We start from the raw sequence: 285,632 nt of genomic DNA on the forward strand, positions 1-285,632 counted from the left end.
TGCCGTAGTGGAGGGCTCCTGAATAATTTCAACCACCTGGGTATCTTTAACGTGCACTGACATCGCACAGCACACGGGCGCCTTAGCGTTTTGCCTCCATAAAAACGCAGCCGCCGCGATCGGGTTCGAACCCGGAAACTCCGGATCAGTAGCCGTGCGCCCTAACCACTGAGCCACCGCGGCGGGTAGGACTGCCTAAGAGTTTACGTTTAACAGACGACCTACAACAGCTTGCGCCATTAACGAGTCTTTGGAGGGCATCTGAATCTGATGACGTTTGGTTTGTTCCCACACTCCGGATCCCCACACACATAAGCTGGAAACATTCGGTTTAAATTACCGTCAGCAGCTTCCCCGGTTAACACACGGGGGAAAGCGGCCTCTGCATTCCCTCTCATCCTACCTTTTTCCCCATTTCATTTTCCCCGCTTCGCTACATTTCCCACCTTCACTGCCCCTTTTAGTTATAAGGTGTCAGCTGTAATAAACTAGCATATTATAGCGTAGGCAGCACAGTTTCCTTTACAGGAGCGAGAAATTTTACATAGGAAAGCGACGCTCAGCACCAGTTCAGATCAAGTAATGCTCTTGTTTGGACGAGTTGGTTCATCTTTGAACGGGTACGTGCTTGCGCGAAGAAGACGGTACACAACAAAGGAACACACGACATGTACAGAGCGCTCTGTAGATGTCGTGTGTGTTCCTTTGTTGTGTCCCGTCTTCTTCTTCGCCAACTATGTACGTACCCGTTGATTTCAGAGCGCAGCTCTCATGCGCCCGCTCGTGGGATGGGCCGAGTCGCCGTCGGTGTAACCGAGTGCGAGGGGAGCAAGGGGAGAAGAGAGCGAGGAGAGCGCGAGCGCGACCTGTTGTGCCGAGCGAACGAAAGTACCGCCGCTCGCTCATAGATGGCGACAGAGCGATGCGCCGCCGTCCATCACCATTACATCCCAACATAGACGGTACCTGCCCGCTCTGCGATGCTGAGCAGGCTGATACCTATCACATCGTATGGGCTTGTCCCTCCAGCCCCAATGCTACCCCAATCGCCAACATATCAAAGGAGGCGTGGGAAGCTGCTCTGCACCCGCCGCGGTGGCTCAGTGGTTAGGGCGCTCGGCTACTGATCCGGAGTTCCCGGGTTCGAACCCGACCGCGGCGGCTGCGTTTTTATGGAGGCAAAACGCTAAGGCGCCCGTGTGCTGTGCGATGTCAGTGCACGTTAAAGCTCCCCAGGTGGTCGAAATTATTCCGGAGTTCTCCACTACGGCACCTCTCCCTTTCTTCTTTTCCTCCCTCCCTTATCCCTTCCCTTACGGCGCGGTTCAGGTGTCCAACGATATATGAGACAGATACTGCGCCATTTCCTTTCCCCCAAACCAATTATTATTATTATTACCTGCTCTACTCAACTGCGCTGACCTTACGGCCCAACGTGGCCTGGCCAGCCGGGCTCGAGCTGCAGCTGCAGCTAGTGGTATGCCGGACTAGGCAGCCACCCCCGGCTCTTCTCAACTCACCTCCTTTTTTTAAATATAGTTTGTCTGACTGACTGGTCACCACTGCATGTGCGGAGGTAGGGTAGCTCGGGGAGGGCAGGTTTGTCTGCGGCGGCACGCGCACCCACGCGCTGCCTCCTCGCAGTCGCGCCACGCTCCGCTCCGTTGGCGGGCGGTGCTGTGAAACGATCTGCACATGATAGCTTGTCCGCCTCGGCCGCGCCACCCACTGCGTTGTTTTCCTAGTATTAACCGTCTGCATATGAGCCAGGCGCTGGTGCACCAGCAGGTTGAACGTATCTCCATTCTTTCCTCCGGCCACAAACCCTCCTTCTTGACAACTAAAGAGTAGGAGAGCAGTGTTACTTGAAGAAAGTGCGTCCATGGAAATTAAAAAGTGATTTGTAACTGCACATACATGCGCGCATTTCTCCAATTCTTTACCTCAGTATAGCGCAAAATCAAAACGCCTAGAGAGCAATGTTGAAATGTCGCATTAGGGAGTATCGTAATCGTCCTTAGATTTATTTTTGATGAAATCATTGAATAACTATATGGTATAGGCTTCCACGGCATACAGGTACCGTGGTACACAAATACATTCACCCTCCAGAAGCAACATCGACCCGCAACCAACCAACCTACGCCCTCCACAAGGTCTCCAGCGAATAGAAGCCCACGCAGCAGGGGAATGATAAAGCGGAGGCGAGATCGCAGTGAAAGAGTGAAAGGATCTTTTACGTGCGCTGACATCGCACAGCACACAGGCGCCTTAGCGTTTCGCCTCCATTGCAATTAACGCAGCCGCCGCGGTCGGGTTCGAACCCGGGCAATCCGGATCAGTAGCCGAGCGCTCACCACTGAGCCACCGCGGCGGGTCCACACCGCGACGGAAGATGTGTGCTTTGAGCCGGAGTACCCGGATTCGAACCTCACCACGGCGGCCGCGTTTCGATGGAGGCGAAACTCAAAATGCGCCAGTGTGCTGTGCGGCGGCAGTGGACGTTAAAGATCCCCAAGGGGTCGAAATTATTCCGCGGCCCTCCACTTCGGCGCGCGCCTCTGTTTCCTATTTCACTCTTCCCTCACGGCACGATTGAGGTGTCCACCGTGGCATGAGACAGTTACCGCGCCTTTCATTTAGATAAATAATCACGTGTGCTGTACCATGTGAGTTCATGTTACTTCTTTCTCACTTCTTCTTTCCCTCCCTCTTCATGCCTACCTTCACGGCGCCACAGGGCACCTCTTTCTTTCTTTCTTCTTTCACTCCCTTCCCTCACGGCGTGGTTGATGTGTCCACCGAGAAGTGAGACAGTTACTGCGCCATTCTCTTTTCCTCAAAACCGAGTTCTTTTTCAACCATGAATTTGGCTGCGACAGCACCACTTTCCTTTCTTAACAGCGTTCTCCTCCGACGCCTCATGCACCGAAGTGGGTGTAAACAGAGGCCACAGCTCTCTTAGTCGAAGCCTTCAGTGAGAAGACCACACCGGTAGTGCTTGATTATATTTTTCTATTCCTCTGCGTGTTACGTTGAGCTAAAAAATGTATGGTCGTCTTCGATCAAAACCTTATTTCGCGGCTTTATTACTGTGCCCCGCCGCGGTGGCGCAGTGGTTAGGGCGCTCGACTACTGGTCCCGAGTTCCCGGGTTCGAACCCGACCGCGGCGGCTGCGTTTTTATGGAGGAAAAACGCTAAGGCGCCCGTGTGCTGTGCGATGTCAGTGCACGTTAAAGATCCCCAGGTGGTCGAAATTATTCCGGAGCCCTCCACTGCGGCACCTCTCTCCTCCTTTCTTCTTTCACTCCCTCCTTTGCCCTTCCCTTACGGCGCGGTTCAGGTGTCCAACGATATATGAGACAGATACTGCGCCATTTCCTTTCCCCCCAAAACCAATTATTATTATTATTGCTGTCGACGCTAAGCGGAAAAGAACCTATAAAGTGTGTAAAACACGAACCCTATACACTAACGCGTGTTCTGGAGAATGCCGTGGAGTTGCCAGAAAGGATTCGCTGCTAGTTATTGTATGAACTCTCGACGTTCTGTAGTTGGTGCATCTCTGTACGGAAGCCACATTATTGCATTTATTTGTTCTCTTGAGGGTTGGTTGAATGGATGGATGGAAACAACTTTTATTAGAAGGAAAGTGAAAGAAAAAGTCTTCCAGGGTGGTCTCCTACTGGTCCAGGAGTCCGCAGACTTGTGCCTCACATAAGGCCCGATCCACCAGCCATTTCTGGCCGGCGGGCTGAGCGGTCCGTAATGCAGCCCCCCAGGCAGAATGAGTGGGATTGGGGATGGGGGGTACTGCCCGTGGAGTAGGACAGTCCCAAAGATAGTGCAAAGTGTGCATCTGGGCACACCACAGGTGTTACAATGAGGACGATAGTCCCTGGTTTGTTTTTCGCCTAATAAACATCTTTTTAAATCTCTGTACTGTATCTTTTGTGTGTTGGGCAACTGATGTCGCCATACTGTATCTCTTTTGTGTGTGTCGGGCGACATTAGGCGCCGTACTCTCTTTTTTTTCTCCAACCGAAGGACGGTTGTCCCTTTTCGGATCAATGCCTAACAAACTTCTCGTCAATCTCTATCAGGACGTCAACGACTGAACTGCGGACATTCTCTACAGTTCGTGCCAATACATCACTCTCACACAAACCTCCACACGTCACTATACCCTCGACTCTTCCGAAATCAGAATACCGGCCAGCGACCCAACCTACCTCTCCATCCCTCGACCCCTTCATCAGGAGCTGCTCGTCAAGCCGCCCCCAAGAAAAATGCACCTATCCCCATGAGCAGCGCCGCAGAGCCCATTCAGACACTCTATCGATATTAGGGCTCCGATCCCGACCGCGGCGGCAGCGTTTCGATGGAGACGAAACGCAAAGACAAAAAGATTCCAGGTGGTCGAAATTATTCCGGAGCCCTCTACTACTGCGCCTCTTTCTTCCTTTCTTCTTTCACTCCCTCCTTGATCCCTTCCCGTCACTCCCTCCTCTATCCCTTCCCTTATGGCGCGGTTCAGGTGTCCACCGAGATATGTGAGACAGATACTGCGCCATTTCCTTTCCTTAAAAACCAATTTTCAATTTCCTTATGGGTGGACATAATAATACTAATAATAATAATAATAATAATAATAATAATAATAATAATAATAATAATTGGTTTTTGGGGAAAGGAAATGGCGCAGTATCTGTCTCATAGATCGTTGGACACCTGAACCGCACCGTATGGGAAGGGATAAAGGAGGGAGTGAAAGAAGAAAGGAAGAAAGAGGTGCCGTAGTGGAGGGCTCCGGAATAATTTCGACCACCTGGGGATCTTTAACGTGCACTGACATCGCACAGCACATGGGCGCCTTAGCGTTTTTCCTCCATAAAAACGCAGCCGCCGCGGTCGGGTTCGAACCCGGAAACTCCGGATCAGCAGCCGAGCGCTCTAACCACGAAGCCACCGCGGCGCGACAGCCCGCACGGAAGCGTGATACATTTTATCAGACTCTAAAACTGCGATTCTAAATTTTGCGCGAGGCCGAGTTCATGTTCCTGCTTTTGGCATACCATGCTTGCCGGTTGCATCCTCACTCCGCCAAGTGCAGCTGATATGGGTGCCTGCGCACTTCGGAGTTCCCGGAAACGAGGCCGCCAAGCTTTTAGCCCGAGGTTCCTTACACCGCCTCTGATCAGGGATTCACGAAGGCGCGCATGCACTCATTCAGTGAGCTGACGCAGGCCTATAGAGCCTCGTGCCAGGTCTATCCCCCACCATGACGCTCCCTGTACAACAAACACGCAAGAATGTGGCGTAGAATACTGACACACACTCTCCCCTCAAAAGCTACCCTCTCCCACTATCATCCTTCCTTCCCCACTCCTGCCTGCATCCTGTGCCTTGAACCCTTTGCTTCTTCCGTCCACATTCTCTCCCTCTGCCCGGCGGACCTCCCCCCCTCCTTCCCACCGCGGGGCCTACAGTTCCTCAAGACCTGGGAGGACTGGGAGGCCCTGCTGCGCTAGGAGTACTTGGCCAAGCACACCATCGCCACCGGCCGTGCCGCTAGTGTTGTGAACCTTAGGAATATAAGCACTTGCGCGCAGTGGGGTCGTATTAATCATTTCGTGTCGTATTAAACGACCCTCAAGGCGTCACAGTAAAGCCTTTCCAAATTCTGTGGCAGCCTCAAGATGCGTCGCCGCATTCCGGATAGTGGCACCGGTCTCCGCTCCCGGGCTGGAGTGAACAGGTCAGCACCACGATACCTCAGTCCATGATAAAGCCTAGCTGCCTCTTCGCGATGTCCAAACGCGTTCTAAATATTTGAAGGTTTATAGAGAGTCCTGGTGCACCATCATTAAGGGAAAGTATAAGATGGACATCAGCATGCAAAACGAAGTATTCTGAGGACATATGGGCGCATTAGAAAGGAAGCCCCATGGACTCTTGTGTATTATAACTACGCCATCTTTACTTCCTCCATGCTCTACGATATCATAGTTGTCTGTACTCTATCGATACACCGGGCATCAGGGAAATGCGATGGGGTCGCCCTATGCAGCCACCACGGAGCCTGCCGCGCGCAGTGCGGCACCTGGACCACGCACCTGGTCCACGGAGTAGTAGTCCTGCTCCATCTTGGGCCCCTGCAGGACGGGTGTCTTGGAGCGGTACGGGTCCCTGGTGGGCAGCGGCTCGGCCGGGTACACGTAGGGCCGCGGCCGCATCATGGGCGGCATGAGGTGCGGAGGCGGCAGAAACGGCGGTGGACCCATGGGCAGCGGTGGGGGCGGGGGCCCGGGTGCCAGCATGGCTGGGGGAGGTGGAGGGGGTCCGTTTAGCACGCTCATGGAGCCGTGCACCGATTTGCGCTCCAGCGCCGTCAGCGGGTAGAAGCCGGGCCTCACGTCGAACATGGAGCCGAACCTGCAGTGCCACGGCCAGGAGCGAAAGTTAGACTGTCGTATCCCTCGTTGGACGAACTTGCGGCAGACATTAATTTAACGGCCACAGACGTGTGGTCACTTACATGTACACATTGTAGTGTATTATCGAACGGACATGTTGATAATAGTTTGTACTACTAAGTTATGCTGTTAATAGCCTTATAGTACCGCATACCCTGCTTCTTGAGTGCCCGAACTTTCCAATCAAGCTGGACCACGTAGCCACAGGTGGCGCACCCTCCAATGCATCCACCGGTGCTCAAAATCCGGTGCACAAAATTGTGCAGCGGAACAATGCTTTGATGCATTCTTTAAAGCTATACCTGGCTGGAAGCAGCTTCAAAACTCACACCGCCCGTCGTTCCTAATGGGAACGTCAGTAGACTTCGTTCATACTGCTGCTAATACGTCCGAAATATGGTACACACTGCCCGAATATTTAAGTCGGTTGAAACAGGAAAAGAAGGCAAGCAGACGACATGCCGAATTTGATCCTGAACCTTGAGTATTGCTCATTCACGTGGCTCTGTATTCGGTCTTGCTTTTCGCATCCACAGTACTCAACACGCAGCAATAACTGGGGCGAGCTACAGCTGAGCATGATAGACATTGAAATGAGGTTGAACGCCGTTTAGGTTGGACCGGTTCGTCGCACCTACTTGAATTAGCGTCAAGGTTATAAGGTAATTAATTGCAAAATCACCGACGAAATAAATGAAACACACTGGAAAGGGAATAATGGCACATGCTGAAGAATTAGTCTCATGGGTCCTTTTATGTTCAGTGGTGAAGAAAGAGGTCAGATGGAATGCTTTACTGCTCAGTACATTCTTAGCAACAGTGAAGATGTGCCACTCGGCCATGAGTGGCAACACTTAGCGATCTCTATGCGAAAAGCTAGCCCCACACCATGAATAAACTGAACGGAAAGGTAGAATAATGCTGTGTCACGAAAATGTAGCGTTAGGGACAGTGAAACGTGGCTGTTGAGTCGACCGCATTGGAAAGAAAGCACATTAAAGCTCAAGACTGCAACGTGTAGCTGTAGTTGACTTGTGGTGCACCGGTGAACGGGCACTTAACGCTTGAAATGGGACGGTTCGGCTGTTTCCCCAGAAATCGACTCTGCAGTCTGTCTTTTGCTCTCGTACCCACTGTGAGGAAGGCCAGGAACGTCACTGAGACGATCCGTGGGCAGTCAGGACTACCTGTGATTATCGCGCTTTGACAGACAATTGCCAGCCATTCAATGCAGAATGCTCAGGTGGCTTCGTCTCCAGCAGTGCCACCCTCCACCTTGGGATTCAAAAACCACTGTCTTTAATATAAGAGCTTTCGCTGCTGCAATGTGTTGCAGCTATGAGGACTAAAGGCTTTAGTAAAAATCATAGTGACAAAATGAAGGCCTATGCGAGCTAGTGAAGCTCCGGGAGGAACGAGCCTCAAGCACAACAGTGACGCGACGCAGTGTCCTGCGCTTTTTCTAGTACACTTCTTTTCAAGAAAGAGGTCAATTGTTGAACGGAAAGCTGCAAGGGAAACATGTCTCAGGCCACCATTCCTTGTACGGTTCTGTTCTTTAGAATGGACTACTTTGGCTTCACACTTGAGCAACATCTTCGTTACAGCGGCACTGGTGCGAAAAGGCTTATTGAGGAACCCTGAATACGGCGGCGCCGCCTATATACATATGAAGTTAGCATAGCTGGAGCAGTGGCTTTTAAAAAATTTGAAGCCTATATTGCGTGACATGAATGGTAGGCAAGCCGTGTGATGATTGCTGGTTGTGGGCACGTGACAATCTGGACACAAGTGACCGCTTCCCGGGTCAAATGGCGTAAAGTAGCTCCAGTTTAATGGCTTGGCTACCGTTCCTGTCACTCCCGGAATTGGCCAAGGAATTGTGCAAAAGCAATGCGTTTTGGGAAACATGGCGGAAGCCAACAGCCAGCAGTTCTTGGAAAGTGAAGTAAACAAGCAAGGCCGAGGCGTGAGTTCTTTGTCAGTCGTAGTCTGTGTGTTCGTAGAACTTGGAACTCGCGCAACCATCAACGCGTAGAAAGAGCATGCAGAATAGAGGCGCGCTATTCTTCCCCGTTGTTACTAGGCGTTATCTGTTTTTTTTTGCTAGCCACACGTTCCACATAGTTACGCGTCCCACACCAAGTGCGCGGTTACTTCGGCGCCTTTGCTCTCAACTTGCCTCCTCATGGATGCGTGCGCCGACATGGGTGGCGGTGGCGGCATGCCCTGCTGCGGCGTGCCAGGAGGAGGTGGGTGCCCGTGGCCCGGAGGGTAGAAGGCGGCTGGGCCGTGGCCGTGGACGGGACAGGGCTCGCCGTCCCACGTGGCCAGGGCCAGGGCCGGAACACTGCGTGTTGACCTGCGTACACAAGCAAAAGTATTTCCATTTAATCCCTTCTTTCCGCTCTCACGGGAAAGGATTGCAAAAGCAATGCTTCCAACCTTCTGTGAGAACATCCACGTAACACGGCAAATATTACCATCTAACCAAGACAACGCACATCGAACATCAGTCGCACTCATGGCCCGCAGTTAGCAACGCGGATGAACCTTGCTTGCGTACAGCGAGCCTCGCAGACATAGAGCGCGACATGAAAGCAGAACGGTTTGTTTTACTGAAATAAAACGGGGGCAATCCTCATCGCAGGTAGCTAGCGCTATTGGGCGGTGGCTGTGGCCTGTCGCTGCTCACACTATCGAAGACCGCAGATACAATAATAATAATAATAATTGGTTTTTGGGGAAAGGAAATGGCGCAGTATCTGTCTCATATATCTTTGGACACCTGAACCGCGCCGTAAGGGAAGGGTAAAGGAGGGAGTGAAAGAGGAAAGGAAGAGAGAGGTGCCGTAGTGGAGGGCTCCGGAATAATTTCGACCACCTGGGGATCTTTAACGTGCACTGACATCGCACAGCACACGGGCGCCTTAGCGTTTTTCCTCCATAAAAACGCAGCCGCCGCGGTCGGGTTCGAACCCGGGAACTCCGGATCAGTAGTCGAGCGCCCTAACCACTGAGCCACCGCGGCGGGGACCGCAGATACAACGTCCCCGGTTTTGAGAGCAGCTATAAGTGCAGCTTTGCTAGCGAACCGAATGTAAATAGTTAAGCTAAAAACCGAATCGAATACAAATTTAATATTGTTCGATTGTTCAACAAGCAGTCCTGCCCTCTGATGACGGCAGCGATAGCGCCCCATTTCAATACATGAGACGGGCGAGAACTACGTACGAGCCATGGCCTCCAAGATCGGGCATCAGGGCTGGGTTTTTTGAACCTGTCTGGGTCCTGCCGCGTCGTACAATCTCTGAGGGCACGTATGTGAATTGTGAACTTCGCCACGTGAATGGAAGGTCGCGGCGCTGAATCTTGCATGCCTCGCATATTGATCGCAGTAGCATATGGTATGCGGAACGTGTAGTTCCTGTTTTTTAATATCGTGAAAAAAAAATACGGCGGGCCTTATTCGAGCTTCGTGCCAGTTATTCGAGAACTATTCCAAAAACTGGAAATATATTCCATTCCTTTCGAATAATTTCGAAAGTGCATTATTTGATTCATGCGACGCATTAAACAAAAGGATATTCGATTCAATATTTGAAATTTTCGAGTCTTCGCACCCCCTAGTAGTTATCAATGGATCTAAGTGCGCTTCGGTACTAAACGCTTAACCCGCCGCGGTGGCTCCGTGGTTAGGGCACTCGACTACTGATCCGGAGTTCCCGGGTTCGAACCCGACCGCGGCGGCTGCGTTTTTATGGAGGAAAAACGCTAAGGCGCCCGTGTGCTGTGCGATGTCAGTGCACGTTAAATATCTCCAGGTGGTCGATATTATTCCGGAGCCCTCCACTACGGCACCTCTTCTTCCTTTCTTCTTTCACTCCCTCCTTTATCCCTTCCCTTACGGCGCGGTTCAGGTGTCCAACGATATATTAGACAGATACTGCGCCATTTCCTTTCCCCCAAAACCAATTATTATTATTATTATTATTATTATTATTATTATTATTATTATTATTATTATTATTACTAAACGCTTCTACTGCTTCCACTTCACTTCTGCTCCACTTAGTGGCCGACTTGTGCGCTTATACTTGCACAAAACTTGCTTACACTCTTGCCTGTCCGTTCCTCTATAATGCCTTTTGTACTTTATGTTATGCCATGTGCACTACTGCACGAAGAGGGAAACAAAGCTGCTTCTACTTTCCCTCAAGGCAGGTCGTTAGACAGGCATTTACTGACAACGGCAACAAGCTTGTGCTAATAATAATAATTGGTTTTTGCGGAAAGGAAATGACGCAGTATCTGTCTCATATATCGGCGGACACCTGAACCGCGCCGTAAGGGAAGGGATAAAGGAGGGAGTGAAAGAAGAAAGGAAGAAAGAGGTGCCGTAGTGGAGGGCTCCGGAATAATTTCGACCACCTGGGGATCTTTAACGGGCACTGACATCGCACAGCAGACGGGCGCCTTAGCGTTTTTCCTCCATAAAAACGCAACCGCCGCGGTCGGGTTCGAACCCGGGAACTCCGGATCAGTAGCAGAGCGCCCTAACCACTGAGCCACCGCGGCGACAAGCTTGTGCTGCTGGCTCGCGTTTAGTGACACAGATTTCTCAACTGGACACGCCTGGAAATGTCCGCTAGCTGGCAAGGGGTGGACATGCCTTAGAGTCCCGCGGAAGTCGTGTGCCCCGGCCGCAGCCCAGTGCTTGTTGCCGTGGCCTCCGCCCGGTCTCCGCACCAGCGAGCGGGCCATCTCCTCCCGGTCGTCCGATGAACTGCTGGTCTCCTCCGACGGCGACGACGGACGCCGCGGGGCCTGGTGCTGGTGGTGCTGGTGCGCCTGCTGGTGGTGGCTGTGCTGCGGCTGCTGGTGCCGGCTGAACGGAAAAGCGAACAGCAGGGCACAGATTTGAGAAGAATGTGGGGCTTGGCGAAATAGCTACGACACCGCTTAAACTAGAGCAAAAGAAAACAAACAGACAGCGAGAAGAAACAGACGGGGTACAGTGATGGATATTCACACAGATATTCATTCACCGATGCAATACACTATGAAGAATGAACTCTCGGGACAGTCCTTGCACAGATATACATAATAAAAAAAAGAAGAGGAGTGACGGATGTCTAGCATCTAGAAAGATGGGCACACACCACAACGCACTTTCATCAAGTAATGTGCGTTGCAGAGAAATCGATGTGAAACTTCATTATAGTTCATAAAATAAAAATCAAAACATCTTTGATGAAAGCATCAAGTTACAAAATCCATAATGGCAATCGATGTATCCTCACTTGGCCAGTGGTTCTACGTGGAATTTTGCCTCTTATACGTCGGCCTCAAGAACGCTGGCCTCCCCGATCAACTGTGGAGTAATTACTACGCATGTGTTCTTTACTTGTAGCCGCCTCTTTGCGCGGTGTACTTTTACGCCTCTTCAAAGGCGGGATAATTTGAAAGGCTGTCAACGTTTCACACATTTCCGCTGCCTGCTTCTACGTCTTCCTTCAACAACCTATCCCTACTTCTCCTCGCCGAAGCTCCCAAAAGGCACTACGAGTCTCCCATCACTCGCGGCTGACTTGACGCCCGAAGAGGGCGCTGCACTATGCCGCGAGGTAACTAGAAGGCTAATAAATACCGTGCACACCCAATGCATATATGAGGGATGTTTGGACGCCCTTGCTGCCTCATTGTGAAGGCCGTCCATCGAATACACTCCTGGTGTGAGAGTGTTCCAAGACAAGACCGCTAATATGCAACGTGTTACAGCACATTCCTCTAAACATGCACCTTACCTCTTCGGAGAACTGGCCGGCACCACCAACAAAGCAACCCCTACACATCTTACTGCCGCTCCTAATGCAGCCCGCTCATGGCGTACTGGGAGAGGAGAGAGTGCCGGTGTGAGCAAAGGAAAGAAAATTCCTCCTTTCTCTCTAAATAAACACCTGCTCTCTAAACCTCCCTCCTGAGGAAGATGCAAAGGGGTGTCACGTGTTGGCTCCTAGGCTCCGTCCACACACTGACATTGCACAGTGCTCGTGAGGAGTGATGCGCTGTTTTCGGCTCAGAAGATGAAACTGTTGCGCGTAAAAGATACGCGGAAGACTTCCGATATTAAAAATAAAAGGCCAGCACACAGCGGAACCGATCCGGTCGGTTATTTTCGGCTTTCGTGTTCGCGCTGAACGCGATACCATCTGGCGCTTTCTCCCGCTTTCACGGAGAATCTTCACCGCAGGTGGCGCCCCCGTCATTGCAAGCGTACCCGAGGAGCAAGTCTTGACAACCGTGACGTCGTTCGAAAGAGCGTGCTACGGGATGCCGGTCACAGAGTATCGTTCTTTCGCTATGGCAAACAACTTCCTTTTTCCTTCGTAGTCGCAGTGCAGCGAAGAAGGGAATGCCAGGAAATCGCACTCTGCGTCACGTGCATCCACTCTGCACCTGTCATCGCAATCATCATCAGCAGCAGCAGCCGGATCGCGTCGCCTGCAGCGCAACGGCTTCATCTCCCAACGCTTTCTGATCATCCGAGGCATAATCCAGCAGTCTTAGTGATTTCATCTATGCGCTTCACAGTTTCGGTCACCTTTGAATTCCTTCTGGGACCATAACGCACCATCGCTGTAATAAATAACGCAGAGGTACTCCTGACTACGTCCCACTAAATCGCGGGGTTTTGTGAAAGCTAAAACCGGGGTTGTACTGCCGTGATTGTTTTTATCGATGCCTGCTTTTTCCTCTTTGCATTCCTCGGGATTGCATTTGATGCCAGAAGTGGTACATTTTACTGTGCTTTCAAAAGGGAGCAGCCACAGTCAGTCATTAGCTAAGACGACGACTGTGTCACTACTGCGACCTCCGCTAGAAATTCAATCCTGTATTTCAACTTATCGTTGTTCTCCGCAGGTCTTCGCATTGACAGAATCCATTACTCGGTCAAGATGTCGGAGGAGCAGAATTACGTTTTTTTTTCGGAACTAGATTTTTTTTCCCTAAAAACAGCGGCTGTAACATAGAGCTTTAATGGACAGTTCTTGTGTGTACTTTCGGACCGCGCATAACTAACACTGAGCCGGATGCGATCGCAGACCTTTTTCCGTATCCCTCATTGTTCTCCCGAAGGTCAGTGAGATAATTTTCTGGTTTACGAATTTAGTAACGCTACTTTAGTGGTCTAATGATTTAGTAATGTAGTGAATGTAATGCCAATCTCCATCTCGTCAGAACAGCAGCTGACCAAGCACATTTGCGTGAAAAACAACACTGACAACACTGGAAAATCAGCTGTGAGTGTTGCACTTGTCCTGGACCCTGTACTGTGTGCGTTTTTTCGCGCAACTTTAACATGTCTGAGGGATTACACCAACTAGCCCGAATACGTGTCCTCTTCTAGCACTCTCTTTCTTCAAAGCCAGGATGAATTTTTGGCGTCAACATTGAAGCTGAGCAACTTCTGCGATGCCATAAATTAAGAAAGAGGAATGCTTGCTTGTTTCAGCTGTCAGCAGTGTACTTCTTTGAATGCGTGGAAACTAGAAAGTAATTAAAAAGTCCATTACTTTGCGGAAGTGATTGTAATGAAATGTCATTATTTGTTGTAGCAGTAATTTTGCCACGTAATTATATTCTCACGTTTTTAGAAAAGTAATTGTAATTAATAGGATTGCTTTAAAAACTCATTCTGTCATGTAGTCTTAAAAGCACGCTTACAAAACCTGACCCCTGGTGTTGCAGGAAGAATTCGCAACCATGCTTGCTCTTGAAAACGGTTTTCGATCAACGGGCACCTCGGCTCTCACCTCGTCATTGATTGCAATCAGAGCAAAGGAATTGCGAATCTCACTGATACGCGAAGGGCTAATCGAGTACACGGCTGCTGAATCGCTCAGACTGAATAGATGTTGGTTGCGCGAAGTTTCACGGCTTAGGCGACACAAGAATACGATTCTTCCGTGGCACGGTTCCTTAATGATTAGCGCATTTTACGCGCCAAAGCAACTCACTTTAGGATGTATTATATGAGCCACGCTACAGTGGACGGATGCCGGGATTTCAACCACCTGGGGTTCAAAAAGGTGCACCTAAAGGGCTGCACTGAGCAACCACGGGAATCGAGCCCGCGACGTCGTGCTCCTGCACTGCCACAGTTAGAGCGGCGGGCCGTATGTGACACGAAACTACTGAATGCATTAGTGACAGGTTCCATTTGATAGATGCTTGGCACTCGGTAAGAGTTTTGCGGAGTGTCGCGACCTCTCTGCATGCCCGCATAAGCTTGAGCTACAGCGGGATGCAAAGTTATGCTGGGGACTCCTCCTGATGCGTAACCCGAGAGCTCATGCGCAGCCTTTGTCATAAATATGCTAACCTCTCTCTGGTTGTGCTACTGCGGCGATGCACTCCTAAGCCCCTGAGGATTGAGGACGATTCCGCTCCCCCGTTGAGATAATTGGAGCGTTGGCGATGCAAAACGAACCACATTGCACGACCCACAAGTAAAACCGATGGCCTGCATATTTTTGTACAACGGCTGCGTAGTATACTTGACCTGTTTCTTATCTCAACTTGAGACTACCCCTTTTGTCTTTCTATGTAATTGGCGCCCGCTTCTGTTACGCAGTGTTATCCCATGCCGGAATGTGCCCTTGCGCGCCCCATCGACTCTCTCGGCGCATGGATTACACGAAGCAGCTCTCTCGCTCGGTGCTCCTTCTTCCAACCGAAGCGCGCTGTTCGCGATGCCGGGAAACAATCGATGCGCGGCTTCTGGTCGGATTGGGGTCCCCGCCTGGCTGCGTCTTCTTGAGCGGCCGAGGAGATTTCGCCTTCGCGCCCGATAGGAGAGGAGGAGCGCGGCTTCTTCGAGTCGAGCCCCACGCATTGTTGGGACGCCGAAAGAGAGGACAGAGAAGAAGAGAGGCCGCTGTAATGACGGGGATGGCGCGCGGTATTGTGCCGGAGCAGCATTCCTTTGGCGTGCCTCGCTGCGAACCGGTTGAAGGGGTGAAATAAGCGCGAAGGAGGACGATATGTGTTCGTGCCAGAGAGTGGACACAATAGTGGTATAGAATCGCTGCTTGCTTTGAGTGCAGTATACACCCACTGCGTTGGCTGCGGACATGCATAGGTGGAGGACGATGCCTTACAGCCTTTGTATATGCATAACGCTGTACTTTCACACCTTCACGCAAAAAAAAAAAAGCGCTGGGTTATTTCTGATACGTGTCGGGTCTGCAGCAATATTGCCGCAGTGCTGACTAACACAAAAAGCAATACCTAATTGGACTGACCAAATCTTGCTCTAGTCTGACATCGGCGGTCAGCTCTCGAGGTCCGCTAAGTAGTACTTTTCCTGTCGAAGACTCAGTCAACCTAGGCAGCTTTTCTGCTTCGTTCCCCAGTTACCGACGGCTATTACGGGTGTCGAAAGTTTTATGAATGCGGTGTCTGACTGAAGCGGGCGAATCATGCTTCAATCATGAATCAAGATTCCCACCCAGAATTCCTCGCCACCTGAAAACACTTTATCACCGATTTCGCCTGAGCACTGCTTTTACAAACGGCTTGCGATACCGTTTTAGTCATACGAACAGTCCGCTTTGTGACAATTGCGGTTCGATCGAATCTGTGGAACATATATCCTTCTTGAGTGCCCTGCATATGCTGATGAACGTGCGTACTATGAACAGTGCATGGAGAAGCAATGGACAGTGTTTTAGGTCCCTTAGCCTGCCCTAGGCTACAGAGACATGCAATGAACTTTTTGTTTCCGTATTTAAAGGAAAATGAACATCTCCGCAAGCTCTAATTTCATCTAGCATGTTGCCCTCACTCATTCTCATCGCAGAACTTTGTTAGCCCATTTATCAGACTATGCACTTCATCATTTCGTATGTTTTATCGTTTCTCGCCGATGCCCCCTAGTAGGCATTTAATGGCCGCATTTTATGTTCTCCCCCTTTTTTTTCTTTCTTTAATATAACCTTTCCCGCACTGCTCTCCTTCCGTCTTTACCTCCCAAATTCCCTTCCCCACTCAGAGTAGCGTGTCAGCGATTTTTAAACGTCGGCTAAATTCTCTGCTGTTTCATTAAATATTTCTCTCTCTCTCTCTCTCTCATGCATCATTGTTTAGGCGGTCATTTCATTATCGTTCCTAACTTTCGCTCTTCACTCGTTCACCATTCCCACAATGTTAGTTCTATCTATAGTCGAATAGACACTTTCTTCAATTCTTTTATCTCTCACGGGTCTGTTGATAAGAACCGCCTTCTCGAACACACCGCTTGCACCTCTGGCTCCGCTCTTTTTCCTCAGCTTTTTTAGTTTTTTTTTAATTGAAACATAGTGACTTTAGTGTTTAAAGAAGTCATTTTCCTTGTTCTTTTCATGTATTTCATGTATTGCTTTAGCCTTCTTAATGCATTTTATTTTCTCATATCCAGATTGTTATTTTTCCGTGTACACTTATTTTATGCATTGTCTTTGCCGCGTTAACAGCTTCTCATTGTTTCAACCCGCTCCCTCATAAAGCCACGGCGCTTGAAGGTGCATCAAACAAACAAATGAATAAATGAACAGTTATGGAGACCAAGGAGGACACAAATGAATCTCGACGTCATGAGTGAATTCCTGAACTAATGGGGAATTTTCAGCTGCAAGTTGCTAGCAACTAAACAAATCGCCAACAGTGGAGGCACAGCCGGAAGCTCGAATTCTCGCGTTTGGTATCTACTCCACCACCTGATTTTCAGAAGTAGCTCTCCTGCCCTTCCAGGTGTTCACATATATGACCGCATACCCAGCGCTGAACGAATTAACCAGCGCGACATATTCTTTACAGCCGCGGCAGATATGAAGCGCACAGCTGCTATGTGTTTGTGCCTTTTAATTCTGGACTGTACAGTACACTCAGGCCGCAATGAAAGTGGAATAGCGCATCTGAACGAAACAAAATATTATACCTGTATACCCTCAGCTGCGGCATTAAACTAGCCTGATTCATGATTGTGGGCAAATGGTCTACCTAAGTACATATTCATAAACTGGTTGCAAAGGAATATCGAGCTGCAAAGTATAAAAGTATGGCATATGCGTGTTCACGTTTCATTCCGGCCTGGCTACATGTAAAGGCGGCCTCTGCAACTTGTATTCGGAGACAGAGTGCCTGAGACGCCTGATGCAGTCCGTTCCCGAGCTCTTTTGACCATGGCGGCAGGCATAGCAAGCCCTATTAATGTTCGCCGCAATAGTGGGTGTTGTCTTTATTACTGAACTACCCTTTACGTGAAATACGAGTAGTCGAACCTCTCCTGGCTTGATGACGTTCCTGTGTGGCCTGCGGCAGCCGCACCGCAAGGCGTCTTGCTGTTTCTGAGCAGCCTGACCACGGCAGTTGACATTGGACATCCTTTCTGGCCAGACTGGCCACGTGTTCCGTTCAACACTGTGCATCGCTGTACACGCACGAAAGGTGGCCGTACCTCCGCTCCGTTTGTTATGAAACCAGTAAATGCTTGGGAGGCCTAGCTGTTGCAGCTCTTCTGCCAGGCGGACTACGAGCACGTGCAGAATGTCACATCAGGTCTGAGCTCCAGTTTGTTCCCTTTAATACTGCACATCGCTGTACGCATAGAATAGAAGGAGCAGTTTCCTTGATTAGTTTGTTTGGATACGACTCTGCTCGATACGGTACGGTACCATACAGTACGATACGACACGACACGGTACAACACGATACGACACGACACGCTACAACACGATACGATGCGAGCTAGCTTTTCTGCCAGGCGGGTTCTGACCGTATATAGAACTTTGCTCAGTACAGAACTTTGGTGTAGTATGAAGAGGGGAAGCAATATCTGTGCTCTGTTCGTTGCGTGTATACACACCTGGGCGGCCTGTTGTAGCTGTTCTGCCAGGCGGACTGGTGGTGTCCGTTGCTCAGCACTGCTCCGTTGGGCTGGCGGCGCCCGTTGGACGAGGCGTGGGGGCCATCCTCGTGAGAGGAGCGCTGCTGCTGCTGCTGCGAACGCCGCGGCTCTGACAACATCCCAGGGCCAGGGTCACCTGCGGAAGGGGGCGCAGCAACGCGCCACGAATGAGGGTCGCTCGGGTTGTTGCTCGCAGCTCTAGGCGATGTTGCGAAAGTGAGTGTTCGCGGCAGACGACTGGCTAAAAAATCTGCGGACTCGAACTGCACACGGGACCTTCCACATCAGTGGAGGCAAGGACTAAAGCAAAAAGTTACTTTTTCTTTGTAGTCGAGGGTTTGACGGCATACCGTCTGGTCAGGAATCATGCTGATGCAGATTGCTGGTCACTGGCCAAAGTCAAAAGATGAAAAGACATTTCGGGAGCACTACGGCTCCCTTGTTCACTATGACGCAATCGGCGCACGGATACGTTCTTTTGTAGCACCCAGTAGCGTTTTTAATGATTTAGCATAGATAGGATGTAGAGTTCGGTCGTTCCTGTTTAATGTGTTAGACGATGTCTGTATGATATGGGACTCAAGATTCTACCGTGCTGATGTGTTCCTTTTCTGTTGTCAGTTGACAACAGAAAAGAACACATCAGCACGGCAGGATCTGGCCAGTGACCAGCAATCTGCATTACTTTTTCTTTACTAAAACTTTTGATATATCACCTGTTGAAACGTTAACTCACCTTAGAAAACCTATCAGGCTATTATCAAACTATATGTTGAGCTTCAAATAGGCGACAGTCAATACTGCTTCAAGTTAATGCCCGAAATATGTACCAGCCACCATTTCCATCAATATTAAATTATTGCTTCAATTTTTGCCTCATATATATGTGTTCGACACCCAAAATTTTTTTTCTCTCTTACAGAACCTTGAGGCGTCGTCGAAGCCACTAGCTGGCGTGAGTTAATCATCTGATTCAGTTTTTTGCACGTGTCAGCGGCACGTCAAATGAAATGGCTATGGCACCGTTAGCCCTCATGTTTTCCCACTGTACAGCAATAAGCCATTAAAGACGCCAGGCAGTAAAAAGCTCGAATCGATCATAACCAGCAATAGACCAATCACAGCTAATCCTAGGCAAATGACAGCTAATCACTGGTCTGTTTTATATCCCACGGCAGTTTTCAGATTCCCTGAACCAGAATGTAGTGCCCGAAAACCTGGACTACCTCTCCAGGACGACAAAGGCAACGCCCCATTCAGAAGCCTGTGGACAGTTTTCACACGTTGAAGCCTAACAATGCGAATCCGTAGTGGAACATAGTTTTCTATTTGGTTACCACACGCAACTAATTAACGGCACACTGGGTACCCGACGGAAGGATAGAAGCGCTCGCGCGGTCCGTATTTCTTCAGTCCCGTTTATTCGAATTGTATTTAGCGTTAAAGTGAACATGCTAGCCCAACATGACATCCTGCAGAACTGCACACGTGCAAGTGCGGACAAAGGTACATGAAGCACGCTGTGACCTAATCGCAGTCACGCGATGCGTGAAGTCAATTGACCGGGACGGCTTATGCAGGCTGGTAGTGATAGCTGGTGCAGTTTCTCATAGACACGGAACGTCTTCTGATTACCAGTAGGAAAGTTGTGGCTTCACTTTGAACCATACCTTACAGCAGCGCCAGTTCCAGTACAGCAACGTGTACTGGTAGCTCTATCATCAAAGGGAACAAACATGACGAATTTTGTTATTTCTCCACTGCAGTTGAAAATACTTGGTGGATAATATCCGTCCAGAGGTAGAACTATTCAGGAAAAAGTATTGTTGTGCTTGTCGCTCATACCTGAGGGGCAATTATATTGGTTTGATGAAATTTTTTTGTCCTTTTTCATGTTCCCGTTAGCTGTTCGCGCACTTCGACTTGTGTACTGCCCACAGAGCAGTGCTTATGAGTTATGAAATACCGACCAGCGCATCTCCTGGCATTCCGTTACTATCCCTGCATTTTCAGTAATCTGTATAAGCCCCAATGGTTGGACCAGTTGGTGTTGATACGCTCGTCCTGTCGGTGCTTGTTCACTATCTTAGTCCCTGTATTGTTTAGTAGCAAAATTCTTCTATTATGTTGTCAGTAAGACTGCAAATAAAAAAAAAGCACACTACAGCGCTACCAAGAAACACAAGCAAAAAAACTCAGGCGAGTAGGCGAGACAGGCAGCGTTGCCTTCTTGCCATCGCTCGTATTTTAGACGGTGCATTCATTCTCTTTCATTCTTTCAGCTTTCATTCTCTTCTGCTTCAGTGCAACACTAGATTGTCATCTACTGCGTAACCTAATCACATAAGACAAGACTTTGACCAGCGTCCCAGCGAATGACCTCCGTAAACTTCAGTCTCGTCTAATTCGCTACAAAGGCACGGACGCCTTCGGCGGGTACCAAAACCAACCGGCCTCGTTTGTATACCCTCAAACTTGCCAACGGTGCAGGTTTGTTTCGGAGATACGGTACTTGTGTTCATTCGGCTCACTTATACGCGGCCGCGCTATAGCCCGCGCTGGCGCTCTCGCTAAATCACAGCCAGCTTTTCAGCAACGCTGCGAGATGTGGTACACTCTGAACAGAAAGGAGTAAAAAGGGAGTATAAGCTGTCCTCTATACGCACTCCCATTTATAGAAAGGAAGTGCGCTACAGGACAGCTTATACTCCCTTCTTACTCCCATATAGGCGTATTCCTGTTTAGAGTGCATTTCGTTGCTCCGACGCAACACCGCTGGTCTCATCGCAGAAGAAGAGTGGCTTACTTAGTACATCGAGCTTCGGTGCACGACTCCATCAGGATATGGGCGCTATAAAGCTGCCGGGGTGTACGTTTCACGGTATGGAACCCTTCGCGAGGCCGGGCTCGCAGGCGTCGCAACATCCGGCACTTACGTGACAGCAGCTGCCTACGATGCACGGCAGAGCTTCTTGCCACGGGATTTCTCTTTTGTTCAGTTTTTTCTTCAGGCGAAGTGTCACCGTGACGAAACCAGAACAATTTCGTAAGTAGAAAGCTGGCTCGGCCCCGCTACTTCCGTATAGCAGTTGTGTTTCTCACTTGCAAACCGTGAGCGGTTCTTCTTTCGCAATGGAAGAAGCGAAAGCCGCGAAGGCGACTGAGACGGTCCCGCTGTGTTAGACACACGCCGCCATAAATGCGCGTGCGTTACGAATCCGCACACGCTGATGCCGCGGGCACGTGCGCGCGTCTCGCCGCATGCGCGCGTGCCGCCAAGGGTGCTGCGGCGTCGTTGATGGCTCTCTGATGGAGAGACGCTTTAGCAAGCGAGCGCTGCTCTCCTAGATTGCAGATGTGTTTCGTAGAAGCTAACATTGTCTTCATTTTCATTTTTCTCCATCAAGAACATACGGGTTCAGTAAGCCATGCGCCTATCCACGCCAGCAGGCGTTCGGCGTTCGGAAGTGTTGAGGTTGCTGGCGTATAGCATTCATCGCACCGCAAAACACCGGACCGCGATGGCGTTGAGCACAAAATGAACACTGATTACAGTGCTGGCTCGCACTCGTGAGTTGTACGTCTTGGTCGAAAATGGCCTGCCTTGCTTTTTTTTTTCTGTTCAATGCATAAACAGGGCTCATTGTCGCTGTTACCCGGAGATGGGTGGTCCTAATTATGCAAGTCTGCAGCAGACCGACAAGCCACCTAAAGAGGAATTGTACGGTACAAATCAAGCTTCGCAAGGCCGCAATACACATTTCCTCAGACGGCAACGATGCCGTTCTCATGTGAAAGGGATGGCTAATCCTCGATGATGACAAGGATGAAAATCAGTGAAGATAAGGGCGGAAACAGAACTGAGAAAGATACAAACGTGACTAGTTGGTTCTGCATCTTCAAAGTATTGGCGCGAGATACTTAAGCATTAGGACACGGAAACGGAGAATAGGAGACACAGGTAACATTAAAAGAATCGGCGCTTTGAATGTTACCTGTGTCGTCCCTTGTCCGTTCCCCTGTTCTAGTGCTTATGTACAGCGCTCCAATACTTAGACGGTTGAGAAACAGACGAAAAAGAGTGAAAAGAAAAAAAACAGTTAAACCAAAATTGCACGAAGTGCCAGAAACAATGTCAGTATACTGCGCCGCTCTCCCTCGCTAATGCTAGCCTGCCAACCTGACTACCACATCTCCCTCGCGTCAGGCGGCGTCCGCGCTTTATGCTAAAAAAAATAAATGAAAGACAACGCGGTTGCCAGACTTTTGATATAACGACAAAACTTTGGAAATGAATGGCTTCGATATTCGTCAGCTGGGAGGCGGATTAACCAGTTCCACCCACGTATACGTGGGTGGAACTGGTTATTCTGCCTCTGGTTATTCCGGTTATTATACAGTCGTCAGAAGTTCCTGTGATCTGTGTGGGAGGACAAATGCACAGCTCAGATATTGCAGTGCTTTAACACAGGAGAGGCAGGCTGCGGAGATGAAAGGGGACAGTCCCCTCCCTCCTTGCACGAAATTGCAAACCCAACCATTAAGCGCAATGGGTGTGCTTCTAATCTGTGTAGTGGGGTTCTTGAGCACTTTAGAAGGTCTAGTATTTGGAGCGGTGAGGAATAAAGTTCCCTTCACCTTCAAAAACTTGGAACCCTGGCAATGCATAGCAAGTCGCGCAGCGTGTTCCAGAAGCAGAACCCCCTGGCTTCTGAACTTTTGACAACGGGTGTGCCTAATTGGGCCCGTGCTAACAGATAGAGCACTCCTCGGAAATATTATTAGCCTCTATGGCAATCTCACTAAAATAGCGAGAGCTTGCCTTCAACTTTTCAAACCATTCAGCCACGCGCGGCTGGAAACAGCCTTCGCTTCCTTTCGACGGCCTTATTTATAAATGCAGTTAATTTTTCTTTGCCCTGAGTGTGTGAAGCTTTTCTCTCCTGCCATCCAAGAAGCAAATGGCGTGTGTAACCTTCCACGTCAAACCCAAGTTATGGCGTCAGCTAAACCAAGGACAAAATAAAAATGCCCTATCGTAGACTGCTTGTAAAACGTTCGGAGCGAACTTCTCCAGTCGGTCAACAGATGCACTTAGCCGCCCAGGCGCGGAAGTTAGACAAGGAGACTGCACGTCTTCGCTGGTCTTGAAGACAAGCACGAGACGTCGCGGTGAGAAGATCAAAAGCGAGACCGCCGGAGCCGCTACGTGCCAAGTGCAAGCGAGGCGTCACGCGAAACGGTCGCGCGTGCGACAACTCGAGACCATTACGTAACAGGGTGCAAAGCGGTGTGCGCGCGCTGTTTTTAGTGACGTCACTGCTCGTCACGCTCCCTTCACGCGCTGTTGCGGCGATCGGCGGCGCCCCCGCGTGTCGCCCTGCTTGGCTCGTGACAGAGGAGCGTGTCAAAGGACGCTCCCCCCTTGGGACACGCGGTGGCCCGCCGTCTCCATCACACGGACCTCCTGTGCGCTGTGTAAGCTCCAACCCGGAAGCGTTTAGCGGGGCCACCACCCGCTTCGCAGGATGCCCCTGCTCTCTTAGGGCACTGCAGTATCTCAGCTGCGCATTTGTTCTCCCACACAGAGATAATTCATCAGGGAACAAGGATCGCTATAAGAATACCTCCGAGAAGCGCTGACGAGAACCTTGCGTAGAATCACCTAGACGCCACAAAATGTATCGTTCTCTGCACAGCCAACCCCCACGATGCAAATTTTTTTACTGACATGCCTTCTTCCTCTGATAATTTATGGCGTCCCCTACTGAAACGTGCTACATAAGCGGCGTATATGGAATTACGACAATACGGAATCCATGTGATATGAAAAAAAAAATCAGGAAATCTATACGCTTTCTATGTGTGTTCTGCATGGTTTCCACATCATTTCCGTATAGCTTCCAAGTGGTGTCGATATGGCGTGCATCATACGGTGTCCGCATGAATTTCTACTTTTACGGAAGCGATGCTTGGATAGCAATTCCGCATTGAGTCCGTACGTTCCGTATCCGCTCCAAATAAGCCCTACAATAAACATGCCGCTTTATGGAAATTACCGTACGAAATGTTTAAATAGTTTTGCTAGGAACGAAAAAAAACATAGCTGTCAAAATGAGGAAAAGAACATCTGTCCGCCTTCGCACTTTTGTAGTTGAGTGCAGCAAAAACCTTAGCTGACCGGCTCACTTTAGTAAAACATAAAACCAACATTGCGGTTTCTCATACAGGAACAAAGAACCCGGGACATAACTAAGGTCGTTTTCTTATTCTGTTCAAGCTTTGTCAACTTTAAAGCCCTTTACTTCATTATGGTGCCGTTATGCAACGATGCCCTAATTAAGAAATAAAACAAACCTGCGCCGCAAATTCGAACACAAAATTCTTCCTTTCAGCAATAGTGAGCAAACGCTGACTTGAAGCACCTCATTTCTATGTATGCACTTCGCGGTTGTTGCGGATTTTTAAGAAAATAAAAAAAAAAGCTTTACAACGAGGAGTTGTTTGAAGTTCTGCATCAGAGTCTCTGTCCCACAAGCAAAACCCTTGGTGTAGCTCCATCTGTTGTTTTATGTGTTCTCCCAAGATTCACATGGCTGCTATAGTAGTAAGAATCAGCCACCGAGGACCGTAGTAAGGGTGTATTCATGGTAGTTGGTTTTTGCAGTAAGCTTTTCTGAAAAATGCGCGATTCTCCAGAATATGCATGTGATACGCAATGTCCTTAAAGAAACGCACACGTGGCTACACACTATACGGAGGCTGCGTAAATACGACCACCGCCGAGGCAACACAAAAACATTATTGCACGCAAACCATCTTTGGTAAACTTGACTGGGTCTGCGGTCAGCAGGTAATCGTCATCTGCCCAGCCAGGGCTACCACCCAAGAAGTTCACACAAGCGCCTGAACGCGCAGGCTTCCTTATCAAGCCCAGCTAGAACTGATTGAGGCAAATAGCTTGTACCTCTTTCTTTAGGTACGCCAGGGACCGAATTGGAGCGATAAACAAAAAAGTGTAAGACGACGTGCGAGCTTCTGTCCCTTTTCTTGACCGAAGAGAATGGTTGCGTTCCCGGCGATGTATTTTTAAATCACCCGCTTTCAGGATTGGTTTCCTTCAAGGCGCGGCGCGCTTCGCTAAGAGGGAAAACAAAGCGACGGGGAAGACCTCCACGTGTGGGGCAACGCAGGTTTTCGCGTTAGAGGTTTTCATGCCCTGCCTGCGGTGGGTGCTCTCCGTGCCTGCGTCTCAGTCACGCCTTCGCAAATCGACAGAGGTGGTCACGCGGAAAAAAAGGAACAAATAGAGTAACCCCGCTAGCGCGCTCGCCCACAGATGGCCGCTGGTGTTCCCTTTTCCGGGTGGAACGTGCCGAGCGGACCGCCATTAGTGGCAAGAGTGGCGCCATGGCGTTGCGCGGATGCCTGAAAGTGCGAGAGATAAAAAAAAGGAACTAAAAATAATCAGAGAACAAACTCACAGTGAAACCGCGACCTTCTCCACGTGCTACGCGAGGTCACGGAGTCAGCGTAGAAACCGCCGTCTTCCTCGGAGAAGCCATCAGGAAACCACAGCTTCGAGGACATCTCTGCGCACCACACCGGTCACTTCCTGTGCTGCTGCTCTGTGTACTTCACTTATCCCAGAAGAACAACGGTCACCAGTTCAAGCCTGCACACGGCGTCTCTCTTTTCGGAATGGGAGCACAGAGCTTGTATTTCAATGCAGCCGTTGTTTGAAGACGCTCGCTGCTCGTCAGGCGAAAGCTAGCAACCTGGACACCTAGGCCAGCGCGATATAGTTTCCGGTCTCCTGGCACTGCCAAATGGAATTCAAATGCGCACACTGCGGGCTGTCGTAGTGCTATGCACGCAAGGCACTACCACTCCGGGCGGGTAGATTGTGATGCTTGCAGTCGTTCCTGATCAGTGGATACCAGGGTACAACGTTCTCTGGGCAAGGACCTCGAAATTAAACAATGAGCAAAAATTTTGCCTGAAGAAATAATTTCGGAGTAAAAGTTTCTATACAACCTTTCTGCCGACGCAAATTCAAGGCAACTTGCCGGATTGTCTGCGGTCCGGTTCTTCAATTGCGGACTCGATCAACAAGTGCACCGAGCCTGCTACGCTCAAAGCCACACGCAATTTCCGTCAGCACCAGAGGACACGCACGCAACACTCTCATCTGGAAGCAGTGCTTCTAGGTCCCTTTTGAAGGGCTCAAACATCTCGCCTTTCAGCTGGAGTGCAGTTCGACATATTAGACAAAGACAAACCGACTGGCGATTGCCCAATCTTCCAGATGAGTGCAGATTTAGGGAGAATAAATGTTTCGAAAGAAAGCTCTCGTCAAAGAACTGCAGCTCTGGATCCTTATCTTCAAGGCATCAAGCGTCCCAACTCCGCTTCCTTTTTCTTTCGCAACATGTTAAACCAGATTCCAAGCTGCAGCGACAAATATCCTTGGAAAGGAAACGCTTCAAGGCAAAATCGAGCACGCACAGCATATTCTTAGAGGTAGAATGTGCACAAAGTCTCACAGACACTTCATGGTTCTCTTCTTCATTGGTGGTTTGTTGAAAGCAACGGCGCTTGGCTCATGCTCTCAGACTTGAAGTGCACCTGCAGATGTTGGTTCGGCTTGCACAAGGTCCAGGAACAAACAGGCTCGAAGCTGGACAAACGTAAGGTTCTCGTAACTATGTTCACGAGGAAACGCACTTCAAAACACGTGTTACATGAACGCGCGCGGGGTGTCGGGGTCACTTCCGTTCGCGTATTCCGAGAGCCCTCCACCGACCTTCCTCGTCACTGCTGGCAGACGCAACACTGTCACCGTCCGAGCGCGACCGCATCAGCCCCGCACACCGTGCAGACTGTCCTGGTCGAGGAAGAGCGGTGCCCCATGAGTGTCTTCTCGCGTGCAGAGGAGTCCGCCAACTCCTCAGAGTGCGGCCGCCAATGCGGCGCTTAGCGGGACGCGCTCACTCGTTTGGCACCCTTTTGAAACGGTGCCCTGCCGGACTCGTGAAGACAAAGCGGCGACCTTCTTTGTTTGGCGCGCTCTGTGGCGACAATGAGAGCGGCCGCTTCGCGCTCCAGACAGACCGCTGCTGTTCCGGCTCTCCTTTCAGTCCGACTCGCCCCCTCCTGAGACGCCGCTGTCTCTGCCCCCGGAGACGCGCTCTGGTCGTCTCGGCTGAGCAGAAGCCGTTCCCGCCGCAGCTTTCTTTCTTGCACGGCTGGGCTTCCTTCGGCTTTCTTCGCCGGCCTCCCTGTGGCTTGGCCTGGTCAGGGGTACGCGGTGACCATTGGACGGCAGCAGTTCCGGCCGGGCAGTGACCGGGCGGCGGACGTGGTTCTTGTTGAGTAAAGAATCCCTCGAAGGGGCTGTGGAGGCTGACCCCGGTGCAAGAGAATGGGGGGCTATGAGCAGTTCGCATATATCTGCGTGAGTAAACGTTGCGAGTGCTTTGTTTGAACGCGGAGTGTGCGTGTCGCAGCTCTTTGAGCAAAAAGCAACAAAGCAGCCAAAGAAAAGGAAATGGTAGAGTATGGTGACTACGTAAGGCTAAGACGGCGGCTGCGGCCGCTTAGCTGAAGCGCGTCATGACGCGTCTGTCGTCTATAGCTAAGACTTCTTATGACGCTTACAAGTGCGCCTCAGTGCGAGAAAGCATTTCATCATTTACATCTGCCGTGGTACGCACATGTATAACATCAAGGCGTTGCTATCAGAGGCAGGAGTCGCCTGCACCGCGCAAAGTGCGTCGTTGAATGTCTGTAACTGCATGCGCCTCACTGCTATATGAGAGCCTTCGTCAAGGTTTTTCTTCTAGTATGTGCTATTTTGTTCTGTGTTTTTGGTTACAAAACCCCACCCTCCACTTCAACATTCTTGGACTCTTCAAGCGTACAAAATAAATAAGCAGAGTTGCTTCATTCGGCTCATGTCATTCATAAACCGACACAATAAATTTGTTCTTTAAAATCGTGGCAAGCTTTTGATATTGGAGCGGCACATGTGTTTTCGACGAGTTGCTCGTACGACTCGCTCTTTTGTGCGAAAGCATTAATTCACGAGGCCAAAAAGGAGCACCGAGTTTATGCGAAGCTTGACCTTGAGGGTGACCTTAGCCAAACCATAAATAAATAAATGAATAACTACTGCTGCAACTGGGATTCAAACCCGCGGCGGCGTGAACAGATCAGCTTCGCTGGCCACTGCACGAGAGCAATACATGCTATCGCCGCAGCCGATCTATAGCCTCGTCTTAGTCACGCTTTGCGTTCCACCTCGTCGCCTTCATCAACTAATACTACTATGGAACTAATATACATACTCTGGCTCTGTGCACTGCGCACCATCGTCTTCATCGACTAATCCAGTAGGATTAGTCGATGAATAGTGGTGGTTTGACAGCGCAACAGCACACACAGAACAAGTAGGAGACGAGACACACAAACCAGCGCTTGTTTGTGTGTCTCGTCTCCTACTTGGTCTGTGTGTGCTGTTGCGCTGTCAAACCACCACTATGTATCACCAACTAGACCAATTTGCAGTTCTTCTATAGTCGATGAAGTATGGTACTATGGCTACCAGGCTAAACACGTGGTTTCGCACGTCTATTCGGTTCCACTACGTCGAAACCCTACCACAATTCTTCCAGTGGGAAACTCGAAGATTTCACACCCCGCAGGGGCACGTCGTCCGCATCAAACCCCTTATTTCAGGGCTGGAAGCTTGGCATGACGAAGGAGGGCAATACATTCTAGTGTGTAGCGATTCGCTGTCTGTGTCGTACTTACTGCAAACCGCAACAACTCTGTCTTATTTAACGAGGATTCCCAGTTTGCATAGTGCGGAATGGCACAAGCCTTGCTTGGTACTCTTTGGCAATAATGGCATCTGGAACCAATGAAATTCAACCCGATGACATTCGAACGTTGATGTTCTTGTAGACCTCGGAAAGATGACGCAGTAAATATTGTCTGCAGTTTGTTTACAACAGAGTTAATCAAGCAGACAGGGAGAAAAGCTCGCGGCAATGGCGTGGGCTTTGAGGGACACCTCAGTGCTCCAGGACAACGCATATGGTGCCTATAACCCTGTCTAAAAGCCTCCATAGCCGCAAGGAATGGAAGATGCGACCTCCTGCCGGCCAAGAGCGGGACCCGCCTCTGGCTCCGAGCCGCCAAAACGGAGGTCACAATGTGCCGAAGTTCCTGTATAATTTCACACCGACGACCTCTCATTCCGGTCCTCTCTGACATCACAGACATCAGTTGGGAGCCGTCATTTTGAGCCGAGTGTACGGCGGAAAGTACGGGATACACAAACAACGCACGCAGCGGGTGTATAATACGAAAGCTGAGTACGAGGCCCACTGCTACGCGGGACCAACTGGGCGTCTCATGATGGCGCGCACTTGAGAAAATCGCGCGCCGGAAGCGGCCGGATGCGAGCTGTGGCACGGTGCCGCATTTTTCCGGGTCGCCGCGCACGCGCATGCATGCCCTCCTGAGAAACAAGGCAAGCGTGAGATGAGGAGAGGCTGCCGCCGGACAGAGACAAAGGCCGTTGCACACCTCCCTCCTTCCTTTCTTCTTCTTTTCCTTCCTTCTTTCTTTTTCTTCCTTCTTAGGAGGGCGGAGGCAGCTAGACGTGGTATACTATACACGTCTGGTGTTCCTCGCATTGTTGGCGCTCCCTCGCGGGCTCGGATCGGGTAAGGTGTGGGAATATAGCGTGGGCCACTTTGCATTCTGGGTCAATCCCTCGCTGACTCGGATTCCTCTTTTGTCTCCAATGCCGCGGTGGCTGGAGCGACCATGGGGCTCTGCTTCCGGCGGTGGCTCAGTGGCCTTCTTGTGCCATGCTAAAGGTCGCAGACTCAGTCATCCGCCCACCAGGCTTCCCGCGGCCTTATTTCGATGACGGCCGGAAAATAGGAACCGGGTCTACTGAAATTTCGGTGTTCATCTTTTTTTAGGTCAACTGCCTTTTTACGTGCTCCGAGGTACGCAATTTGTAGGATGTTTTCAGTGGAGAGGTACGAAATATGCTTTTTCACTTCATCAAAGCGTTGTGATTATCGATACGATAGCGGTTTGCCGTCGGGACCGCACAGCGCCCCGACTTTAGAAATAACTGTGTGACAACGGTAACCAATGTCAGCAAACGTCCCCCGTGGTGCAACTGGTCATGATCATTGGTATTGAGTAAGCGCCTAGGTGCATAATTTCCACATCGACAGGGACATGTACAGTAAATGAATGGGCGACACACACATCAAGGACGCAAGAAAAAAAGCTATCTAGGTATTCGCTAACGACGCCAACGCATATGAGGTGCAGTGGGCGTTGCCGATTACGTTTTGCGGCCCAGCGCGGCCACCGTGGGATGCGCAGCAGTTCTTTGCTTATAGGCGTTTGCTCAAATTAGCCCAGCTCGCCAGACTCGATCAGGTCGCCTTGAACGCGTTCCTAATATTTGTTCTCTATTTATCATTTTTCTTTCACTCATAGCCGTAGCCTAAACTCACAGATACCACGGTATACGCCTTCTGGAGTGTCGTGGACCCAAATAAATTATCTCACCAGATTAGAGCAAGACGGCTTTTACCGCTATTTACACATGCGCTCACCGCACTTTTTCGCGCCTTGGTTAGATTACATTTTGCATCATGTGTGCTGTGTGCTGAGGGTGCACTACCAAGACTTCGCCGAAACCGAAACGCGGTTTCGACAACTGATCGCTGCAATACTTATTAGGAAACCTATATAGTGCCTGGCCTCCACAGGGGCTAACAAATGACAGCAAAAGCCGCCTAGCCACCCTCCCCCCTCCTCTCTCCCTTTCTTCGCCACCACCACCACCTCTCATCGCTACGAAAGCGACTCCCAGGCCCATCTGGACGTCGTGTCCTCATCGGCCACGCAATGGACTCGGGAGTTTTCATTCAAACGAGATTCTAAAGCATTTTCGCTGTCTACCTCAGATATCTTCTCGCATAAAGCTGTCGTTGTAAATAATTGTAAATATCTGTAATTGTAATAACTGTTTCGCTATCACTGAAAACAATTGTAGAGCCCACCGTGGCTGTGGCTCAGTGGTTGCGAAGTTTGGCTGCTGAGCCCCCGAGGTCGCAGGTCCGATCCCGGCGGCGGAGGGCGCATTTTGATGAAAGCGAGTCACAAAAGTGCAGCGAACTGGGAATTCGGTGCACCATGAAGAATTCGGTGCGGTCGAAATTGTTCGACAGCCTTCCAACTTGCAGCACCACAGAGCCAGTATTGTTGCTTTCGCAGATAAAAGAAAAAAAAAACGACTATTGCAGATAAATGCGCGGAACACTTGGCAACTTCTGCTGAAATTCATTCCCACTGGCTGTTCAAATACCCACGCTGTTGTTGTTGGCCTCTGTTGAAATGGTGCACACCAACGGCGGGGGATTGGCCGATTTTTAGTGAAGACCCAAACCAGAGACCAAATACCAATGCTCAGTTAGAACTAATGGCACATGTTAGACGGTTGAGGAAGCTGGAAAGGATTGTGATAATATTGCTAGCGGTTTTAAAATGTCTTGAATCAATATGAATTAAGGAAATAAATAGACAATTTGAAAATCACATCAAGGCTTTACACATATTCTTTGTCTATTACTTCGTTTTCATCTTTTCATCTTCATATTCTTCCAAACTTACAAGCTATGCTCCCACCTGCAGCTACGTATGCATTGTACGCTTTGTGTGGCCTTGTATAGAACGTAGGCTTACATAGACTTTGGGATCGATCACTGCAGTGCAAAAGCAAAAGTCTGTCCGACAAGGTTGGTGAGAATCCGGCTTGTGCGCCCTTGATTTTGTTTCAACATTAAAAGCGATCAATCAAGTGCAGGGCAGCGGCTTGTTCCAATTTCCACGACGCTTGCACTGAACTATATGTCTTCCACTGGAGCGGAAGCTACGAACACAAGCCAACTGGCCTTAATCACCGTCAAACTATGTGACTCCTTCGGTACACCTTTACGCTGATGGCTGTGTTATTATTGGGAATGATGAATGAATGAATGAATGAATGAATGAATGAATGAATGAATGAATGAATGAAACATTTATTGAGTCTAGCGAAGCCTTCTCTGGCGATTGGATGGAGTCCTTAGTTCCCTACGGAGACTGCAGCAGCTCTCGCCCGGCCCACCAGGCGTCAAGTTTGTCACTAAAATGACGCGAAAATCCTCCAGTCCAAAACTGACGAAATAGTTTACTAGTGCAAAATATACACTGTAACCTTAGCAAATGCAAGCTGACGCGAGTTTCATGTGAATCAAGGCGCGTATCCACCAAAGTACCGCCTCAGTAACATGATCTGGAGGCCATATCATCGTATCGGTACTTAGGTGTCCTCATAACTACACAATGATTCAATGATTTGCAACGCTAATCGCATGGCAGGGTACCTACGTCGTAACCTGAACAAGGCCTCAGTTTCATTAAAAACGCTCATTTACGCGACACTGGTTCGTTCCAGATTAGAATATTCCGCTTCCATAACGAACCGTAACCAAGCTAACTTGTGTCTCTTGAGCTTGTGCAGAAGAATGGGGTCCGTTCCGTTCTGACTGTAATCGTGCACCCTGCGTACACATTGAAAACAGTCTGCCGTTACGTTCTTCGTCTCGGGGCGAAAGTTTTTCATTTTCTGTCTCTTCCACTAAATCTATAATCATTAATCTCTAAGACAAGAAGCCAGTATCCACCTATCGCTCATCACGAGTTGACTGTAAACATAAGGTTCGATGCGTTCTTTATGACACGAAGACATTTTCAGACCACTTCGTACCACGCACATGTAGCGACTGTAAACACCTCCCGGCCGATATCGCATGCGTCAGTGGCTTTTCCAAAACCTTTATCCGCTTTTATTCCCGTTGATTACGACACCTGAGTGTTTTAGTTCCTTTCCTTGTTAGTTCTTTTAACCTAGGCCACCATGTCTATTTTATTCCATACTTTATTGATTATGTCGTGAAATAAGACATATGCGTGCTATATAATGTGGTCCTGTATTTTTTTTTTCTGCGGCCGTGCCACATCGTATTTTTGCATTTGTGCTTTATAAATATCCCATTAGAAGTTGCTCTTTTATTACCATTTCTTTTTCTATTTTTTGTGTGTGCAGCCGCCACGGTGGCTCAGTGGTTATGATGCTCGGCTGCTGACCCGATGGACGCGTGTTCCATCCCGACCCCGATGGTCGAATTTCAATGGCGGCGAAATTCTAGAGGCCTGTGTACTGTGCGATATCAGTACACGTTAAAGAACCCGGTGGTCGAAATTTCCGGAGCCCTGCACTACGGCGTCCCTCATAGCCTGAGTCGCTTTGGGACGTCAAACCCCCACAAGCCATAAACCTATTTTTTTGTGTGCCGCTGATGTATAGCGCTGAATTACGTGTGGTTTACGCAGTTATTATTGAACTTAGTTAGTTGAAACTTGGCCATTTATGATGCTTTTTTAACTAGCTGTAAACAACTTGCGAGTTCTCTCTTTTTTTTGGATGCAAATGTTCACCGCGTATTTATTTATTTTTTTTTGACTGTAAGTACTTTGTTCCAACCCCACTGCCTTCTGCAATGCTGTCGCGATTGAGGGCGCTGTGAATAAATAAACACCAAACTACGCCCGTTTGGAACCTGTCGCCTCGCGTCCGTAGCTCGCACTGCGCTGCAACAGGTTGTGAGATGGAGCATGGCAGGGCCCATTGGGAGCCGGACAGCCGAACGAGCACCAACGCGCGGCAGCGTGTCGGCGGCGGCCGTGTTTTGCCGGTGGGCGCGCGACGCGATCGCCCTTGGCCCGTTCGTGGTCGGCTCGGCCGTCGTGGGCGTGGCGGGTCTGTGCACGATGTTCACGCGTGCCGCGGGCGTGCCTCACTCTGCTGGACACCCGAGTCGATTGCCGAGCGCGTCCCGTCGGTGCGGTGGCACGACGGCCGAGGAGAAGGACAGCTGAATGCAACCCGTGTGTGTGCACCGCTGGCCGTCACAGTGGCGAGAGTGGTCGACCTTTAAACCGGCTTCCTCGAAGAGACACCTGTTCCGTCGAATGGGACTCCGCTAGGGTGATTGCAGGAAAACAGAAAAAAAAAGATAAATTGCGTGTCTCGGCGTTCACGATTGAGCTGCAACTCGGAGACCTGCATACCGCGGACGTGCAACAGGCAGCCTGCAACCGGCAGCTCAAAGGGCCGCGGAGACAGAGAGAAAGATGATGGCCGCCGTCCGCAGGGATAAGAAAAAAGTAGTCATGGGAGAATGCAACTCGTTTAAAGCTCAATTTCTAGCTGAAATAAAGAAAACCAAACTGAGTTATGCGACGACACCTGTACCGATGTGCTCAAAAGCGTCACTTTTGAATGCATATACACGTTGCTGTATTCTGTTGTTCTTTCCTTTGGCCGCGGTGATTGCTTCAACTCGGCTTCTTTGACTGGCAAGATATCGTAACGTGGCCAATCACTCGGCGCTGCTTTATTTCGGAGAAATTTCAGTTACAGTTTGATTAGTAAAACTTCAGAGTAGTTGTAACTGAGAGGCACACATGAAGAGAACAAAGACCATGTAGAGTGGGAACGTCCAACAGAGAGCAGAACGGCCAACAGAGGGCGTATAGAAACGTGTGAGTAGGTGGATACGTAACGAGAAAACTAGATAAAAAATAAAGATGGTAGCACCTGGTACAGGGAGCAATAAATGAGCTGGATGGTGTGGAAAGCCCTTGGGAAGGAAACAAGAGATAAAAAATCCTGCTTTGCAGCTGACACTGATGACGACCACGGGGTTGACGTTGCAGCCAACCGTGTACTGCAGACATCTCTCTTCGGGTGAAGATTCAAATCTAAGATTGATACAAGCCGCTGCACAAGTTTTGTCTTTGTTTTCCGTAGTTACCACGCATGGCCTAGCAGCAGTCGTTTCTGTTTTATTTCCTTTCTGTTCTCTTTGTGCACGGCAGAGATTTAATCGAGCGTCCTTCGTGCCCGCAAGATAGAAGGCCATCATGTTGTCGACAACATTCCTGGGACCCGTATTTTCCCGCCTCTACCAGTATCTGATAACCGTATGGAATTCTTCGCTTCTCTCAATCAAGAAGTGATGTTGTCCCTCTCCAGCACTGCCCTGTTTGCTAATGCTAACGTCACTTTTGTTGCTGCGTGCCAACTTGCTCAATTATCCACTCGTGAGCGTGATCCCGTAGCCCAAAATTACCTATAGGCAGCAAAGGTACAGTCGGGGACAAAAGTCTCTGGACCGCGCGTTCTACAACCGAAGCCCATAGCTCTATTATTGAATATCCGGCTGGAGACCACACTTGCGGAGGTGAAGGAACAAAATTTGGACCTTCACCTCCACAAGTGTGGTCAACGGCCGCCAGCTAGTAGTTAAGGAATCGGCTTCATTTTTGGAACATGTGGTCTAGAGACTTTCGTCCACGACTGTGCGTTAACAGATCATCTTATCCAGTCCACATACGTAGTAAACCTCAACTAAGCATTAGATCGTGTGTCTCCAAGCATATGCCACATAGGCCTGAGTTCTGTTATTTCCCGAAGACCAACAGCTGAAATGAGGGTGAATGGGTTCCTTTGCACTAAGGTCATCGCACGTCTTAGCTGCCATCTGGGCGTTGAATCGAAGACCAAATGGCAGCACGCTGCTTCGCAAATGCAGTGCAGGTCTTCAAAACACATGGTTGCGTATTCTCGTCAATGTGACCACGCAAGTTGACGGGCGAGTTTGGCTCGCATACTGATTGAACAGCGCGTAAGCAGGGCACAAACAAAGGCAGAAAGAAACTACACAGCACTGTATCGTGTCTCTCTGCCTTCGTTCGTGCCCTGCTTCCGCACTGTTCAGTCACAGTCGCCAACGAGGCCTGCAAAGGCCACTTTTTCTTCAATACTGCACGCGCCAGTAGTCCTGCGCGCCCAATGCTCACAATGGCAATCACCAAGCCCCGCTGAGGCACGCGCAATCGGTCGGAATTATCGGGTCATTACGCGGAAAAGTTCACCGCGCTCGCGCCACGATTAACGCCTGTAATTGAAGGGCGTCGCCACTCAGCTGGCGGACGCGGCGAAAGGCGCCGTTGGAGGCTATTATTCCGCCCTTCAATGGGTGCGCTGGCTTGGAGAGAATACCTACACGAACTAGCTCCTGCACACGTTCACGTCTCTCCGTCCGCGCTTTCGTTGAGCGGGTACAAGGTCATCTTGTAATCTGACAACCATTACCAGGGGACAGTTAAACTTGAAAGCTGAAACACCTAACTGTTGCCCGGTTGCAGTGTCCCAGTGGTTTTGGCGCTTAGCTGCTGATCCCAAGGTCGTGAGTTCGGTACCGGCTGAGGCGGCCATATTTTAATGTAGGCGAAATAAACCAGTCTGCAGTGCAATATCAGCGCACGTAATTATGCACATAGTAAGCGGTCGGGTCGAGGGGAGTAGCCTGAATTTGCTAGCCGACGTTTCGACAATTGACTTGCCTTCGTCTGTGCAAGTGACTAGCCTTCTTGTCGAAACGTCATCTGGAGGACTGGGGCTTCCTCTCCTGACACTTGTTCATTTTGTGTGAAGTTGTCAGGAATTTCATCTTCCTGCCCTCTGGCTAACGTAGTCAGCGGTGATATAAAAAGAAAATAATTGATAGATGCTCGCAAGCGGTCACAAAGATTCACATCAGGGAGGCACTGAAAAATTCAAGCGCATAGGCATAAATTCAATATAGTAGGCAACAACTTAAGAAAACAGCAGATGGTAATACTTGGATATGGTCCGCGGCGTCCTGTATCACTCCGCTAGCCAATCACAACCGTAAAAGAAATCAGGTCTTTAATGTCTGAGTTTACTGAACAAGCCAGGTATAGTTCCAGAGCTTGTAATTTTTTTTATTAGCTTCCTGTTTAGGTATCAACAAACGTTTTAACAATGGACTCTTTTTGTGTATTGGAGGAATTCTGCGCGGCGGTCCTGAATGTGGCCGCTGCTTCATTGCAGACTTTAGTTGTATCCGACTATAGCACTCAGTAATTATCTGAAACGCTTCAAGACCCCGGGGGCGCTGATTTCAGGCAGTATACCACTTTGAACGTGCAAATGCCTGGAATCAGCAGGCCTACTCGACCAATTATGGCTGCCTAATTAAAACATTTCTGCAAGCTTCCTCGTGCATTTAAGTAGGGAAAAGATCTCTTATCACATGACCTCGATGCGTCAAGCAAATACGCTTGATGCGGAAGAAGAGCACGGAAAACAAAGGAGCGTCTGGGGAGAGAAAAAAAAAAAAGAATCTCGGACGACCGTACGACTGTCAGACGGTGAGGCGAAATATGCGCTGGCGGAGCCGCCGCGAATCTCAAAGGAGAGCGGACACGCTGTGTGAAGTAGGGCGTAGGTATTTATTAACGAGGAAAAGAAAAACAAACTTGGGCGCCAGTTCAGTTGTGGAGGGTAATTGGGGCGAAGAAGACGACCGCAGGCGAAATCTCGCCTGCTGCTAGATGCGTTGATAGCCGCGGGGCACAATGGCTGCCCCCCCCCCCCCCCCCTCCCGCCCCCTGGCTGGGTAAATTGCGTGGCAAGCGTGGGTGGTCTCATTCACTTTTCTTCACTGGCATTTTCTCGCGACGGCTGCAGGATACTCGAAAACAAGAATACAGAAGTCGATGATATCGACCCATTTCCAGTGGCGCACACTGTGTAACTCATTCTGTATTCTTAAAACAAGAACAAAAAATGGGGGGGGGGGGGGCGCTTTCCTTAAGGGAGTCGGCGTTAAGCGCAGCGAAAAGAAAACCAGGATTGAGAGCACTTTACATTGCGTTTAGTTTGGCTAGTAAGTGTGTCAACATCTGAAACACATTAACTGTTTACGTTCAGAACGCGCCAGTGGAACTGTTTTCCTGCACTCGTTAAGGAGTATTCCGATGAAAACAATCTTTGATTAATTGCTAAAGCAGCACGTGTTGTAACCCTCTCCTACTTGGGCAGCGCTGCTACCTGGAGTATTTGTAAATAAATAAAATAAATATGCGTAGCGGTGCACAGAGAACTACAGTATCTCCTGTCCGTCCGCCTTTGTGCATTCCGGGCCTTTTTATCGCCGGGTAGCATGACTAAAATTACAATACGTCATACCACTAGAGGTTGTAGAAGTAAAGAAAGCCTTAACGAACAGGAGTTTTGATTACCTATAAGGGAGTACCGATGGCGACAACAAACACACTGTTGGTGATTATAGCCTCAAGTGGCGTCAACGGTGGTGGTGGTCGTTTTGATGATAATGCTAATCATCGTCATCATAATAGCCTGTAATGTTTTAGTCAGGGGAACTGACGCATAGTGCGGAATGCTGGACTTAACATTCCGATACTGCACGCGGGCTATGAGGGACGCCTTCTGGAGAGCTGGGAATTAATTTCGCCCATTTGGATTTTTTTAACGTGCACTGGCAACGCATAGAACACATATGTGTCAGCATTTCACCTCCACCTAAATGCCCCCCCCCCCCCCCCCTCTCCCTCTCCGCGCTGCTGGGATTCGATCTCGCGACCTTTCAGATTTTGCCTTTCATATTGTTCGTGCGCATTAGTCGCAGACTGCCAACTATTTTTGGCCCCAGAGATTTTTATCTCGAACTGAATTATGAGGGAGCGGAAGTTCACACCGTTGTTTTTCTTTCTGACGAAACTAATATGATGCATGTAACTTCACAGGGAAGCTGAAACGGCTGCATGGCCAGCTCCATTGGTTCTAAATGCAGCACGTGCAGGAAAACTAGACAAGTATACACAAGGAAAGACGTGTACATAGTAACAGGACAAGTGATTGTCCTGTTCAGTGCATGCATTTTTCTGCGCGACCATCTAGTTACCCTGTAGCTATTCCTTCTCGAATGCGAAGCAAGTGACCCGCATCGGTGGTAAGTATAGCGTATCAAACTAGGCTGCGCCATGTTATGCCGACTTAACGACTCGCCTCGCTGAAGCTGAGCCGGCAATTAACTTTAACTGTTTTTTTTGTTTCCTACATGACGACAGTAGATACTCGTTTTCTTTTAACCGGGCCCTACACTTGTGCAGAAAAACGTGCCACTCTTATCGCGCTGATCACGTCAGCCTGAATGAACCGATCACAGTAATCAGCTGGCCGGGTGTGAGGAACACAATTTGTCTTCTTTCCGCATGCAAATTAGAATCCAGATTGCTTATAGAACCTCGAACAAGATGCAACAATCACTTTCGCTCGCTTATATTTTATTCGTTGTATCGTCCGCGGTGCGACTACTAGAATATCCCAGCGATAAAAGGGGCGTGGCACCGGTTGAGAAACACACGAAACAAGAAATAAAAACAATAAAACGGGACCCAAACAAAGTGATTGCATTAGCCCAGCCCAGATTCCAGACGTTAACCCTGACAAATTGCAGTGGCATATCCGGCCGAACAGAGTTGTTAGGCACGCATGTCCCTGAATAGTCGCAAGATGGACTCCGCCCGTACGAGGCGTGGCTCATGCGAAGCATGCCAAAGCCTTGCTAGTGAATGATGTCAGAGTTTTCTTTTTGTTTCGGCAAGAATATTACGCCGTCCTAAGCTGTATGTGGCGATCCCTTAGTTGGAAGTGATTAATCGGACGTTTTCCGTATTAACCCAACCACCTGCTGTGAGATTCGAAGAGGGTTTATCTAACCGTGAAGCTGCTGGAGCGGGCTTTGCAAAGGCCTCGAATGCAAGGAGCTGGTACAAGTGTTAGTTGAAGTTAGGTCATTGCATGTCGCGTTGTGCTGAAAAGGCATGCGCGTGTAAGGGAAGCTTTCGAAACGCGAGTTTAGATTCGGTGTTCTTTATTATGAACGATTAAAGAAAATCGACAACCTACCCTTCATACACCTGGACGAAAAAACACGCTTAAGTGCTTTGAGAATCACGAGAGTTGCAATCAGTGAGACGATAGCGGACACTTCATGACACAAGGAATAACTGGATGGTAGAGACGAAGTGTGCAAGGGAGGGGAAAGCCTCAGGGAGCTTAATTGGCAACGTTTCGACAAGAGGACTTGTCTTCGTTAAAACGGATGCTTGGGCGAGTTGGTAAGTCATTTTAAAACAGAATAGTCATTTTAAAACAGAACGCAATCTATGAATGGTTGTGTGTTTTCTTCTTTTTGTTGGAATTGTATATATGCCTCGTTCCAAGCAATAAACATCAGTTGCAAGTCAGCGCTCGTCTGTGTCGTGTCCTCCTCGTAGTCCCTGTCAAAGTGCGCGCTGTTCTGTTTTAAAACTTGTGTTTGTCTTCTTGTCAAAACGTTGGCAAGCTCCCTGAGGCTTCCCCCTCCCTTGTTCACTTTGTGTTTGCAAGCAATAACTTGGACATACACAGGACGCCTCTTTGCTGCGCCACAGCAGCCGTCGTGGCACGTTCCTTGCCTGAAGAGCAAGGCCGACATATCGCATTCGCAATACAGGCACCAACTGCTGACAAACGGCACTACACACAAAGAAATCCGGCACTTTTGAGAGCATCTGCCGCGTCGGAGAGATTTCTGTGACAGTTGTACGCAGGAAAATTTAACGCCTCTGCCAGTATACGGCGCCCCGCCGCGGTGGCTCAGTGGTTAGGGCGCTCGACTACTGAGCCGGAGTTCCCGGGTTCGAACCCGACCGCGGCGGCTGCGTTTTTATGGAGGAACAACGCTAAGGCGCCCGTGTGCTGTGCGATGTGAGTGCACGTTAAAGATCCCCAGGTGGTCGAAATTATTCCGGAGCCCTCCACTACGGCACCTCTCTCTTCCTTTCTTCTTTCACTCCCGCCTTTATCCCTTCCCTTACGGCGCGGTTTAGGTGTCCAACGATATATGAGACAGATACTGCGCCATTTCCTTTCCCCAAAAAAGCGATTATTATTATACGGCAATACAATGGCGGCCACTTAGTCGTAGGTGTAACGTCGCCCCCGTATATACGATTCTCAAACGAAGAAATTTAATGCAACGTCACTTAGACGGAAGACACTGTCGTTGTACATACCGTCTTTGTCGAAAGTAACCAGGCTTGCTTCTCAATCATATATCGGTGCACTTACGCCACCCCTCAAGCTCTAAATCTCGGTAAAGAAAGGAGAGCCCTTGTCACCATCTTTCGAGACCTTTCAGTCTTTGGGGAAGCCGCAAAGGTTCCACTACACGAGTGAGAATTAAACCATGAAGCCTGGTTACTTATAGCAAAAACGGTACCCTCATTCGATTGAGCGCGTTTATATGTTCATGTAATGAACGAGGCCTGCTTCTGATGTCCAAAACAAGCTAAAAATTGAACACAATGATAGGACTGAACACAAGCCGTATTCAAGACATGTGGACAGGCAGTGTTACAGGGGCTCGGCAGTTATCCTAACAAGAGCGGCCTCCAGAAGCTGCAAACGATCGATCGACAGAATGACGTGGTATGAAATGGCAGAACACACTAGCTTTGGGGCTTTTGTATTCGTTGTATATCTGCGACAATGCGAACAAGGTCACTCGGAACAGCTGCTCTTAGCGCGCGCAAGTGTAAAACACATTGGGCCATTGGAAACCCCTGAACGACAAGATGCTGATACATCGCTAACAAAACTGCCCTTGCGCACCGCGCCAACACCGCACTCGGCAGATCCGGCGAATTTCCTTAACCTTCGCCCGAAGGCATTGAGGAAAGTAGTGCGTAGGACACCAACTATGCAGATGTCGACAAAGAGGACTTCCTTGTGCACAAGTGCCAGCCTTTGGAAGCGCCAGCAGAGCTGCTTGCTACGACGGTCATTACGGCTTTGGAGTCAATGGCTTTCCTACGAAGGGTCTATGCAGTGTCGCATGGATCCCTGAATGCGGGGTGCTTGGTCTATTACCGAGGGGAACTAATTCGTGGTCGCAGTGAAGCCTGTAACTGGTAGTCGCTTAGCAGTCAGTCCTGAAACTGCCAGCGCTGCAGCCGTGTCCCGAAAGGACATATGCGGTGACCACTCCGGGATTTTAGCAATGGCCCCGTAAAATAGACGTGCATGCACGATGCGCATACATAACAGATTCCTTCCGAGATGCATCCAGCTGGCAGCGCTTCGTTCAGACCACGCGCAGGGTCGTATCTTTGCAGCACTGATGCAGATGTAGGTCTGGAGAGTATTACATGTAGAGTCTAAGATACATTTACCTTAAATGCGTCCAACTAAAGCGGTTTTTGCTTTTTCCACGGACAGAGACCGAGACTCCTTTTAGCGCGCGGTACTATGTACGTTCTAATCAGGTTAATGTTGTTTCTTTCTAGTACCTCGCATTTGCCGATTGTTCACTATGGCTAAAGACAGTAACAGGCGCGTCATTTACTTTGAGGTGAACTATTGGGCGCCTGTGCTTCAGCGACTCTCCCGTGACGCAGAGTCATTACGACTGCAATTTTAGTGCTTATCACATGCGAAGCACACGAAGGGAGAACCAAAGCAGACGGATATCCTTTTTACTTTGCAAGGCTAACCAGTCCCCTGTTTTCTCTGTTCCATGTCAGAGCTGGTTCGTTTGGAGGAGAATCTGCGCAATTTCCTTGCAAAAATACAACTCTAAAATCGCACATTTATTATATGAACAGCGACGGGCATCTCCCTGAAGTTTTTACAGAATGACAAGACTTAGGGTATACCAGCAGATTCAACAAGGTGTCAACTTCGGCTAGTTCGGTACGATCGATTAATGTGAACTCGCTTTTAGCAGACTATAGCTTATCCGGCGATCTAGTCTTGTTTACGACATGAATATACGACGCTTATCAGTTCGGCCCAATCAAGGCTCATAAACTGACCGGATGTGGAGCCGCAAACAAAGGACCTGAAGCCACTGTCCTCGTGAGAACACTTCACAAGAGCGCAGGAATGTACGCTGTCATCAGCGAGAATAGAAGGCACTCTTAGACGTGTCCGTCAGTGCCCGTCTGAAATGCTTTGCGAGAAAACATAGTACACGCGGGGGTTCTTTGACAGCGTCGAGAGTCTCGCTAAAGCTTTGGGCGTGTCCCAGGTCCGCGGTGTCTCAACTGAAGACCTTTTCCCTCTAAGTTACTTCTTGTCCTTTTGTTGAAGTACGAGGAAAGTCTGGACACTTATCCGAGCGACGAAACAGCGGTGTACATTTGCGCAGTGTGAAATTATGTCGGGAATACCGAAGCAGGCTTCGGTGCTGATATGATCGAATTGATGGTCTCCTAATCCAGCGCACGTGGGAAGCGATTGCTCACGAATTACTGTGAGCTCAGCGCAAAATCCGGTTGCGGCGTGACGTTATCTCGTTGGCAGCCGCAGCTATAAACGCCGGCCGTCGGAGACCCTAAGCGTCGCTTGAATAATTCAAATGTCTGGGCTACGTGCAAAAACCGCAGCGGGTCATGGTTCGAGCATTTTTAAAACAAGACCATCTCATGTTGCGACGCACCAGAGATCTGTTTCGCATTGTAACCCGCAGATACGCCTTTCAGTATAGTTAATTGCTGGGCTAGTTGGTTCATAATGCGCAATGAACCTTTCCTTGTCTTATAAATACACCTTCTATACAACTATAGAAAGAAGCACAACATGATTTCGAGCGCGGTGCCTTCTCAGGTGCCGCGCCTAAAACCGAGCTGAACAATATCACAGATTTTACCAGCGGCTCCTGAGAGTGCATTGTTACTGGAAAATTCCCAAGCAACGCTTCAGTTCTGCCCCATACTCTCCTTACACCCCTACTAATAACGGACCCCAAATTATGATATACTATGTTTCACCGGCTCTGAACTGATCTTACAAAGCGTTCTCTTGTATATATGCTCTTGTAATCTTCAAAATAGCGTCATCCGTTACTTGAACGCACGTTTAGATGCATAAGTTTGCACTGCTTCACCGGGCTTCCAGACCCATGGGCGCTATTTCGCATCTACTTTTATATTGCTGCTTTTACCTTGTGAACTGGGCGCATGCAGCCTATATAAAAAACTTTATTATCATTTTGTTTGCAACACATGGTATCACGGGCACTATGTTTCGTTTGTGGCGGTGAAATAAAGTCATCAACATTGGCTCTAGGTGCCCTCCTGTTGTGTTCTGTTGCTGCGTACCCGCCGATGCCTTCTCACAGCGAAGTAGTCAGCAGACTCACAGCGCGGCAGACGCAAGGAGGTTCCGACAGTACCGCCCGAACGCAGTTGCGGCCGCAAAATGGTTGGGAAATTTAAAAAAAAAATCATGGTTAAGTCTTATTAGAAGTATGCTGCAAGCATCGCAGTGAGTAAATTTTTAATCGCATGTAGACTAAATCATAGATCATCATTCAAATTTAAGTTTTCATAGACGTAAATCGATACGGACGAAATAACGGGAACATGTCAGTGTTCTTAAGAGCCTCAAGTTATCTATTTGTGCGCGGTTACACACGAAATAGCGGAGCCTTGCTGTTACTTCGCTATTGATGCCTAAACGCTAAACAAACGAGTATGTCTCGTGCACTTAACATAAACTGACCGGACCACCGAAGGCTTACCAAACACTAAACGTTACAATAACGTTGATATTTTTTTGTTTAGCACATTTCACTTTGCAAGACTGCTCAACATTAAAGTAAAATGCTCCAATTCCTGCCTCTTCCTTTCCTATTCAGTGTCTTTCTAAGCGCTTTCGTCTTTGCACATATATTCCGTTTACCCCGCCCAACGAAGCTTTCCTTGTGTTCATTTCTCTCCTGCCTTCCTCGTAGCACCGCGACGCCACTCCTCGTCCGACCGGCAACATGGCTGACGGCATCGCTAACTACGTAAACAGGTATGCTGCTCGCGACAGCTGCCGCTACCTCGGGCCATTCCAGAACAGGCCCCAAACAGAGCGTGCTACGCGGGCCTCGCCTTGCGTCACTGCGGGGGACGAAAGCGAGGACGACGCAGCGGGAGCCGGAAACCAACTTCCGTGCAGGAAAGAAAACCAAAACAGAGAGCCGCACGCTGTCTGGTCCGCCCCGCACTTCCTTCCGGACCACCCACGGGGAAGAAGATGCGTTCCTCACCTGCGTTCACCGTTGTTCCTCTTCACAAAAAGAAGCGAACACGCCGCACTGTCCAAGGATGACGGGGCTCCTGAGCTGGAATCCAAGCCTGTCCGGATACCGTTCGACCGTCTCACAGCGGCGGAGCACTCATTCGAGCCGGCGGGGAGCACATTCCACGGGACCAAAGCACCGGCGGGAGCGCCGCCGGACACCGGATGGATGTCTGTAGTAATCCGCTGACGACGCTCTTCCTCACAATCCTGGGGTGACCGCTGTGGCGCCGGCGGCGGCTGACACTACTCGTCGCCCTCGCTGCTGGCTTCGTGGACGGTGACACCTGAGCCAACAACGGACCCGCCGCACCGCGAATCCGCAACGAACACACGCACACACACACGCGCGCACTGCGATGCCAACGCTAGACGCAGCAGCACGCCAGGTCCAGCGTGGCGCTGCGGCTGGTTTGTCGGTCGGCCTCTCCTCGCGCGAGCGCCTTCTTCGCCGCTCCTTGTTGCACCGTGCGAAGCGGTGTCTGCGGGTACGTAGGAGGGAGGGAGAAAGAAAAACCGGGCAATGAGTGAGAAGGTTCTCTGCGACCAGAAGAATGACGTCTTCTCTCCTCCTAACCTCCTCCCTCACTTCTACCTTGCCTTCTTGTGTGGAATCGGCAGTGCGTGCAAGAAGTCCTGCCTCCGGCGCATGCGCCGTTACGTCTCTCCTAGAAGGCAGGTATTGCGGGAGAGTATCCCTGCTTCTTCTACTCCTGGTCAAGCCGGTGTGGCAGCGGCTGCTGCCGACTCGACGCCGACGTACACGCCAAGGCACTCCGAGCGTACGCACACTCATCCCCTCTGCTTGCCCTCCCCACCCGGTGCCAACTCCCGCTTCGCCTTGGGTGAAACAAGTTCAACGACTTTTTTGTCTCTTTGCTGCTTTCCGCCGCGCAGAGATTCTTCGCTCCGTGGGTCCGACCAGGGTGTTGGTCCGACGGACGGGGGCGGCGGCTTTTGTGTTGCCCTCCTCCTCCGCCACAGCGTCCACTGCGTGAGGCTTCGTCTGCTGAGGGCCTGCGTGCGGGACCTGTGTGCGTCTTCTCTATGGACGTGCACGCCAGCTGCCCCGTCCACTGGCGTGCACTGGCTGAGGGCTTCCGTGGATAGCGGACGTCGTCGTGGTGGGGAGCACTTTCTTGTCCGGTTGCCGGCGCCTTTGAACCCGGCCTTCGCTCGTTCCTTCTTTTTCGGCCCTTTCGTGCGGCGTGACGGAGGTCCGTCTAGCCACGCGCGCTGAGCAGCGGCTCCCGGACTATGCTTTCCTGGTTCCCACCAGCGTCGTTGGATGTCCTGTAGTAGTAGTAGTAGTACCATTGCCCTGCGGCTGTCTACATCTCCGTACGTTGACCCGTCTTGCTCCTCGTCCTAACGGCGAATTCCGTCGGTGGATTGACCTTTCGATCCGCCGATAAGTGCAATGTTTCTCTGACCTGGTCTGGGCGAGTCAATGGGAATTGTCTCTCAGAGCGCCTGATCCTGCACAGAATTGAGGAAGCAACACATGCGTCCTGTATTACGGAGCTAGGAGACTTTGCTCCCAGTCGACTTGTGGAATTCGTTCTGCATGAGGAATATACGGCTTACGATACCGCCACTCCTGTTCCCAGGTGCTCTCCCACTTTCAAGCCTACGCTAACAGCACGCACCCTGTCGGACCTGTCCGGGAATGCAGCTCCGATGATCACGCCTACTCCCGCTCTTCCATTCTCACACAGCCCACCCCTGTGGCAAGAGTGGATCACTGCACTCGTAGAGCTGTCCAGCTGCCTCACAGCCGCACATTTCGAGTTCAGCGTCTTCAACGCATTGGACGAGTGGATTCATCTTCGAAGGGCGGACTTATCGTCATGGAGGTCGTCGTTAGCCAAGAGGAGTCCTCTGCAGGACATAAGTCTCTCCAGATGATTTCCCATAACTCCTGCTTTGAGCCAGTGCCGATAACGATTGGTCTATCATAACAATTCTCTTATCCAATGTTTTCTTTTTCAATATCGCCACTTCGTCTCACCTTTGGCTTCTGCCGATTACGTTTCCCCGTTGTCCACTCTTGCAGCCTGATATACAACCGGTTAACAGATCCTCGCCTTACTTGACCTGTCCATGGCGATTTCTTTTTTTTAAGCCCACATGAAAAATCCTCAGCTCGCGTGCACCCTCTTTTCGACGCTGCTTTTTTTTTCTACCTTCTAATGTTTCACCTATAGTCATTTACCGCTTCATCTCCTGACCCAGTGTTCTTGGCATGATTTCTAGGCATTTTGGTAGCCTTCAAGTACGGCCGCTATGCTGGCAAGATACATTCATAATATATACACGGTCCTCTTCGGGGGAGTGTGGTAAGCCGTTGGTCATAGTCTTGGAGTCATAGCGAAATGCAATCTTATTCCTTTTACTTACAGGTCCTGAAATCATGCTTCCTGCTCACATTTGATGGAAACGAAGCTTTGTACCGTACAGAAAAAATAAGAACCGAACAGCGGCGGGCAACTTAACAAAACGTAGTTAAAGTACTCTTCAAATAAACAAAGATTTATGTGCCACAGCACCTAGAGTGAGATCGTTCTAATCTATAATGGTCTTCAGAAATTAAGAGTGTTTAAGGTTTAAGGCCTAACGTCGCCGTGGTGGCTCAGTGGTTATGGCGCTCGGCTGCTCACTCTAAAGACGCGGGTTCAGTACCGGCCGCGGCGGTCGAATTTCGACGGAGGCGAAATACTAGAGGTCCATTTACTGTGCGAGATCAGTGCACGTTAAAGAAGCTAGGTATAGTCGAAATTTCCGGAGCCCTCCACTGCGGCGTCCCTCATATAATCTGAGTCGCTTTGCGGCGTTGAACATCCCTAAGGTGATTAGCCCGCAGGTTCAGCCGTGTTATTGTAAGAGAATTAATGTTTTTTACTGCGTGAAGGTTTTTTTTTTTTTTTAGTGACAACGCTCATTGTGTGCTCATGAAAACAAAACACGGCACAGCACAGTGGGTTAATCCGTGCGTCGCACGGATTAGACAGCGGTTTGTTTTCTAAATACTTTTTTTTATTCGCTGCTAATTTCTGTGCCGTGATCATGATTTCTAGAGATGGCTTAGCCCACAAAAAAAAAAAAAAATGTCTGCTCTCTCTCGCTTGAAGCCTTTCAGTTGATCCTTAAAAAGAGCACATTGCCAGCCAGCGCAGCGCCCTCCAGTAGGAAATGGCTGCTGGAAAAGGAAAGCACACGGTTCCTCCTGCTGCCACCTTAACTGTCACGCGCGCGTGACACGTTTCAGGTTCAAGTTCACACGACTGTCGTCAGCATCTGAGCCGCGATTATATAATGCACCATTGCAGTGATGTGATCTTGGCGGTGTTTTGGTGGAAAGATTTGTTGGTTCAACGCCCAATTACATGCGCAGTCGCAATGCGCATGTAATTGTGCGTTGAACCAAGTCGCAGTGCGCGGCAAGGAATATAAGTCAGCCCACAAACAATTTCCGACGTTGGTGAACATTAAATTGGGCCTGGTCCTTTGTCGCACATCTTAACGCAATGGCTTTGTTTTGTTAGAAGCAATGACATCTTCTAATTTGTACTTAGCGCGGGTACTAGCGAATTGGTGCAGCCTAAAGCAGTTGGATTTAACACTTTCCTGCCCATTTAAACTGTGACCCTCAACAATGTTACATAAATTTTCTATAACATTAAGCAAATGTCTATCCTTGTATTTAAAGTTTTATTGTAATCAAAAGTGTTAATTTAGCGGTGTTGAGATATGCCTTTGAGAAGGGCGTACGTTAGCGGTGCTCATGTTACTTACTACTGGCCTGAAAAAAATAAAACATGCGTCGGCCGGGAATCGAACCCGGGCCACCCGCGTGGCAGGCGAGTATTCTACCACTGAACCACCGACGCCAGCGGTTTACATCGCTGCACTGAGCATTTATTAATGCAAACGCATTATTTGCGTCATCTGCAACGAAACCTGGCTTCGTTAAGAAAAAGTTGCTTCCAAAACCGCACCCGCCGCGGTGGCTTAGTGGGCAAGGCGCTCGTCTATTGAGGCAGAGTACCCGGGTTCGAACCCGACCGCGGCGGCCGCGTTCCGATGGAGGCGAAATGCAAAAGGCGCCCGTTTGCTGTGCGCTGTCAGTGCACGTTAAAGACATCCCCAGGTGGTCGAAATTATTCCGGAGCCCTCCACTACGGCACCTCTTTCTTCTTTCACTCCTTCATGTTATTCCTTCCCTTGAGGTGCGGTTCAGGTGGCCACCGAGGAATGTGAGACACTTACTGCGTCGTTTCCTTCCATCAAAATCCAGAAAGCAATTTCCCAAAACCCGTAGCCATCACCAGTACCCATAAGATAGTCAGTGGGTTAACAGTTAATCATAATTGGCATTAATGTAATGATAAAATACGTAACTAAATAATGATAAGGGTCATTAATGGCAATGACAATGGTTGTTCTTTAGGGTGATTTCGCATTCACGCTACGTAAGCAGTCTTATGTGCCCTCAGTAACTTTTTATTAACCTTTATTACTTTATTATTTCTTATTTGGTTGATTTGTTGTTGTTGCGCGAAACTTCTAGTCTCCAAGTGAAAGTAATGACAAATCCCATTACATTTCGCGAAGCGAAATTGGATTTTACGCACCAAGAATTCAAATCGCTCATTTCCTGCACCCTGTTTTCGATGTTAATTTTTCGGTTTCGCGCAGTGCCTCCAATTTCTGTCTTATCGATCAGGTGTAACTACCGCCGCTATGAGCATGCGCGTTTTCGCAGTAAGCGCGTAATCGCAACAGGTGTTCTCCTCACTAAGCCTGTATTTGCAATAAGCGTGCACACAGAATAGGCACTTAGAATTAAGCCTCGGTTCATTATTTTCACGAAGCACCTCTCCTGCAGAAGCATGTGGCAACTTCTAAGAAATTTTAAGTAGAAAGTAAAAGTTCTTGGGTGTCGGTTTTATCGCCTTGAAAGAGGCCTACGGATTTAGTAAGCATGAAAATGAGCTCAAAACGCCAGGGCGCAGTGTGAATAATTAACCACTAACTATTGTTACGGGCAGTTACGGTCCCAGTAGGCGCCCGCCCTGAAGCGAACCTTGCCTTTCCTGATGACGTGGACGTGTTCCTGTGGACAACCACTGAGTTCAGTGACGTCACAGTAATTGGAGCAAATGCACCTTGACGTCACTCGATGCGGGTGGAAATGCCGGGCGGTTCCTCGGACAACATTCAAAATCATATTAAATTATGTGCACTTAAAGCCTGCCACTGAAACTTGCTAGAAAGTAGCTCCTTACGCCCATGACAAAAGTCATATCGCTTGTTCACGTTCGAAAATTTGTGTGTGTGCGCCTTGAAACTTCGATGTGAACTTTGGCGCACGTCTATGTAAAGTACAGCGATACTTCGCGTCCATGAAATCGGTCAAGTCTTCTCTGCTCTATTATTAACAGCGGGCTTCCCGACCAACGAAGCCCGCTACCCGCATTTTCTCCTTCGCAACTTCGGCAACGACCGCAGAAAGAAATGGCCCAGTTTCGCTCTCTTTTCAATGGCGTTCAACCGTAGCTGAGGCGTCATTGAACCGTTACGTCATAATCTTGAAGGCGTGCAGTTTCCTTAGGCCTACCTCGATTTGACATCTCTTTAAGTAATAACATGGCCGCCACGCAATAACAGTGGCAGTAGGCGGCGCTGGAGGCAGGCCAAGGGGTTCATAACGAAAAGGAACGGCTGACTTCCAACAATGACGCCCGAACGTACGAGTGCAAATCACACGCTCTGGTATTTTCCAAACAATTTTTAGTGCTATCCCTCAAGTTTTAATGAACAAGCAAACGTTGCGTTCATTCGAGCCAGCTCTCTCCTCCCATTAAAGGTGTACAGGCAAAAATTCTAACCCTAACAAAGGATATGATTTGTTTTATGGGCATAAGGAGATGCATTCCAGAAAGTTGCAGTATCAGACATTGAGTGGAACGTAATTTAACGTGCCTTTGAATGTTGTCCGAAGAGCCGCTCGGCATTTACCCACATCGAGCGACGTCAAGGTGCACTTACCCTAATTATTTGGACGTCACCGAACCCAGTGCATCCAGTGCTTGCTGGCGACGCCGACGTCATCAGTATTGTGGTAGTCAAGGCTGGCCGACCTGCCGTGACGTCAAGATGCACTTCAACGCTGGCGCCAACCGAGACGTTTGATACAGGAGAAAGGTCTCCCGAAAAGTAATAGCCGGATTGGCTGATACCCACTCCTCTGTAACGGCCTTAAGAAGCCACAGGAGCGCTGGCTAGGTCTATTGAAAGGCGAAAGGACACACACTCCAATACTTTGTCTCTGCACCCCTTTAATATTTATTCGTCCAATTTGTAAATGGACCACTGAAAACGTTCCTCCTCAGTACCAAGAATCTGAGACGTGCACGGCAACACAAAAGAGGATCAGGAGGGAACGGTTAGCAAACCGTCAAATTCCTAGCGTGGCTTCTCTAGCCAGAAAGAGAGAGAGAGGGTTCCTTCACGGGGGGCGCTGGCTCGAGGAAAATGCCCTTTCTCTCTTTCCACGTGTCGAGGAGAAAGCGCGATTCCACCCGCGGCGGCGGCAGTGGCCGAGAATTCGATAAAAACAGATTCCTCTTTCCTCGGCGCCAGCGAGCCGTTGGGTGAAAGCCGGTCGGTCCAAAACGATCCCGCGCTTTTCTTCTTGCTCTTCTTTTCTTTTTTCGCCCGAGCGCTTTCACCCCTTTCCCTTTTCCCCTTCATCGGTGCGGGGAGACAGCGCTGTATCTGGGTCGCCATTATTAAAAGCGCTTTTGCAGTGGCGTCAAAAACCGGCCGGACAGGCGCGACTCGGCGCCCATGGCACGTGACGTCAGCCGCTGTCATCCTTTCGGCGACGCGCATTTTTGTCGCCTGCGCGAAGCAGGAAAGCGGCGAGAGGCGCATTCCGAACGCGACAGTGCGGTTTCCCCCATCGTGTCCGTCGTTTGCCCAGTTTTGAGAACGATTGCTTGCGGGATCTAACGTAAAAACAAAAGGGCAAAGCTAAGGGAGGAGCAAAAGAATGTCTTCGTAGTGGGAGAGAGAGAGAGAGACAGAAGGCTGGACATTGAGAGAGAGAGAAGGCTGTTTTATAAAATAAGATTTTAGGCACAATGCGAGAACTGCCGACTTGACAGGGAGTGGGGGTTAGGAAGAGAAATGTGGCAGAAGAAGATGTATATGTACAGAAATAGAAAAAAAAATGCGTTAAGAATGGTTGTGGAATAAAAGTGGACTCATATCAGGGTGCATACTAAAAATCTTAGAGTTCAAGACAGACAAAGCTATATATATATATATATATATATATATATATATATATATATATATATATATATATATATATATATATATATATATATATATATATATATATATATATATATATATATATATACAATGAAGCCACGAGATATGTGCGGAATGACGCAGTTACTGCAAGGATCCACAGGAGTCATTAAATAAACGTGTTACCAGAATTGCGGTCGCAAAGTTCTATGCATGGGGCTGCAGCGAAGAGAAGCGAATAGGGCCTGAAAGAAGAGAGGAACAAATAGGTCCGTAGTGGAGGGCTCCGGAATAATTTCAACCACCTGGGGATCTTTAACGTGCGATGTCAGTGCACGTTAAAGATCCCCAGTTGCTCGAAATTATTCCGGAGCCCTCCACTACGGCACCTCTTTCTTCTTTCACTCCCTCCTTTATCCCTTCCCTTACGGCGCGGTTCAGGTGTCCAAAGATATATGAGACAAATACTGCGCCATTTCCTTTCCACCAAAAACCAATTATTATTATTATTATTACTAAAATGGATTTCATTGTCAGCGACAATGTTCGTAAGAGTCTCCTTTTGAAACTCGTGACCTGGCTCCTTGTCTAAATTTTGGTGCTGCATGTTCCAAATAAACGCCTATGTATAGACTAGGCTAGACTGCAGTTATCTTTACCATCTTTACAGTAGAGGTTCAAGGCATCTTGCTCATTTTCTTTACACGCTCCAGATCAAACTTCAGAAGTGTGCCATCAAAATCGGCCATTTGAAGACATTGCTATTGCCTCTACAACGGCGGTTTGCTTGGCCAGTAGGTGCGAGAGCGACTGAATTCAAATTTCAAATTTTTAAAAATTTCTTTAGTATCTTAGCTGTCATTCACAAACAGCTGTGCAGACAAAGCTGCACAACACTCTTCTAATGCTATGGCCGCTCTACTTCGCTCCTTTCATCCACGCGCTACGCAACCATCATAACATGCGGAACTCCAGCTCGAATTCACCCCTTAAACCAGTGAATCGGGCATTTAATCCTTTAAGGTCACCATAAAGTGCGATCTACGCACGCGAAACGACGAGATATCTGCGGAATGACCCAGTTTGTTTTGTTGCCACGTCCACTGGGCTATCGCTGCAGTGTGGGAAGTTGTAGCACATAAGTCAATCCCTGTAAGAGCTCGCGCTACCCCTCGTGGACAAGTACGCTGCAGCACACGCGCGCCAAGCTAGCGAAGTTCACATTACACAAAACATGTGTTTACATTACATCACACGAAAATCATTGAATGTTCACTTCACAGACATTCGCGTTCATCGATGCGGACACAGCGTCCTGCGGTGCTACTGTACTTGGATATGTTACTCCAGCCTGCACTAATTGCGCGTAGATTAAGTCTGTAGTTAAATTTAACAATAGTAGTTTAGACAAATTACTGACAAACTTTTGCTTGAAATGATAGAAGTGGGAAGCTGGCAGAAAACAGTAGGAGCGCAATGCAATGCTCGGACATGCGTGCCACTTTAAGGTTTAAATCAGCAACAACAATTATTTATAGAATCGCTTAAATGCATGGCTGCTAGGTTCTGTGCAAACGAAATTAGAGAACCAGTGTTTATAAAGTTAGAACGAGAAAAAGAGCAAAGCAAAACACGCATCAAGTCCGAGCAAAGTACGAACACTTGTGCCGAGGATTCATAGGAGAGCCACTCTTGCATCGAAATACTTCGGAGAACCGGTGCGAATGCTGCAGGAGTTCTTTGCAGTGGAACGTCGGCAGCGAGCGGTCACTTATCGCGCAACTGTGCAGACAGAGTGTCTTGAAGAATTTCTCCTTCTCGGCTTCCCGCAGGCTGACTTCGGAAGTCGTTGCCTGGAGACTCCGTGAAAAGAGCGCATAGACCACTTCGAACGCTGCGATGTCGGTCAAGCTGACCAGCGTTCCTCTGAGGCAATTCACCTTTTCCTTGTAGACGCTTGTCGCATTGTTCGATAGCCATGACCATCGTCCAGCTCCCACAAGGCTGTGGTCCGCCATGACCTTGAGACCAGTCGCGTCCTGCATCTTCATCATGGCCAGAGCGAAAACAAAGCCTATCCCCCCGTAAAATGCTGCCAGGCTTCCACGAGGGTAGTACAGCGGCCTGGCCAGAGCACTCACGGCTATTTCGACGTTGTTTAACAGGTAGTCGTATCCAGCCAGTATAGGGAACAACATGGACCTCATATTCACCGTGATGTCGTGAAACGGCGTTCCTGCTTGGCTTCTCATGACTTCCTGAGCTTTTACCCATTCCTGCACCCACGAACCACCCGCCATTGCGTTGGCCGAGAACTGGCCGTACATCGATGCGAGCTCGCGGTCGTCGAAGAAAGGTTCGGGAGGCCACAGGCTCACGGTCATGGTGCGAAGCTTGTCCACAGCCACGCTCTTGCTCTGACCGTCCAGCCACTCAGAAGCGGTGAACATGTTTGCTGCCTCGTCCACGAGCTGACTGAAATTGGTGGTCATCACTTGGAGCTGCTGTGGCGTTAAGTGATGCCGCGCGTAGATCACCGCGAGGAGTGGCCGATAGATGGCTTCTATTTCTCTACAGCACTTCAGGTTACCGTAAGCGGGCGCTAACTCTTGTGACCAGGGGTGCTCTGTGATGTCATCTACTACCCAGGCGTACAGTTGCACGAACTGCCAGGATAGATGGTCGACTAGCTGGGGCTCGGTGTAACGCTCGAACAGGTCGTCGAGGCACCGGAGCACCGACACGTCGCTGACGACCACCTTATCTTGAGGGTGTTACGTCTCGCCTACAGCGCGCGGTATAGCCGGCGCGGATGCACCGGATGCCGCGGCTTCGTTCATCGCTGCCGCAACGCCTCCCGCCAAGCGCGTCCAGGCAGGTTTCAGTGCCACGTGTCGTCGTGCGTGCGTGTTTGTGTGTGTGCATGTTTTGCCCACGCTTGTCAAAGCGCGGCAGCCGGGGAGAGGAGCTCTCCAACTGGGAGGCGAGGAGGTCTGACCGGCGCCGGCCTGGCGGACGCGCCCGTCACGCCTGAACATGTTCAAGCGTCGCCGTATCGGATGACTCTTCCCAAGCCGTTCCCTCTTGCCCTCGACTCCGTGGGTATAAAGGGGGCTGCCCCGGACGCCAACGAGAGACTTCGATTTCTTCCTGCGAGTAACGTGGTCGCCCTGACCGGCTGCTCTTTTGGCGATGCCAGAATAAACAAGTTGTTCTGTTGCCAGTCGACTCTTCCTTTGCCGGGACCTTCGGATGTTTCCTGCTTTGCCCCAGGCCGCCAGGCCAACGCTACCCTTGGGGCTTGCAACCCAAATGCAACAACTGGTTGCCAGCGGTGAGATCCCGACAACGGAGGCCAGCAGCGAAGATATGCGTTCAACTGTATGCTGAGCAGCACAACGACCATCCGGGAGCAGTGCAACGAGCCCTGTGTGATGACTGGTTGCCTGCAGCGGAACGACTGCGCTGAATTCGTGGCTGCGAGGTTTGGTGAGTGCGGGACTTTCTTCTTCTGAGTTTTGCCAGGCTTTTGTTAGTGTCAGAAACAGAGCTGGTAATTGTGGTTGTCGTTGCTGCCGGGTTAGTTTGCGGCAAGACAATAGTAGGCAGTAGAGAAAGCAGCATTCGGAGCAGCCATGGATTTGAAGTCGTTGCGCAAACCGAAATTGCTGGAGCTTGCAAGAGAGTTGGGTCTGGATGTCTCAGACAAACTCAGAAAACCAGAACTGCTAAGGGCTATTCTTGAGTTGGAGGCTGAGGATGACGAGCTGTCGGAATGCCTTGAGACCATTGAGGAGAGGGAACAAAAAGAAAAAGAGAAAGACGAGCGCGAACGTAAACAACAAAAAGAGAAAGAGGAGCGCGAACGTAAAGAGCAAAAAGAGAAAGAAGAGCGCGACCACGCTTTAGAAATGAAGCGTCTCGAGGTAGAGATGGAACGCGCTCGTAATGGAAGTCAGGCACACGGTGCAGGAGAACGGGTATCGTTCAAAATGACTGACCTGATGCGGCCGTTTAAGCTTGGAGAGGACATTGGTTTGTTCCTGGTTAACTTTGAGCGAACGTGCGAGAAGCAGGGGTTCTCTCGGGAAACGTGGCCACAGCGCTTGCTCACTTTGTTACCCGGCGAGGCGGCCGACGTAGTCGCTCGCTTGAAGAGAGAGGAGGCAGAGGATTTCGACCAAGTGAAATCGAGTCTGCTAAAAAAGTACAGGCTGTCAGCGGAGGCGTTCCGTCGGAAGTTTCGGGAAAATGAAAAAGGCAGAAATGAGTCATATACAGAGTTTGCCTACAGGCTTATGTCAAACATGCAGGAGTGGCTCAAAGAAGAGAAAGCGTTTGGTGACCACGAGAAAATTCTGCAGTGTTTCGGGCTGGAACAGTTTTATAGTCGGTTACCTGAGAACGTGCGGTACTGGGTCTTGGATAGGCCAGACGTTAGTACAGTGGCTAAAGCCGCCGAGCTAGCCGAGGAGTTTGTGACGCGTCGGGCTCGCGGAGCTAAGGACGGTCAAAAGGGTGAATTTGGCCCCAAGTCAGAGAGGCCGAAGTTCACACCCATGAGAGCAAGGGGGGACACGCGTAGTGCGGATGCGAGTGAAAGCAGTCCGACCGAACGTAAGGAGACGGCGGCAGCCGAAGCCGAACGCAGAAAGCGGTTCGAGGCGAGGCAAGCGCGCGTGTGTTATACGTGCCAGAAGCCGGGTCACTTTTCGGCGCAGTGTCCAGAAACAAAAAGAGAAGTCGTGTGTTTGTCATTATGTAGCACTGACGAGAACATGAAGCTTCTCGAGCCTTACATGCGAGACTTCCTCGTGAACGGGAAAGAGTGCCGAGTGCTTCGTGATTCCGCAGCTACAATGGATGTAGTTCACCCCTCTTACGTAGAACCCGATATGTTCACGGGCGAGTGCGCATGGATCAAGCAAGCCGTGGAAGCTCATAGCGTGTGTCTGCCCGTAGCAAAAGTGCTTATTGAAGGACCTTTCGGAGCACTTGAGACTGAGGCCGTAGTGTCATCTAGGCTGCCCCCCCAGTACCCGTACCTATTTTCGAACAGGTCCGATCACCTCCTGCGCGAGAAGGGGCTTTTGTTTGGTGAGGCTAGCGTTCAGGCCTTAACCAGACCGAGAGTTCAGGAGCTCGCTGCAAAGGCGGTAGTTGCGGGGCCGACGTTGTCGAACAATGAAAAAGGGTCGGAGGCGCAGCAAGCTGATATTCCGAGCACGTCAGAACTGAATAAAATTGAGCCTGTAGCGTTGAAGGCACCAGGTACTGGAGATGAAATGCACGACACGGGAAAGTTAGAAGAGCTTCCGGTCGAGCTTCCGGGACTAGGCTCAGTGACGAACAGGGAAGACACTGATCAGGTCATTAGTGACTTACTCAGTAAAGCACCGCTGTCGCCTGAGCAGAAAACCGAACTACACCAACTCTTACAAGAGTTTCAAGGTCAGTTCTCTGAGAGGCCTGGTAGGACTTCTGTCCTTACTCATAATATAGAACTTACCTCCCCAGAGCCAGTACGATCCAAGGCGTACCGGGTGTCACCCCGCCAGCGCGATATTATGGAGGCTGAGGTAAAGAAAATGCTACAGCTCGGTGTTATTGAGGCGGGTGAGAGTGATTATACCTCCCCTTTGATTTTAGTTGAGGTACCGGGCAAGGAACCTCGTCCTTGCGTCGACTACCGCAGGCTTAATTCCATCACTAAGGATCAAATTTATCCGATCCCTAACATCGAGGAGCGCCTTGAGAAAGTTAGTAGCGCTCAGTTTATTTCCACCCTAGATCTTGTCAGGGGTTATTGGCAGGTTCCACTTACAGAAGAGGCTAGTAGGTATGCGGCGTTCATTTCACCAATGGGAACATTCCGTCCTAAAGTTTTGAGTTTTGGTTTGAAGAACGCGCCATACTGCTTTTCAAGCCTCATGGACAAAGTGTTGCGAGGACAGGAAGAATTCGCTTTACCGTATTTAGACGACGTAGCGATATTCTCCGCCTCCTGGTCTGAGCATATGGCACACTTGCGGGCAGTGCTAACCCGCCTGCGCGAAGCGGGCTTGACAGTCAAGGCTCCCAAGTGCCAATTAGCACAGGCCGAGGTTGTCTACCTCGGTCACGTGATTGGACAGGGTCGTCGCCGCCCCTCTGAAATAAAGGTGGCCGCTGTGCGAGACTTCCCGCAACCGCGCACGAAGACCGATATTCGGTCGTTCTTGGGTGTCGCCGGCTACTATCAGAGGTACATCCCCAGGTACTCCGATATCGCGGCTCCCCTGACGGATGCTCTAAGAAAAACAGAGCCCCAAACAGTCGTCTGGAGCGAGACAAAGGAGAGAGCTTTTAGCGCCCTAAAGAGCGCCCTAACAAGCCAGCCTGTGCTACGATCGCCAGACTATACCAAAGGGTTCGTTGTTCAGTGCGATGCTAGTGAGCGAGGCATGGGCGTTGTACTGTGCCAAAGGGACAATGGAGAAGTGGAACACCCCGTCCTGTATGCTAGTCGTAAGCTGACCTGTCGTGAGCAGGCGTACAGCGCCACCGAGAAAGAGTGTGCGTGTCTCGTGTGGGCCGTTCAGAAATTGTCATGCTACCTAGCCGGCTCGAGGTTTATCATTGAGACGGATCACTGCCCTCTCCAATGGCTGCAGACCATATCTCCCAAAAATGGCCGCCTCCTGCGCTGGAGCCTCGCTTTGCAACAATATTCCTTTGAGGTGCGTTACAAAAAGGGGAGTCTCAACGGTAACGCCGATGGCTTAAGTCGAAGCCCCTAACGTAGGAATCCGCCTCAAAGTTGTTGGTTACTGATGTTTTCTTCCTGAGGCAGGATTTTTAACATATTGCTTTTGTTTAGTGTTTCAAAGTGATTATGTGCTTTCTAGTGCAATTTTCCAATTTGTGGACGCGTTCTGAGTGCTGCTTGACTACTGTAAGGAACTAGGCAGTAGTATAAAAGGGGAAAGAGCCTGGCAGAGCTTAGTGAGGGTTGTCTCGTGCTTGCTGACTGAGCGGTTGCGTTTCGGCGTAGTTCTAACGCTTGCTGGGAACGAGCACAAAAATGGCAACTCTCCCGAAGTCACTTTGCAGTGCCCTGTATGAACCTGAACCTGAGAACGAGGCCTTCTCTGTGCGCTGCGCTCAAGCAACGTCGAGGGACCACCGGTTTCGATTATGAGCATCATCGAGCGACATCCCTCTGGACAGCGGATGCAGTCCCCTGACCATCGGGATCTCCTTCTCCCGGCGGGGCGGTCTGTTACGTCTCGCCTACAGCGCGCGGTATAGCCGGCGCGGATGCACCGGATGCCGCGGCTTCGTTCATCGCTGCCGCAACGCCTCCCGCCAAGCGCGTCCAGGCAGGTTTCAGTGCCACGTGTCGTCGTGCGTGCGTGTTTGTGTGTGTGCATGTTTTGCCCACGCTTGTCAAAGCGCGGCAGCCGGGAGAGGAGCTCTCCAACTGGGAGGCGAGGAGGTCTGACCGGCGCCGGCCTGGCGGACGCGCCCGTCACGCCTGAACATGTTCAAGCGTCGCCGTATCGGATGACTCTTCCCAAGCCGTTCCCTCTTGCCCTCGACTCCGTGGGTATAAAGGGGGCTGCCCCGGACGCCAACGAGAGACTTCGATTTCTTCCTGCGAGTAACGTGGTCGCCCTGACCGGCTGCTCTTTTGGCGATGCCAGAATAAACAAGTTGTTCTGTTGCCAGTCGACTCTTCCTTTGCCGGGACCTTCGGATGTTTCCTGCTTTGCCCCAGGCCGCCAGGCCAACGCTACCCTTGGGGCTTGCAACCCAAATGCAACAAGGGGTAAACGTGGAATGCTGGTCTCTAGCAACGTGCTTGTTGATTTGGGCTAACCAGTTGGCCGAAGATATCCGCTTGGTGTAATCCTCGATGTCCGCAAGCGTAAGGGAAAGCGGCACTTTTGGATGGATGAAGGACAGCTCCGCGAGTTTTCCTGTGATGTACAACTCGTCCACGGCGACCTCGTGAACCTGGCTGAGGTCGCGGGACAGCGACTTGCTTCCGACCAGCACTTCGTGGTAGCTCGCCCAGTAGTCCAAGTATCTCCGCTTATTTGTCTCGTGTTTGTTGTGCCACGTAAAGAATTTCAAGCGGCCCAGGCAGCAAGAGTTTATATGTATTCTTCTGACCCCTCTACCGGTCGCGTTGTGGACGACTCGCATGCTGAGCCATATTGGCAGGGCAGACTTGTAGTTGAGCTCTAGTATTACGCCAAGCGCGTTGGTGCTGTTGGGAGGCATGTGAGGCCAGGTGAGACCGAGTCTTCGGAGGAACGCCACAAAGACTTTGGCGTCTTCCCTGCGTCTGCTTCTGGAGGCTCTGTTCATGCAGCTCTCGTAGTACGTAAGAGGCTTCGCGGCAACGCCAGAGGCGTCGCTCGCGGCCGCTGCCCGCAACATGGTACCCAGGCCGTCCATCCAAACTTTCACCAGATCGCTCTGCGTGGAAAGGGCGAGGTCGGGAATTGCATCCTGGGGTTTCCAGGATGAGCACATGTAGGCCCTGCAAAGAGGTCGTTTATGGCATCAGTGCAAAGGTTTGTTGGATTCTATAGCGACAGTAATATATTCTTTCGGTGAACTCACGTAAATATTGCGGTTGACGCATGCGGGTTTAATGCTTTTTTTAAAACCTACAAACAAACATTCGAAACAGTCGAGGCACTATTCTAATGCACAAATAGGTGCCACAGTATGACTACTGTAGGGGGACCTCGTAATAAAATGGTTTGGTTTCGTTTATGGGGGTTTAACGTCCCAAAGCGACTCGGGATATGAGGCACGTCGTAGTGAAGGGCGCCGGAAATTTCGACCACCTCAGGCTTTTTAACGTGCACTGACATTGCACAGTACACGGGCCTCTAGGATTTCGCCTCCATCGAAATTCGTCCACCGCGGCTGGAAACGAACCCGCGTATTTCGGGTCAGTAGCTGAGCGCCGTAACCACTGAGCCACCGCGGAGGCCCTCGTAATAAAATGTACAAATTAATAACATTTGTTAGCAACAGCAATAACACGCAAGACAGCACTAAGTGAATATAACCATCATAATAATATTTGATTATACATTGCAGCATAATATTATAGAAAAAGCAATGAAAGAGATAACGCAATATACTGTTCAGTTTACGATCAACAGTGTATTGGGCAGAGATTGCAACCGAATGTCAACTGTGCAGAAATTTTCTGTTCTCTGTGCACGAGTAACTGCACGCAAATCCATCAACTTAAAAAGAGGCGCTTTTCCAGAAAAGCGTCGCGGAAACCCTGCTGAGGCTAAAGCTGCCATCCTCAAAAGTGCTCATTCTCGACAGTCAAGCCCATCTATCGATGCTGCGCACGGAACCCCGCACCTCCGGCATGCAAGGTGGATGCCGCCACTATGCCTCCGCTGCGGTCAGTAATGTGTGAGCCATAGAAATGAAAACATGCTGGATAAAGTAAAGATGCAGGAAAACAGTACAGTGGATGAAAGCACAAACGCCGGTTAATGACGTCCTGACTGAAATCAAGCAGAAGAAATGTATTCCAAGAAATGGGTAAATGTATGAGGGGACACGAAAGGCGCAGGTGGGCAGATCAGTTACAAAGTTTGTGGGGACAAGGTGGCGCAGGAAAGGGCTAATTGGAGATCATTAGGAGAACAATCGCCCTGTAGTGGGCCTAGTTTGAGTGATATGTCGGAAGACTAAAGAAATGCGCGCCGAGGCCCACCCGAAGTCCTGGCAGGGATCTATGCTGCTGCTCGTCCGGTTGGCGAGCAGGTCGTCGTGCGTGGCGCAGTCATCGTTGCTCAGACATAGCGGCCCGGCGGGCTGGTCGCTGCCGGCCCGGTCCACTTGCATTCCCGGCAACATGGCACGCACCAGGAAGGCCACCGACACCACGATAACTAGGAAGGCGAGCAGCGCCGCCGTACGCCGGCTGTCGGACTCCGTCGAGCTGGAACTGCCGTCCACCTGAACGGGAACCAAACAGCCTCGTCGGCCCCCTTTGGAACTCGCCTTAAGAGCTAACATGCTGACATTCAAGACGTCTGGATTTTGCTTTAAATGGCAGGCAACTACACAGCGAGGCATGCTGGAAGGAGATCATAATGACAGCCGCAGATAGCTCTCGTCTTATGGCAGGTCTCCCCGGAGCCTGCCGCACATGGATATGTCTATAGTGTGTTTTTAGACGCTCCAAAACTTTTTTTGTTAATAAAGGTAGCTCCCACTAAACTTAGTTTAGCCCTGGGGCTATATTGGGGGCTACGGCAGCCACCAGGTAAGAGGTAGTTTGTTTTAATTAGTTCCATAATAAATGATTACATTAACTTTTTGAATCACTTTAGGGGTCATGTATTTGCGGAATTGGAGGCCGTCATCCAAACAGTCTAGCCAACAAAAAAAAATTAATCAACAAATTTGTAGCGCGCGTTGCGAGGCGAAGAGAAGTCGCTCTGATAGGGGACTTCACACAGGAACGCAACGACAGCTAGCTCGTCTGACGTATATCGCTCCGCTTTGCGTCACACTGCTGATGTCACCTGAGGCCCAGACGGGCGGGCCAGCGGTATCATCGCTGCCAGTTTCGCTTCGCCCCACGGCTTCGTGGATTGCCGCCGCGTGCAAACCCAGTGCGCGCTGTCACTGCGCTTTCAATCCGGCCTCAGAGCGACTGCGTGGCGATTGCCGTTTGTGGAAGCTGCAGAAAGGCTCATGCCATTCTCGCTTGCGGCATGTGACAAGCATCGGCCTGGGAGCGGCGTCGGTCGCGGAGTGAAGATTTTCCGTCGGAGAAAAAGTGGCCATGGATGTCGCACATGTAAGTAACAATGGTGCAGAACAAGCGCCTTGCAGCGCAGTTCTACGCTTCCTAGCAGCACCCGGGGCATCGTTTTCCAGCGGAGACATGGTTTGTGCGAATTCGTAACAAATTATCTTCTACAGATTCTGCGGCGTCGACAAGTAGGCTTAACGCGTATGTTCTGGACGAACAGTTTGAAACCGGCTTGGTTGCGTTCGCGTAGAAGCGAAGCCAGCGTTCGACAAATATCGCAGTGTGCCTGTGCAAGCAGGATCTCAAGTGTGGAGAGTCACTGTCAAGCACTGCACGCTTGCCCCCTTTTCATGTGAGTCTGCAGCAGCAGCTCAACGCGACAGACTTTGAACAAAGGCTGTATTTTTTGTAACTCCATTGGTCCCTTATTCAGTTAAATAGAGCTGACAGAAGGGATTTGGACGGATGAAGCACAGTCTTGCCTATGTCCTTCTAGGAACCTGCACAACGCCCATTACTGGTATGCTGGGAACCCCTCCTGGCTTTGAGCGCACAAACACCAACATAAGGCAGTCAGACAACGTTTGGAGCGGCACTTCCATTGACCTAATACCGAATTGTCGGCTCCTATTTTTTAGCGGGAAAGCACTATACTTCACGGGGTCAAACCCAACCAAGAATCTTGTGACCGCCCTGACTTTGAGGGTGCAGAAATAGAATAAATATTGCCTCGACTGGGTTTCGAATCCACGGCGGCGCCAACAGATCAGCTTCGCTGGCCACTGCACGAGAGCATTACAGGCTATCGCTGCGGCCAATCACGCCTCGTGTTAAACTGCCACACACTGTCGCGCTGTGCACTGCACACCGCCTAATTCATCAACTCCCATCTGCGGCGCGAACAGATCAGATCAGCTTAACCTCGATCGGAGCTCAACCTGAGTCTAATATCGTCGCCGGACATGCCGACGACTTAGCAAAGCAAAGACAGGCCGAACACATGCTTTCGCATGTCTACTCGGTTTAACTACGTTAAAACCATACCACGTTTTTGAAGAGTCACTCTCTGGGAGAAAGTACTGCGAAGAAATGCCGGAAAGAGAAGCAATTCATTGGAGGCCTGCCTGTCAAAGTGCTCAGGGAAGCATGCTCGTGTTGCCGTGGAGGGACTGCATTTCGAACATTTTTTTGTAAAAATTCTGTGTGCTCTTTTTACCTCTTCCCAGTTTGCATTCGACTCCATAAATTGTAATCTTGCCACTGAAGCAACACTGCAGCAAAGAGTTTCTCATAACGTGCGCTACAAATTTGTCGTTTGTTCCACACAAAATTGTTCGTCTTTTCCACACTCTTAGGAGCAGGAGCTTCAATTCTGCAAATACAACATGCCCCCCTAAATAAAAACTAGAGAAGTTAATTACAGTATTTAATTAACGATTGAATTAAAACATTCAGCCTCTTACCAATTGAGTTCCCGCCGTAGTCCTCATATAGCCCCAATAGTATAAATATAAAGCAAGTTACCATTTCCTTCTGATTTAGGACCCTCTAAAAAAAAAAAATCCCGGTATGCACATGTGAAGCGCAATTGCTCTTTGCGGATTCCCCCCCCCCCCCCCCCCCCCCTACAATATTGGCTTTCAAGTAGGCGGTGCAGCCCATACTAGATCGCGGCCCTTAACCGAGTGTATACAGTAGTCTGTGAAAGAAAGCCATTTAGGAAGTTTTGAAAAGCAAAGCACACGGCTTTAGTTTTTTATGGGCATGTACACCAGCAGTAAAAGTCTTATGGAAGACGGCTGTTGAAGCATTTCAATGTCTTTCATCCAGTACGCATTCGTAAGACACAATGATGCTCAGTCTGATTTTCGACTTCTGAATTAGGCTGAATGCGTTCATTCCAGGCTGTGCGGAAAGACGGTAACCAATTTATTTTTTTTTAAATTACAGGAGATACGCTTTTTTGTAAATTATATGCAGAGCGGTACGACCAAGCTCAGTTGTAGCAAACCTTTGGTTTTGGTTCATGCTGCTCGAGTAAATAGGAAACGAAGCCCTGCTGCACGCGACGGGTTAGTGTCACACGCGGTCTGGCACCATTTAGCGTTACTAGCCGGCTAGCGACACCTTGGGCGAGAAAAATAAAGGCTCCTTGCTCATATCAAGACAGCGGTATTACTTGTTATTATAGTTAGCCTTTGAAGCAAATCTCAAGACTTTTCAGAGAGCTGCCGACAGCTGTTTTCAACCACTGTATCAGAAAAGCGCAAAGCGGAGGGCTTGTATTCCGCACCACTGCAGGTGCCTTCCTTGCTTGAGACAATATCTATACGCTTCTTCTTTGATCTTAGCTGGTCGTCTGTTCGAGATAACCCTAGTAGTAGTTGTGGTTTATTCAAAATAACAAAAAGAAAGGAAAATATTTTTGCTAGCTCCGGCTTACCTGCTATAGCTATATACCGGAAGAACCTGAGCTGCATGGGGCAGCGAAAATAAAGGGATAGTAGGCAGACTGGAGAAATGAAATGAAAGAGATGAGAGGACAGCCAGAAAGGATATGGGGGAGAGAGGCACAATATATAAGTATTCTATATTTACAAGTTTACATATGTGCAAGTCAGGCGTGCGGGATGTTCATGAACGAAAAAGTGAAGAGATCACGCGCGCACGACACACTGTCCACTACAGCTGTAGTGGGGAGTCCAGCTGATGATTCGACCGCCATTCCGAGCCAACGCTTACCACGTTCTGCTGTGGCATTCGAATGCTCGCATGCGGGGCTTTGCAGGGTGACAATCCTCGCTTCCTGCGTTTGGCGACATCCGGAGAGGAAGAAGCCGCTGCTTGACGCTCGTTGCCTCTGTCTCCCTCCTCCACGGTGGAGGCAGTGTTGCTCTGTTCGTCGTTGTGGGGCGCTGTCGTAGCCGCCGGGCTTTGGGGAGCTGCTCCTTCCCTACAGCCGGGGCTAGCGGCGGATGGTGACGAGTGACTCTGCAGCTTGCCGTTCATCAACCTGCGATTGAAAAGAACACATAAATATTTCCACCTTTCCCATAGCGGAAGGAGCAATAACGACAGCAGAAGCCCCTCCGCTTCACTCAATGAGAGCCCACTGACCGCCTCATTTTGGCCAGGCCTTTGCACTATGCCCAGTACAAGAATAAAAAAAAAAAACTCGCTAGCATAGGGATTGGGCAAAGAACAAGACGGCAAGTTCACAAGTGCTACTACCAACTGCTTTAACCCTTTGCTGTCTATAGTGCCGTGAATTTGTGACATAGCATTTGCACACCGTGTATTCATTACTGCATGAAGCTTTTATAAAAACTTCGATGCCAACATGTTTCGGTAATCAGCGCTTTCCGGTTAAAATGTTCGAGGTCATTGTGAGCCCGCTGTGTGAGGAAAAATGGGGCGCGAATGTTCAACTTCAAGCTGGGGTCCAACAAACGCTCATTTCGCATTTTCTGACAAATGTTTCGGGACAAATACGAAGGTGTTTGTTGGATATATAAAAATTGTTTACTGCTTTCGAGCTCGTTCGGGTCTTAGATTTTGTCTTTCACCCATTTCGAACAAGCAGCACAAAATGGGCCAAGTGCTGATTGTTGACAAAATTAGGACGCGTCAGTTTCTCTGTAATTAGCTGTAATAACAAAAATTTTGATGTTGGCTTTTGAATGTTGGTACATTAACTATAGAATAATCTGGAGGCAATAATTTTCCTTCTATGATGTCTTCACAATTTGGGCATTAAAAGGCTAATCAGGTCGACAAAATACGTGCATGCCCACTGAAAGACATCACATAACCGCAGTGAGCAGTATGAGCGCCACTCATCGTGTTAACATCTGGACGCATTTGGAATTCCACACTGCACTGAATACAGATCTAGCGATTTGTCCCTAATGGAGTGGAAGATTGCTCTTAGCGCGAAAGCGTGCTACTTCACTAGCAGAGCTGAAAAACGCGAGATATGTGGGAAGCCTCAAACTTTGGCGGAGCGCCAGCGGCGGAGGCCTTACGTGGCGGCTTCGTTAACACGCGAAACCCCATTTCCCGCGCATGGCTGCCGGTGGTGGTTGCCAATAAGGTCTTGCATGCGGTTGCCTTTGAGGCGGTGTTGCCTCAAGTGCTCACGCATGTCATACTTGGTTTACCTAACCCTATCATTTTTTTTTACGTGGTAAGCTTCTATAAGGGCTTGGCGTTATCGTTAGCGCTTTTCATTATCCGGGACAGAAGTCCCCAGGCCAAGTGAACAGCAACTGAAGAATGTAGCTTCTCTTATCCCGTAGCGGCTTAAGAAAGCCTTAGTAGAGTTGGAAGTCGATCTGCAGTGCCCTCTCATGGCGTAGTGAAACATGGGCATCGTCGACAGATTGATTAGATGGCCGCTCACTTGTCCTGGAGACTTGGGGTATCCTCGTTAGTACATCGCGACAAAAGAACTGGCGCATCCTCATTGGAGTTACCACAGACCTGGTGACGTCATGCAGTCTACGGTTCTGTAATACTACAACTATGATACGCCGCAAGCTCACGGGAACCTCCCTGACCTGGACTATAGGCACACGTGCTGAGATTAGGATGCACGTTAAGGGGCTCCAGGATGTCGTGGCACTTGTCACCGCTTTTTAACGCAGCAGAGTGCATTAGGATGACCAACTTTGACCGCAAACGAGTCACCATGTTGAGCCATTTGAACGGGTAAGGAGGTCTTTTCCACTAACCTAGGAGATCCACGTGGAGGAACGGCCTGCTCGGCGGTCTCTCTGCTGGACGCCTGGTCCTCGACAAAATCGGTTGAGGATCCTTTTGGGCCCATCTCCCGACGCCAAGGCCTTGCACTTCCTCGTGACCGCAGGCGCTTAGGCGAGGCCTCGTGGTTGTGTTTAGAGGCAGTGTAGCTTTTCTTCAGCGCGACCTCGTCCATGGCGGCCTTTCTTCTTACCGTGAGCATGCACGCGATGGCCGATAGACTTCTTCCTCATCTGCACTTGTCACAGGGGCGGATATTTTATCGATGGAGACGAAATTCTAGAGACCCGTGTAGTGAGCGATGTCAGTGGTGACAAAATGAACTGTCTAGTTCATAACTCTCTTGTGTTCGAGAATTCTCATTGGTGCACCTGCTTTCCTGCGTCACTTTTACTGCGCAGCTCAGCGTCTCGATGCCCGCGTAAACGGCGTCTTTGTCTGCTTCGATAGAGCGTTGGCGTAACACATCACGTGACCAGCAGAGCTCACGTGACCGGTCACGGGCGTGACGTCAATGGTAGCGAGGAGCCATGCGAGCGTGCTCAGCATAGGTGTCGATGGAGTCTCCTCGTTTGATCGCATATCGCAAAAGCAAGAACAGCAGCGCTGATGAGTAGCGATATTGAGAACGCATAATCGTGGAGGCAGTTTTAGACGTAGTTTTGTCAGCCCTAATACGGCGGACGGAATCGAATAGCGAGCAAGGCGCTGAGCTTCCAGTGCGTTTTTATTTTGAGCACCAGTACATGAATGACACAGTTCTTGAATATGGGCAAATAGCACCAAGGAGACCCTAATGCCCATAAAAAAAGACCCGCAGACGCAAATACATCTTATTAAGAGCTTCAACTGCACGTTGCCGGTGCATTCAAGTACGCTTCCTCTTTCTTGGATACCGTATTATTGAAGGCATATACTGACCCAAGAATCACTTAGTTGTGAAATTCAGCTGGCTTCCATAATTTCTCGCCTTAAACGGCCTTTACATTTCTTGTGAACATGATACTTTCTAACAAGGGTTTGAGGCTGCGGTCTCAACGATCGGCGTTTCTCTGTGTAAACTCTGTCCCACATACATATCCCTTTGCAGAGACGGGGGCATGAAATGGGATTCCTGACAACAATAAACAAAGCGGACAAGGGTGGAGGGGGGCCTGAGTCAGCTATACAGAACGTTTCGACAAAGGACTTCTCTTCATTTAGACGATGGCTAATCTTGTTGTCCAAAGGTTGGCTAGCGAACTCAGGCTCCCCTACCGACCATTTTCCGTTTCATTTAATATATTTCCAATTGCATGTTGAAAGTAAAAGCACAACTTGAAGCTCAGCACATGATTTGTGTATTTCTGCCCGTATCTACTCTTTAGCTATTCAGTTCAACGAACTAGCTGTCATCGCAACCCTTGTTACTATTTAAGAAAGCTGCGTCAGTGAGAACCCAGTCTAATCTGCTGTGCTGCTCGGGCGTTACAGTGGCACGGAGGGAGTGTTTAAACGTTGCAAAAAGTTTCTGCCAAGTTCAGGAGTATGGCTCGATTTTCACACCCCTGCGAGTTTAAAACGCCAAAAGTGGGAACGTCACGCTCTGATTTGTCCACCGAGAGCGAGTTACGCATCACGGCTGAGGTGGGTAGTTTACAATTGTTGGAGCTGCCTGCGAGGTTTGGTTTTCTAAAAATAGTCAGAAAAAAAACTGGAAAGGGCCTTGACCGTGTGGTTTTAGTTGTCTTTAAACCAACCACACAAGCGCTTGATTCCGCGCCCTCAAAGAAACCGTCTGTTCCTATTTGCTTTTCCCTCCAGAGACAATCGCCAGTGGTTACGCGACCTGTTTCTTCCACTTTCTTTTAGAATAGTGGGTGGAAGAAAAAAAAAAGAAAAACGCAAAAATAAAATAGAAGAATGCAAAGACATTTCACGAGTAGGCTATTAATCATATGAACATTACACTTAACTGTTGCGGCTTCTTCGTTTCTAGTGAAGGCACACATACCCAGCAAATCTGGACGAAAGCATTTTTGAGCGGGAGATCGTTTATGAACGTAATTTTTTTCACATAATGTAAGACTTCACTATAGCAATCAATATATCCGCGGATCACCTGATGGTACTTTTGTATTTTTTTCTATTCACGTTTAATTATATCGTCAAAAATGTTCGTCATTGGTTTTCTAAGGCAGTTTTAACTGTTCAATGCAATCGGGGGATAACAAAAAAAAAGGTTTTGCTACATATCCGGATAATGGACCATTACCTTCAATATTTCCATACCAGTGTCTAACAATTTAAAATAATAATAATAATAATAATAATAATAATAATAATAATAATAATAATAATAATAATAATAATAATAATAATAATAATAATAATAATAATAATAATAATAATAATAATTGGTTTTGGGGGAAAGGAAATGATGCAGTGTCTGTCTCGTATATCGTTGGACACATGAACCGCGCCGTAAGGGAAGGGATAAAGTAGGGAGTGAAAGAAGAAAGGAAGAAAGAGGTGCCGTAGTGGAGGGCTCCGGAATAATTTTGACCACCTGGGGATCTTTAAAGTGCACTGACATCGCACAGCACACGGGCGCCTTAGCGTTTTGCCTCGATAAAAACGCAGCCGCCGCGGTCGGGTTCGAACCCGGGAACACAAAGACACACACGGCATGGAACCGGATGGCGTGTGGGCGGGTGCCGCATGCACAGGCGAGGACGTGGTTGTAGCCATCACGAACTCCTCCAGACAACCGATTGCCACCCTTCACATATCCCCCACTGCCACTTCGGAGGTGGCTGAAGAGGCTGCCATTGCCCTATAGCCACCACTCGCACGGAGGCCCGGTATATACTATCGGCTCTAAAACTGCCATACTAAATTTCGCCCGCGGGAGAGTTAACGTCCCTGCATTTCGCATACTGAACTCCCTCGCCGCACACCCGCCCCGCCACATGGAGCTCATATGGGTGCCTGCCCACTCCGGGAATTCCGGAAACAAGGCTGCCAACGCTTTAGCCCGAGGTTCTCTCAACCGGGCACCGGCGGCCTCCGATCTGGGGTTCTCACAGGAGCGCATGCATTCCTTCAGTGAACTGACGCAGGCCTGCAAAGCCGAGTGTCGGCTGTACCCCCACCCCATCCCTCCCTCCCTCAACAATTATCACCGGACACTTTGGAGACGGCTCCAAACACGCACCTTACCCTCCCCTTATATACGCTCGCGCTATCACCAAGTCCACACGAACCGATCCTGTACCCTCTGCCACCAACCCAAAGCCACTCTCGATCATATCCTTTTCCTTTGCCCGATGGATTCTCCCTGTGGGGCCTGGTGCACCTTACCACTTGGGAGGTTTGGGAGACCCTATACTGCATTCCGAGGACCCGGCCAAGCAAGCCATCGCCAGAGGCCGGGCTGCCAGCGTCATGAGCCTCTAGCACATGAACGTTTGAGTGCAGTAGGGCCATGCGGGGGCCCAAGGACCGGTGCGTCCTGAACTCCCCTGTGTGTAATAAAGTTTCCACCACCAACCCGGGAACTCCGGATCAGTAGCCGAGCGCCCTTACCACTGAGCCACCGCGGCGGGTCTTACAATTTCCCAATTTTCAAAACTTTTGCCCGAGAAAGCTAGACTTGTGTGTTTCCCAAATTTGGGTTGTCTCCTAAAAGCAAACGCTGCCTATATAACTGTTTCCGCATCATTACCGCAAGCCCTGCTAAAATAGACTTCGTAATTCCAACCTGCTGTTTCTTTTTTTCCTTGCGCTAGCTCCTGCGCTGCGGTTTGAAGGGGACATCCGCTGATATCGTCCGCACACCACCTCGAGCGACTGGCGCAGCGACGCGGTGGAAAAACTAGCGCTGTGTAACGTCACAGAGTGATGTGTTTTGATCACAAGCCAGCTGCTCCTACGAGCGCCTTGGGGCCCCGTTAAACACCCCCTTTTCGCTGTTATCTCAGCGTCGCGTACTACCTCTTCCTTCAGACGGAGTGGCTGGGCTCAAAAACAGCGCCCTCTTATACATTGGCACCCTGTGCACGAACGCTATAGCGGGGGACAAAAGATAACTACGCTCCTGGATAAATCGATTCAGCGCTTGTATATGTCCTTCTGTTTTTTTATTTCCCGCTTCCTCGACTTTCGGTGGTCTTTGCTGTGCCGCCTTGTCTTCTGCTTATATCATACTCCTACTCTTTCCGTTTCTCCCCATGGGCAACAGATGTCGCCCGCACGCAGCCGCCATTTCCTGCAGAGAGCGTTTCCTGGGGATACGGAGATAATTAGGAGAGACGAGGATAAAGACAAGCACGTACACGCCGTCGAGACCGTGTGCCGACCGCATCGATATCTGCAGGGCGTTCTTCGCGACGAGTGTATTTCGAGAAGCGTGCTCCAGATTGGAGGAAACGCGCCTGCGAAGGAAGTGTTTGGTCGGCGTATATTACAGGGCGATGTACAGTCGAGCACACTTATAATGAACCTGACGATCGCGCGAATTGCGTTTGTTATATTCGAAATTCGTAGTAAGTGGACTTCCCATGTAAGAGCCAAAAGTACAAAGTCAGGCCGTTAAAGTCCGTTATGCGCGTCTGCTTATTAAAAATAGACCTCATTTCGGCGCTTTCCAAGCTCTCCAGGGAGCAGTCGCATACCCCTCACCTGTACGCTGCATGCTACCCACAAGCTGCTTTAGGGAGGCGATATAACTAATCGCGCCGGAAGCCTCCATGGCAGCTGGTGGTAGGTCTACCCCCTCGTCATCGCCTTCATCATTTTCCTGGCAATCGCACAGTGTTCGTAGTTGTGACGTAGCAATATTTTCGTCAGTGAATGGCTCTCCGATGTCGGCGTCATCAGCAGCAACTCCAGAAGTCGCTGTATTGCTGCGCATCGACGCGTTGCCACAAATCTGTACATGCGTCCGATGATGTGGGTGCTCGACAGCATCCTCTATCATGAATGCGATTATAAACTCTGTCTTATTGGTCAATTCGCAGTCATTTTCACCCACGCGAACTTATTCCACGGCGAGGAACAGAGTTGAACCGGGACGGCAGCATAAGGTGATCAGTCGATTGCTGTCATTATGCACTGGTGACGCGGCGCCGATGGGAAACCTCGAGCACATGAATTATGCCAATGCGAAGTGGCAGGTCCGGGTCGTAGCGTTCGGTGGCAGAAGAGCGCGGTCACCGCAGTCGGAGCAGGCAGCATGTGGTGCTCTGCACGGTTGTCGAGCACGGGCAGCACGTTCCGCTGCTCTAGCTCGGGTGCTTCCGTGGCGATGGCAGATGTCGGGGCTAGCAAAAATCTTTTCCTTCCTTTTTATTATTATGTTTAATAAACCACTCGGCGAAGAACTCGCCTGTCGTCCCATAGACCCTCTAAATAGTGGCAAACCTGTCGACAACAATTAACCCCTGTGTCGTGCGCATGAGAGCGTAGCTTTCACAGTTCTGCGCGCCTTGCTAGTCTTCCCGAGGACGCACGGCGCGCGCCTGGCTGACGTCCATGCTCGTGCGTAGAAGGACGGTAACGCGAATCTTGCTGCACTTTTCAAGGCATGCGTTTTTAACGGCTTCATCTGTCAAAAAGCTTCGTCAGCATTCTGTACGTTCCATTTTAATGCGACAGCGTTAAGGAGCTCGTGTCGCAGAAAAGCCGGTGTCGCCGGCGTCTTTAATAATAATGGCCGTGAGCGAAAAATGGTGCATCTCGGTGGACACCTGAACCGCGCCGTAAGGGAAGGGATTTTAGCGTGACAGCGTTAAGGATTGATTGATGGTTTGATTGATTGATTAATTTATTGATCGATCGATCGATTTAACAATTGATCGAATGATTGATCAGTTTATTGGTAATTGATTGATTTATTGATTGATTGGTTTATCGATTTTTCCTTCCCTTACGGCGCGATCCGGGTGTCCAGCGAGAAATGTGAGACAGGCGTCATTCATTTCCTGTCCTTAAAAAGAATTGTTCATTTTATTTTCCGTCCCTTACGGACCGGTTCTTATGGAGGAAAAACGCTAAGGCGCCCGTGTGCTGTGCGATGTCAGTGCACGTTAAAGATCCCCAGGTGGTCGAAATTATTCCGGAGCCCTCCACTACGGCACCTCTTCTTTCACTCCCTCCTTTATCCCTTCCTTTACGGCGCGGTTCAGGTGTCCAACGATATATGAGGCAGATACTGCGCCATTTCCGTTCCCCAAAAACCAATTATTACGGTTCGGTTCGGGTGTCCGCCGAGATTTGTGAGACAGGCGTACTTTCTTTAAATTGTCCAACGGGCCACGCGTGGCGCCGAACGGCCGGTGGCGTTCCGTGTATTCCTCGGCAACGCTGTCGCGTTTCACTCTTAAAGACGAAACTTAAGCGTCCTCCATTTTTTTTTATTTTAGGTGATCGCCTTTTGTTTTCTCAGGAAGGAGGAGAGGGGGTGTTACGGAGGCCCGGAGGCGTTCATCGCTCGCTGCTCATGAGAGAAACGAGGGTTTCCGACTACGGGGACGTTTCTACACAGCCTCCTCTCCTCGTTCGCTGTAACCGTGTTGTGCGGCCGTGCTTGTTCGTTGTATCTGAGATACGATGTCATAGCTCTTATACATAGCTTGACAGTAGCACCACCCTTGCTCGTAATAAGCGAGGTTTTCGTTGTAACTGAGGGCGTTATAAGTGGGCTCGACTAGTACAGTTCGTTCGCATACATTAAACCGTTCAGCCGCTGCTTGACGTCTTTTCCGCCTGATCTGTTAGAGGGATCATAACCTAGATAACTGTCTTGCAGACTTCTTTGCACATTTATCATATAAAGCATGAACATGAGCGGTGATAGAGTGCAACCCTGCCTTAATCATTCGCGTACCTCTACAGTTCTCCTACTTCGTACGACAGTTGTCAAGCGCGTTGGCATTGCGTAGAGCATGGGGCGGCATCTGGCGCCCTCACGGCGATTGTGATTGGTCTTGAATCTGCAAGGGTCGACCAAGCTCCCGAGCACGTGGCGCCATCTGGGACCTTCATGGCGGACTTAGAAGGTTGCGCCGCCGCCGCTTGATTGAGGGAAGCGATAAAGAAGGGAGTGAAAGAAGAAAGGAGGAAAGAGGTGGCGTAGTGGAGGTCTCCGGAATAATTTCAACGTGTACTGACATCGCATAGCACAGGGGCGCCTTTCTGTGTTTCGCCTCCATGAAAATTGGTTTTGGGGGAAAGGAAATGGCGCTATCTCTGTCTTGCATCTCGGCAGACACCTGAACCGCGCCGCACGGGAAGTGATAAAGGAAAGACTGAAGGAAATGAAAGACTGAGACCCCCGCCGCGGTGGCTCAGTGGTTAGGCGCTCGGCTATTGATACGGAGTTCCCGGGCTCGAACCCGACCGCGTCGCCTGCGTTTTTATGGAGGAAAAACGCTAAGGCGCCAGTGTGCTGTGCGATGTCAGTGCACGTTAAAGGTCCCCAGGTGGTCGAGATTATTCCGGAGCCCTCCACTACGGCACCTCTTTCTTCCTTGCTTCTTTCCCTCCCTCCTGTATACCTTCCCTTACGGCGTGGTTCAGGTGTCCGACAATACTTGAGACAGATACTGCGCCATTTCCTTTCACCAAAAACCAATTATTATTATTATTATTTAAGACTGAAAGAAGAAAGGAAGAAGAGGTGCCGTAGTAGAGGAATCCGGAATAATTTCGACCACCTGGGGAATATATAACGTGCACTGGCACCGCACAGCACACGGGCGCCTTAGCGTTTCGCCTCCATCGAAACGCGGCCGCCGCGGTCGGGATCGAACCCGGGTACTCCGGCTCAGTAGCCGAGTGTCCTAACCGCTGAGCCACAACCTCTATCCAAACGCGGATTTCAAGCGTGGTTTATGGCGTGTCGGCTTTGTATTTTAACGCGACAGATTTAAAGAGCTCGTATCGCAGAAAAGCCGCTGTCGGCGTCGGCGGCGTTGGCCGTGCGCGAAAAATCATCCTCCTCGCACTCATCCGCATCCTCCTTTTCCTTCTCTTACGGCGCGGTACGGGTGTCCAGCGAGATATGTGAGACAGGCGTCCTTTCCTTAAATTGTCCAACGAGCCACGCGTCGCGCCGAACGGGCAATGGCGTTCCGTGCACATCTTGGCAAAGCCTCAACACGCTGTCGCGTCTCACTCTTGAAGACGAAGCTTAAGCGTCCTCCAATTTTTTTTAGTACAACAATCCCCTTGTGATGCTGTGCACATCTGCTTTCGCAGCGTTGTTATTGTACGTGATAATTTAAAACCCTACGCAGTTATGTCAGCTCAAATAGACCCTGCGCTGATTAATGCTCAAGAGAAACAGCAAACGAGAATCTACGAGCCCCGTTCATGCAGCGCCTTGTGCACCTGTGCTGGTCCTAGAGAATGGAAGGCGGGCAACGACAGACATGATTCGGTAGTAAAATGCATTCATTTACGTTTGTTGTGCACAGTCGGCTGATCGGACTGAAAGTTTAGAAGCGATAGCTTCACTGCGTTAGGTAAAGCCGATTCCGCCATTTCGTTCTCCTCAAGATTGCCGAAACATCGAATGATTGATGATCAATCGCGCGCATTGCTGCTCCCGTAACAGGCCATATTATTAAGGCGGAAGCCTTTCTTTGCCTCACGATTGGCGTGGAGGGAAGTTGTATACGGACGCTGTAGACGAAGTTGTCTGCACGAACTGTCAGTTATATGTTGTGTGGTTAATAAGACAGAAATGTAAAAGTTGATTAAGCAACATATATGAAATAGAAACAGAAAAATAAAAACAAAAATTGCAGAAAATGACGCCATCGCCCCTTTGGCGCGACGCCTTGCCCATTGGACAATTTAAGGAAGGGAAATGACTAATATTAATAATTGGTTTTTGGTGGAAAGGAACTGGCGCAGTATCTGTCTCATATATCGTTGGACACCTGAACCGCACCGTAAGGGAAGGGATAAAGGAGGGAGTGAAAGAAGAAAGAGAGAAATAGGTGCCGTAGTGGAGGGCTCCGGAATAATTTCGACCACCTGGGGATCTTTAACGTGCACTGACATCGCACTGCACAGGGGCGCCTTAGCGTTTTTCCTCCATAAAAACGCAGCCGCCGCGGTCGGGATCGAACCCGGGAACTCCGGATCAGTAGTCGAGCGCCCTAACCTCTGAGCCACCGCGGCGGGTGGGAAATGACTCCTGTCTCACATCTCGGTGGACACCCGAACCGCACAGTATGATAAAGGAGGGAGTGAGAGAAGAAAGGATGTAAGAGGTGCCATAGTGGAGGGCTCCGGAATAATTTCGACCACTTAGGGATCGTTAACCCACTCTGACATCGCACAGCACACGGGCGCCTTTTGCGTTTCGCCTCCATCGAAACGCGGCCGCCGCGGTCGGGTTCGAACCCGGGAACTCCGGATCAGTATAACTGTTCTTATATCGCTAAAAAAAAGCTAAAACGTGAAAGTAAGGAGAGGAGTATTGGGTACAACTACGTTAGTCTTGTCTAACAGAAATGTGAAAATTAAAACGAAAATTGGTTTTTGTGCAAAGGGCGCAGTAAGAAAAATGATAGGTGTAACGTTAAGAGAGCGAAAGCGGGCAGAGTGGGCTCCATTCAGACCTGAAATAGGAATGTGCTGGCAGACTCATCACTTCCTCGTTGCTAGGCCACATTCACGAAGGCAGCTGCTAGGCAGAAGGGCCACAAACTGAAGCCTTGACGCATTCGGAATTCATATTCCATCGTGCAGCCATGGCCGTTGTGCAGAGAATAATTTAATAATTTCTAAATATTTGAATTGAATCACCACGCTGACGCGGAGCTTTGGACTGCTTCAAACTTCTTGATTAACGCCTCCCTTGCGCAGTGATTGAAGCAGGGATTTGTTATGCGCTCTGCCTTCCTCCTTTGTGCACCGTTTTAATAAACTGGTACTGGGTGCCTATGCTGACGGCGATGGGCTAGTTCTGTGCTGAGCTACCTAAGCTGGAACTGCGACATAGGCAGCAGGATTCTCAGCGACAGTTTTTGATACACTTGCAAGACCGCTGACGAGACATCCTCTCTCGAGGGAGTAGCGCCATTTTCTATTTCACTCTAGAAACTTTTCCAAGCCAGATTGATGAGAGTAATAACGATATTTCCAAACTGTTTTCATAATATTTCGATAATACTTCTATGCAGATATTCCTGATATATTTTATACTGTTTTTGTCCGTATATATTCCATACTGATCTCTATACAATATTTCAATACTGTAAAGAGGCGAACAACGAGAAAAAAGTTTATTGCAACAAAATAACTGTTGACTGAACTGGTGGTTAGAGTCCTCAGTCCAGGGCTCCAGTCGCCTTGGCCGACAAGAGCGACAGTTGGATGTGCGCTCGTTGGCTCTCCTAGGTGACGCTGATCTCCCAGAGCTCGTATGACGCATCGTTGTATGCAAATGGTGCGGTTTAGCCTGGTACCTCTACGATGTATGAAAGAAATAAAACTACGCTTAAAAAGTGGTTAGTCTCAGTGGACACTTTGCGGGGATGGGCGGATGGGCGGGCGGATTCATTCGCCGGTCACTAGCCCATCGTATGCGCCGCTGTCACACACTGCCAGGAATGACGCGGCTAAGTCGCACTGATTAGTGGGACATGCATGAACCTTAAGACCAATGAAAAGGGGGAACCAAGGAGGGAGAACCTCTGTTGAACCTGTTGAATCTGTTGAACCAAGGTGGGGAGATTGCGGTCGGAGAACTAGCCACCCTATATACGCAATGCCTTAGGACCTGAGCCTACCGGAATCTTGGAAAAACGCTAAAATGATCTCAGTCGATACGAAAGGGGAGGTTACGGGCTGGAAAAACTGCAGACGGCTCAGCTTAATGTCCTTTGCCTAGAAGATGTTTGCTAAGGTTTTGGTTTTATGGCTTTATTGGGATTGACGTCCCAAAGTGATTCATGCTATGAGGGACGCCGTATAGTGAGGGCTTCGGATTTTTCGATCACTTGGGGTTCTTTAAAGTGCACTGACATCGCACAGCACACGGGCCTCTTGCATTTCGCCCCCATTGAAATGCGACCGGCGCGGCCGGGATCGAACCCACAACTTTCGGGTCAGCAGCCAAGAAAGAGCCATAACCACTGAGCCACCGCGGCGGCCCTAAGATGTTTGCTACGGTAATTTTTAACAGAATCAAGACAACCTCAAAACTTAATTCAACAAAATATAATAATAATAATAATAATAATAATAATAATAATAATAATAATAATAATAATAATAATAATAATAATAATAATTGGTTTTTGGGGAAAGGAAATGGCGCAGTATCTGTCTCATATATCGTTGGACACCTGAACCGCGCCGTAAGGGAAGGGATAAAGGAGGGAGTGAAAAAAGAAAGGATAATAGGCTCCGTAGTGGAGGGCTCCGGAATAATTTCGACCACCTGGGGATCTTTAACGTGCACTGACATCGCACGGCACACGGGCGCCTTAGCGTTTTTCCTCCATAAAAACGCAGCCGCCGTGGCCGGGTTCGAACCCGGGAACTCCGGATCAGTAGTCGAGCGTCCTAACCACTGAGCCACCGCGGCGGGTATTCAACAAAATGACCAGGCAGGCTTTCGTGGAGGCTACTAGACATTAGATCATAGTCATACTGCCAATCAGGTGATAGTGAAACTCGAGAAATTTTTACATTTCTCGAGTTCGGTGACAGAGAAAATTTACTTTATTTAATGGCGACTCTGCGTTCTATTTTCTATTAGCGCGTGTTCGTTCACTCTAGACTGAGAGCTGGAAAGATGGAAATGTGGTGAGAAAAAGTATTTTTGTGTTTCCAAGCGCCCTACCCTAAGCTTAAAAAAAATTACCAGTTCTTACCCTTGGTCGGTAACATGCAGAATACATAATAATTAATTTTTGGGGGAAAGGAAATGGCGCAGTATCTGTGACATATATCGTTGGACACCTGAACCGCGCCGTAAGGGAAGTGTAAGGGAGGGAGTTAAAGAAGAAAAGAAGAAAGAGGTGCCGTAGTGGAGGGCTCCGAGATAATTTCGACCACCTGGGGATCTTTAACGTGCAATGACATCGCACAGCACACGGGCTCCTTAGCTTTTTTCCTCCATCGAAACGCAGCCTTTTCCTGCTGCTGCTGCTGACGTTCGTATTTCTTTTATTTGGGCAGCACGAGAAGCAACGGCGTGACCGTCGTGTGACAGTCGCAGTCACGTGACCATTAAGTAACGTGACAGCACGTTCTCACCCTGCAGAAATATTAACCCGCCAAATGCGTCGTGCATAGCGTCATCTGTCACGTGTTTCGTCACTCCCCGTCCGGTTTTGGTCATGCGACTAAACTGGATGTGGCGATGCTGACCAGTACCAAAAGGTTCCACAAACAGCTCTCACTGTAAAGCTTTGCAGCAATGCTGTGCGGAAATTTAAATTTCATGACAATAGCGGCCATCACGCTGCCGGTTAGAACCACGTGATCTTAAAAGCCGGTTGTTGGCAGATTTACACTCCTTATATTCAGTCCGAACAGTCATGGTTGGCTATCAGTAGGCGTTGCCGTAATGCCGGACACCATGGTTAGGAAGAATATGGGAGATTGTGAGCGTGGGAATGCAACAACTATTTCCGCCCTAGAGCGAGTGCATTAGCCCTATGTTCCAAAGCGTGTCGATTCTAAAGCTATACTCTCGACTGCGACGAGCGACTGCGCGACTATTGCCAGTCGCCTGGCCGCCATGTTCGTGTTTGAAGGCGCTGACTTGTGACGATCGTGGTCGATTTCGGACGTGGCATGTGACTCTTCCTTCAGCAGGAGCAGTTCTGGTAAGGCGCGGGCTTCACGCCGAGCCACGGCTCCCACAGGCATCGATGGCGGTCTGGAAACCCTCGCTCGTCGGTTTCATTGTTCCCCGGTCGGGGATGGAAGGCCCTCCGGTACCTGTCCAGCTTCTTCAGCAGCTTGTCGCGCACCTGGGAAGTAGCAGTGGTAGTGGTTTTATTAAAAACGATAATAAATAATAGTAAAAAAGCGGTTGCCGGCCACAAAAGCTGCTGCATGTTACTCGGACACCAGATATGCAGCCGACGGAAAAAAAATTTGCGGACATCTAGGCAATGCCCGGCTTGGTTTAGCGATAGCACAAGGACCTCGCCGGGCTCTCCAAGCACGACCTAGCATGACCACACAAGCCTCACACATGAATCGAAATTGATTATTCGTTATGTTTCACGTCTCGTCGTTTTAATTGGGCTCGTGTGGCTAGTTAACGGGGAGCCCACAAGCCCTTCTACGGCGCCACTGTGCCAGCTAAATTTATCGGCGGAACTCTGACGCAGCTGTGCGAGTTGCCAGACGAAGCGTTACGACGCACCTCAACTTGGCGAACCAACGAGCTCCTTGAGCTATCGCTTAATCAAAGGGATGGAGTGGGCCAAACGCAGGGCAGTTGAGAGAAAAAAAAAACGTGTTACGTTGTTTTATGTTATGTTATGCCGTGTTGTGGTTTGTAGGATTTAAAGTCTCAAAGCAACCCACGGGTTTGAAAACTGGCGTAGTGGAGGGCTTCGGAATAATTTCGACCACGTAGGATTCTCTAACGGAAAAATGGCTGTGGTTTAGCTCTGGTTAAACCTAGATTGACGCGATATCTACATCTGGCCGAGTGGAACTCGCTCAGTCGAATTGCAAAGTCAGTTTTTCGCTTCTCCGTTTTGCTAAGCGTTCCTTCATCTTCGTCCCACTTGACACGGCGCATGCGCACAGCTGTTGCGCGCCGCGCCGCCGGCAGCAGCAGCTGCTCCGCACCACGTGACCAACCCACGTGACCAACGGCACCGCCACGGAGCTCAAGTGGGGCCACGCTGAAGTGTCGATCGAAGAGGTAGCGCAGTGTAGCTATCACTACGAAATGAAGCAGGAAACGACAGAACAAGGAAAGAAAGTGGGCGAAGTAAAATTATATTCGAAATGCTACATATGCACACAGGGACGCAACACTCATACTCACACATAAAGAAGAAAACAAAAATGCACTTACAGGTGCCCTAACTGATGGAAAGAGACGCACAGTGTTCGGATATGCTACATTAACTGGCCCTGCTAGTGTCTCATGAAGGAGTGGTAGAATTTAGGAGATCGCTGCTGCGGTTTGTAACGCCTGCTTCTGAACGCAAACTATTGGTTGAGCCGCCCTTAGCAATTTTTTGACGCCAGACTGGTAGATAGAAAAATTGGAAGGGACACTTTAGCTCCGCCTTAAGGGTGTGAGGTGACAGCGTTGATGGGTCAATGACCTTACATGCAGAACTGGTCGTTCTCCATTTTGGTCATTCTCCACTGTGCCGACATTTGCATATATCACAGTTTTTATTATCATTTTTATTTCGATTCTCTATCTAGATTGCTGTCTAGAAACTAGATTGCTCACAACCCGGTGGGCAGGGTGTGGCGACGCCATCAGGTCACGTGACCGGAAACGCAAGAATAGCGTCGTCATTGTGGTTACGACTGACATACTGCTACTGCGACGTAGTGCGATGCCGACGATATGGCCGTAAACTCCAAAACTAATTCGTCTCTTTGCACCCTTTTTTTAAGATAACATGTTTTGAAACTGCGCTGTTTCTCGTATATATGCGGGTATATGTTGCGCCTTCTGCCTGGGACTCAGCGTCAAGCTACACTAAGTCAATCTCCTCTCGAGGGCATGAGGCATTTCAAAAGTGGGCAAAAAAAGAAAAAAACTCTGCCCGGTGCTGTTGAAGAAAAAAAAGGTCGAGTTCCAATTTTAATTCGTACCTCAGTTCTCGCCGACGCCAGGTTTTTCGTCTCGCAAGGGTCGCCGAAGATGTCGAACACGAAGACGGCGTCGTACGGGTCGAAGTTGCTCGCGACGCTCTCGTCGTTCGATGATTCGTTTCCCTTGCTGCAGTGGAGGACTGCCTTTTGGCGCCAGTTAGGCATTGGCGCTGACGACGTGCCATGGCCACCGTCACGGGCAGCGCTCTGCAGCGCCTTCCAGGCCGCAGAAGACTTCATCAGGGCGTCCAGGTCAAGGTCATCGGGAGGTTGACCTCGCGGAGGCGGCACCCGCTCGTCCAACTGCGGGTCATCCGGCCCCCCGGGACGATACACCAGCTTGTACCTGCAGAAAAGTAGAAAGAGAAGGAGAGAATAAACCTTATTTGGACACAGTACTTGGCACGATCGAGCAGATCAGCCCTTACAAAAATTTCTATGAGCTGCCTATCACCTTTTGTCTATAAAGTCTATAGACTTTCTATAGACAAATCCTATAGACTAGTAGATAGGCAATACAAATCACGCAGCTCTACATCGGTGCACCTTCGTCTCCTGTCCATTTGTTTTTGGCTGGTGGTATATGCCAGCCATGAACGGAGCGGCCGTGCCTGGTTAGAAACGTGGACGGCTGTGTTTATAGAGGTACATGTAACCACTGACAGGGCTTGTTGAGCGGGAGATGCATTTGGCTTTCGTTGTGTCCGTCCTCTCGTTTGATCTTGGCGTCGAAATGCGTCCGCCAGCCATGAGCCGAATTGAGCTCAATGATTTGTAATGCCTGGTATTAACTTGCACGTCATTCAAAACATTGTGTAAGCTAACGCAGTGGCTTGCCGAAACTAATCAGGAGGTGTTCAATCGTTTTCTGTCAAATTTTCAGCTCGGCTATTCTAAGCCATTGCAGCTTTGCCCCAAGCGAATCTTTCGTCGGCACTGTCATCACGAACGATGGCCCTCTTTAATGCTTCACGGCCGCAGTAGCGCATCGATATACCGAGCAACGAAGAAACAGTGTAAGGACAGGCACAGACTGCAACTCGACACTCTGGGCTATTTCTTCACAAGTTCAACACCACTGTGGTATTCCGCATTCAGTCTCATTCTTCACCCAATACCGCAGTTATTTCCCTGCTTTGGCAAGGATGAATGCATATGCGTGTGCTGTCAAATCGACTTAAGGACATTGGGCCTCTTCGATTTTCTACGCTCGGGCAGCCCGCTGGCTGCCAGCAAGTTAGCCCCTGACAGGAAAACGCGTCATGGTCACGTGAGCTGGCAGCCACCGGAAACCGTAAGGAAAGTTTCGAGCAGCCGGATCGCGCGTCGGCGTCGTCTGCTGCGTCGTCTGCTGATAACTTTCATCATGTCGAGCGAAGAGGTAGCTGCACTTGCTGCGCTCACCGATTCTGGTGACCGGAGTGAGACCGTTGACTGCAGCGAAGATGACGACGGTGACGAGTGCGTCGTGCTTGTCTTGGCGGCTCATGTAGAGAGGCAGGACCGCCACAGGGTCCCACTCTATGTGGAGCGAGTCGTTCCCACATATTTAGAATTTGAATTCCGGAAGCTCTTTCGTATTTCGCGAAGCTTGTGCGCAGATATCACTGGCGAATTTGAGGCATCGGCCTTCTACCCGGAAGGATGTCGAGGACGGCGCCAGGTGTCTGCTCACAAGACAATGCTAATCGCCCTGACCTACATCGGAACTCAAACAACCATGTACCAGATCGCCAACAAATTTTATGTCAGTGAGTCGACGGTACACGCGGCAATAAGCCGCATCTTGGATTTCTTGTTTTCGATAAGCAAGAGGGAGATATGCTGGCCGGACCCCGACGAGCGACAGCGCAGCAAGGCAGCTTTCTGCCAGATCGGCCGTCGCGGACGAGTGCTGCCGGACGTCATCGGGGCCATCGACGGATGCCATGTCCGCATTGCTCGACCCTCGGAGTCGGAGGAAAGCTATTATAATAGAAAAAAGTTTCATTCGATCATACTCCAGGGGGTCTGCAATGCTGACATGGTCTTCATTGACGTCTTCGTCGGCTTCCCCGGCAGCGCGCACGACTCCAGGGTTCTCCGCGAGAGCTTCCTTTTAAAAGACGGAGAGTCTAAATGCGAAGGTGAGTTAAAGAACTTCTTATTGTTACATCACTAATGCGTGTTTAATACATGCATTATGCGCGGAAGAGAGTTCAGAAAACTGAAAGCGGCGCGCGCATATATGCAAGAGATCGATCAATCGTCTCGATCGTTCCCGCTTGCTTAATTAATTTAACCAAGCTGAACTGTGAGCAACAGCTATAGATATATTGATGCTCGGAATTACGAGTTTGCAGATATCTACATATGCTACGGTCGGTCATATACGCCGGAGGTTCTCGTTAATTTTTATTTCTTACGTACATATAATATATGTGAATTAATTCGCGCAGGAGGATACCTTTTGGGCGACGCTGCTTATCCGTTGCTGCCGTGGCTGCTGCCACCGTACCGCCAGTCCACGACCAACTGGCAGCCTTGGATGACGGCATTTAACAATGCGCACAGTCGGCAGCGCGTTGTTGTGGAGGGCAGCTTCGGCCTGCTGAAGGCGCGGTTTGAGCGGCTCCTTTACATCGACGTCGCAAGGATAAGCCAGGCGGTGCACATTGTGCTGGCAGCTTGCGTGCTGCACAACAAGGCAAGAAGGCGCGGCGACGCGATGGAAATGCTGGAAGAGGTGGACAGCGGAACCAACGTGTCGCCAACCGAGCCTGCCGACGACGACGAAGAGTGTGCTGTCTCGGCAGGAACTTTGCGCGACAGCGTGGCTCAGAGACTGTAATCGTGAAGTATATATGCCTCCTGTGTATGCCTTCCTTCATTTGTTTTTTCATTGCTTGAGTTTATATTATAATGCATGCATTGTGAGCTTCCATCACTCTTTTACATTTAAAGATAAAATTAAGGCTGAAAGCATAGAAATTGAATTATTTGCTTTCAGCAAAAATATATGTTAGCGTTATGTATATATATGTTGCCGGTTGGGACTATAAATGAAGCAACGCAATTGGCACTGTGATGATTGACTTGCAGCCTTTCAATCTTTTCTTTAAATGTAATGGAGTGGTCTTCCTAGATTTTTTTGCCAAGAGTATTAAATTTTTGTCCTTTTCATTTCTGTACTTTTGTATTTGCATGCCATTTCTGTTTTTTTTTACATTGAAATATTTTTAATATACACTGCAGATAGATGATGTGGTGAAGAATGGCGTATTGTTAATTGCAACTGCGCTTTAATTAAATGGCTGTCACCGTTCTTTCTTACTTTATATCAAAAGATATGGTTTTACCTCATCACAGTAATATCCCAGGTGTTGATTTGCTAATGGGAATTGCTTTTTCTGTGGTTTTATTTGTCCCAGAAGGAACAGTTTTTTTTTTTAGTGTATATATGGTCCTAATAGGGCATCAGGTGATTTTGTGCTGGGCTCATCTTCTGGTCCGTACTGCGAACTTCTGGCTGAAGTGGGATTTGCTAGCTCCTGCTCAGAACTTTTTGTTGTTGAATTGGCAGCCTTTTCTGTCGTTGATGTTCCTGAACCGTGCACTAACAAAACTTTTTTAGCTGAATCTCATGATTTTTCATGCAATAAATTGCATAAATAGTACTTAATTTGAAAAAAAACTTTGCTTATTTATTAACCATACTCCACTAACACCTGTGGCCTGCCCTTAATGAGGGAGTATATCATGAGCCCATGGTAAATGAATGTGAGCTGTATAAGTTTCTGATATATGTTGTGTGTATTGCAACGCTTTGTTGTTGGTGGACCTATGTTTGAAGCTCTGTGTTCTCACTATAGGCAAATCTAGCTGTGTGGTCCTGCAGGATGACACATTTTAGTGTAGGTTAATTTCTTCTGTTCTCTTCAGTTCTTGGAGTATGCTACTGCCTGCCACCTGCTTAATGTAGCAAGAGATGTTGGTACACAAAATGATGTTCATGTGTGATGCTTGTGAAATAAATTTTCGTGCGTAAATCATGCAGAGTAGCCTTTCAGTTTTGTCTCCATATATGCTTGCATTCTTCCCCCTGGACAGTAAATGACAAGAGGCAGTGTGTAAGCTAAACTGCTGGAATATGAGACCGGTGTGCAACAGAGAAATTTTAGACAGTTATGCTCTACAAGTAATCAGAATGTATATTCAACTAAACACCGAGATCTTATTACATATGGTTGCAGAAGATGAAGCATTAGGATTATTTAAAGTACACACATATTGAAATTCAATATAATTGAGGATAAAAGACTAATTTACAAGTGTGCGTATACACGTGCACTTGCAGCCAATTAGTGGAAATATATGGAACCATACAGGTTGAAGCATGCATACAAAAGCAATTAATGAAAGTTATAAAAAATGTCTACTGCTTACTAGACGGAATAAAAGAAAAACTATGCATTAGTTAGGAGGCTTGGAGAATGATGGGAGGAAGAGGTTCATTGCTCAATTGCTCCAACCACCCCATTAAGTGCTGCACTCCCCTAGTGAGCAGCAATCTTTCTTCAATGGCCATCCACTGCTTTGTGTGTTAGCTTCGGGCACCGTAAGATGGCTGACAACATGTTCAAATGTGCATTGTGTCCTCTGAACAGTAAATGACAACAATAATGAGAGCTAAACTGCTGGAAGGATGGTGTGTGCTAGAGAAATTTAGACAAGTATGCTCTGGAAATTTTGTTGCCATCCAATTTATTATCAGTACACACAGAAACAAGTGATCAGAATGTCATTGCATGAAACACGCATGCAGATCTTATTAGAGGGTTGTAAAATTTATTAAAGTATGTACACAATATGAAGTGCAACCACGAATGAGATGAATATACGTGTGTCTAAGTGTACACACGCACACACACATACTACCTCAATGAAAAGAAAGGCGAACAACCCGGCGCCAACACGCCCCACTGTTGGAATTTCTTTTCATCGCGCTTTTACCTGGGTGGTACGAAAAAAACTTTAGAGTTGTCCTAGAATGTATCATGAACGAGTCTAATGTGTTTTTGCTATCACTGAAGTAAAACCGCGGTGAAAAGAAATTGGAACAGCGGAGCGTGTTTGCGCCGGGTTCGCGTTTCTTTCCATCGAGGTAGTGCATAGCAACTTAGCGGAAATATACGGAACTGAACACAAACATATAACAGCAATTATAAATGAAAATTAAATATAAAAAGCGCTGGCTAGACAAAAAAACGAAACATTAAAACTAAGCATTATAGTAAGGAGGGCTTGGAGAGCGGACTGGAGAACGGATTGGGGAATGAATTGGGGAATGAGTTGGGGAATGAGCTGGGGCATGTATCGGAGAACAGAGTGAGACAAGCTCGCGCCGTTCAAGTGCTGCAGCCACCCGCTCAAGAGCTGCAGTCCTCCTCTCTACAGCAGCAACCTTCCTCCCTTCAAGAGCCATGCGCTCCCTGTGCCGCTGCTGCCTGTTAGCTTCGGCCACCTCAAGATGGGCGACGGCACTCTCGAGCACTGCACGAGAGGTGTCTGTCCTGGGCCTCTTCCTGGCTGGGCCTGGTTGCTGTTGCAGGGGGCTAGGCTGCGCGGATGGGCTTGGGGGCTGCGAGTCTCCAGCAGTAGTGCTGCCCCTGCTCGTGCTTGGTTGCGAGCTGCCGGGAATTGGGCTCGCTGTGGCAGTTACCCTGCTGGGGCCAGGCTGGGGGCTGGCTGCAGGTTCAGCCTGGCTGCTGGTGGCAAAACAATGCGACATCATTATGCACTCCTTGCACTAAAGAACAGAGACTTTGTAGTGCATATGTGTTATCCCTACACAAAGGGCACTGTCATTCATTTTGTAGTCATTTAATTTCGTACATAATTCTGCTGGCAGCAAAAGTCAGCTGAGAAACTTTGGTTTGGAGCCTCTTTCACACCATTTACGAAACAGGAATTAAAATTCTATCAAAGGCTTTTCAATTTCAGTTTAGCCAAATAAATTATTTAGCAGTGCAGATTGTTTTGTCATTTTGTTCAAAAAGGTCTACCCTATGAAATTAATCTGTCAAATTTATTGTTGTGCTCTAAAGAGCCATTAAAAAAAATATAGGAGGAACTTTGTAATGCGCACACCACAGTTACATTTACAAATAAGCTAGAGCACAGAATTTTTCAAGAAGTGCAAAGTAATTTCAACAGCTCAATGTCATTTCAAACGTATCAAGGTCCATTTTCAAAAAATCAGAGCATTTAATTCCCAGTAATTCTCGATTGCCGTCAGGGATGGCACAATATCGCTCAAAACATGAAGCCTTATATATGTGGTGCCATAATGTTCGTAATGTATTGGGCCACTATTTCACATGTTGGCCACATTAATCAAGAAAAACCACTCATTTGTACACAAAGTAAAATTTTTCAATGCATGTGACCTTCCATGTGCCCTTAAACCAGCTGTTTATTGCCTGCCATATCATTCTGTGCGAGGTTCAGTGGCTTCCCTACACACACCCTTGTTTCTCTGAAGGCCCTTCCTTAATTTGTAGTGAATTTTTTTCATACCTAACTGGTGGATGTAACTGCTGGGAATGTGGCTGAGAATGTGCCATATATTTGTGGCAGTCCAGTTATTTTATTACTAGGAAACACACAGATATATAAGTTTTTAATTGTGTCTTCAAGTGGCATGTAGGACTAGAAAGGCCCATGACTGCAACACTCATGACAAAGAGTGCCAACAATTGCTTCCCTTTAGACAAGGATACAAGTCATATATCAAGAGACAAAGGTAAGGAACAAGGACTGCATGAAATGTGTCCAGAAACGGCGCAGTAGCTCGGAATACTAATAAACCTTACAAGAAGAAATATCGCTGTCAGTCGCCTATCAAAGACTTGTTAAACTCTGCAAAACACGCATCTTTGCTCTGAACTTAACAGATCGAGTCAGTAATTAAACACACACACCAAGAAGTCATGTGCATGCTCAACACTACGCACACGTGGAAGGTGCACATCAGAGCTTTGATATCAGCCGTGATGATTTCTTTATTGCTTTATAATTATTGAGTGAATAGTCGGAAAATGCGAAGAGCCTGTGCATGTACATATTTAACCAACTGTGTGTAGCAGCCATAAATTTTGCTACCTAGATGTTTCAGTGTCATGCAAATCATCACGGCTGATATTAAAGCTCTGATGTACACCTTCCACATGTGCGTAGTGTTCAGCATGCACATGACTTCTTGGTGTGTGTGTTTAATTACTGACTCGATCTGTTATGTTCAGAGCAATGATGCGTGTTTTGCAGAGTTTAACAAGTCTTTGATAGGCGACTGACAGCGATATTTCTTCTTGTAAGGTTTATTAGTAGTCCGAGCTACTGCGCCGTTTCTGGACACATTTCATGCAGTCCTTGTTCCTTACTTTTGTCTCTTGATATATGACTTGTATCCTTGTCTAAAGCGAAGCAATTGTTGGCACTCTTTGACATGAGTGTTGCAGTCATGAGCCTTTCTAGTCCTACGTGCCACATCAAGACACAATTAAAAACTGAAAAATGACTACCGCTACTCCCCTAGCTTCAACATTCCTCTGATTTTATACTTGGGGAAACCCCTGGTAGTGTTTGATTTCAAATATGTTTTGCACGACATGCACTGTCTTTTTCAAAAGCAACCAAGCAACTGGATTGGTTCTTTCAGCATGTAATGGAGCACATTGCACCCTTTAAACTTAAAATCTTTAAGGAAAACATTCCTCACTATCTGAGGCCATTTGCTGTGTAGTGATGCCATAAGGATTCCGCTATATGGCTAGGAGGCAAACCCAATTTACTAGTTCTTATTTCGGCAATGCCTGTGCTACAGTGCATGTAAATTCCCTGTCGCACTTGTCGTGTGCAGAAAAAAAAATGACTCACTCTTGGACGCTCCGGACGAGTCCTGGCCCCAGCAGGTAGGGTGGGGTGATGCTGTGAGTTTTTTCAAAAATTTCAGCGAGCTCCCTGAGGACAAAAAAAAATTATGATCCATTTGACACATATATATGACATCACTTAATATGTGTACAAACACATTATTTCATGCATAAAGCTTGACATATCTACTCAGCGACGCAAGACACATGTATAGCTAGCTTATAACCATGGCCGGCATGCATAATGCCCGATAGTTGCCCAGCAGCAAAGCTGTTGACATGAGCACAAAGTCCGGGTTCATGCCTCTCAGCAGCTGTATGCAATTGACAAAAAGACAGTCAATTTATCTGCCCAAATGTTGCTGTGTAATCTATAACACCCTAAAATTACAACAGGAATTACATTATTTAGACAAAAGATGTCCAAAATTGGTACAGTTAATTATTCTGTCACAAAATCTACCTGCACCAAAAAAGTAAAAAATGCTGCAACATTCTTAATTCACAGGTTTGTGGAATGACTAAACTGCTTCAGGGGCAAAAGTCACGTATGTAGAATCAGGAAAACAAAGTTTTCCATTCAGTAGAAGTTAATTATCTCTACTGAGATCATGTTCTACGTATACTTACTCTTCAAACTCACATGTTCTCCGGTCCGCCCCTGACTGGCTATTATGCTGTCGCACCGTTTTATATTTTCTCTCTAGATTTCTCCACTTGTTCTCAATTTGCGAATGGGTCAAATGGCAACCGAATTTGGAATTCACTAAATCTGCCAAATTTTCCCAGAGTTGTCTTTTAGTTTTTAGGCGTTTAGAAGGGTCTGATTTGAAATTTTTATTCAGGAAAAGAACTTTGGCCCGAGGCCACAACTCCTCGGGCTCGATGGTATGTGGGACGGGGGCTGCCGGCGCATTCAGCCAAACCTGCACGTTGTCTGCAACCAAAGGAGAGCATATATATGTTGCGCATTAAGTATACTGATCAAATATTGCATATACATACAAGCGAGAAAGGTACACGTACGTACGTACCTGCTGTCGCATAAAGGCGCAGGTTTCCGTGGACAATGGGTGCACCGGTGTCGTCGACTGCCTCAAAAATTTCTCTCTCCACACCTTCCAAGATGATTCTCAGCGGCGCGGCCATCTCCGAAAGGAACGTATGAAGTGAAAGCGTTGGAAGGGAGGTGACGTATAAATAAGGGCCGAATAAGATGCAAAGGATAGCATGCAAAACGAATGACTCCTGCTAGACATACGTAAACCGCCAAAGAAACAGAATAAGATACTACCCGTAAGCTTACACGCGCACGCATGCATGTCGGCACCAAAGTGATGCCGCACGGGTGCCGAGCAGAGCTGGATGCCGAAGTGCTGTCCGAAACAGAACGATATCGCTCAACCTCTGCAAGAGACGAACCAAATTTAAGATATGTTGATACCAGAAGAGAGATATCGATATCGTAGACGCCACAAACTAAGAATTAGATACCACTTAAGCCAGCAGCAAAAAGCGCTACAACGCATGCACGCCGGCACATATGCTTGCATGCACATCAGAGGAGCGCGCCGACACGCGCGTACATGTGCTGCAATAAAACAAGACCGGAAACCAACCGCGTGGAGTTCACGAGATAACGGGTGCATACCGTATATGAGACGCCCGTGTCTCATATATACGATGCATCCGTTAATTATCTCGTGAACCGCGTCTCACGCGTGTGTACGGGACGCTCGATCGGAGCGCGCATGCCGATACGATCGAGCCGAAACCCAGAGGTGCGAACGAAACAGGCGTCGTTAGCGGTCGCTGAGCCTGCAAGAGAAAAAAAAGCAAATAAATATATACAATATACAGCTGTACCCGCCGCGCAAACGAAAAGATATAAGCGCGCTAACGAGTTTGAGAGAGATAACGGCGCGCCCGTTTGAGACGCCACGCAGAACTGCCGAAATTTGCGATATGATATCCGAAGCGCGGCCATCGTCGTTCGAAAAACAAATCGGGAGCGTCCGCTGAACCTACAAGACACGCAACAAAGATAAATACGGCTGATTCAAGAATAGATATATCGTAGACGCCGCAAGAAGAGAAGGTTACCAGCTGCAAGCCAGCGTACAAGAGCACTCATGCATGCATGCAGTTTAGAGAGATGCCGACGTGAACATAGTAAAATAAAATACGACCGGAAACCAACCTATCTTCTCAAGTAATCAAGAGAGAAAACAACGCTTCGCGCGAGACGCCGCGCGGAGATGCCGAAATAGGAAGCGTCAGTTGAAACGAGTAAACAGGATACGGCTCGGAGATTCCACTCGAAATAAGACACGGTTAGGAAAACAGCACATATACGAACGCGAACGCCGTTTCTGCGCCCTAGCTATTAACCACCGAAGCTGTCGCGAATGCGCCTCCCTCCATTTTGTCGTCTGCTAGCCGCCAGAGCGGAGAGCTGTGGAACTAGCAGACGACGCTGCCAGCACAAAATCGTCCTGGCGAGTCTGGCTGCCAGCTGGCAGCCCGAAACCGCCCAGCCAGAGAAAATCGAACGCGTTCTGGGTAGCCACCGGAAGTGGGCGGAGCAGCCCGAGAAAATCGAGCGCCTGGCGGCGCGCTCTGGTAGCCCGCGGGCTGCCTGCGGGCTGCCAGAGGTGGATAATCGAAGAGGCCCATTCTTTAGTCGAGAAGGTTGTAATGAAGATATATTTCCGGTAGCGGCAGTAAGATATCGTTTAACCAAGGTGGATGTGTCTGTCTGGTAACGATCGAAGCCTGAGTTCCTTGCCTCCCGGAGATGATTGCTGACATTTGCTTGTGGCCTTCCAGCTCCACGATCACGTCTCCCCGGTCTTTCTCCGTCCCCGTCGATAGCGCTCGCCACAGGTCCTTGCCGTCCACGTCACCGAGCTTGGAAATGTCACCACCTTGGAGAGACGGAGAGTGGCGGTTTCTACGGTGTGACGTGAGATTCAGCGACAGATGTTAAGGCATTTATATTTCACGGTATTCTGAGGTAGAGAATAGGACAGTGACTTTATATAATTTTTATGGGGCAAGGGCATCTGTGGCCAAACAGCGCCATGGAACACGGTTGTTTCTTCTACTCAAGGTGGGGTTAACAACCCATTTCCCGAGCATTCGACCCCAAAGAAGCCGAGCACCAGGCAGGGGAAAGCTTGTGTCCATTGTATCTCCGGTGGGTACCCGGTGGCGCTGGGTGTCGAACCCCGCACCTCCCGCGTTCGAGGCGGATGCTCAAACGACTAGGCCACCGCTGCGGTAGACTTCATATCTTTATGGTTAAAGAGCGCTCTTTCAGTTTTCCACAGATACTCCTTCTTCGAGTAGCACTCCTCTCAGTCCGTCGCTAGTAGAGTCAGTGGATAAGTTTTCAGAGTAGAGCATTCCTTTTCCGTGCGATGCCGGACTTAGGAGGAATATGGTTTTGGCGGCCGCGAAAGTAAAGGTATTCTCTCATTCAGTCAGCCAGAAATGAAAGACCAGTTCACTCGGAACTGTACCTGCTGCCGCGTAGAACGTGGGCGCCCAGTCGACCAGGTGCACCACCTGTTGTGACGGGGCCCGCGGCAGGTCCTTGAGGGCGCGCCCGGACCAGAAGAGCGCAGGCGTGCGCACCCCGCCCTCCCACTGGCCCTCCTTGGCCCCACGCAGGGGCCAGTTGGAGCCGGCGTTGGGGAACTCGGCGGCTGCCGAGGCCAGCGGCCCGGCGCCGTTGTCGCTGGCGAACACCACCACACTGTCGGCGAGCATGCCGCGCGACTGCAGCGCCTCCAGAACCTGCCCGATGGACTGGTCCATCACATCGACGGCGCCTGCAAAGCACCGTCCCACGCGACTGTAGACACCGAAATCTGACATGCATACAGACACTGAAGGCGGCCACTCTCTGGGCGCAGAAGCAAGTCATATGTGCACACTGAAGTGCTGTATACATGCGAAAATTGGTCGGTTGTTTACGGTGTCAACCTCGTTCATCGAATAGTCATCTTTGTAACAACCAATGGACGGGACAGCAGAAATTAAGTACAGAAGTTGAAGACACTACCAAACACAATCAATCAACCATCAAAACCACAAGCGTCAGAGATGCCACAGGGCTTGTAGTATCTTTGCTTTCTGTGGCTTAGGAATCACCAATCTCGCGCGCACAGAGGACGTCATGGTAATGAACAGTCCTTTGCTTTGGTCGGTGCGGGGATCATTCACAGCTAGTCGGTGTTAACATTACGCCTCCGCAGATCTTTGGGGGTAACAAACAGTGTCCCCGCACTCATTGCATTATTTGATGACTTAGCCTAACGTGCAACACCAAGAAGAAGGGTTCGCAGGCAGCGGATGGAAAATTCACGAATAGGTGTCATATTAGTATATTCTCGGCCATTCAACTCACCGGCGAAGAAAGTGCGGTTGGAGGCTTCAATGTACGCGAACTTGTCCACTTCCTCCTGGGGTGCCTCTGGGGTGCAACCATTGCACGTGCTGTGAGCGGCCTCGTAGGCCACGTACAAGAACAGGGGCTGCGGAAAAAAACACAGGGCCAAGCTCTATCATTACTCAAGCACTTGACGCTGTATAAAAGGTTCTGTGGATCTGTATAAGAGGTTCACTGAAGGTGTATGCTTTTCACACACACAGTGTCACTCACAAATAGCGAAGTGTTACAAACAAAGTGACTTAAAGTGTTACAAAGCAACAAATAGCCCCGCTGTCCACACTTGCTAAGTCAGGGACCATAGTAGTACGGTCTAGGGGGGTACAGCGCATAGAGCAACCGCCTCGGCTTCGGGAGGGAGTGACTTCGACTCCTACTTCCGGCCGGCTACCCACCGGCTTCTTCGAATGGGTTCAAGGTTATCCCCCAGCCTAGTGATTGGTTTTACAATGTTGATGGGCTTGGAGCTTGAACAGGCACACGAAAGTAATACAAATCCGCCTTGTGCGGTAGAACTCCCTTATGTCCCTTTTTTCTCTGCTGCCCCACTGTCACAAGGATGTGGGCAATTGTGCACCTCGTGCTAGGAACCACGTTTAGCAAGCTGCGCTGTCGTTAGAAACTGGGTTTTACTCGCGGGGGACGCAGTGAGGTTTACGGGGCTTCTGCTAAGTTCCCGCCCCTGAAGAAAGCCGGGCGTCTGGCCGCGGAACGCTTGTTCTCATTTCTGTGCCTGTGGCTACTTGGCGGTGGGTTTCGAACCGTTTACCTCTCGCAGCCGAGACGGGTGCTCAGTGATCGCCACGAGATACATCTTAGCTCTGCCGCGGAAATCTTTACAGCGGCGTGCTAGTGGCACTCGTTGCTAGTGTCCCCGCCTCGTGCACGCACATCGCAGCCTCGTTCGTGACGTTCCCTTGGGACGGGGTGACACTGAGCGTGTGCGCCGCTGTACGACGCTGGAAATAAACGTCTAATTCGTGAACTTGGAGGCCTGTTTCCTCCAGTCGCTCTTTTCCCTGCGGAGGTTGAGTACACCGCATCAGTGCTCCCAGTGCATGTGTAAAGTGACGACTAATCGAGGCCTTGGGCTCGCGCGAAAATCGAACCCGTGATGGTTGACGCTCTGTCCCCACCGTAGTAGCTGGAATATGCCCCTCTGGACGTGAATTTCCAATCTCGATTGGCCCTCAACTGTCCCACTGAATCTATAATGATGATGATGATGATTTGATTTCATTGGCACAGGGCACCTTGGACAAAGAGCACCATAGTTGTCGCATTAATTCAGTCCATTTTTTTAGCGCATCGTCCCCCCTTTACACTAGCCTGCCGGGTTATATTCTACGAACTTGATTTTATGCGATACTTGCCGTTTTCATGTAGACTTGGCCAGTGTAGTTGAAGGTAGTAATTATAAGCAAAAAATAAAGGTTTACATCGACGTGAAACGTAGTAACCACATTCTTTGCTGCCACCGCTAAGCCAGTTCTCCATGGCGGTTTCCTTAAAGTAACGTAAAAATTTATATTTCAATGACTAAATAAACAAACGACGGTTTTAACGCAATCCTCACGTTTGGGAAACCATCGACCCCCCCCCCTATTTTATTTTTTCACATCATCCGAACGAACTGGACCTGCTTCCACGCTTCAGATTTCGGAGTCTAGTCCGAAATGACATCTGCTTCATCTCTCTTTCTCGCTCGATGACATCTGGGGTCATGCATTTACCTACAAGTTATGAAGCCGTGGTTCACCTTATTAGTGTCATGATCGGCGATGATCTTCCTCGCCTGGTTGGTGTACGCAGACGTCGAGTAGACACCGGTGAGGTTGGTGACGGGTTGCACTCTGTGGCCAATGTTGTGCCACATGTCCAAGCCGCAGTGTCCTTGCTGTGAGTTCCAAGAAAAAAAGATATGAAATTGATTTCATAGTTTGGCGGCGTAAGCCAGACTAAGCGTGGTCAAAATCGTATTATAGAATTAAAGGGCAACTAAAGAAGTTTAAGAATCTGACGAGCTTAAAGGAGTAGAATGTGTAAAGTTTTCCGATAATGTGGGCGAAGTGTTTATATGGTAGCATTTGAAATAGTTACGTAAACGCCGTGATTACATTCCAATTTCTCCGCAGCTCACAGCGCCGGGTAGGGAACCCCACGATGACTGTTGAAACTTCGTTTTCTTTTCGTGTTTAACCTGTGTGTCCTTTGTATGTGATTTTCTTAAATACGCTTCATGGGACGAAACCCAGACACCTCTCGCTTGTTTATGGCCGGCGGCGGCTCCCCTCGGGCGACGGGACTCTGGGAACCCGAAGGAGAGGGCCAAAGGTTGAGACCAGCAGAGAGCGCCTCCGTCTGGAGGGGCAAGGGAAAAGGGCAGAACGAGCGGGGAGCCCCGACGATGAGCATGTAATTTTTCGAGCTCTTGCTCCCCTCCTAACGAACAGTCTGATTGTTTCTTGTATCTTGCAATAAACGAAGTTACATAAACGATAACAGTCTACTGTTATTAGAAACGAAACTAAATCAGTTAGTTTTCTACAACAATGACATCATCTACCGCGGCGTTGCATTTCCAACGCTGAAACGTTTGCTCGAAGCAGTAAAACTAATCCTGCCGAAGCTAAAGCCCGCGAAGTGTTGTTTGATGGCATCGGACAACGCACAGCAGGATGTGGGCGAAGGCAGCGCAGCGGAAGTCAGGAATGTCAGCAACAACGACGTCGTTATTGAGCTTCTCCGCACTCCTTTGACGCCATGAGGAGAAGCTTGCATATCATCACGACTATAATCGGCGATTACATCAACATTTTAAATGTTAGCCCGTAAAATCTGGCGTGCTTTATCTACAAGCTTTATACATTTAAATCGTTCAACCTCGCTGAATTCTCGAAAAACATTCCAGCTTCCCTTTTATTTAAATTCCTTTGCGACCCCCCCCCCCCTTTTTTCCCCCTAGCTTTTGGAGAAAGACGTTTATAGTGGTACGTCATGGCCTTGCTACACGTGATTGCTTTTGAACCTTCGAACTGCATGGACGGCCTGTACTGCTTCCTCGCGTCTCTAATAAAGCATACAAGACCTGCTAATACTGTTTACCTTCTCATTTTGCCTCGACTTTCCTCTTGATCATCCATTTGGAAGCTATTAGCGGGGAGCTGGTGATTTCAATTCCTGGTGATTTCCAGGAGATTGTTTCATTACCCCTGCAATATGACTGCACCATGCAGACCTTTACTGGAATCCAGCAGCACTCGAGAACTGAGCTTGGCTCCGTTAGCACTCGATGCGCTGTAAAATGGCCTACCCCATATCCTTAAGCCCCTCAATAGGAGCTTACATATAATCGGTGACCACAACGGCATGTTGGCTGCTAGTTCTTATCCGGACCCATCGAGACGGCTGCATTTCGATGGAGGCTAAATACAAAAACCCGCGTGTTCTATGCGATGTCCACGCACGTTAAAGAGCCCCAGGTTACCTAAACTATTACGTTGCACAACTCTACGACCGCCCTTATAGCTTACGTGTCGCTTCGGGACGTTAAGCCATGCAAATCACAATTAACAATTCACTAGTGCTTATCCATTCGCATAAGACACAGGTAGCATTACATATAGTAGGTCAGGTGAGAAAGCGCTTTTTAGACGTCCCGGTTCGTTTCAAATAAACTCCAGAATTTAAATCATGGCTTAAGTGAACGATTGGCGTGCGTACTAACTAACGTTATAGCGGGCTTTGCTCACCCATGCGACGGTGTGGTTGAAGTAGTATCCCTCGCCGTTGTAGTAGCCGAAGAAGGTGTCGAAACCCCGCCAAGTGGGCGTGTACTCGATGCTCTTGTACCCCAGGTGCCACTGCATGGTTTGAGCGTACGCAAAGACCGAGCGTTTGATGCTGAGAAGTAATGTCCTAAGGCTCGGTACCCACCGACAGACCAGCAAAACTAACTCTCGGTGATTGATTGATTGATTGATTGATTGATTGATTGATTGATTGATTGATTGATTGATTGATTGATTGATTGATTACGCAGCCCATTGATCTGAGGCATGAGTTTGTTCGGGTCTGTAGTTTGAGTTTTCCCATTGAAGAAAGGGAAAATGTGCGGGCGATGGCCTTGTGGTCTGAAGAAGTGGCAAGCGAAGCTGATCTTCTCGCTCCGCCACAGATTCGAATCCCGCTCGAGGCTATAAGTACGGTATTTCTTAAATGCCACTTAGAGTTATGAGGCTTCACACGTACGAGGGGCGAAATTTACGCTAATGGAGGTCCCAATTCATTGAAAGCGAACTTCTACAGTCATCTTAGTCCCTCCTTGTAACAGAGAAGGAGGCACCACCTGCGCACACACATTCATGGGCTTTCAAACGCAGTCTTGTCGCGCTGTGTTGTGGAAATCGCTCTCTTGCGTGACTCAAAGCACAGCGCACTGCTCGTCTCACCTTGCCCAACATGTGCGTGCGGTATCCGAGGTCCTTCAGCCACTGCGGCAGCAGCTTGAAGCGAAGCTCTAAGGCCCCTTTCGGGGCCGCTGGGTATACCATGTGGCCCACACCTGGGGGAAGGAAAGGGGCCAGATATTTTATTTTCATTTTATGCGTTGCATATTGCAATCACTCAGTTCAGCCCTTGGGCGTGGCCGGGCAGCCACCAAACCACGTGACGTGACGTCACGACAGCCGGAGGAAAAGCTGGGCCCCAACTCGCGCGGTCGCGCGCGGCCGCAGCCACCACCTGACTCCCGCTCCTCCCGCTAGGGGCGCTGCGCCGGCGCGTGACGTCACGGAGGAAAAGCTGGGCCCCAACTGGCGCGGTCGCGCGCGGCCGCAGCCACCACCTGACTCCCGCTCCTCCCGCTAGGGGCGCTGCGCTATGATTGACGTCACGGCATATGTATAAAAGAGCTGCGCTCCTTCGCCGGGACAGTCTTATACCCCTGTCACACGGGCATTTCGAGGGCCCTCGAACCGATAGTCTATCGACTCAAAGGCGATCGAGCGCTGCTACACGGGCAGTTTCAATGGCGATCGAGTCAATAGCCTATCGAGTCAACGGAGAAGCACGGAACTCCATCGAGATATGCAACGCATTCTTGGCTTAACCAAGCCAAGCCTGGCCATTTTTTCCTTTGTCTTGTTTTCATCGCTCGACTGCGCTCATCATCATCAGCAGCAGCCTGACTACGCCCACCGCAGGACAAAGACGTCTCCTGTATTTCTGCAATTAGCAATGTCCTGTGCCAGCTGGTCCTGCCCTATACTCGGAAACTTAATCTCATCCGCCCGCATAACTTTCTGCTGTCTCCTGCTACGCTTGCCTTCCCTTCCAACCCACTCCGTTACCCTTAAGGGCCAGCGGTTATCTTGCCTTCGCATTACATGCCCTGCCCAAGCCCATTTCTTCCTCTTGATTTCGACTAGGATGTCATTAACCCGCGTTTGTTCTCTCACCCACTTTGCACGCTTCCGGTCTCTTAACGTTATACCTATCATTGTTCTTTCCATGGCTCACTGTGTTGTCTTTAACTTAAGCTGAACCCCTTTCTTTAGCCTCTGGGCCACGTTTCTGCACCGTAGGTGACCACTGGTAAGATACAGCTGCTGTATACTTTTCTCTTCAGGGATACTGGTAAACTGAGCTCACAGCAAGACGAAAGCGTCTCATAGAGTCACCTTTGATACCACTGTCTTCCTCCTCCTGCAGCCGCCCAATCACAGCTCATTTCCTAAACGCAATGTGACTTTCGGTCGTCCTCGACACTAAGTTTTCACGAGGACGTTAAGAGCGCGTCTCCCGATTCTGCGGAGCTGGCGTCGTCGTTGTCGGCGTAACATCGTGCCACTATGGTCCCTGATTGGTCAGCGTGCAGTGGTATCAAGGCGCCACGCTGATTGGACAGCATGTAATGACATCACGCGTGACATCCCTGTAAGGCGCCACGTTGGCTGGTCCGAAATCGGTGACGTCCCTAGTGATCGCGTAGTGACGTATAATAATAATGTAATGAAATAATAATATAATAATATAATATAACGAAAGACAAATAATAATGAATGAATGATTATATATTACCCAGCGAAATCAGCTGTCGTTGAATATTTTTACACACTGGTCACCGTCCTGTGAGTGAGTTTATTTTTTGCACGTGATGCCCACTCTGACATTATAATAGACAAGAGGTTGTCTTGTCACTTTGCTAGTGCTGTTGCACGTGCCTCTGTGCAGGCGCTGCGGCTTTCCTCTCCATCACGCACATCTGGTGCCGCTACCTGGCTGCTCATGGAGTGTCGACGCATGCGTGCCTATAGCGTTGGCACAAAACTTATTTCGCGATGTATGCGGCGTTTTCTTGTAGCTTTCAACAACGCTCAGCTCCGTCGCACTCAACAAAGCGTTCCCCGGACGTCCTCGACTAACCCATCCTAACAAACATGCGCGGGACAACCAGTGCTGCCCATGCGTGCTGTCATGGCCAAACACGTTTCGTTCTTAATTCCACGTCTGCCATTGATTGACTATGCCTCGTTCGACCTGCCTGTGCTCAACATACGAACCTACCGCGGCTCAGTGGCTTTGGCGTTCGGCTACTGATCCCAACGTCGCAGCTTCGATCCCGACGGCCGTCTTTCGATGGAGGCGAAGTACAAGAACGCATGTGTGCTGTGCGAATGCAACGCATGTTAGAGAGCCTGAGGTGATCGAAAATGATGAGAAGCCCTCCACTACGACCTCCCTCATAGTCTGCGTCGCTGCGTGGCGTTCAACCCCATAATATACAATTTAGTTCTTACCGGTCAATAACACACCTCGGTCAAAATTATACGATACTGAAGCAAAAGTTGAGTAGCTATACTTTAAAATTGAAAATCTCGGCTGAGCGGACGCAGCAACAAGAAAGACGCGTGCTTACTCGTGCGCGATGGGTAGTACGAGGTCATGAGGGCCGTCCTGGAAGGCGAGCATGTTGGCATCGAGTAGTGTCTCTGCAGCACAACGCCCCATGCTGCCAGGGCGTCCAGGTTGGGCGTGGGGATCTGCCGCGAGCCGTGGAAGCTGACGTCGTTCCAGCCCTGCGCGTTGCAGACACGTCCGGAACAGCCTCCCTCAAAGCAGAGCGAGTCTGGCCCTCTGCCCACTACGACCATCTGGTGGCAGTCACTGTTACTTTGTGTGGTTTCGTATCTCATACTGGGTTACATAAAACTACTCTTCACTTGACCTCCGCTAGAGGGCTGGAGCAGTAAGCAGTGGCCCGGGCGGGAGAGAGAAGACCACGTGACACGTGCGTCACCGAGTGACATGTTTACGTGGGTGTAGCTGCAGGCGCGCTCTGGCCATGCGGAACTGAAGTTTGAAGTGCCGAGATGGCCAGAATTCGTTGCGAAACAGTGCCGAGATTATCATTTTCGAAATTCCAAAAGCTAAACTTACTGCTACTAACGGCCCGCTGCAAATCTATTATTACAAACAGACGCATATAGCTGCAATAAATAAAATGTTAACGATTGGATTTTAGTAAACCAGTGTACTAATAATACGATCCATATAATTCCTGACACCTGCTGTCCGCTACCACTAGCTCTACCGCTCCGCTCATTTTTGAATATTACTTAAAGTCTTCGCCGCAAATGTTTGTGTAATAAGAGTCGCATGATCGCATTAAATCATGATAAATGTTTAAGAGAGAGAGAGAGAAAAGTGGCAGAGGAAAGGCAGGGGGGTAACCAGAAGTATGTTCCGGCTGGCCACCCTGCACTAGGTCAGAGGGATTAGGGGGCGTGAAAGGATAAGAGGAAGTAAAGAATTGTTGTCCGTAGCAAGCACGACAAACAAGGAAACACACACTCAGTCACAGGCCGCCGCAGCTGCGGCCTGCACGCCTTGAGGGCTGCCGAGTTTCTTTAAAAGAAAACACCTTGAGACCGACAATCCGACTGTTCTATAAGTGAAAGGCAGGCATTGAATGGTCCGTATATACTTACAACGTCGTCCGCGAAGAGGAAGATAATGTGCGGAGGTCGAGACGGCTTGCGCGAAGATGGCCGTCGAGACTCCACGAGACACGCGCAGATGACCACGCTGTTCGCAGCCGAAAAAGGGGGAAAGCAGAAAAAGGTCAAGGCGACAAACTTCCCTTTCAGATAGTCAGCAGTGGAGGTGGGAGGTCAATAGTAGAGACATATGTGATGCTCTGATATATGTAATGACCGAAAGGACCCTTAGGGTATACAAATAAATAAATAAATTTTGCGCTATATTTAGACAATTAGCCCTGTGGGCGCCGATGGCCCTAGGGGCGGGCCAGCTGTTTGCCAGCTGAGGGCACACCTGCTGCGTCGGGACCCCCTCTGCGCGTCCGCAGTGGTGGAGAGCGGTGCGCGGTAAAAGTGGATTCAGACCGATGGATCACTGGGCCGCGGACCACCGTGGACCAGTCTTCTCGTAACGCCGCACTTTCACTCAGTGACGTGCACGCTTGGCCCGCGACGTTGCACATGGCGTGACGAGATACCATGCACATGCCTAATGCGGATGCCGCCAGCTGCAGAGGCGACAATCGGATTAGAAAGCACGCGGCTGTTCTGCATGCCCGACCCAGACGTGGACGTTATGGAACGAAAGTAGGACGCCACGTGACGCCTCCTCAAACGGTAGCAGTGGCGGTGCGCGCTGCACTAAATGTTTGGTTTATGAGGATTTAACTTCCCAAAGCGACTCACGCTATGACGGACACCGTAGTGTAGGACTCCGGAAATTTCGACCACCCGGGCTTCTTTAACGTGCACTGACATCGCACAGTGCACGTGCCTAGAGAATTTCGTCTCTATCGAAATTCGACTGCAGCGGCCGAAAGCGAGCCCGCGTCTTTCGGGTCAGCAGGCTAGTGCCATAGCCACTGAGCCACCGCGGTGGCGCTATGCTAAACGTCTCCATAGTCGGATACAAGTGAAGACTAGATGCAGTGAAGCTATGTCCACATTCAGGATCACTAGAAGAATTCCTCTGGGACGTAAAGTAGACTTTTGTTAAAGCAACAGTGTTAAATACCGTTGTTAAAACAGCCCTCACTTGGTTTCACTAGGCTATGGCACTCTTTTTTAAACGGTTGGCTACCTTTAGCTGGGACCCATCTGGTGTATTTTTTTTTCTGCCAACATGTATCGTGCTATTGCGTTCTTTACTCAGTTACCGCCAAGAACTCACGCCGAAAAAAAAAAGCTTTCACATGCTTCTGCAGACAGGGCTTTTTGGCAGCACTTTCAATGGAAGCATAATAGCAATACGAAATATCAAAGGTGTACATTTCTTCGTACTGTACGTGTAAAAAAATCTTGCGCAAATATAAAAAAAGCGCTCTAATCACCGCTTTCTTCTTGAGGTCACCCTCAAGATGTCCGAAGCCTATTCGTGCAGTTGTGCTTGTCAGCCCTCGGCGCATGTAATCCCACTTGCAGTTGATCTTATTCCGATGTCGGCGGACTCATATACACTGGAAAACTCCAACTAGAGCATCTAGTCTCTACGCTTTGTCTCTCCTCCGTCTTGTTCTGTGGCGTTAGAAAAAAAATCTCAGTCATGTAGTACCAACCTTCTGCGACATATATACTTGCCGAAAAATGCGCTTTCAAAGCAAATGAAAAGGAAAAAATTAAAATAATAGGGAAGATAAAGAGTTCGCGACTTTTTAAATATTTTTCTCGCCCTCGAGGAGCACCTCTGGGAGACTCTACACCAGGGGCCTCAAACTCATCACGTCGAGCACGCCGCGTTCACAAGCCTCTGTCTTCCCTGGGCCGGAAAAGGGAGAGGAGAGGGAACGAGGGAGGACAACGCACCCCTTATGTCGCTCGTGATCTCTTCCATGATGGCGATGATTACTTTTTATGGTGGAAGGTATTCTTTCTTTACCACAAGTTGGAGTCAGAGACCCATTTCCTAAGCACCTCAGCCCCAGAAGCCGAGCACCAGGCCAGGAGAAATCTTGTATCCACTGTATTACCGATGGGTACCCGGCTGCACTGGGGATCGAGCCTCTCATATCCCACATGCGAGAAGGAGGCTCAGACCACTAGGACTCCTGTTTCACTTCTCAGGCATGTACAAATTTCAAACTGAGGCTCAAAGCTTGGAACTGTGCGGATTTCCACGCGAAGCATGCGTAGCCCTTTGCATACGAGTACTCACACACGCTGGTCAACCGGCTGGCACCAAACCGGGGGCGGCGATTACAGGACGTTTCGCCTAAGGCTTGGCAATTTTAAAGAATAGTCATTTTATTGCAATAGTATTCGAAATGTCGTCACACCAAAACCCCGCCGCCGGCTGTCCGAAAATTCTCCGATTGGTCGAGACAGTGATGACGTCACAGCTGCAACGCTCGCCGCTCCCATCCGAGCACTGAGAAAAGAGCACGTGACACCCGCGCCGCAGTGTGATGCACTCTCTTAGACGTGGTTAGCGCGCTCTGCGGTCGCGCTGTTTCGGCTTCGTCCTTGCGCGGCCGCAAATTCCATTGGGCTGCAGCTACTACGGGGATGGAAATTTCGAAAATATAAAAATTGATATGGGTGTTCCTTACAGTGGGCTACAAACCTCTCAATAAACCTGTTTGTAATAGTCCAAAACTTAACTGTTCAGTATAAGCTAACCAGCCTGCTATATAGTAGGATACAACTTGAAAAACACAGCAGTTGTTAACACTGGGCCACGGTCCACAGCGTCCTGTATTACTTTGATAGCCAGTCATAACAGTTCACAAAATAAGCTTCTTAATTTTTGACATTATCAAACAAGCGAGGTATCAAAATTATCGACCTTATACTTTTTTTTTCTTCCGATTAGCTTCTTGTTTAGGAAGCAAAAAAAGTTTTCACAAAGGACTACTTTTCTGCAGTGGAGGAATTCTCTGCGGCTGGCCTGAATGTGGGCGGAGCTTCACTGCAGACTTAAGTTGTACCCGACTATAATTAGCAAGCTTTAGCTGTAGTCTGACGCACTACACCGCAGACAATGCCATGCCGAATAAAACGCGCTCCCTTAACTCAAAAAGCTTATTTTAAAAATTGTTAACAGCCTTAGGTGAAATACCCTGCAGAGATATGTCACTTGGGATGTCGCTCTCAGCACAAGGAACTATATACCCTCAGGCTCAGCGGCCCGTGGGGCAATCCTTGCTCCACGCAGACTCGAACCAACTCAAGAGCAGAATGGGACGAGCAGAAAGTGTGTTTACCTGAGCAAGGCGCTTCTGAGCATCGCACATCCAGAAACGGGTTGCTCTTGCGAATGGTTTACTCCCGTGATCGAGGGGAGCGCCCTGATATGGGTTTGTAAATCCGGTACTACCTTTTGTAGCCCACTTTTCAGCATTGCATTTTTGTTTTCGCCAACGGAAATGCGCGTGCTGCAGCAGAATACGCAGCTGCGTCGCTCCAGCCTGCTGGCATGCATCACCGGATGTGATCCCCGCGGAAGTACGTGCGGCTGTGAAAATAAACATTGTTAAAGCGAAGGTCGTGCGTGGACGCTGGCGCTACTTGCCCCCAATAATTCAAGGGCGCCTCAGGTGTTTTTGTGCGACAATACTTCCTTGTATCCTATTAGGCTCCGCGTAGCATCACCCTGTGAGGACTGGTATTTAACGCGCAGCCCTAGCATATTGTTCGCCCAGCCCTGATTTCAGGAAAAAGTCGGCCGAGCTTTTGACGTCACTGTTAATCGGCGCACAGCCATATGCTAAAAAACGAACCAACTCTAGCATAATTTTTATGATGAGAGTGGCGCTCTTTTGTTTTCTTTGTTGTTTAGTAATCTCACTTCCGCCGCCGCTTCACTGTGCAGCGATGCCATAAAGACAGCAACTTCATATTGTCACGAAAAAGCCATGGCAGTGGCGCGGGCTCTCACTAGGCCGGCAGCCATTAAATCATCTCATTGCCGTCGTTCATCGTGCCTCATTCTTCGGCTGGCCGCCATGTAACAATGCTCGCTGGAAGAAACGTCTTCTGTGGAAAAAAGAAAACAAAAAACGGGGTACACATGACGCGATAGTGGTTAATGGGTTAATGCCCATCTATGCGGAATTGGTCATTCTCTACTCAACATTCATAAATCCCTGGGAGTCCTCGATCATACCACTCTGACTGCCACCTGCCACGATGGACACTTTGCTCACAGTCCGGTGGGCAGGATGTTATTACGCCACAAGGTCACGTGACTTAGGTGGCGCACCTGGTGGTATACTATACGATATCATTAAAAAAATTCTCCTGCGCCAGTACTCCTTCTCTGTCGCCTAGGTTCTGCCTACACGTTAATGTATTCGGAATTGGCCATTCTGTACCTTACTTTACCTGCCCCTCACCTCACCGCCCCCCTCCACATTTGGATGGGCAGGTTGCCGCCTGCCCAACACCCTCTAGAGAATTTGAGTGAGGGTGTTGGCCTGACACGGTGGGCAGGTTGTAATCACATCACAAGGTGACGTGACCTCTCTCGCCCAATCAAGATGGCCAAGCGGGGCAGGTTGTGATCACTTCACCAGGTCAGGTGACCTCTTTCGACCAATCAGCGGATTTCGTGGCAGGGGCGGCAGATTTTGCTCCTGGCGTGAATTCTAAGGCTATCGTATTTAAAAAATGCAGAACTTCCAAACGTAAACACACACAAACACTAATGCACAGTGCGTGCGTGAAATTATAACGAAACACAGGGAAATCTAAATTCAGCTTGACCTTAAGAGCTAGAAACTTTATTAAGGTTAAAACTAGAACAAACTACGGCAATCATATTTTACAGTGGCAGATTCCTAATTTACTTAATAGTGAGCATGCTTTATTTGATATCATGCAAGATTCCTCAACCATTTCTATATTCAAAAAGAAATCAAAACTATATTTTTCCAACAATTGACTTTTGGCCTTTCTGTATCTTTATTTCTTCATTTGCATTATTTATACCTATTAAGTTGCATTGACTTATTGTATGTATAATTGTGCCTATTGTATATATAAGTATGTATATGTGTGTATTATGTGTATATATGTATACATTTTTTGTGCACTGTTGTCTGCTGTGCTCGTGGCGCCAGGGGCCTAGTCAGGCGGGCATAGTCTCGCCTTTTGCTCTGGTGCCATGACAATCTTGTATTGTCAGAATTATAATAAACTTCAAACTTCAAACTTCAAACATGGCCATTTCGCGGAGGACGCGCACTATCATGAGAAAAACCTCTTCAATGAGTGCCGAACCTTGCCGCACCGCAGGGTGGCGCCACCTGACGAAGCACTCCTAATGTCGACACCGGCGCACTGCACGCGCTCTTCTTTAGCTGACGATAGAGTCACAGAAAAATAACTATACTTTGCGTATGTCAATAAAATAGCAGCAAATCAAAATGAAACACGTAAGCGTACGGGTTTTTAGAAATGAAGACCTTTCAGGCTTGAACCAAGGTCCAAGAAAGCAGTCGCCGACACGACAACGTGTAGACAGCTATAGCTCTCTCAATTATCTCTCTCCCTTTACCCCTGCATGTTGTTCTCGCTCTTCCAAGCACACATTCCAAACCGCAGAAAACTAGAGTGGGACGGGACTCCTCGCTTCTCTCTAGCTTGAGGACCATTGGGTACCTGGGGACTTTTGGGACCCTGAGCCCCCCGGAGACCAACTGCAATTGCCAAAAAAAAATGTTTTTTGGGGGAGGAAAAGGAAATGGCGCCGTTATTGTCTCACATCTCGATGGTCACCCGAACCGAGTCGTAAGGGAAGGGAGGAATCGCACTTCAGAAAACGAACGCGCAAACCACTCGTGATGAGCCCGCTTTTTGTTTGAGTAACCTTTGTCTTCGAGGACCAGATGCGCTGCAGTTTCTTCCGACTTCGTCTCGTTCTCTCAGAGTATGCAGCATGTTGCCATAGAACGCGGTCATCAGGCCTACAATTCTGCCCTACTCTCAAAGTTCCTCTGTCCGCACTAGAGGCGCCAAGGGCTCCCGACACTTCGCTTATTTACGACAATAAGCCTTGCGCTCTTCCGCCGCAGGTGGTTAGTCGTAAAGCGCGTTCCTCTGTGATGTCAGCGAAATGCAAACAGCAGCGGGGCAGCATATATGAACCGGCAGTGCGATACTTAACACGTCATCTTCTCCATGGACAGAGGTGAGTTAGCGGCTGTCGCGTTCTTCCGAGCGCAAAGAGTCACGAGTTTGGAGTCCGTGGCCTCGGTGGTCACTTTTCAACGTGAATGAAATGAACAAATTAGGTGCAACTTATTGACATCGATGCAACACATGGAGAAATCTATTGACTACGACATTTTTTTGTTAGCATGTTACACAGAAATAGGAGCGTCAGTAGTAGTAGTAGTATTAGTGGTAGTAGTACTACTACTAATAGTAATAGTATTAGTAGTATTAGTATTACTAATACTGAGAGAGAGAATGAAAAGGAAACGCAGGGAGGTTAACCAGATGTGAGTCTCCGGTTTGCTACCCTACACTGGGGATGGGGGATAGGGGTTAGAAAGATGACAGAGAGGAAAACGCAAAAAAAGGAACGTGCACACATGGAGACACACACACACACACACACACAAGGCGTTCCAGTTAAAGTCTTTCACACAGGCCGGTAGATTGTAAGAAGCGCAAAAGCGCTTGCACGGCCTTCTTCTGCGACGGTAGGTCCTTTCGATGTTGTAGAATTCTTTTTTCGGATAGCGGTTGGTCGTCCAGTTGGTCAAGTTCGTGGCTAAGGCATGCCCTCTGTGGACTGTACTGCGGGCAGGAGCACAATATATGGCCAATTGATTCTTCATGGCCGCAGTGGTCACAGGTTGGGGTGTCGGTCATCCCTATGCGGAAGGCATAGGCTTTAGTAAAGGCAACACCCAACCAAAGTCGATATCAAAGCGTGGCGTCTCTACGGCGAAGCTGTGATGGCGCTCGAAGACTTAATGTTGGATCAAGTGAGTACAGTCGCGTATTTCTTAAATGTGGCTCATTCCATTGCGACTCGGTGCACTGCCGAGCAAGTAGGCGGAGCTTCCGTGCCGCGTCAGTTCTAGAAAGAGGAATTGGGACGTGGCGCTCCTCAGTATGGGCTGAGCGGGCAGCGTGATCCGCCCGTTCATTGCCGATAATCCCGCAGTGACTTGGAAGCCACTGGAACGTTATTTCATGGCCGGCATCACTTATATGGTGTAACGTCTCTGTAATATGGAAGATTAGTTGTTCGTGCGGTCCGCGTCGTAGAGGTGACAGTAGAGACTGCAGTGCCGCCTTCGAATCGGAGAATATTGTCCATTTGTGTGGCGGTTCATCACCAGTGTGATGAAGGGCAGTTAAGAGCGCTGCGAGCTCTGCTGCCGTCGATGTTGTCGCGTGGGTCGTCTTAAATTTGATTGTTGTAGTAGTAGTAGAAGCAGCTCGTATCAATGGCAGCTCTGCCTCGCATGCGGGAGGTGCAGGGCTGGATCTCGTGTGCCGCCGGGCACCAACCGGTGATATGATATAATGGGTACAAGCTTTCCCCTGGCCTGATGATCGACTCCTCTGGGGTGGCATTCTTGGAAGATAGGCCTCTTACCCTTCCCTGTGTCAAGAATACCATGTGCCGTGGGCCGCCGCGGTGACTGAGTGGTTATGGCGCTCGGCTGCTGGCCCGAAAGACGCGGATTCGATCCCAGCCGCGGCGGTCGAATTTCGATGGAGGCGAAATTCTAGAGGCCCGTGTACTGCGCGATGTCGGTGCACGTTAAAGAACCCCCCTTGGTAGAAATATCCGGGGCCATCCACTATACGGCGTCCCTCATAGCTTGAGCCGCTTTGGGACGTTAAACCCTCACAAACCAAACCAAATCTTGTGTCATGGCGCTATTTGGCCAAAACTATCCTTGCACTAATAAAATTCAACATCATCGTCATCAGTACTAGTATTAGTAGTAGCACTCAGCTATGTTGTACAAAAGTGTGGACTGCTTAGTCCAGGGCATCGAAGGTGGCGGCCACTGCCTCGACGGCTTCGTCCACCAGCTGACCAGTAGTCGTGTTGTTGGCCAGCCGCCTTCGACACGATGTGGGGTGGGGTTAGGAATGAGTGAGATTGTACGAATGTCCTGGCACTGGCCCGACCATGTGCAGAAGGGCTGGGTGGTCACCGGCATTTGAATGTTGCTATCGTTTTTAGTGCAGTGGCCATTCCCCGCATTTAGCCGTTGTGTGTTTGTTCGTCTGAAGCCTGTTTTGCGGCAGGCTGTCTCACCTGCCCCTAGGGGGGTGGCCAACTTGCCCAAATATATACACCAGGCAACCTGCCCATCGTGTCGGGGGGCAGCTCAATTGATTGTGAGAGGCTGCTGGGGAGGCGCAACCTTGGTCACAACCAAACCCAAGCAACCCGGGTCCCACCGTTGGCAGCACCTGCCATAGAAGGGCAGTGGCGCATAGTTCGACCGCTCCACCATTGTGCCAGCAATGCTAGGAAGATTCCCTGGGATCTATAAATGTAAAGGATGACTAATACCGCACAAAGAGACGTTAATTCATTATCGCTATCCGAACAACTGCCATCCGTGAACACTGGATCTGAATACCGGAACCTAATTGAAAACCGAACTGCCAGCGCGCCTAATTCGCATTCGGCCTAACTACGCAAATTGGCCATCATAATTTTTTTGCTCTTTGTGATAGTAATTAATGGGAGATAAGCAATGTAATAATTTTATGAGAGAAAAATAATTCTTTACAAAGTAGAAGAAAAACAGCCACATGCGAACCCAAGACCAACCAGGGTGGGTTGACATTGAGGTGTATTGTTGTCGAACGAGGCGAAGTGTATACAAGCACTTTCGATGAGCAGTAACGATGAACTTACAAAGCTCGCGAGAGCTCGATATACGATTTGAATTATCCAGTCATACTGTTTCGAACGTTGAGAAACACACATCGTGACGTTCATGCACTGTTTCGCTCTCTTTTTGTGCATGTGCCTTGATGTTCACTTTTCCTCATAGCTGCAAATGCATTATTAGAATAGTGCCTACTCCACATCCGGAGTGAATTTCACATCTTTTTTTTTTTTTATCCTGATAAAGTTCTAAAAAATGCACGCAGCATGTGTTATAGCATGCTGGCGACGCGGCGGAAGGGGGGGGGGGGGGGGATTAAAGCACGGGGACAGCTGGTGTTTGTGCGCGAACGACCAGCAGACGCGGGCGACTGTAAAAGTTACTGTTCTGCGTAATTCCCTTTGGCGCCAGCTCACGCTGATCATTCGCGCTACTAGATCTTTGCTTTCTTTTTATTAGCGTTGCATGCCATGCAGTGAGCGAACATACCATGCCATGCCATAGCGAACACATGCCATAGCGAGTCATGCCATAGCGAACACGATAACTTTGGCGCGAAAATATGAACTCAGAAATATTATCCAGTGAAGAAGCAACAAGCTCGCTTAAGACTTCACGTAGCGGCTTTCGCGCTATCGAAGTCAAAATCAAAAACACATTAAAGCTCCTTCAGCTAAAATCTTGTCGTTTACCGCACGTTTTGCAGTTGTCATGTTCGCGTTTCATTTGACGCTATCGGTACATATCACCCGCCGCGGCGGCTCATTGGTTAGGGCTCTTGGATAGTGAGTCGGTGTGCCCGGGTTCGAACCGGACCGCGGCTGCCGCGTTTCGATGGGGGCGAAATGAAAGAGACGCCCGTGTGCTGTGCGGTGTCAGTGCTTGTTACAGATCTCCATGTGGTCGAAATTATTTTGGAGCCCCTCACGATGACGCCTACTCTTAATTTCTTCTTTCACTCCCACTTTCCTTCCTTCCCTCACGGCGCGTTTGAGGTGTCCATAGAGAATTGAGACAGGCTCATGTCCCAATAACCAATCTTCGTCATCGGAACATGGAAAACTCCCGTGTAATTCTTTTTGCAGTGGTCTTTTCTTATGAGTGACTTCATCTTTATTTCAGGGGAATTCAGCCCTATTCGCTCTGTAAATTAAGTTCTCTCTGCTCTGTGAATAGTGCAGCTTCGAAAAAGAAAAGAAAAAATAAAGTAGACAGGACCCTCCGGGTGCTTATTGAATTCCGGTGTCAAAATCCCAGCGGCTAATTTTTAACACAGCGACATTTTGCACTGTCGCCACTGTGCGTACAAAGCGTCATTGTGTAGCTAACTGGGACAACCACGGCAAGCACGTTTCGATGAGTTCCGTGGAGGTGTAGGTCGTTGAAGTAGCAGTAGTACGGAACTTTCTTCGGGCGCAACACTTAGGCGTCGATGGCCTGCCGCACGAGCATGACCTGTTTGTTTCCACTTTCTGCTCCAAGCCAGTCCAGCCAGGTCTCGACGGTGTGGGAGGGCGTGGGAAAAATGAGACAGAAGTGTGGAATTGAGATTTTTCATTGTGACCTCGCGCTCTTTTTTTGCAAAAGGAGAACTGCATGTCCAACAAAATTACGAAAGGAGGCCATTCGATATTCTCGTCGGTAAAAGGTGGCGAGGATCAGTTCTGCAGAAAGAAATTGAGCGCATTGTAACGGCATTGTAACAGCATTGCAACGGCATTGTAAAAGAGGAAGGAAAGAGTGAAAGGATTGAGAGGCCCCAACGTCAGCTTTAGCGTTGACGGCCGAGGATTTTTTTAACGTGCTCGGAAATAGCACAACACACGGGCGGTCATTCCAGACTTTAACTTCCATCAAAATAATCTCTCGTGGGTGCGATTCGATTCCGCTGATTTTGTGCTCGGTAGCGGAACGAAAATTCAAAATCTCGAAGAACGACAATTAGACGAAGTGCCACTTCAGCCAGAAATACGCCGTTGCAAAACTCGATGCTCCTTGCGTGACAGGTGCTGGCGTACAGAAAAACCAGCAGTCATTAAAAGCAAAAAAAGTACAGGGAGATGTTACGATTGTTATTTGTGGGGCTGCTGGTTAGAAGCGGGAATTTGTTGAGTAATCATTTCAGGTAGGAGATGATTTTACAGAAAGTAGAAGGAATGACAGCTGCATGAAACTGTGTGGACCGAACCCGCTGCTCACGCATGCATTGTGTCGTGCTCTACCAGATGAGCTATGGCTACTGCGGTTCTCTTCAGATACCCATCTTTCGGCGCCCCCTCTACTTGCAACAAAAACCCACCTGTCTATCTGCCTCGTTTGCGCTAGCTTTCACATGGAGTGACGATTTCGCGTGCTGAGTTTGTTTGAACAAACCGCTTAATTGTCGTTTTTTCTTTTTTTTTCCTGCTGCCATCTGGTGCGGACTCGCACATTTACACACATCCTCAAAGGCATAGTTATCGTTTTCTTTAATAAACTGCACATCTTTATAATAATTTCGCCTAAAGTTTGTCGTGGTGAAGTCAACATTTACTTGAACAACCTTTTGTGTGCTTTAATATTGCGAGATACAAAAAGAAAATGTGCACGTACAGTGCCATCTAGCGCAGTCTACAAAACGCGCAACGTAATTACTTCACATGAACGTTTGTAGATGGCAGCAGGTTTCCGCGTTCACTTCGGCAGGTTCCGGAAATCTTCGCGTGGGGTTCGGGGACTGTAATGTCTGCCACGGGCAGTGGATATTTGAAGGTGCGTGAACTTGGTCATCGGAGACACCGCAGCAACTCGGACCCTCAAGCGACCGCCGAAGCCTTAGCCCAACTTCGCCTTGAAGATGGTGAGCCCCTATTTGTCTGCCCCGCGCGGCCGCATCGCGCTGTGCTCCGTAGTTCCGCAGATTCGTCGGCTTAACGGTCTTGTCGGTGCTAGGCTTAACGAGTTTTGACAGGTGAATCGCGCCTCGATGTTCAATGTTTCTGATGCGACCCCGGCGGCACAAGTGTTTTGTGGCGTCGAAGCGTGACTCCCCATTTCGAGACACACGTTTCTTCATTGTTCAGCAGGCACCTGACGCCGGGAAACAGCCCGAGTAATGCGACGCCGAGAACGTGTTTATGTGCATTGGCCCGGTGTTTACAACTCTTAACTCAAATCAACGCTCTCTTTCTTTATTTGTGTTTGCGGCGGGGTGTAAATTAGACAGCAAGAACAAACAAGCTTCCCAACTGATTTAGCAATATTCGCTTTCTTATTACATGCGATAAACCTTCGTTTTGTTTGGAGTTCCCGTCTATCTTTGGAAGAACTCTCTTGAGCGTCTGTTTATTGTGCTCTTATTACTCGCACACGGATCCCAGAACTCTAAAAGGCGGATATCAGGCAACCTTTTACTGTGCCCGGGGCTGGCCTGCTGAACGAAAACCGAATTCTTTTTCCTATTCTTACCTGACTAGCCTCAATACACGAGTTGCGCATCTGGACACTCAAGATAGCGGCTTGCGATCCGTTGCACTATCTTCGCCCTCCAAGATAAAAGGCGCGCGCTATCTTCTGCTGCGACCACTGAGCGAGAAAGTTTCCTGAATTTCGTGCGAGCACTCGCTCGTCATTGCAGTTCCGGCCGTGGAAGACAAAAAAACTTGCCTAGTGTTTTTGTGGGTTCGCGGCTTGGTACCTGTTCATCGCTATGGATGATGGTCCACCGAACAAGCTGTTTCGAGGCGAAGTCGAGGAACCCGACGTTTCTGCCACACAGCGCTGCTTCTGGCGCTTGTGGTCAGGTGAGCCGATTGACCGCCGCGGCGGTCGACAATTTGCAATCGGGGCGGATTCCTAATGTGCGTACGTGGGCTGGATTTCTTCTCTTTAGCTTTAAACGCGAACCGCACACGACGACGTTTTTTTTTTTGTTGTTCACAGTGCTCGCAGAAGGCTGTGCGCGGTGATAGGCTGGCGACTCGCCAGCGGATATCGCGTTGCTTGCACCTACCTGGCGCGCCTTTGTCTCTCATGTATTCCTAACGTCGTGCGTGGTCGCGACGTTGCCCAACGGGCGCTGGCTAGCCGCGTCGTTAACTTATCGAGCACGGCTTCTTCTCTTTGAGCTCCCCTGGTTGTGCAACTTTGCACAAACAGATTTAATTATTTCTTGAGTCTGGGGTGTTGCGCCCTGCTGACTGCTTGCAGCATTGTTTGAACTGACTTCTGCATTGTGTTGTTCTTAAGGTCTACGTCTCCTTTAGTCTTCACTCTGAGATGCCCTGAGCTCGTGCACATTCTGTTTAAGCTTTCTTTTATTATTGTAGGCTCACATGTACCAGCTTGATGTTTGTTTGTCTGTTCTGTAGTGTCCTGAAATGGGTGAAATCTTCTGGATAGGGTTCTTATGTCTATTTTGGCTTTTCATGTAATTGTCAGAGTCGAGTGCAGTATGACTTCCAACATACAAAATGTGATTAAGGCTTCCTTCACATAGTACTGTAAGTCTGATAATAGTGAGAGGTAATAGTACGAATTAAGGAACGATAATTGCTGCTAAGCCAGAAACACACTATGGTCACAATCCGTGTGTTGCAAGTTAGGATTAATACTTAGTGCAACTGCTTCTGGCTTTCCCAAGTTTACGAAAACCTGCTTCCTATTGTACTTGCATTGTGATAACTACTCTTCTTGAATTCCACCGCCGTGATCACATTGCTTTGCTTTGAATTTAAACCGGAAGTTTTGATGTTTGCCTTGTTTAGGTGGTGCACCTTTACTAGAACTTTTCCTTGGAAGGGCTTCATCTGACTGTGTTTTAGCTGATTGGGTCCGAATGTTCAACTTTCCTGCCCTCACTTTCAGTTTACTTCACCTTATCGCTTTAGATTGACTCACTGACCAGAGCAGAAACAGCACAGTCCCATATTTTTGCGGCTAAAGCTGGACTATTTGGTCGGAATTTGGTCAGCCTATATTTCTGCGTTAAGTTTGTGTACCTGCTTGCATTGTTCTTTTGCCAGTTCTACAGTCGAGCCCACATATAACGGCCCCACTTAAGACGAACTTCCGCTTATAACGAAGGAGACTTGCGCTAGCGTCAAATACATTATTTCAGTGGCACAAAATCACACGTATAACGAATGTATTAAGCCCTCCTGATCGGTTACAGCGAACGGACGGCATAAACCCGACGCCGTGATGCGAGATAACCTGCGTCCGACCCCTTTGTGCGCCCTGCCCGCAGTATGTATGCGTGGTACGAAAACTGTCGATGCTGCAAGCGCACATGGAGTCATTCTAGAATTTGGGCTACTCCACAGGAAGCTTCTATGTGAGCAGTTTAACCATTGTGGAACTTGATTTAAAGGTGTCCTTGTTGTTTATCCTTCAGTGCTTTACTTTGAAAGTTGTTGGTGTACTTTGCATTGCAGGTTTGGTTGTTTATAAGTACAGTTCATTTATTTTTCTGCTTTTTGTGCTCTACAGCTCAGTTTCTTTTGTAGGTGGGGAACAGATTAGTTCACTTCTTTTGCCTTATTTTTTCTTTGGGGGTTATTGTTTATGCAGAATATCTTGCTTAGCGTATACAATGCGCTGGAAGGTTTCTGCTGTGTTAAGCAGCATTTTCCTGTATTTTCCTGCATTTTCAAACAAACTGGGTTCTGAATTGTTCTCAGCCAGCCACTTGCTGAACAAGTGTTCAGCGTACCACTGCCACAGCTGTTGCTTTTCTCTTGAGTGTAAACATGCGAGTGCATTTAGTCTGGACCACATTTCAGGGGAAGTTATGCAAAAATGCTTGCGTACTGATGTATTAGTGCTTGTTAAATAACCCGAGGTGGTTAGAGTAAGCATGGTGCTCTCCACTAAACCATGCCTCCCGATCCACCTTGTTGCTATGGCATGTGAAAAACCATTAACCTAACTGCCTGTACTTTCATCATATTTAGTTTTTGTCCTTGACATTTGAAAAAATGCACATATTAGAAGAGAAAAGTAATTTGCACATTCCTATACAGCGGAATTCATCCCTGCTGTTCTTGAAAAAAACAGGGATAGCTGCGTGTTGTCGCGAACTTCCTTTGTCGTGTGTAAACAGCCGGTGCTGAGAGGCACTATATTTAGTTGGCTCAGTACGGTTTGCCAGCCAAGTGTGCATAATGAGTTTGCAGAAAGCTCGCAGGGCGCCCAAAGTTAAACAAGTAACGCCTCTGAACGGCTGCTAAATACGGCCTCTGTTGTCAGCCTCTAATGAGCATCCTTGTTGATTTTGGTTGTTGTTCAATAGCTGGGCTGCAGGTCACACCATTGCGCCTCTCTCCGCATGTTTAACAAGGGTAGAGTGTTTGCTGTGATAGCTCGGGTGTTTTTAATAGATTGCTGTTGTCATCAGTCTTCGTCTTGCGCTTGCTTGGAGCATGCACTTATGAATTTGTGAGAGTTTACTTGGTAAAATTTATGAAAATCAAGTAAATTCAGCAGCGTTGATAAGCGTCCTGAAAGGGGCTTTGAAACTGCTTTGGAGGAGAGTACATAAACTCGGTCACTCTCTGTGTTCGGTCGTCATGAACACCAGAGCCAAATAATACACTTCTACACACAGCAGAAAACCTGTAGTCACGCGAAAGTTCGCGAGTCCTTTCTGGCGACTTTTTCATGCTCGCGTCCATCTCCGTTTTACGCTCTGTATAATTCTGTTCAGAGATGGCTATTGGTTAGATTCTTTGAGGTATCGCACAGCTACCATGGCTGCGTCCAGCCAGCAGTGTCGCTCCGGAGGGCTGGGAAGCTTCACACCCCGGGGAATTCTTTTATGAGGAGCGTTGACATTTGAACGTGCACAAAGTGATGAGAGGAGAGGCGCAAGGACACTGAAATTCAAATTTTGACTACAGATAACCCAGCTTCTACAAAATGCATAGAAAAAATTCTTGCTGGAGGATATTCATGAAGGAGCGTCCTTTAACATCCCAGGAATACTGCCCCTTTCAGAGCCCTGTTAATTGTGGAGCTTTTCACGAAAAACATGAAACAATTATGTTTACACTACATTTCTGCTTAAAGGAATGTTGCGAACGAATTGAAGTTGGCTTGTATCGATGGGTTACCACGTTCTATTGACCAAGGCTCTCGTTTTACAGAAAATTGGGCTTTTATAAGCTGCAAAAAAAAAAAAAAAGTGCAAGGGTTGCCATCATTGGCTGATTTTGCAATTGCATTTCGATGTGTTCTCGCAAAGATCCCAGAGGTTAGACTACATCACCATTCAGTTCAATGTGGTGTTCAGATTCTTTTCGGTGTAGATGTTACGAGCCTGAAGTCAAGTGGCACGAAAATTTTTGGGTTCAATTTTCTCAGCTATATATGCATCTTTTGCTACAGGTTAGACATAAACTTGCACAGGAAGAGTGAGAGTCGATATTGCTGGGAACAAAAAAAATGGAGCTCACCTAAGTGAGCCCCTAATTTGGTCCAAATTGGTTAACGGTGTCTCGAAAATACATTTCGGTAACCTTGAGCAACTGAACTAGGGTTGTAAACTGGAGTTTTTAAGCACCTGGGATAATTTTGTACTCCAATATAAATAGCTTTACCAAGTACACTGGATGACCTATGGTCAGAAAAAGTGCGGCTGCTTTTTAATGTTGTCGCAGTATAGCTGCTGCTGAAACTGCCTGGTGGCTTTTTTTTTTTGCGATTTCATTTAAAGACAGCCTGAATAACATCGAGTTAAATATGTGCCTCGCTGCCCAGCTAAGGAATCGCGTATTGGGTCGGCTCAGATAAAATTTAATGCGTTTCAATAAAAATGAAAACAAGATAAAATGGTTACGGGCACTTCTGGGTGCATCAGCTTTCACTTAGAGGGCTCTGCCGTTATTTCACTTTGCTTTTTCCCCCTCATCTACCTTGCATTTAAAGCGCGTTCTGCCGCTGCTCTCAAGGGATTTGGCCGCGGTGAGTGACTTTTTTTATTCTTTCTTGATTCTTTCTCTCCTTCACTACAATCTGCAGGTGCGGTCTGGCGTGGGCACACCTAAGAGACTGGCACTTTTCTTTATCCTCGCGTGGGTGCCGCAGCTTTGTCCAGATTAGCTGCGGTTTTCTGGGGGTTTAAAAAGGTCTCTGTGCTTCGATAGAAAGCATTTTGATGTACCTCATTCTTTTTTTTTTGCTTTACTGTGTGGCTTGCAAATGTAGGGCATCTCTCTGTCTGAAGCTTTTCTGCTTCTTTGGTTTTTGTCAATTTTTTTCTTTCCTACCTATGCTTGGGAAATGTGACTGATTAATTAAGCAGCATGGCTCTATATACAAGTTGGGCATTTTCCCACTGCAATAACGAAATTATTTCAGCCACGCGGAATTAAGCCATGGAACTGCGCTATGTTCAAACGATGCTATTGGAGACATCGTTTGATAAGGCTTTAAAGGGGTGCTGTTTACAAATTAAGTTGCTCTTTATTGAGAAAGTACTGCATTTTTATTAGAGAGACTACTTTAACTTGAAATGGAGCATTTATAATCTGGAAGAGATTTAAAAAAAATTAAGTACAGGCACTGCCATCACTCCCCGTTTTCGGAAACTAATTGCGGTGTGTCAAGATAGTACGCCGCTGTACACTTTTGAAACGGCAATCACGGAAGCCTTTTCGTTCTGGCATCACCTTGAATTGAGTGGCAGGAAAATGTTTTTCAATTCAGCTTTGCCAGCATTGTATGCATCTTTTGCTGCTGCACAAACAGCAGCAGGGTCAGAACGATTGGTAGAACGCAATGTTATTCAGAATAAAAATTGGGTGGATTTGATCGAGTGTCCCTTCAGTTGGTCAGTCTTCCAGAGTCCACATTAGTTTAGTACGGGTTTGCTTAGGGCTTCCCTTCGAGCCGTCAGTCAATTCATCTTTACTTTGATAGCATCTATAACTATCCTGGGTTAGTTATTGCCATAGGGAGTCTGTATATTAAACGTGGACCATTGAGCATCAACCCCTTAGTACGTGGTTTGTGCACTAACACCTCTGTGGATACCAAAGTAAGCACTGCTGTAAGAGCGGGTGTTGTACATATCTGAATTTCTAGCACAGTCTTAAACCGAATGGTGCGGTCCACACTTTTCTGCACAACAGACGCGCAGCACACTTCTGCCTGAATACAGGCTGCACATCGTGTTAGCAAGAAAAGGATTCGAGGCTTTCACTAAAAACAATCTTTTGTAGTCGACTGCACGTGACGCGTTTGTCACGTACGTGTCATTCGTTCTGAGGTTGTGGTTTGAACATCCGTACTGACCATATTTGACAGTGATTGCTGTTAAGGGCACGTTTACCACTACTGCAGCATTGTTGGTTTGACACCATGCTATTATGCTTATTATTCAGCAGACGGTGACATCACACGTCACATCAATGCGCCTTGCTGATTGGTCCGCTTGTAGTGACTAACGCATAACGTCACCGCAGCACTCCACGCCGATTTGTCCAAACGCAGTGACATCATGTACATTCACTCAGAAAGGAAGGCAAGTAATAATGAATGAACAGTATCATATTTGCCACCGCATACAGCTCTAGCTGAATCTCGCTTTAAAACACTGGTAACTGTCCTGTGAGTTCTTATTAATGTGTTGCCATTACAAGGGTCTGTGCTAGCGGAAATGGTGACCGCCGTCACACGTGGCCACCTTGGGTATAACAAACTTTAAACCCAGGTTGCTGTTCCTGTCAGTACCAATCATTCATTTAACTGCCACCTGCTCAGGAGCCCAGGTGCTCTGAAAGAGCAGCCTTGGTCTCGCAAGCCCCACCCGTGGCTGTGTTTGAAACAGTCACTTGCTGGGGTAGTGGGGCATCGCCTAACCACTGCACCACTGCGCCAGGAGTGGTATGAGGACTCCCTGGGATCTATGAATGTCAAGTTGAGAATGACCAAATTTTGCATATCTGGCCATTAGCTGCAACAGAATCAGCAGCAGCAGAACATTACCACGCATTCGAACGATCCACCGAGGATTGCCTAAGTCTTTTATTCTTTGACCTTGTTTCTGACCGCAGTCGCGTGGAATCTAGTCTGTGGACGGATACAAACACTTGGCAAGTGGCACTCGTTCTTTCTGCATGTTTACCGGATGAATGTTTCCCGACGGACGTGCGCAAGCGAGTCCTCTTCGCAAGCTTGGGGCAACTGTTGTGACCACTCCTTTTCAAACTTTAACCCTATGCGTGACTGACGTCAAACAGGGCAGAACAATAACCTCCTTTCTCTTTTTGTTCTCAAGGACTTTTTTTTTTCATCTATGATCCTCTGTCTTCACTGGCAGCGTTTCAGGATTGGGCTAGTGATTGCGACAAAGTGGTACATAACGAAGAGAGGGATTATCTTCTATCTTTCCATTGGCTCGCGTCCCGGGTCTGCTCTTTCCTGTACCGTCCGTCCGGTTGCATTTTTGTACACATGAGAGCGCTGAGCGCTCCCACTTATGGAAATAGTTTGTTTTTCTTCGTGAGCTTTTTTTTTTTGTTTCTTCACCCAAAGAGCAGTTTTTAGCGGGGGGGGGGGGGGGGGTCTGCTTTTTTATCCGATCTGCTAGTGCGTGCCCTTCCTCCCTTGGGCCCTCTTTTGTTTCCTTATCTAGTACTCCCTCTCTCTGTGTGTGGCGCACTTCGTCTGAACGCGCTGCTGCGAAGCCGGGTTGGCGGCGCAACATGTAGGCTCCCTAGACCTCGCCGCCGCCTACGCAGACCCTGCCCTGCGAAGTATTCTCGAAGCGCGCCCTGCGGCGGGCCCTTTTGTCTGGGGAGAAGTGATGGGGATGCTTCCCTCTGCATAACATGTTCGCGCTCGAGCGCCCAGATGCGGAGCGGTGGCCTGTGCGTCGGCTGAGTGGGCTGGGAGCCGGATTATAATGCGATGAGTTGGTCTGAAAGTTCACACTTTTTTCGCTCAAGTATAGTGGCGGCTAAAAGTTTTCGGGGATTCGTTTTGCCGTGGGCGGGACGTTTATTTATTTATTTATTTTCTCGTAGGCGCTTTCTTCGGTCTTTTAGTTGTGCTGTTCGTGTGCGTTTGGTCCTGGAGGCAGCGTTGGCGTAGGCGCAGTCTTGAGGCGTTCTGTGCATTTGAAGAAGTAGGTTTCGGGGGTTATCGGCGGCAGAGGTAAATGTCGCGGAAACAAAAGCAGTTATTTTTAGAGCAAAAAAATAAGAAAGTTACACTTGTAAAAGACATTTGCTTCAATAATGCTCATTTAGATATAGTACCTACATTTAAAACACTGGGCGTTGTATTCAATGAAAAAATGACTTGGGATGACCATGTCTATTTTATTGCCAGCAAACTGTCGCAAATTATTGGTTTAATTTGCAGATGTCGCCAACTACTGCCAACATGAGCACTGCTGGCCATATGTCATTCACTCTTTAGTTCTCGCCTCAATTACAGCAGTTTAGTGTGGGGAAAAACGTCGCAAGAAAGCATCAATAAGCTACTCGTATTACAGAAAAATTTTCTGAGAATAACTGAAAATGTTCCTAGAACATTCCATACACAAGAACTTTTTTCTAAATACAAAATACTTCCGGTAACTAAATTGTACACCTTTCGCTTAAGCCACGCTCTGAAGCGCGAAATTAATAATCACACTCCCTTCCTTCATGAACTGTCCAGCATTGAAGTAAGCTATAAAGTACACAACACAAGAAACGTCGATCAGGGGCATATTTAAACATACAGAACATGTAGTAGTAGCAGTAGCAATTTTAACTCGCAGGGGACCGAATATCGTCAACAAGGCAAGAGCGGGGCCTAGTTGGTGTTTCATACTGAGGTGTTTCAAGTACATAGGGCGCTTCCGCGTTCCGTCTGTCTGTGCTCGCGTCTTTATGTACCACTTATCGCGATTTCCTCAGTACAAATATGGCGTAAGAGGCGAAATTTCGGAGCCGGTGTCGGACTCTGACCAAAGTGTCGGATCGTACAAACCGGCAGTCCGGATTGAGCGATACAACAACGAGATTGCGCCGTGGCTGTTGGTAGTGCGCGACAAATACGGCGGCACGGCCTCCTGTGTACTGCACGTGCTCCTGCACTTGTCGGAGGAAATGTAGCGAGGTTCCTCTTCCCTTTGCATTTAAATATACATATTTTTTTTCTTTCTCGACGGTGTTCGTTCGAAAGTCGCGCGCACTCAGAGCTGCGCACCCACCAGCCCTGGCGAGCCACATCCTGGTGGTTGCCGGCTTTTCCGTCCTTCCTTTTGACAAAGCGCGCGAGATTTCTTGCTTGTGAGGCAATAGGAGGGCGGGCAGCTGCGGTGCGATCATCGCCATCCCGACTCACGTGTTTCAAATCGGCGGTTTCAACATCGCACCTCTGAAAAAATAAATAAAATAAAATGTGCCTTTGTGCGTGTGTGTGGGTTGGAGAGGAAGGGTTGTTGGCCATGTTGTCTTCGCTGTCGCTTTTTCTCACTGACTTGCTGCAGTCATGCTTGTCCCGAAGACACGGAATGCCTGCCCCTTCCTTGCACGCGCTTTCGGCGAGCTGAAAAAAGAATAAAAACGCATTAGTGGTTGGAACATTACGGTCCATAGCTGTTCACACTTACCACACCCCATCTTTTTCGTTGAAAATTTTTCGCGCCGTGTTTGCGCGGAAAATTTTCGCTCGCATCTGTGCCTCCGTCGCGCGTTTCCATTGGGCGCTCTCCCCGCGGCTTTCTCTGCGTCTTTCGAGGTTGCCACGCTTTTTGCAGTCCTTGGGAAACACCCGGTTTGTCGGTGACGTAAACCGTACGGGAAAGGACCTTTCTCCGGCCCCTTTTATCTCGTCCCGGAGACTGGTTTAGCGCGGAAATTGGACGAGTGTGACCGCAGTTTACCGCAGTCGCCCCTTTTAAGGCGTTTTTTGTGCGTCGAATAGCAGGGCGTCACACGGATGGCATGGAAATGAATATATGGGCAGATGAGCTGTTGGCTGTTTTGCCGTGCATTGTGTTCTCGTTCCGCACGTTGAGGCGGGAGTCGAAACACGGACAGTCCGACTCTCTTTTGAAGTGACTCTCTCTGAAGGTGGGCGCCCTTGAAGGCATGGCATCACATCGCAGTCCACGTGCGAAATCTGCCGCTGGTGGCGACATCTGTATTTCATTTTGTGGCCTTTTCTGGGTTATAAAAACTCGATGTTCTGTGAAAATAGCGCCTTTGTTAATAGAGCGCGTTAATCTGATGGTATACAGGCCAGCTTAATTTGTCACCAGTGGCCCTTGAAAAATGGAAATAGTGCACCCAGGCGAGGGTCCAAGGTTCTTGGCGCTGGTGCTGTTCTCCGTTCGACCCTTCGCAAGGAGGAGGTTCTCTGGAACGAAAGGCGTCATCCGTGTGTGTCGTAATACGTCGTAACGGGGTACACCCGCGATCGCCCCTGCTAGCTGAAGAAAATGTCCTCCTTGTCTGGCACTCAGGAGGACGCCTTCGAGAACTGGTCGTGTGTGATCCAGGGGGTGGGTCGCTGTTCTCGGTGAACACTGGAGGGGGAGATGTAGCTATCAGCTCTCCACCTCTTACATACGCTTACGGGATTTTAAGCAGTACCGCAGCAGTGGCCTAGTGGTTTGAGCGGGAGGTGCGGCGGGGTTCGATCCCCAGTACCGCCGGGTAGCCAACGGTGGTACAGTGGTGCTCGGCTTATTTAGGGTGAAATGCTTTGGAAATGGCTCTTTGACACCACCTTGAGAATACGAAATACACCTTATGTCATGGAGCTGTTTGGCCACAGGTGCTCGATCTTGCGCCATAAAAATCCATCACCGTCATTTTAAACAGTGGGGACCCTCAAACAATTTCGTTCACACCTGGAAGCTGTGTATAAAGAAAAAATGCATGGAAGGTTGTTTATTTATAGAGGAAGTCGCGCTTCCGAGTCGGCGCTTGCTGTTCCGTCCTTTGCCGCAGTACACGGGGCCTTAGTTTTGTTGTCGTTGATCTCTCTCAGTAGCACGTGCCCGGAACGGCGTGTCCGTGCCTTCCCGTTGTTGGAGGCGGCAAAACGCCTCCTCGTCCGCGCCGCCGCTGTCTGAGATCCGCAGTGGCAGGACGCTGAGTCAGAGGTGCTGTTTCCACTCGGGTCCGCTTGCTCCCCCCCCCCCCCCCCCCCCCGGGAGTGAGATAGGAGAGGGCGAAAAAAGGACATTGAGTCTTCCGTCTAGACTGTTTGTCACTTCTTTTTTGATTTCGGTCACGCGGTGCACCGTCCATCCCTGGCTGTCGCGACGTGACGGCAGCGCTCGCTTCCCCCCCCCCCCCCCCCCCCCCCCTCTCATTGTTGGTTTCGCATCGCGGCAGTTAAACGCATCCTGGTGCGACACTTGCTTTCATTTCTGCTGCCATGATGTGCGGAGCGGTCCATGGGGCCGATCTTACCCTTTTTTTTTTTTCGTGTAGTCTAATAGTTGGGCCTTTCGCAACTTCCTCTGGTTTTTGTTCATTTTTTAGTCTGCCAACCCGCCCGTGATTGGTCGAACTCGTCTTCCCGCCACTGGCGGTTTCGGTCGTCGTCAAGCCCGGCGATTGATAGACGAGCGCGGTGACTACGACGGCTGCCTGCTGTACGACACCGCTGGGGAGGCTTTCTCTCTGTTCGTAGCCTTTCTGTTTCGTGTGCTGTTGTTTAAACGCCAATCCAGATAACAAAAAAAAAATTCTCTGAGCCTCGAAATAAGTCGCCTCACTGTATTCTGGGCAAGTTCTGGCTGGAGCTAGTTGGTTCATGTTTAACTATTTGAAACAGCGCGAAGAAGAAGACATGGACGACGAAAAGGAACACTCACAGACAAGGCCATTGGCACCCTTGAAATGCAGTCTGTGAACTCATCTAGCAGTATGATTAGTGGTCATCCTCCCTGAGCAAATTGATATCGGCGCTAAGCGTGCTAGAGATTGCAGTCTTGGTTGAAATGGTGCAAGGAGGGCGCACTTGGCGCTGGTGTTTTTGTTGCAGTACCTATCTGTCCAGTATTACTGGTCATTTGGTTCATCAAGCTGTAGTTCGCCACATCGAAAACTGTAAGTACAGATTGTCGCAGGTACTTAGCGTTTACCATTTCTTGTGTCTTTACAAAGTTTGACGTCAACCCTTGAAATGCAGCGTGTTAGGAGGTTAAGTCGTTCGATTCCTGGTTTCTTTGAAATTGTTTCCGTGAGCGTAGAATTCAGCGGCAGCTATGCAGTGAAAATTCGCCGGCCGTTATATGTACTTAAGTTGCAATCACTCAGTGCTCCTCTCCTTAAGTCGTCTGTTGGACGGGTAAGATAGGTTAATTCGTACCAGTATTGCTGTCGACGTTGGCGACGGGATTGCACTTTGGATTATTTCTGAGGGGTTGGACTTGCTTTTAATGGGATATCATTAGGACAGCCATTTAGGCGAAAGCTGTCCGGCTTCTGCATCTGTGTGAATCCCTCACCTGCCACAGTTGGCAGGCGGAGAGGAGGAAATCTCCCTCTCCGCTTGTAAGAGAGAGGAGGAGGGAGACGCCGGAATAAGTCTGATGACTCAGCAAACAATGAAGACTAGATTACGAATAGAAATGGAACAAGAATAGAAACAGAATCGGAATAGATTGGGAGTGAAGAATCAGAATAGAGTCGGAATTGGAATAGATTGCCCAGTGAAAGAAAAATGCTTTTCGTCTGATCAGTCCATTTGATGGCCCCTACATTTTTTTTTTCTCACGGCGTAGCGAGTGTTCCACAGGCTCTTCGTCAAAAGTTTTCCTTCGGGCAGTTGAGGAAAGTCAGCGCCAAGCCAGACGTCTTAATTCAAGTGGGTTTAGTAGCGCAAACCTCCGAAACAGATTAAACTAAAATATTTTTTTTCCCCCGCGGAGAAGTGTTGAGTCCTGTGTGCAATGAACGAAATGCGGTTTTTGTTATTGTTTTTGTTCTCTTAAAGAGGAACGTCTGCGCGCACGTGCAGCAAGTGTTTAGCTGAGAGCGAAGCAAATGTTGAGCACTTCACCGGAGCAGTCTGTTCAGAACGTTAAGTGGCTGTCGTATTCGGGTTCTATAGCGTGGCGCTCACTGTCAGTATAACTTGTGGCCAAGCATTTCGAGTGTAAATTTCGCATTAGATCGTTGGCGCTGTGTTCTCTGTTTGAAAGGCTGGCTTCTTTTGTTGCTTCCTCGGGCAACTTTGTCTCGCTATGGTCGATAAAAGTTCATGGAATGGCTTCTCTGGTTAGCCGACTCCAGACTTTTTGTTTTCTTTTTCCCTCACACTTTCCTTTGATCCCTGCGCCCTCGTTGAGAACGGTTCATTTTCCCTGGTGCCGTAAGCGACTGTCTGGCCCGTTTCGCTATTGCTGAAATTACAATTTGTAATCTCGCGGAGCAGACACTCGGTATGACTCTCCCAAGCCCGGCATCATAGTTCTCCGTCTTCCACGCATTTGTATGCCGGTGCGTGACGTTCATCCTTTATGTCTCAGCATTGAGCATTCATAGCTAGTCGTTTTTCTTGCTTGCTATCCCTCCCCCTCACTCTTTCCATCGTTAATCGCTTCTCTCTGTCGTGCGCGATCGGGAAATCAATAATGGCCTGTTTTTAATTTTTCGTTCTTTCGACTCTAGCGTTAACCTTCTCGTCGATTGCACCCTCGTAGCATTCGGTTGAACTCGCGACACGCGTTATTAATAGCGCCCGCCTCTTTCAATAAAGTCTGCCCGAATTCGCCGTTAGGGAGCGCTCATGCGTATGTGCGGGCCTGTGCGTAGCTTAAAAGAACGTCTTGCTGGGCAAGTTGGTACATCTTTGGATTACAGGCGCGACAACAGACAGACCACAAGGTAGATAAACGGGACGGAGCGCTCCGTCCCGTTTATCTACCTTGTGGTCTGTCTGTTGTCGCGCCTGTAATCCAAAGCTGTGCGTAGCTGTAGTCTGCAAACCGACCGCGATCAGCATTCACCCGTCGTGCGCCGAATTTGCCCGTGAATGGGCGCCTCGTAGTCGTGACCTGTTTTCAACTTTTCCAATATTCGGCGATGGGCGAAGGGGAGAGGAGGTTACGCGGGAAAAAGGAGGGTATGAAGGGTGGCGAGGACTTGCGAGAGGCCTGCTTCTTTGTTTGTTGTTCCCCCCACCCCCACCAGATCGGGGCTCTTTAGTTTCTTCTCGTTGGCGCTCCTCACTCATCGTATTGGCACCACCCGCCACATTTTTTTTCTCGTATTTTTTTTTTCGGGCCCTAGCTGGAAGGAGGTCAGGGTTGTTTTGGAAAGTGGACGTGAACGGCGTGCCGGCTTGGCTGCCAAAAGTGTGCGTAGCACTTTGCCGCGAACCCGATGGAAAAAGCGAAGAAGGCACTTCGTGAAACGTTTCATTTTCGCCGTGCGTAGCAGACGTGTATAATTCAGGACTGATCGTGCGTCACCGCAGTTTCTGACGTCATGCCCCCGATGGTCGCCGGGGCATCTGTTCTGTCTCTCCCCTTCCTCCGCGGCCTCCTCGCCTGAGTGGAACAGTGCATTTTATGTCCGTTTAGCACCTAGGCATTGTCGTAAAGCGATTTTTAACTTCTACGGTGCCCGCAATTTACAGCGGAGGCAACTTGAAAGGGTGCTATGTAATTTCCGTTCGGGCTTTCCGTTGGTTGCTTGAGTAACTTTTTTTTTTTGCAGTTATAGTCGCACTTCGTACGCTTGGGGCGCTTTTTATTGTGGTTGTGGCTGTATGCCTCTGCGGACAGGAAAAATCAGTGAGGTCATCGTGCAGGGGGTCACATGATCGCATTTTGACCAGTCGCAGTGCAGCATATCGAAGACGTGGGTGGGTTCCAGGTATGGCTCTGACTTATTTGTCCAGGAGTAGGGTGACACATCTGGAAGTTAACTGTTTTGCGGGTATGTAGAAATTCAGCGTGGTCATTTCCTAATCGCCTGCGCTTCAGTAGCGGGGAGCCTTTCATACATTGCTTCTTTTTGCTTCTTTTTCCTTCATGTGTAGTTGGTGGCGCCGACTGCATTTCGATTCGAAAGACACGAGTATGGACCATATGAAAGCTTGGATCGTCACTGTTTTATATATATATATATATATATATATATATATATATATATATATATATATATATATATATATATATATATATATATATATATATATATATATATATATATATAAACTAGCAGCGCAACTGCGAACAAAACGATTGTCGCGGTCAGTCGGTAGATGCATCGGTTTCTTTTCTCTGCCCGGGCCAACCGTTCGTCTTCCTTTGTTTATAATTCTTCAGAGTATTCGTGCGTGTTGTCTCGTTCAGTTCAAAAAGTTCGAAAGCTGCGAAGAACTTTGAGAAACGGCCCGTTAACTCGCCAAGGGAGCGAAGCGTCCGCTTGCTGTGTGCAGCTGGCAGTCATCGCCATCGAAGAAACTGTAAAGTTGGCATTCCACCACCTACAGTTGCCGCCACGGCCCGAGCGCGATCTTTTCCCGAGCCGTTGCCGCAGTATAGTTTTCCTGTTTTACGGTTACCTCGCTGCTCGGTCGCTAGGCTGCGCTTGGCTTTTTGATTCCGTCGCCAGGTGGCGCTGCGATTCGGAGGGGGGCTGCTGTTCCACCGCTCTCGGCATCATCTTCCGATGGTGCTGCGGGCGTTTTATTGCGGTTGCTTTTCTCGCTGCTACACGGATGTCGACACATTTCGCACTCTATTTCACCTCTCTCAATGTCTCTCCCTCTCTCTCCTTGATCGTCTCAGTGTAGTTGCGCTCTTGTCGTTGCCGGCCGCCGCCGCCGAGCGCCCTCCGCTGGGCATACCAGCGGACGGGGAGCGGTCGTTGCGAGCGCTGGCGGCGTCGTGACGTCGTCGTTAGGGTGGAGGGTGACGTTGTTCGCCGCGTTCTTCTTGTGCGAGTGCGCGCTTTTTGGGCGCGATTCTGTGCGCCCCTCGTCTCTCTCGGTCTTGAAACGGAAGCACACCGTCAAGGTGACGACGGCTCTCCAAAATAGGCAAGAACGAGAAGTGAGGCAAGGAAAAGGGAGAAAAAAAAATCGAGAACTGCGTGAAAGGAATTGTTGCTCGCTGCGGTCGGCCGTCCTGTGTGGCAGTGTGGGGGCGCGCGTCGTCTGCTAGCGGCGGCGTGCCGAGGGTCGTCTGCTCCCTCGCCTGCCAGCCTCCCGTTGCTGCGCGGCTAACGTCGTCTGCTGCTGCCGCCGCCGTCGCTGCGTCCGTCTGTCTGCTAGGACTGTCATCCGGCTGTGGTGCTTCGGCGTCGTCTGCTGCGAGCTTCGTGGTCGTCGCCGTCGTCTGCTACTGTTGCGCATGCTCAGTACGTCATCCGCCTTTAGCTTGACACGCCTTTCCCGCAGCCTGAGGAAGTATTTGTCCGTATGTGTCTGCTGTGAAGGGATTCCTGGTGCGGTCGCGATTTCTTCCTGTTTCGTGGTCGTCGGGCGCGGATCAGACCCCCGCAGTGTGTGCGTGCGTGATCTGGGCGTTTGCACCGAGGTGTAAAAACTGCGAGACTCGGCGCGCGCTTTCGCGCGTGTGTTGGTGTATCTCTTTGTCATCGCAAAGCGTCGTCTTGTGGGAGAGAACGAGACCGCCGGCACCATTTCCAAGATTGTGTTCAAGGGTTGCGCCTCGTCGCCCATGACCTGCATGCTGGTCGAACTGCAGTCGCCCCCCCGTCCTGAACTGCCGGCGTTCACCAAAGGCAAGTTGTGCTTGTTTTGACGCACGCGTCTTTCCGAACGTGCGCGAAATTCTTAGGTCTGGGTATCGGCATTATTAGGCGTTGAAAAGATGTCAGAATCGGCGCACTTCCCTAAAATCTTAAACGTAACTTCGAAGCAGGCTTCTCCGCTCTTAGATAATTTTAATGAGTCTAATACTGAACGACAATTTCAGTCAGGCTGCTTCTGGTTAGCGTTGATCGCGTCGCACATGTGCCTGTTCTGAGTGACGCCGGCGGCAAAAATCGAAGCCAGCATTTTCGTCATCGAAGCACTTGAAGAAGCAGTAGGGTGGCGTCGTTTCTTTAACAAGCACACTGACATTCAGCGCGTGCCATCACGGGATAGGAAGCGGTGCTCTGTCCTGGTTAGAACGATGACAAATCGTGCGTTTGTTTCCATTTCTCGCGATCGAAACGTGAACGTTTCACTCGGGTGTTTGGTGGAACAGTCGAACCGGCGACCTTGGAATGGAAGCTGCGCGGCTGTGTGCGCTCTACGCAATGCGGTTACACGACGGAGACGAAGCCGTCCCCGAAGTGACGCGGTTGAACGAATTTACGGCGCATGTATCATCCACGCTACGACACCCGAGCGGCGGCGTAGTAGTGGCGTGCTGCGTCGGAGAACTCAGGCGCGACCAGCAGCTTCGAATCTGCATGGCTGCGATTTTCATTGGCGCGCCTTTGCCGACATCGGAGAAAAGGGACGCCAGTCAGCAACGAGAGAGAAGTCGACAGAGCGCATGCTTTTCTTTTTCTTTCTTTTCCCACTCTATTGGCGTTTTTACAGGGGGCTTGTTTTTTTTTTTTAAACCCTGCTGGAAGAAAAACTTCCGCCATGTAGGTTGGCGCGTTACTTTGCGCCGAGCGCGCTTCGCGATTGCGCAACGATTATGCAAGCTCTGGAGCGAGAGCGCCCGTACTAAGTGCGTGCCTGCGGCTTCGATTGCGCGAGAGAGGCTTCGGCGAGAACCGCCGCCGACCCACAAACGGCCCGTGCGGTTCCTGGGCGCCGGTCTAAGTTCAATATCGCGCGCTCCATTACGCCATACGCACGGCCGTAGTACTCTGCCGTTCGGGCGTGTGTGTTTAGAATGCGCCGGCGCGCTCTATATTTGGCCTCCTTGCGCATATCTGTTCCTGGTGGGCCGTTACGCAGCCGCACCGCGGTTAATTATACTGGGCGGCGATCATTTCGGCCGCCGGCCGGTGCAGTGATTGCGTGGTAATGGCAAGGAGGACGAGACACTACTCTGAATAGACTGGTCTCCAAGCGATCCGAGTGAGTTCGCTTGGAACCAAACACGCGTCTGCGTCCAGTCTGGGAACAAAAGTTTCGACGTCTTCGCTCCTTCTTTGCTCCGCATTTCCTGGATCCCGCCTTGCAAAACCCAGCCGCCGCGGTGGCTCAGTGGTTATGGCGCTGGGCTGCTGACTCTAAAGACGCGGGTTCGATCCCGGCCGCGGAGGTCGAATTTCGATGGAGGCTAAAAATCTATAAGCCCGTGTACTGTGCGATGTAAGTGCACGTTAAAGAACCCCAGGTGGTCGATATTTCCGGAGCCCCTTCACTATGGCCTCCCTCAGAGCCTGAGTCGCTTTGGGACGTTAAAGAAACCAAACCAAAAAAAAAAATTATTCGTTGCTTCTCTCTGGCTGTGCTTTTTCCAGCAGCAGAAGACGCATTCATCGAAGAAACAAAGCATTGGATTTAAAAATCTTCCCGCCAGTCGATTCAAACTCGTGACGTGTTTACCGAAAAGGACGGGTCGCCGCCGTGGAGAAGTAAATGGGGGTGTAGCCTAGCCTCTGGGATCCGCGCACAAAATTCGGCGTCGACGCACGCACTTTAGTTGTGAAATCGGCCAAGGATGGCGACACCTTTACTGTTTTTTTCTAGCTTATAGAAACTTCGTTTACGGTGGGTAGTGGTCTCTTTATGACAGGAACGTGGTAGCCCATCGCTGCAGGCCAACTTCTGCTTATCCTCAGTGGATCCATTTAACGTTTTCTACGTCGAAGTACTTTTTTTTTTGCAGGTTTCTACTTTCTCCTTTGGTTTTCGTCGTCTTCTGCGTATGGCGACTGTCGACCCAGAGCGTACGGTATAAATGCGGTGCCAAACGATAAAGCCGCACGGACACAAAAAAGAAGTAACGGTAATAAAAGTGCCATATCTCTGAACCAAGCTGCGACTCCAGCACTAACCCGCCGCATCACGGCGGCAGTCAAGGCAGGGAGCTAGATAAAGCCCGGGGGCTGGGGAGGAGGGCGAGCCTCGTCCCACAGGTCCCACGGTAATTGCGCAACATCCGCCACATTTCCTCCGCACGGCGTTATACTTCATCCCACCAGCGGGTCCCTATCAGGCGCCCCGCCACTGTGTCGTTTTTGGGACCGTCGCAGTGTGTGGAAGGAGGACCTTGTTCCCGCCGCAGTCGAGACAGTGTGTATTTATTATTCCTTGGCGCCTCTTACGTGCGTGCCTGTGTTCGTCTTCGGCTCCAGAGGAGCGGCATCCGTCGCTGCGCTGATGGACGGTTCCTCTTGTTCTGCCAACGCCTCGGGGCGCTTCGGCTAACAGCTTCCTCTCTGTCGCGATTTCCTCACGCTGCCGCCGTGCCGTGCTATTATAACGAATGGTGCGCATACGTTGGGCTGGGGCCATGGTGGGCTCGTCTCCGTAGCCAGGATGACTGTGCGATGAGCTGCGAGAAAGCCGTGCTTTCTTTGCTGCCGACGGCGACAACGTGTCGTTCGCTTCTGGTTCGTGCTGACGCGTTTGTACCCTTCGGGCGATAATACCGAGCAGCGTTGTCCGTATGCTGGCGTACGCCGAAAGCGGAGCGTGCCTACTTCCTCCGAGCCACGACACCGCGTCGCCTGCTCTTCCTGAATGGATGCGTACGACGTTGTGTACTGCAGACGCACCGCAAAGCCAGTGCGGTTTGTGAAGCTCGTCTAGTAAACAAGTGCCCCGTGAGGGCGTTGTTGAAAACTGAGCACTGCTCGCTTCCGCCTTTGTGGCCACCCCAGTGTGCCTCGTAGCTTCAACAACGCTGCATGATTCTGGCGAAAGAAAAAAAAAGGATGTGTGAGCGTACGAGTCCGTCCCGAAACGTGGTTGTCTGGTTCTCCCTCGGGACCTGTCGTCTGCTCGCTGTTATGCTAAGCCGGACGGCGCGATGATTTATGCGCGTTTTGCGCTCTGTTTTTGCGCCCAGAGACTGGTTCGATGACAAGCTGTGTGTGTGAAGGTCGGCGGGAACACTTGCCGCGTGCTGTTTCGGAAAGGGGGTCAGCGGGTGGTGCGGTCCTTTGCTGCCTTTGTTGATGGATCGTTGCGCTGGTTATGCTTAGAGCACGGTTTCTCGTCGAAGGAAGTTTTCGGCACGGTCTTCCTTTCGGTGCATCCGCAGCCTGCCATCTTCGTTGGCGCCTTCTGTTAGTATCGTCATTGTTATTGCTAGTTAGACTAGTTGTGTTTATTTCTCCGTGTATGATCGCATTTTCTACTGTGAATAGACGACGTTCGGAAATCATTGGAGACTCCCACAGCGGAGTCGCAACAATATCCCTGGATCGTGGATGTGAATGCGTGGGATTTTTTTTTTTCTCTCAAGTTAATCGCTCCAGTCTCGGGAACGCTTTGCAGGAGCACATTGAGAGATGAAGGATGGAAACTGGAGACGACCTTTTTTGTAATGGATCATCTTGAAACATTACCTCGTTACGGCCAATGTCCTTAAGGCATTTCGTATTTAAAGAGGTGATTCATCGAGTAGACAATCTGCCGACATGGCAAGCCTTGTCGTATAGCTGTTGTAAACTTGGTGCGCTAATCGTTCTGGACACCATTTGCCCTCACTCCCTGCTTCGATCGAAGAAATCAATGGAGCTATCGCTATGTCAACTGTAATCAGTTAGTTGCACCCACTCAGAGATCGACAGCTACTCAGTCGGTCACTCACTCTCTCTCTCATTAACTGTCACTCACTCAGTCATTCACGCAGTCACTCGGTGTCGTTAACTCGGTAATAGTCGTTATCTCTGTCACACACTCAGCAATTACTCGGTTGATGATCGCTTGATCACTCTTTATCATTTACTGTATCCTTACCTTAGTAACAGCCGTTCACCCAATCACTCACGCACTATCCTTCACTCGCTCACCCTCCGTCACTCGTTCGTTCACTCAGGGGCACACTCGCGCACAGTTAGTCGTCCGCCTCTTGCGCTTATCTGAGGCTGCCCGGCGCAGGCATCTTTTACTGCTGCGCGCGCGTTTGCGCCTAATCGTGTATCCAGCCAAGCGGAGGGGGCCGTTAGCGAGACAAATTGCTGCGCGGCCTGGTTTTAATTTTCTTTTCTCATTTAGGAGAGCACTGCTGGTCGTTTTGTCTTCGTAATAGCCCAAAATCGCACGCGCACGAGGCTTTCTTCTTGCCTGTAATGACGACTTCGGTTGCTGTTGCTCGCGCGGACTGGTTTCAGCTGTTTCTTTTGTTCTGCCACCGCAGCCTGCTCGTTGCGAAAGGCCGAAACTGGTGCTAACGGCGGAGCGCGAGCCAATCTCCCGGGCGAATTCTTAAGTCTGCGCAGAAAGAAAGAAAGTGGGAAATGCCATCTGCAGAACCCCGTCTTCCGCTTCCTCCTAATCGCACCGCGCGCAGAGGCCTGCTTCTTCGAAGGCCTAGCTAGTTCTTGCGTTGTCTCGAAGAGATCTGCCTTCATTCCATCGCCGATATATCTTCCCGCGCGAGGTCGCCAGGATTAACCAAATTGCCACTGTCTTCTCAGTTTTCTTAGCGCGGTGTTCTTTCCCCCAGGAGAGCATCGTTAAGTACATATAGTTATTCTTCTAATGCGGGTTTGACCAGCGGCTTTTGCGCTTGGAATGCACGTATACCCGGACGTATTTTCTGTCTCAGCCTATTTTGCGGACTCCCACCGACGAAAAGAAAGAAGAAAAAAAAATGCTGCCACCGTCTGGCAGACGTTGAAGTAACGAGAGTTAGCTTTTTGGTTTACTAGAATTTAATTAATGACGTCATCAATTCCTTACCATTATTGGCCGACATCTTCAAATTATGAGTTACGTCACCAATCAATCACCAATTGGTTTCCTATTGATATCCTATGGTGGCCGCCATCTTGGATTTTCGGTGACGTCATCAATTGGCGGTTATAGTGGATATGTCAGTGACCTCATCAATCAATCACCAAATCCATATACTAATGATGTCACCAATCCAACACCAATTGGGTTGCTCTGTCGATTAACTTATAAGGGCCGCCAACTTGAATTCCTAGGACTTGGAAAATTTCACGCCGAAGGTAGGTGGTAGCAGACCCCAAGAAATCGATAAACGTGATGAATAAGAGCTAATGCCCTTAAAATACCGCATACGGCGCGTCGGCTGTCGTCAGATCACAAAGCTAAGACAACCGCCGAGGCAGGACTCGAACCGCCGACCTTTCATCTCGATTCTGTAGTGCGTGAGCTCTGCCAGCGCCAACTTGCGCACGAATGTGAGCTGTTAGCTTACGCTCCCCATACGTAGGTGGCGCCACATCGCGACGAGTAAAGGAACAGAAAGCGTGCAAATGGATCTCGCTTTGATGACAACGCTGTTTCAGGCATTGGATTCGTGGGGGCGGTGCTTTGCCTCGGCGCGACCACTGCTGAGCCACATTTGTTCTAAATCTCACGTGTTTCTTATTGCGGATGAGGCTGTGTTTTTATGTTCCCGAAACAATACCCATCGTGCGGCCATCGCTACTGGCGTATACGGATTGGTCTTGCGAGCGCGTCTGCGCGCGGAATATACGCATGAGTCGTGACTCTCTCTCTCTCTCCGCCGGGGTTCGTTATACACGTCTCTCCGCGCGCGTGGCTAATTTCCCTAATAGGCCGTCGAGGCGACGGAGTGGAAATGGCGCCGATAACGCGGGCAGGAGGAGCTCGCGAGATGACGGCGTTGCCGCGATTTTTGTCAATTAACCTAATTAGCGGTCCCCCGACGCGTCGACTACTTCGCGAGATTTGGCCGGACGGAGCCGAGCAGCAGACTCCTCGCCGTTGGCGTTCGCGCTTGGCCGCGCCCTTTATTGGGTCTTTCCGTGAGAGAAAAGCGGGCCCATTTCAGTTCTCCTGTTTTAAAAAGTTGCGTCGACGGCCCTGTACTTTTTTCTGAAGTTGGATCGGGGCAGGTGTGCCTCGAAACGGTAGGCGTCGACAGTGCATGCGACCTTCATTTCGTGACAGTGAACGCTTCCTTGCGGCACTCTGCGAGTGTCAGCGTGAATAATTCTGCCATTTTGAGCTTTCACTCTCCCCCAGCCTACGGGGCTCTCGAAACGGCTTTCCCTCTCGGGTACTCCGTAGCCGAATCTCCGTTTCGCCGGGCTGCCCCAATGTGTAACTGTGCAGCCAATCCATACGCAGTAAATCGGTAGGTAATACTGTCCTCAACGTTAAATTTACGCCTAAGTATCTGTTGCTCAGGTAGTTCTCTCAAAAGATGCGCTGAAGCGTTGTAGAGATTGCGAATGGCGGCGTAGGCGTGAACGGGTTCCTTCACCACAGTCCGATCGATCAAAGAACTCCGGTGACTCCCGAAACAGCATTACCATCGGGTTTGACTTTCCCAAGTCCCAAGCTACTGCAGTTTTTAGATTGTCAACTATTATATCCTAGTGCCCGCGCCCAAATGACGTAGTACCGTCACGTGACCGATTTAACTTACCGTTATAGTTAATGAAATGGCCTTGCGTCCGAACTCTCGAACATATCCCCTTCGGCCGATAATTTCAAAAACCTGACTTTGCAAGCTGTCGGGGGACGTCGTTGAAGGATGCGTACAACGCATTCCGTTCGAAAACGTGGGATACCGGTGGGAGCCGGCGGCAGACGGCGCTTCTTGTGTTTGCCGTCGGCTCAGCTACCTCGGCTCGCTAGCCTGTCTACCCGTCTGCCCGTCGTTTCGCGTTCAGTTGCCGACCCCTTGCGCCGCGGGGCTGATGAACCTGGCGGCGTTCCGGGAGCCATTGTCTCTGCCGACGCGTCCATTCCTTTTGTGCACCGACGACGTGTTTCTGTCGCTGCTGGGTGCGGACGAGTTGTTCGCGTGACGGATGGCTTGTCGTTGCGCCCCCTCTTCCCCTTTCCGAGCGTTTCCAGCGCGACGTTTCTGCGCTGGCGCTAGAACGGCTCGTCCCAGTGGCCGACTGCAGTCAAGTTTCGCGAAACGTCGTCGTTCTCAGTGCTGCAATGTTGGGGTGCTGTGGGAAAAGAAGGACGTGTTTCTATTCCAGGTGACTCGCTTCACAGCGCGGCATATGGATAGGTAGATGGATCGATGGATGGATGGCGCTCCCCATATTGACTATTTGTATTGGGCCTATTGTATAGCGCTCTCATTTTGTTGCATCTGAGCTTCCTTGATCACTCCGCTCCTATCTTGGTCTTGACGAGGACCGATAGTGAAATTAGAAAACAAATGTTCAAGGCCTGCTTTTTTTTTTTGTACCTGCAGAGGTGGTAGCGATTGTCTACTCTCTATTGAGTGTACTTAGCATCGTGGCTTCATGTCGGCGTACGCCTTGCCTCGTCCCGCTGTCAGCGCTGTGTTCTTCGCATTGTCCATTGCCTTCAGGGCCGCAACCGGTTTTCTGCTTTCCCTGGTCGTTCATTCCTCAAAGGCATGCGTCATCTTCGAATCGAGCGACAGTATACGACAGTGCTCAGCGGCTCATTTGGCTGGATGATGAGGTCCGCCACTGATGGATATATACCCGAGTCCCGTAGCCTTTCTTTCTTTTTTTTACGTTTGTCTAACCTGTTTCTTGTTCGCTCTTTGTACCGTGTTTTCATCTTTCGTGCGCTGGAAGCGACAGCATGTTTTGTGTGGCCTTCGTGTTGTTACGTTTGTACTTGCGGCCCGAAAACAGAGCGATAACAATGGCCTTTTTGTTTTCTTTATCCTTTGGTATCTCGCCTATGAGAGAGAGAGAGTGGTTGAAAGTGAAGTCCTCAATGTGACGCATATTCCAGTAGCTACAATGCCTCCCTCCGCCACTCTTTTTCTCTTGAATTGAGACCCACATAAACAAGAGATGTAAACAACAACAAACAGGAAGAACTGACAGCGCCCGAAGGTTTTTGAGCGCAGCTCATTGTTTACGACACCACACGACGAGACCGACGTTGGGGCAAAAACAAGTCTCTTGACAGCGGCGCGGACCTGTCTAGACCGAAGGAGTATATTTTACTTTTTATTTATTTTGCTAGCAATAGCCCTAAAAGCATCCGCTCAAGATACTCGGTATACAGAGGAGAAGCGGAGGCTAAGTTAACGTTTATATTCTACACGAGAGCTGAAATACAAAAAAAAAAAACGTTATAGAGAATCAAAGTTAGTAAAAAAGAGCCTGAAAAAAAAGGAATGCAAACATTGGCTGTTAAGGCTATATAGCGCATAAGAAATGTATACCGTCTTCTTTTTCGTTCTTATTTTGTATTCAGATAGGCGAGTGCGGAGCAAACCAGTTATATAGCTCTCACGGTGACGTTGGTTTTCGTATGCTACATTTTCTCCATATACTTGCCATGAGAGAAACAATGTGATTTCCCTGTCTCATGAGGAACAACAAAAGAATCTGCGATGACTTATTTTGTTATAAAAGGCCACATGCCAGCGAGCATTGTTACTTTGACCCAGTTCTTTATCGAAAGCTCCTGCCGCCTATGCGTTTTTTTCTTGTTGTGCTTATATTTTGGCTGGGCTAAAGCTAGCTGTATCGAAGTTCGCTTTTTTTATGTAGCTGTTTTACGAGGTATGTTGTTATAGCTTTAGATACATTCCCTGCTTATTAAACAGCTCTCGCGGAGACCATTTAATGGGAATGCGTCCAAGGAGGTTGAAAGTATAGTTACTGTTCGAACTCTTCGGATTTCACGCGTGCTCCGTCCTGGACATATTTACGAAGCATTTTTAAACTCTCTAATCCGATTGCTTTAGAAAATTTCACGTAGCCTGGGATAATTACGTTCGTTGTGCTCCGGTCATTGAAATAGTTCGGCTTTTTGCCACCCCAGAAACCTCTCATTATAATATTACTCGAAAGGACCGAAAATTTGTTGGAATCGTGCGGAAGTTCCAATTAAATGGAGCCGGATTGGGCTCCCCTTAATACACGTGCTGCTGACTGGCCTGGAGCGCGCCAGTTCGAATAAACCGGAAATTCGAATTAAGCGAGCTCGTGGAATTAACGAGATTCAGCTGTATGTGGGGTTTTTTGAGTGCGGTGAAGTTCACTGGACGTGGATCGGGCTCCAGTTGGGTTTCATGTTCTTCTTGGTTGCCATTTTGTAAATAGCGGCGGGTGTCCTTTCGAAAAGCAAGACTTTTCCTGATTATGAGAGAGTTTGTGATAGCTTAGATGACCCTACCCGTGAGCATTTTACATTTATGAAGAGAGAGGTATGGGCACAGACCAGGCGTTAAGGCAGATGTGGAGCTGTAAGGAAAGGGAGCAAAAAAAAAAAAAGGATAGGGAGCTGGTACCCCGCATTTGCGTTTATATTTTACCCCAGCGTCGCCGCGCTTGGCGAACTGGACCCCGGGCTTACAGCGCCGCATCGCTAATGCGCTTCTCGTTTGCCCTTTCCCTACGCGTCCACGCCGGCTCCGCAATTTCGTCTCTTGGCTAGGGAACATCAGCCAGGGAACCAGCAACTAAAGCACGTCGCCCGAAAAAAAAGGGGGAAAGGGAAAAATGTGAATACCGTATTTTCCGGAATACAGTCCCCGGTTTGTGCGGTATTAAAAATTACAATTGCGTGGTTACTGTCCACTGGCGCTGGCTGTATAGCCTACTTGGTGTTTTCGAAATTGAGGTGTACAAAATCTGACGCCCCAACGTGCCTCGCATTATCGCGATGCTTGTTACTGTTATACACTTGCGCTGTGCTTCCGTCGTCATCACTCAGCTATCTGGTTATGCGCCTGTTTATGTATTTGTTTGTTTATTTATTAACTTCATTTACATCATCCATTTGACATTATTGCAGGGGAGGGAGGTCAACAATGATTTTTCATGGTAATAAATGCACAGTATACACATCCAATAATTAAGACAAATTTTTACAGCGCAGCTGTTACTGGCTCGTTATATTGGTGGGAGCGGCGTCGTTGGCGTAACACATCATGTGACCAATATCGGTTCAGATTTGCGTGTCATAATCATGACGTCATCACTCACTTGACACTTCAGATGCCTCTGATTGTTCTTGGAATTCGTGGCGGCATCACCAGGAGTATGCAAGACGGCGTTGGCAGTTCTTCCCCCATGCTACTCACGTGATTTCACGTTGATATCCGAGAGAACGTGGACTTTGACACTGAACATTCCGAACTAAAAAGGGGTGGCCTCGGAAAATCTAGCACTTAATTGTGTTCCAGAAACTAGAGCTGCGCTTTAATGATGCTTTGCCGAGTGTCATAATCGTCCTGGGAGTTTTTCTTCTTTCTCAGCCAGAACTTAGCGTTGCGGAATGTACGCCTGAAACTACGGTAAATGAAAACTGCCCGGCAGTCTCCGGACCAGATTGCTTCTGGCGCCGGCCGAGGACGGTGCTGTTAGCCCGTTTCCCCCGCCATTCCACACCCCGAGATTGTGCTTCTCATTCGCCTCGCCAGTGGGCGCGCGAAAATGCGCTCGTGCTTCTCTCTCTAATGCTTGTGGTATGTCTCTGCTCTGGAGGCAGTGGTTGCGGGGCTCTTAGCGGGCCCTACGGCGGTGGCGAGCATTTTTCGTGTCCCTCTTTTTGTGGGGCTCGCGTTTCGATTTCGTCGTGTTTTTTGTTTTTTTCCTGCTGGGAAGCGCTATAGGGTTTCAGGATCGGAATCTAGACTGAAGAAACTACAAAGGGCCGAGGGGAGGAGGGTTTGAAAGTGCCCCGAGTTCGCTTGATGAGCTACGCAAATGGGTTGAAGACGTTACCTTCTTCTTGTTATTTTCCTCCTGTGAAATGCCTTTTTTACGCCCTCTCTGGGAAGCTGAATGACCGCGTTGCGTAGGAGCGGGTGCGCGTTGAAGTTCGTTGGTGCAGCAGTCACAGCAGCGTTTGGACCCTCCGTTGCGCTTTGAGATTGCGCGATTACGTCTCGAATGTGTTAAGGATTTGAATCGATATTCTTTGATTTTTCGCACCGTCTTTGGCCTAAGCACTTATTTGTGCCATCTTTGAAAATGCGATTTCTGCGCTAACGGATAACGTTGGCATCAGGAGAGGAAGTAGACGGAATGGGCCGTGTTTGTTAGCGCAGTGACCCAATTTTCGAACGCGTATGATGCACCAACTATAGCCTACAGCTTGCCGCTCTGCTGTCACTTGTGCAGGGTGCGTCGATCGCGTCGCTACGCGAGGCGTCGTGTGAATTAGAAGTCACATTTTTTTTCTTTGTTTCTCTATCTGCAAGTGCTACGTGTCAGTGTCATTATTGTTCGCAACTTCGCATTATGACTCTTGCCACAAGGAACTCTGAAGGGGTTTCCTGGTGAAAGCCGCAACGGGGGCTTGGATCCAGGAAGCTCGTAATTAACGGATCATGCGCTCTGCTATGCAATCATAGCTCAGTGTGCATCCCCGTAGCACGAAAGAACTCGTGAAAAAAAATTGTTTGAATGCTCCCGGTATGGGAAATACGGAATGCAGGTTTTTCATGCGTCGAACACGGGATAAAGTGCATGTTTCAGCTTTTTTAGACCAAAAGGTGATTCTACGCTGTAAACATTTTCTCGCAGATGCTTAAGTAGCGGTTAATGGCGGTGGTATGTCTGTTTCAATGAACGTCTCTAAATGGGATCTGAACGACGTCCTAGTGGTGTTTGGCTAACTCATAGTACGAGGGACGCCGTAGTGGAGGACAACAGATAGTTTCGACCACCTGGGGTTCTCTAACGCGCACTGACATCGGACAGTGCACGGCCCTTTTACCTTTCGCCTCCATCGAAATGCGACCGCCGCGGCCAGGATTGAACCGGCGCCACTCGGGTCAGCAAGCCGAGCACCATAACCACTCAGCCACCGCGGCGACTCGTCGTTACTGGTTTTCACCACTCGAGGCACCTCGTCGTGCACTGACGTCGCCCTCAGCACACGGACGCCTTTTGGGTGTCCCCTTCATATAAATGGGGCTCTCCGCTGCTGCGATTCGATCCTGCGGTACCATTAGCCAATGGCGTAAAAAACTGTGGAGAAACATTGAAGTCCCGCTTCTTTTTTTCGGTGGAGAGTGACGAAGAAATGCGTTGGGCAAATGCATCCTCCCCCACGCTCACATCAGTATAGTCACTCATCAGTCCTCCCCTGGGCTTAGCGGCCGAACCCACGAAGCCACCGCGGCGAGTAAGTAGGGTTCTCTATCAGTTAGGTTATTGTTCTGCGCATGCGCACTGGCTCCCCGCTCTAACCCCTCAGCCTATAGGCCTGGTCACCCTATTCTAAAGCTTCCTAATGTATAAAAGCGTAATAAGGGAGTAATTACTCTTTGGCATGCACCAAAGCTTAGCCAAAGGAGTACTTACTCCTGTTTTACAAATCTACCCCACCTTGGCGGAGTCCCCATCGACATTTGACCAGCCGCCGCGGTGGCTCAGTGGTTATTGCGCTCGGCTGCTGATGTGAAAGACGCGCGTCCGATCCCGGCCGCGGCGGTCGAATTTAGATGGAGGCGAAATTCTAGAGGCCCGTGTGCTTTTCGATGTCAGTGCACGCTAAAGAACCCCAGGTGGTCGAAATTTCCGGAGCGCTTCACTACGGTGTCCCTCATAGCCTGAGTCGCTTTGGGACGTTAAATCCCCCATAAATCTAAATTTTTGACCAATACAAAGGCCTGTGCCGAATTCGCCACACTGGAAGTATGCAAGGAAGCGGCGTTTAACAGTAATTAATTAGTCTGCATGCAGACTGTCGCGTCAAGACTTGAGTCGTCGCAGGAATGTTTCAAACCATAATACACCCGCTTGTTGTAACGGTCCGCTACGCGTCTATTTCTGGGCCGGGAAGAAGAACGCGCAGCTCTGGCCCCCCTTTGGGAACTGTTCCGTCCTCCTCTGTGGAAATGGGGGCGCTGTTTTGCGACACCCACGCGCTCTTTGCAGCCCGTCCTTTATTGGCTCGTCCTGCGCCGTCCGTCCCTGTTTTTACGTCTGCGCCGCTATTCGCCCCGGCACAGCTTCCGTTTGTGGGCGTGGTGTACCGTGTTTACCCGCGCACAGTACGCCGACTCGGGGCAGGGGGAATCGGGACGCGGATCGAGCCTACGCGAGACATTTTATATCGAAGACCAAGCTCGCCTTTTCTTATTTATGCATATTAGGGAATACAAAAAAAAAAAAAAACGTGCGTATGAACCCCTCATAAAGCCCCGTTCAAGTTGCCCGTAAATCTGCCTCTGTCGTTGTGGACGTCCTCTTTCTAGTAAAGCAACAAATTTTCATTAACGGAAAGCCTGAGCACCCGGGTTCGAACCCGACCGCGGCGGCTGCGTTTATATGTGGAGGCGGAACGCAAAAGGCGCCCGTGTGCTGTGTGATGTCTGTGCGCGTTAAAGATATCCAGGTGGTTGAAATTATTCCGGAGCCCTCCACTACCGGCACCTCTTCCTTCTTTTCTTCACTCCCACCTTTGTTGCTCTCCTTACGGCGCGGTTAGGGTGTCCACCGAAATAAATGAGACAGTTAAAGCGTCATTTCCTTTCCACAAAAACTAAGAAAAAGATTACCGGACGCATTCGAACAGCTTCGAATACTTTTTTGTTGCTTTCCAGTGATTTAGGATTAAACGTTATCCATTGCATTTTCATTTATTTTCGTAACGAGTCGGATTCGGATTCTAATTATTTTCGACTAGCCCATTATGGCTGCTTTAAAACCGCAGTGGGCCATCTGTAGTTTACCATCATTATCATCTCTAACTTTACGTCGGCCTGGAGCGAGCCACTCAGTGTTCGTGAAGTGAACGTCAGCCTTATAACCGGTTCTAGTTGTACACGGGTAGATGCGGTACGTCTCCTGGTTTTTTTTATTTTTCTTTCTCCATGCCGTCGCTAAATGCGGAGTTTTATGCGGTGGATTGTCAAACACTGCAGCCGCTGATTTCAGGCTTTTATGCGTCTCTGTCCGCTCGCTTCATTCTCCGCTTGCGTAGGTGTTCTGTCAAGTTCCGTCCCTCCAGATTACTTTTTCTTTTCTCTCTTTTTTTTAATGTTTCGCCTGTATTTTAGCAGCTTTGTTGTGCAGAGTATTTATTTGATGCGCACATTAGGCGGACGTAGGCGGTGTGGTAATGAATGAAACTGTAACTTGACACTTTTTTTTACGTATTTTTATCCTCTTTGCACTTTAATGGAGTAAAAAATTTCATATCATTTTTTTGTTGGCAGGCCTAGCGGGTGTACTTTTTTTTTTCTGCGCAAAGATCCCAGCCGCTTGTTCGCAGAATAAATGCCAGTATTGATGACGTTTAATCGGAAAAAAGAAGGCCCGAGTATAACTGCAGATTTTGTCTTTTTTTGTTGAGGCCGCGAATGGAATGATTTCGCGGAATCATGTGCCACGTGGATTCGCTGTTGCGTAAAATATATTCTCGTTTCGCGTTGCACTCTGGAAAGAAATAGCGCTGGCGGGCGTATTAAAGGCTCCGGATATCCACCAACCGAGAAGAGCGCCGTTGTTATGAGGAGGCGCGAAACGGGCTCGAATTTTAATCCCACGCAAGGGTGCACACGAAAGAACCCCGGGGGGGGGGGGGGGGGGGGGCGAAATTAATCCGGAGATACTCCGCCTCCATCTCTCCAAATAAATATTATTCACTGAAGAAATTTCATTCCTGCTATTAGTGGCCGAAAGTGGTCGTAGGGTATAATGCTTCCAGACATTAATGTCGATATGAGATTCATTTTATTACTTTTTTGGGTCGTTTTTGTATAACCAGGACACCGTGATGCTTACAACATTTCGAAACGCTATTTGGAAAGTGTGTGCGGGTTGTAATTCCTTCTCGCGCCAGAGCGTCCAAAAGTGTATTTGCTGCCGGTGTCTCTTCTGTGTCGTTGCTATACTGTACCCCCCACAGCAGCAGATGCGCGCCCCTCAGAGGAGTCCCTCCGGCGAATGGCGTCGGCCGATTTTCATGACAGTGGGATTAATTCCTTTAAACCGTGGTTAATTCCTTTTCATCTGCCACCGCCTACGATTTCAGGCTGGATGTCACGCCTTTGGCTGGGGTCTTCTTTTGAGGGGCATCTGCTGTTTTGTTTTTGAGTTGTGTCCGACTCTAGTCGAGTCATTTTACCGATCAGTGGTTTTGCTGAAGGAGCTTTGCGTTAGAAAACAAAACAAACAAACTGAGCGGTGAAAAATCTTTGTTAATGTGAGAGTGTATGTTTCACGTGACCTTGATATATGTTGACGTCATTGCATGCGAACCACCACGAAATGTGGGGGTGAGACTATGACGGCTGACGTTCTATAGAAAACTGTGACAAAGATATTCTTTGTTCCATTTCAGGCCAGCGTCATTTCGAGGGGGTGGTTTTCTTATCGGCCCCGATCTCGAGGTGCGCCTGCGCCGTCTTCTAAAAAAAAAAATCGGCCATTGTTGTTTTGCGCGCCGCTACTGTGTGCGTGCTTCCCGCGGGTCCGGCGGTGCGTCTTAATTTTTTTTTTTCCTAGGCGCCCAGCAACCGTTCATTGTGTGGAGGAGCGTCGCGATATGGAAAGTCGTTATCGCAAGCGGCCGCGTAGCCCGCTAGCGTGTGCCTCTGCGATCCGTTCTCTTCGTGCGCCGCCCGCAACAGTGTGACATGCGAAAGAATGGCTCGCGTACTACGTACTCCGAGCTGCCTTGAAGCGAAGTTTCGACGCGCGCGCGGTGCTGTCCCGTCTTCGTTTTCGTGCGTTCCACTGGCCCTTAGTTCTCTGAATTCCTGGAGCAGTGTGCCGCTGCAGTTCGGGAGCTAGCTGAGGCACAGGCGGTGGCAGAGGGCACGTGGACTGCTCCCCTACGTACGATACGTGGCGTACGGGACTGTTCTTTTGTCGCTCCGTGTGCTGCGCATTGCGGACACGTATCCAGGTCGCAGCGGTGTTAAAGGGACTCTGAGGAGAAGTTGAAGTTTGCCCGTATCTCTCTAACCAAACCCCAAGAGGTTGCGTGGAGGCAACTCCAAACGAACACCTTCCCCAACCCCGCGATATATATGCCGCATATATACCTGGGGTCTACTCTCCTTCCTGTCAACTGTGCGGCCAACGTGCCACTCTATCCCACTTACTCTGGGCTTGCCCTCGGGACTCTCGAATCCAGGCCAGTGGGAGGCCGCGTTGCTCAGTTGCAACTCGGACACACGGATCCGGGTTGTGACAAGAGCCCTAGAAGCCGCCGAACGTCACGGGCTCATGACCACACGATGGGGCTCTTCCCCGACACCATCTGCTACTTTCGCCGACGAATATAAAACATTTCCCTCCTCCTCCTTCCGCCTGTATCGACAGATTACCGCGTTCTAACCAGAAAGAGGCTGCTCACGCTGAAAACGTGTGGAAATAAAGACCAAAATTGAGATGCAGGTGTCGCCTCCATCGGCCGTTTTTGCGAGGAAACTGCGCTGCGTCGACACCGAATTGCCGTCACTGATCCCGGAGGCTGCGGTACGCCGCCGTTCACTTCGAAACGGCGGCAACAAGTCTTTCTCGGTGTAGACGTCGCGAGTTTCAATCGGGCGGCGGGGAAAATCTTTAGTGCACTTCTCTCAGCCGTGAGTATGGCGGACAAAGTTCAGCGTGCGCTAAACGCAGCTCAGGTGCTTCGGGTTTCGATGGCAGATGTCGCGGCTGGCAACATCTTTTCCTTCCATTGTTATTTTTGTTAATAGCCACCAACATCTCATCTCAGCTCACGTAAAATAACCTTCATCTTTTTTACTCCCGTGAAGTAATTCTTAAAAAAACAAGTCCAGACACCGTCTCAAGTTGCTGGATGAAAGCTGTCTTGGGCAGTGCAAACAAATGTTACGTAGTACGTCGATGCAGTCGCTGTTCAATGAACGATGCTGTTGGTCAGTGTAGCATCCATCTAGGCAAACGTAGGGCGCAGACTTCCATTGACCTTTGGGAAGTGTGTAGCAGGGCAGTACGGGAGATTACTTGCGCCGTCGTAGCTGGCACTGCCCGCGTGTTACGGCGAATTTCCTGCCTCGTTAACCCCCACCCCCGTCTGTCTGTGTACGCGCGTGTGTGTGTGTCGTCGAAGCCGCTGGCAGTGATCGCCGCTCACTTAGCGCCTTCCGACCTCCTCACCCTCGACCGTCGCTTCTATTGTTTTCGTTTTCCCCTGCTCTGCGGCCAACCAGCAACTTTCACGGAGGCCCCCCGTCCAAGCTTATAACAGGGCGTTCACCCCATGGCGTGCCGGCTTTCCATCGAACCGGTGACGTCACGGGCCGCGTTCGTGACATCATTGATTCCGTGCTCTCCCGTCCTCCCTCGCCGTATATTTTGAGCGCACGACGACGATGAGCTGCTTCTGCCTGCCTTGCACCTCCTCTCCCCTTTCTATTGTCGTCCCGCGCTGGCGCGAAGTCTCCCTTTTGCGTGCGTGGCGGGGGCACCACTTGATGCAGCGGCGGAGATCACGCCTTAATACGGCCCTCTTTCCCTAACTTGGGCGCTCGCCCTCCCCCCACCCCCTCCCCCTGCCAAGCGCCGTTCCATCTTGATCGGGATCGATCGACTCATACCGGAAGGAAGCTAGACGACGGCTCCATTGGCGGCGGCCATGATGATGATGATAGTTTGGCCTTCGTCGGCAAACGCAGCAGCGCTGCAACGCGGCGCGAAGACGGAACTCGCATGTGCCCGCGCACACGGAAGTTGACGGATGACGCGTTTCCAGATGCGTGAAAGCTTTATATTTAAGTTGTAAGCGTTTTTTACGGGAATGAATCGAATACTGGTTATGGCTTGCTAGCTAGCGAACATACTTTGTAACCTTGCGCTAATCGTGCGCCGTCTAGCGGCCTACGAACGGAACATTGGGGTGATGGCGGGCAGGCTAAAACTGTTAGCGCCGGACGTACGCTTGTGTGACTCCGGCAGGAGCAAGATTGCATTACCAAACCGTGCACCACAGGTGCGGAATTGCGGAACGCTCGCTCTCAATCATGAGAGAGGCTCAAAACAGTCCCAAAGCCCCGCTCCTATTGGGGCGGTCAGGGCGTGGGAGAAGAGTTGGGCGTGCGGCGTCAACGACGTGGGCGGTGCCTCTAGGAAACGGCCAGTTGGGAAGATGGCGGGGGAGGGAGAAGGGGACTTGGCGATTCCTTCGCGGAAATGGGGAAGTAATGAGCGATCTCTCCCTTCCACTCTTCACCCGCCGCTAGGCGCTCACCAACCGGAAGACGGGTCCGCTGCGCCGAGTGCTGTCCTTTTTTTCCCCATTTCCTCTCGCCATCCCTCTTCCTTCCTTCTTTTCCCCCCATATAGGCGCCCCTTGATTTCTTAGCTCTCTGGCCCGCCGCGTCCAGTTCGTATCCTTGGCTTCGTTTTCTTTTTTTCTTTTGTATTATTATTATTGGCGGCGCGACGGCTGAGGTTCGGTTTGCAGGGGTGGTTTGCTCCCTCCGGCCTTCGGAAATGAACGAGTGTGTCCCAAATTATATTGGTGCTGCCGAGTTCCTGAAAAAAAAAAAAGGGGGGGGGGGCGCTTTCCGGAGGCTCGGTTGCTCTCCGACTGCGTGCGCCTTTTTTTTGCTGTTATTCGTGAGGGGCCGTGCCGCTGTAGAGGGATGGCAGCGGCGATGCTTAATTGCAGTGGTGCTGCCGAGCTGCCTCCTTTTGCCGTTGTCTGCGGAGTCTGAGAGGTCGGATCTTAATCACGTTTCGAAATTTAGTTTAGTATATTGGAGCAGTGAAACTGTCCCCTTGCCAGGCGACGCACAGCCGAGTGGCGCGACACAGTGTAAAACGGAGCTGTAAATACCAGGTGAAAGTTATTTTCGTGGATGAAATTTAAATGATGCGCTCTGTCAGTCTCCTAGGTAGATAGATGGTTATCAGCATCCCCTTGGTATCAGGGTTGTGAAAAATGTCACCTAGCCATTGATTCCTAGCGTGCGCTGTATCTACGGGTTAACTGCCAGTTTTCGTCCTCTCATTTTCATACTACTTTGTTGACCTTCTTCGCTAATGCTCTAGTCGTCTCTTGTTTCTACTTTTTTGAAATTTGCGCATGCCCTGGCTCTTCCGAAACCCCAGTGCTTCCCCGATTCTTGCGGCGGCATCGTGCATTGGGGGTTGGAGGTCCTTACACGGGATGAAGATGTTTTATATTTTCTCCGCCTTGCATGTAGCTACAGCAAGTGTCGTCCGTAGTGTCAGATTTTTAGCGTTAACCCTCAATCTGGGTCCTCATCTGGGACGTGGGTCCTCGAGAACGCACATCTAGCTCAAAAAGTTAACTCCTCTCTTTGGAATTGTCGGAAAAAGTGCTCCCTTTTAATGTTCGTATTAGCCGTTCCGTGCGCGTCAACGTTCCGTCTTGCTGCGACTGAGAACAGGCCGGATCGCTGTTCTGTAAGTACCCTTCGAAACGAAAGATAGCGCAGTTTTTTTTTTTCCGTTCCCCACGATGATTCACTCTCGCGTTGTCGTTCTTGCGTGCGTGCGCCTGAACTGCGATATCATCTTCTCTAATAGCTCCATGCAGCCAAGCGCGCCCGCGCTTTCCCCGTGAAAGTTGTCGGCGCCCAAGCTCGTTCATTGCCAACCGTTCCTTCCGGCGCATTCCTTCCGGCTGTGCCCTCATCTGGTGCGTCCTTCGATCGCGTAGCCGTCCACTGCTGCTGCTGCTGTTTGCCTGGCTCCGCTCTCTCCTCGGACATCCTCCGAATTCCATCGCCGCTGGCGACTCTGCCTGCATCCTCCGCCCACGTTGTTGGCCCAGTGCGTGCCGCAGTGGCTCGTTCGGCCTGATTGGGGGAAGTTGGATCCTGGCAACGCGGAAAGAGTTGTTTGCGCTCGGTGTCCGCGATTGGGAACCCCTTTGGCGGTCAAGGACGACACCCTGCACCCGGTTGTGATGACACTATACCGCATAGCCCTGCTTGAGTAGGGCGAGGTTTTAGCGCAAACTGGTTGCAGTCTTGAGACATAACTGTGGCGCAAGAACCACATTCACATGAGGATTACACGCACACGGAGAAACTCTGCACTCACACGTAGTTTATTGTAACACTCAGGCATGCTGAATAAGAGCTGCGCGCACAGAATACACTAAGCGGTGAGGCGCAGAAAGACGCGTGTCAAAAGGCAGACTTCTAGAGCAGGCATGCACATCGTTGTTCGGACGTCTTCACGTGTGCGTCCTCTGCTGAAAACTTACGGGCCGCGCTGTTTTTCTTTGCTGTGCTTTACGCATGTAGTGTTGCTCTTCGAGCAACGCTCTTGGAACGCCTGGATGAGGTGAATTCAGGGACCCCTACTCACCCTCGAGAGATTCGGAGCGCTGATGACAAGAGCCACTCTGCATGTTAAATAAGCCCTGTGCGGGTTTTGGCAAAGGCTGTACGCATGGATGTGGTGCGAATGACCCCGCCATCTCTTTGAGCACCTACTTAGGTGCGCCACTGACCAATGGCGGTTTGGGATGCGCACATTTCCTTCCGCTCTCCATTCGTATTCATTTGGCTCGCAGGATTGCTTTGGCGTGTAAAAACACAGCCGACCACGAGAGGGATGGTTTAGACTGCATTTAAAGTCTGTCAGCATTTAGACAGGTTTTAGACTCTTTGGACAGGCTTTGCACAGCTTCTAGGGAATCAACTGTGCTAGGGTCTTAGACAACTTTCTGAGCATTTAAGCAACTATTAGACAATATTTAGACAGCCTTTAGGCAACTATTCGACCGTCTTTAGACAGCCTTAAGACATCTATTGCACAGCTTTTAAACAGTCTGTGGATAGTCTGCAGACAGTCTCTGGACTGACGGTAAAAAATTTCTGCCGTCTAACCGACCCGTCTTTCATTTCGTGTACACTCGCTAAAGGCGCAGCATAGTTGGACATACCGCGAAGCCGCTTCAAGCGGCGGCTTAACGGCTCCTCTCTATTGTTCCAAATCGAGGGGTAATCCCAGCTTGCCAACCGTCTTGCGATGAAGGCTTCATCGCTGCCGCAATGGCCTGCCAACCATTCTTATCCTCATCAACTCTCTTTACCTCTCTTTCTGCTCCCTCCGCCGCGCGGCAGCAGCATCGAATTGTCGCTTGTAATGCTCCCTCGTCGATCCTGCCGCATTATAGGGACTGCGGGCAGCAGCAGCGGTTTGGACGTCGCAAGAAGTGAAACCCGTTTCGTAATGCGGTACGGCCAGGAGTCAGAAAACAACGGGATGCCGTTCCGAGAGCAGTGTGTTGTTTATCGGAAGCCTCCTCCCCCTCGTCTTTTGTTCTGCCGACAGTTTCTGAAGGCGCCGGCAAGAGGGTGCCGCCGCTGCCGTAACCCTCGGGGGCCACGTGTGTGCATTCCTTTGTGCCGCGTCGCCTCTGGCCCCTTCCCCTGACGTTAGCCCTTGATGGCTGCTGCCTGCCGCGGGTGAATTTTACTTCTTTTTTGGTCCCTCCCCCCCCCTTTTTTTTTGTTGTTAAAAGGGGGTTGCGGAAGTCGGTGTGCGCGGGACACAAAAGCCGAGAAAAGTGGCGGACAAAAGAGGGGGGCCACGTAACGCCCGCGACAGTCGTCGCTCGCCGGCACCGGCCATTCCGGCCTTATCCACTGCAGTCTGGGTCCAAGGGACGGGGAGGGGGTTATCAGCAGTAGTGTGTGTTGTGCGTATTATGGCCGTCGGCCCGCCCGTCTGATCGTTTCGCACAATGGCTCGCTTTGTTTTCCACCGGGCACCTCGGGCTGCTTTAGTCTTCTCTGCCCATTTGACGTCGTCTTCCGTATCTTCGCATTTCCTTTTGGGATGAGATAGGGTTGGGGGCGGCTTAGCTTACTCCTAGCGGGAGCGCTTAACAGTTGTCTAGGTGGCTTTGGCTTAACACGGGTGTAGCCTAGAAGGGGGGTTGATTGAGTTGTAGCTTTTTACGCCGATGGCTGTGTATGACACTTTTTTTTCCGGGGCAGGCGACGTCGGAGCCATCGCCTCAGCGTGGCGTGAACGAGAACGCCAATGTGACGTAACCGAACGTGTCCCGCGTGATTATTTAACCGAAGTACAGGGGGGTGCTTGAAGTGGTCGTTCGTATCGGGTAGCCGGTAAGGGTGGCTCTCGGAGAAGACACACTCGACGCGATGTCCGCGGCTGCAGTGACGGGAATTTGTCTCTGGAGAATTCGCCAACTTTCGCTCTCTGTCCCGACATGTGCCTCGAAGTGACCGAAACTTTCTCGGGCGTGCAATCGCGGCGCCTGGCTGTCGCTGGCCGCGGTTATGCTTTCGAGCACGTGCGCAGAAGCTGCTTCCCTAATGGCGCCGTCATCGTCCGAGTAATGGTTTTCCCGCCGTGAGTGATCGGTGTTGTGTGCCGTCTGGCGCGCGCCTCCAACGATCGGGGACCGTCGTCCCAGCGGCTATGCTGCTTCATACCGCATAGCTCCGGTTATTACTGGCCCTCGTTGTGTATCCACGCTTCAGCGTTTTCTCTCATCCATTGTCAAAGCATGGGAGGCGAGCTGACGAGGTGTCCGGGAGGCCTTTGTGACAAGGAGGCGAGAAGCCATTTGCATTTACTATGGGTATACACATTGCTCGTGTAACGCAAAATCCCAAAAGCAGCCACAACAGATAGTAAGCGTATATCCCAAATGGCAGCTTTTCGCGGAATTAACCGCACCGAGCCGTAACTGACTGGCCAGATTTTTTTATTCTCATATCGAAAGTGAAAACGCGCTTCGTCTGTTTCTTTCTACAGCGACAGCTGTTAAGGGCACGTTTTTCGCTTCTGCAGGGCGTTGGCGTAACATAGAGTGCGGGGAGGAAAGTGGAGAAGGGGGAGATGGCTGCTCAGGTGTATCGCCTTGCGCTGATTGGTCAGCATGTAGTAACGTCACTGTAATGTGCCATGGCAACGCGCCACCCTGAGTTGCCCGAACACAGTGACAAAACAGAGCAGGCAAACAATAACGAATAAACGATATTCACCATTGCGGAGATATGTCGCCGAATCTCTCGTTACACGGTGTTTACCAGCCTGCAAGCTATTTTTTTCTCTCTGAGCATCACTTCCGCAAACAGTCACTGCTTTACTTTTTCCTTCCGTGCCCTCCATTGTGTGCTCCTGATTTGCTGACACGTGTAACCGTGTACCGTTGGCAGGACTGTTTCCTATGTTTGGTGACTGCGCCGTTAAGCAAACCTCCGGAGCCCTCCGTTGCTGGCCTTGCCTCGACACGCCAGAATCCATCGATCAGCTGTACCACTTACGGGACCGTCCCTTGCGAATAAACATTCGCCTCGTCACCGCTGCGTTCTCTCACGAAAGTCGTCGTGTCTACAGTAGCAGTCTGTGCTACAGTATAGTAACAACGAGGGCCGACCATTGAGTAGCGCGCGATTGGGGATCGTGTCTCCCTTCCTCTGGGGCATCGGCTTTCTGCTCTGCGAACCGCTTCCTGGAAGAGTTGGGTAAGATTGTGTTACTCTGGGCCCTCTTTGCCTCCGAGGAGAGTGTCTCCCTCGTGACGTTGGCTCCGCTGTCGTTATCTCGGCTTCCTCGTACGCGAGCGACACCGTGTTGCGCAAACACATGGCACAAGAAATAATGGGATGGGGGTGGAGGTCCGATTTCCGTGCTGCTCCTCTCTTTCCTCTCCCCTCTTCTTTCTTGCTGGACCATTTGAGAAGGATGGGCGATTTGCTTGCTGTCCCCCGATCGACTTTTCACGGATTGCGATCGATCATCTCTCATCTGCGGCTTCCGATCTTTGCGCTTCGGTTACAGCTGTGCATTCATCTTTTCGCTTGTAGCATCGGTGTCTACCATCGTGGGCAAAAAGTTAGAGACACGCCCCCCCCCCCCCCCTCTTAATTTCCGACCCGTGCAGCTTTTCCGTTGGGGCGCAACCTTCCGAAGCACTCCTGGATCCTAGACCGGCGCTGTGGGCCCGTCTTTGCACCAGACATTCTTTGTCACGGGGCGCCTCATGCAGAGTTGCACGGGCCGAAACTTGGGGGGAGGGTCACAACTTTTGCTCACGATAGTACGTTTTTATTGAGCAAACCTTAGTTTTTGCTCGATTTCCTTATGAAATGCTTTTTTTTTTGGAAACAGTGCTGTGTCGCTCAGTTTGTGCGTGTGTGTGTGTGGTGGGGGGGAGGGGGGGGCGTGGCCCTACATCTAGCAATTTGTCCCTAAAATTCGACTGAGCCCGTTTATGCTTTATCAGTGACAATTATCTGCCCGTTTTCAGTTCAAAACCTGGTTTGTACTGAAATCACTAATAGTTACGCGCGGTTCCCACCCTCTTGCCGCAGTCCTGTGCTGTATTGAGAGGACGGACGACTACTCCTTTCTTCAGTTGTCTCGTTTGCCGGTTTGTGCGTTAACGCGATGTCCTTGTCCTATAGTTGTAAATAATAATTCTCCGCTACCTTTCCTAATCTTTCCGTACTTTATATCATGCTAGCTGTGCGACCCTCGTTGTCCCTCTTATATTGTGGCGGCTGCGGATATCAGGCGTTCAGGGAACAGGCGGCAGTTTTCGTTATCGTTTTGTGATGAACAAGCCACTACCGCCGCCACGCGTGTCTATTTGTCCCCTCCGGAGGGGTCGCGAACTTCGCGCCGCGTTTTGCGTCGGCTTCATTCCCCAGCCTTCGACGCGTTCCAAGCGCTTTCATTCTGCCATTCTCTTCCCTTCCATCCTTCATTTGCGAGTAGAAACGGCTGTTCAACGGCTCTGCACGTGCCCTGTGTTCTATTGTCACTCTCCCTTCCCATCTGTACACCCCCCTCTTGTACTTTCTCCATTTCGGTGGCGTACCCTATAGTTCTTCCACCAGCTGCAGTTTTTTTTTTATGGTTCTCCTTGGTTGTGTCTTGCGCCTGTGCTATCTCGTTCTTTTGGTTCTCTTCGCCAAGCTACTCCTTGGCTGGTAAATCGCCGATTGGTATCGCATATTCTACTCGGCCTTATCTCAGTGTCTTTCTTTGGCGTCGTGGAAACCTTCTCCTTTTCGGCTAATTCTCTGCCTTCTCTTTCTGGGCCGCTCCTCGGCCGATAAGGCTGTGCTGGGGCCTCTGGTGCGCTCGATCTCTGCCTCCACCCTCTCGTCTCGGTCTTATCCCGGGGACCCATCGCTCCACATTCTGCTGTGCTGTGTGGTGAGCTTCCTTTCATTGCGAAGCCCCCTCCATTTCTTTCTTTCTCGTCTCGGGCGCGGTCACGAGGGGAGAGGGCCTCGGGTATCTATTATAGGGGAGGAATCTGCAGGAGGAGGGTGTCGGCCCTTTAGGCACTGCGGGATGATTGTCATCTCGGCGCGTGGCTACTGCTGAGCCCTTGCGTGCGTCGTCGACAATGGAGAGCACGTGGCCAGCTCACGTGACGGATAACTTGATAAGCACGCAGTGTGCCATTGTGACGCGGACAAGAAGTTCGTGCGCAGAGGGGCCCTCGTTGGGACTGCGTTCTGCGTCGAGCCTGCGGTTCAGTTATCCGCTCCATTCCTTCGCTCTGTTCGATTTTCAGTTTTGTCCATCTGTTCTGTTCTCATCTGTTCTTTTCTACGTTCTGCCTTCCTTCTCGGCACTTACTTCATGCGCTCCCTGACGGCTGGGCTCGGGTGTCCTCTGGAAGTGAGACAGTCACCACGCCTTCCTCTCTTCTTAAGCAAACCTAACGTAATCTGACCCATGCCAAGTTTACTACCAAAACCGGTGCGAAGTCGCCAGGTAGGTTAGCCGTGTGCTGCGTTTCGTAGCAAGCAACACAGACGACTTGGCCGCCTGGTTACTACCCACAACGTAACAGCACGAAAGGATCCGAGAGCACAAGACAGGAAGAGCGACACGACGCCCGTTTACGCGTTCACTGCCGCTCCGTGTCGAAACAGAAATGGTCGAGCAAATAGGCGATTGCGCTGTTGAAAGGTTATTTAATCGCATCCTTTGCTCGGTGACTTTAGCTGTCATTTCGCCTTCCACGATCAGAACGCTGCAGTTGTTGCCTTTCCATGCGAGAAGAACTTCCCATTTGTTGCGTTTTTCCCCGTAGGCAGCTGCAGTACTGGGGAAGCGCTGCAAGATGATAATGGGCAGTAGTGGGCCTCGCGATGGAAATAGAAAAGTTTTAGGAACAGCGATGTTATTGCACTACGCATTGCTTTTGTTTTGAATGAGTTAGGGAGGCTGTGATTATGGGAGGTTATCCGGAAGAAACAGGCGCTGCGTGAGGAAATTTTTATTTTTTTTACTTACTCGGGTCTCCTTCTCACCCCGACTGCGGGCTCCCTTCGAAGTCCAGTGCAGCATTCTGTCGAGCCGCTCAGGCGCCAAATATTTCCCCTTTTCTGTTTCCTCAGCCAAGAGCTGCCGCTCGTCTCGCCGTAGAGAGCGGCGTTTTCCTCAGCTGTGGGCAACTGGGCGCAGCGCGGGGATCTAGCCGAAACCCTCTAAGGAATGCCGGACTCTCTCGAACGGTGGAAGCAGCAGCTCTGGGGGGGATATTGCGGCAGCCTTGACCCCGTCTTTTCCTCCTTGGATCAGCGTAAGAGTAGACAGGCCGCGGTGACGCAAGGAAGACTGGCGTGCCAAATTAGGGAGGGGGAGTGGTAGTTGCCAGAGGCCGTCCTCTTATCCGGCTTCGCCTCGTTGTTGCTGCGCTTGCCTCTGAATGGCGGGAGGCATACGTGGGGGGGGATTTGTAGTGGGAGATGACGACGGGTCTTCGTTAGCCGCGGAGCGCGCGCGCCGTCGGCAGCCTTTGTGAGCTTCGCAAGTGTGTCTCAGGTGTTGGTGGGCCTGTGCTGCTGGCGTGCCGACGACCGAACTGCGCAGACGCGTCCTGTCGGTCGTATCTTAGTTGCGTGCAGTTGTGGTGAAAGCGGTGTCGTGTGTGGCCGCCGTCTGGTGTCCAGACTATGTGGAGGAGGTCGGGTCTGGCCCCCTGCACGCTGGAAACGATTGCGACTGCTGTTAAACGCGACTGAAATGAACAGAGGTTGTGGGGTGGTGTCTCATTAGCGCGGTGCCTGAAAAGGACTTCAACGAATGATTATTCATTGTCCTCGTCGGTCCAACTACAATGGTCGTTTTTTGTGCTACTTCCTTTAAGCACTTTTGAGGGCACGCTGCTCTAGTTTTAAGTGTAACCGTCACCAACCTAACTATACTCGGATACGACTTAATAAATCAGCAGCTTTTCCCGTCAAAGGACCTTCTTCCAGCCAATGGCGTCGGGCGATTCCCATGACCCTGCTAGTGTGGCAAAGCAGGGAGCCGTAGATGAAAGGGGATAGTGCCCTCTCTCCATTGTGTGAGAATCGTCCGACGCCAGTGGCTGGGTGGGGGTCCTTTGACGGGGAAGAGCCGCTGGGCTCTTGAGTTGTATCCGACTATAGGTCCACTGCAGGCTGAAGCGGACCTTAGTTGCCGCCCCCCCCCCCTTTCCCCCCGGCTTCAAATCGCCAGTGATCTTTCATGCCGTAACTGAAAATTCGCTCAATTAGACACGAAATTCCCTGCTTGAGACCCGTTTTCCCCGCAGCAGCTTGAAAATTGCCATTTTGAAATAATCGGTGTGATTTCAGTTCTTGAAATTCCCAGAAACTCCGTGAAAATTCTCTCTTCGCCAAATTTTGCTGCTCGAATTCCCTGAAGGTGGGATCGCCGAATGGAACGTCGCTTCAACTTTGCCTCCCTGCTTACTCGGAGGAAGAAATTGCAAGAAGTCGGACTTGATAAAAATGCTGTGCTGGTATTGTTGGGCTTTAGTTCCGTTGCGCTGTGTTGATCTGTTTCGTAGAAAGTATGAGTCAACTAGCCCACACCAGAATCCTCTTAGTTGAAACTGGGATCATCCTTTTGGCGTTGTTGCTAGCCTCTGCCCGAATCGACTGGTGGTAGAGTTTTGATTGTATAAGCGGTACGACTTTGTGGCTCCTTAATAGGCACCTTGCAGTGTTCGGATTCGCGCGCGGAGTGCGGTGGTGCAGGTCAGCTTCCCCAAGGAAATTGACGCATTGCGTGCGTGCCCCGGATGCGATTGGTTTGTGCACGGAACTGTCGGTACCTCTGAACTGGGCGTCCGCGACGGAGTGTGACCGATCGGCGCGCCGCCGGTGGCATTGGCGTGCCGCACGTGTCTCGCTAATTGCACGTTCGCCGTCTCCCTCCGTGTGTGATACTAGGCACGCTTCGTGCGTGTGCGCACACGTGTGCGGGAAAGGAATTTCCCGAGGCGTAGTTCGGCCATGATGCAGTTCGATGATTATTGCTTCGGCGAATCTACGTACGAGGCTAGATCTTTGCTTGACCCGGAGTCGACATTTTGAGTGCAGCGCCGCGTTGAAGCAACTGCCCCATCTCGGCACGACGCCCTGAGGCTTGCGTGTTATATCGCTTTCTCTGACCTTTGATGAAGGCGGTGATCGTGTAGTCACGTATGTGTGCTGCCACAAAAATTGTGCGAACACGTGCGGCTGGTGCGTATGCTGTCTTGACATTGGGGGTACGCTACGATCGGTGTCATTTAAGAAAGCGAGTAAATGATTTGGCAACACCGGCTGTTGCAAAGTTAGACTGCAGGCACTTTTTTTTTTTTGCCGACAAGTATGGCGAAGCGATCGCAGTACAGAGATTTTACCCGTTGTGTCGTCTCCTGTGCAACTGTGCAGTGCATGTGCAAGCCTTTGCGCGATCCCGTTTCCTGCGAATCGCGACGCTTGCGTAGGGCAGTATTACCTCGACTTCAGGGTATACTATATATTCAGCATGTCTCTTATAGGTAACGGTGATAGGTGTAACGGCATGGCTGCAAGCCGATCCTCTTTCGAGGTGCACTGGCCGGATAGCCTTGGCGGCGTGCGCCTTCGCCACGCATGACTGCGCGCCTGACCAAGGGGTGCGTGCTGCTCGTTCAGCATGCACGCGTATTGGAAACTGCGTAACTGGGGTTGCCGGCGTCGGCGCATCGAGGCTGGATCGTCAGGGAGCGTGCCGAAGGCTCCGCAAAGGCCACAGCGTCGAATTAACAGCTGCTGCTCTACATCTGCACGGCAACAACAGATGGGAGCGGCGCCCCTAAGCTCGCTTTGCGAGTGGCTCCAGCCTCCCCTGCCCCTTTCTCCCCCCTTCCTTTTCTATGTTGTGCATGCCACATGGATTCGCGTCTTAGTGGCAGGCCGTAGTGCGCCGAAGAATTTGGGGCAGTGCGGGTCAAACTGTATAATGGTTGAGTAACGATAGGGTCGAAATATGGTTACGGGGAGATTAAGACGATAGGGTTTTGAGGCGGAAACGGAAGCCCGCGTATTATTGAACGAACTCGAGCTTTGCTATCCTTGCTGAAATGGAGAGGAGGAAATTGAGTTGCGCAGGGCATTGTTGAGGAGCGGGAGAAAGCCCGGGCCACATGGCATCGTGAAGTTAGTTGGTATATACCTTTTTCTTTGAACGGCCAAAAAAAAAAAAGTCCAGAGATGGGAGTGCGAAATGCGTTGAACAGTCAAGAAGTCAGAGTGCCAAACCGGGGAGGGTGCATACTGCATAGTGGCCGGAGCACATACCTGTGGCCCATATATCGTCGCGCTCTCCTGCGGCGCGCGCGTCATATGTGCCGGAAAACGCGGTACACGCATTCTGCTGCCCCTGCTCTCTGCTGTGAGGGCCATTTGGCTCTGCCCGTTCGGCGCAGTTTTTCTCCAGGCAGCTGAGCGCGCTCTCGCATCGCGCGGCAGCAGCAGGGGGGCGTGGTCGGCTGGACTTGGAACCCGAGAAATCGCTCCGCTCTCTGCTGGTCGTCTCGCCTGTTTCGCTGGCCGGATGGCGGGCCCGCTGCGCTCGGACGCACAGTAGTTCCGAAAATACTCGCCTATAGCCGCCAATTCCTTCGTTCTTTTCTTTGATTTCCAAGACTTAATACTGCGCAAGAAAACGTATAACAGGGGACGGCAGAAAGTTACGACACTGCGCTGAACATGAGAAACGGAGTGCATGTACCGTCTCTTCCGGCATATGTGCTGACTCTCCGCAAAAGTCCGCTACGATATAAACCAGAGGCCTGCGCAGCTGTGCATACGCTGGTTTGCACTCTGGTTGATTTCTTGGCTGTTTTTGTTCTTTAAAACAACGTCCCAGCGAATTTCCCAATCCAACGTGGCCCTGACTATCGTCCTGCTCCCCGCGAATTTCCTAATCTCACGAATACAGTTGAACTTCGTTGTAACTAAGTTAAAGGGGCCTGGCTATTGCTTCGTTACAGACCGTGTTGTCCGAGCTTACAAGGGGAATCGTCATTACTTTGTTATATCCGTTATTTCGTTATAACGAGGTTCCACTATCATTCTTCCTCCTATAGATAGGGGGGAGGGAGAGGGAGATTTGGGTGGTAATATGGCCGCAGCTGGCACAGGACAGGGTTAATTGGAGGGAAATTGGCGTGGCCTTTGGCCAGCAGTGTACGTAGTTAAGCTGATGACTGATTATGATACCCAAGATTTTTTAAATATTTGTACTCGGCGCTGAGCCTCCGGGTGCGGTACCCGTAGCTCGTTCACTTTGTGCTGGAAAAAGCAATCAACGAAACGAGCATGTTTACGCCGCCGCGGTGGCTCAGTAGTTAGGGCGTTTGGCTACTGATCCGGAGCACCCGGGTCCAGACCCGACCAAGGTGGCAGCGTTTTTACGGAGGAAAAACGCTAAGGCGCCCGTGTGCTGTGCGATGTCAGTGCACGTTAAAGATCCCCAGGTGGTCGAAGTTATTCCGGAGCCCTCCACTACGGCACCTCTCTCTTCCTTTGTTCTTTCACTCCCTCCTTTATCCCTTCCCTTGCAGCGCGGTTGAGGTGTCCAACGATATATGAGACAGATACTTCGCCATTTCTTTTCCCCCAAAACCAATTATTGTTATTAATATTTGTGTTTCCCTGCGTCGTGGCAGGTGGCTCTCCGTCCGAGCCACGGCCCTTCTCCGAGCGCGCCTCGCCACCGCGTCCTCTTCTTACCGGCCGTAACCGAGGGGAAACGTTCACTGTTGACGTTCTGCCATTGTGGCAAGGCTGGCTCGAGGAAGCCGCTCATTTGCTGTGCGCATGTATACGAATCGAGCGTAGCGTGTGCCTGTGCTAACGCTCTCTCTCCTTCGCAGCCTTTTGCTCCGCATTGTATAATTGAGCGCGCACTGCGCGCGGGTGATTACGGTACACTCGCGCGAAAAGAAAAATGAGCAAGATTGCGCTCCACGCAGTATTTGGCACGAGCCCCTGGCGTCGTTGCTGCTGCGAGCAGCCGCAAGCTGCTGTGCGTGCGTGTGCATGGTCGATCGACTTCTCCTGCTACCTTCGTTTCTGGCTCCGAGGTGTCGGCCGGTCTCGTTCCGGCCGCTCTGGTTCGTTCTTCTTTCTTGATTGTTTTGTTGCCCTCGGGCGCCTAAATGTGCCGTGGAGCTGTTTTGGCTCTTGCGCGGAGCCCCTGCTCGGTCACTGCGTCCAACTGTTGCTGCGCCCCCGAAGAATTGGCGGGGTGGGTGAATAGAAAAAGAAAGGAAACGAGGTCGCAGTCGGGAGAGAGTTGCGTGCCAACTGTGTGACCGCGTCGGTGTCCTTTTCGCTGTGTCCACCACGCTACTTTTTTCGATCGTGCCTCTGTGCGCTGCCGCTTGTGGCTGCGTGGATGATCATCTGGAGGTCTGCTCAAACGTATATCGTTTGCCATCGCAAATCATAACACCATTTATTTTTAAGTCTGCGTGTTATCGTGATTTCTGGAAAAAAGGAAATAAGGAGCCGGTGCTGATATATCTCCACTCTTTACATCGGTCTGCGCCACAGCACCAAGTGCTAGACGAAGTCAGTTTTATAGAAATTGCGGGGAGGTGAGGATTGGGCGGCTAACAACAAGCACTGACAAAAAACAAAAGCATGGTCTCGGCATAGCGTCTGTGCGTTGCAGAGCCCCGGTGCTTGCGGCAATTTTCAAACGATTAACCGCTTTTTTATGCATCCGTTCTGGAGGTTATTTAGGAATATCGCCACCTCTAAAAATGTACTGTTTCTAGCCTCTCCGGTTTCATAAACTGTGTCGTTCGCTAACATACCCATTACTTGCCTTCGGCATTTTATTTTATGTGAGGCCTCTGACGTGCTCTTCCATATTCCGTTAGTTTCTTTTATAGCATACGTGTTTCGGAGCAAAAATATTTTTCGCTCACGGCTGCGTCAGTTTTTTTAAGCATTGTGTGCTTAGACAAATAAATGACTTCTTTACTCTCTTGAAACTTCGCGAATATCGCCATCACCGGCAAAGATTTACCCGCGATGTAGTTACTGACCGAAGCTGTATGCCCGCGAGGTGTTACTCGTCAAAAGGAGGTTTGCTTGAAGTCTTAAGTGTTTCCGTTGTGACGTAGACCGTAAGGCCTTCTGCGGGCATCGTCCAGGGCAGAGGCAACGTTGGACGTACCGTATTTGGCACTAATTACTGGGAAACGGGGTTTGTTTAATAGCTTAAGCTCAGATGAGTTCAAAACACCAGTGTCCGGCTTTAACAATTAATTACAAACGATTTTGCACTAGCAGTTTCGGTCTCTGTAGGGGCCAGCGCTGAAGCGCACCTTAACGTCAGCACCGCTGGCGGACACTGGTTGTGTCTGAGAACAACCGCGCCGGGTTTGGTGACGTCACAATAATTGGGCCTAGTGCACATTGACGTCACTTGGTGCAGGTTGAAATGCCGAGCGGCTCCTTGGATGACATCAAAAATCATATAAAATATGTTGCACTCGTCGCCTGCGACTGAAGCTTGCTAGAAGGCATCTCCATACGCCCATTAAACGACACATATTGTTCTATCTGCGTTCTAAATTTTGTGTCTGCGCCTCTTTAAGCTCCGAATCTGGTTAAGGTATGGAATACCCTTGTCCTCGCCTGTCGAGACTTTTCGGAAAGGCGTGACTTGCCGCCTGCTTCCTTCCTGGACGTGTTTGCACTTTCCCTCAAAAAGTGGACTGGAGTCGGCTTCTGTCGCGTTGATGGCGAGCCCCGCTGCCTGGCTACTTTTGGCAAAGGCGGCAACTTTTTCGAGGCTGATAACCGCTTCGCGTGCATAGCTGAGAGATATCGCTCTGCCAGCTGGCCAGAAACTACAGTTCCACTTGCTCGAGTCTTTGACTGATGTCAGATATCGCATCGGGAACAGCTGGGTGTTACAAGTTGCGTAATCGTTGAGGACATTGTGTTCTTTTTCCATTGTGCTATAGAACGCACATTCAGTTCCTTTATACTGTCCTAGATACTTCTGACAAGTGCATCTGCTGGCTAATCTTTCGGAGGACCTGTACATCGCCTCACATGAGCAAAAGGACAACAAGGAACGGCTTAATGCCACTCTGAAAGCACGAGTCGTATTGGAAGCCATGCGAGTGCTCCTTCCCGTCTGCGCTTCCATGCTAACTGGCGAAGTATAGTATTCTGCGCGCTCGTTTATCCCTGCTGTTCCTTGTGCCGTTGATGAAGGTGCTGCAGCCCACAAGCGTGGTAATGCAAGCTGCTAGGCGCTGCCATTGTGGTCTCCGTGTTGGTTCGCCGAAGGCGTGCTTGCGTCCTGCGATAGGCTACACAGGCGTCTAAGTAGATCGCCCATTACCGAAGCCATCGATAATAGGGTGCGTCCTGCCGTCTGGATTAGCGCCGAGAGTTAGCGCTGCAAGGAAGGAAGCGTGTAAGTTTAATTCGGACGGTGCTTCCGCGCTCAGAATGCCGCGTATAATCTCGTTGCAAAGCGCAGTAAACCCGGCAGAACGCCGGCTTGGACAGAGAGATAATCTTGTGGCGAGGACCGTCGTTAAGGCTTTTTGGGGCGGCGCCAAACTCAGCTGCGGCCGCGTTGCAACGTCATCTGCTAGGCGGTTGTTGGTCGCCTTGTGATGCCGTGGGTCCGCGCAAGATCCATTATCGCTCGCTTGTTCCCCTCATTTGCTTCCGCGCCGACGAAATACGGCCCGTGGGCTCCGGTCGATGTCGCGTTCTGAGCGCACAGTCTCCCACGAACTTCACGTCTTGCGCGGCTTTTCATTTCTCTTGTCGGCAGTGGTGGGCTTGCCTACTTCTGTATTGATTTTTAACGCGGTAGCGTTAGAGGTCCCTTTCAGCTGGACCGCCTCGATCCTCGCCCATTAACAGAGCAAAAGATCCTCGGTCCGTGGCCACAGCAGTCGACTGCCCCCAAGGCATACAAGGCACTCTTTGCCTACTTGAGAGCGACTGGATTGAGTGACATATTGTGACAGCGTTGTGCGTGCGTGTGTGTGTGTGTGTGTTATTCTTTTTCCCCTTCTCTCTTCCTCCTTTTAGTCCCCTAATCCCTCTTCCTCAGTGCAGGGTAGCCAACCGGAACCCCTTTCTGGTTAATATCCCTGTCTTTCCCTCCTCCTCTTTATCTATCTATCAGCGGGAAAGCCGGCGTTGTTATTAGCGCTGATGTGTGGAGAAAATCGGGATTCGTCGAGGGGGTCGCGAAGTCACAGGCACATGACCTCGAGCGAGTAATTCAGACACCCCACACACACAGTACAGCAGCTATGACGCCACTACACATCCTCATTGGTACGCAGGTAGTATCATCGCGTATTTCCTCTGCAAGCAGTTGCGCTGTAAAGAAAAGTACGGGGTCGAGCCGGAACTCGAACCGTGAGCCGTGAGCACCACCACTTGGCTACTGAGAAACGTTTGCTTGGCTTGTTTAAGGGGAGACCTTGTGTGTCTTCTGGTAAATAAAAAAAAGTAAAAATGAAGTAAAGAACAACGTCCATGTCTGCGAAATGACGTGCAGAAGGGACCAGAGGACCCCAGGGCGCTGTCTGACAGTGCCGAGCACGTGGTACCCATGCGGTTGGTCTTTTCCACAAACCGGTACTGCTCATTTAGTACATCCCTTGTCGGTTGGAACGGCGTGTAAAAAAAAAAAGAGAAGTGTCCTAAATTGCTCCTACTGCCTTTTGGAAAGTTTCGTTCTCCGCGGTGCTCCTAAATCGATATTTAAATGGTGCTACAAACTGCGCTATTCCGTTGCATACAAGGCCTCGTTGTAAGAGTGCACATGTGGTTGCGGCCAAGTGTACGAGCAACCGCGCTCTGCCCCTGTCGAGTAAATCCTTTACCCGATAGCGGTTAGGTTAGTCGGACGGACTGGTGTCGGCAGCTCTGGTCATGAATGAGTGGATATATTTAGCAGCTTCCTATTTGAAGCCAGGCGCGTCTGCAGTTGTCACCGTTCCAGCCAGTGGGAATCTCAAGACCGCCTCCTTCGCGGGTGCGTTACGCCATTTCTATTCTGACCCCAGACTGCTCTGAATTCCCTCGTCGTTTTGTACACATTCCCGGCGCTCCTTTCTGCATTCGCCCCTTTTTGCATTCACTACTTTTTGCATATCGACCAATTGACCTTTGAATTTTTTTTTTCAAGTTATAGAGCTTCATGGTGACGTGTTATGTGTGTTTGTTTTGCTAATTTTGCTGCTTGATTCCTCTTAATTGCGTGTCTCATGCTGGGGTGTAGGAATAATCCGCTTCCACTGAATCTCGTGAGGTAGACAACAAATCCGTGAGGTGATGGCCAGCGTCCGAAGAAAAACTGCGCCTTCTTTCAAGCCCACTGAAGAACACTTGAAAGGGTCGGATGACGCCAGCGTTAACATGGCGTCAGCTTATAGCGTCAAAATGCATTTGGTGGGACTGAGCGCATGCGCGCACAGCTGCTTGTTGAGGATTGTACGCAGCAAAATTGGAAAGCCTCGTAAGGGAGCTTTGAACTCTCGATAAGTACGCACTCACATGAACGTGGCAATGAGGCCCTGCAGGTAATTACGGCTTCCGGCTTTTGCCGTTGCTCGAGGTAACATACTCAAAATTCTAAATCCTTCCCTCACGCCCCGAGGTGAAACGGTTATCCCCTTTTAGGTAGCTTCGCTGGGAGGCTTTTGCAAGGAGCGATTTTAGCAGCGTGCGTTCTGCGCTTCTATGAACGGGCACTGTTGATTTCTCTGTGGCAGCTTTATTGTACGTCCATGTTGGTACGTGCACAGTCATCCTGTGCAAGGTGTTATATTTTCACAGCATTCGGTCAGTCAAAATTTTGTCTTCGAGACACGCTTTTTTTTTTTAAAGCCATTTAGCGGTGCAGTTACGGCACCCGTAAGGGACACTGAGGTCAACTCCAACCGATTTTTTTTTTCATTTTGAGTAAAAATAGATTCTATGGCACTTTGTCGTTTGTCCGGCAGAAAAAGATACATTTATTGCCCAAAAAAAAAGAATTGAATTTCATAATTTTCCCGGCACCCGATTCAAACGCGTGACGTCTCCACCAACGTGCGCTCTATAATCACAGTTTTGAATGAGTGAGTCTTTATTTCAGGCATGCGCTTTACATGGTGAGAAGTGGTAAAAGAGTTGTAATATGGAGGCTTTCATTGTGCAGTAGCACAATGAAAACAGTTTGTCAACACTGACAACATGCAGCGCTTCTGCCGTTCACGGTTTAAACATATAATACCGAAATTGATGATGAGTGCGGAATTGGTCTGCGTATATAGGAAATCTGTTCAAGAAGGCAAAACTTAAACATGGCACTTCATTGTGTTCAGTTGAAATAAATTCTTGCACAAATAGAAACTACATACACCGCAGCAGTGGCCTAGTGGTTTGAGCATCCGCATCGCATGCGGGAGGTGCGGGGTTCGATCCCCACTGCCACTGGGTACCCACCGATGATACATTAGGTTCAAGCTTTCCCCTGGCCTGGTGCTAAGCTTCTGTGGGGCGAAATACTTGGGAAATGGGTCTACGACCCAACCTTGTGGAAAAAAAATATACCTTGTGCCGTGACGCTCTTTGGCCAAAGCTGCCCTTACGTCGTAAAAATTTATTGCAATGAGAAACTGCATGCAGCGCGTGTTGGTCTACACACGCAACAATGCAAACGCAAGGCAGCTAAACATGGCAGAAAAAGACGCAGATGCACGCACTTGAAAACAGTCGGTGAAATAATCGCGTTTGTCTGTGCACGAAAACGACCGAATGGCGGAGTAGCGTGGCCTCTGCAGCGTATAAGTAAATAATGCACGCGCCTCAGTTGCTTATGCGTCGTAAACCCCAGATGGCGGCCTGGTCCATGGCCTGTCGTCAACGCCGCTTGGCAGTATTTACCGCGACGTTCGAATTTACTTGGACCGAGAGGGGAACACGGGAACCCCGTGTTTGCGCCCGCGTCAAGCGACAACCTCCGAGTCGGAGTTCGTCTCGCTGAGCATCGCGTCTATTCCTGCGTTGCCTGTGGCGGCCGGCCGGCCTGCCTGCCTGCCTGCCTGCTCGCTCGCTTGCTCGTGTTCTTTTTTCCCTCTCGTCTCGCTGGAACGCGAAACACGTGCGCAGCCGACGCGCCGGCGCCGTCCCCCGATGTCGCCTCCCCTTGTTTTGTTTCTTGCTCCGTTTCACTCCGACGTTTTTTTGTTGTTGTTGTTTAAAGTAAGATGTATGCGCGTGCTGCTGTTTCGGCAAAGTAGCATTGGCCGGGCTTCGGGGCAGGGCGAGGGGAAGCAAGTAAAAAAAAGACAAGAAAGTGACGGATGCCTTTACCTGATGCGCTCTTTGTTATTTTCGTTCTGAGCTTCGCTCTTCTTTCTTTCGTGATTTAGTTTTCAGTATGCATGTTTTGGCGGCGCCTAGTTTAGAGGCTTGCGCACTGCGCACCTCTATGTACTCTGTAGCGCCAAAAGCGGCGGCGGCGGTTTTGAATCACTTGGTGACTCTGTAGTGGCGTCTTTCCCTTTGACCTACCTTTAGCGTCCGGTCGGCGGAGCGGGCATACCCGCCCACTGCATAGGGGAGTGTTCGTTGAAGTCGATGGTCGTACGTGAAGCCCTCCCTCTGGTGGTGGGCGCCTAAGCTTCTCACCCTACAGAATCGCACACTGCGAACTCGATGCGCACTGAGGTGACAGTGCAGACCAGAGGAATAATGCATTGTACTCGCGTTGCAATCTTTGCCGATACAGTAATTGCACCCTTTTCAACCATGCCGTCACTGCGTGGTTCAGCCGTCCACACACGGGGGGCTGTGCCTTGCCGTTATTCGTATTCTCACACGCCCAGTCTTATCCTACGGAGACATAAAAGGCTACTGCGCCATCCCTGTAGGCACACTTCTCCGTAGGACGTAGAGAGAGCGACGGAGAGTGCCTGTGATACGTAGAGTATGTGGCTGTGTGGCGAGTTTCGAGACCTCGAGGGGGCGGACCTGCGACGGAGCGACATTCCGCAAGCGAGCGAGTATTTTTAACCCGATACGTGCTGCTGCTGCGTCCCTCGCTCCGACGGAGTCGTGAACGGCATGCGTCGCGCGGCCGCTGTTTGGCACGGCAGCCCGGGTCTGCGGGGCAGAACTTGTCCCTTATTGTCGGTGTCCTCCGTCTAGCTGCCGGTGTCGCCAAGCGCCGCGTCCATCGCGGTCGAATTTCGATGGAGTCGAAATGCCCGTGTACTGTGCGATGTCAGTGCACATTAAAGAACCCCAGGTGGTCGAAGTTCCCGGAGCCCTCCAATACGGCGTCCCTCATAGCCCGAGTCGCTTTAGGACTTTAAACCCCCGTTAACCAAACCAAACCAAAGCATTTCGTTCAGTGCCCGGGACAGTCGGCGCGTCTGCCGCTCGTGTGCGGGAGCCTGGCGACCTTTTCAGGTCTCGTCACATGTATTCTGATCTGGGGCGGCGGTCACTTATATCCCCTTCCTTTTTACAGGAAGCTGTACTGCATATGATTTACTTAATTATTTTATTTATTTGTTTGTTTGTTCAGACACGTCAGTCGCAGCTAGCCCTCGGATGGAACAAGTTTTTCCATTAAATCATGGATGCATGACTGCATAGCACGTATACCATTCGACGTTGTCTTATGATATTGTTTCACCTGCAGTCCTCGAATTCTTGGCGGTTCTGGCGTGCTACAGGTGGAGCAGCCAGACTGTCAGTGCGACATAAGTCTGGCGCGCTAAAGTTTACATGTGCCCATCATCGAAACACTCTCGTTATGTTTTTTTTTTTAGGTTCTTTTCGTTCCCGCGACCTGTGGCTGAAACGTGCCACGTGCTTTGGTGCGCTCTGTGCTCCATGCTGGACTTTATGTTCTGAGTTAATATTTTACCTTGGAAGGTGCGAAACTAAGCTGCTTCGCTGAAGCGTGCGCTATTTCGCGTTGTGCGTTGCGCGCGTCGTGCGACTGCGCAACTCCCCGAGGGCTGCGCAGGAACGTCTCGCTCGGCCCCGGCACGAGGCAGCCGTTATATTCGAAGAAGCAGCAGTTCCTGCGGTGCGCTCGCATTAGTGCCCTGGGTATAGGAGGAGGAGGGGCCGCGCAAACGACCTCTGATCCATTTATCCGCGCTGGGTTTGCCGGTGGCTGGCCAGGCGTGGTTAGCGTAACGCGGGGGGTCATCTTGCGAATGACCGTCTCCTGCACTAAATCGGGTTTTCTGGGGAGCGATGCTGCCTCGAAGGGAGAAGGTGTATAGGTGGTGCGGAGACCTTTAGCGGTTAACCCCTCCTCGCGGCGTGCGTGGGCCGAGGCTATAGGCTGCAAACGACGGCGAGAAGAGCAAAAACGCGGCTGACTCCGTCTTCTGCAGCGCCGTGACGCGTTAATGGCTTTGCGGGGCGTACGTGTGTACGCCATTGGCCGTTAATAAGCGCCGCGCACTGAGCCGGCCCGGTCGTTCCGTGGGCTGCGTGTCATTTCGGCCGAGAGAGGCTTCTGCTGCGGACTGCGTGGGACGACGTAACTTTAGGAACGACACGACGCCAGCTTGAACTGCAGCGTATATCTGTACCGGGAACGAGGTGCGCTTGATCTCGTGCGGCAGGCAGCCTCGCGACCTCTGAACCGCGATAACTGTATACCCGATGCCGTGGCCTGCCTTATTGGTGATTCAGCCATTGACTGCATCGATGTGGAGGGGATGTGAGGGAACGTGCGTATTACGAACTCCTGCAAGAGGTTTTGCGTTCTTCACAGTGCGTTAATTGCAGTGACAGAGACAGTGAAGCGGACACAGGGCAGTGCTCAGGCATTTAGCACTCCCATGCAAAATATTGTTTAGACAGTCTATAGACTGTCCGTAGACTTTTGTTAATAAAAGGTCGACTCTGTAGACGACAGTACACATCCTATAGACAGCGTCTACACATCGTATGAATTTATAGCCAACACGTACTTTCAGTTGACTTTCGTCAATAGGCCATGAATAGACATAAGGAAGTATATATATAGGAAGGCAGTAGTCTACAAGACGTCTATAGAAACTCCATAGACCGTTCTTATAAGGGCTGTGCATGTGGCGCTCCATTTTTGCCTGGCCAAATTGGTTCATTCTGCGTGTTTTTTTCTTTTGTCTTTCGCACCTTCCACGTCGGGCTCTGCGCTGCCCAGGAGCCTGAAATAAGCATAATAATAAGAATGAGTATTTGACCCCACCCTTGACAGACCAAACATGCGTTAGCTGCCCTTGCGCTATTAACAATCAAATAATCGTCGTCAAAGTGTCGAGTGAACCGGAAGCCGGGCGCCTACGCCGTCTGGCGCCGCGAGCGCGACGATAACGGACGCTGACGACGCGCACGAGGCACGCGACGCGGAAGAGAGGCAGTGTGTGTCCGCGTGTTTTGTGCGGCCTGCCTGGCCCGTCGGGTCGAGAATACCACCGCGCTGAATCACACGCGACCCTTCTTTCGTCCGGACTGGGCGGCCTCCTCCTCTGCTCCTGCTTTCTCCACCTTCTCTTCGCCGTGTACTTTCTCGCTTGCACCGGTGAATACGGGCTGAAAGAAGAGAAAAAGTGGACGCGTGAAGAATCTCGTTTCTCTCTCCCTCTGCCCCTTCCCGGACCTGCTTGCTAAGGTATTATTATTCCTCTTGGAAGATGTTTGCCACGCTTGAACGGGTGGGCGGTTGCGCAAGCCTATCGGGGGTGCCAATTCGAGGTCGAAGCGGGGGGGGTGGGGGATAGCTGATCCGGCAAACAAGAGCAGACGGGTCGCAGAACGACAGCACTGGACGGACGGACCAGTATCAAATCAAATCGAAATTTATTCGTCTGTATGTGTACACATTCATAAATTCTGATCTGCCTAAGCACATTTTGCTTGTTGGCTGATCAGGCAGCAGGTGGAGACATAAGTCTATATGCATACATTTCTTGTCTAAACAGTCATGCTAACATAGAGGAAAAAAGTCTTTGAACACAAAATAGCACATACGAAAGAACTCAAGCTATAATACACAAGGCAATACATTTGCACACCAATTTGTTATGTCCATCATCACCCTACGCTTGTCATTTGCAATACATAGATCATCTGGAATTTTATTAAATACAGCCGGTACATAAATAATTGCGCATCATTTTACCATAGTTTGTATAGACCCGTGGCGTAACAAAACGTTCCGTTTTTCTCAAGGTGACATCTTTTTTTACGGGAATCATATTCATTTGAATAATAATAATACCGTGCTAACATAACAAAGTGAGAGTTCACGAACCTGAAGGATGCCTAACTCACCGTATTTCCCTTTCATGTCAACCGAGTGTAGTTTGGTAGCGTAAGATATAGCGTTCACTATTCGTTTTGGGATAACATTTAATGCTTTCTTGTATTCGTAGCAGTTACCGTATAGAGTAATGCCGTACTTTAAAACAGGTTCTACTAATGCTGTATAGATCAGTCGTCTAAGATGAAGCGGAGGTTTTCCATAAAGGTGATACATCATAGCCGCAATGGCCCTTATCTTTCTAGAGAGGTAGACGATGTGGTCGCTGCCTGTAAGGTGTTGGTCAAAGTGGACGCCCAGATAGAGAACCGTTCTTTCTATTTGCATAGCTTTACAATTGCACTGGTAACAATGGGATGTGTGAAGATACAGGGTTTGGTTTAAAGTAACAATTTTATGGGGGTTTTTAAAGCATATCAGTTTTGTTTTGTTGTTGACGTTTAAAAAATGAAATTTTGCGATAACCAGTCAACGACTCCACTTATATTTATTTGTAACGGTTCCACACCTGTACGATAATCAGTAGCTTCAAGTGCTAGCGCTGTATCGTCAGCGTATTGAAAAACGTTGGACTTAAACTGTAATAAACCCAAATCGGATACATATACGTTAAAAAACAGTGGGCCAAGTGTTCTTCCTTGAGGTACACCGAATTTAACGTTTATTTTAAATCTCCGTCCATATTATCAAGCATCACACACTGCAACCTATCTGTAAAACAACTGACAAAAAACTTGTTAAAATGACCAGCGAAAACCAAATGAGCTTAATTTTTCGAGTAATAGCGTATGGTCTATCGTGTCAGATGCCTTAGTTAAGTCCAGAAAGGCTAATACAATGTTATTATTTTGTAGTGCATTATAAACATAGCCAGAAAATTCTTCAAGAAGTGTAGTCGTACTTCTATTCCTTGTGACGCCGAATATCGCAGCATTGTTCAAAGAGTATTTTTCACAGAATGATTCCATAACATATACAACATGATTTTCCATAATATGTGCTATTCATGAAAGTATTGCGATTGGCCTATAATTTGTACAATTACCTTTTTTTCCTGTGTTTGTAGATCGGCCTGACAACAGATAGTAATATTACTGACAACAGTAATATGCACCAACTAGCCTGCAGAAACGTTCCCGGAGCAGCGTGTTTGGTCTGCTGGCGTCGGCGTTCTTAACGCTTTAGCGTAATGCTGGGGCGGTCACAGCAGGCCAGCTAGTCCAAGAGGACGTGTCGTAGGCCCACGTCGGCTGCGTCACTGGGACACGGGGGGGGGGGGGGGGGGGGGGGTGGTTCTGCAGTTGGAAGCTGTGGTTTGTGTTGTTCGGTCCGTTGTGATCGGGCATGTCGAGCAGTTGTCAGTGCACACAGCTGAGAATAGAAAGTAGTGTAGGGCACTCATTAGAAGCAGCAACCCACTCCACTTACGTAAATAAGCGGACTAAGCTGAATGAGTATGGCGGCAGAAATTGATCATTCTTAAGCAGGCAGGTGCAACTTAGGGCTGCATTTGAGCCCCCTTTATACTGTATGTACTTACATGCAACCGAGCTCGCTATTTGAGACTATATTATAAGCGGATACAACTTAAGAACGAAGTGGCGAATTCTCCTCGAAGGAGGCCCGCCTGCCAGTGGCGTCGACTAATTGTCATGACTCCGTGGTTATTCAGTGGTTAAGTCTCCGTCATAGTAGTGTGACAGGGAAGTAACGACGGATTAACCTAGGTTGACAAGGGATTAAACACAGATTAACCTCGACGTTATGGTAACCTGTTTACGTTTTGGGCTGGGAGGCCTCCTTGTAGAGGCATTTTAAGCTTCGTCAAGTCGTACCCGACGATAGTGAGCCTCTTGTAGCAGTCCCGTAACACGCCCTGTAGTTTAAAGGACGGAAAGAGTTTACCGACGAGTGTTTCCGGTTTATCCGAAACCGCAGGGCGCCGACGATGAACCACCAACCGGCCCAAACTTTCCTATTACCGAAGTAGAGTGCGGAGTATATTGTTCACCAGCAGAATACCTCCGCTGATTCACGGCCGCCAACACGAAGCCTTTCGTCTCCGGGAATAGACGATTTTCGATGGAGGCGAAATGCAAAGGTGCCCGTGTGCTGTGCGATGTCAGTGCACGTTAAAAGATCCCCAGGTGGTCGAAATTAATACCGCAGACCTCCACTACGGCACCTCTATTTTCTTTCAGGTGTTGTTCAGGTGTCCGCCGAGGTATGCGAGACAGATACTGCGCCATTTCCTTTCCCCCAAAAATCAGTTTTCAATTATTTTCTGAGGCCGCGTGACTGCTAGCTGTCTCTCGCCGTGTGTGCACGGAACTGGCCTGCTCAGCTGGCATTGGCGCGCGCATTGGAGCGGCGCTCTCAAAACACACACACACACGCGCCTTCCGCGAGGCAACAAGTGTGGCGCGTATACGCTCGTTTTTTCCTTGTCCTTGGCGGCCAGTACACTTGCACAAGGCGCGGTCATGTGATGCGTATACTAATGCGCTGGGGCGCGAACGCGCGCTGCTGTTTGCGTACGTGCGCGCCTCTGTGTACGCACATACTACGTGCGCCCGGGCGTCGAAGCGAAGAATCTGCCGGGACTACCTCGCTGCGAGTTTCGTTAGAACAGTGGACTTGGGTAGAATGCGTTGAAAAGATAAACACCCGATTGTCCTATAGGGTGACCGAGTTCTTGACCGAGTGTACTACAGCGAGGGTTTGAAACGTCATCAGTGGAGGGATCCAGCTTACTCCTGCTGTTTTGCTTTTCTTTTGCCATACGTCCTCCTCATCATCATCAGCCCAACTGCGTCTACTGCAGGCTAAAGGCCTCTCCCATATTCCTCCAATTAAAGCTATCTATCCTGTGTCAGCTGCGGCCACCCTATCCCCGCGAACTCCCTAATCACATCCGCCAACCTTACCTTCCGACGGCCCCTGCTACGCTTGCCTTCTGTTGGAATCCACTTCGTTAATCTAAGGGATCAACCGGTTAGCTATTCTACAGATTACAAGTCCTGGCCGTGTTGGTTTCAGTTAGTATATCGTTATTATCTTCGTTTACTCCCTCGCCCTCTCCCTAGCTGCTGTATTTGTGTGCCTTTACGTCATTCCTCCCGTCATATAATTCTCCCTTCCAAAGCTCGCTGTTGGGCGCGTTAGCCTGATAGCTGCCTATGCGTCATAAAATCCAACGCGACAGAGCTCGCTGCGTTGTCGTCAGTTTCGATCATTTTGTTAGCCTCCAAGTTCCTGCCCCGCAGCTGAGTACATAATTTTGAAGGATATTGGCGCGCTGGTATTCCATACTTGCCGTCGCCTTTAATAATCGGGGCTGCCATTCGAATGCGCCTCATTCGCAGCCTTGCATCGTTGCAGCAGGAGGGAATCGCCGCTCCCAATGAAGCAGTGCGTTGCATTCGGTACACACGTCCGTTATGGCGCGCGCTCCGGCTTTGATTTTATAATTGCGAGCGTTTTTGATTTCCTTCTTCCAACATCCCTGGCAGCCCGGCACTTCGCCGCCGAACCACCGCCGCTGCATGTTCGATCGGTCGAACGCAGGGACTAAAAAGACACCCGCGAAACTCGCTGCACCTCCCCTTCTTGTCCTTCGTCCGTTATTTCTTTCGACAAGCCCGGTCTGCGGAGGCAAATTATAGCGCTTCGGGGGCACCGTCCGCCGCTGGAGGAGGCGTACAAAAGAGAGCAAAAACAGAGAAAGAAAAAAAGAACCTGGCTGCAGCACGCAAAGCGGCTTCAGCAGTCGCAAGCTGTCCTCCGGCCGCAGGGAAAGTCCTCCCTCCGGTATCGCAGGCTGCAGGAGCGGCAGACCTTGACACGCTGCCAGCAGACACGGGTGCACCCTTCCCTCACCACTTGGCAGAGGGAGGGGGGCGGCGGGGCTGTCCTGTCGCGGTTGCCACCGCTACTACGAGGGGCGCCCGATTTATAAACGCCGAAGCGGCATTCCGCGCACGCTCCCGCCACTTTCCTCCTCTGCTCTCCTCCTCCTCCTCGCTGGCTTCTTTGGGCGCCTCTCTCGTCGCGTCGCCTCCTCTCACTGGAGTCCGGACCCCTTCTGGCCTCTTGGACCGGGATTCCGGCCGCCGTTCGAGCGGGCCGGAGTCCTTGACCGCTTATAAATACCGGACGGAAGATCCCGGGCAAAGGCGGCGCGTGATCCAGTGGGGCAACGTAAAAGTCTTAAGGTTTCCAACTTGTGCGTCAGAGTAAAGCCTGGACTCCATGTGCGCGAAAGAGCGAGCGACGCGACAAGGCGGCACGGCTGGCGTTCGCTCCGTCGCTTGTGGGCAACCTCCATGCAAGCGAAGGCGGCAGGCGACGCGAACCCGCGACGTGCGCAGCGGACTCCGTGCTTTGCTCACTCAAGCTTAGAAACACGCCCGTAACCTGTTCTCTCTCTTCAAATTTTGTGAGTGTGCCTCATAGTCAGGGCCAAAGGAATATTTCCTCTACGGCAGCGGTGTAGCGGCAGTGGAGATAGCCAAAGGCGTGCTTGCGGAGACGAAGTCACATCACGGGTTCACGGGGGGAGGTGTGCTTTCGTTCGGTGCCTGTGCACTCCGGCTTAGTAAAAACACTCCCATAAACTGTCACCGCAGTTTGATTGTAAGTGAGCAAACTATAATTTACCAGTGAGAATGCGCGCCGCGAGTGTTTCTGCACAGTCGGAGCGCAGCGGCACGGTGTATCGAGCGCCGGTACCCGCGGCTCGACACGCATTTCTCCCTGCAGTGCGCCCGCTCGCGTAGCCCGCTCCAAATGCTGTTAGCCCTCCTCACCCAACAAGTAGATTGTTTTAATTATTTAAATCATGCGGGTCTGCCTCTCAGCTACAAAACCAAATATTTTCTCGACGGTGGCGATGACCAAGACGACGGGCGGGTTTCGTGAGATGTACCCGTGAGAAACAGTGGACAAACCGGAAACGACTTTGGGGGGCTCTGATTGACCAGTCGCGTGGGGGACTTCCGGGCGACGAGCGAAATTTTCTGTGGGTGCAGATCCCGAGCGACACGGCAAGCGACACATGCATTTTGCTTCGCGCGACGGCGTCGCTCGTCGCTTGCCGCCGTCGCCTTCGTGTTCGCGTGAGTTTTCGCGTACATGGAGTCCAGGCTTAAAGGCGGGCTTGAAGCGAAAACAAGCTTGGATTTAGATGCGACAGAGGAAACAGTGAGCGAGAAACATAAGTTGCTTCAAGAGCCGAATTACTGTGTCCATCTAAGTGCCCGGTCTTTCGAGCTGCGGTGCTTTTCAGTCCAGAGACTGTCGCAAACTATGTGGAGCCTGTGTTTGCGGTGTGTGTTTCCTTGAAGCAGTCGTTATGCACTGGTTGGTAACGCTTGTTCGTATGATAGTTTGAAACAGCACATATGTGTCCATGTCTTGCGCCTGTTATCTAAGTAGAGGTTATTCTTTCTTTGTGTGTGTCTAATAAAGCTTCTTTTTTTTTTTGTCAATGCATCTGCCCCAAACGATTACCTGAGCTGTATACCGCTCGCATCTTCAGCTCAATTTTCTCCGCAAAAGATTTTGGGTCGGCTTTCATCGCCACATGATGGTGGCTTCTTGCTTTGAAAGGCCGTGGCGAGAGTCGCTACCCTGTCGTTGAGTATGTTGCCCAACGTTTTTCATGTCTTTCATATACGTGTCATCTTCTTTGTTCTCTCCCCTCCCCCTCCCCCCAGCCTTTTCGATTCGAGCCGATGGACTTTGTCTTCACTTCCTGTCCTGCGCACAGCAACGTTTAAGAGCTCTGGACGTATTCAGAACGTTTGGCTGCAGCGTCTCGTCGTCCCATTACAAGTGAAGAGAGGTGCTAAATGAATGAATGAATGAATTTGTGCCATAACCCCTCAAATCCATTCATTCATTCGGAAGACGGGCAGCAGCGCCCCGTTTCCGTCAAAGAAATTTTGAGAAACTCTAAGCCGGACCCTAGCCTCGCAAAGTAAATAAGCGCCATGTAAAGAAAAACAAGTTGAGTTTTTTTAACCCCTTCTTTAGCAGTTCCACATATAGCGAGCTTCGGTAATAATGCCGCTACAAGAATACACGCGTGTCAAAGAGTGCATGTGCAACTGCCCTGGTGCGGCACGTGGTGCTCTCCGGAGGTTCTGTGCCGTCAGCGCGGTACCGTTGCCAGAGTTAGGGCGCATGGCTCCGGCGCCGCCAGCTCTTTTCTCCACCTCTTTCGACACCGGTGCCGGTGGAGAAACTACAGGGGAGGCAGGAAGTATGCGGGGCTTTCCCGAGAAATCTTTCCCTGCTTAAAGAAGCACGTGGGTTCCTCCGAGAAGCTTGGTGTCGTTCCGTGGTTCCTGTGGCACTCGCTCTAAGGGTTGAAAGGGGAGGGGGGGGGGGGGGGGGGGGGGAGGGGGGATCTCAAAGCCCGGCCTGGCACGGCACCGGGGGGGGGGGGGGGGGGGGGGCGTATGCGGCATACCGTGGCCACAGTGTTGCGACACGTTTTCCTCCCAGGATTGATGGTCGACGTCGAGCGAGCCAGAGTAGGGCGCCTTGATTCTTGCACCCCCATTTCTGGTGTCGCTCGCACTTCCCCTCGCGAGTTTGGCGCAAAAAAAAAAAAAGGAGCCCTCGTAAAGCGGGAACTAGCTGTGGCATACTATACGGCCCGTGGTCTTCTCGTGTGTGCTACTTCCGGGACTTAAGCGAAATGGAACTTCCAGCGTAAGTGGGTCTGCCCCTGGAGGAGTCTGTGTTGACAGAGGCCGATGCGCAAGAATGTCCCAACCGCTAGTGTCCAGCGCAGCCGTTGGCGCCTGAGCACGACTCGCCCCACTGGCTAACGCCAGCTGGCAAAAGTAGGCGAACGATTGGATGAGTGTTCGGTTGATTTACTCACATTGCTCGAGTTTTGTTCTAGTGACGTGTTTCTCTCTCCTGTTATCAATACTCGCTTCTGGGTTCTTCCTTGGCAGCTTGATTAAGGACAGCAAGGAGATGATCTCTGTTCTTCGAGATTTACGTTGCGGAAGTATCTGCTGTTGGGCTAGTTGGTTCATCATAAAGTTGAATGGCGCAAGGGAACGAACACAGGAAGACACAGAGACAGAAAGAGCGCCTTTCCGTCCCTGTGTCTTCCTGTGTTCGTTCCCTTGCGCCATGCAACTTTATATCGAGATTTACGTACCTGCTGATATAGGGCCACGTTGACGTATAACTGTCAGCATAATACCACCCTGATATAGGGGTGTGTTATGGGACTATCCAGATACGGGGCCGTGTGTGGGAGGTGAAGTGTAAACACATCCCCTGTACTGTGCGATGTCAGCGCACGCTAAAGAACCCCAGGTGGTCGAAATTAATCCGTATCCCTCCACCACCACGGCGTCCCTCATAACCAAGGTGCAGTGTAAACCATGTATACGCACTCAAAAGGGCACCAGACAACGATCGATCGTCAGTTGCATTCTGGGAAGGTGTTTTCATTCGCGCGCGGCCGAGCTGCGCGTGGAAGGAATAGAGGGAGGAGAAAAAAAAATACTCGTTCTGACTAGCCTCCATGGCCTGTCGCTGTGGATGTCGCTCCGTCCCGCCTGGAACCCCCGGCGTCGCGACGGCGGTTACAGCGTGGTGCGCGCGTCTAAAAACGGCTCGCCGCCACGGCTGTGGGCGGGGTCCGGCTCCGCCGTCGCCGGTACCCGGGACGATCATTCATCGGCCACTGCTCCTTGCTTCCCTCCTCTCTCTCTTTCTTCCTTGTCCTCTCTCTCTCTCTCTCTCTCTCGGTGGACTCGACCGTGAGCGCGAACCGCGGTTCGCTAGCCCTATAGCTGCTGTGTAGCTGTGTTGCGGCCTGCAGCGCTAGGAGCACAAAGCACGGAAGAGACGCGAAATGGGAGCCGCGCTGCACTGACGCTGTAGTGTGTTTCTGTAGCCTGAACTAACGTTTGGCACATGGCCGGTAAAAGTGAAATGGGAGAGTTCTACGAATCGTCTCAGAAATCAAAACAACGTATAGCTGAGCGCATAGAGAATAGAATAAACGGGGGGAAAAAAATCAGATGTCGACTGTAAAATAAAGAAAAAAAACAAGATGTTCCGGCTCGCACCGGGAGCCTTGGCCACTGTAAAATGAAACTAGCGGGGATAGATCACTGCTTGTTTAATTTGAGCGTCTGCTTTTTCCCATTTATTATGAGTGTCCCCGATCATTCCAACACTCGACATCAAAATGGAAAAGAATAACAATAGGGTTGGCTGTTCTAACTTATAAACGTTGCGTTTTCAATGAAAATAACGCCTCCCCCCCCCCCCCCCTCCCCCTCCCCCTGGAGTGCAGCAGTATCGGTACAAAGCAACTTCAGTTTGTTCTCGGTGTACCTTTTAACACTAGTAGATAAAGGCTTGCTATGTGTAAATTGCCCCCTATGTTTCCCATTGGTTAGCGCTCTTGTGGGTTCTTCCTGTGAGGTAATTCCATAATGCTTGCTCTCCTGTGGTATGAGTGCTGACCGCATACTGTGCGAAAGAGATCTCGCGCGTTGACATTAGAGGTTGTAGCTGCAGACAATGCAACCCCTTCTCAGATTAACGGGTAATCACAGTTGGCGAAGTAACAATGGGGCTAGCAGCCTCCGCCCCCGTGCTCTGGAATTCGAACCCGCTGCCTCCGCTAGGCCAGTGGATCGACGTCCCGTTCCACGAACGGGAGGAAATTTCGGCGCTCCTCGCTTTAAGGCATTAAAAACTAAAAGCAACGCTAAAAACTCAACTTTGCAGGTGCCGAGAAACACGGAAGTAGCTGCGTGCCGCGGTAGAGACGGAAGTTTGTCGCCGAATCGTTTTCATGCATCTCTTTATCACGGAGCGGCGGCAGGGTCCTGCGTTCCGCGGCTGGGCGCGGCGTATACGGTACTTTTCTCAGCCCTCCAGCCGACGAAGCCGCGGCCGCGGATTCCGCCGCTGATACCGAGCACGCGCCTTTCCTTTCCTCCTCATTATTATTTTTCTCCCGTGTCTGCGCATTCCACGCAGCGACGACGTCGTCACTGTGCCAAGCGTCCACAAAGACCTCTACGGTGGAATTCCTTTCCGTTATCTCTCTTCGTTGCCTGAATAAGTAGAATGAGAGCCTTACTCCTGTGGCTTCGTTCGGAGGCAGGCTGATGATGCTTTCAGTGTACGCACTACATAACCATTGTTGGTTTTCTTACCTTTTCCATGTATTCTTTTCATTGTTTTTTTTTCCACGCTCACGGACACGCTGAAGGCCAGCTTTCCTTGGCGAGGCGGCGTTGCAATCTGCGCGAGCCGTCGTTGTTTGGTTCGCGAGCGTGTGTGAGATTTGGCACGCTTGTGGTAGCCGTCACCTCGCTCTCTTATCTTCTCCGCTGCGGTAGAGCCGGATAAAGTTGCCCCCCCCCCCCCCCCTTCCCCCAACGTCGCTCGTCGACGACGTCACCTTTTCTCGCGTCTTGTCGTCTTTGTCCTTCCCTTTCCCCCTCTCTCCTCTTTATGCTGCTGCTTATCACACTGAGTCCAACGATGGGTGCCTTCAACTATGCGATTGGCCTCATCTTTGTCTCTCGACACTAAGGCATGGGGATTGGTGGGGTTGCATTACCGTCATACCTCTGAAATACGGGTACGCGAATTTGCTTTTGACTGCATATTTGAGTTGGTGGCGCGCGTGTGTGTGTGCATTCCTGGCTTTTTGTGCGTGTCTATATCATCATATACTATCTAGCTGGGTCCCGCCAACTGTGACCGCCTGCTCGAGATGGTGCAGGTCAACTATCATCGTCGTCGTGTGCGTAGCATGCGCAGGCGAAATACGTTGGGCCCTCTGCGTAAGTCTGGGCCGTTGGCCGTCCTTTCGCGGGTGCTCGGACGAAGAGTCTGCCTTGCGAATGCGCTTTATAAAGGGCGGGGGGAAAGACGCGTCTTTTCTAGTATCTGCTGCGCTATTTGTGCTGCGTGTAACGCCCACGACGATCATGCGTCCGCGCGTGTGTTTTTTAAGGCCGTTTTATCGTCATCATCATCACGGCCATCGCCCTGAGCCCGGCTATCAGCCGCGCTCGTTTTGCGCGAGTCTGCTCTGTAAGATGTTTCGCCTGTTTTATTTGGAGAGAGAAACGAAAGGCAGGAAAAGGAGAGCGGTGTAAAATGGACAAGCTTTGCGCGCGTGTCTGTGTGTGAAAATGCACCCGTTGTCTGTGTGTCGTTTGCGTGCTTTCCTTGCGTCTGCAGCCTGTTTGCGCTGAAACTTTTCTTTTTTTTTTCGTTTGAGTAATGCAGCGCCGTCTAGCCCAGGAAAAAAAGGGCACTTTTCGGGCAACGCGTGTCTGACGGGCGGTCTCTAAGCACAGAGCATTTTCAGGCTCACGTGAATGGCATTTTGGGATCCTCCCCTTTCTAGTTTTTTTTTTTTTTTTGCAGCGAGTAGTCGTTCCTTGCATGGTACCACCGACCGGGTGTGTGCTGGGCGCCCTTTAGCTGGCGTCGTTTACTATAGGAACACGCTTGTGTCGCTCGTATCTGTTGGCTGGCTCCGCACTGCGCAAGGCGGTCAACGGTTTCACCGAGCAGAGCCGTTTTCCCCGCTTTGCGCAAACTCCTGCACGCAAGCGCGTGACGCTCGCCCAACTCCACTGTGTGACGCATGTTTCGAGCCGGCACGACTCACCCACGTGAATTCCATGCTAAGGCCCCATGGCTGGTGAGCATCAGATTGCACGACCGAGTGATACGCTTTTTCACTCCAGCTTACAAGAGGATGGAAGCTACCTGCGCAGGTAGTGCGCGTGCAAAAGCGTGTAAACATTGACAGATTTGCCTGTCTGGTTGGGTTTGAAGACTTATAGTGAACTGCACGTCTCCAACCAAAAACTTTAACTTGAATCCCAACGTTTCGAAGCCGGCTCGTAAAGTTTTTGGTTGGAGATGTGCAGTTTATTATTAAAAGCGTGTAATTCTGCCTCGTTTCATGCACTAATTCTCGCTCGTAGCCTCGATGTGAGGGGGGTGCGACGAACACGTGGTGCGGCACAAAGCGGAAGTTATCGACCCTGAAACTCAGTTTGCACATTTTCACGATGAAAGATCAATGGCGATGCTTAAGGTAGGCTTTTCGGCGTGATAGCAGCTTCATCCGAAGAGCTCCATACTCGAGCTTTAAAATAGAGTGGCTCCACGAGCCCGAAACAGTAAATGTTCCTTGCTTTGTCGAGGTAGTCAGGTGTTCTAGGCCTTTGATCCAGCCGACTTAATGGGGTCCTCCGTTTTGCAGTAGTGGCGGTCTACTTTTCTGGTCTCGGATGTGTGGCTACGGAAGCCGCATTGCTTCGAAACAACTTTCAGCGTTTACAGGACCCAAGAAATAGAAAGGAAATGCAGCACACAGTCCCTTGGGCAGTCCTGTCTGTGAAGCCATTTTACAGCGAAAGCTGTTAAAGGCACGTTTCCCCGGTTCTGCGGGTCGTCGGCGTAACACTGCGCCACACTGATTGGTCAGCATGCAGTGACGTCACACACGTCACCGCAACGCGCCACGCCGAGTGGTACGAACGCAATGACGTCACGCTCTCTTTACCATAGAAGGCGCATTAACGGGCAGTGTAATGTATTCAGGCATCTGTCGCCGAACGTCGCGTTAACACAGGGGTGTGGAGTGACCCATTTTTGTAAGCGCCTGGTCGTAGCCTGGGTGCTTGGATCTTTTTCGCCATCGCCGAATGTTCCACTCATTCCGCGTGCATCGGCACAACCGTAAACGCGCGCGCGAATGCCGTTATCTGGTCTTTTCCTATGTCGACTGTTCGTCGTTTCGAGCGCGCTCCCTCGCACAGTCGTTGACGTGCGCGCGGTTGCGTGAGTAAATTATTAATCGATGGCACTGCTCGTGCTGCTATCGATTATTAATTCACTTTTTGTCGCTCGATCTTTGCACGGCGTATGCTGCGCCGCAGCTTGCGTTCTTTCCCGTTGTTTGCAAAAAGCGGGGAAGGCCGCTCGGCGAGCTTCCTTTTCGATTCGTTGTTCGAAGGCCGGTCGTACGGTTCGTTTATACTACACTCTGTAGCGCGCTCTGTTCGTTCCCTTCCGGGTAATTAAGCGCGCCACATTGCTGCGCCTCCTATAGCTTTCTCCCTCTCTCATTGTGTGTTAGGTAGGCATTCTGGGGTAGCGCAGTGTCCGCGTAAAAGAACGCACTGAGGAGAATAGCGTATACTCTGCGCTCTACACACGTCCGTGTTATGCATATGTAATTATATCGCCGCGGAGGGAGACACAGCGGGCATGCCTGAGAACAGCCTTCGTTGGAGCCGGTGTCAGTGCGTCCGCACTCGCGGGGTTTGGTCGGTCTTCTCTGTTTGCTGGTCTTGCTTCATATTATTCTTGTTTTTGTTCCGTGTTTTCTGTATTAACACGGGTTGGTGCGCGTCGCCTGCCGCCCGCCTTGTTGTAGTCGGGTGCCTGTCGTCGTCGTCGAGGTCGTAATTAATGGAACCGTTATCTCTTCTCGCGCTAGCCGCGGTCTCATTCGTACGAGCGCAGCTGCACCTCTCTCTCTCTCTCTCTCCGCGTAGTAGTTCTCTGCATATCGCCGATTCTTGTCTGCCGTGCTTGTTTCTCCCGTCTTTTTATTTCTCCGCTCTTTCCTTCCTTCCTTCGTTCTCCCTTTATTCATTTTTCCTTCATTGCTTCTTTAAGCCTTGTTCCTTTCACTGTTCCTTCTATTGTTCTTTCGTTCAGTTTTCTTCTTTCGTGTGTGTCCGCCCCCAATCTCCGGTGTCGTAATCTCTATTTCCAGCGCAGTTCTGGCGCGGCAGCTGTTCCGTTCGGGTCAATATTGCGTTCAAATCACATCCGACCAGTCAGCCCTCTTTCTCCTGCACCCTCTGTGGTGGCGTCCTCTTTTGTTGTTTGCCGTCTTGTGTCCCCGCTTATCGCTGTTCCGCTATCTGGCCGCTGTCTGGCGGGAGTTTTCCCAACATCTCGCGAGGGCAGACCGCGCGGCTCTCCGCTGAGCTGGGGTGTGGTGGTGTTGTGAGGCGGCTGACGCCTTTGCCGTTGGACCCGGCTTCGCTTTCTTTGTGTTCCGACGTTGGTGTTGTCGGGCTGCGCGCAGTGAAAGAGAAAAGCGAGCATTAAAAAATAACGTTGTTGCTGCGCAGTGCGCCGGCGATTCCGCGTCGCCCATTGGTGCGCGGATGTGGCGCAACAGGGTCGTGCCAGCGACAGACCCTTCCTTGTCCTTGGTCCTCTTTATTGGGCACAGCGCGTATCACTTTCTTCGCTACGGCCATTTCATAAAATGAATGCCAGAATAGCTACAAATTATCGCTTTTGGACGGATGCCTGTTTAAATCGTATTTGTGAATGCCATATTCTACCTGACATATTCTCGTTACCTTTCTAATCGATTTACGCCAATTTATGTGTAATTAATAAAATGGAACGGTCTCTAGCACTGTAACGTCACGCGGATCAGGTCGTGGATGAAGAAGGGAACAGTTTGTGTTGCACATTTTGTAAAGTGGATCTTCTAAGACAGTATAAGAGCGGTATTTGGGAGGTTTTTCACGGTGCGAGGTGTTACCCTTATGGGAAAAAAAAAAATTCGTCACAGGGCCGTTACCTCGCTGCATCATGTGATACAGCGGGGGCCACCGCTTCGACGTCACGCTAACCCGCTGCCATGTGACCGCGTGACGACAGCGGGCCATTGCAAATGTGTCGGGCGCAGTGTGGAAGTATTCTACTGGGGCATCAAATAGAGACCTCGGCTCTGCATAGCTGTCTTCTAGCAGTGTTAAGCAGAGGAATTGAAATTAACTTGAAAATTATCTTGGAATCATGAACGCACCGTTGGTCGTGTCCCACTCGATCAAGCAGTGACTGTTGAAACGCGGTGTTACGACGTCGATGGAAGCCGCAAGTTTTTTTTTTTTTTCGCTGCACCCAAAATTTCGTTCAATCGGGGTAGCACCGAGCTGATGGACCATGTAGTTCGTTCTGGACGCTGAGCAGCGCGTCCCCGCGTTGTTCGGCAAAGGGACGCAGTGCCCGCCGGTCGTTCCTTCTCCTAGCAGGTTGCGGTGCGGGCTGATGCTGCCTCAAGGGGAGAGGGGAAGCGTGGCCGTGAAAGGGGGAGGGTTGTGTTTCCCTCTCTCTCACCGGAGTGAGTGGTTGCCCCACTTCTCCACATTGTCGTGCGACCGTGACCTTGTCTGGCGGTGGAAGCGTGACGGTTCCTCTTCGATTCATTTGCGCTCGCGCACGGCTCTTTCTCGCCACCGCCGCTAACGGTAGCAGCAGCAGCGTCGCGAGTTCTCCGCCGCTCCCCGCATCCCGCCGGCCTCCTTTGCATCTTTTGCCGCCGGCGCTGCTACTGCTGCTTGCACGCAGCCAGCAGAGCGTTCCCTGCTCAGCTGCTCTAGTTTTTTTTTTTTTTCATTTCCTTGTGGTGCTGTCTTTTGAGGATGAGGAGTAGGAGCCTGCGGACGTCTTATTCCTCGGCCGAGGGAGGGCAGCAGTGGTTGCGCAACCTTGCCGCTCTTCGTTACTGCGTGCGCGCTCCGACGCTTTCCGTTTTTGTCACCCGCTGCTCGCATTTGTGAAGGCAGAGCGACGACGGTGAGGAGGAAAAAGTCATTGGGTCCTATACGCGCCTGCAGAAGATGCCGCCGTGCGCTAATTTGCTGGATCGTCATTCCACGGTGCTTCCATTATTTCCTGTCTTTCTTTGCAACCATCCTTCCGTCCTTCCTTTCTTGTGCCGTCCGACCGTTCGCGACAAGCTCTGGGCATTATGCGGGTCGAGCGGTCTGACCGCCGTGTTCGTGGCCATGTTGTAGATTGCGGATGCTGCAAAGAAAGGAAACAAAATGCCTCCACTTCCAGTGGTGCACTCAGTCTCCTCCCGGCGAAGTTGAAAGCGCGTGCTCCTTGCGTGTGTGCATCGAGACTGGCAAGGAAAAGGGAAGAAAGAAGAGCAGGAAAATGCCATCGATACACAGCGCGGTCGGCTTCCCTTTCTCCGCTGCCGCTACCCCGGTTGACGCCGCGCCGTAATTGTGTTTCGCCTTCTTCGGCCGGCCTTGTGGTGCAGGAGAGAGGGGGGCACGCGGAGATCGGCTTCGAGTGTTCGTTCCTTGGAGGAGCCGTGTCGTGGTGGCCGGGGGCCCCCGATTTCGATCAATCTCGCCCCTCCTTATGTACTGCTTGCTTGTTGCTTTCCCCTGCCCCTTTACGATATAGCGCGGCCATACTCCGGGTGCGCTCGGAATACGATATGAGCCGTGGTTTCCTTCTTCTTTTCTTACTTGTTGCTTTGTTTTTTTTTCCCCACCAAGTGTGCCTTTCTGCCTTTCTTTTTTTAATTTTCCCCCTGGCCCGTCTCATGGTAGGCGGCTAGCTGCGTAGAAAAATGTCGAGAAAAATTAAATGTATACTTCCTGCCGAACAAGCACGCACGCACTCTGTGTCGATCGACCGACCGCAAAGTCCAATTGAAACAACTCTTTCCCCCTTCCGGCCTCCGTACTTCCAATTCGCTCACGGAGGCACTCTGCTCACTCGCTCCGCCGGTCTGCGGCAACACCTGCTCACCCTCCTTGCTCCCAAGGCACGTTCGCAACGTGCCTGCTGCAGGATAGTCGTTCGATAGTTGGATAGACGTGGGATCGAGCCACACTAACAATGCTAATCTCGCTATCACCCTCTATTAGCGGTTAGTCTTTTTGTGTAACCGGTCAAGTTCGAGTGTGTTCAGCTTTGCATTCATTAATGGCGACTGCGTCAAACATGTTGCCGGAGGAGACTCCAATGTTTAAAACTAGTCGCTAAGTCTAAAACTGGTCCCGTAGTTTAAAACTGTTCGTCCCGGTGCCTAGAAGTTGTTTCGGAGCTTAGACCTGGTCGTTCCGGAGTTTAAGTAAAAATTAACGGTTGGACTCCAAGAACAAGTTTCTTTTTTTGATGAACCTGGCTAGCGCTTCCTTCTCAAGATGGTTAACGTACAGGGTCGGTCAAAAGTTCTCAGGCCACAGGGTCTGCTTTTGAGCGCTCTAGTCGGGCAATTATGAAACCCCTGAAGCTCAAAATCTCTGTAGAGGAACGAAGTATCATTCTCACCTCTGAGGACGTTGATCCTTTATTGCAGTCATAAGTAGCATGATATTAAAGCAGACCCTGTGGCCTGGGAACTTTTGACTAACCATGTACAATTCTCCATCTTGCTATAAACATAGGTAGTTCACTAATGCTGGAAACAAAATACAGGCCGTTACCAACACCCAAGGACTTCACGCGGGCGTTGCAGGTCGAACGGGCTAGCGCTCCAGAATCCACTGGATGGCGCCACCGTCTGCGCTCTCGTATCATCGTCATCGTTGTCCTTGAGCGCTCGTCGCGGGGCGGCGCCGCGCGTCGTCTGCTTCTCTGCGCTGCGCATGTGCCGCCCTCTATGCGGCATCCGCAGAATCCGTGCTGCGGTCCACTGCGAGAGGACGCGCCGGCTGCGCTGGCGCTTTCTTTTGTTTCTTGTTCGCGCGTCGGGTGTTGTTTTATTTGCCGCCGCTGCCCCTCGCCGGGGGCAATCCGATCGACTGGTGGCGGCGGCGTTTGTGCGGAGTCTGCCGCTTAGCGCGCTCCGAGTGCGTGTGTCTTTACACACACTGTCGCGCGCGGGGCGCTCGTGTGTGCGTTTGTGTGCGGCAGTTGTGGTGGAACGTCGGCGCCGTCTGCTAACCGGAGAGCCGCGGCGGTGAAACTATCGCCGCCGGAATTCCAGCGGGCGTTCGCTTTCATTGCGCCCTCATCGCTGGTTGTCGTTCAGCGCCGCGCCATTTGGCTGTCAGTGCCGCGTGGGATTCTTCTCACATCCTCCGAGGGCTGCTGACTCTGTGGCGCAGCTCTCCCCGTGCGCGTGTGTTGTTTCGCTCGGCGGCCGCTGGCATTTCTCGAGAGAAATGACCAATGGCGCCTGCGGTCTGCGCCCCGGCGTCTTCATGGTCGGAGGAGACCGCGGGCCCGTTCTTCTTCGCGGCTTCGGTTGCTCGTCGTAGGAGCGGCGGCCGCTGTCCGAAGGCCGCGACCGCGGTGAAGTCTCCGTTCGTCGGAAGCGAGCAAGTCGGCGTCTTCGTCGCTGCGTCCGCCGCGGCCGATACCTCGGCGCGTCATCGTCCGGCATGGGCGAGCGGCGTGCTAAGGTCTCCCGGAGCCGCAGCGCCTTTAGCCTCCGAGGTAGGCTGGCTCGCGTGCATTTTTCGTTTACTTTTGAATTGATTTCTTGTATATGTTAATTTGCCTCCTGCCGGTTCAAGCGATCGCCGCTAAGCTCCTGCGTTCAGATCGGAGATGTCGCACAATAAGTGTCTCCAGACGCTATGAGTGCGGACAGCTGGTCTGTGGCTCTTGTGCACGTAATGAGCCTGGAGTCATCAGTTGTGCGGACAGCGAACGCCAATATGAGCTTCGCGCCCCGTGTGGCAACTTAATTGTTGCCACTGTAGTGGAAGCGTCCGGCGCGAGGCGGCGGCTTCCAGCCCCGCTTAATTGGCTGGTGAGCGTGAGAACAGCCCGCCCATGCCAGCCGGCTCGTAGATTCCAATCTACTGGCAACAATGACAGCAGGCTTTGTGAGACTGTATACTGCGTATTGTGCTGTGTACGTTGCTGTGTATAGTAATATGTTACGTACTGCTTGCACTAAAGCAGCCGTTTTGGATCTTTGCACGGAAACGGTGTATCGGTGTGTCATGCTTGCTACCCGTTACAGTTTCCATTCAGCCATTGGTCGCCTCGAAAGTGCGAAGCTGCCGTGCTGAACGGATTGACATCTTCCTTGGCGCGGTTAATCAACCCGTTCTGAAAAGAGAGAGAGAGAAAAAAAAGAACCTCTTTCTTTTCCTGCGAGATGTGGCGACGTCGTCTCGCATGGAGCAGAGAGGCCGGGTGACGAGGCCGCGATGACACTATTCACCTCCTGTGAGGCTGTTCGTCGCTAATCGAATTGGCGATGCCCCTTGACGCCTGTATTCTGCTAACGACGTGTCACTCAAGACGGCCCTTGTGTGGGCTCTGCTTTTGAAGGTATTCTGCCTTCTCTCGAAAGTTACTTCATTAGAATGCCATTTCCAGCTTCAGCGTAGAATTAAGAATAGAATTTGTTCTTGTGCGGCAACTCGCTGTTGCCTTTCATTGTGGAGCTGCCTGTATATGAACTAGGGAAGGGCGGCTAGAAACGCGAAGTTACTTTTGGCAGTAAATGTGAGGCACATAGATCAGATGAAAAAAAAAAAATTCCGTGCGAAACTGGAACTTGCTGGTAAATGTTCTCCATGGGAAGTAAAGTCCTACGGTCAAGCCACACTGAACTAAGGCAGCGCTTTTGAGACGAGTTTATACTGTCCTTTGATCCCACTTAACTCAAGTTCGAGGGACTCACTTTGCTAAGCCGTCTGGTAACCTGTTATCATCGGCATGAGGGAGTTGAAATTCGCCCGGAGAGAGGGCGCCTTCATCGCGGGCGATTCATGACGCTAATTTATCGCTGTTCAAGTGCAGCTATAGGCGTCTAATAATAATAATTGGTTTTTGGGGAAAGGAAATGGCGCAGTATCTGTCTCATATATCGTTGGACAGCTGAACCGCGCCGTAAGGGAAGGGATAAAGGAGGGAGTGAAAGCAGAAAGGAAGAAGAGGTGCCGTAGTGGAGGGCTCCGGAATAATTTCGACCACCTGGGGATCTTTAACGTGCACTGACATCGCACAGCACACGGCCGCCTTGGCGTTTTTCCTCCATAAAAACGCAGCCGCCGCGGTCGGGTTCGAACCCGGGAACTCCGGATCAGTGTGTTCTCTTTTTCCACTTAACTCTAGTACGTTCTATTAGGTTTTACTGCTGAAGCACTCCCGAAATATTTAGGAAAGTCAGGTCGGTGTTTGTTTTACTGTTTTGTTACTTGGCCCTTTTTTTGTTCGTCGCCAGCTGCTCTCTGTGACGTAAACCCGTAGCGCTAATCTAATGAACGTATTGACCTGAAATCCGTTTTCTCAGGCAGCGCGAACTCTTCAGTTGTCGTTGTTCATGCCCGTTTAAGGTCACGGTTTGTTTTCCATCGCCAAACGCTCAACTCGCGCCCTCCCCCTCTCAGCCGCCGCTTTCTTTTTTGTGACCTCAAGGTCTCCGCTGATTTCTTTTATTCGTATTTTCCCCCCTTCCATGTTGTGTGGAGCGGACCTCTTTTGAAGGCCGAGCACACGAGCTCGGCGAGGCTTCTGTGATCTGCTTTCGCGTCGAGTCGTTAGTTGCTCTGATGCACAAGCGGGTTCTTGTCGACATCTCACGTGCGGTTTTTTTTTTTCGTTGTTCAGTAGTGTTGGGATAGCCGTAGCTGGGACACGGAGGCCGCATTTGAATAAAAAGAAAATCATCCGAATGAAAGCGAGCGGCGTGAGAGAGAGAGATCAAACTGGAGGCCATAACGCCCGCAATCAAGTTAGGACGCTCCCGCTGGTTTTCAATGGGTGCGAGGTTTGCTCTGTCCTGGTGCTCGTTTTTTCTGGGTTGGTACGCTTGAAATGGGTCTCTGACCGCACCTTGGGCAAACGAAAATACTTTGCGCCATAAACAATCACCGTCATCGAGTTAAAGGCAGTCCTTCGGTGCCGTAGGGTAGCCCACAGCGCATCTTTGGCGCGTGAGAATGGACATTCGTCTCGTTACAGCGAAACGGCTCGTATCGGAATACCGGACAAAACGGTAGGAGCGCCGTTCGCTTTAAAATGTAAGATTATGCAATTTGCAACTTACAAAGTGGTGGTTATAGCGAGTTACTTTCAACGCTTTTTCAACTTCGAGCAAAGGTGGTGAACTGTTTTAACGCGACATTGGTAGACTTCGAGTTCGACTGGAACCCCAGTGTCTTTGGGACGATACTCCCTCATTGGTCGAAAGGGACTGCGACGTCGCAGCCATCGCAGCGAACCATGTTTGTCGTCGACGTCAGAAGTCACATGGTGGTTTGTACCCCACTGTTGCTACTTTGGTGTTTGCATCGCTCTCTTCTTTTATCATTCCTGCTCTTTCTGCCTTCCTTGTTTGCTTCTCTTTCGTCTTCCGTGGACATGTTATGACGTCACAAGGTCACGCGACCTCTCTCTAATCATAATTAAATTCCCACATGCCGCGGTGGACAGGTTGCTCGCAATCCGGCGGGCCGGTTTCCACCTGCCGCGGTGGGTAGGTTGTGATGAGGTCACAAAGTGGTGTGACCTATCTCGACCAGTTCGCTAATTCCGTGACACACGTCGCCATTTTTGCCGAATGTGAACTTTGCGCTCCGTCTCGCAAGTTGTTTGCAGCGCTGTGATTCGGTGCGGCGATGTGAGCCAATCAGAACGGCTTGCGCTGCAAAACGTGTTCCTCCGTCCTCTCAACCCCGCGACTGGTAGCTCCGAAAACTGGTAGAAAAATACAACGTTGCTCAAAATATTTGGGAGACTATATTTGTTGTCTTACTTGGCCCGGATTGGACGAGCGAGAGCTCTGCCTTTAACAGTGCTGCAAACCACTCGTGAGGTGGAGTGTAGTGCCATCGCATTAAAAGAAAAGAGGTTCCCGGCAAGCAGAGAAGACTTGGGTAGACAGGCGCGCGCCGAATCGAGGTTACACATTCCCCCCTCCTGGTGTCGGCGTGCCTGCCCCAGAATGTGTCGTGTCTTCCCATCTTCTTCGCGCTCCGATGCCTCGCGCGACCCGTCCGCGGAGATTGCGGGGCCGAATCTCGGCCGCGGGGCGGGGGTGCACTGCCCAGCGCCGACTTTCCTAGAGGGCCACCCCGGGGGCATGTTCGGCCTCACCACAGCAGCAGTCTCCTGCCAGGCGTGTCTGGCTATTCCGGGCGTTCGGTCTTTGCTTTGTGGGACGACTGAAGCTGTGAGGGATATGTTACACCTGGAGAGAGGGAGACTACGGTTACTGCCTGCGTCTGTCATCTGTGTGCCGGCTTTTATCTCTCCAGTCTTCTCACAGCAGTGGACCAACTTGACTTTTACTTGTATACACAAAGCCGTGCGCGTAGCGTCCTGTCGGTACGCGTGTATAAAGCTCTCCGCTGTCCTTGCTGTCTCCTTCCTTTCCCTTTATTTCCGCCGGCCGCAGCTCGGGTGCTTAGATGTTAAGAATTGCCACGGTCGTCAACATATTTCGCTGTCAACATATTTCGCTTTATTTTTCTTTAATCAGAAACCACCAGCATTACCGCTACTTCTACTACTACTGTTACTACTACTACTACATTTACTTGCGTCCGATTTTGTCCGCTCATGTGCTTTTGCCGGGCGTAAGTTATCTTGATTTATCTGAAGCCGGACATCCTTAAGTTTTCTGGATTTATCTGGAGTTCTGTTGATTTTGCCAGTATTCCGGTTCAGAGGAGGTTCTACATCCGCCAATGCTCTGGTTATTTTAGCTGATGCCTCTTTCTTCTGTTCTTGCCCGGCCAGAGTTCCAGTCTCTCGGAGCCGGTCTTGCTGTGTTCCTGTTGTGCCACTGTCTCTTTGCTTCTGTCGTAGTCATTTCGCCTACTCCTATATTTAGACTGGCGACGATAACCGTTCGAGGGAAGTTTGGACTGTTTAGTGGCCCTGTCTTCCCGAAACCCCGACCAGTCAGTCAACCGATGCCCGTTGGTTTTTGAGTGGTGGAACGAAGTGTAGTAACCGCTCTCTGGCTGAACTCGGTGGCTTATTTCTGTACTCTGAGGACGCTGATCAGGGTTAAGAAGTGCGAACAGCTCGCTGGCAGCTCCCGCTGTGACGTCATGGGCGTACCTTGTTTCTGGACAGCCGCTAGGGGATGTGAATGCCTGTTTGGAGGGAATCCACTTTCCTTTATTCGTGTTTTTTTCTTTCATCACGCCTGATGGGTGCGTGAAAGAGAAAAGAAAATGAAAGGCAGTTAGCTTCGAAAACGTGCGGGCCAATTACCGATGCTCGCCAAGGGCCCATAGCCAAACGTGTTGACGGCACACGAGTGCTCAGTGGTGCTCGTGTTCTATGTTTAGAAAGCTTATTATGCAACTGGTATAGGCCTTTCCCGAGAGGAAAAGTGAATTCCGAGTTAGACTAAGCAGTGAAATAACAATGGACTGACACCAGGCTTGCCGCGCGCTGATTGGTCGTACGCGTGGTCTGTGGCCAGTTTCTTGGTCCGTCGTACGTGTCCCGTGCTGGAGATTCCCCCCGGGGTCGTTAGTCATCGACATTCCGGGAAAGAAGAGCTGTGTTCGTCGGCGTCTTTTGTGACGCCTCGGATGACTCCGCTCCGCTGTCGTCCATTGAAACTCGGCATTCACGGGCGTCTCACGGTGTCGTCATCGTTTGACGTTGTCCCGTAGGCTGAGGGTCGTTGAGTGTGAGGGTTGCTGACGCCGCGAGACGTCTTATTTCTAGTTGGCGCTGCAGAACGTGGATGAGCGGAGAGAATAACTGTGGGGTCGAAGGGTCGCGTCAGAACGGAGAGAGTTCTGGTAAGAGCGGCGGTAGTGAGTGCGGGAAGATGGGAAAGACCCGCCGACTTTTCACCCTGGCCCAAACCTAGTAGGGATTTTAGAATAGGCTGACCCTATCGGTTAGGGGCACAGAGGAATATCGGAGCGCCAGTGCTCAGGACAATAACCGGAGCGAAGGGCGTTATTGTTCCGCGCCTGTCCAATTGTTATTGTCCTGCGCCTGTGCACTGGCGCTCCGATATTCCCCTGTGCCCGTAACCGATAGGGTCAGCCTATTCTAAAATCTCTTATAGAGAAATTTAGCATAGCGCGTACCACACTCCAATCACGAATACGCCTATTTGGGAGTAAAATGGAGTAAGCTGTCCTCTATCGCAGTACTCCCTTCTGTGCGTTAAGAGGACAGCTTACTCCCTTTTCGCTCCTTTCTGTTTAGAGTGGTACACAACAGCTACCGAGCGCCACCACTGCGCATGCGCAGATCGCCCTGGGGCGTTCAGATGGCGCCACGTGTGTGCCAGCTGCGCGGTGCGGTGAAGGTACGCGCTGTGCTAAACATCTTTTGATGTGACAGCATGTAGCTGTACCACGGCCTCTCCCGTTCCCTCGGCCCTCCCGTGTGTAATGCACTCATTGGCCGTCAGGTGGATACTGCAGTTCTCTGGGAAAGCCCGCTCATGGCTGTAGCCGTGGAACGAAACGGTATCCTCTAATGCTTTTCTCACGACGCCTTCTACGTTTCTTGTGTGCCACCGCGGCCTGTAAGGGGCAGTAAATTTCTGCTTGTGCTGTGTCCACCTTTCACTTTTATGTAAACGGCGGTGCGAGCTCGTCCATCCGCACGGGGATTGGCCTTTTTGTTTCTTCTTACATCCCAGTGCCGTTCAGTTACACAAGTACAGTTTCTGGAAGCCTGGTGGTAACGGTAGTTGCGTTGAACTCTCACACGTGTCCGGCTTTGCCGTGATTGACCGAGGAGCGCATCTTATAAGGGGAGTTAAATCGCGCTCGTCGAGGTTTGGTGAGAGTCTGACGTCGAAAAAACAAAAACCGCACCGGCAGACTAGCCGGAGATGCGTAGACTGTTTTCCCCGATGCATTCTAGTTTGAAGTCTGCGCTTCTTTGTCTGCTGCTTCTGTCGCGTCTGCGGGTGCAAGGCTGTTTTTGTTTTACGCTCTTTGGTGCAGACGGCGCGCAGAAAATGCACTGCTCCCTGTTTTCACTGTTCAGGAGTACCGACTGCTCCGGTTTCCAACTTGAAAACTGCGCTGTTTTGCAGCGCATTGTGCTTTGTTTTTTAGTCCTTGTGGAGCTTTCAAGAAAAGAGAGAAACGTACGGTCGCATCTCCCGCGGGGCTCTTCGACGTCCCTTGTTCGCTGCATAGTGCCCTGTCTGGCGCGTTCGCCCGTGCTCTCTCGGCCGGTCTCCCTGGTCGGTACAGCCGTGGCATGTGGTCGTGTGCTGCTACGGCACGCCACGTGCCAGGCCAGTGTATAATCCCGTTACGCCCGCACAACGCGGCCTTCTGTTGCTCAAGGGGAGGGGACGCGCTGGGCCATTGCATAGGAGACCTGTGGTGTAGGGCGAGGGTGGTCGATCGTAATAGTACGGGGAACCGGCGACGCACACGCGAAGCGGGTGAGGAGGGTACGTTACAAACATACGGGGAAGCCGCCTTTTTTTCTGTTGCGACAACGGTCTTCAGTGTATATCTCTCTCCTCCTCCTCCTCCTCTCGCTCTTCTTCCCAACCTGGGTGCGGAGGGGGCCGTGTCAGTATTGATCGGATGCGGCGAGTGCGTCACAGATGCGGCCCCCTCCTCTTCCACGGCCACCTCCGTTTCCGCTCCGGCGTTTGTCTTTGGCGCAACAGATGACGCACTGGCCCTGTCTGCGGCGGTGCCCCCCCCCCAGGCTCGTTTGTTGTGTTGGATTTTTTTTTCGCCACGTCGTCTCAGTCGCTCCCTATTTGCGTCAACCGGACGGGTCTTTGTCCGCCCGTTCTTGCCTTCCATTTTGGTTCGCTAGCTTGATTTTTCTGTTTTCTTTTCGTGAGTGATGCCGTGTTTACATACTGTTAAGACGTCGCGAGCAGTTGCGTGAGGAAAGCGCGCTTGCGTTCATCACACGAACGGCGCGTTCTCTCGGGGTTCGTGGCCCTGGTGCCGGGCTCGTCGGTCCTTCCTTGGTGGCCCTGAAGAGGCCGCAATTGCGTCTGCCCAAGGGGTGACGCGAGCTGAAAGAAATTCAAGCCGTCGGCGCCTTGAATGATGCCGTAGCCAACGGGTTGTCTCATTAGAATGGGGCGCAGCCCTTACGAAAATTTCTTTAGACAGTCTGTAGACTGCCCATAGACTTTTGTCTATAAAATCTTTAGACTGTATAGGCAAGCCGTACAGAGAACAGTCTGTAGGCAATGCAAATCCTATAGACAGTCTGTATATTTATGGCCATACACTTTGAGTAGTGTTTTTTATCTGTAGACTTTGAATAGCCGAAAAGAATTATCTATAGGCATTCGACGGAGCCTGTAAGAAGTCTATAGACTATTTTTGTAAGGGAGCGCGGAAACAAACACAAAAGAACCGGCCCACATCGGTCCGTGTGTCCTTTTTTCCTGTTTGTCTTTTGTGTGCAAGTATCCATTTTGAAGCATGAGCCATTTATCTGTATTCGAAAAGAAAAAAAAAAACCTCAAGAACGAAGTGGCAAATGCCCCTCAAGGGAGCTCCTCCAGCCAATGGCGTCAACCGATCCTCCCTTTCTTCCCACTTACCCACCCCCTTGGATCTGCTAGCGTGAAATCGCAGGGGAGGGGGGAGGGGTCAGATTAACGAGGGATAATCGCGGTTTAATCGCAGTAATTGCGGCGTCATGAAAATTGATCGACGCCATTCGCTGGATGGTCCCTTTAAGGGGCATCTGCGACTTCTTTCTGGAGTTGTATTCGACCAGGGTTGTTGATAATCAACGTTTACCGGATTTGTTTTAAGATTTTGTGTGTGTGTGTGTGTGTGTCGGAATTCTGATCGGAGCAAGCACAGGATGAATGCGTACAGGTGCCGTTCAGAGGGATATATCAGCCCAGCAGGAACGAATGAAGTGAGCTTCAGGCTCCATAGATGGTACAAATAATTGAAAAATGAAAAAGAGTTTATGAGTTTATTGATACCAATACACACTGGTCACTGTTACGCACACCCATCTACGTCAGCGAGGTGACGTCGTCTGGAGAAATCAGACAAAAACGTAACGGGAAAGGCTGTGTGCAGAGATTAGTGACGCTGAACTCCTCGTCAGTGAATAATAATATCTTTATTTTGCATCCTGTTGATGAGGGAAGGGTGGGGGAAAATGCAAGTTCCAGTTGTATTGTTTGTTCCCCATAAGTGGTCCTTCTAGGAAAAACTTTCCCATTTTTAGTTTTGCTGGTATCCTTAACAAAGCTAACTGAACCAGGAAATTTGTATTATTTCTTATTTCTTCTTTAAAAGTTGCGCATAAGTGGCACATATTTACGTTTCATATGCTAACAGTGCCTAATTTACAATGAGTGAAAACAATTTTATTCGGACACATTATGAATAACGGGCCTTAGAACTTATTTGGTTTGGTGTATGGGGGTTTAACGTCCCAAAGCGACTCGGGCTGAGGGACGCCGTAGTGAAGGGCTCGGAGTAATTTCAACCACCTGGGGTTCTTTAACGTGCACTGGCATCGCACAGTACACGAGCCTCTAGAAATTCGCCTCCATCGAAATTCGACCGCCGCGGCCAGGATCGAACCTTAGAACTTGTCTTTTGCATATTATCCATGCACCTGTTTTTTTTTTAAGTGTCATAAAAGAAAACTCCACAGCATTGTCTTCTATGTCGCCGCCTCCAATTTCCTGCAAAAGCACCGCGAAGATTTTTTTTTTCTTCTCCTAGCTTTAGTGACTCTGTTATGCGTCGGTCTCTTCTCCCCTTTCATTTTTTTTCCCCCTCTTAGAGGCGACGCTGACGTCTGTGTTTCTCGGCAGGCTGTCGCCGGCAGCGAGCTGAAAGGCTTCGGCTCTTTTATTCTCCGGCGGAGTTCATCCGCCTCGTTGGGGGTCGCGCAGCGATCGCCGTCCCTTTCGATGAATCGCCTGCCGTTGTTGTTCGCTGTGGTCGCCTTCGTGCGCGTCATATTTCTGGCGCCGCGAATTCCTCTCGTTTTACGCGTGTCACGTGATCGGGTCGGCGGCAGCGGCGCTGGCAGTGACGCCACGTACCGGATGCCCGAAGGGCTCGGTGCCCGTTGGGGAATGGGCGTGTTTTGTTCGTTGTTCGCGCCTCGCTCTGTTGCGTCGTCGAACTCACGTGCCAGCGGCAGTACGATCAAGGCGACTGCGCGGGAAAGAAGCTTCGTTCGGTGTGCGGGGAGGGTTGAAGGGTTAGAGAAAACAGAATTTTAGTTGTGGACGTACCTTTACTTTAGAATTATGCATAAAACATTAGTAAACGTGAATCGCCACGCGAAATTCGCCTGCGCTCAGTACGTAACTAATAATTGAACTTCTCCCCCGCAGTTTTTGTTTCAGCCGTCGACACTCTGTTGTGACGTCACAGGTAACCACGATGTCACGATAGGCGTACAAAAACTACCATATAATAGCTCTTCTTTCACTATTTGCTGCCATTTTGGCTTAAGGAGCAGTTAAGCGTAAGAGTTTGGGTGAATTAAAGGGACCAAGCAGCGTTTATATTGCATTTTTTGTATGCTTCGATCACTTGATCTCATACTCGTATAAGGCGTCGCAACCATCGTCTGGCAACTGTAACCGAACCAGGAACTATTGAGCGCTGACGAATTGCATGTGGCGATCCATGTTCACTAATGCCGCACGCGTCATTCCGGAGCAAAAACACACTACGAAATGTTTAGAGTCGCCACTGTATATAAGAGAAAGGGTACAGTGCTGTAGAAGTCGCTAGTCGCGCTTTTGAGGCTGCTATTATGATGCTTACACGCACACAAAAAAAATTTCCTTGGTACCGGTGATTAAAATGTATTTCGAAAACGCTTGTATAACGCCGCGTTTTTGTCGAGAAGCGCCCTTGGCCTCTTGCGTCCCCGACTCCTTGCGGCTATCATTTGCTTCCATCATTCCTTAACATAATATTTGTGATATGCGTCACTAAAAGAGCCTCTTTTCTCGGTACCTTACCTCTGTCTGCTAGAACCGGTAACTGTCGCTATTTTTTCTTCCACTGGAGTGTACATGGTCGTTTTCTTCCCCACCGTTACCTGTAGCTATTTCATCATGGAACAAACTGCCAGACTCGGTTGTTGCCATAACTGATCGTGGAAAATTTCGCTCGAAGGTAATTGACCGTTTAAGGTATTTATTAATTACCATTTCCGCGATTTACTAGTTAATGTTTTAAATGCTCTGTTTTCTGCGTTCAAAACGTTGACTACTTTTAGTTTTTTTGCCGTATTTCTTATTTGCGTGCTTTTTAATAACTGTGGGACTGTGTGTCGTTCATGTGCCATATCCTGTGTTTTTATATCATTCGGCCCCCCTTGTTTAATTTTCTTTGGAACTTTTAGAGGTGCAATGGACGGTGATAAGAGTCGGGCTAGGATATGCGCCGCCCCGCTGGAGCACTTAGTTCAAGCGCAACCCACTCTCTTCATTCCATGACGTCATAGCCGGCTTTCGCGGCGCTGAATAGTTTTAGCAATGCTCGGTGCCCAACAACTCTTTCGCGCGCTATTTCGCCGTCCGGCGCACGCGCGATCGCCGCCCAGCTGTTTTCTATCGCAATAAACAGCGGGAAAGCGGGCGCCTGTCAGTCGCACGGCCGTTCAGCGCTCGCCCGACGCGATTTGTTTGCGTTTCGCGCTCTCTCGCGCGCTTGTGTGTCTCTCTCTCTCTCCTCCTCGGACATTCATTCTTTGCTTCTCCGCGACTTGGTGGTGGTGGTGCATTCACCGTTTGACAAGATGCCAAAGGGAAAGAGGGGCGGGGAGGGGGGTGTACGCGGTGGGTTTAACGACCTTATGTAGGAGACGATGGGTTTAAAATCCACCCCGGTGCCCCCCTCCTGTTGCGCGGTGGCGGTTTTCTTCTAGCCTTCGGGGCAGCTGTGGCGTCGCAGAGTCGAGGATTTCGAATTAAAGCCATACTGTAGCCTGCCCCTGGATTCCATCCAAACAGGCAGAGATTCTTTCCCAGAGACTGTGCGCGTCATTGGGTGTTTTTCCCCTGACTTGCTTTGAGGCCAGTAGCCCTGCGGGAATGGATAACTGTCATTTCTGCTGGATAATATAACGTCAAACTTGTTTCATGTTTCATTATTTTAGTTTGAAGTCATGAAGTTTTTTTTTTTCATTCCTCGGGCCACTTATGCTAGAAGTTGCATGCTTTGCAAATGATCATGGAACTTGCACCGGCAGAGGCACTAGATGGCAAATTCACATTTTTGTGTGCCTGTTGCAAGATAACGTGGAAGGGAAGGAATTTAAATGTGTGAACTGACGTTTTATTTAGTTTTCCTGCATACAAAATCTCACTTCTAAAGCCTAGATGGTTTTTCTGTATAATTTTCTGAGCTCTTAAATGGGACGCAGACAGTTGAAGTTTGGTTGGTTGCAAACAACTTGGGCACCGGAGAAAAAATGCAACCTCCGAAGCAATAGAGGAGGTGTACTTGCTTGTCCACCCCACGCACCATTGACGTTGGCCTCCTAATTGGTGCCCGGTGTCAAATGTAGGGGGGGTGGAAACGATGGTTTGCCTCGACTGTGATGCCGTCATTTACTGAGTCCCTACAGAAGTCCGTCGTGACCTAGTTGTTAGGAACTGGAGTGTAAATTTACTCACAGGTTGTTGCGCGGTTCGCTAAAAAAATGTCTTTTTTATTTTCTGCCTGTACAGGTCCCAAGTGCGGGAACAGTAACATGAGGACCGGCTCGCTGGGCTCTAACTCGCGGCTGCCGCACGCCAGCAGCGGCGGAGGGGGCGGCGGCACGAGCGGCGCCGTGGAGGTGAGCAAGCATGCCAGCCGGCTGGCAACCCTGAGCCGCCTCTTCAAACCCTGGAAGTGGAAGCGGAAAAAGAAGAGCGACAAGTTCGAGCAGACCTCACGCAGTGAGTAGCACTCCTCATCGTGCTTCTGTTCCCCTTCTTTGGCTGAGCTTGGCCACACTGGCAACTTCATCCATCTTCCGTCTTAGTTAAAAGTGATTCTGTGGCTGTTTCTCGCTGTGCTGGTGTATTTATGCAGCAGCAAAAGACTTATTTAATGATGAGAAAAGTGAATTTCTAACTCATGACACCAAGACAGGAAAGGCCTCCATGATCACAGTTTGAAAGTGAATGGCAGTGTAGCCTAGCCTCGTGGATCCATGTCCCAAAAACTGTGTTAACACTTTGCAGTTTACTAGCAAAGTTGGCCAGTGATGGCGACACCTGTATTTTATTTTTATGGCCTTTTCTAGCTTATGAAAGCTCCGTTTTTCAGTGAAAGCAGTCTCTTCGCCCTTAGATTGCGGTAATTTACTGATTCAGGCCAACTTGAATTGGTCCTTAGTGCAAGAGACTAAAGAGAGGTAACCCTGCAATTCTGACCGAGAACCAGTTCTAGTTCTGTCAACATCAAATGAATTACAAACAACACAGTTAGCAGACTTCATTTCAGGGAGTTGAAACAGTTGTGTGGTTACTTGTCGCTTCTTGAGTGCAGAGATCACTCTTCAGAGGGTGTAACAAGCTGTGCATATGCTGCCTCATCCAGGTGCTACTTGTGCACCCCTTCATTTGTATTCAATTGTGATGTCCTTGTTATAGTTTGTGCCAGTACTAAATGAAAGCCTTAAGGCATTTTGCTCAAAGGTTAGTTGTTTGATGTTGATATCGTATTTGCAGTGAAATGTCCAAGACTGTATACTCTAAATGACTTGCTTTTGCAAGCCTAGAATTTTACATATGTGTATGTTTATGAATACTTTGCGGGCACAGAGTATTGTAATGCAGAAGTGGCAGGCCCCCTTAGTGCTTCCTTCTTTCACAAGAGCATTTCATGTGATTGCGTTGCGCTTCTACAGTATGCATTGGAGCAAAGACAAACCAGAGTGAGTGTAATGTTGGATTTATAAAAGCAAACTTGATAAAACCCACTCATGCAGCATGACTCACTGAAATTTATAGTGAACTTGAAAGGTGCAGAGACACTGTGCAGAGTGCATACCCTGTGCCAAGTATTGTGAAGTTGTACATTATGGTGGTTAACGTCCCAAAGGGGCTTATGGGCTATGAGGGATGCTGTAGTGGAGGGCTAAGGATCAATTATAACCACTTGGGGTTCTTTAAAAATGTATGCTGGCATAGCACAGCACATGGGTAACTTTTGCATTTCGCCTGCATTGAAACGTGGCTCCCGCGGTCACGTTATTGAACCCGTGTCCTTCAACTTAGTAGTCGAGCACCCCGTCCACTGAGTGGGGGATAAAATTCTGAGTTAGTGCCGCCTAGCAATGTCAGTTTATTTCAAATACACATTGAAGATAGGAAGAACAAGGCCCGGATCAGCTCAGATTGGCTCAGGTCACTGCGACCTCCACGGCGCTGCAAATGACATTTGAGTTGGACTGTAGAGGCCCATGTACTGCACAAAGTTAGTGCATTGTTTAAGTACCCCAGGGGGTCCAAATTATCCGAAGTCCTCCACTGCAGCATCCCTCAAAGCCAGAGTCACTCTGGGATGTTAGCGCTTTGTATCTCAGCAGCCACATATGTGGCCAAAAAGTAACGAGAGTTTCCAAATCCTGTATCTTACATGAAGCTCCCAGACTACAGTAAAATATTCGCACCCTACTACGCACGTTTAATACAAACCTCCCTTGGTGGGTGCTAGTGCTGCGACAACAGCAGCAACAGAGCAGAAAACATGGCCTTCTGCAGGAGTCATCATATGAGCTACATGCCTGCCTTGTCTAGTGTGTTTTCCTAACATCCCCCACCCCCTCCCCAACACGCACACACTCACGTGCTGGCATGTCGCTCACTAGTAAAGAATAGTGCGGAAAGGGTTTGGAAATTCAGCTTGGGGAGTTCAAACTGTAGATCGTCCTTGGTCTCACGAGGGCAGGAAACACCACAGAAGATGTAGAAGAGGCAAAGTGAATCTCTGCTACTACTTCGTCTGATACAATAAGGTGTGATGGTGTGAACCATATTCTAATGAAGGTGCCTTGAAACTATGCTGCCCACTGCAAGATGCCGACATGCAATCGGTGAATTGCTTTGACCAGCCTCATGGGGAGGAACTCGGTACCCCTTGTGTACAGATATGTGTACACTTAATTTTTTTGAGAAATAAAGTGAAGCTAAGCTAATTTCTTGTTCTGTTGCTTTCGTATATAAATACAAAAAGTTTCATTTGTGCAAGTAGATGCAGCATGAGAAACAGAGGGTTAAACCCCATAAAACCATAAACCAAACAATTTCTTGAACTTCCTTCGTTAAAAATAGTGTGGGCAGTGCAATTAATCTGCAGAAAATTTCTCCTTCCCGTTTCTCTGGCTTTGACAGGGCAGAAGTCTACCGTTTTTCAGATGCAGGTCATGTCCTGCATAATGTGAAGACATGTGATCAAACTTGTCATAGTGCGTTGGTGTTGCTTACATTGTGCCTTTCATTTTCTTTTTCTCCTGCTACCCAACCCAACCTACACAGCCTTGGAGCGCAAGATTTCAATGCGAGCCACAAAAGAGGAGCTCATTCAGCGGGGTGTCCTGCTCTCTGACCGTGAGCTGGGAAGCCCCACGCAGAAAGGTGAGATCAGCGGACTAACCAACTAATATAACCAACCAGCTTACCATCTTTTTTTCACTGAAAATTGGTGGAGCAGGTTTAGCAGAAACGGATGAGTAAGCTTGCAATTAATTGGATGCTGCAAGTTGTTTCACTTGACAGATGTTGACCAAAGTACTTGAGTCAGCAATCCTAACGTGCTTTGCTAGACTGATGATGGATGGGGGACTGTGTGTTGAGTGGACCACTGGTTGCATGGCTTGCTTGCATGCTTCTGTGCATGGCATTTCAGACACTAACACAGTGGTGAGCTTGTGACTGGTGGGGGCAGAATCTGTGTCTAACCTCGGGCCTCTATGTGAACTGTTGTTGTGCTGTTTTTTTTTATGTATCTGCAAGAACTTGTGGTATGCCCATAAGAGGCAGTTTAAGCTTTATGTCGGCGTTGGTGGCGGGAAGCAGAGACTCAATGGTACTCTCATCTGGTGGTTGATGATGAGGTTTGTCATGCCGTGTGGCATGATCAATCAGCTCTGGTGCTTGTGCAAGGTGCTGAATGTCTCGGTGTTTGGCTAGTGGCATTGGTCGAGCTTTGTGCGCTCATGAATGTGGTTGGGGAGTGCCGTCACTGGAAGCTGGTTTTTGTGGTACCAGGCATCACTCGTGGCTTTGTGGTTCATCGGTGAAGCACGAAAGCTTCTCTGGTCTTACCTGCGGGTGCTTGCTTGTGCTTATTTTATTTAATCTGTGCTTGTGCACAGATTAAAAGTGACCTTAAAGGGCAACTCCGAGGACTTTCAAACACTTTGTGTTGATAGTCACATCACATTCTTTAGAGTACCCTCTCTCAGCCACAACATATCGTTTTTCAAAATGTTGACTAGAACCATTCTAAAACAGCGAAAACAGCAAACTGAAAACAAAACAAAGTCTGTGGCTAGGGACAATGCTTTGTGTGATGAACTGATGGCGTCACAAACATAACTGATGGCGTCACAAACATAACTGATGGCATCACAAACATGACTGGAAAACACTCGTATGCACTTTCAGTGGCTAATGAGTCCTTTAATGTATGAACCAACCAATACAGGCATAAAAAATCTTGTTAGCAAAGTGGGTAAGGGGTAATACCGTGCGGGGAATGTTTGTGACATCTTATATGTGGTGTTGCCCATTGACATCATCTGAATTGAGGCCATGCAAATGACAAATTTCAAAATTTATTTGCCCTGAAATATAATGTCGCATGGCTGCCAAACATGGTGGAAGTAATGAGAAACAAGAGGAAAACATACAGCATAACTTTCATTACAATATGATAACACTGAAAAACCTCCGCAGCTACCCTTTATGCTGGTCATCAAGTTGCGGTGTTGTGGAAGCAATTTGGCAATAGGTGTCAAAGCTCACTCACTGCTGCCATGGGTCTGGCAATTTGGTATTATCCTGTTAGATAATTGTGGGCTCCCTACCTTTTGGCTGATGCATTCAACTATAATGACAAATAACTTTGTGTAGAATGAAAAGGTGATTCATGAGTAGTTGCAGCTCGCACTGAAAAGATTTTTCCCTTTTGCTGTTGCCGAATCCCATAGAACTCAATTTCACAATCACAGCGATTTCGTGTGTGTGTCAAAAAGCGAAATACTTCAGCTTTAGGGCGAAAACGTGAGCTTCGGGGCCAAAAAATTTATGGTGCGGTTCCAGTGTGTGGCATCATTGTGTTGCTTGTTAGTGACCCTTTTGTGGGGTCTCTACTAAAGCCAGGCTTTTAAAATGCTGGAACACCCCATCCTTACCTTGCGCCACACTCGTGCATCTCTTCTTTCCGGGCTGAAGTCTTGAACTTGCTGTTCATTTCTTTACGCTCCTTTCTTTCCCTTTGTTCTTATCCCTGCTTGTCTCTCTTCTGATCTGCCTTGTCATCTGTGGAAGCACAGTGAGAGGAAAACTTTTATGCAATCCATTAAGCCTTGTTTTAAGCCAACCTACCCATTTAGCATTATTGGTTCTGCCTGTGGCTATGAGTTCTCAGTGCAACCATTCCCTGTAACAGGAGATGCACATTCAGGTTCATTTGCGCATGCTGTCTTTATTAAGCGCCTCCAATCTGGAAAAAAAAAAGCTAGCCTGTTTGCACTTCCCTTGATTCACCATATGGAGGTCGCTCCAATTTGCTACAGGGACTGGTCAGGTTAAGGCTTTTCTGTTTTTTTTTTCTTTTCTGAACCTGTTTTTTTTCTTTCTGAACCCTGCTTCTTTGTTCTTCAAGATAGGCCCTTACCCAGCCTCTTTGCGAACTTACAAGACCCTCCGCACTTGCGCGAACAAAGTGCAGAAGGAGCTGCACCAAGAAAAGCAGTGGGTAGCGAAGGTGCATGGGAGCAACACTGGGACAGAAACACTTAACGCGCACCTGCTCTCGCAAACAAAGCCAAGACTTGGTTGGTCTCTCCTTTGGAGCTTCAGAGGGGGGTCCCGTTTCACTCTCCTACCTGCCATTCCTTCTTTTTGCTTTTACCCTTTCTTCACTCAGGAGCTGTCGGCGTGACACGCCAGAAACCCTGACCTGTCAGTGACGGCAACCGAGTCACGCGCTGCTTTTAATATAACCAGGGCACGTGGGGTAGCGCTGGCTGAGGGAGGGCACTGTTGCAAGCTGGTTTCCGGTTTTCCACCGCCCTCCTCTCATGGCTGTGTGCCCCTTCTTTTGTTGTAAGCTTGTGCAAATGATGTTTTATTTTATCTGCAGCAAATTTGAAGCAGGTAGTAATTTGCTTCAAATTTCGGAGCGGTTGCTTTGATGTCTTGTGCTACCTGAGAAAAGGTTGAATCATGTACTGTAACGATGTAAAACACACTTATTTTTGACAAGCAAGGTATTCACTTACAGAAAGAAAGTACACTGAAGTTTTAAAACACAAATTGAAAAATTGAAAACAGTGTTTCAGGGTGCATCAGCTGGGCATCTCACAATGTCAAAAAATCACTAAAGGCTGTTCCAGAAACTTCAATTATTCGTGTCATATACTGCAAGGTTTTCAGTTCCTGTTTTGCAGTTCTCTTGAATAATCACGCAAGCCTACTCTTCGGATGGCATTTTTTTCTACAGTAATAGCAGCTAAGGAAATGATAAGTGCATTCCGTGTTCAAAAACTATCATAAGTCGGCAGAAATGTAAAGGGAATTTATTTTGCAATTTGATTTTTAAATTTTACTGTAAACTCTTAGCTTAGGCTAAGAAGCAGCCCTTGCGGCCTGCTCCTAATTAAGGGAGCAGTGGCGCTTTCATCAAATTTAACTTTTGCCTGCGCTCCTAAACAGGCCACCAGAGCCCATCAGAGACACAGGAGGCACCTTACCCGCCTTTCCTCCTACTGACGACCCTGAGATTGTGTCTTTTTTTTTCTCTGTTGCCTTGCCTCTGTGCTGTCCGTAGCACGCATGCTGGCCCCCTAACAAACGACCTCCCATCCTCTTCTTCCTCTTCCCCGAGCCCTCTCCCTTCCTCCTCTGTCCTCAATTGAGCTTACCCCACCCTCTGCTTACCTTGACTCAGTGGGTTATTTTAGGGGACTCGTTCCTCTCCTCCATCCCACGTCCTCCCCCACTGCCTCCTCCCGATCCTCATCTGCAGAGCTTCCTCTCTCCCCCTCCCCCCACACACACCGTACCTCTCTCTCCGTCTGCTCACGAATGGTCGTGGCTCCTTCCGGCGCACTTGGGATTCCGGAGCGCTCTCCTTCGGGGGAAGTGTTCATCGGGAGGCTGCCAGGGGCGTTGTGCACTTGCTTTTTTCCACTCACTTGCACCCGAGGGGTCGAGCCGTGCGTGTTTCCTCCGTGGCTTGTCGCCGCCACTGCCGCCGTTTTCTGCTGGAAGTCTCCCCTCCGTTGGACCCATTTGTTGGGGTGTGCCTGTGCGGTTTGTGTTGTTTGCCCACCACTCCGCCTCTCTTAAAAACCTTCGTCGCCTGTCGCCCGGCCTGCAACAGCTTGTCTGTTCGGTGCTCCATTTGCTTTTTTTTGTTGTTGTTGTTGGCACTATCCGTTCTTCGACATGACCAAAAGCATGTTGCGCCGCTGAGGATTTCACCCCGGCTCTCCCCCGCGCGCCCAGCTGGTATGGAAAAGGGTGCCGGACAGCTTTTCAAGAGCACTATGGGTAGGCATCTTTCTTACCTTTGCCTTGTTGTGTTTTGCTGTTTCTGCCACCAGCGGTTTGGCTCGCGCCGATCACCCGTACGGTCCACCATTCGTTTCTTTCATGCCTCCGTGTCTGTCGACACCGTTCAGTGGCACTAAGAATAGATTAGCACGGTTCTATGGCCCTCTCCTCTCTCACTTCCCGTGCTGCATGCTTGGCCCTTGCATTAGTTCTCACTTCACAGAACAGTTAACGTAGCTTGCCCACTTGTAGTGCCTGTGATGTTTCAATGCATGATGGAACCTTTCTCCTCAGTTGTGTCTGTGGTACCCTGGCACTATCAACATTCGTTCTGTTGGGTAGCCATGACTTGTTAATCGCTGTAGGAGTACGTAGCCATGATTTGCTTTAGCCAGTGTCATTTTCATTCGTTTCACAGTCTGCGTTGTGGGGAATTTCGCATTAACTCTTGTCATGCTCTCTGGCCATCTCGTATATAACGTCTGTGTCCGTTGCTATCTGCTTCTAGATCTGTCTTGGCAGGCCTCCCGTCTCGTTTTGCGCATCGTCGCCTTCTTGCTGGCTGCCAGCAACTGAGGAGGCCTCCTCTTGAGTGGTGCTTCATCATTCTCACTATGTCTCTGGTTATTTAACTCGCCTTTGTGCAGCCACCGTTGGACAGCCTTAAAGTTTTTCTCCCATTGCCTTAGTTTCAGTTTTTCAGTCCTCTTGCTTTAGGAGCTTGCCTTCTCAGCCTTGAAGGCCAAGAGTCGTGTTAATTCCTCATAATAGTTCTGCCAGTCAACTCACCGTGTGAGTCATATTTTTCGACGGCTGCCCTCACTTGTGAAACAGAACCGAAGGGCTTGTTTATGACCTCCGTTGTTTGTTAGTGCCTGTGTGTAGCATTAGCTCCCCTGGAGTTTAGTTTGTTCTTTTTTTGTTTATTCTCAAACATTAGTTACCTTTTTCCTTAGCCTCCAAACTCTGCTTAGCGTTCAGCGCCAAAATTTATTGCCAGTGCAGGTCAAGAATTTAGGTCTTCTGTTTGACAGCAGTGATCGCTCGGCATTGAGTCGCCCTTCAGCATTGCAGAGGTCTTTCACCCTTTCTTCTATGTTCCTGTTTGAAATGTTGTTTGCCTCACCTTGGGCAGTATTCCAAACTCGTAAATTTCTTTGCACTTGACTTCTACGGTTGCTCCTTTGTCTTCCGCCCTGGTGTTGAGATTTTTTTCATGAGGTTCTTGCAACTTTGCATACCATGTGTCCTTGCGTCACATCATGATGGGGTGCATTCACACTGCTTAATTTTTTTGTTGCTGTCCTCGTGTCGGTAGAAGTAGCACTGTTTCTTTCTTGTGTGAACTGAGTACTGCTTTACGCGTTAGGATGCCTCTGCACCTCATGGTTCTCTCTTACTGTGCTGTCTTATTATCTACAACAAATTTGCACTTTGTTGTCTCACTTTTCTAGTCCCTCAATTTTTTTCAATCGCATCCTTTTCCAGATTTCTTTTTTACTTTGCCTGCCTTTTACCACATCTACAGTTGTTTTGTTGCTTCATAAATCACGTTAGCATTCCAAGTGTCACTGCTCTGGTTGCAAATTCCTCTTCCATCATTGCATGCCTGTATGTGCCAAGTTATTTCCTCTTTCTGCAACTCTCCTATGCCTGCCTCTTGATGATCTTGCTCTTCTACCTCTCTTTCTTACCCACCCTCACCACCTGTCTTCCTTTCCTCCCTTGCGCGAACCACATCAGAAGTTTCGCGTGACCTAGCACCAGCGGGCGAGTGCTGCAGTTGCTTACTGCGCTCGTCCACATCACCTCATCTCTCTCCTCCCTCTCTTCTCCTCCTCTGCCCCGTCGAATCACCCGGTGGCATGGTGGCGCTCGCAGGGGAAAGTGTGACGGCGACCCCATCCTCCCCACCGCCCCCCTCGCCCTCTCCTCCCCAAGCCAATGGCGCGGTTGTCTCCCCTGAAGAGTCGGAACCCGATAGCACGTCTGTGATAGCGTCGTCCCCCTCCGCTGGGGACGACGCCGCATCCGCTGCAGCTGAGGCAGAAACCCCCGCCACAGGTAGGTGGCACCACGCCCCGCACTTCACCAGTCCCCCCTCAGTGGTGGCACGGTGAGACTCTATGATTGCCTCACACTGAACGCATTTTAACACCCTATGCGTGGTTGAAGTGAACGCCCTTCACCAAAGCTTGTGCGGGTGTGTAGATGTCAGAGGATTCCAGCCAAGCCCCATAGCAGTGACACTTCTGTAGAATTGTAATTCTGTCATTCTTTTTTGTAAAGATCACTCGCTGTCACTGACACCGTGGCTTTTCTTCGTGGTGCGACTAGTCATTCTCACGCCCATCATTAAGGGCTGTTTGCAGTCTCTCTCGAGAAGGAATTGGGGACGGAGAGCAGTAAATTTTCTGTGCCTTGGGGCTTGGTTAGAGCCTCTCTGCCTCTAGATTTAGTGCAGCTGCTCTTGTTCCAACAAGAATTTTGAAGTTGGTCATACAAGACGTGAGTTTTCAATGCACAAGCATCTGGTGGTTCTTGTGGAATTTACCTGAGTGTATCTATACTGGTGTAGAAAGGCATTTCAGCTGGTGATGTTGTTACCTGTTGTGATTAGGTTATGGAGTATAGACTTAAAGGAGTATAGACTGCTAACTTTTGGGCGCGTGTTTTCTTTTTTGTTATGATGTGTAAGGCATTATTATACATGCATTATCACCTGGTATTCTCCTACGACTGCTAAATAATTTATGATAACATTTTTTTCTCGTGCTGTTTCGGTTTCAGTTTCAACAACCAAATGAGGACTGTGATGTCAACCTGTGCTTACATATCACATGAGACATGAAAAAACTCCAATATAATCGCTGCTTCCACATCCGTTGTCATTCTGGCTCTTCAGAAAAGCTGGCTTCAGCACTGCAGTAAATTAAAACGATGAAGCAGCGATTATCCTTGCCTTACATGACACAAAAGCACTCTTTGACGCCACAGCCATCATTCACCTGCTGAAACCAAAATTGAAACAGCATGACAGAAAAAATTCGATTATAAATTATTTAGCAGTCGCAGACGAATATCACACGGTAATTCACGCGTAGTAGTGTCTTCCGCGTCATTGTAGAGAAGAAAACATGCCACCAAAATTACGTGTCTGTACTCCTTTAAGTACTCCAGGGCAAATCGCAGCCTATGGTATATATAGCTCTGGGAGGCAGCAGGATTAGATAAAAATGGTCGTAGTGTCATAATGTGGCGTGCTGTAAGCAATAGGTATGTATACTGTGCCACTAAGGCACATGCCCACGAGGGAAGTTAACATTTACCATGATCATGAGTGTACAAACAGGCGCCGAGCAGCTGATGTTTTTGTCTCAAGGAAAACACAGAATGATTGATGACTGTCAATATTTATTTGTGGCTAACATGTGCAGTTAACTACTGTATTGCATTATTATGACAGTTTTGGTGAAAAGAAAGAGAAATATTTTGTTGGTGTGATTAGCTCTCTGAGCAGCGTGATGTTACGTTTTTCTGCATTTGTGTTGAATTTAAACCAGTCAAAACGTGGGAGACCTGTGCTCTCCCTGTGGTCGTGCGTGAGGTGTGAAAGCTTCACATTAGTGCACAAGTGTGCGTGTGGCGCAGTAACCATGTCGCAATAGTAGGCAGTGTACAGGAGGTATTTGCACAGCCGAAAAAGCGAGCTGCTATCTACTGTCATGACATAAAAAGTGACAATTCCAGATGAGTACATGCGGTTATTTGTATGTTTGTGCAGGTTGATGTATGGTGTTGTGTGTGTATTGAAGCTGTTTGTGTGTGTCCTGGTTTCAAAGCATTGATCCGACTACACGTTTCGGCTACACAGCCTAACTGCAACTTGTCGTACTTCAAGTGATGCCCTCTCTTAAAGTTTGCATTTCTGTATGTTTGGAGAACAAAAGGGTTGAAGGCTCGATTGCATGCACTCTGTCATCTGCACCAAGGAAAAAAACGGAGTGCTCTTGACATTGTGGTCCAAACGAATACTAGTGTAAGGTCTCCGTGGTAAAATATATAACATAAAAGTCGTAAACGTTCTCTTGCTTTCTGAGCTACACTCAAAGCTTTTCTTGTGTCCTGGCACCTCTTCAGTGTATGCCACTTGTTTGTTTGTGGTTCTTGGCATTTACGAGCAGTACAGTGCAGTTAGGTAAGGGATTATTGCGCATGACATTACGCTTGCCGTGAATTCCGCCAAGGGCAGCCGGCCACTTTTGCAGTCCTCTGCATGCAAGCCGCTCGGTGTTTTCCTGACATGTGAACCTGCATTTTTGCTAGAACAGGCTTTTGAATGTTGCACCCACGCCTAGCCATTTCCTTCTGCCACCACCGTTTTGCTGTCTGTGAGTGTTTTTTCACGTGTGTATGCATTGTACTGTGAAAATGGCCTGTGTTGTATGGCACCAGAGCGCATCTTCGGCGAACTGTAATGAGCTGTTAGTGCTGCACACTAATCTACTCGGAATAGGGTAACTTCATGCGATTACAGACATCGTGCAAACATGTAGAGGATTCTTAGGGCGATTTCCATTGACCTCTGTGCTTTTTGTTTTTTAACTACAAGAATCCTGTCTTGGTTTAGCTTGTCCATCGCTACTTCTTGCCTTTTTGTTATTGTTAATAATTCATCCTTGTAGGGTGATGTCTTGCTGGGTTTCTTGTGTGTGCCAAGCAGTGTAGCTAAATCTTTCTAAAATCTTCTGGTTTGAGACACCAGGACATCCTCAGCTAACTGCTCCTCATTCAGTACAAGGTCAGGCATGCCAATTTTATTTATAGTTTGCAGCTCTACTAAGCTGTTGCACATGTTCTGTTTTCTAAACTTGAGGCGAAGTGTTGAGTTGTCCATTATTAAGTCTCCCATAGAAGGAATCACCTATCAACTAGATGTGTTAAGACCAGGTGAACTAATGAAAAAGATGCAAGACACGGAAATTTTTCGCAATTCTTCCACTTTTGAGAGCAGGCAAAGTGGTTCCCAACAAATTATTTTTTGAGCATCCCACTTAGTTTAAATGCGCAAGGAAATTAAATTTCTGTTCGGACTTCAAGAAAGTGGAACAGAAGGCAGGCTCAGCTTTTATGATGTCCCGTGGTTTATTGTATGTAATCAGAGGAGACGTTGCGACGAAAGACTGTGCCTGACTTCATTATGTATAACCCCTCTGACCATAACTGTAACAGAGTTTTCTGAGATATGGAATGCCGATATGCAATTTTCCAAAGATTTGTAGGTTCTCTGACAGCTGCATCACATTTGGCTGTGAAGTGCTCAGTGAATACAAAAGACAACACTGGAGCTCACAGTGCCTTCAACTACTAGTAGCATAAAAAAATAGCCGTGATAGGTATGCATTATATAGTGATCCAGAACATTGGAATATTTTACAGTGGAATTTGTGCAAGAGGCAGGAGGAAATAGCATTTCGACACGAGGACTTGTCTTTGTCCAGGCTCTTGTCGAAATGCTGATTAACAGAATGAGGCATTCCTCGGCCCCCTTGTTCAACTTTACGCTGCCACAGGAGGCACGTAAATAATTTTTAGCCAAAGTTTTAAGTCTTGCATATCGGAAGAGTTGTTGGAGTATTGTAAGCTCGAGAGACGGGAAGTTGTGTGCGCTGACTGATTGGTGTGTGCTTCTTTCCCTGCCTGCTCCATTTTTTTCTTCTCCCTCTCCACCCACACCTTGGCTGTCCACCGTGTTTGCGGGTGTGCGTGTGAATGTTCCGCCACCCCCGCATGGTGTGCGACACCCTCTCCTTGCCCACGGCACACAGCAGCACCCCCTATCCTGCTGGACATGAGCTCGCTGCACCTGTCCTCCATGGGCCACGGCGGCGGTGGCATGAGTGGCGGCGGCAACAGTGGGGGCGGCGCGGGGGGAGAGCCACCCTCCCTGGATCTCCTGACCCTCTCGGCACTGCCAGAGCCTCCTATAGCAGTGAGCGAGATCGGACCCATCCCACCCCCACCAATGTTCTCCAACCCGTCGCCCACCCTGGGGCTGCGATTTGCCGAAGGTCAGTTATGCTGTTCGAAGGAGAGCCGCTTTCTGTTTGCTGCTGCTGCCTTTTTCTGAAGATATTTCACTTATTGCTGCTTAATCCCTCCACTGATTGAAACAATGCAGCCGTGCTGCAAGAATTGCCGTCAGTTGGCCTCCGGGCTTTGCGATATGCCCTGGTCCAACATGAGGAAATGTCCTAGTTGAAATTAGTTCATAATGGACAGCTTGACAGCTTGAAGGCACGAGACGAGTGTTAGCTCACTAAAAAGCTGGTCCGAGCATCACAGACAAGACTTGCCTTTCTGTGTTGTCCTGAGTCGTTCTTCCCAACTTTTCAGTATGGTAGTTCTCTTGTGACTTGAAGCAACACATTTTCCCACTACGAACCGGTATGACATAATGGTTGTGAGAGAACTAGGGGCTTCCATTGGCCCCCCCCTCTGTGTTGGCAAGATTCGAATGCAACGTAGCATAGTGGTGACTACAGCTGTAAGATATGCAGCTGCCTCAACAATCGTGGTTCTTGTCCACAGTAAGAAGTTGGTTAAGAGTTGTGTACTGTACATTGCCTGTCAGTTTTGTACAGAGCGCTCGAGAGGTAGACTATGCAATACAATGCTTGGAAGTGCAGTTGTTTTGGTGTACAAGGCAGTTGGTCTTGAGCAGCTGTGCGCAAACCCACCAGTTGCTAATTTTCTTGTTATTACTTGCACTATAGAGTTTAAGTACTTAACGCAAGGCTGACATGCATGTACTGTCAACGTCGAATGAAGCACACACAAGGCGACTGCAACATGGACAGCAGAATGAGAAAATCGCAGTTGAGGGAGAAATATTGCTAGGGTAGTTGCATTTCTTTTCGAAAGTGCTAGCATTGCGCTTTGGAAATAATAATGGAAGCTGTCTGTATTTCTTCCCAGGCGCTAATACTGTTGTTTTTGCATTTACATTTTGATTTGTTCTTTTTGTTTCATTCCACGCTGGTGGTACATGCATGGTGGAGTGCCATTGTTGCTTGTCTGCTCGCTTCTTCATAGCTACGAAGCAAGGAATAAGCATTTTCCGAAAACATTCCCATTATCATTTCAGCACAGGTGTGAAGTTTGGGACACATCTTAAAAAAAAAAGCCAGTGCGGTAGCTGGAACACATTGTTTTTTGTTGAAGACTTCAATTAAATGTGAATGCTTTTGAGTAGAGGAATGGTGCTACAACTGTCTCGCTTACAATGAATACCTGAACCACTCTCATAAGGATGATAAATGGTTTGAAAGGCGGGAGAGAGAGATAGCCGCTGCCATGGAATCTTGGGGATTAACTCAGAACATCTGGGGTTCCTCAACCCTCCACGCATCACGCATTGGCATCACACAGGACCTGGGAATTTTTGTGCTTTGCCTGCATTGAAATGCAGCTACAGTGGCTGGGATTTGGTCCTGCAAGGTTGTGCTCACCAGGCGACATAGCCACTGAGTTACTGCCATTGGGCATGATACAGGTGGTCTTGGGGAACTTTCTGACTTAGGTGTATTTCTTCATCTCTCCTAATAATGTCGATCTGCGCCTGCTTATTCCCTCTATTCCCCTTATGCCCTGTGAATGCAGTGGCGTCGAGCCTGAACCTGAGGTTTGCCGCCATGGCAGAGCGCAACCGGCAGCAGATGGCGGCGGCCGCCACTGCGTCGCCGCCGCAGGACGGGCTCTCGTCGCCCCCCTCCGCGCAGCAGCAGCAGCAGCAACCGCCGCGGCAGCAGACGCCGCTGCCGCCGCGCCAGTTGGTGCCTCAGGAAGGGGACGACTCGGACGACTCGGGCGTCACGGGCGACATCTGTGAGCTGGCGACGCAGCAGCAGCCCACGGTGCGAACCACCGGAGGTGGGGATAGCAGTCCCGCCAGTAACACGGCGGCGCTCGTGGTGCCCTCCGTTGGGGTGGCACTCGTCGAGGAGATCCCTGCCAAGGAGCCCCCCCGCAGCTCTGCCCTTCCCCGCAAGAGCGCACTCAAGAAGCAGCAGGTCAACGGGGCCCACGCGACACAGCAGCAACTGACGGCCGCACAGGCCAGGTAAACAGAAAACTCCCAAATAGCCTGTGTGTACCCACTGAAAGTGTAGCACCTGCAGAGAACTCAGCATGGCAGCAGCTGTTCTGCATTCTGAGTCCTTGCTAGGAGCATCTTGTCCTTGCACCTGAAAATAATTTATTGGAGCCTCTGAGAATGCATTCATTGGGAGATCTTTTGTAGCTTGGCACTGCGACGATTACTTTTCCATACTTCTCAAACCTCCTGGAGTCACAGAATGTCAGGTGACCATCTTTCTGAAATAATTCTGGAAGAAATTCTCCTTTTATACTCTTCTTTGAGGATGTTGGCTTGTCAGACAAGAAAGAGAAAAGGATGGATTGTGCCAGGAAAGGCTGATGGTTTTTTACTCCTGCCTTCTTGTACTTGCCTGTCCGCTGAGTAGAAATTTCAGAATTTCTCCTATATTGCAAGCCACATGAGACAAAATTTTGACAGGAATACATTTGAAACATGTTGCGAGACAAAACTTGATAAGAGGAAGACAACACTAAAAACAATGCGACATAAGGCAGTTATGTACACAGTGATTGCAGATTACATCATCAACACTGATACTAAGACGCAGTAGGCCACCGCGGTGGCTCAGTGGTTATAGCGCTCAGCTGCTGAGCCGAAAGACACGTGTTCGATCCCGGCTGCGGTGGTAGAATTTTGATGAAGGCAAAATTCTAGAGGCCCGTGTACTGTGCAGTGTCAGTGCACACTAAAGAAACCCAGGTGGTCGAAATTTTCGGAGACCTTCACTACGTACCCTCTCATAGCCCGAGCCGCTTTGGGACGTTAAACCTCCATAAACAAAACCAAACCAAACTAAAACGCAGTGAGAGGCACACTGAGGTTGCCCATATTATCCAGAGACCCGAAGGGCAAATTCAGTTTCAGATTTCATTCAAACTCTTAGGATACGACAAAGCAGTATTGAAATATTTTTTGCTGCATTTCGAACTTTTCACTTACTGGGAAATGTTTTACATTTAGAAACTAGTGAAATTTCCGAAGCACAGGACACAGAGGAAAGTTAATTCCCTCTTCACTCCAATTCCATGCTTATGTGTATTGGTCGCAGTGTTGGGAGTGCTATTAAATGCTTAAAAGCACTTTAATGCCTGGTGGAATGCGCATGAATTTGCCTTTCATTTCTTTCTGCCTGCACCATAAAATGTGCTTGCATTGGCCGCATCCATTTTGAGAGCTCCTGAAGAGATGAGAATGTATGCAACTTAGACCATACTAGCTAGCTACAGACACAGGTCCTTAAAGGAAGTGAGGAACTTTTTACAGCACTAAAGCTGCGTTCATGGCTGCTAAGCCCATAATTTCATTCTCGAACATATTGCAAGAAATGTTCCGTCGGCAGGTCTCTGGAGGATATACAGTTACTTGATTTTATTATCAAGGAGGTGTTGGCGTGTCAGATTCGTGTGATGTGCAGCCTTTTCAGTCCTCTGGCTGTCCTTCCCTGCACAGGTTGCGGCCAACGCGGATCCACCTGAGCCCCAGTGGGGCCCAGAGTCCCCTGCCTCCCGGGTTGCAACTGCATGAGGGCAGTAATAAGGAGAACCAGTGGCCGCCACCTCCTACCACCGCCAGCCCCGGGGGAGGAGGAGACAGCCACTCGGATTCGGATGAGGATGGCCCCATCAACTGGCGCGACTACTACGGCGACGATGAGCAAGGTAACTTCCAGGCTGGCTCGTTGCATGCCGGGCAGGGCACTTCGGACTGATGCGCATTTGCAGGATATGCAGCCTGCTGGTCAAGGTAGTCATCGTCCACCTCACAAGTTGTCAGCAGCACTGTGAAAGCTGCAGCTCTCTTGTCAGGCCAGGGCTGCAAGAACACGGCAAACAGTTGTTCATATGCTTAAACGCTCTTGGAACTATTTTTCCCGGCAATTATTGCAGTAATTAGAAATGCTCTTCTGCCTTTTTTTAGTGCTTTAGCACTTATAATGGCCATTCCACACATTTAGCCCTTGTTTTTTTTTGAAGCCTGTTTTGTGGCAGGCTGCCCATCGGGTTTTGTTTGTATGTGGTGTAGAGTGCATGCATTGCATGGCAGGCATGTTATTCAGATATTTTCTGCAGTCCAACAGACCTCTCTGATTAGTTTTACTGTGAAACGTGTTTTGTTTCCTTAGCAGCGGCCATGCTCGTCACAATTCAAAGCCAAACTCAAAGAGTTTGAGCATGCAAGCCAACAAAAAATTGGGTTATTGACTGGTTTTAACATAATCTATAGATCTATCTGCCTTTACAAGAAGGGATGTTTCAAATGCTTTAAGTATCACTGAATGTGAGTGCTAGTGGGTAGTCTTTCACAAGACAGCGCTGAAAGTTTCAAGAATGTTCAGGTTGTCACTACATCCTCCGTCTTATAATGAAAGCTCAGGCCAGGTCTGCTTGCCCAGAGTCGGAGCGCTTGAGAAACCATTTAAATCAATCAATCAATAAATAAATCAATAAATCGCTTTTTTCTATCACAGTAGGTACAGATGCTGAGATTTAAATTCTAGGGTGCCTTTGGAATGCGCTGTTTCTTAATGAATGGCTGAAGTCTGTGTGCGTTGACTCTGCTGGCTGTCCTCAAACAGTGCTGTCCGTTGCTGTCGCTTTGTGCTGCGCAGGTCGCCTGGCAGCCAAGATAGCACGCAAGGACTCACTGGCCCTCAAGCTGGCCCAGCGGCCTGACCGGCAGGAGCTTATCGACAAGAACATCTTGCAGATGCAGTCTGACCGTGAGCGGCAGGAGTCGCGGGAGGCGGTCGGAAACAAATTAACAAGGTGCGTGCACAGCACAGAACCCCCTCCTTTTTTTCTTTATGCCCTGATCTCTTTCCGATTTTTATGTGATTACTGCACTTTTTGTATTGTTATAAAATTTATAGCTATTGTCAGTAATTGGGGACTGGAACTCCACTTGCTGTAGTGCATCGTAAATAAGTTGTATGGCGTCTTCAAAAACATGAAGCCTGCTCTTGATTCAGTAGTAGTTTCTGTGGTGTTATACGAGCTTCTGTATATCACATAGCTGGACACATTTTGACACGAGGAAACCAGTTTACTGCTTTTGAAAAAGATTTACTTCTATGACCAGTTCCCATTTCTTATTCCTTTTTACATTTACCTGTAAATCTTTGTGAGCAGTATAGACTAGCTGAGATTTGCAATATCTGCATGCCTTTCTCTGCCTCCACTTCACAAAAATGAGGAATCAACATTTAATTTTTTTTTCTCCCCATTTTCTTGACACGTATGCAGGAGGCTAAGTTTGCGTCCGACGCCTGAAGAGCTAGAACAAAGAAATATTCTCAAGTGTAAGTTCTTCTCATATTTCTCTCAGCCTTGGGACATGTCATTCTGGTTCTTAATCACCTGCATGCAGCCAGGCCTCTGTGCCATAATCAGCCCCAAATTAACAAAGTGCGCAAGTGCTGAATTGTGCTTGTTTTTTTTCCCATCTTACTCTCGCCAGTGAACATCACTGTATATTTTTTCTCAGCTCAGTTGATTAATTGTAGTTTTTCTTCTTTTATAAAATGTATATTAACTTACCAATGATCCAGTTATCGAGGTTGAGGGTGGGCGGTTCATCTGAGACTAACTCGCTTAATTTTAGCTTCCTGTGTAGTAAAAAATGTCCCCTTCATTTAAACTCCGCACATGTCGAACCAATTTCTGGTCCCTTTCTAGCTTGAATTATGGAGCTTTGTTTTGTGGAAACATAGAAGTTTATCTGAAACACAAAATTGAGCCCGACAAAATTTTTTTTTCGTCGGCTTTTTTGAAGGAAATGGCTCAGTTGCATTGAAGTTCAACTCTGTTGCATCTGTGCAGGGTAGTTTCGCTGTCTGTGTAATCGTCTTGTCTGAGCCCCCATTCCTTTGCATTCCAGTCCAGACTGCTGAAGAGCTCAAGAAGGAGAAGGAGCAGAAGAAGAAAGTATTAATACGGAAGGTAAGGGGATGCGGCTGAATCACGGAACTTTGGGATTTCTATGACGATTGCATGTTGCTAGTCCTCTGTAGTGCATATGCATAACAGCTGTGGTTGGTCTGACATAAAACGATGGGTTTGGAGTGCCGAGCAGATATAGGCATGCTCATCAGTTGTCAGAACGCTGTTAAGCAGTTAGAACTTAAGGGAGGAGACTGCTTCTGGGGGCAAAAAAATCTTTAAAAAAATCGATTTTTCAGGAATAGAATTTTTGAGATGTGCAGCTGTTTTTCTACTAGTCTGTGAATTTCCATAACTCCAGACTCAATATTTCGACTGTAATACGATTAAAGAACGCAGATCCGCGCACACTCAGGACAGATTTTGACGCGAAAACCGCACTCTTTCCATGACACGCAGCCGTCATTCTCTGGCAGTGATCGCCGCCATCTTGGTCTCCTTCGAAAGAGCAGCTTTTCGTTTTCAATTTTGCGCCATTGCAGCGCTTTTACGCTTATTGGTTGAGGGAAATAAAGGCGCCAAAAAGAAGTCGCAACGTGCGCTGCTATTCGCTAGTCTGCACAAGTGACTGAAACTTGTCATCCGATTGGCTGACACGCTTCCCGTCGTCCACGCTTCCCGTCGTCTGCTTGCCTCATCCGTGGCCGGCCGCTAGCTCAAGCGGGAGCCATTTTGTCTGTGTATTGTTGTTGGTGCTCTTTACAGCAATGTCAGCCCCTAAGTTCCGCACGACGCACAAGTTCGCAAAAAAGAGGAAGAAGACACTGATTGACAACTTCAAGAAGAAGAGCTCTGCTGAAACCGCCTGAATCGCTTTGCGATGTGGGGACCAGGTTAGGCCTAGGTGCAACGATGACCGCGAACATTGAAACAGCGGTCGCTTGCGGCGAGACACCCCGATGCTGTAACCTTCTGAGATAGCAGCAATTACGAGGAAAGCGCAGGGGAAACTGCAGCAGATGGCATCGACTCCTGCAACGGAGCGCAAAGCAGCTTTCTTGGGTGCAACCGAAGACGCTCGACTACTACTGCCGAACCACTCGATGACGCGACTGACGCAACCTTCACAATTGTTAGTCTGGAGTCTGTGAACGCGCTACTAGCGTCTGTGAAGTGCAAAGTGTGCGGTGGTAATGTGAACATCGGCAGATGTAACATCGAGTACGGCCTTGCTGTGAAATTGACGCTTTCGTGCGTAAATTGCAGCGACGTTTCTTCTGGATGAAGTTCGCCGCGTGTGATCGGTGGTCAAAAACAGAATCCGTTCATTGTGAACATTCTTGCCGCCTGCGCCATGCAAGCAACCGGAAATCAGCGTGCTGCACTAAATGATATATTCTCTGCAATGAATATATCTCATTGGGGTTTGTACATAATATATCTCATTGGGGTTTGTACATGAAAACGTGGCAAAAGTACGTCAAAGAAAAGTTGACGCCCGCGGTGGACCGTGCAGCCCTGAGGATGGCAGCTGACTGCGCGCGATGCGTTCGGGGGGTGTACTCGGAGCTAAATCTCGGACACCCAGGAAACATCGTAGTCTCCTTTGACGGCTCGTGGATGACACGCGGTCATTCCTCGGACATTGGAATCGGGACAGTTATTCAGCTTTTTAGTGGACTTGTGCTCGGTTACGTCGTGCCCCGTAATTTTCGCGCCGCGTGCGAACGGGGCCCGAAAGATGACCCGACGTACTCAGCATGGAAAGCAAGCCACATATGCCAGAACAACATCAACAAGAAGGCTGGTGAAGTGGAGGTAGAGGCTGCACTCAACTTATTCAAGCGGTCCCTAGAACAGCACAACCTCCGGTACACAGCCATGCTGTCCCATGGGGACAGCCGCACTTTCCTTGCTTTGCAAGAAGCAGAAGTCTATGGTTATTATATCGGAATTATCAAAGAAGACTGCATATATCGTGCAGAAGCGCATGGGAACTGCTGTGCGAAATGTGATCTCAAAACAGAGAGGTTCTAGTGGAGAATTCTAGTGGGAAAGGAAAGCTTACGGCAGACTTAATTTCTAAATTGAGTTCATACTATGCATGGGCTCTGAAATCACACATTGATGGTGTGGAGGCTTATAGGGCTGTGATGGCCACCTATCATCATGTCATTTTTGATGACGTCACGGCCAACCAAAGCTTCTGTCCAACAGGCCCAGAGTCTTGGTGTAGGCAGAATACTGCAGAGGCCCAAGGCGAGATCATGCCACGTCACTGACACAACCTGCCTCCTCATGTCTGCAGCGCTTTGTTGCCTGTATATGAAAGACTTTCTAACAAGGGGCTTCTTGAGCGCGTCTAACAAGGCAAAACTCAGAGCAATAATGAATCCTTACACTCAATGATATGGGCACTTGCCCGAAGGGAGCACCACGCCTCGCTTTTCACCATTCAGGCTGCTGTGGCTGAGGCTGTAATGAAGTTTAATGCAGGAAATGAAAGAAATGCCGCATGCATTCTGAAAGAGCTGAACCTGACCTCCAGCTCCCAGGCAACCAAGCGCATGCAAGAGAAAGACGAGCAAAGGAAAGGTGCATCTGCACAGAAGCTCAAATCGGCACAAAATGTGCAGTGCACGCTGAAAAAGTGCCACTTCAATGATAGCAAGCAATCAGACTATATTCCGGGAGGCTATTAGCAATCGCCCAAGGCCACTGGGCCAATAATTTTGAATTTTTCTTCAATAAACAGCACTCTGATTGTTTTTCTCATTTTTCTCAGAATGCAAATTTTGGTCTCTGAGCAAATTTCTAAGTGGCATATCTCAGCATCTATAGCTGACAGAACCATAATTTTTTTTAGTGTGTAGCTAGGTGATCTGAGCATGCAATTTCAAAATCATATTTTTCAATGAGGCCTCAAATTTTTTTTAATGATCTAGTCCTTAATTGCATGTTAGCCGCAGTTTATTGCCTGAATTTCATTGTACTGTGAAATCAATAATGATGGTAAAATTAGAAAACTGTCTCCAAAATTGCATTCCATTTTTTTTCTGGAGTCTAACAATGCACCGTTATTGAGCTTTTATGCTTTACTTTACTCTTTGTTCTGGTGAACAGGGGGGGGGGGGGGGGTAATTAATTATATCTTGCAAACTAATTAACCTATCAAAAAAGTAATTGCATATTTGAAATCAGCAGGAGGAGCTAGTGAAGGATATGCAATTTCATTAAGTTTGGTGGAGAAATAAGAAATGTTTCTCCAGAAGCAGTCTTCCTCTTAAGAGGTACATTTTGTGAAATTTATGTAAAGGTGAAGGTTTACTTAAGGTTTAGGTATATATCTAGTCAAATCTAGTCTGTAACCAGAAGGTATGCTCAAAATTTTACAGTAACGCTAAGTTTTATGTCTTTTCAAAAACAAAATACCTTATGTACTCGTGTGATGGCTGCAACCCCAACTTGGCAGCCAGTTATTTGACAAAATAAAAAAAGTCGGCCGTAATAATTGTTCCATTTGGGCATAATTTTGCTCGCGTGGCATGTTCTGCTGGGAGCTAATAATAATTGCCAGCGACTCTCGGCACAACCACAGATACGGTGTCCCACGTGCCAGACTCTGCCTGGAAACACAAACACGCGGTGCCTCAGTGCTTCTAACTCATCTTGTGCACTCGATGGTTACACTGGAAAGGATGCAGCACTATGCTGCGCAGAAGCCAGATTGGGGTGCGCCCACATTGGGGCATGTTTCCTTGGAGCAATGCACGGGAGCAGGCTCGGGCGCTGGCGGGCACTGTAATAGCGCGCCATTTGCCCGCTGTTGCTAGGCCTAGTGTGCTTCGCTTTAAAGCCACAACAAAACAGTTTTGAATGTAGTTTGTACTTTGCGAAAGGTCTAACCTTATTACCGGTTTACCCTATTAACACGATTGTGTCTACTCGAATATAAGTCGACCTCCCCCCCCGCATCACATTTGAAAAAACAAACAAACTTGGAGGTCGTTTACACTTGGCCTTTAATAATAGAACGCGATAGCACTATCCTCCGCTGCTGCGCGCGGGCACCTTTCAAAACGAAAATATTAGTCACTGGACTGCTCGTCCACACTTGCGCCATCGTCCTCACGAGCACTGCCGTCGTGATCGCTGCTGCGGTACCACAGCACGTCATTCTAATGTCGTCGCGCAGCAAAGTTCTGTAATTCGCAAACAGCCACATCACGACATCTCAAAATTTTGCCTCGCTGTAGCCGCCACACCTGTATCACCCGTTGCAAACGTCGAACTTGCGACCCGGCGCGCAGCTGTTTAGTTTCTTCAGTGTAAAGAATGACAGCCATCTTGAATGTAGCCGTGACCGAGCGCAGGTCGCTTACCGGACCCGGAGCACAAAATGACGACTGAGGAAGCACTACATTAGAAACTTGTGAAACGTGGCCGGCAGTAGTCAAATGCGTCAAAGCCTAAGAGAAATTATGCGTGAGCGGCATCGGCTCTTCCGTCGGCTACCGACACTCCCAGGCGCCACTGCGGTTCCGAGTGGCGGTGCCACCCTGATTGGAACAGCAGACCTTGCATCAAATATATTGACGCTCCCTAGAGTGCCGAGTGCGCGGTTGAAGGTAAACAAAAAAAAAAAAACTTAGACGACACCTATTAAGACTAGAACGTGAATGCGCAATCGCCTATCGGGCCGCCGCTTCTTATCAGCAGGCGCAGTCTGCGGCAGCGTGTGGGGAATAGGCTGGTGCCCATTTGGTGGTCATCAACAGCCACCATTGGCCGCTGCGCGCGGGCTGGGGATGCCGGTTTTGCGCGTTGACATAGCAGCTGTCAAGGCCAGCACCAAGAGCGATGCGACGAAGCCGCGCAGCAAAAAAGCAACCATGCTGTAGCATGCCCGATATCTCGTTTGTCTCGCCTTTATTGATGGTGCGATGCTTTGGTTCCAATTTTAAGTTGACCCCCCCCTCTTCGGATTTTCAAATTTTGAAAAATAGGCCGACTTACAATCGTGTAAATACGGTACCATCGATGTGCACTGAAAAGCAGGCCAAGTGAAAGCCTCTTCACACTGACGGCCACCTGTCACGCGCGTGAAGCACTGCTGCGAACCATTGGCCAACGCAAGCACCGAATGTTCGAAGTATCTTTTCTCAGAATCGCGTAATGTTTGCCAGTAAACTGATCTAGACTAGTACAGTGAACTATTTTACTGCGGGTGGGTAAATCATGCTGGTCATCATGCAAGCATCCTGTTATCCATACTTACATTATGTATTTCAGGTATTCACCGAAGCTACGCTAATTCATCATAAAAATGCTTGTTACAATGTAAAACAGGGACGCGTAATCAAGGCTCCGCTGTAGTCAAATAAATTTTTGCCTTAAAGTGCTGATACTATGTAAGGGCCACAACCGGTAAAAACTGCAAAAAAAAAAAACAGCCTTTTATACAAGTGTATATTCATCATTACCAGGGTATGATATAGTGTTTAGAAAGTTTTTAAAGCTGCAGTGCACAAGTTTCTGTCGTGCCTGAGCCTGGCGGAGTATTGAAGAACTAGGCAGAACCTCATTAGTATTTGCTTTAATTAGACTGCGAGTATGAAAAACGAAAATGCATGTTCCGCACTGAAGGAGCAAAAACCTGCCTTTCTTGCGCTGTTCAGCTGAGCTTCCGGCCAACCATCGAGGAGCTGAAGGAGCGGAAGATCATCCGCTTCAACGACTACGTAGAGGTGACACAGGCACAAGACTACGACCGCAGGGCCGACAAACCGTGGACCAGGTTGACGCCAAAGGACAAGGTAGGTGTCGGTCCTTTTCAGTTTTAGCGCGACAGCGTTAAGTAGCTCCTGTGTCAGCGTCGGGGGTGAGGGAAAAAATTCCTCCTCCTCGCAATGTACGCCACGCACATCGCAGCGCACATCCAAAGCACATTCACCACGAAGCTTGCGGCTTGCTGGCCATTCGTTTGGCGCGGAAGCTATGCTGGCGTTCGTGGCATCGGGTTTGTCGAGAACGATGCGCCGACGAACTACGACTGCAAACTTGAGCCCCGTGCATTACAGCAAGGCACCTGGCAGAGCTTCTATGTGGTTTGCCACTCCGCCCGTCCGTTTCACCGTACGTAGCAGAGCGCTTTGTCTAACGGGCAAGGCGTCGCGCCGAACGGGCGATGGCGTTCCATGGACTCCCTGGCAGTGCTGCAACACGCTGTCGCGTTCCACTCCTAAAGGCGAAGATTAAGCATCCTCCAATTTTTTTTTTTCTTTTCGCTCTATGGCTGCTGGTTTTAGTTTGTCACATTCCATTTCTCCTCCTGTGCTGACGCTTTTAATTACGAACCAGAATTTTGGATGCCAGTTTAATTTAAGAGGAGCACTGCCTTTAAATCCCCAAAAATAGGTAAAGAATTGTTTTTGAAAATTGTATCTGCCTGCAAGTCTTGTTTTTTATGCTGGCTCAAAGTTTCATTGCTGAAGTCAACTGGGAAGTACTGTAAAAAAAGATTGTTTCATGAACTGCAGTGGCCGTACATTGTGAGGGAAATGCACAAACAGTGGGCGTTTTTCTTTGCTACAGTTTTCTGCCTAAATACCTTGTGGCACAGATTTGATCACGACTCTTTTATCTACTCAGACCCCATTTGACTTTCTGCACACCTAAAACCACAGTGCAGGTCAAGGCATTCTTTTCCAAATTTAAATTTCAAGTTTACAATTTTCTTCTCTAAGAATGCCAAACAGATGCTTCATTGCAAAAAATTCAAAACCGAAATTTGTGCTTTGCAAAAAAAAAAAATTAAGAATGTCTTGACCCGTAGCATGTCAGCAGGAACGCAGTGAATGTCGACAGCCTTCTGCTACGTTTTCTTCGCTCTGCAACGTCTTCACAACATCATAGAAAAAATATATGTAATGAAAAACAATTTTCAGGAGATATTAGTGAAATTTTGTGAGAGTAGTTGTAAAATTGCTTCTAATGTGCTCTCCTAATTTTTTGTAAATGCATTAAGACAGTAAAAAAAATTTCTCAAAACCGCATCCCTCCCCAAGTTTAGAAGACCAGTTCATGCCGTTTGTCCTTCAGGTTGTCAGAACACAGATCTGACCTCGCATATTGTGGCCGTGTATATCATTTACTGCGAGGACTGCGCTTCAAAATGTAGCAACATCAGGTTAAACCTTTAGATTAGCAGGGTTTAGTTCCACTTCTGTTTTAGTACTGTTTTTGGTTCACGTGCTGCCATGACACATTTCGGTCGATCACCTTCGGTTCACACGTAGAAGTGTGGCAAAAAGGAGAAGACAGCAGCTGGGAAGCTGTAATTCTGCAAAGGAAGCGCCTTCCGCGAGAAAATAAAACTCGAAATTGTTAAGAGACACATGCTTTCCAAGTGCAAGTCGCTCTACACTTGTGGTAACAGCCTGGTGCAGGTTGTTGTCTGACGTGCCCTTTACTTACACTTGTTTCTGTAATGTGACTGTGCACATGTTCTGTTCTTAATGCACCGCTTGCCATGTGTTGTCCAGGCGGCCATTAGGAAAGAGCTGAACGAATTCAAAAGCATGGAGATGCAGGTTCATGAAGACAGTAGGCACCTCACCAGGTATGTGGCTCACTTGGTGCTGACTGCCTGCATTTCGGCAGCAGCTTGGTGTACTCTCCATTTAGGCATGCACTTGTTGTCTCGGCACCGCATGCTTTTAAAAGTTTGTTTTGGGAGAAACTGTCGGTGTATTTCAGTCGGTCGTCCGAAGCAGAGCCTTGAATCGACGACAGCACAAAATCCATCTCATCCAATAAGAACGCAGGATTTGATCCCAAGTTGCCCTTGGAAACACGCTTTTCGGTTCGCTCTGGAAGAAAACTGGCTCTGGATTACTGTTTGGAATGTGCTTTGTATTAATTCTTTTTTTGTGTTCACGCTTTGGGAGTATGACTGCAAAATGTTTGTCAGCTATATTTAATGTCGAGTGTATGAAATTAAACAGATGCGGAGCACTGTTAGAGGTCTGGGCCATCGGCTTGCTTGTCTATTCATTGCAATTGAAGTCATGTCATTGAAAGGGGAGGGGAGTTGGCTGTTTGAATTATGTCATTGAAAATATGTGAAGCATTAGTCTGAGCAAGCTTTTTAAGTGATGCTATCAGCGTCAGTCTTTAGAATTTTATTTACTACACATCCTTTGTGGCAGTCAGTAGCTCCTTATCCAGATGAACAAATACATGGATCTTGCACCCAAAATGTTTTGAGAGATGAAGAAAGTGTCATTAAAGTGCACATAACACAGCCTATTGCAAAAACAATGAATAACCTGTGTAAAGTGAGTGTTAACGAAAAACATTCCTTGATAATGTGCTTTTTTCTTGCATTTTTTTATAAAATACTTCCACAAGGTTCTGCTGTATATTAAATCCTAGCAACGGAAACCACCTATCGGCCAAGCAACAGAGTTTGAACATGGCATGTCACGACCATAGGTTCTGACATCACTTAAAAATAAGATTTAAAATATCAGTTCCTGGCAAAATCGCTAATTCCGCACTCGTTTTAACTGCCATAGGGCAAGATCTAAGAGAATTAAAGCAAGCTAACCCTTTAATCTGCAGAGTAAAGCTCCTGCGATATTTGAACCCTATAGGACCGCCGACTGAACATGCAGTGCCGAACATAGACAGATCTGGGTTCACGCTTCGGCAGCGCACACAGCAATCCACTGCCACTGAGTTTATAGCTGAGCCTTTCCTCAGGCAAACGAATCTTCACTGGAAACATTTGCCAATGACATTACAGCCATAGTCACGTGACAACACAAGCATGTAAACTCAGACTAATGTCGTTTGTCAGAAACTACATTGCATTCGCCGCCTGGCAGGCGGATATTGCAGTTGCTTGGAATTAAGTCGGTTCTGTAGTACATTTCAGTGCCTTCTTTGCCCTCTTCTCCAGATTCCTTAAATTGTCAGGCATTGCTCATCTATTGTGCGTGTAGATGCTCATGTGATGCACCACGTGACACACACTACAGTAGAATCTCGGTGATACAAATCTCACGGGGTCGCGAAAAATATTCTTATCCGAAATTTTGTATCATCCAAAAAGACAAAATTCGTATGCAGAAGCATGAAAAATGAATTTACACAGATCTGTTCACAGCTGACAGTATTTATTCGCTGCTCTGCAGCCACAGCTGGCTACTTGCGGTGCTTACCGCGCGATTAGCAACCGCGACGTCAGTGGTGTGCGGGCAGCGCTTAATGCTCGATGGTGCGGTCGCGGCTCGCGCATTCGTATCATCCGTAGAGGTGAGGGAGAGAGTTTGGAACATCCGAAATTCCGCAAATCATACACAATGCACTCTAGCCGGGGAATTTCGCGAATTCATGTCGTGAAATTCGTATCAACCTGGTTCGCATCACCGAGATTCTACTGTATTTGCTCTTATGGTGCACCATTTAACACAAAATGTCAGACATCACTGTTTGGTTACAAACGGTTGCAAATGGAAGAAGGATCATTCCACACATGCTAATTAAAATGCCGTGCACTTTGCCCCAATGTAATTAATAAGCTGGCTTCTCCTAGTGATTCTCAAACCTGGTGGCAAAGGTCACCTTAGCTGCCTTGAGAGATGGGGGGGGGGGGGGGGGGGAAGACAAAGGCAGGGAGGTTAACTAGGCAGTGCCCGGTATGCTAAAGCTGCCTTGAAAAGCTTGGAAAAAATATAGGCTGCACACTATATTCATACATTGGTTCAGAATGTTAAGCAAGGTGCATTCTGAAGCATTATTTGATGTCTCCTATGGAATTTCTTCGATTCTTTGTTCTCATTTCATGGAGTTTGAAAATATCCCACACCGAAAGTTAGGCCTTATTTATAGCTATAGCCCGTGTGTCACATTGGGACATTGTACCCCACATCCATACTATACAATCTCTCGTAGTAAAGCTGCCTGTATTTGGCTATGTGTTTTACGGAGTTTTTATTAAACAGTCGCCATGCCCGTCCCCATTTCTTCTGACTCCCACTCCTCCCACAGGTTCCACAGGCCTTGAAGCTCATTGTGCACCCCAATGGCGGAAACCGAACAAGGTGGCTCAAGGGGGCGAGGGGACCGGTAAAGACCTGGAGACTTGTCATCCACGGTCTCTCCCCCGTTGGCCTTCCCTCATTGGCGGCGGTTTGCAGCTGGGCTGTGCATCGCCGTGCTTTTGACAACACCTCGGCTCATCGCAACTGGAGGCACCAGTCAGAGGCACCAACCAAAGGCGCCACCTGGAGGCATGCCCTGCAGCAAGCTTTGTGTCTTTGAGCTCTTTGTGCAAAAACGTGGCTTCTACTCGAGCGAATGCAGAAATCAGTCGGCATGCAGGCAAGCCCACGAAGCAGAGTTGGGAAGCGTTTCTCAGAACAGCCTCTCCAGATGTGGTCGGCACCACCCAGGAGTAGTATGGAGTTAGTTTTGAGCCAGAGCACCCTGCCTCTCCGAGAGCATCATGAAAACAGATCAGCTCGGTGTTGAGCTGGCTTATGATTTTGATGCAGTCCGTGGCAATGCATCTGTTCTCTGCCTAGAGAGAGGTGACACTAGTAGTTTGCTTGCTGTTGAACCAGCACTGTTCCACTTGTGATCGGCGCGCATCAGTGACGTCTTGGCAACAATTGGCAGGGGGGCAGTTTGGAATGTAAAGACGACGCATCTCACAGGGAAGACGAATTCTCAGGGCCTCCTCGTGAACCTGCAAGGAAAAACTGCAATGATGGTTTTGGCTCTCTTGGATGAACTGCAACGACTTGCTGCATCAGCTTCTCAGTCTCGCTACAGCGTTGTGTATCGCACGTCTACGCTGGCCTTTGGTTTTGTTTTGGACGTTTGCAAAAACGGAAAAGGAGCCAATCTCTCGACTGCCCACACTCTTCTGCAGAGAATTCTTGTCAGCGCCACCTCACTTCGTACCACTTCTTTCCACGCAGCTGCATCTGACCCATGTGGCCTCCTGCTCTGGTGTGCCGTTCCCGAGTGCTCGAGTCGGTGTAGCAAGTTGACTGAAGGATGGGAGGAGGCAAAGGGTGTTCATTGCAACCTTTTGCGCTGTAGTATTCCCCACCCAAGGGGCCCGTGCAAAGTCACCGTTTTTCGTTCTTCTCTCGTGTCGCCATCCCTTGCGTGGTGGTCGTCACACCGTTGGCTTCTTCCTCAGGCTGGACCTGTGTAAAAGCGGGAGGATGGAGAGGGAGGGACCATCGGGCATCCTTCGCTGCAGTCTCGCTCATCCCTTTCTGCCTCCCGCTTCATCGTGGGCTGTGTGTGTCAAGTCCCGCGCTGACGGGAGGGTGGGGGGAGGGGACGGAAGACAAGGTTTGTTTGTTTGTTTGCTTGTTTGTTTGCCCCAGACTCTAGTGGCCAGTCATGTGCGGCGACGTCGCAGTCACGTAACGCCCTCACCGCCGCTGCTGTGAAGTCATGTGACATGTTTATCTGCACCTCATTGCAACTATTGCTGCTGCATGTGCTGGAGTCTTTTGTGTTTCTGTTTGTTGTTTGTTTTGTTTGTTTGTTCTCAAGTGTCCCAACCACGCGTGTCACTTTCTTGTTTTAGCCAAGCTTCCCTTTATTTTTTATTTTAGTCTGTGGCCCACCACCGTCAATGGCCGGCGGAGAAAAAAATAATTTTGCACTTGTTGCAGTGTTGTAAAGATATTGTGGGAGAAAACCTTCTTAATTGCAAAGAGCAAGGAAAAATGGATTTTGCTGGCTGCTTTTACTGCTGCCTTTCCTAGCTTTTTTAGAAAAACTCTTTTGTGAACCTGTTTTTGGAAGCAAACGAGAGTTGTGTGCTTGTTGCATAAGTTGCTGGTGTAGTATATTTGCTGAATGTTCTTTTTACTTGGCGGATTTGCGCTGCATTTCTCCTTAACATTTGTTCTTCTTCACTTTGGCATTTCACGATGCCGGCAGTTGTTTCTGTAATTCTTGGACTACTTCCCTGCAGTTGCTCACAGTACAGAAAAGTCGTGTGCTCACGCGCCTGCATATTCGCCAATTTTTATCCAGAACGGTCGCAAAGAATCTGACCTAGTTGCACAGGTCCTTGTTTCGTTTTTTTTTATTATTATTTAGATTCTTAACTATGGGAAATTAATATTAAAGCCTCAGGAGTGGCAGCTTTAGATTTTTTGCTTGTTTTATGTGGATTTTGTTTAACGGTTTTCTGTATTCTGATTGGCAGGCCACACAACTTGGAAGGGGTGCACGTCTTTTATTCGCTTCTTATCACATTGTTCATTTGTATGGCCATGAAGAGATAGATGGGTATCTCCAGTCAATCTGTTTACCATCTCGATTGGTTACTCGTGGAGTTCAATGATTCGATTGCATACCACTTGGTGTTGTCAGCCTGGTGGTTTTTATAGATGTTTCAGCAAGGGCTATGTGCAAAAACAGCAGGTGCCGGGTGCATGTTACAATGCTTTTTGAACATGCATAACTGTATGTTAAAGTGCAGGTAATACAAAGGCGACATGTTTTCTGTTTGTTTCATGTGCACGTGTATCCAGTGTTGCTATTTTAAAACCTGCCTTTGACAAAGTTCCTTTACTAGCTAGTGCTATCTACTTAATGCAGGGCACGTGCTTTTTCCCGTGTGATTTCTAGGAAGAAACCAGCATTGCCTTTGTAATGTTATCTCGATGACACTTCTTTCTCGAACACCCTTGTTTAATGCATGCACGAGCGATTGAATGCGAGACCCTATGCAATGATCGACAGAGGCGTCTGAAGAAACATCGACACTGAGGCATCCCATTTGTTGTGCTCATTTTTTCATGAGGTCTTGTTTCAGAATTTGGGAGCACATGTAAGAGAACACACTGAGCGATTGAACAAATGAGGTCACCTGGTTACTTTTTTTTTTTTTCCTCCCTCTTAGTCGTTGGTTTGGGCGCTCGTGCAGAGTCATGCTTTGCCAGGTTTTGCTTCTCTCAGACGAGCCTTTGAATCTGTACATACTTGTCAAGGCAGATTTGCTGCAGCACATGTACATATTATATATACATATATATATATATATATCGTGCATGTCTCAATGTTCCCTTAATTATCTTAGTTCTGCGACATGCCAAAGCATGTGCTGGCAAGAAAAACGGGAACATTTTTGTCGCCTTTGATAGTGTAGACATGTGCACATTAATTTTCTAAGCCAGTCTGGTTTCTTTTTTTTTTTCATTGTTTTTAAATTTGTTTTCTGTACATAGGTTGCGAACAAGGCTCTGTAAATATTGTATATGTGTGAATGCTTTATTTTTTGCTTGTTTTGTTGACGATGGATTAGAAGGGTGGCCTTTCTTCTTCCATTTTTTTTTCTGCAGAATGTTTTGTTGCCTGGAACTTTTGTTTTCTTTTTTTTAGCCCAGTTGCTGTCTCAAGCCCAAACCTGTGGTGTTTATTTCTTCCCTGTGTTGAGCAGAGAAATTTTAATGCATGGTGTATACAATTTTTTATTTTGTGTAGGAAGTGACAGCACTGCTCTTCTCCAAAGCAGCAGTGAACTGATGAAAGCCTTTGAACGAATAAAAAAAAAGATGGAGATAGAGACGTTGCAGTGCGCCTTTTGTTATTTGCATTTCGTTTTCTCATTTCTGCTTTACACGTGCCGGAACTTTTGGGACATAGACAAATTTGTTCTTGATTATGCATGCAGAAAGTGTTCATCTGCCAAAGTTTCCAGCACTATGCAACAGGAGCGGCACCGTAGTAGGCATTGTCATCATCTCTGTTCAGACAGCACAAACTGGAACGGGTGGTAGAACAGCCTCAGTCTGCTAGCTAACATTTTGGTGGGAGGATTTGTTCTTGTTTTGGCAAATGCATCACCTTCGTCGCCTTTTCGCACCGTAGAGTTTCTTAATATAACTAGAGGGAACGCTGGCGGCGCTACACTTCACCATGGAGAGGCGAAGGAATGCTGGGAAGACAAGGTTTCCTACTTGGTTTGGCTAATGTTGGATGTAAAACGTGGATTCAGCCATAAAAATACGACTCTTCACGAAGCAAACCTCGAAGAAATGCTGGGAAAACTTACATACCAGCCTGACACCGAACTTTCACTTACTTTAAATGTATTGAAGAAGTGAAAAACACAGCATCGCGGCGCAGCTAACAATTTAAAGGTACAATCTGCGATTTCGGCCAAACACTATCCAAGCCAAACATGAAGCGTTGTCTTCCCAGCATTCCCATGGTGGATGAAGTGTTCTTTAAGAAATTTTCATAGGCGGTGGCGCCAGCTTTCCCTCTAGGTAATATTTAGAAACTGTGTTTCGCACCAAACCACACAATAGCCTTTCCTGTTGCTCGCCCCCATCTGGCCCTTCCCCACTCGGAATGCGGCACCCATATAGCCAGCGTTATCCCTGTGCGTGCTCTCATATAGGGCATCCATATAACCAGTATCATAGTTACTGGTTGTAGGGCATTACGTACAGGAGCCACTGAGCAGACAAGGGAAATAGGAGGCTCATTGTGTCATGCATATGAAGGAAGCCAACAGTGTCCGAAACCAAAGAAAGCGTAAGGAAATGTTTGTCGTTTTTTTTCAGTTTGTTGATAAATGGGAAATTACATCGTAGTACAATTATTTTGTTTCTCTAAGCTAATTTATTTTCAATGCTGCAGACCCCTTTACGAGGCCCTAGCAGATAAGCGTACACAATTTCTACACCCAGTCTAAAGCTACAACAAGAGAATCCTAAAACACAGTTTACATGGTTACAAGAACAGGCATGATTCAAGCATAGTTATAAATATGAAACAGTCAGAACATAGTGAAGAGTGGAAATGTGTAATCAATGCGAAGACGAAAAATACATGCAAAAATGATGAGAGTAACAATATCAGCAATACACAGAAATAAAGAAGCAAAATAAGAATGGCGCTAACGCACATGTGCTGTTTGTTCCGAAAAGTTATGAAGCACTATTCACAACCCAATCTGCATGACTGAGACCATTATCCGGCTTCTGTTATGGCCCCCACGTTCGCTGTAAATGTTTCCAAAGTCTGTGCATGGGTAATTGAGGTGACCATTTTGTTACATTCTTGGATGGCGAGGGAGGAAAATGAGTTCTTAAACGCTTCTGTATTATAAGAATAAGCATGTTTGTGCCATGTTGGTTGAGTCTTAGAAAGGGATATGTATTTGGACACATAGTTACTATAACTTATTTAATAGTGGATACAAAAATTTTAATTGTGTGTTAGCTCTAGTGAAGAGGGGTTGTGAGGTCCGAGATAACTGCAGGTTAAGTAAGTGATTATGAAGAAAAAAAAGCCACATTCCACCAGTGGGTTCTGAGCCCACAAATCCTTGTGATTGGAATGTGCCAGAGGAACAATTGAGCCCTGAAAGTAGTGTTGAGTTTGGATGTTGACTTGCGAGCAGAAGTGGTTTTCTGGGAAGGGGGAAGTTTTTATGTGCAGTTCAGGCATGTTCGTTTCAACCCTCATTACAACGATGTCCGATTCAGGTATGAAGCTGAATCCAGGCATCCATGGGACGAAGGAAACATGTTGGAGTCTGTACATCGATGGGGCTTCCATGAGCTCTCCTCTCCAGGACAATTTGAAATGCAGTTAGAAGGGCAAAGTAGGTAAACAAAAATTTGTTTGTCTGGAGGCAGTGATCAGCTAGGTGTCCGGTCACCAGAATGGGATGGGAGGGACGAGAGATCGAAAGAGTGAATACCGTTAATACAAGCTGGTGGCATAAGCAGTAGCAATAGAGGTGCATTGCAAGCGCTGTTTCCAGATAATTTTTACTGTTGCAGCAATAATGATGCTCTTCAACTAAAAAAGTTTGCATTTAAACCTCTTCGACTGCGCTTGTCCTAGAATGCATACAAAGGGTGAAGATTTCATTTAGGAACACGCCGGTAACATTGAATGATAGCCCTTCATAGATGGGTATATAGCTGCGAGCCCATCATATATTAGTTCAAAGGCGAGTATGCTGATGGGGCAGTGGTGGAGTAAGTTGTGCTGTATTGTAATGCTCTGGTGTCCTCTCTTTGTCCCTTGAGCCTTGCTGGTTGTTGGGCGGCTCATTCTTTAAAGCTCTTAACTGCTAATTAAAAGTAACCTATCATGATTGGTGGGGCCAACAATCTGCAAGGTTCTTTCAGTGCGTTTCCCAATTTTCTGTGAGGGTATAACAATGCTGAAAAAAAAACTAACATTTCCATTGGCTGCCGCATTATGTTCCAAGAAGTGCTCGTATCCCCATTCTGATGTCCATCGGATAAACTGTACCTGGTCTGCAGTTTTGCATCGAATCATCTGACAGATGTCCTTTGGACGATATTGGCCAAAAAGTGGCATCTGACTGAGGTCCGAAAGCTCTAAGCGGAATAACCTTTGGACTTCTGTCTGGTGGCAAATGACGTGTGTGAAAAGTGAAAATTTAAATTCCTTGCACCTACCTTCCCCTGCCCTTGAACAACACAATGAATACCTGTACAATTCGCTGCACTTGCCGGAATAGTGTCTTCTTGTCAGAACATTGGTCTGCATACTGAGACCCCTTGTTCCATGTTGTGCTGTCGAGAATTCTGTCTTCCTTGCTCTGTTTATTATGGATATCCCTTGTTCAGAGATTTAGGTAATGCTCAGGCTCAAGTACCTCCAAAATCTGAGGAGGAAGTGCTAGCTCTCACATGGGGTTGCCAGTGACCAAAGTGGATAGCTTTGCAGGTTGCTGTGAAGGACACGTGATGGGCATCTCATTTGTGTGCAAAAGACCTGTTTTGGGATCTTGTCTAGAACAGCACATTGTTTGTTTCATCACTATTTGAGAAAGCCTGATACTAAAAGGTTTCCTATTTAATGAGCGCTCGTATGGTGCTCTCCAAAAGTGTAGAACCAACGGTGAAAATTTTTTTGATGTTTTGCAAGTAAGGCAAGAAAAAGGCGTGAGGCAGGGTAACAATGTATTCCAAGGGGAGGAAAGCATGACCACGGGCAACCAAAAGTTTCTTGGAAAGGTTAGGAAGTTTGCTCTGGGAAGATAGCCAGGTCTAATTGACAGTCGGGAGAGGCCTTTGCACTGCAGTGGTCCTAATGCTGCTGATGAGAGGCACAAACTTGGCTGGTGCTTCTCTCGTCTCCTGGTAATCAGCTCCATTGCACACTATGTGAGACCTGCAATGATGGAAGCTTGGGATATGTATGCAGTAAGCATTCACAAACAAAATCACTTTTTTTCTTGCCTAAAACTGTTAAATGTTTTGTATGCCCTTTTTATCAAATATTGCTTCTTAATTTTTCGCTTTTGTATTCATTTTAGGGCTGCCAATGTTAGTTTCAGTAGGCTAAGTTTTACCAATTAAGAAGTGCGAGCGGCGCCTAAAGTGGACCTATACAGGCCCTGCTAGTTCTGTAAAACTCTGTCCCTGTGTCCTGTGGGGGGCTGGACTAGCCTTGACTGATAATTATTGATTGAAGGCAGGTACGTGCTTTAAATATTAGTGCATCACACAACACTGCAATAAGCTTGAGAGTGCCTTGCCATTATTCATATCTTGGTCCGTAAAAACGTCTAAACATGTCTTGGCCTTTCAAACAGGATACTTCCACACATGGCATGTAACTTTCAGGCTGAAATTCTTTTTTATGTCAAGGGTTATGAAAAATATTATTGTAAATGTTTCTTCAGCTCGGTGCATTTTTTTGTGTGTGTGCATGTGTATGCAACCATATTTTTCCTCACTTGTGCACATTCAACATTGCTAAGTATAAAGACGATGCGTTTCAGAAAGAATGACTGCGCAAGCGCTTCAAGCCTAGCGACACAGCTTGCTTTAATTACGTTAATATAGCGGACTGAGCGACGTCTTTGTGCCTTAGCTTAGGCATCCAGATCATCTCATGGCTGTCATACATGCGAGCTTAATCAAGGCCCAAAACATTTTCCGAGCCCAGGGTTAGCAAGTCACCAATGGTCATACAGTAGTGATTATTGCTGCTTTGGAGCAGCCCTTCTGTTCCAGCAGCTCGGATGCTTTGGCCTCTATTTAATATGGCCCTTGGCGGCCTGGAAAGGAGCTGTGTACCGGAAGACAACAGTTGCTATGAGTTCCTACCAGCATCTGATGTTAGCTTTGTTTCTTTTCTTTGGGGGGAGAGGAGATGTGCACTCTAATTTTACAAAACAGTGGGCATGTACGCTTCTATGCAAAAAGTAGCATGGACGAAAAACTCGCTATGGCGGTTGACCAGATAACCTCCCATAAGACGCATGGGGAGGCGGCACCTGATGACTCGGAAAGCAGGCAACCCGCTTGGCATGTTTTTTTATGGGGTAGTGAGAAGGCCGGAGCCGCGAAACAGGCCTGTAGGCAGAATTTGTTTACTGCACATAAATTAAAGCGGAAGTTAAAATGACGCCGCAAAAATTCCTACCATGAGACTTGCTAAGCGAATGTCAGGATGGCGCTAGTATGCGAAGGGCTTTTAGTGTGACTCTAAAGGGGTCTGGGTGGTCTGCACTACTGCTATGGGCAAAAAAAGAAGTAATAATTGATTACGCTATCCCTGGGCTCTCTATTTTTTTTTGTTTCTCTGAGCAGTCTCGCAGCATAAGATTTGGGTTCGTTGTCTCCGCCAGACAGTGTAGTTAAAGCGAGAAATTCTGTTTCAAGATAGTGTTTGACCCGCTCAGTCATGCATGCTGGAACTGTTTCAGGTTTGCTGCCGTCACGGTGCTGTTACATTTAATTGGAACAAAAGTGCTGGAGGCGCGGAGTAAACTACAGAATGCTCAACGATCTTTGTATCTCTTTTATCAGTGGAGTAATAGTGAGCTATTATACCGTTCATGCAACTCTTGTCAAGTGTGATACATAGCGTAAGGTTTGTCAGGACTCGTGCGCAAGGAGTGCCGATTGCACGACATCTAATCTAGTTTAGGAACTTTGCTTATAACGCGTTTGTGTGCTGCTTGAAACTTTTTTTTCTTTCACTCTAGTTTAAACAATGATGCTGGGTATTGAATGTGTTGAGCCTACTGCTTTTTTTCTTTTTTCATGGCTTCCCTGTTCCTAGCAGCCCTTTGAATGTCCATATGTATCTGTGTGTAAGCTCTGGTAGAAGCTTTTTGTTCGTAGCCTTAACACAGGCACAACTATAAACTAGGCATTGAGTAGTTTCACTAGGAAAACCTAGGCTAATTTTAGCAGTGGCTGGGCTGCCACTCTGCAGGTAAATCCGTGCCGGCAGTTCGCTGTGTAAACAGTGCCCCGTCACAGCAGTTGGTCCCTGCATCGACTGTCGCATGATTTACCGTTAACGCACATGCAAAAAAAAAAGCAAGGGGGGGGGGGGGGGGGGGGGAGTTTCGAGTGAAAATACTAGTCTGGTGATCAAAAATTTGGTGCGAGACCCTGCCCTACGTATGACCACGTGACTTGAGGTTGCATCACACACAGCGGCTAGTGGACCAATAAACGCGTGTCTACTGAAAATTTATTGGTGGTGATATTTGGGGGAGAGTTTGTGTCATCACGTATTCGACCGGTTCTGATACCGCTGGAAGAAATTCTGAGCAAAGGAAAAGGATTGAACGTTTGGTCGGCATGCGAGGTTTGTCTGAACTCACGATCCGTCTTTTCTGTGTAGGCACAGCGCTCTTTGCTTATGCAGCATCATGGCGCATGCCCAAATTAATGGAGAGGAGAAGGGAGGGGCATAAAGTTGCGCCAAATGCACACCAGATGTGATCAGCCCACTGTAAGTGCTGCAACTCTAATGCTGTCACTAAGTATTTCTTCCTGTAGGGATTCTTGCTCGCCAAACATTGTTTCGATACTCTGAGTATTGTGTGTTGATCAGAAACAAAACACTGATGTGCGGTTTTGCTTGTCAGCCGAAACATTCATCTGCTGCCGATAAGGGAAGGCATTAGAAATTGCCCGATTGAAACTGCATTTTAGGATGTGTACTTCCGCAGTTTGCCTCTTTTTCTCCTGAGGGGCTGCTCGAACTCGCCTTATTTGGACATCCGTTTTATACCAAGTGACGAGTTCGAATTATTGAGGCTCTACTTACATGATGTATCTCGAAGCACCACTGGTGACAGCATGATGTGCGTGTCTCCTTGAGTGCACGTTTTGCTCGTAAGAGGAAACCAGCTTATTCACTCAGATGTGTCAGGTGTACCGATCTAACATTATATACCCTGGAAGTCGGATACACCAGACCAAGACGAAAAAAAAAAAAGTTGTGTGAGAGGTGATTATTCTTCTATGCAGAGCTACGGAAGGATAACCTTTTTCCGCAATAGTCTTTATTTTGCAGGTCTCCACTTTTCACGGAAAGAAAAAAAAAGTATACGTGAGGAACATATGTAGCACTTCATTCACGTAATGCGCGAGTTTTTCCTCCAAGAACTATTTTGCAAACCCGAGAGTGAATTAAGTGTGCTATTTATGTACTCATGTCAGGGAGGAGGGCTTGGGTAAACTCAACTTTCATATGAGAGGCCCTACCTTCAGGCGCGACACAACTTCGTGATCGACATATATGTAATCAGCGCGGGAGACATATATACTATATTCATATCGCAATGACAGTCCGTTATAACCAGTAAATTAGCACAGGGACGTATTACAGTCTGAGTTTTAGACCTGTTAGGGTGCCACAAAATCGCACGTTTGGAAATTGATGTTTCTACAGCCTTCCTAATGCGAACCCTGAAATGCTTCGAGTACTCGGCAAAAAACGTGTCGTGCGTCTGCGTGATAAGACTAGTTCAGTTCGACGAGAAGGTGCATAGGTGTACACTTCGTTTGCGGCTTGACTCGTCGCCGCAACGATACGCAGTTTAAATTCCTGAGACAGTCAGCTTTCTGAGCGCAAAGGGCGAATGTTTGGTGGCCGCCATAGCCTGGCGCTGCATGTACATCTTTGGTCACATTTCTTCCGGCCACATACGGCTTGCTTTTCAGCTGTTCGCCTTTTCAGGGTGTTTTGGACTTTTTGGAGGCTCTAAGCGCTCCACTGTATGCCTCAAAAATAAATGACATGGCTTCTAGACGTATGAGCAAGGGCATACTTGAGTGAGATTGTGTTAAAAATTAGAGTTTGCACACCGCTAACATAAATGTTTAACTAAAAAACTCTCGTACTTCCAACACGATGCTGATGTTTTTGAGCTTTGGATTTGCAGTGTTCGAGATCACAGGGCATAAACAGACCACGTCGTTCTGTATCCTTGTTGAACAGTTATTGGGCTCGCACTTATGCTGTGAAGTGGATCTGGTGTCGAACCTGAAACCGAGTCAAAGAGGAATTCGCTACAGAGGACCAAATGAGTTGATTACGCCTTGACTGTATACATTTTCGCCAATTTCATTTTTTTTTCTTTTTCTGGGCCATAGGCGAACACCGCACTCTTGAACATTAATAGAACTTGTCGCCCATCATTTGTGCGGACAGTGTGTGGGAGTCCTACATGAAAGGAGGAAATGGAGGCAAGTTGCTACTACGTCATCCCCTGAATGTATTGTACATGACGTCACAAGCGTCATGATGATGGCCCACGCATCACTTCCGCAGTGGACGTTAGAGGAGGTTGTGTTTCTTGGTCTAGATAAACGCGCAGTTTTTCGCTATGCTCCTGGCCACAAACATGGCAGCCACTACGAAGTTAAGAAGCGTCGCGCTGGCAGCACTTCACGAGCTCCATATAATGATGGTCCATGCATCGCTTCCTTCCACAGTGCACGTCGGAGCAAACTACTACACACGGTAACGCCATAGTAGCCACCATGTTGGGGACCAGGAGGCGAGCGAAAAGCTGTGCATTTGTCTAATCCACATATTGTAACTTGCTTTGTCGTACATTGTGGGAGCGATACGTAGAGCAATATCATGGCGCTTGTGAAGTCACATGAAACGAATCAGTGGTAAACAGGCAGGCTAGCATTCAGCATCAATTTGAGGAAGCATCCATTGACAATTTGCATACGTTTTCTATCTTTGGTGCACCACCAGGACTACCAAGAATATCACACAGGGTTGCCAAAATGCTAATAAAGTTAAGAATGGGGAAACTAGCAAACTTTCGTCATCGTGATTAAGCAGGCGTTTCAAGGAAATTGGTGTTGCATGCACTGAATTAAACGCATCAGCTCTCTGCATGATTATCGAAACCGAACCTTCTGTCTGCGATGCCGGTGATTATTCTGGAATAGCCCCGCTGTTCCAGTTCAAATCATGGGCGACAGCTCTGCGAATATAACCCCACGTACACGTGTAGTTCATAGACCTCTGCGTGACTGAGTGTTGTGCAAGCGCGGAAGAGACACTGTGTGCTTCGTCATTTGTATAGCATTAGACGTGTGAACAGAGACTTCACGCCGTGGGACGGAGTGGGCACTTCTGCTTGACGGCTGGCGGCGGCGGCGGCTTGGGTTGTCACGTGAGCCCGCTGCCTGTGCGTGGTTTGTGCTTGCCACGAGCGAAGTTTACGCGATTGTGTACCATACGGCGAGGATATTGAGCTCAACGTGCTACACTTGCGTTTTGAGGGCACGAGGTCATGTACAGAGACGGTTGCGAAGAGGTGCTCTGGCAGTAACCTTTCCATTGTCTTCATTTTTGTTCCCACGTTTGACGGCCAGAGCTCCTTGATGCTGGAATGGTTCTATAGACGCTTGGATGACTCTAGCAGGGTGTGTTGCAGTTGCTGTTTGGTGGGGTGCGTGGCGTTTAATAAAGAGAAGTATACAAGTGCGACGTCTTCACTTCTTATTGCAAGCTCTTACAAAGAACAGATTAAATGGATTCCGAATTATACCACTCCTTTTCTACGAGCTGTCCCATTTCACTACCGGATCCTGACCTCTGCGTAACGTAGCTGTGACCTCAAGCTTTAAACTTGCTGTTCAGGAGCTCGATTTGTGCGGAATTTCCAATCTACATAATAAATTCTGATTTAGCCGGATTACAGGTTTAACATCTTTTTTACATAACGAAATTCGGTATACAGCAAAACTTTCCGCTCCCGTAATCTTCGTAAAACGGGGCCCTGCCCAATAGCATTTTTTTAAAGCGAGATTTATTGCCTAAGGGGCATCAATGATGGACGAAGGTGTGACGAAAGATGCAGTAATGATTAAATTAATGGAAAAACGCGAGCTGATTTTATGAAGTCCAGTAGAGAGCGATGGCATGGTCCCTGCGTCCAGGCAATATATGAAGCAGGGCTGCGTGGTGAAGAGCCCGCTATTTTCACGTGAGAAAAGTGCAACATCGTCGGCCGCGTATTACAACTTATGGGCTCCTCCTTTGGAGCTCCTAGTTTCTACGAGAAGTCTAGTTCCATATTCACGTCACTTTCAAAAAATAAACGCTTTTTTTCCCTCCAACAAGAAGCTCGAGCCGTGCTTCTATTTCTTTTCACACCCGAAATGAATTTAAGAGCTTTGCTCTATTTTCTTTATTTTTCAATTTGTCATGGGCCCGTAACAGTGTACAGTAGTGCAAGTTTATATCTAAAATTTGAGTCGTCTTTTTCACATTTAATGAAAATATTCTATAAGGTCTTCCTCCTGAAGATGCTGCATCAGTGTGGGGTCTTTCCTAGCCTGATGCAATCCTCGCAACGCCTCTCGTAAGTGACACTGACGTCTCATTGACCTCTGTGAGTATGTTTTGTACGCGGACGTGGCGGAGGAACGCGGTCTGAAAACAGCGTTACGAAGCGGTTGGCCTTGACGAAAAAAATCAATCGATGGCACCGACCAAAAGAAAGATGGCATGACGTTCCAGCTCCCACACGCGAGCCTTGTTCTCAATCTTTTTTTTGTCGTTTATTTTTCTGTCATGTACTATCCTGACCAGACGGGCTTCTGTCAAGCTCTTGCCTTCAAGCGGTCGGCTTGTTCCTCGTACACAGATCTGTGGGTTAGCGCAGCAAGGGTAGGCTTAATTCTTGTGTTTCTAAAGAGGCACACGTTTGCTGCAGTAAAAAAAAAAAAAAAACTACGATTACCAGTACTTAACGCGAGATTCAGCGATGGCTGTTCGCAGTGTTGAATATGTCGTTTATTCGTTGTTATTTGTTTCTTCCCTGGCAGTGTGCGCGTGTCGTAACTTTGTTCGGACCACTCAGCGCGGTGCGTTGCGGCGACGTCATGCGTAACTTCACTATATGCTGAACAATCAGCGTGGTGCGTTGCGGTTACATCATTCATGAATTCACTGTATGCTGACCCATCCACTTGGCACGCTGCGCGTGAAGTCATGCGTGACGCCTCTGCATGCTGACCAATCAGGGTTGGTCGGTGTTACTTCGGCCCCGCAGAACCTGGAAAAACGTGCGGTAAACAGCTGTCGCTGCAAAATCTCTACACTTTCCAGGAAGAGAGATTAAAGTTTATTTCTACACTTCACTAGGCTTGGAGCACATCTTGAGCTACAACCTCCGTCTCCGTTATTTTTCGCGCTGCTAAAATATGAATTTACACCAACTCGCCCAGCTATCTATCCAACTCGTACACCGGCCTGTTTATGGGGCTGGCAAGCTTCTGGAACATGGTGTCTCTTATCAAAGACAGCGGCGAAAGACACTTCATCAGTAATCACCATTGCTCGCTACTGCTTGTATTTCACCAAAAAGCGGAATCCTGGAAAAATCGTGCTCCTGAAAATCTCGTTTTAAATTTCCGAGACAAAACATGTTATGTACCCTTTGAGTGAAGAGGGTAAGCTTCTCCTCTAGCAAAGTCATAATGTGGCGAAGCACGCTTCACAGACAGCTCTAAATTGGTGTCCATCTTTTCATGCGTGTAGTCGCCATTTTTTATTTTTTACGTATATCATTGTCTTTCGTGTGAAAGCGTCAGTTAAGGATTCAGTTTCGCTGTGATTTCGATAATATATTCGACACATCTTGTCAAGAGTCGGATATAAAAGCATTTCGTGCATAAAAACAACACTGTGAACGGAGGTGATATGTATCCTTGGCGATGAATAACAGCATTAAATAGGTTATTAAAATTCGAATTCGAGCGAGTTCGCTCATTCTTGAGTCATACGTGAGACAGCGCCCGCCCTGTCTTCAGTGTTACTTCTGTGTTCCGTGTCGTTTTTTCGCTGGCCCTTACGACTCAACTGAAACAGGGAGTTCGTGTAAGAATGCGCTCGCGTATCATCGCCGTCAAATGAAACACGAACATGGCCATTTAAATCCAAAAACAAAAGCACAATAATATTGGTTGCTGAAGACAAAATGCACGAAATGTAGTACATTAACGCTTCGACGCAGCGTTCTTCACAACATCAAGTGCACTAGTGTTCAGTCTCCCCAGGCTAATATCTAGTTTTGCTGCTCCCGTTGAAGTGCTCTTGTCCGCGCTTCATTTGACAGTGATAGTAGGTTTGCACAGACCGGCCTTCGATCTTGCACGGCCTTTGACACGCAGTGCCTGATGGGTGGAATATGTGCTGACTTCTATGAACGACAAGCTGAACTGCATTGGCGGTGACACAGGCGAGACCGCTGCGTCGAATTTATTGTCAACATGATAGCATCGAGGTAACGACGGTCTGGCAGGAAGGCGGTCGGAGTCCTGGACAGCGAAGTGTTCATTACGCAATGCTTACCGTAACGGAGCAAAGTAACCAGGAGCTACAGCGACAAGCGCACTTTGCAGTCGCCTGAATCAGAACAATGGTCATGCCTTTACTACTCGCGTTGCAATTATGACGTGTCGTGTGGCCAAAGAAAATAAATGTCAACAAACACAGCAGTGGCGGCAAACAGCTATCGCTGAGTGGGGCGTCTTAAGTAGCAAGTGTAAGCAGTGGTATATTTTAACGTGGTAGCGTTACAGGCCCCGTTCACCAGAAAATTCGGTGTCTGCGTTGTCGATGTCGGCGTTCTGAGCGAAAAATCACGTGCATGGCTCTGGCAGGTGGTGGTCCCCAGAGAGGTAGTCTAGGAGGCAGGTGGGCCACCTGTGTCTCGTGACCTTGCGGCGTCATCACAGCCTGCCAACCGTGGTAGGTGGCAGTTAAAAAAAAGTTGGGCTGAGGCTTAGCTAAAGTGTTAAGCCTGGATATCTCGAAGCGAAAAGCGTTTAGCAAGGCGTGCCTCTCGTGATTCTGGCGTTTCAGCCGCTTGTCTAGCCTTGCGCTTTTCATATCTTCGCTGCTTTTGAGCCAACTCCCACGCTACCACTTCTGGGTCTTCTTCTCCTTCCATGGCGAAAGGTTAGACGACGGAGGCAGCGCGCGGCGGCGGCGACGGCTGCGGCAGCAGCGGCCACCTGCACTCCGCGTGACGTCACTCGGTTTCGCGCATGCGCAGCTGTGGCAAATCTGTAGTGTGGCTCACGCAAAGCTCGGAGTTGACGAGCCTAGTGAAGCTCCTCGCTTCAAAACGGTCGGTCACTCGGAAAGAGGAACCTGGGCCGTACAGGGCCCACTGCTGGGAGCACCTACCATCGCAGGGCAGTGGCGCATTTCTTAACCGCTGCTCTACTGCGCCAGGTGGGTATGAGGACTCGCAGGGATGTATGAATGTCAAGCAGAGGATAACCTTCTGCATATACGGGAATCAACTAATTACGATATCGCGTCATACCCTTAAGGTGGAGCCTAAGTGTCCCCTTCATTTTTTAAATGTATTATAACGACACCTGGGTCACACACGTTTCTGTGTTCTCGTTATGTTGCGGCTACTCACAACGCGGTTTGCAGAGGCCTCTGTGGGGTGGCAAAGAAGATGATGATGATGATAGCGAAGAGGAAGAGTATCCTTCAAGCATAAAGCCGACGCATAATTTTTGTCGTGGGCACCAGGTATGACAGCTGAATAAATGCCTAAGCAAATTATTTTTAACCTCCAGGAATCGTACTCGATACACATAATGGTCTGAGTCTGCGGACCGTCCGCGTTGGTTATCACGGCCTAATTTCTATCGTTAATTATAGCAGTCATGACCTGCAGCCTCCTTCGTTCACGTGCGCTGACAATAGCGACCTTTTCTAGAAGCACCAGCAGCGAGTAGAGAAGCATCATCATCGCTGCCATCAAAGATCGAGCTCACCTAACGCGCAGACGGGAAGAAGTGAAGTTGAGCTTCCTTCAGACCTACCGCCTTCCGTGTGACTTTCAGCGTAAGTCTGTACCTTAGGCCTTGAATTCGTCCTTTCGATCTCTGTGGTCGCTTTTCCACGCCTGTAACTGCGTGCATATTGGCTCATGGTTGGCCAGCCTAAAAATTACGGCACTGGCGTCAGCTCGATTGGACTACTTGGCTGCATGTCTTGCGTTATTTGCGCACAGGTTCACCTACAAAAGCGCATAGTTAGCTGACGGTTGCTTAGTTTGAACATTACTCGAATGCATTCATCGAAATTCAGAAATGATAACGAAATCTGAATTAACTTCAATGTCCTGGAGCTTTTGATAACACAGTGCACCTATGGCATAGTGACAGCATGTGCCATTCACGTTTTCCGTCTGGTTAATAAGTAATACAATTCAGGGCCTTTGTAAGATGGATAGACGCCAGCTCACCATTTTTTCTTCACTGTGGCATCAACCTAACCGCGTGGAGAAATCGGCTGCTTATACCGCGACTAGGAGTCGAATTATTCTGACGACGTTAATGGAAATTTCTGTAGCTGAAACCAGTGACTTACCCGAGGTTTTGTATACGTAACCATGGGCGCCAGAAGTTGATCAAGGATATATAACTTCAGGCGGGCATTATGCACCAAGCCGGACCTAGCAGGTACCTCTACGTTGTAACAAGTGAATCGATTTTATAACTTTCAACCAAGTTCACCTGCCGAGCTGATGTGTTGTATTGTCATGCGATTAGCCCGTAATTTGAGGTTTTAAATAAAATTTTAGAAACTCACTCAACGGTTACTTCTCTGTAATACGACATTCAGCGACAGTGGTTTGCGCTGGGTAAAAACAATATCAATTATTCAATAGTATGTGTCCTCTCCAGCAGAATGTGCGTGCTATGCTATGCTGCCACTCGTGACGTCACCGTGGTCGGACCGCTCAGTGAAGCGCGTTGCAGTGATATGCGTGGCGTCACTGTGTGCTGAACAATCAGTGTGGCGCGGTGTTACATCGACGCCGCAGTACCGTCAAATGTTTCCTCAACAGCTGTCACTGTAAAACCTTTTTTTTTCTGCTTGCGCGTCTACGGAATTCAGGAATGGCCGCGGTGGCTCAGTGGTTAAGGCGTTCGTCTACTGAACCCGACCGCGGCGGCCGCGTTTCGATGGAGGCGAAGCGCAAAAAAAAAAGGCGGCTGTGTGCTGTGCGATGTGAGATCCCGGCTATGGAGTCAAAATTTATTCCGGAGCCCGCCACTACGAGATCTCCTTCTTCCTTTCACTCCCTCCTTTATCTCTTCCCTTACGGCGCGGTACGGGTGTCCGCCGAGATATGTGAAACAGTTACTGCGTCATTTCCTTTGCTCAAACCCCCATTTTCATTTTCAATTCTGTGGGACAAGCTCAGCCTTCTATCACACTCACGTTCAGCTTTTCGGTGCCTCTTGCTTTTACAACGCCTAACTTTTCTCCTTCCTTCACTGCCGGAGCTGTTGAGTACTGTTGCTCGAAGCGCCTGCGTCGGCCAGGATTTGCACTGCAGTGTTCGCGCATAGGAAATTCCAGCTTGAGGACCAAGGTGGCACGGCGCCACACACAGCGTTCACAGTATCCGAGGAGGCGGACAGATGGCGTCGACACCGGATCGGGAGCGCTGGGGAAACAAGATCGAGTTCGTGCTCGCCTGCGTCGGCCTCTCCGTCGGCCTGGGGAACATCTGGAGGTTCCCCTACGTCGTCTACGAGAACGGAGGAGGTACGCACGGGGGAATCTGCATGGCACCCATGGCTGGCGCCTTTGAATGAGCGCCGATCGATAAGTCACTTTATTGAGCAACTTCAGGAAACACATGCGAAAATTCTTCCACCAGGGACATTTGCGGCCAGCAGATGGCCGTGCTGTACTTATTCAAGCGTAGTGTTATTCTTATGTGCATGTATTCTTTTATGTTAATCAGAATAGCCCTGTAAAGTATTCATCTTACTATTATTACATATATGATATATATTTTTCTTGTGTAGTATAATATTGCATACTGCATCAATTAACATATTAATTATTTTATAATGCTAGCTATTTTGCTTGGAATTTTATGGCAACCTTTAAGCATGTGCAAGGATTCTTGATTTCTGACAGTGAGCAAGTCAACTGCCTTAGCCCGTCTGCACACTTTGATGAAGGCTGTACAAATGTGGAGTAACTACTCGTCAGCGCGTACTCAAGCACGGCCGCTAGGCTTCATAGAGGGACCACAAGGTTTTCTCGGAATCATCGCGGAGTTTAAGAAAAATTCGTCCTGGTCGGGTCTCGAGTCTGCAGGACCACCCACCACCTGTCCAGGGCAGTCCTTTCACCACATTAGCTAATTCGGACTACTAACATGTGGATGCTGATGAGTAATTGCTCCCTCGATTAAAATCTGCTCTTCCACAGCAGATTCCTCTGAAACACGTTCAACTGCACACAAACAGCCGTCGTCTAGAAATCCTTGCCGTCGTTGGCCTGCACGGCGCATGCGCACCTAAGGGGACCTCATGTCACACCCTAGTTAGGCGCGTGTGCACGAAATAAGCGTGCTCACGAAATGCGTGTCAACTAGAAATGCCGTTTGCGTGTGTGTTTACTTACGCAAAACGCGCCCGACACCCTGTGTGTCTGCACACCACAGCGGCCTTTCTGATCCCGTACGTCACCATCGTGGCGGCCATCGGTCGGCCCATGTACTACATGGAGCTGGTGCTGGGGCAGTTCAGCAGCAGCGGCTCCGTCAAGGCCTTCGAGTCGATGCCCCTGGCGCAAGGTGTGTACGGGCCCCGTCTCGCGTCACTCTTCCACGGGTCCTGCTCGCTAACTTGTGGGACCACACCGGGGAGGCGAGAGTACCAGGGGCGGTATAGACATTTTCATAAAGACGTCGAAGGACGCCGCCATATTGGACATTGTACTGTGGTCGTAGAACTGTAGCGAGTTGAGCTCTCCCAGTCTTTCCCCGTATTAAAGAAAAAAAAACTTGCTCCGCGGGTTGTGAAAACGTCTATACATAGACATCTGCCATGAGGGCTCCCTGGGTGTCGCCATATTGCTCGCTGGACTGCACCCCGCGCCAGCGCAGTGGAAGCAGCAGCGGAACCAGTCTCCAAGAGTCGAGAGAGATGTTCCGACATCTCCTTCGCCCCCGTGAAAATTACGGAGGGCACTTGACTACTGACGTGCCTTGAATGCGAAAGCGTTGTTTTTGTTTTTATTTCCTTTTTATTTTTATAAAAAAAATAATTTTTAATGACACCCCTACTCATTAGCATACAGTCCTAAGGCAACGCATACACTGGGTTCAGCTTTGTTCGCCGAAAAGCAACGCGGTTTTGTGTTCAATGGGTTGCGTGCTGGCCTCGCAATCCGAAGTTCCTTGGTTCAATTCCCCGCACTTTAGGAAGGAAATTTATTTATCTTTGATACCATGGTACCGGAGTGGAATACGAGAGAAGGCAAGCGTAGCGGGAAGCTGCAGAAAATTAGGTGGGTGGGTGATATTAAGAAGTTCGCGGGCATACGGTGGGCGCAGCTGGCAGAGGACAGGGTTAGTTGGAGAACATGAGAGAGGCCTCTGCCCTGCAGTGGGCGGGGTCAGGCTGATGATGATGATGACGGTTAAGACATCTGAGATTTTTGAAATTACTTCTGCTGGTCGACACCGATGCCGGGTTTCGTTGCCGATCAGCCGTATAACGTTTTCGCATTAATAAGGTTTGTATACACGTACGTGCAGGCGTGGGCCTGTGCATGCCATATGCCTGCTTCGGCATCAGCATCTACTACAACGTGATCCTGGCCTACGCGCTGCTGTACGCCTACTACTCGTGTTTCAAGGTGCTGCCGTGGTCCTTCTGCGACCCCGCATGGGCAGACGAGAACTGCTACGTGCGCGGAGACGCGCAGGTAAAGCGTCTATCCGCTGAAGGCTTGAGCAGACCACTGACTACGGTCGCCGAGGATAAATTTCATGTTTATTCTAGCAAACGTGGCAGGAGTGTAGAAGTTAGTCAAATATGCCTCAACATTGTTAACAGCACTTTCGATGCAGCTGCTAGGAACAGCTGTTGTGCGCTGGTATGCTACACGGCTGATTTATGCTGACTTTTGTTCCCAGTTACCAAAGCATGAGCAAGTGCACGCTTCCTAATTCATGCCTTGTACCGCGTCGATGTGGCTATTAGCCTGCGTGGTCATCCTTTTTGTAATGCCCTCCACAGCGAATGCTCTCCAGGGCCTGTGAGGTTCTAATAAATAAATAAACAAGCTATAATGCAATAGCGTTAAAAGCCTCAGCACCGAAAAAACGCGGCGCGGTTAGTCATAAAATTCGCTGATTAGTCGAGACTGTGATGACGTCACAGAATCACTTGACACGGCCGATGATTGGTCGACGGGTTGTGTGACGTCATGAGACCACGTGACATATGGGCGAGTTGGCAGGCGCACTGGTCACGTGATGTGGCCGGCTATAGCGGGCTTGGCGCCGCATGTCACGTTGGAATGGTTGCCAGAGTCAACGCAGCATGTGTCTCACTGTAGTGGACTGTCCCCACAAGCGGAGAGGGCGACCACGGATGTATGTGTCACCGCAACACCAGGTTCATATTCGTCACACCGATGGTGGTGGTGATGATGATGATTATGTTGCTTAAAAGAAGGCATGAAGAGGAAGTCAGAGCTCCTAGACATTAGCAGTTGGGAACGCCAGAATTCCGGCTCACTCGGACCGCCGTTATTTGATACACGGACCCTATGGAAATTTCTCAACTGATAATATAAAACACTCAAAGATCTCTGGCTGGAGCAGAGTAAAGCCGATGCCAAAGGTGTAGTGCTGTATCAAAGGGAGCTTATGGGCTGGCGACTGAGTGCGCATGCGCGTGTATAGTCATCGCCCTCGTTTTCGTCTGCTCGCCCAACACTGAGACGCCATTGAAGGAGCCTGCGTGTGGCGTATCTTACGAATACACTCGGCCACATGACTCGATCGCAGCGCCTGCCGTGCAGTAGAATCGAGCGCGAGCTCTTCGATGCGTTCGAGCACCACAACTCTTCCGACGTGGACGCCGTGCCGGTCATGTCGCGAGGCAGGGTGGTCATGATCGCCCGCAAGATCTACTTGGAGACTGTCGCCAACTGCACCAACGGCACGGAGCCGGCCACGCAGCAGTTCTTCTGGTGAGCGGCAAGATTCGGTTGCAAAGTATAAATATGGAGTTCTCTTTGGGCAAAACGGAATCTACGTAGCTTCAGCTTCGTTGTCTGTCGTGAGCGCAAACCTCCAAATTCGCTTGCAGTCTGATAGATACTCTGCTGCTACGCCGGTGAGTAGGCGCTCTCGATAATGTGCCCTTCGTGGTAATGGGATTTATGGGAGTCTGATCTCTTGCGTAGCTGGTAAGGCATGGTGCGGTATGGTACGGTATGGTATGTGGTGTTTAACGTCCCAAAGCGACACACGGGGGCGCATAGACGAGCGGAGGAAAAGAGAGGGGCTCTGATCAGCGCGGGACAATCATACCGTCTCCTGTATCTTCTGCGAATGAACTGCAAAAAGAAAAAATGATTTGCGCAAGTGAGACCCTCTCCTGCCCCCTAGTGCATCCTCGTATACCCAATTTAGCAAGCAGTTTGCCGCACTGTGAAAGGTAGGATTCCCTCATCCAATCAGGGTCAAGGAAGACAGCAAATATTCCCTCAAATATTTAAGCAGCGACTATTTTCATACAGTTATTTCAGTAATTGAAAAGCTAGTTCAGGATGGTGTTTTAAAATTACAGCGAGTTTTTGATTCACTGGCTAAATTTCCTGTGTAAGTCCACACGAACACAGCAGCACTGCGGAGGCCTGCTGCCAAGTGGTTGCATGTGCCGTCATTTATAAACATGGCGTCGGCCGAGTTTCCTGTGCGCAGCAGCTAAACGCCGATGCTCTTTCCTTCCCAGGGATGCAGCCACCAATCGCGGGGCGAGGGGAGAGTGGGAACATAGTTATGCAGCGCGCGCCGTTCTCATTAACATAGATCGCCGTAGCCTTCACAGCGCTGCAAACGACTTGTGAGATGGAGGTGACGATGACGATGCGTCCGCAGGAGGCACGTGGTGAACCTGAGCGGCGGCATCGAGGAGCTTGGAGAGATCCAGACCAAGTTGTTCGTCTGCCTTCTCATCGCCTGGTTCTGCATATTCCTGTGCGTCTTTAAGGGCATCAAGTCATCCGGAAAGGTGCGGACGTATACCGGCAGTCATCGCACTCGGGCGGTCGAGGCTGGCAGGAGGATGGCGCCTTGACGTATTCTGGCAAACTGAACCGGATTTTCTACTTGGGCTTCGATTTGATTGAAAACATCTGTTCAACTTTCCCCCGGCACGCAATTACCACTGCACTTGGTGCCAGTTTCTACAGCGACAACTTTTAAGATATCTCAAGATATCTTCCTTCTTCTCTAAGGAAGACAATAATATTGATTAAACACTGTTATATTCACCTCCGCATAAAGCTGTTTCTGAATCTCGCGTTATACAGTGGCAGCGGTCCTGCGAACTGTTTTCTTTATCGGAAAATTATTTACATAAATATCTACGCACCAGGTTTCCTGTCATTGCGTGTTCATTATTACCGCCTGGAGAGACCCGGCGGAATGTAGGGATAGAAGACCTTGTCGGGAACAGGGAGGATAAGGATGAGGGCAGTAGGGTCTAGACGAGCTGAAAAATGTTGGTATCGCGTGAAGGGTAAGTTAATCTGTACAGGTAAACAAGACTAACCCAACCAAAACATCAAAGGCATTCAGCCAAAGATTTCCTCCAACTCCAGCGCAGTTTCTTTAGGTGAAATTTCTAACAACATTCTGGGCGAAAAAAAAATGGGCTGGCCGTGACGTTTGCCTAAAACTTTCAAAGCACACTTCCCAACTAACACACCATAGCCGTTAAATACGACAAATCGCTGTATGACATCTTTAGTTAAATGCTGTTTTCCCCGCGCACAATCAACGAATAAATCTGGCTCCCAAACGCAATAGTTACATCTCGTGCGCTTACCTATCGGTTTCAAAACACAGCTACTATCACTAACTAAACCGTAACAATATCATATGTATGCGTTTTATCGATATTTTAATTAACTAGCTGTTTCCTACATGCATGTTTGGCAGTCAAATTGTGTAGTTTTTAAATCTGTTGCGTACAAATTCTGTGTTATTTCTTGTTGCATAGTCGGTTAGGCTTGTTTTTTGTAATTTGTTTTCTGTAACTACTTACTCTGCTTTCGGTATCTTAAGCTTTTGTTGCGCGCCCAGGCATATTGACGTCTACCGGCCGATTTGTACGCATTGAAACAAATAAATGAGCGCAAGGTTTGCGAAGGGAAAGAAGTATGTGTCGCAGAGGTTCAGCATGCCACTATGAGTGGCGACACGTATACGTACACTATGGCGTCGCTCAACAGCCTTCATCATACGCACCCAGGTGGTGCTGGTGTCTGCAACGGTTCCCTTCTTCATTTTGGGCGCCTTCCTCATCCGGGGCGTGACGCTACCCGGCGCCTGGATGGGGCTCGAATTCTACTTCCTCCCAGACTGGGCCAAGATCCTAGACTTCCAAGTACGCACCAGCCTATGCAAACACCCTGCGTTCTAACAGGCCTAGGCCTGTTAATAGCGGCAACGTTCGCGCCCATATGAAATGGTCCGTCGTCTGTTCAAAATTAAAGTCTGCAGATTTATTTGGCCCAACACCGCAGTAATAGCACAGTTTATAACACTAAAAAAGCTAGCAATAACGCACTGAATGCGTTAAACATATATGTTTTAAATTTCCCGTGTCGCTTTCCTCGTTTGCGCACGTTTTTGTCCGTCCGTCCGCGAACGGAAACCTTACCTTGATACCTATAAACATAACGCGGATAACAATGCACTGTGCACACTTGTTCGAGTCCAGAAAGCATGGCAAAAATATGGGCGTTTTTCTAATCCCCTTATCGCCATCTTCTCCAGCGTACACTGTGGAACCTAGCCCAGCTCTGCGCCCAAAGATGGCGCCCGGGACGCCACGGGAAGACTGTGAGCATACAATGAGCATGTGTAACCCTACAGTACATAAATGCACTCGTAGGAGTTGCTGCAAGGGGAGAAGTATAATGGACTAATAAGGAGATGGACTCGAAAGATACATGGTATTCTATGTGAGCTCCCAACGCCATAACTATATATAAACAGCCTTTTTCTCCGCTCATTTTTTGAACGGATTCGTTTTTCTCACAGCGTTATACCTCCCAGCAATCCTTTCGTAACCCCCCCCCCCCCTTGCAGGTGTGGCAAAAGGCGGCTCAGCAGGTGTTTTTCTCCCTCAGCGTCAGCCAAGGTGTGATCCTCTGCATCGGCAGCTACAACGATTTCAGGAACACGCTCTACAGGTATAGGTCTCTACCGCCTTGCACAGCATCAGCTGTGTTGCGAGGAAAAGAAAATATACAGGCGCATTACACTGCACCATCGAGTTACCCGTTATTTTGCCTTCGCTTTGCATATGCCGTGCCCAAGCCCATTTATTTTTATTGATTTCGACTAGGATATCGTAACTAAGGCCCCTAACTTTCCGCGTCAGAAAATTTGAAATTCCGCGAATTGAGAACATAGAATCCGCGAAATTCCACAGGAGACATTAAATAATGCTTCAAAATGCACCTCGCTTTATACTCTGAACCAAGGTATGAATATAGTGTGTTTTTCTTTTTCCGAGCTTTTCAAGGTAGCTAAAGCAATCTTCGCCGTTTAGCTTTAATGTCGCCAGGGGAAGCCAGCTTTATTACTGACGCTGGGGCAAAGCGCGCAGATGCAAGTACGAAGGAGAAGGTGATCGGTGTGGTTCATTGAGAAAAAGAAGGCACTGAAAGAGTTGAGTGAAGTAGAGAAAGTGATAAAGGGTAAAAATACAATATAAGAGACATCTGGGCTGGTTGGTACGGTGACATAATGAACAAACCGCGCTAAAGACGTGGGCGAAGATGTGTGTGTGCAGCGCTCGTCCTGTTTGCTCTTCGTCCACGTCTTCAGCGCTGTTTATTCATTAGATAAACAAACACAGGAGCGGGCAGCTTGAAACACACCTAGTAGCGGGGCATGACGGTGATGGTGGCTGCTGCTTGTGGCAAGCTGCGTGCATTAAAGTATTAGAGACTTTGGTTTGCTCAAGCATTGCCTCGTAAATAATGTCGACCCATCCGCCACTTCTGTATCCCATCGTGCTGTCTGCGCTTCTATGGAGGACCCTTGGCCTATGGTTGGCTTGAATAGTTTGAGATTGCATTATAACTGTAAAATATTTATTTTAAGATTATCCTCAGTTCGCAAACTTACATATCGTTATATTCACGTAAATGAAGTAATTTAGTCATTTTTCCTATCGCACTGCCGTTTCTACTGATGCCCATAACAGCAATGCAATAAAAAAAAATGAGAATGCGACTGCTAACACACAATCCTGCGAAAAATCCATAAATCCGCGATTTTTCGTGGAATAGCTAAATCGCGGGACGCTGGTGGCCTTAATTATAACTCCTTTGTTATCTCACCCATTCTGCTCTCTGCTCGCAATTTAACGCTTATTGTCCTTTTCATAGCTCTCTACATTGTCTTCAGTTTATTTTGAAGCCGTTTCCTTATCCTACACATTTCTGCCCCGTGGGTCAATACTGGCAAGAAGCAACTGTTATGTACTTTCCGCTTCAGGAATAATGGTAAGCTGCTATTCATGATCCGAGATTGCCTGCCAAATGCATTCCACCCCATTATTATTAGCGTCGCTGTTTCACTCCAATGGTCCGGATCTGCAGTCACTACCTGCCCCAAGCAGATGTGTTTTCTTACTGTTTCCAATGCTTCGCTCTCCGTCGTACACTGCTGTTCGCTTCCCAGACTGTTGTACATGATTTTATTTTCCTGTGCATTAATTTTAAGACCCACCACTCCACTTTGCCCGTTGAGGTCCTTAGTCATGCTGTGCAAGTCATCCGCTGAGCTACTTCATCCATTCTTAATTCCTAAGAAGTTCATGCTGTGAGTGAGTGAGTGAGTGAGTGAGTGAGTGAGTGAGTGAGTGAGTGAGTGAGTGAGTGAGTGAGTGAGTGAGTGAGTGAGTGAGTGAGTGAGTGAGTGAGTGAGTGAGTGAGTGAGTGAGTGAGTGAGTGAGTGAGTGAGTGTGTGAGTGAGTGAGTGAGTGAGTGAGTGAGTGAGTGAGTGACGCTCCTCTCGTGACGTTACGTTCATCATAAATGATGGCTCTGGAACACTTTCCAGAGACGTCTACATCATCGCCCTGGCCGACCTGCTGGTGAGTTTTGTGGCCGGCATCGTGGTGTTCTCCGTGTTGGGCAACATGGCACTCATGCTCGGCGAAGAGGTGTCCCAGGTCGCATCGGGAGGTGGGTTAATTGCCTGCGCTGTACTCTAGGCATGAATATTGAAACGAAATCAATAGTTTGAGTTTTTTTTAATTGCTCAAATATACCCTTCGGCATAAAAGATTTATATGTACATGTGCAGGAAGTTGTTTGAGTTTGTAGTGACCCTCGCGCCGAGCCGCGCTCGGCGCCGTGTGCCATGGCCTGCGAGCCGAGCGACAGCAAAGCACTCGCTCTCGCTTCGACTGTGCCACAACTTCCTCCAAGAAAATCCATTTGGCGCATCCTGTGGCTTCCGCCCCTCGCGCCGCGCCTAGCCATGCTCACAGGCCATGGCACGCGGCGCCGGACAAGAAAAAGGAAGTTGGGCTAGGCAGCCGCAGTGCGAGCAGCGCAATCTCAACGCTGTCGTAGCTGGTTATTCCTCATCTTTGCTCCGACTAGTTCGTTGGCTTTTAATGCGATGGCATTAGAAACCCTATGGGGTGAAATACTCGTTTTCGATCATAAAATTGGCTGGAAGAAAGTGACGACATCTAGGCAGAGGCATTGTCTTTGGCTGGTTTAAAGTGATATCATCCTGGCCGCAGCAACGCCATTGGCTCGGTTAAAGTGACGCCGTCAAGACCGAAGTGTTGCAATTGGCTGGGGTAAAGTGATGTTATCCAGGCCGAAGTGTTGCCATTGGCTGGGGTAAAGTGACCTCATCCAAGCCGCAGCAACGCCATTAGCTGGGGTAAAGTGACGTCATCCAGACCGAAGCGTTGCCGTTGGCTGAAGTAAGGTGAAGTCATCCAGACCGAAGCAACGCCATTGGCTGGGGTAAAGTGCCGTCATCCAGACCGACGCAACGCCATTGGCTGCGGTAAAGTGACGTCATCCTGGCCGCAACAACGCCATTGGCTGGGGTAAAGTGACCTCATCCAGACCGAAGTGTTGCCATTGGCTGGCATAAAGTGCCGTCATCCAGACCGAAGTGTTCCCATTGGGTGGCGTAAAGTGACGTCATCCCGGCCATAGCAATGCCATTGGCTGGGGTAAACTGACGCCATTGGCTGGATTAAAGTGGAATCTTGGCCGTAGCAACGCCATTGGCTGGGTTAAAGTGACGTCATCCAGACAGAAGCGTTGCCGTTTGCTGGGGTAAAGTGACACCATCCAAACCGAAGCAACGCTATTTGCTGGGGTAAAATGACGTCACCAGAGAGATAGCACCCAGGCTGGCATTCATAAAACGATAAAACATCCTTAGGCGCTGCCCCGTGATCATTAGGTCGCTTATCGCACCGACCACTCCGATCGCTCTTTTTTGTTCAACTTTATTACTATCATGCCTGACCAGACGAAGTTTCGCCGAGCCCTATTCTATACTGTGCTATTTCTTTTCTTTCCTTCTGTAGATGAAATTCTCCATGAAAAGGTGAAGTCTGTTATGACGTACTCGTACGAACGATGCGCAGGCTTCGCCCTGGCCTTCATCACGTACCCGGAGGCGGTGACCCTCATCTCATTCTCGCACTTCTGGGCCGTCGCCTTCTTCGTCATGCTCTTCTTTCTCGCCGTGGACTCCGAGGTGCGCTTGACGATGTTCACACGTGGGCGCCTGTCTTGGCGCGGATGTTGACCCATTTCACACTGTACAAAGCGGCAACTGCGGCTCAGTACAGGTTCAGTACTAGTCAGTACAGACTCTGAACAAACTCGGTACAGCGCGACCTGCTTCCGTGAAGATCCAACTGCGCCCTCTCCTGGCGCATGAATAGATTGCGCCTAGCAGACATGCGCGTTTTGCGAAGCGGGTCGGACTGTGCCAACTTCCTCAATTTACTAACAAAGGTTTACCACTTTGCCTTTCGTGATACGCTACCGGGATCCACTTCCGAGGCGGCAATTGCGCACGCGCAGATGGCCACAGGGGAGGGCGCCTGGTGCGGGCGCATGCTTGCCACTGCTCAGGCGCAGTTGGGTCCGCGTGCAATTGGATGGCACTATCGGAACGCGCCGTGCTAAACGTCTTTATTGTCGTATGCTGAAGTGAGCATTTGGCCTCAAATATGTAGCCCATCTAAACGACAAAGCGACAGGGGTAGCTGCAACCCGTCCCTCCTCTATCGTGAATGGGGGCTTATTCCAAGGCCCACGTGGATGATGCTATCCACGCACGCAATTTTCAATAGTAACCACTACTCGGCTCACATCAGTAGTGTTCTCAGTGTCTAATGTAAGCGCGGCAGTTTTCATTTTTGGCATAATTCAACGCCACAGACCTTCGTCCCTCAGTGTTATGACAATAATGGTGTATTTTTATGACTCAAGGACTCTCTGAAAGTCTTCTACGCGTATATGAATGTCAATATAAAAATTGCAACAAATTTTATTTTTATTTAGCTATTGGTTTGTTTTCCTGCAATGCCCAAAGCTATTATTGCAAGGCGAAATAGGAATACGTGCAGTTAATTTTGAACCCAAATGGTCCTGAAGAAACTTCATACTCTTTTCAGAATTCACCGAATCAGCTGACGTTTGTGCATTAGCCGCCTATACAAGACGCACTGTATCACCTAGATCATCTTATCATACCTTTATTATACCTTTGCGTTGTTTTGTCGCTGGTCTAGTTAAATATAGCGCTGACATACTCTTCCCGTAGAATGGTGTTCTGGCGTTGTCGTGATTCGGGATCATATATGGGATTCCGAGCAAGAACAAGAGACCAAAGAGAGGTTGAGCGGTGATTTACATGTGCTGTTTGCATTTACCTAAAGAGTTTATGCGGAAGTGTAGTGTTCGATTTGAAGAAAAGGACTCCAATGAAAAGCTCCAACTATCTACATAAGACTGGTTTTCCTTACTTCTTCGTTCTTTTTTTTCGTCTTATCAGCGGGTGTCTTTCTTACGAAGTGCTCATTAATTCATTCATTTACCCATAGCACCACATGTGGCATTACAGTGTGTGTGTGTGTGTGTGGGGGGGGGGGAGAGGTTGTACAAAACAAGGAAAAATTGCAAGGGCAGTCACAATGACGATGCAAGCATTTGATTGTCAGTAATATTAACAAGAAACGAAGTTTCAAACAGTGTGGGGAAGATCAACATCATGAACAAATCGGTTCTTGATCTGATTTCGCAGACTTTATGATTATGATCAACCTGCTCGGTTCTGTAGTGAGGATAGAAAATGTACTTCTATCTAGGAATAGCAATTACATTGTAATATATATTATGAAACAAATCAAGCCTTAGCTTTTTCCTTCTCAATTCAAGAGGTTCCCTGGACACACTAATATGTTTACTATAATTCCTAGAAACATAGCGGGCCGCTAAGTTCTGAACTCTTTCTAATTTCTGTCTGTAAGCGCAGAGAACTGGCGTGAACGCAACGAAACTGTCTTGTTTTCGGCCACCCGTTCACCAAGAATTTTATTCGTTGCTTGTTGGGTTGAACATATTTGTGTGCAGTATCAGACACTCGAAGGTATACCGGGTAACCGCGAGTTATGTGCTTTGCGCGCGCCTGGGTGCTCAAGCAAGCGGCCGGCGTAAGCCAGTCTCCGCGCCTTCATCCCGAGTATAGCTCGGTCTGAAAGGACATTACGGTGAAGCTGCCGAAAGCGTGGAGCGGGCCGCCCCACCTCGGTTGCCAAGGGGGTAAACGAAGACTAGGTGTCACTGCGCACCGCGACAGGTAGCTTGAAGGTTCGTATGGGACACTCGTAGGAGTAACCTGCGGACATTGGAAAAAACCTCGATATCTTGAGCCGGCCTCACTGAACGATGACCTCACTCAACCGCAGACTCACGCGTGAGGCTCAGGTTTCATTTACTGACCTCACTCACAGAAGTTCGCGCTGTCGCCGACGTCACCTCAACCTCACCTCACTCCTTTAGATTGAGGTCGACCTTGTGAAGTCGAAACATCGCAAGATTGCCCACTTCTGGTCGGGTACAACTCAAGAACGCAGTAGCGAGTGCCCCTGAAAGTAGGCCCTCCAGCCAATGACATCGACCAATTTCTGTGTTGTCGCGGTAAATCATTTTGCGCCTTCGCTGCATTGGAACATCATACGAGGCGAGACAACCTGTGTAGATAGATAGATAAAGAGGAAGAAGGAAGACAGGGGTGTTAGCCAGAAGGGATTTCCGGTTGGCTACCCTGCACTGGGGAGGAGGAATGAGGGGATTGAAAAGAGAAATGGAGAAGTGAGGAGCACCGTCAAATTACACAACCTGTGTAATTTCGTCTTCTGTTGTGTACCGTGCCAACAAACAGTCTTCTATTGATGTTCTTCAATCTGCACCAACTAGTATAACGACACGCTGTCGTCTGGTTAGGGAAAATATGATCAGCTGCGGATTGACGTGCGGAAATTCAGCAGTGTTTGATGTTACGCTCCGTTTCTTTTTTAACGCCACAACAGTTTGGCCTGGTCGAAGGTGTCCTGACTCCCCTGAAGGACGCTTTTCCCGTCTGCCAGCAGCACGTGACAGCTCTGGGCTTCTGCGTCTGCGCCGTAGGATTCTTGATGGGGGTTCCCATGACCACCAGGGTTCGTACACCAACATTTTTTTACAAGCGTGCAACGATTTGGCGGCAGGACCTCTTCTGAGCTCTTTGCTCCCTTTTTCCTGCAGGGAGGCATGTACATCCTGAATCTGCTGGACACGTACATTGGGGGCCAGATGCTCTTCATCATTGCGGTGTTCGAGTCCATCTCTGTGCCCCTCATCTACGGTGCGTCAACGATTCTGCGTCACTTGAAAGCCGTGTGCACGAGCGCCAGCGACTTCGTGTCGCGGCTCCGAGAAGCACCGTTACAGCATTGTGCAGTTTATAATTAGAGAGAGTCAGTAGCCCAAGGAATCTGCTCCTAATCTCTGAAAGAGGCCCAGAGCTAATGCTGAAATTTAAAAAAAAAACCTAAATAAATTGTTATCAGATCACCAGATCCTAGCCCGTTATATCTTTCTTCATGGCGTTGCACCTGACTAGCGTCACCGATTCAGTCCGCTGACGTCACATCTTGTACTGCATAATCACTTTTATACAGCGAAAGCTTTTATTAGGAGCCCAACCTGTAAGAGACGTCTCACGTCGTCCGACAACATTTCACACAAGTGACGACTCAGCCTGCAGACGTACCCCACTCAACGCGCTCATGTAACTCCACTTCATGTAACCCATGTGACATCTGATTAGTAGTCTACTCTTTAGCTCCCGCCCCCTCTACTTTATGTTTGGAAAGCATCGACCCGATGCTGAAGATGTAAACAAACAAGACAACAAAGGAACAGCTACAGTTTACTGTGACTTCAGCACATATGTAGCAGAGGGTAACCATTACGTGTTTTCTAATTGGATGCATTGGAAACCTCATAAGGAAAAAAATGTTTTGTTGGTCATAAAATTCGCCCATTGGCTGGAGGGAAGTAATGCTACCGGACCTGAAGTGACGCCTCTTCCGGTAACGGCATCAACAGCTTCTAGTGCTATCGCATTGCCAACACACACAGTGTCCCTGTGAATTTTTTTTTCTCACATTGCAGCGAAGCGTTGAAGGAGCTACGCCGGTTGTGATTTGAGAGGCGCTTTAACGATTCTGTGATTTGAAATATTATATAAGTTCGAACCCGACCGCGGCGGCTGCGTTTTTATGGAGGAAAAACGCTAAGGCGCCTGTGTGCTGTGCGATGTCAGTGCACGTTAAAGATCCCCAGGTGGTCGAAATTATACAGGAGACCTCCCCTACAGCACCTCTTATTCCTTTCTTCTTTCACTCCCTCCTTTATCCCTTCCCTTACGGCGCGGTTCAGGCGTCCAACGATATATGAGACAGATACTGCGCCATTTCCTTTCCCCAAAAAACCAATTATTATTATTATTAAATATTATATAAACGTACGAAATCGCAGGCTCACAAAGCACAAACAAGAACAAAGTTCATGCAGATAAATGCACGTATTATCGAAAATATTACATAATGAGCTTTGACGTTTAGGACGCTGCACATGATACAGAAAGACAAAATGGAAAAGGAACGCAGAATGAGAGTTAAAGGCATAACTCAAAGCGGGAAGGCATTGCTAAGAAATAAACTAGTTTCTCGTGATTTTGTGCAGTAATTCAGTTAACACAGACTACTTCATTCGCTAACGTATTCTAGAGAGCAACCGATGAAAAATAGATCGACTGCTTTCCATAATGATTTCTTGCGCTGAGTAAGATGAGATTGTCTTTTAGTGTTCTTCGGTTGGTTGCACACAGCAGAAGAAAGAACGGATGGATACGCTAAGACTGAAACAGGGCAGAGCTTAACTGTTGCTTATCAACCGCGTGACATGCTGTTTATTCCTATGCTCATGGCATGCCTGACAGTTTTCAACTTCTTAAACAGATAGCACTGACTCCAGCATCTAGATGACAGCGTTCACTGTCTCTTGTCTTTTGCCCAGGTGTGGGGCGCCTGGCCCTTGACATAGAATTCATGCTTGGCCGAGTTCCTGGCACTGTTGTAAAGATCTGCTGGCAGTTCGTCTGTCCAATTGTCCTGAGCGTAAGTTCAACTAATTTCAAAATGAGCCAGTTGTTTTGTGGTGGGCCTTTGCTAGTGAAGCACCTTCTCTCTGCTGGAGCATTGATTGATTGATTGATTGAGTTACTTCGGTTATCGAGTCATAACGCTTCTCGCACAAACTGAACACACCTTTACATGCATACCGGTTCGAGTTGCATTGGCTTATAGGCTGTGTGGCGGTGCACACTTTATAGGCAAGAGAGAGAGAGAGAAAAATAACATTAGCACCCGTCAAAAGGATGATGGGTATCCGAGGCGCCGCTCGGTCCCAGCCATGTCCTCCCCCTCAGCCGTCGACAGGGATCTCGTGCATGGATCTCAGCAGCGGCAAGGGCGAGACGGATGGCTTCACGCTGTTTAGTTTCGTCCTCGTTGTGAAGCAGTGCCTCCCAGGACTCACCCGTTCTATCAAGTTGTCCAAAGCTCGGACATGTCCATATCATATGGGTCATGTCCGCTATGCCGTCGCAACGTTTGCACCTGGGGCTGAAAATCTCCGGGTGCCACTTGCTATAAAGCTGAGGGTTAGGGAATACTCCGGTTTGGAGCTTGTGCCACGCAACCTCTTCGTTTTTGGTTAGCTGCTTACTTGCTTTCGGAAGTACCGCTCTGCCTAATTTGCAATGGTTTGGAATTTCCTTATACGTATTAAGATCGTCATCGAACTGTAGGAGCTCCTCATCGCGCGAGGGAGACGGGGTAGTGCACAAGACGCCACCGGGATCCCGGAAGGTAGCTAATCCTCGGCCCAGTGCGTGCGCTTTCTCGTTTCCCCTCAACCCTTGGTGCGCGGGCGTCCAAATGAGCGCTACCTGTTCTGCCGGTGGTGGAATGTCGACCAACACTCGTGCTGCTGTGGCTGAAATGCAGCCCGCGTCAAAGTTTCTAATAGCTGATTTAGAGTCGCACGAAATTTCGACCTGTTGTTGAGTTAGAGCCAGCGCAGTGGTCCAACTCTTCTGCCTCCGTTACTTTAAAGTGTCGGGTGTTGCAGCACGCTACCGTGCCTCCGTTTTCCCAAGTTGCTACCGAAATGCACCCCGTACTGTTCGTGCATTCCGCGGCATCCGTATACAAGACATCCCGTCTCCCCTGAAAGCGGGCTTGCAACGCTACTGCTCTCTCCCTCTTCCGGCTCTCATGGTAGACGGGGTGCATGTTTTTTGGGAGTGGAGGTATCTTTAATTTGTCCCTAACCTGTCTAGGGACCGGGTCAGTGCGTCTCGAGCAGGATCGAGGCTCGTGCCCCAGCTTCTCCAGAATGCTGCAACCAGTACGATTGCGCAGAAGTCCTCTGATAGTGCGAGGTCCTTGCAACCTCAATGAACTCTTCGAGGGTATTCGAAACCCCTAGACTCAAAATATTGTCCGTGGGTGCACAGGGTGGTAAGCCTAGTGCTCTTTTAATCCCTTACAGATTAGAATGTCAAAATAAACAGGCAAAGTAAACTGCGTTGCGCGATGTGGGTTGCCTAAGTCCAAACCAAGCGAGCTTGAAACGGCTATTGCGCTTTCTTCATTCTTACGTACTTTACTGTAATGCACCTTCACGTGGGAAAGAGAGTAAGGGCCATCTTCTAAATGCATCACAGCTGGGCGATCAGTAACCCCGCGTTTAGCACGTACAGGCACACGTTCTTTCCACCACTATCGCCAATACGAAACACCCTACAGAAAGCTTTCAAAGCCACTGTCCGTTCATTTGTGTACATCCCAATCAATTCCTGCATTCATTCGCGCATGCGCCGACCTAAATGTGCAGGGTGGTTATTTTTGTCAACATAGAAGAATCAGAAAAATAATAAGCTATTATTACTCACAAATGGGATCGACCGAAATATCTGCCTGGCCAGTGCATGTGATGTCCAGCTCGTGTTCGGCGCTTGTCTTTACTGCTGCTCCCGTGTCTCGTCGTTCTCCAGGCACCAAAGTCACCTCCTTATCTTCATTATGTGTCAGAGAACCTAATCTCAAAAGCAGGCCTCTATAGCTATTGCACATTTATGAACATTTTGTATGTGACGAAATAAAATGGCCAGCAATTCTACAGCTTCCCTTGTACGGCAGCGAAGAGCGAAAGATATGCCACGCTCGAGGCTCGGTCTGTTATCAACGTGAAGACTGAGATATGAAAGTGTTTCTTGGCAAGGAAAAAAAATATGAGGCTGTTGCGAATTCAATGAAAGCAAAATGCAATGTGATGCACAGTGCAAGAAATATCACGCATATTTTACACCGAGAGCCCTGGGAATATGTTACAAAAAATAAACTCGCGCACTGCAAGTAATAATCTTACTGAAGCGGTGGCCTAGTGGTTTGAGCTTCCGCCTCGCATGCGGAAGGTGCGGTGGTTCGATTCTCAGTGCTGCCAGGTACCCAGCGGTGATGTGATGGGTACAAGCTTTGCCCTGGGTCGTGGTGCTCGGCTTATTTAGGGGGAAATGCTTGGGAGCTACGTCCTTGACCCCACCATGTGTAGACGAAGATCTCTTATGCCAGGGCGTTCCTTGACCATAGATTCCCTTGCACCATAAAAACTCATCGTCATCACCACCCTTTCCCTGGAGCTTTCGTAGGAATCCTTGTAATCTGTCTAGCTAAGGCCCCTCATCAACTATCTTCTGCGAGTTTTCTCTTTTTTTCTGCCCCACCTGAGCCTTGGCAATGTTCGTGCTCTAACAGGAAATCACGAACGTACACGTTATAAACTCTTTCCTACTTTAAAAAAAACAAACGTGTCAGTCATGTGTTTCTATTTTTTTTTTTCGTCCTCCGTTCTTCCGCTCTATCATGCCTCCCAGAAGGACTTTCCTGTGGCCTCTCTCTCCATCTGCGCAGCTCATCCTCGCCTCGCAGCTGTTTACGTACAAGCCGGCCTCGTTCGGAGATTACGTGTACCCGCAGTGGGCTCAGTTCCTCTCCACCCTGCTCGTTCTGGGCCCCGTCATCGTGGGCGTCGCGATCGCCGTCCGACACCTGCTCGGATGCCGCCTGGTGAGCGCACTCGACCCTTGCTTCCCCGACGCACCCAGCAATTCTGGACAAAAACATTTTTCAGCATGAAACAGTTTATGAATGCAAATTTGTTCCTATAATGTAAGATTTCACTATAGCAATCAATATATCCGAAGATTTCCCGTCGGCAGGCTTGCAATTGTACGCTATTCACGTTTTTTATATCGTCAAAAACGTTCCACATTGGTTTTACACGACTGTTTCAACAGCTCTATGCGAGCGATGAAAAAACTTTAAAAGATTTTGCTACGCGTCTGAAGAACGGACCGTTACCGTCAATATTTCCTTAAGAGTACCTTACAATATTCCAACAATTTTTTTTCCTATAATGCTCGACATGCCATCGCGGGAGACTGCCTCGCTGAAACGTTCTCGCTGGGCCGTGTGGCTCAGCCCTCGTAGTCGCGCCCCTGTAGCAGCGAAGGGAACAATCCTCCTTACGGCATGGTTGAACGTATATGAAGAAAGCCAACAGCCAGCAAAACCGAGGAAAGCATAGGATAATGTACTTTTTTGTTGTCATAGTTTATTTGTGGTGTTGATCAAAGGGAAATTAGCAATGAAGCATTTTTTAACCAGAAAGATAGATGATTAGAAAGTAGAAGAAAAACAATCACATGCAGCCGGAGGGATCCGAGCCCACGACCGCCGCAATTCTAAACGCTTTCAATACGAAACCACGAAGCAATTTTAAACTGTGAGTAGGAGCAGCATTTTTGGTGGTTGCTCAACTGTGTTACCGTTCACTTTCCGCGATCTGTACTTTCTTTTTTGTTTTGTAAATGAAAGGCGCAGTAGCTGTCTCGCTTCTCGGTAAACTTCTCAACTGCGCCGTGAGGGAAGGGATCAAGGAGGAAATTCAAGGAGAAGAAAGTTCAAGAAACAGAAACAGGCGCCATATTGAAGGGCTCCAGATTTAATTTCGACTACCTGGGCTTCTCTAAAGGGTAACTGAGGACAAATGCAGGTTGGTCTGTATCCACAGGGTCCAGCGTACTTACTAATCCGTAAGCGATACTCTCAGTTAACTGAGTTTTTATAAGCTAGGAAAGGCCAAAATAGTGTCGCCATCCCCGGCCGATTTTGGAGAAGCAATATAAAGGGAAATGTTTTCCACGTAAACTCAACCGAAGAACAGGAAGCAGTTGTAGCAGACGAACTAAAGCGGCTGTTTGGGCTTGTTGGTCAGTGAACATGGTAAAAGAATGCAGCGCGAAAAAAACAAGGACGAACAGCGCCCTGTCCTGTCCACTTCTGTTCGTCCTTGTTTTTTTCGCGCTGCATTCTTTTACCATGTAGCAGACGAGCAGCAGTGCGGTCGACGGGAGCCCATTTCTGCAGCCGCTGCGCACAGTTTTGATTTGCAAACCCGTGCTTTCTCTCTTTTTTTTTTCGTGCCGCAGGACATGGCCAAGGCGTTGCAGCCCTCGGTGATGTGGGGCCCCAAGGACCCCTTAACACGGCGAGCGTACGAGAAGTTCCTCGCCTTGCACGGCTACCCGTCCGTGCCGACAGAGGAACTGGATGCGCTGCACGGATTAGCCCCCGAGCTCGCGGCAAAGCCCGAGGCGGCGGCAGACGCAGTGGCTGCAGCTCCGGCTCCAGCTCCAACACCAGCTCTGGCTCCTGCTCCGGAGCTGGGCGCCGGCGAGAAGCAATAGCGTGAAGTTATTGTGCTTCTGGAAGTAAAACCAAGACACTAATTACGGGTGTCGTGCTCCTCACACTATGCCTAAGAAATAAATGATATCAGAAAAAAATCATCATCATCATCATCATCATAATCAGCCTGACTACGCCCACTACAGGGCAAAGGCCTCTCCCATTTCTCTGCATTTAAGTCTGTCCTTTGTCAGGAAAAAATTGGTGTAATTTAAGAAAAAAGTGAAAATTAAAGGGGCTGTGAAGGGGCTCTAATAAAGTTGCGGCATGCCTGGAATATTGAAGCACGCCGCTTCGCGAATAGTGTCAAGCAAGAATTTTTTTTTAATGCGCTTTGTAGAAGCTGAGTTATATGTAGTTAAAATTCGAATTTCAGCGTCTTCACGCCTTCCCCGCCGCGGTGGCTCAGTGGTTAGGGCTCTCGGCTACTTATCCGCAGTTCCCGGGTTCGAACCCGACCGCGGCGGCTGCGTTTTTATGGAGGAAAAACGCTAAGACGCCCGTATGCTGTGCGATGTCAGTGCACGTTAAAGATCCCCAGGTGGTCGAAATTATCCCGGAGCCCTCCACTACGGAATCTCTTCCTTTCTTCTTTCACTCCCTCCTTTCTCTCTTCCCTTACGGCACGTATCAAGTGTCCAACGATATATGAGGCAGATACTGCGCCATTTCCTTTCCCCCAAACCAATTATTATTATTATTATTCGCGCCTTTCCCTCTCCTCTCGTCACTTTTTGCACGCTGGAAGGTAGGCGCTCCTTCGCCGACCCCCCCCCCCCCCCTTCCCCTCTGGGAGCGGAGCTTCCCGACCCGCCGGAGATAAGCGGCTTATTGGCCGCGGCCACGGTGGCTGCCTGACGTCTGACAGAATCTAACCAATGGTCACCTCTCACCTTGTCTACGCAGATGCGGGGGACGGAGGAGGGTGCGAGGATGAAAAAGTCGCCGGGAAGGGCTCGCCATCCTTTACGCGTGATTGTGGGTCGTCTGCTTCGTGTAGAAGAGTATTATTTGGCTCTGGTTTTCATGGCAACACAGTGCAGTGATTAAGTGAGTTAATGTACTCTCCTCGGAAGGCGTTTCAGAGCCCCTTTAAGTGTGGTACGTGAAGTTATGCGTCCCGAAGCTTAACATGAGCTATGACGGACTCCGTACAGTGCAGTGGTTCGCATTGCAGGCCACCTGGTGTCAGCCCTGGGCAGATTTATGGGTGGTGTCCCTACCCCTCGAAGGCGAGCAATTCTTCATAGGAAAAACAAAAGCCCGGAGGCTTTTGTTCTTGATAACTCACGGTAACGCGCTTGTGAATAGTATCGAAAACATGGTATAATGCTTTGTGTACAGCTTAACTGCGTCTGCAGGCGAATGGTCCAACCACGCGCTCTCCTCCTTCCCATCCTGTCTTCCCTATCAGCATAAGCGCTGACTGCGGGGGGGGGGGGGGGGGGGGGGGGCTTAAAGCTCAAAGCCCCCACACATAGCTCACCCACCAGAGGTTTAGCAATGAGGTCAGGGAGCAGCATGTATTCTTTCGTACGGTTCTGGACAAATCGACAAAAGAACTACTGTTGCTTAAAGGTTGCAAGAACAGCACAGTTTAGACGACCGCTGGTACATAGATTTGTCTCTCGCCAACAAAGAAGGATGACGATACTGAGAGTTTTAGATCTAGTTCACCATCAAGGCATCCATCTGCCAGCGGGAGTTTATGTCCATCTTTATATTTTAAATTGTTAGCTTATTGTGCCTTGTTAGCTTGTTCTGGAAATGTTTCTGTTACCTAGTCTTTTCTCTCCTTTCGACTGAGGATGTTATGGAAGTATACCAAGAGTTTATGCATTTTTCAGTTTCCTTTGTTCATTGGTTTATTTAGCATCTTAAGAGCCATTTGGTCACTCTTTTTAGCATATTCGCTCGACTATAATGTATAGCCTTTCCGCTTGTGCAATCATGCGTAAAAGGGGAGGTTGAGCGGGGGGGGGGGGGGGGGTTGAAGAAAGAGGAAAGAATGAAGAAGAGGGAGGGCGCTAATTGGGCCTCAGTCCCCTCGGGTAGATTCAAAATCGGCGTCTATGCAGGCTACTGGTGTCTCTGACGTGCAGTAGCCTCTGATTGGCCAAATTCTCCCGCGGTGGCATCGTCTTACAGGCAGAATAGGATCATTTTGGTTGCTTTGTTGAAACAACCTCTCGGCTCATTCATACGTCTACCTCTGGAAGCCTAGTGCCAGCTATCAAGAAGCACGCGATCCAGCATATATTGAGCGAAGAGGCGACGACGACAGTTCACGAGCCAGGTGATCACGAGTTCCAAGAGCGGGATAGAAACGCCTCAGGTTTCGCCGAGTCGAGTCAGAGGAGAACGCTGCTTCGCGAATGGTATTATCGTAATATTACGATCGTAACAGTGCATCATCTACCCGAGTTATCATTCTTTAAAACTAGTTTATACGTAACTGTTGTCGTCAATTGACAGCCAGCGACTGACAAGGCACATCCTTCATCAACGGTTGGCGGGAAGCTGTGTGAGGGGTTTTGAGCTTCGGAAGCTTTCAGTTATAATCTTTTTTTCCAGTCGGCCCAATCGTAGACATGGCAAACCCAGTCCTGACATCTTCATTTCTAGTTTACTTTCCAATCTCTTTACGTAGAAACTGAATTTCCGTTTAAATTTCCCGGGCCCACGCTCGCAGTGCCACTTACGGGACTGTCGGCATTCTAGCAAAACAAGTAGCGGCAAACATACACCTAAACACTTCTAGAACATGTAACCTAATGTAATCATGGTGCGGCATTGTTTTGTGGATGATTTACTCAACCATCCTTGTAAACTATGCGTAAACACGACACAGCCAGTTTTTTTTTCGTAACGTTATCCTTTCTTTCGCTTTTTTTTAGTATATTGGTAGCGCGCTCGCGCGGAGTGCTTTGCACATTCATAGCTGCGTTTTCACTTGTGCAGTGTGTAGTAGCTGGTGGTTTGAACAGCTCATTTGTGTTATAAAACATAAATGCTAAAAAGAAAACCAGCTGTTATTGTGCATTATATTTCAGATCGTAGGGCGTCAGCCAGCGACGTTACACTTTGAACTGTCATTGGTGGAATTACGTATTCTTCCGCTGCTTTTCCCGCGCTTTTCAGCCGGCCATCATCCATTGAGCGCAAAGTTGGTGAGTAACGGTAGCGCATCTATTGCTAGCGAAAGTATTGAAAGAACTGCGTACAAAGTGTGTGGCCAGAGTAATAGTTGTATCTGTGCCTGAGCTGCACTCTCAGAAGCTACTGACGGGCTCAGCTAACTCCTTGAAGGAGATACAGCGGCGTGTGGGCTCTTTAACAATGGCCTTTAAATCGTAGCACATGGGCGCTTCGATAAACTCACGAAACTTGTTTGCACGAAAAGTACTCACTACTTGCTGGCTTTAGGTACTGCTGAGACCGCGACGCCTAATAAATGCATTGACAACAACCAGGCAACGAGTGCAGTACCCGAAGGCATATAAAAACAAAGTGAACAACTTCTGAGAAGTTTCTTGGAGAGAGTCCTTTGTGCGAAGCCTGGTGCTTTGCTGTGGACAGAAGGTCAAACAAGTGGAAAATGTCGCTTCTTTGTTATTCATACCCTCTGTATCTTCACCTCTGGTATTCACAAGCATATTCCTGGTCACGTTGATTCACGTTTACGTCAAGCTCTGTTTGAAGATATCGCATTCCGTGATACGCCTGTATGCATGCCATCGCAGTACAGATTTGAGCGCTAGATGATGTGCGCGAAAGAAAAAAAATTAAAAAGTTTTGGCTGACCTCAATATGCGCGCTTTATTTCTATTCGTTGTAGCATGAATGGCAAATCGCTGTTGCTCGTGTGAGTTCCTCACTCTGAACGCTTCATAAATCGTGTTGCTCGACTTGGCGCTGATCTTATTTCTGTGTTCTTGACTTTGGTAGCATTTGTAGCTAATTAGTTGCTTCTTGCACGAGGCTGATGTGTACGAAAACTGCACCACCACTTCTCAAGTTTTTGCGAAGCCGATATGGGGTGATCGTCATCCTTAGGCGGTCGGAAACGTTTCCCGCACTTAGCTGCGCAGACCTTGTCATCATTAATTTTTGTGTGTTTAGCAAGTAATTTTGACATTGTTACACATATATCCGTGGTATGAGGTGCAGTGGTAAAAGCCCCGAGCAGCACAGCTGAAATTGTGAGTACACAGGCACCTTGTTTTGTGCTGTTCGTTCAGATCAGTCATCCTTGGACATCACTCATGACTTGCTTTGCTGTCAAACAAACAAATCAAGTTTATTTAGGCATACAGTACCAATGTTTATATTTTCTCGCTTTGCCCAGAAGTTCTTATACTTTGCTTGAAAGTTTTCTTTCCTTTGTATTTTAGTATGCTTCGTACCATAAGATGCTTGAAGTTGACAGTGCTCAGTTTCTGGTAGTGGTAATTGGCGCCTATATAACTGTTACTGATTGATATGTCACGGTAGTTGCACGGATACATTTGTGCTTGTTGTTCATTGAACATGATAATGTTTTTGACTTAGAGAAAGTTCTGATCGGAAGTGATTGCAATAACCGTGCTCTTATTACATTTCCATTTCGCCTTGTTTTTGACAGACTGGAGAAGTTGCAAAGCGAGTAAGCAGGCAAGATGTCAGACAACCTTCGTTCCCGGAGCAGCAACGTGGCATCACCACGTTCACGAAGCAGCAACGTGGCGTCACCACGCTCCAGAAGCAGCAATGTTGTTGCATCCTCACCACCCGACTTTGGCACTTCATCGCCAGGCCGGGACCTCCCACCTTTTGAAGATGAATCTGAACTGCTTGGTGGAGTTGGCAATGAGGAAGATGACGCCCGCCGTGATGAGGAGCAAGAGGCGGATGGGGAAGAACTGTTTGGAGACAACATGGAGGAGTGAGTAGTTTGCTTACTATTTGTCCTGATTCTTTCTTGCTTGCAGGGTTGAGTTTAGGTGTTGCTTAGTTCTTGATGATGGAGCTCGTTGAGTTGATATTCTGCCATCTTATTTCTTTATCGCAGCAGCAACAGTGGAAAGAAGTTTAAATTTAAAGACATGGGTTGTCTCACTGAGATAAAAATACGTTAACACAGTTAAATCGAAACAGCGCAGACACAGGATGCAGGAAAAGGCACACATCTCTGTCTCTGCACTGTTTTCTGTACATGACATAGCACCAACTTAGCGGACCATACAGGTTGTCAACTACAGTTAAAGTGTGCTGAGCAAAATCGCTACAATATCGCTGCAGAAATTTGTGCCTACACTGTAGAACTGTAGCTGGATACAGATCTAAACAGGCATTTTTGCACTGTTTCAAGGCTTCTGTGCCATTTATCATTTGCAGTAGCAAGGAGCATGTCACCTGCTTAGCAGAGTTTCACATTGCTAACCTGTCTGTTCAGTGCCATTGTGATACCTGAAGCTAATGATTATTTTCCCTTTTTCAGCGACTACCGTCCAATTGCAGCACTGGACACCTACGACCCGCAGATGCTCGATGACTCCGAGTACAGTGCCATGTCCGAGACGGAACGCAGAGCTGTTGAAGATGAGCTTCGCCAGCGAGATCGTGCGGAGGGTCGTGTCCCTGGTCGCATGCGACGAGGCCTGCTTTACGGTTAGTTCATTTCCTTCAATGCATTTTGCTTCAGTAGCACCATACAACATTTTGCTGATGTCTTGCAATTTTGCTGGTTCTTTTTACCACGTTCATTGAATAGGACATTCAGGTGTGTTCTTTGTTTGATCACCAACAGATGAAAGCAGCAGCGAAACGGACCGGCCTGTTCGCAGGAGACGCTTGGCTGAACGTGCAGCTGAAGGCGCTTTCTCTGAGGACGAAGACGTAAGGACCCTTTGGACCTCGAGTAGTTTTGTGTTATATTTTTTAACGCTGCCATTGCTAGCATCTTTCTGCTTGTATCTAAACTGATCAGCTGTATTCCATGACTGGGTCTGTTCTTTGAAGACATATCCCTCAACCACAGTTGTCACATATTTTTTCATGCTGCTGATTTCACATCACAAATATAGCTTCTTTCTTTTTGTGTTTGTTATGTGCACCTTACTGCTGCCATTCCTTGCCCTTTCTTACCTGGAGTTGTATAGTCGCCATATTTATGCACTACTCACTGGCATGTAACATGTGCTGTAACAAAAATCATTTGGGCAATCTATGCCTGCAGTGCTTTTGCTTTATTAGATTTTAATCTAAAACTCAGCTAAATATTAAAGACCAATCCGACATGACTTATTGCATAATTATCTTTTATGTGCAAGTAGGATATCTATAGATTTCTGGACACTCTTGAATCTTATTTCATTCAATTCCTTTTCAGCACACTGAAAGCAATCAAAATAATTGCCTAAGTAATAATGCCGAAAGAACAATGTCATAGGGATGCAGTAACATCTGCTTGACACACATTATGACATAATTATAAATGACAGTGCAAAAATAAGAGGACATTGGTTTTGGCACTAAAATCCTCTTTATTTCTTTTTTTTGTGGCCCCACTGGGCAGAATTAATACAGTATAGATTTAGAAGGCAAAAACCAGTAATGTTTTCTTTGATAAAAGGCAACTATAACCGCACAGTTATGACTATGTTCAGGCACTTTGGGTAGGAATTGACCATGCTATCACTTAACCCTTTATCATGTTTTTTTTTTCAGTTAGTTTTTGTGAAGAGTGGCAAGAGCAGCTAAAAAAAAACTTTTCACTCATGAAGTCAGCAAACTTCGCGTTGTGACGCAGGCAGAACATTTTCATCCACGTCTTTATTCTCTGCTTCCTAGATGGTTGAGAGTATTGAGAACCTGGAAGACATGAAGGGCCACACCGTCCGAGAGTGGGTCACCCAGATCGGCCCCAAGACTGAGATCTACAACCGTTTCAAGAACTTCCTGCGCACGTTCGTCGACGAACGTGGTCACAATCTGTACAAAGAGAAGATCAGGCAGATGTGTGAAGGTAAGACTGTTCTTTTCCGGAAATGAGAGTTGGGTACTTTTATTAAACTCTTTTACACCTTGTCAGTCATCGTAGCAACCATGTTAGCACCCGAGCATCTAACTTGTCGTTGAGCTTTTGAGTTTGGAATGTCTGGTGAATCATGACATAAGTAGCATTATTGTGCATCTGAGAATGGTCCTGCACTTCTTTGTCTATACTTTTTCCTTTTTTCTTCCTAGGCTTTGTCAGTCTGATGAAGTTCATATGAGGTTTATGTCACGGCTTTTTTGTTGCTACAGTTCGACACTTCTATTTGGTTCAGCTGTAGTTCACATGCATCCGTCTTTGTACATGTTAGTTCATTATTCTGACATAACAATAACTTTTTTTTTAGGGGAGACACATCACAATGAAACACGGACACACGAAGAACGGACACACACGAGTGGTGCTTATAACAGTGGTGCTTAAAAACAACCATCAAAGACACAGAAAAGCGGACGGTGTATTTGTATGTAAATGGCATTTTTTGATGTTCAGGCTCTGTAATAGTTCATTGGCTTTAGTGTTCAGATGCTGAACATGAGTACATGGGTTCACTCCTGGCTATGACAGTCAAATTTTGACGGGAGTAATGTGTAAAAACACCTGTTTAACTTTGATTTTGTTGCACATTATGCAACCCAGGCGGTGGCTGAAATTGATCCGGAGCCTTACACTACAGTGTCCCCTTTAGCCTACAACGTCACTTAGGCATGTTAAAAGGACCGCGTGATAAATCAGTCTTCTGTATTCTTATTTGGCTTTATTTTTGCGTTTTTACCTTGCCATTGTTGACAAACTTGACCACCATTTGGCTTCTAAATTTCATTTCCTTTAGCCATGTGTCAGCCCGGAAAGGTTGTTGTAAGCATTCACTGGTGCAAAGCTGTTGTGTTTCTTCGTTGCTTGCAGAGAATAAGCTCAGCTTGGAGGTCAACTACAACACTCTGGCTCAAGCGGAACAGGTCCTAGCCTACTTCCTGCCTGAGGCTCCTGCAGAGATGCTGGTAATCTTCGACGAGGCAGCCAAGGACATTGTCCTTGGCATGTTCCCACAGTATGAGCGCATCACTCGGGAGATACATGTGCGCATCACCGACCTGCCTCTCATCGAGGACATACGCAGCCTCAGGTGAAAATCTTTGGCTTGACACCTTTAATACCAATTTTTTGGTTCGCTTGCACTCTCCAGATGTTTTGCAGTGGTCATCAGTTTCATTACTTCAGTCATGGAAGTCATTGTGTTGGCCTTTTCTTTGTGTGCCCTCGTCTGTTGGCACTGCTTCACTCGCTTTGATATGTGTGTCGGGCCAGCCCAAACCTGACTTTTAGAAAAAAAAAAATTAGTGCTGGTTCATCTATAAGTTCATATGATTTGTTTGTTTGTGTACTCAGTAATTTCTCTTCAAAAAAATGTTAATCGACGCCTTTCTCTGTAAACCAACTACCTCTCACTGAAACCAAGCACCCTTCAGCTAAATTCTGCTTGCATTCCTTGCCTAGTTTTGTTATGAATTAATTGTTGCTTTCAAGGGCTAGTTGTGTTAAATTTCACTGATTAAGAAAGAAGGCCGAGAAGAAATTGAACAGTTTTTATTTAGTCCAAAAACGGTGGTGTGGCGACTCGTTCAGTGTAGCGAGCTGCTCGCTTACCTGCTTGTTACCTTCTTGATGGTGCACTTTAGGCAGCTCCATTTGAACCAGCTGGTGCGGACGGCTGGTGTGGTGACCAGCACCACCGGGGTGCTGCCACAGCTGTCGCTGGTGAAGTACGACTGTTCCAAGTGTAGCTACGTGCTGGGTCCCCTGGTGCAGTCGCAGAACCAAGAGGTGAAGCCGGGCTCCTGTCCCGAGTGTCAGAGCACGGGACCCTTCACAATCAACATGGAGCAGGTGAGCTCCAGGTTTCCAACTGAATTTTGAAAATCTGGTGAACCATCCTGTGGTTTTAGGGGGGTAGTCATGGCAGAACACTGACAACACCAGTAGCGGTTGCGTGTATGATCAGGGTAGGATGACTAAAAACGTAAGTGGACAGTATAGGCATAAAATGTTGTGGTGGTTCTGTGTTTGTCTTCTATGTTTTGTTAGTTAGCACTGTTGTTCAAGGCATGATAGAAGATCTTAGATATCAAGTTGAGAACAATATTTAATGCCTGAAGAAGAGGTTCTAACAATTGGTATCAACTTGCAGCAAAGCTTGTCTCAGGGTGTGAACTGCTGTATGGGATTTTGTCTGCACGTGGCCAAAAGTGCCTGAGTAGTGCTCGATAGAACACAGGCGAGGAGTAATTGTAAAGGAATCTTCAGTGCATTCTCTGACGTGACCATAAGGCATTGCAAAGCATTACTTCAACACTTGCTGCACATTGTAATTGTAGGGGATGGGCTTTCGTTGACATCTGAAATGTGAAAGATGTTTTGATTCTCAACCAACTTAGAAAATGAAATGTGCTGCTTGTTTGTTGCCTGTTTAAAAAAAAATTCTACTATTCAAAGCTTCTTAACTATCACTCATCACTGAGTACCATATTTACTCGCGTAATGAACCCACTTTTTTTCCAGAAAAGTTGACATCAGTTTGGGGGGAGGGTTCATTACGTGGGAAAAAAGTTTCCAACAGATTTTTTTGGAAGGGTCGAGATTTCATAGATCTCGGTCCATCCGTCATCAACAAACGCACGCGGTCAGACACGTTCGTGCCACTAGTGATTAGCATCGTTCACTTTGACGCAATCGATCGGGCAATTTTGTGTTAGCCAGGGCCGCCGGCCAATAGCGGCGAGATAACGCAAACGGGTTGAACACAGGCCCTGAAGGTCAGGCGCGCGTTTTTTACTGCCAGGTTAAAAACAGGACAGTGATGAGTGTCTAATGCAAATGTTTTAGCTTTAGCTTTAGCTTAGAGCGCGCAACGTCTTGGCCGAGCACGCCACGCCCACCTCTCCCCCAACCCCTCTGCAGGAGCTCTCCTCAATGGCAGCCGCTTTGCGCGCTGCCAAGGCCCGCGCAGCGCGCGCTTGCCCAATTCTCTAGAGGGTGTTGGCTCGTTCCCACCTCCCCCCACCCTGCTTCCCCCCACCCCTCTGGCTGGAGCTCTCCTCAAAAAATAAACAACCAAGTGGTGATCTGTGCTGCGGACGGCAGCAAAAACTGACGAACTCACTAGACTGTAAAACAAAAAACTAAAATCTGGAAAACAAAAAAAGAGTGAATTGTGGCCGAAAAAAAGTGGGGGGTGGGTTCATTATGCGAGTGGGTTCATTACTACGCGAGTAAATACGGTAGTTTGCACCCCCTGCAGATCTGGGTTTATATTTTGTCGCCTTTGAAATATAATTGGTTTTTGGGGAAAGGAAATGGCGCAGTATCTGTCTCATATATCGTTGGACACCTGAACCATGGGTAAGGGAAGGGATAAAGGAGGAAGTGAAAGAAGAAAGGAAGAAGAGGTGCCGTAGTGGAGGGCTCCGGAATAATTTCGACCACCTGGGGATCTTTAACGTGCACTGACATTGCACAGCACATGGGCGCCTTAGCATTTTTCCTCCATAAAAACGCAGCCGCCGCGGTCGGGTTCGAACCCGGGAACTCCGGCTCAGTAGTCGAGCGCCCTAACCACTGAGCCACCGCACGCCTTTGAAATGCCAAAATTGCATTTTGATGAAAGTGCAGTGCAAAAGTACCCTTGTATGGAGGTGTTTAGGACATTAAGAAGCCTCACTTTGAAATCAACCTGCAGTCTTTTGCTAAACGTGCTTCATAGGCACATAAAAAAAAAAGAATAAAGTTTGTTTAATTCTGCGTGTAAATTGGATGCCTGCTTTTGTCTGTTGGATGTCCACTTTACTGTTGGAATTGCTACTGACTTGTTGGTGTTCTGTGTTCCAGACCATTTACCAGAACTATCAGCGCATCACCATTCAGGAGAGTCCTGGCAAAGTAACGGCTGGTCGCCTTCCTCGCTCCAAGGATACCATCCTCCTGAGTGACCTCTGTGACTCGTGCAAGCCGGGTGACGAAATTGTGAGTGTGATGAAGCAGCTGGAAGTTTGCTGCCATGGGTCTCTGTTTGATTTAAAAGTTTGACGACTGCTAGTTGTAGCATGAAAAGATCATTGGACTTACCAACGCAGTTATGTGCAGCACAGACACTAACTTCGGACTGGTTTATTTTTGAATCCCACGGTGAGACTGTTGACTGTTACAGGAATACCCGCGTGCCAAAACGGCTACTTTTGTGGCTACTGTTTGCTCCACGTTTACCTTGCATAGTTACTTAGCTTCTAAGCACTCATCTAAGGCATGGGAGCTTACAGGTGGCTAGAAAGCCAGCGCCATAGCTGTGTATATTTTTTGAGAAAAATGGCTTTGTAATTTGTGAATTTTTGGCAAAACAGCGGTACAAGCACATATGCAGAAAGAATGTGAGACATATCCTTAGTAATTGCACTGCCATTACAAAGAAACACCATGAACCAATCCGGCTATCACCGTACATTGCTAAAATTTGGTGAAAGTAACAGTTAAGCCTGATTGTAGTGAACCTCCATGTGGGGAATGCCTCTGTGTTATGAAATTTCTCAATATCCCAGTGCCGCCTTCATTGAACCGCATATATTTGTGTACTCCATGGATCAAAAATGTTAATATGGTCGACCCTGATAAAACAAACTTGCTAGCGAGCTAGTGCTACGTTACTTGAAATTTGGCTGAACCACATGGAATTTTCATGACAATAAAACACGAACTGCCGCAAGAGGAACGCCTAGGATAGCAACGAGCGAATGCACTTGACACGACTGGGCATGTTCCAGTGCAATGGGTGCCTCTCCACAGCAAAAGCTGCAGTCTCCACAGGTTTCTTGTTCTTGTAGCGTCGCAGTAAATGGCACTGCAATAGTTTTCATTCAGAAGAAGCGCAAAATAACAGGATGTAGCAAAGAAGACATGAGATGAGCAGTGCATGTCCATTACCGCCGCTTGGTTACTTGCTTTACTCCGGTTCCAGCAAAAATCGTGGACTTTTCTTAATTTTATTATGTCCAGGATTAACTGTATTTTTAGTTCGGCTTGCCTTTTATGTCTAGTCCCTTGATTTCAATCAAAACAGCCTCTTTTCTTTTTTACATGTGGAATTCACTTTAAACGCTGATATGTGCTTCTCAGGAGCTGACTGGTGTGTATACAAACAACTACGACGGTTCCCTGAACACTGCCAATGGCTTTCCCGTGTTTGCGACAGTCATCATGGCAAATCATGTGCTCCGGAAGGATGAGAAAGTTGCTGCCAGGCACCTGACTGACAACGATGTGCGTCGCATCGTGGCGCTCTCCAAGGACGAGAGAGTCGCCGATCGAGTGAGTGTAATTTGCTGGCGGATGTTGTTTGCCTAATAAAAGCTGGTATAGGCAGCCTGCCCTGCCCAGGTGGCACTGCACACCTAAAAATTGCTGCCGTCAGCCGCTTGGGCCGCTACGAACGTGGAACCATAATCTGAATGATCAGAAGCTTGTGTATGGCTGATAACACTCCTTGCCTGGGCGCCCCCGACATAGCCGAATCAGTTGGCACTCCATGCATGTTTTTTCGGAATGTGGAAGCATATGCACATAAGCGCAGGCAGATGGTGTGGAAAAGCACTGCAAGTGCACCAAAAAATGCTTGCTATTCTTACTAGGCTGTGTATTAAGGCACTGTGATCAGCACGGCAAACTTGGTGCAGGTTGCGAGTAGTATGGCAGTATTTATGCAAAAAAAATGAGAAGCATGCTTTGCGTGAGGACCTGTTAATGCATATGTACAATGCACAAAAATGCTAGTGTTCTTACAATGGTAAGTTACCTCGTGCGCATTTAACTTTGAACATGAATGCACGACTGGGCTTAATCTTACTGCAATGTCGCATAAACTGCAGCATAAATTTTGACAATAAAATGTGTACCATTAGTTTACTAGAATGCATGCATGCCTCAAGGTTACACGCTTGTAGTTTCTGATGGCTAGCTGCTGCTCCTCAGCATATCTCCGTGCTTGTGGTTGATTCCGCTTTTTTTCTTGCCCCATGCAACCAACCTCTTGTAGATTATTGCCAGCATTGGTCCCTCAATCTATGGCCATGAAGAAATCAAGAGGGCCCTGGCACTTTCCTTGTTTGGTGGAGAGGCAAAGAATCCCGGTGAGTGCCATGTCTTTATGATAGCCTATATCTGTCTGTTTTGAAGTTCCAAAACAGAAGCATGACAGATGCCGCTATATGTCTCATAATATCCTTTCTTTGTCATCTTGACATAGCTGAGTGTAGGCATTTCAAACAGAAGTGAAGTGTTTCTATAAAGAAAGGTCCCGGGAACAGAGCACATTTCTGTCTTTTCTTCTCCAAAGTGATTTGCTTGCTGTGTGCATAGCCAATCATGGCTTGTTTGGCATCATGTAAACAGAGTAGGAATGTGAGACTCCTTGTGGGCTTTCATGTGTTCCATCTGCTCTTTTCAGATGCATCATGCAGACAATACGGTGCTATCACTCTGTCAGCACGAGATGTTTTTATAACATCAGGTTGTGCTAGAATAAGTTTTTCAGTTTTCCGAATAACTGCAATTATTGTTTAAGCTGTTAAAATGAACACTAAAGTAACGAATGCACTCTGTCCGTGAGCTGCATTTATTTTTTTGCTGCCGTCTTTTGTGTGCGACTGTTGTGTCATGCTTTTTGTTTTACTGGCACCAGTCCACTCATCGGATAGTTTACCATATTGCTGTGAAGTCGAGCCCCCCCCCCCTTCATAGCCGCCGAATTGCAAACTTTCAGTTTGTAAGGTTTTTATTGAATGGCCATGCGTTGAAGACTAAGGTGCAGTTTCAAAGATGTAAGGGTTGCTTGAAATTTTAGCATGGTCAAGTACGCATCAGCTGGTACTTTGTTGAGAACCAGCTGCCCTAATGGCACCTCATTATTTTCATGGGGCAAAAGTGCATGATATTTCTTATATTTCTTATCCTTGCTGCCCATTGTGGTGGCTCGGTGGCTTTAGCATTCAGCTACTGATCCCAGTATTGCGGGATCGAATCCCAGCCGCGGCAATCGTGTTTCGATGCATATGAAATGCAAGATGCCCATGTGCTGTGCAATGGCAGGGCAAAAACCGCAGTTGTTCTAAATTAATCTGGAGCCCTGCTCTACGGCATCCCTCATAACCCATACATCACTTCA

At 49.0% G+C, this 285,632-nt stretch overlaps 7 protein-coding genes and 1 non-coding gene across 23 annotated transcripts in view; 3 read left to right on the plus strand and 5 right to left on the minus strand.

The window, feature by feature from the left end:
- The window catches only part of LOC144106393 (uncharacterized), a 50,591-nt gene extending 4,547 nt beyond the window's left edge, over positions 1 to 46,044 (minus strand). The window contains exons 1-5 of the mRNA XM_077639191.1: positions 45,553 to 46,044; positions 18,386 to 18,563; positions 11,150 to 11,365; positions 8,660 to 8,839; positions 6,118 to 6,436 (exon numbers count right to left, since the gene is read on the minus strand). Of these exons, the coding sequence (XP_077495317.1) occupies positions 6,118 to 6,436; positions 8,660 to 8,839; positions 11,150 to 11,365; positions 18,386 to 18,546 (876 nt within the window). The 5' untranslated portion in view covers positions 18,547 to 18,563; positions 45,553 to 46,044. The remainder of the gene's footprint in view (positions 1 to 6,117; positions 6,437 to 8,659; positions 8,840 to 11,149; positions 11,366 to 18,385; positions 18,564 to 45,552) is intronic.
- Positions 46,045 to 49,403: 3,359 nt separating this feature from the next.
- On the minus strand, positions 49,404 to 49,474 carry TRNAG-GCC (transfer RNA glycine (anticodon GCC)). The gene has a single exon. It is a non-coding gene; the product is annotated as a tRNA-Gly (tRNA).
- A 5,070-nt stretch (positions 49,475 to 54,544) lies between these two features.
- LOC144107364 (endothelin-converting enzyme 1-like) lies at positions 54,545 to 68,635 on the minus strand. The gene is made up of 5 exons (XM_077640358.1): positions 68,433 to 68,635; positions 66,442 to 66,712; positions 62,650 to 62,894; positions 60,769 to 61,437; positions 54,545 to 55,655 (listed from the first exon to the last, which is right to left on the minus strand). The coding sequence occupies exons 1-5, from the start codon at positions 68,633 to 68,635 to the stop codon at positions 54,545 to 54,547; spliced, it is 2,499 nt and encodes an 832-aa protein (XP_077496484.1).
- Positions 68,636 to 78,713: 10,078 nt separating this feature from the next.
- LOC144106746 (arylsulfatase B-like) lies at positions 78,714 to 106,974 on the minus strand. Its single transcript, XM_077639589.1, has 11 exons — positions 106,883 to 106,974; positions 103,632 to 103,728; positions 102,560 to 102,719; positions 100,092 to 100,204; positions 99,393 to 99,503; positions 97,400 to 97,537; positions 95,599 to 95,725; positions 94,709 to 95,020; positions 93,973 to 94,111; positions 83,272 to 83,617; positions 78,714 to 81,443 (listed from the first exon to the last, which is right to left on the minus strand). Exons 1-11 carry the CDS (start codon positions 106,903 to 106,905, stop codon positions 81,279 to 81,281), a joined length of 1,731 nt encoding a protein of 576 aa, XP_077495715.1. The 5' UTR covers positions 106,906 to 106,974; the 3' UTR covers positions 78,714 to 81,278.
- LOC144107201 (uncharacterized) lies at positions 88,348 to 91,486 on the minus strand. The gene is made up of 3 exons (XM_077640208.1): positions 91,464 to 91,486; positions 91,189 to 91,272; positions 88,348 to 89,018 (listed from the first exon to the last, which is right to left on the minus strand). Exons 1-3 carry the CDS (start codon positions 91,484 to 91,486, stop codon positions 88,532 to 88,534), a joined length of 594 nt encoding a protein of 197 aa, XP_077496334.1. The 3' UTR covers positions 88,348 to 88,531.
- Positions 106,975 to 115,204: 8,230 nt separating the features above from the next.
- On the plus strand, positions 115,205 to 236,159 carry LOC144106790 (phosphatase and actin regulator 2). 16 transcript variants are annotated; one of them, XM_077639720.1, is made up of 13 exons: positions 115,205 to 115,334; positions 203,465 to 203,677; positions 206,264 to 206,362; positions 212,393 to 212,575; positions 216,340 to 216,582; positions 218,174 to 218,633; positions 220,122 to 220,330; positions 221,281 to 221,437; positions 221,915 to 221,970; positions 222,549 to 222,610; positions 228,229 to 228,366; positions 230,095 to 230,171; positions 232,607 to 236,159. In XM_077639720.1, exons 1-13 carry the CDS (start codon positions 115,217 to 115,219, stop codon positions 232,620 to 232,622), a joined length of 2,031 nt encoding a protein of 676 aa, XP_077495846.1. In that variant the 5' UTR covers positions 115,205 to 115,216; the 3' UTR covers positions 232,623 to 236,159. The 16 variants fall into 16 exon arrangements, with proteins under 16 accessions (XP_077495846.1, XP_077495847.1, XP_077495852.1 ...); XM_077639721.1 differs by having other exon boundaries at positions 216,343 to 216,582; XM_077639722.1 differs by lacking the exon at positions 115,205 to 115,334 and adding an exon at positions 116,063 to 116,277.
- A 14,870-nt stretch (positions 236,160 to 251,029) lies between these two features.
- On the plus strand, positions 251,030 to 271,446 carry LOC144106754 (sodium-dependent proline transporter-like). The gene is made up of 14 exons (XM_077639600.1): positions 251,030 to 251,461; positions 252,375 to 252,506; positions 253,473 to 253,642; positions 254,733 to 254,917; positions 255,831 to 255,963; positions 257,209 to 257,343; positions 258,051 to 258,154; positions 260,037 to 260,161; positions 261,601 to 261,713; positions 264,559 to 264,687; positions 264,773 to 264,872; positions 266,591 to 266,691; positions 269,551 to 269,706; positions 271,131 to 271,446. The coding sequence occupies exons 1-14, from the start codon at positions 251,335 to 251,337 to the stop codon at positions 271,386 to 271,388; spliced, it is 1,968 nt and encodes a 655-aa protein (XP_077495726.1). The 5' UTR covers positions 251,030 to 251,334; the 3' UTR covers positions 271,389 to 271,446.
- Positions 271,447 to 274,318: 2,872 nt separating this feature from the next.
- The window catches only part of Mcm2 (DNA replication licensing factor Mcm2), a 30,969-nt gene continuing 19,655 nt past the window's right edge, over positions 274,319 to 285,632 (plus strand). Inside the window, exons 1-10 of the mRNA XM_077640355.1 lie at positions 274,319 to 274,559; positions 276,014 to 276,313; positions 276,869 to 277,038; positions 277,178 to 277,266; positions 278,221 to 278,395; positions 279,332 to 279,551; positions 280,105 to 280,312; positions 282,311 to 282,445; positions 283,589 to 283,780; positions 284,505 to 284,598. Of these exons, the coding sequence (XP_077496481.1) occupies positions 276,048 to 276,313; positions 276,869 to 277,038; positions 277,178 to 277,266; positions 278,221 to 278,395; positions 279,332 to 279,551; positions 280,105 to 280,312; positions 282,311 to 282,445; positions 283,589 to 283,780; positions 284,505 to 284,598 (1,549 nt within the window). The 5' untranslated portion in view covers positions 274,319 to 274,559; positions 276,014 to 276,047. The remainder of the gene's footprint in view (positions 274,560 to 276,013; positions 276,314 to 276,868; positions 277,039 to 277,177; positions 277,267 to 278,220; positions 278,396 to 279,331; positions 279,552 to 280,104; positions 280,313 to 282,310; positions 282,446 to 283,588; positions 283,781 to 284,504; positions 284,599 to 285,632) is intronic.

The sequence above is a fragment of the Amblyomma americanum genome, chromosome 10, assembly GCF_052857255.1.
Source record: "Amblyomma americanum isolate KBUSLIRL-KWMA chromosome 10, ASM5285725v1, whole genome shotgun sequence".
NCBI classification, from domain to species: Eukaryota; Metazoa; Arthropoda; class Arachnida; order Ixodida; family Ixodidae; genus Amblyomma; species Amblyomma americanum.

Coding starts and splice junctions, on each gene's coding strand:
- LOC144107364 (XM_077640358.1), bottom strand. CDS start 68,635: ATGGACGAGGTCGCGCTGAAGAAAAGCTACACTGCCTCTAAACACAAC. Junction 66,713..68,432: donor CCTCCACGTGGATCTCCTAG/GTTAGTGGAAAA, acceptor TTTCAATCGCAG/GTTGATGAACGGCAAGCTGC. Junction 55,656..60,768: donor CGGATATCTTCGGCCAACTG/GTTAGCCCAAAT, acceptor GGTGGTCGTCAG/CGACGTGTCGGTGCTCCGGT.
- LOC144107201 (XM_077640208.1), bottom strand. CDS start 91,486: ATGAACCCGGACTTTGTGCTCAT. Junction 91,273..91,463: donor AACCCGGACTTTGTGCTCAT/GTCAACAGCTTT, acceptor TTTTGTCCTCAG/GGAGCTCGCTGAAATTTTTG. Junction 89,019..91,188: donor CTCGTCCGGAGCGTCCAAGA/GTGAGTCATTTT, acceptor TTTTGCCACCAG/CAGCCAGGCTGAACCTGCAG.
- LOC144106746 (XM_077639589.1), bottom strand. CDS start 106,905: ATGCTCAGAAGCGCCTTGCTCAG. Junction 102,720..103,631: donor TCCTCTTCGCGGACGACGTT/GTAAGTATATAC, acceptor TGCAACGCGCAG/GGCTGGAACGACGTCAGCTT. Junction 95,726..97,399: donor CCGATCATGACACTAATAAG/GTGAACCACGGC, acceptor TTTTTTCCGCAG/CCCCTGTTCTTGTACGTGGC.
- LOC144106790 (XM_077639720.1), top strand. CDS start 115,217: ATGTCTGCCACGGGCAGTGGATATTTGAAGGTGCGTGAACTTGGTCAT. Junction 212,576..216,339: donor GGCAGAAACCCCCGCCACAG/GTAGGTGGCACC, acceptor CACGGCACACAG/CAGCACCCCCTATCCTGCTG. Junction 222,611..228,228: donor AGAAAGTATTAATACGGAAG/GTAAGGGGATGC, acceptor TGCGCTGTTCAG/CTGAGCTTCCGGCCAACCAT.
- LOC144106754 (XM_077639600.1), top strand. CDS start 251,335: ATGGCGTCGACACCGGATCGGGAGCGCTGGGGAAACAAGATCGAGTTC. Junction 252,507..253,472: donor GTCGATGCCCCTGGCGCAAG/GTGTGTACGGGC, acceptor ACGTACGTGCAG/GCGTGGGCCTGTGCATGCCA. Junction 254,918..255,830: donor GCCACGCAGCAGTTCTTCTG/GTGAGCGGCAAG, acceptor ATGCGTCCGCAG/GAGGCACGTGGTGAACCTGA.